The sequence below is a fragment of the Apus apus genome, chromosome 1 (genome assembly GCF_020740795.1).
Source record: "Apus apus isolate bApuApu2 chromosome 1, bApuApu2.pri.cur, whole genome shotgun sequence".
Classification (NCBI taxonomy): domain Eukaryota; kingdom Metazoa; phylum Chordata; class Aves; order Apodiformes; family Apodidae; genus Apus; species Apus apus.
The window spans coordinates 149279671-149551354 of NC_067282.1; the positions used below are offsets into that span (position 1 = coordinate 149279671).

Sequence of the window (271684 nt, forward strand, 5' to 3'; positions counted from 1 at the left end):
CTGAAAAAACAGGCTGCAAACACAAAAGACTGATCTGTGTTGCCCTAGGACTTCAGAACTTTTTTTAAAACAGGGGAATAGCTTGAATATTTTTTTTTTTACAAACAAAAGAACTGTGGAGAACAGCAAATCCTCCACTGACAGTGAAGTAGGTTTAAATGACCTGAAAGGACTTAGAAAGGGAACAGCTGAATTTTTTCGTGAGCTCTAAGGCCTGAAAGTATAGCAGTGGATGAACTAAGAATCACTTGGTACCCTACACTCACTGAGCCCTTTACTCAGCAAAGCAGATGGTTAACTTTTTTAACAAATGAGTAGTCACTCTGAAGTCAGGCTGGAGTATGTGCATGTGCAGGTGCTTCAGAGAGAGGCAGCACTCTAGATCAGTGGGGATACAGAACACTGCTTATGATCCGGAAGTTCTGAGATGTTCTTTGGCTCCTCAGATGGCTGAATCGTGCATGCCGATCATTTGCTGCTCTTCTCTTAGCTGCTTAAGCACAGATGAGTGCCAGCCTGAGCTGGATTGCTTTTTAAGCTTCCACCAGAATGCTAAACTAGTAGTTTTTTGTGTCTAGGCTCACAAACTAAGTCTGAATGGACAGATTTTACTTTTTTTTTCCACAATTGGACTGCTGACAACACAGATGTCAACACAGCACATTTGGATCGGAAAAGCTCTTGAAGCACCTCTACCAGGAGCTGAACAGCTCAGGTTTATTTACAAAGTTATAAGGAAGTGATGTACTGCCTCAAACTGGAGGACAAGGTTAACCAAAAGCCCCAGCCAAATTAAAAACCTTTGCTTTGCTCCCTGAGACTGCCAATCTCAGGCTCGGGTGCACCAGCAGAGGGAGTGAGCCTCAAAGGCTACAGCCTACTGGTGGGGGAAGGTTTGACCTGGCTCAAGGAAACTACACTGAGGATGAGGTGTTCTTGCTAGCTAGTCCTCTCTTAAGTCGTTTCCTAGGTTTGATGGTCGGACATTTACAGGACGTTAAAGTTTTAAGCTATGTGTCCAACTACACCTGCAGAAATTTAAGCAGACATAGCAGAGATAAAGAGGAGCAAAGGAGCGTGCTCATGAGTTACTCCATTGAGAGAACGTATCTGTGTGCAACCCTGAGGGGTAACGTTGCTGCTAGTTTACCTCAAGCTGATAAAAGTGTTGGGATGAAAGGTTTTGTGAGGGTGAAGATAATAGGGTGGCTGAAGATTGGGAAGAAATAGGCAACCTTGGCAATGATGGATTCAGCAGAACAAAGAAACTGGACAGGTCTAGCAGTAAGTGAGGGTCACTCACTATCAGCTCTTCTGGTGACACCAACATCAGTTCCATTTATGCATCGTTGCCCATGCGTACACCAGAGGCTTATCTGAGTGCAGATTTGAGTTGAAACTCTGATTTTTTACTTTTTGCCTCTGTTTAAGAGGCTACCTATGTTCCATCATAATAGACACCTACAAGTACTTTCATGGCAATGCAATAAGCATTACAAAACCAGCAGCAGAAACAGAGCAAAAAACTACAAATTCCTGGAACAAGGCCGGTCAAAGTAGCAATTTGAGGAAGAAATCCTACACCCAGGAGAAATTACAACGCGTGGACTGATGAGGTAAAATACATTCTCAGAACCTCAGAGCTGTCACACTTTCCTCTAGCGAGCCTCATCTTTGCAGCCCTTTGAATTATCTTCCTAGCCAACTTCCCCTCCCCCCTGCTTTTTATACAGTGAATGCCTTCACAAAGAGGTCCCATGTCAGCTAATGGCTGCACTGCTGTAAATAAACTTGTCATGACTCTGCCTCATTTCTGAAAGCAACATGAAATTCTGAACAAAACTTGACAAAATCTAAAGGCTTAAGCATACGGAACTAGAAAACTGCCATAAAGTTTTTATTCTGTTGCAACTTCTTTCTCTCTCGCTATTCAGTGTTCAGGAGAGGCTTTCTAGAAGCGCTGTTCAACACGAAGGTCACTAGTGTTGTTAGTTAAGCTGAAATGCAGCAAAAGTCCACTTTCTGAGGTAAGCTAGAAGTGTGTGCTGCTGTTGGAAGGGATACCTGACTCCACATGGTATGTTTTAAGTTGTTGCAGACTTTGCAGATAAAGGATTAAATGCTATTAAAAGGTAGAAGCGTTTATCAGCCTAGAATTCAGTAATTATTTCACTGCAAAACAAAGGCATGAATTAAAAGCTACCCCTTCAAACACCATACATGTCCAGCTGTGCTGTTCAGTTGTGAGAAACAGAATCAAGCTGGGGATGGGCTGCAGGATGCTATGGGGCAGAGCAAAGCATGGGTTTTTTTTTTTTGTCCGGTTCTGGAACCGTGGAGAAAGCAGATCACTTGTTCAGAGTTCAGAAAAACAGCCTCACTTCAAATCTTTTACAAAACCCTTTACAAGCTTTTTACTCTCTCTTATTATTATTTTTTTCCCCTTAAGGTAAATGTTTCCAAACATAGGAACTAGAAAAGCAAACTGTCAAGAAAAATGAAACCAGACTGGTAAATTCTAGCATTCCAAGAGGATATAATATGAAATACAGAGATCCTGAAATGTAATAATACTAAGATGTGGAAAGTAAAGGGCTCCCAGAAAGATCAGTTGGTTTTGTTTGCACGTCTCTCACTAAGAGTTTTGCTTACAAAGAAGCTTCAAAGAGGGGTTTTAATTCTTTGGACTCCCTAGTTACTTCTGGCCTAAACAGGGAGGAAAAGCAGTGACAAACATAAGCCTATGATGACTTTTCTCAGGTTTTCTGATGGGACATAAAAAAATACCTATGGTTTATAGCAAAACAGGAGTACATTATAGTTAAAAGCTTAAAAAGCCTGAAGAATATTCATTGGTTAGTGATGACAAATGGCAAACTACGGGCCACTGCTGTGCATCTGAAGATGGGTTTGCAAGCTCTGCTCAGAACACAGCTGTCAAGCCTGACAGTAAGAGTAACTGGCATCACGCAGCTGTAAAGCCAAACTAGAGGGGCTGAAAATGTGTCTGTGCTTTCTGTCTCAAAGCCCTTGAGGGCCAGGATGGCCCTAGGCAGGGGAGCACGAGCCCTGAAATCACCTGCCTGGCTCCCAGCCCTCCCACAGTGGCCCAGAGGAGCAGCGTGGGGAGTGCAGGGTCTCCTCAGCCACACCCCAGCACAAGCACCTCTGGGCTGTGGCACGGAGCTGGCTCAGCACTGCTGAGAGGCCTCTCCTCCAGTTGCAGCTGAGGATTGCTTTACAGCCACTGCAGTGTCAGCGGGGCCATGGGCCACTCGGTGAATTCCCTCCTCCGAAGAGGACGTGACTTGCCCAGGGCCACAGAAAGACCATGCCAGAACTGGGATCAGGACTTTGCAGTCCCCAGGTGCCAGACACGTGCTTGCCTTAAAACTGTGCACTTCATCAAACTGTAAAATCCAGCCAGATGATGACTCTTTGCTATTCTCTGGACCAGTGCTGGGAGGCTTAACGTGTGCACGGCACGGTGAAGATCTGGATTCCAGTTTCTGTGACTGAGGGTCAGAAGCCCAGAAAACAGTTTCATCTTCTAGACCTCGGTGCCACTATAAACTTGAGCGTGTTTGAACCCAAGCTCTGACTTTGGTCTATCCTCATGAAATGTTTCCATCTCAGCCTGGACCCACCAGTTTCGGTGAGGGAGTTTTTTCTTTGGGAAGGGGTAGAGAGGTGCAGAGAGGTATGGGCTGGCTACTTTGTCAGCCTTATTGTGCCCTGTGTACCTAGCCCTGGTCAGACTCTCTTCTTCCAGGTAGCGAAGACTGCATGAATTGGCCAGTGGATCAGTTTTGCCTCTCAGCAACCACTGAAGAACTTGCTAGGTGGACTCAGGAGACAAACAGGTCCCAGAAGACCAGAACTTTCAGTTAATAAAGGGCAAATAAAAAGATTTTTTGCAGTTGGAATTTTTAAAAAGTGTTTCATGTCTTTAGTCCTGTCTCAAAGTCACCAGCAAAGATTTCTGTTGCATACCCAGCAAATGGATTTGGGCCCTTAGTCCATCCAAGAAAATACTCCCAAGCTTATAAGCAGACCATTGCTCTTTGCATCCTACTGCTGGTGGAAAAAAAACCACCACAACAACAAAAAACAACAAACCAAACAACTATATATTTATCCCAATTACAGTTATCACTTTACTTGTGTATTTACTGAGGCAGGTGCCTCTGAGGTGGTTCCAACAAACACATATATTTCATGCATGTCTTCGTCCCCTCCTCCCAGCCAGTATATAAACAGCATGTGAGTTCCAAATCAAAAGCAATTCCCTGCTGCTAACTGCAGTGGAGCCTTTGTCTTTTGTTAGCATGAGTTTTGGGGAGCTACTTGACCCATGCATATGCTTTACCATTCCAGACAGAGCATGGCAGTTATTGTCCACTCAGACTTAACAACAAAATATTGTGAACGGAAAAATAACTCAAAAACTAAGAAAATGAATCAGTGTGCTAAACAGCAGAGTCCTAATTTCTTGCTAAAATTAGGTTCTAATAATGGAAATGGTTTTCTCTTGAACTCCTAGGGATGAATTGGAAACTTAAACTCTGCATTCAGGGTCTCACCCTGCCAGTCAGAGGCAGGCACTGAAGGTAATTCTCAGTGTTCCAGGCAGATCAAAAGAAACTCATTATCAGTCAGTCATCTAAAAGGATATGACAGCTTCACATCCAGTTGTTCGGCAGCTTAGATGCAGTCTGGAATGGATCTTTTTCTGTGTCTGTTGTCTGTAATAACTTTTAGGGCTGGCTCTTCTTCCAAAACACAGTACAAATCCTCTGGTAACTAGTACCAGCCACACTCAACAAAAGCCAGCTAAATCTGGTGTAAGCTCAGAAATCGAAGACTGCTTGCCCTTTTCTCATACTCAAGTCAGTAGGAGTCTCCCTAGGGCTGTGTGTTCTGGGCAGCAGCCCTGGGGACAGGGGTTCTTCTAGACTCTTGTGGACACCAACACTACCCAGGAGAGTGAATTCCCTCCCTCCATGCAGGCTGAAGCTGACCAGTGTGAACAAGACATTTTCACTGGTCCCTTTTGGCAGCACTGGCACTGCACTTCTCTGTGAATCTCAGCACTGCAGCTGAGCAAAACTCCTTTCACAAGCATCAACAAGAGAAGTTCATTTAAGTCTGACCTATGCTCATCTTCGACAAAACTTGGCTTCAGACTTGTCTACAGTGACAGCAAATCATCTGAAACTCATGTTACTTTTCTTTTAACTGAAAAGAAGGTACCCCCTGCCTGGTGCACATGCAAGGCATCATTTGCATGCCTCAGTTCTTCTGCTCGTTTTCTCCCAGGTACCTGCATATGTGCCTGCCCAAGCCACTTTCTCTTGGTGCTTGTGTCAATTAAAGCCTTTTGAAGGCATCAGTGCACATGTTTACCTAGGCAGCCTTTTGGTGTTCCTCTTCCCCTTTGTGCATCTGTCAGCACCACACTCCCCAAGCACAGATGCAGAGCTGAGTCCAGAAGTCATCTGTCAGCTTACTCTGTATCCTGTCCTTCACCTATATGATGAGCTTCCTCAGGGGTGTTAATATATGTAAAATAAAGTTTACATTTCCTGTTCTGATAATAAAGATGAATAAGCGGGAAAGGAAGCCAATACAGAAACAATTCCTTCTCTGTTTCTTCAATTGGATTTGCCCAGTAGGTGAAGATAGCAGAAACAGAAGAACAGAGCCGGGAAGGAGGGTGGACAGAAGTGTGGGTTCATTCTGAGAGGAGGAGGCTGCTGCCTCAGGTAAGTAAGAAACCACTCACAGGGTGCAGCCACTGCTGAAATAATGAAGTGTCACTGTGTGTTTGGCTGCTGCCAGCAATGTTACAGTCTGCACAGAGAGACATCAGATCCAAAAAGATCCCTTGAGTCACTGAACTCTGATCCCTGGTATTGCAGACAACCATTTTACATGGCTCCTTTCGTTAGCTCTTTAGACTCATTCCTAAAACTAGTGCAGGTTCTTGTCCCTGATAGACCATTGGAAAACTTCTGTAGAACTTCAGCCTAAAGTTGCCTCATGTAATGTAGCTAAATTAATAGTTAATCTTCTATACTTTTTTGTTCCTATGCCAATGGGTTTCTTCTGCTGAAAATCAATCAATCAATCAATCAATAAATGTCTTCTTGGTGTTTACCCTCAAAATATTTATGTTAGAGTCTAGCACTGATGTTTAGAGTCCAGTGCCAGCATAAGGAGCTTTTTATGGCAAGAAAAGTTTGTGTGTGTCACAGACCTTCAGTCCACGACCGTGTGGCTGCAGCCTATTGGCACAATCGACTGCAGAGGAGAAGACAGTTGTGGAAATGTGTTTTTGAAAGAGCTCATATTATCTGATACAAACTGTCGTACTTCCACTCTGCTTTTGCTTTGCTGGACCACCTAAAGAAACTCATTATCAGTCACCTAGAAGGATATGACAGCATCACATCCAGTTGTTTGGCAGATGGATGCAGTCTGAAATGTGTCTTCTGTTCCACTGATGGCCCTGCTCTTCTCTCCACACATGAGCACAGGTTTGTAGCCTTTCTTGAAAAAAAGTGTTCCTTTCACAATAGCAATAGAATTCCTCTGCACTAAAAAATACATCTGCTGATGCAATGTAGGCTTGTAGATGTTCTGTATAGGCAAGAACCTGTAGTGAAAATTCACAATTGTGTATATTTTTGCATCCTTGCTGAGACTTGCCCTTTGCTCTGTATCGATTGAAATCCCACAGCCTACATGTTAAAAAAAGGCTAGTGACTTGCAGTGCTTCCATCTGTAAGTGGCCAACCTGCAGCACAGGGGGAGATGCTCCACACTTTCAGAAGATAAATTACTTTATTAAGTGTCACATGGAATACCCAGGAGCTTGAGATGCTTTTTAAAAATTTAAGCTAAACCCAAACAAGTAACACTGGCCTAGCCCTGGGGGTACCCCGGGGTGATCTGACATACTGAGGGGGGATTAGGTAAACAGGAGGATGACAGCATTGACATGTTCCACAGGAACGTGGGGACAGGAACTAATTTGGAAAGGTGGGGAGTATGCAAATTGCAACAAGTACTTCTAGTCTAAGAGAAACACTGATGATGATCCTACCCGTGCATCATCACCTATAGAGCATGCATCATGTCACGCATCGTGCCCCTCCGGGGCTCCGGCCCGGTGCTGCCTGGAGCAGAGCCAGCCCGGGCAGCCGAGGGAAGGGAGGAATGGGGCTTCCCCAGGGAGAAAGCCGTGGCGCTCGGGAAAAAGCACAGCCCGTGTTCTGGGCTGGAACTGGGTTTTGGTGGGATGGGGATGTAGGGGCAGTGCCAACAGCCTTCCCGGGCCGCACTCTTGCCTCTCCGGGCCCATCCTTGAGGCGGGCAGAGCGGGCGGGCCGGTGCTTCCCTGTGCCCCGACCTCAAGCGTTTTGCAGTTGCCGCCTCCGGCAGACTCGGTTTTTGCACTGCCTCCCCCCCCTATTATTTTTACCGGCCTCCTCTTCAGGCACACTGGCCTCCCCGCGCCAAAAGCTTGGCCTGGGGGGGGACGATGTCACCCGCCCGGCCCCTTCCCGCAGCACCGAGGCGTGCGGGGCGGCGAGCGCCGCCGGCTCCGCCGCTGCCGGCCCGGGATGCGAAGCCGCTGCGGAGCGCTGGGCTCCCTCTTTAGCAACCTCGCCGCTTGTTTTGCTGTGTGGGGTTGGTGGCTTTTTTTCTTGCTTTTTCTTTGGCTTTTTTTTTTTTTTTTTCCGAAAGGGAGAGGGAAGGGGGGTAGTCTGGGTGTAGGGAGGGGAGAGGGGGAGAAGAGTGGAAAACGTTGGCTCTGTCCATGGTCAAAGTAATTCAGCTATAATCCCCCTTTCTCTTCCTCTCCTGGAGCTCTATTCATATTCTAATCACAGCTTTTCCTTCCCTAAACCAGCCACTTTTATCAGAGCCCTAGCTTTGCACTTTTACTTCCACTTCCAGCACATACAGCCGCATCCAGAATAAGCAACTTTTTCCAGCCTCTGTCCTGCCCCTCTCTCCCCCCCGCAACGTGCTCACCCGAAAATGGATCCCCGCATCCTTGTGCTAAAGCTAGCAGGGAACACGAGGTTGAAAGCGCACCCCTTTGGTTCTTCATTTCTCTTGGCAATCGTGATCTCCTACCCTCTTGCTTCCCCCCCGCCTGCAGTCCCAGGGAAGGTTCCCCGGGCCAGCCGCTCTTCCCTGGCAGACAGGCCAGTGGCGGGGCGGCCCCCACCCCACTTGCCCTCGCTCCCCGGGGCTGCAGGGAGATGCACGGGAGCCCCTGTGCATGATCCACAAGGAGACACTGGCAACTTCTTTCTCCCGTCACCCCCTCCCTTCCAACCCACACACATCGCCCTTTTTTTCTTTTTTTTTTTCTTTTTTCTTTCTTCTTTTTTTTTCTTTTTTTCGTTCTTCTTCTTTTTTTTTTTTTTTTTCCTCCCAATAAACTAAGCTTACAAAATATTTGGGAAGCAGTGAAGCTTCCAACGCCATGTGCCCGCGAAGGTTCCCAACCCAGAGCCCACCGGGAAGAGGAGGAGGAGGAGGGGAGCTCGGCGGCTCTGCACGCACACCCGGCAGCCCTAAAGAGCACAAGCCCAAACCTACTGCCCGTTTGAAGATCTAAGCCAATTTTGATGTAGGGCTGTAATGAGCCAAGGACCTTGGGTGGGGGCTGGGGGGAGGGAAGGGAGGAGTGGAAAGGCCGCTGGAACTTTAAATAAGAAAAACGTTTCTAATGCTCTAATAGAAGAGGGAAGTCGAAGTGTTGGGATTGCGTAGATCTAAGGCCCCCCTTTTTGGAGGAAAGCTTTTCTTATTCAAAACAGCATCACAATGGGCTTCACATTGAGCCTTGCCACATCCCCATCTGAGTAGCAGCCATTCATCAGGCTGGCTGGCCTATCAATGACATTTCTCCCATCAGGGCTTCTATAAAATGATGCTTTTTCCCATGAAACATCCGCAAACATTTTGACGGGTCTGGCTTTGCCCTGCTGGATTACGGAGTGTCCCTCTCTCCCGCGCTAACCTCTCCTCCCCCCCCCCCCAACTATCTGCCTCTGCCCTCCCTCCCCACCCCCTCTCCTCCACCCTGCTCCCTCTCCCCCGCGCATCTCTGAGATAGGGGCTCTCCACACCCCGGGACCTTGGGGCTCCCGTCCCGTCCATGGGAAGAGCATGCATTGCGGGTTGCTGGAGGAACCCGATATGGACTCCACAGGTAAGTGTGTGTGTCCCCCCGCAGGCAGCGGGCTCCTCTCGCACTCCAGAGAGGAATTTTCAACTTGACCGTGGCGGCGGGGGCAGCTCGGGCGGCAGAGGGGGGGGGCCCGCCCGCCTTACCGGCCTCGCAGGCAAATGAGCCCGGGCGTGTGCGGGGAGCGGGATGTGGGGGTGCGGGGCCGTGGAGGGGGAGCTCTCGCCTCTGGGCTGCAGCCCTGAGGTTGCACTTGCAGATACGATGGTGCAAAGAGTGGGTTGTGGTTTTGCGGTTGTGTGTTTGTTTTTTTTCTTCCTGTTTTTTTTTTTCCCACTTTTTTTTTTTTCCTCTTTTCCTTTTTATTTTCCCCTCCTCCATAGGCTGCCGGCCGGCAAACTAATTTCCTCTTCCCTTCTAGTTTTAGGCACTCACTGAGGTTCGAGCGGAGCCTTTCAGAGGGCGAGAAAACGAGATTTGTTAGGGAAGGTGGTTGGGTGGGTTAGGGCGAGCCCAGCACCCAGGTCGTCTCCTTCCGCAAGCAGAGCCGGGGCTGGGCCGCCTTGGGGGGGAGGGAGTCAGTGGAAGGGCAGAGTAGGTCTCTTCCTCCGCACCCCCAAACGATTACTTGGCTTGTCCGGTAACTGGAGGGGAGAGGGGCGGCTGCAGCCCCACCAGCGAGGGCCGCAAGCACGGAGAAGCCCCGGCGGGAGGCGAGGGGGACGGGAGCAGCAGAGGGGCCGCTCACGTCGAGGGCCACAGCCCCCGTCCTGCCACCCGACGGCCACCTCTGCCGCCCGGCCCGGCCCTTGGGCGACGGCGGGGGACGCGGGGCGGCAGGGCTCCGGCTCTCCTCGGGGGCAGGGCCCGGGCCTAGGTCTTCCCACCTAGGTCTTCCCACTGCGGCTGTCAGCCGACGGTCCCCCGAAACCGCGGCCCCTTCTCTCTCACCCTCCCCCCGCCCCCACGGAGCCCGGTTTCCACCGGCCGCAGCCGCTGTGCTCCCTCCTGAGCGCAGCCCCGCAGCGGAGGGCAGGCAGCCGCTCCCAGAACCTGTCCGATTTTCATTTATTTTATTAGCACTGGAAAACACCCTCCCCCCTCTCTCCCCTCTCTGCCCAGGCGTTTCCCAGGCGGACAGATCGCAGAGTAGGGCACAGCCCGGGAATGGCTCCCCCGCTGCCCGCTCCTGACCTGCCGCGTCCCCTCCTGCAGCCGCTGTGCCGGCGGCCATCGCCGTGCCCGTGGCTGGCAGGGCGGCGAGGTGGCCGGGCAGCAGAGCCCCGCGCTGCCCCGGGGGAGCCCGCAGCGGGATCGGGTCCTCCCGCGCCTCCCGACGGCCGGGGCGGGCCGCTTCCCGGCACTGTCCCGGAGGTTCCGCAGCTCCCTCCCGGCTCCTCCGGTGTGTTCCGGCGCCGTCCCGGTGTAACTGATGCCGGCGGGGACGGGGCAAGGGGCGGCGGGGTCAGGGCAGCCCCGGCCTCGGAGCCGCTTCGCTCCCCGCCGCCCCGAGGCCACCGAAGGTTTTCTCACCCCTCATCCCAAGGCGGCCCGAAGGGCATTTTGTAAAAATTAATTACTGATTTAAAAAAAAAAAAAAAAAAGGAGAGAGAGACAGAGAGAGAGAGAGATAGAGAGGGAAAGGCGGGCTGCCCAGCCGTGCTCGGCTGCGTCTGTCGCCGTCCCGGCGCGGGGGCTCGGCGCATCGGGAGAGCTCAACCCCTCCTCGGCCACCGGCGACACCAGCCGGGTTTGGGCCACTTTTACTGTCGGGGTCCCGGGACAAAATCCGGGGGGTTGTTCCGAGGAGAAAGCGCTCGGCAGGCAAGGAATCGTTATGTTATAGTCAGAGCGTGTGCGGGAGTTACTCGGGTGTAAAAGAAGTAGCAGTGCTGGGCAGCGGCACCGCCGAGACGGAGTTAAGGGCACTGCTGGCAACTTCTCCTTGTCGAGACTAACGGGTCTTTAGGGAAATAAAAAACCACAAACCAAAACAGCAAAGCCCCGCGTTTTCTGTCCCTGCATTTGAAATTGCCCGTCCTCGGACTGAGGCGCCCTACTATTCGTTCCTTAAATTCAGTATGGTTATAATAAATGGCAGCATGATTGATTAAGATAATATTAATCAGAAAACACTCTAGTCTTGCTAAACAGATGGCAAGAAAAGTGGAGCTTTGCAGTTGTCTCATTCAGACACCTTAACCTCCCTTTCAGAGGACTTAATCCAATTAGCTTTTCTCCCGAGTTTCAGTTGTTATGTAAAGATCCTTTTGCATTGTAGAGAAATATGGCTTCATTGAAAAAATCAGTCATGTTTTAATTTATCCTTAACAGTTTTTCCTGAAACCAGCGGGATTTAAAAAATATATATATATATATACATAAAATCACCCACGTTTCTAATTTTAAGGCAGGGGAATGGTTTGGTTCCTTCGCCTTCCCTCAGCAGTGCCGTCTGCCTCCATCGAGTTTACCTCGCGTTCCCCTACCGTGGGCAGTGACCCACGGGGGCCTGTCATCTACACCGATTTCTGGCCGTCTAGGGGCCCAGAAAACCCCCACCTCAGCCTCTCCCCGCCTCATGCAGGGTTGGCCGGCGAGTCAGCGGCACCGGCAGCGCCCGGCCCCGACGGCCCGGCCCGGGCGCGGGGGAACCGGCAGCCTTGCCCTCGGGGCTCTCCCGCTGCCCGGCGGGGCCCGCCCCGGTGCCGGGGAGCAGGGCACCCACCCGAGGCGGGGGCACACGCCCTTCTCGGGCGGTTCGCGGCATCTTTTTCCACATCGTTTCGCCGCCGCCGTTAACTCCGCCAGGCGCCCGCCCGCTCCCCGGCACAGTGTGTAAAGCCCGAAACTCCCCGGAGCCGGCCCGGAAGCCGGAGGGACGCTGGGGGGAGTTTGCAGCCCCCGCCGGGGCCGCCCGCCCCTTCGCTGTGGGGCACAAAGGGGTCACTCGGGGGGGGGTGTCATGTCTGCTTTTTGGGGCTTGCAGGAGAGCGCTCCCCGCCGCCTGCCCTGCTCTCTGCCCGGCTCCCACCCCACGCTCCCGCCGGCCCCTGACACCTCCGGGACCCCATGGCCAAGCGGGACCCGAGGGAGAGCGGTGGCGGGGTGTGTGCTCAGGGCCAGCACCCGGGAAGCCCCGTAGGGATGGCTGGGGAGGGGGAGTGAAACTTTGCAGGAGATTCCGAGTATTAATGACAGGTTTCCACAGCCGCAGCCCCCCCTAGTGACACCGGTACCGGGAGTGCGAGCCGCTGCCGGCGGGGGGTGCAGGCCCGGGGGCGGGATAGGGCGGCCCCCCAAGTTGGCAACAGGCGCAGGGGGAGACCCCTCGCCCCAGTGCCCAGCCCCCTCCATGCCTCCCCAGAGGAGGTCTCCCCCTGCAAGACCCCCGCCGGGCTTTCAGGGTGTCACCCGACCAGGGAGCTGGGTGGGGGGATTTCCCAGGGGGCTGCCCCACTCCTCTTCCACAGACACCCCTGGGAAACTCCCCGCTGCAGGGAGCAGGAGCCGAAGGACATGGAGGTGCTTTCTTGGGCGTGACTCCATAATTATACCGAGTTGTGTGCCTCATTATTTCAGTGTCGGAGCCAGGCAAAAACTTTGCTGCTGGTTTCAAAGTGCTAGATGGATGAGATCCTTGGGAACTGAAGCTGAGACTTAGAAGCTGATCCAAACTCCATTAAAATCTGCAGAAAGCTTTTCAGCGCTGTCAAGGACGTTGGGATTAGGCCCTTAAAGCAGTTTGTGTGAACCATGAAACGTGGGTTCCAGGACCTGAGCCGAACATGTGTCAGTGGCCAGATTTTGGTCAGTTTTCAGTACACGGGTGTTGTGGGGGTAGTGCGTGACCTTTCCTGTGAGCTTGCCATTTAAAAAGGATCCAGCATGTAAGCATTGATTGAAGAGAATTAATGGCTTTCGTATCCTGGTGCAATTAATGAAATTGTCGATATTGATAGTAAATACTTGACTGTTAGTTGGGAGAGCAGTTGTGACATTTCAGAGCACAGATATGACACTGAAGCTTGTGGTCACAGGTCTCGATTTTTTGGGTGCAAAGCAAGTGGTTGACTTTGCAGCTGAAAGCTGCTTTGCTTTTTGCAACACCATTTGCTGATAGATAAAGAGGAACTTGCTAGTGGCTTTTTTCCTTACTTTCTTTGAGCACTTTTCGTAGTCAAGCAAAAACGTTACTTCTTTTTGTTCCAGTAAATGAAAGGAAGTTCTTTACTGTTCCAGGGTTTGGGTCCATAAAGGCTCTTACCTGCTGAGCAGTCAAGATGATCCAATGATTCTTTGAATCCTGAATTCGACATGATACGGACATGTAAAAGAAATACCACTGGTCCTTTATATAATTGGACCCTACTGTTTGTTTTACATCCTTTCATACCCTATAAGATGTCACATTGAAAAGAAATGAAACAAACAAACAAAAAACCAACCCAAAATATTTTATTTCCTGCTGGCTGAGGAGTTTCTGCCTACAATGTGTGCACAGCTGGGCCCAATCCCTGGCAGCTCCCTCTGCCTTTAGCAGCAGCAGAATGGGTATCTAAATGCAAGTCCCAGAACTGGATCAGGTCTTCATTTCTGAGGGTGTTTTAATAACTTGGTAAAATACGTTAAGATTTTTTAGCTGTTTGTAAATTGGTCAGAATTCTCTTGAACAAAGACGATAATTTTCTGAGTCAGTGAAAATACAATTATTTTATTATTTATTTGCTAATGAATTAATTCTAAAATACTTAGGGAGGGGGAATTGCAGTGCTTTTCATTGCTCTGAAATCTGTTATTTACCTGCAGTACAGAGAGGTCTTTAAAAGGAGGGAAGGAAAAAAGAAGGAAACCAAGCTTTTGCATAAGAGTAGCCAGACAACTCTAAAACTATTTCATTTATTTAAGTTACACTTTAGGGTTTACAGTCCTTAAGATTTTATTTGGGTCAAACCCTCATTAAAGCAGGGACTCTGGGTTCAGACAGATAAAACTTTTGTCTGTGAAACTGTAAAGAAACGTGTAGCCTCTGCTGGTCTCTTGCAGCTGCACCGTCACATCTATTAAGCAAACGATCTTCTTGAAATTAGAAGTGACCATTTTATGCTAAGATAGTTGAGGTGCTGTTAGAGCTGTCCCACAGAAAGTCACCGGTACAGTGTCCTGTGTCCATCAGGGTTGTTGGCTTGTTTGCTTTTAGAAAATAAGGCTGTTTTTTTAGCCACTGAACGTGCAGGCAAGGAAGAAGGTTAGTGTCGCTGCAAAATCTGCGGCATCTCCAAATGTAAACACTTCTGCATTTCTGTAGCTTAATTTGCAAGTGGTTTGCAAGCTAGGACAGCCAGAAGGAAGTGCATCCCCTGGGATACTATCTGCATACGTAAGAGTGCACCATAGCAAAATAAAGCTGAAATCTTGAGATCGCTGAAATCCGTATGGTGAGGAAACATTAGAGCCTCTTCAGGTGAAAACTTTTGAAGAGGGGACTTGATGGTTCGTAACAAGGCCTTCAGAGCAGCTGTGGCCTGTCATGTAACTAATACAAATATAAGGTCAGTCCTTTGGGGGTACTTGATGTGACATTCGAGTCCAAATAATTAGCTCACAATCCCGTGAGCACTGAGGTTTGTGAATCTTCTGAGTTCACCCGCTTGTCTGTGTCCCCACGTCTGCGCCGGATTTGCTGTTTGTTTCTTTGTGTCTGGAAATGAACACCCGGTACAGCCCGACCCTGCCGGAGCCCGGTGCCCCGGCGGCCCCGGGGATTTGACTGCTAACATCCTAGTTAGGAAGATGGGTAGCATAAAGGGTATTTGATGGCTGGGTGATCCTATAGATAACAAGCGTAGGGAGGAAGAGTACGTGGTGGTGATTCAGCCAGTGGAGGCCTGTGTAGGTTTTTTTAAGAAGTTTGTACTAAAAACATCTTTACCTACATCTGTCAGGTCCAGTGTCTTAGTTTCTGTATTAAAAACTGCAAAACAATTTGGTGTTAGAGATGGCTCCTGATCCTGTGATGGCTCCACAAGGGAAACACCTGTTGAAGTCCATGTTGAAGGCCTGGGAGAGGACAGGTGCCCACAGTCAGCTCGTAATGGTCCCTTCCAACGGCTGGGAATGTGTAATAACTTAATTGCAGATACTTTGCATACATAACTAGCAGTCCTGTCTTCATTCCCACTTATTTTCTCTCAGAACATTTGCAGCAAGAGCAGTTTGTTAGCTATGAAATACTAGCTAGTGTGAGGAACAGTGTTTACAGTCAGTGGCAGAGTGTTTTTGGCTTGCTGGAAGTGCTGCAGTTTGATTCTCTGTATACAAATAAGCATTGGGGTAAAAACTTTTGGCCATTCTTCCCTTCCTGATAAATTTGAAATCAGGAAAAGTGGGAGAGGGTTAAATGGAGCCTTGCCTCTCATTGCACCCAGTAAGGAAGAAAAAGCTCATTTGCAGCTGAAATTGCCTCAAGACTGAAACAGCATAGTGCTGTTTCTTTTCCTTCACTTTCAGCTATAGTTAAGCACTTTATTTTCTTTTGTTGGTAAGTGAACTTAATTTCTCTGAGATTGAATTTGTTACAGGAACCAAGGAGTCAATTCACAGGTATGAATGATGAGTTTGCAATTTATTAGTAGATTATCCTGAGCATTTTTGTGCAGGATCCCAAATACTATTATAATGAGAAACAAAACATTTTAGATAGCTGGAACATTCTCTGAATGAGCAATTCCCTGAAGCTTACATCTCTGGAAATTAGAAGCAATAATTTTGGAGCAGCAGAATGGGAATGTATGCTGGGACTTCATCAGTTTTCTAGGCTTGCTGTGGTCGTTGCTCTGACAAACTTCCTGATACAGCTTTGGGTGCTCATGAACCCTGTGGCATAGACTCAAACACTTAGAAATGCAAAATCTGCTTCTCTCAGGGTTTTGATTGGCTTAATGAGTTCCTATCCAGAAAAAAAAAAAAAAAAAAAAAAGAGATTTGCCTGGAAGGGAAGGACTACAAGTTTTCAGTGTTAGAAATGATTGCCTTTTTTATAAAAAAAACCTGTTACTAGAAATAAAACTATTTGTTGCTGCTTACCTTCTCTTTCTTCTCTTTTTAAACTTTCACTCCTTAGAATAATACTATCAAACTATCCTGTTTTTTCAATGCAGTCATTTTTACTAGTTTGGCTACTTGGGACAAGGCTTAGAGGCACTCAGATGAAGTCAGGTAGAGCTAAATACATGAAAAATGTCTTCCATGCAATTGTAAGCTCACAAATGAGACCCCTAAGTCAACAAAACAGGCATGAGTTTTCTATTCTTGCATAGATCTGTAAATTCAGATCTAGCTTCTGCTCCACTTGTATAGCAATAAAATAAAAGAAGTGCAGTGGCAAGGTGGACTGTTCCCCATGCAAGGGAAATTTAAAAGTAGCAGGAAAAAAAATAAAGTGGGAATAAATACAGATACCACTAAATGCAATGATACCAGTCTTAAGGTATCTTTCCCCCCCACCCCCCATCCTATTCACTGCTAAACTATTTCAGAAGTGCTAAAGCTGTCTCAGCTGCAGCTGAGGAAGGGCAGTATGGAAGGGAAGCCCAGTTCATATGGGGGATCTCAGGGATGGTCATCCAACCAGTGTCCCAGAGTCCAGACCCTCCTGGTGACAGCAATGCATACCTAATTCAAAAGGCCCCACATAGAACATCCCTTCTACAACCCATGACACTTTCCAGCACCCCCTAACAAAGGTGCAACCTGCTGCAAAAGACTAAAAGCTCCTCTGTGTCTGATGAAAAGCAGGGCAGGCTGTGTGTTCTGCTAATATTCTAGGATCTTGCGGAAACAAGCCATTTGTTGAATGAAATTAATGAATGATCATACTAAGTAGACCCAATGCTTTCCTTTGAAGGGAAAAAAAATAATCCTCAACAACATGACTTGTGTGGTTCCTATCTCCCCTGACAGACACTTTAACCAAGAATACGTGGCAGGATGTCCTAATTAAGCAAGTGAGTATTTAAGGCTGCTGTCTTCTGCAACATAGCTTGTAAGTAAGTACACTGCTCCTGGCTATTCCTGTCTCCAATGCTCAGAGGAGAGTAAAACCCTTTCTGTCCCTCTACCCCCTACAGAACTTAATCAACCCAGGGAAACAAAAACTCCTGGCTGATTCTTGAGGTGCCAGTGACCTTACAGACACTGTAAAATAAAATAAAAATGGTGCAAGCAAATGTGGAAGTGGAGTCCTGCTCCACCAGTGCTATGCGTCAGGATACAGCAGTAGCACGTCTTTCTGTGAGGAGAGATGCCTGCTCCCGTGATGGGTGTTCCCTGGGTGCCTAAGTTGCTTATGTGGTGGCTGGAGAGAGTGGCCTTTTTTGCAGAGTCTCATCCATCCCACAGCACAGCCCTTCAGCTCCAGGTTTCTGAGTGGCAGACCTGGCTGAGCAGCAGGTCAGAGATTTGCTGGCTAACATGCTTGGCACCCTAGGGCCTGCAGGAGAGGAGCCATGGCTGGTGCTGTGTGATGAAGATCCTGTCAGGGACAGGCATGAGAGCCGGACCAGGAGTTCTCACGCTGAGCCAAACAGGTCTAACGCGTACTTTGTGTCCATAAAAGGCAGCTGCTTCTGGGCCTCTCAGGGTCAAGGGTGAAATGAGCTATATTTTAGTTATCAACCAAAATTTGTCTTTATGGGAGGCTGTGTGCAAGTGACACATTTGCTTAGTGCTGTGCTGTGTTTGCACGTCAGCCTGTGGCCCAGCTAGGCCTCCTGGGAACTCACTTATGTAACACTGTGATGCAGTAACTCAGAGGAGGAAGCACTTAAGAGACCTCCGAAGTCCACAGAAGAGCAAGGTAGCTGCTAGGTGAGATTTACTCCATGCCTTGTGCAGGCTGAGAGCTGGGACACCCTGCAGGGCACTCTCCTCCTCTGTAAACTGTGCCCTGTTCTTCCTTCCTTCTTCCTGAGCAGTGGCAATAACAGATCCTGCTGGTTGGATTGACTGGCTAGTGCAAGTTTCCCGACATTGGAGCTCACATTCCGCTCCTAAACGCAGAGCCGTGGGGACAATACTGGTGTGGAGGCCCCTCTAATGCAAATATTTTTTTTTAAAATTAGTTGTGGTAGGGGCAGCAAATGGTCTCCATTGTAATGAGGTGGGAAGAACTGGGGAGGATTGCATTTACAGAGCAGTTTAATCACATGGATGGAGCAGCGTGTTCACCTCTCCTCCTTACTGGGTCATTTCCACTTTGAGCTCTGCAAACAGACCATCTATTGAGTAGTTAGTATTCAGTGCTGAATATTCAATACTGGACTCTTGTTTTGGTAAGTCTTGTGCAAAAAAAAAAAAAAAAAAAAAGGAGAAGGAAAGAAGACTTCTCTTTTTTCTCATGTTCTTTCCCTGAGTTTGCTTTGCATATTGTTCAGAGGAGACTGGAGGCTTCTCAGAAAAGCCAGGCTACTAGTTTTAAAAGCACTGGTCTACTTTCATGGTGGAGGGAAGAGATGGTCTGGAAGGTACTACATTCACACAAGGTTTATAAATCTGTAAGTCTAGGCACATCAGGACTGAGAGACTTTCCAAAAAGCACATTAAGGCTGTAAATTAATAGCGTGAAATGTTTGCTGTGTATACACAGATTAGTTCTGAGAGGTACTAATCTTTGTGGGACTATGTTATGATGATTTATTAATGTCCTCTTTGCTAGTTTTGGTATACAGTTACTCTGAGAACTGAAAGAAATGATGTTCTTTATTTGTCTCTGCCTAGTCAGTGCCAAATGGTTGTGAATAATGTAATAGCTGCATCCTTTGACAATAGTGAGAAACAGCTGGGTTTGGAATAGATGTGCATGAAGTGAGGAGAAATAGCCATTATTTGAGTAAATGTACTATCTCTCTCCTTTGAATCACACTCTTCTTGAGTCAAGTGATTTTCTTTTTCTTACTGCTATGATTATGTCCTGGCCCCAGAATTGACTTTGTGTGTTTGTCTTCTCTTGTTCTTTCAGTCTACCTGGTTGGATGCTGTTTCTAATCATAAATAACTGCTGTACTCCCATTCCTTCAAAAGCTGACCTCTTTTCTCCTGATAAAAAATAATAACAATTAAAAAATCCTCTCTGTAGTTACTTTCCTCCTCCCCCTTAACTTCTGACCATAGAATCATAGAATGTCTTGGGTTGGAAGGAACCTCTAAAGGTCATCTAGTCCAACCCCCCTACAATAAGCAGGGACATCTCACACTAGAACAGAATGCTCAGAGCCTCATCAAGCCTGAACTTGAATGTCTCCAGGGATGGGGCTCTTTTCCTTGTCATCCTTTTCCCTTTCCCACAACCAGCCTCTTCCCTCTTCTCTCTCTTCCCTGAGCCAAACAACCAGTGTTTCTCTTATCTTCCACCTATATCTCACATCTTTTCGTTTTGTCATCTTTGTTGGCTGTTCTTACTGATGTACTGACATTTCTGTGCCAAACTGCCCTGCCTGATGGATTCATCAGCTCCTGAGGCAGAGGGAAGCATTTCATGGGTATTTGACGCAAATCCTGTTTCTTCCTGAGTCAAAGACATCCTGTTCAGTCAAATGACTCCAGCCTTGTGCAGTGGTGAAGCAGAGCTGAATTAAGGATTTGAAAACTCCATGTCTTCCCATGCACACTGGTGAGTTGAGGAATCATTAGTAGCAGCTGGGAATGTTTAACCCAAAAGCTGGTGAGCAAAGACTGCTGTAGGTTACAACTTTGTGATAGGTACCCAGAAATTAAGGTCCTATGAGCTCTCTTGTGTGTCTCATGTTCATTCTATAGCATAAGAAGTTAATGAAATCTGGGGGGTAAAGAGCATAAAGAGATTCTATTCTATAAAAGTACTGGCAATAATCAGGAGGAATGTTTGCATTTCCTTGGAAAGAAACATTGTGACAAAGTTGGAGACAATGACAGTATTTACTGGTTTGTGCAGTAGACTCTGAAGAGTTGAGGATCTATAACCCATCATGTTGTAGAAGCATGAGGGTACACATTGTTGTAGGCGGAATTGGTGCTTGGAAAGCACCTGATACATGTGTGATTATCCTACTGATAAAAAAATTAGCACGTTGTACACCCATGGAAGTTAAGTGTCCTGGGAGAGATGAACCGGTCAGTTACTGGTGTCACTAGCTTAAGAGTGACAATGAGACAACGTCACAGCACTGAAATTGGACCAGGTGAGGTTATCTTTGCTCTTAAATGGGGACTGACCTTGCTGTAGCAAAACCCAAGTGGTTATTTACTGGGCTGGTGAAACTTCTTTTTTGAAATAAAATTATAGACAGCATCTGTGTGTGACTGGGAGAGGGAAAGGACTACTCCCAGTTAACATGCATACTGAGTTAGAAATGTGAAAGTAATATAGTATATAATTCTGGAGAAGGGACTAGGACTTCAGACGTCTTGCCTGACCCAGGTTGGAGGCTGTCCTAAATGCCAGAATCAATATGCAGAGGAATCTTGTATTCTAGGATTCCTGAGGGTGCTTGGTCTGCATTTAGGATGCAGCTTCTTCTTCTTAAGGCATATTGTTGACAGAGCACTTCAACAGAAGTATCACATTTAGCTGAACTTCTGCATAATGCAATGAGTAACAAAAAAACATGTCATAAATTCCACTTTTGCCTGCCCAAGTACTCTAGAGAAGTTAAAAGATTATGAACTATGGTGCTTTTTGTTATCTCAGTTTAAACACAGTGTGCCAGTTTTTTAATATGTTATCAAATGAATTAGCAGAAAATTGGTTCTAGGAGCAAAGACCTGGTTGAACAAAACAAAAGAGCTCTCAGAGATTCAAGACAGTAATTCTTTGCATTCTTATGGTATCATGGTGAATCTCATAATGCTTCTCTAGAATAATGAGTTAAAGAAAAAGAACAAAAAAACATTCCTGCCAACATCTAGTAAGTGCCCTGGATCAATGTCCATTAACCCTGAAATAGTTCCAGGAGAACTGTATGCCAAGAAATGAGAACAAAAGAAAGGACTGCAACGAGGGTGCCCAACATTTTGCCCTGCTGGAAATGAAATAAAAAGTTAGATTAGCAAACAAAGCACCTAGGTATCTGGCAGCTTGTCAGGGTAGCAGCTCTACCATCTGCACCAACGCCATGTGTCACTGTCATCCCTGAGGAGCAGGGCTCTTGGAAGAACAGAAGATGGCTATGCAGAACCAAGGAGGACACTGGCATGATTTCCGGTGGAGCTTGAAGATGTTCCTGACAGCTCGTGTGCACTGACTGAAGGATACATGCCTTGCCAGGTGATGACATTGAATGAGACAGCTAGAAGCAAAACCAGTTATCTGTGTGGTAGGTCCACCTAGATGGTCAAAGAGGAGCTATTCTTTGAATGAGGAGTGTCTACATGGTGGAGTATTTGGAGGGAACAGCAGTTGGATAGTGGTTCTGATAGGATTTCACAAACCCTTTATTTGGCAATGAAGAGGTAGATTACTTCACCTATGGAAGTCTAAATCTCAAAAAATCCCCGTGTGTGTGATTAGCTGTCCCTAATAGCTTGTTCTTCTTGATGTCAGTTGATCTTGCTTAGTTGAACACCTTTCATGGGAGTCAGTGGCTGCCAAGCCCTGTCATGTTACAGGCACACAGTTGTTCCTAACATTGTGCAGAGACCAGGCTAGGAGATCTTGCTCAGGTCTTGGTTTTACAGCAGGTTGAGGTTTCAGAGAACAGGTGATTTTTATTTTTATTTTGTTCACTTTCTTTCAAGCAGTGTGGTTCTTGAAAAGTTTTGAATGTGCTGTTGTAAGCAGCCCTGGCAGCACTCCAGCAGCATGACACTTCTCAGGTGGCAGATGTGCCTAGAACCAGCAGCCCTGCGCTGCAAGGTGTGTGGGGGATTCAGAACATGAATCCTCTGCTTCTAGTCACAGCAGGAGTGATGTGCAGCAGGTACTAGAGCAGGCTTCAAAGGTCAGACTTCACGTTTATCCCCTAATAAACTCCCCCAACAGAAAAGGGTAGTCTCTTCTGCATTTAAGAGACTGTTTTAAACTAGTGATTTGTCTTCTAAGTTGAGAAGACTAGTTGAACCAAGACATTGATTGGTGTAGTTTTCATTTGCACCAGGGAAAATATTAGATGTACTGGCTAATGTTTTGCTTTAATTCATATGGCTGTTAGAAATGAGGTTTGCAGCACACTAAGGAATAGTCAAAGCAGACAGACTGTTCAGACATTATGAATTTAGCAGCTGTGGAGGTTAGAAATTCTCTGTCCACAGCAACGGTGCAACACAGACATGCACAGAGGGTTTGCTGGGTGGTGGCAGGTCTCAGATCATGTTCAGCAAGACAAGCTCTGCAGAAAAAAGCCACAATGGATGCATTTACTCTGAGACAGACAACAGAAGCAGCTGTCAGGGCAGCAATGGCTTTCTTCAAAAAGAAAAGATAGAATACCCTCCCATCAAGTCCACTGAAAATATTTGTGATAGATATGATACCTGCTTAGTACCATGGGCTAGCAAACTAGAAACAGGAGGTTCTGTGACCTTTGGTCAGCCTCCTGAGCTTTTGGGGTTTTTACCTGCTAAATCTGCTGATTGCAACCACTTTCTTTTGGCCTAGTGAGATGATCAGCTAGGCAGCATTGCTGGCCAGCTTGATACTGAGATGCTTGGCAGCAATGCTGCAGGAAAAGATGAGTATGTCTTCTCCCTGAGAACCATGAACAAATAACTCAGAGGGGTGCTAAGACTCCATATGCATGACAGGAGTTCCTCCTCTGTCATGGAAACTGTAAAATTAAGGCTGTCATGGCTTCTAAGTATTCATTTTTCCAACAGGTCCCCCTGGAAAATTTGATGGTCCCTTTATATTTTCATAATTTATATTTGATATGCCTTTACTCACAGTTACTTTCTACTCTTTTCTACATCTGCCTAGAGAAACTGGGGGGGGGAAATTACAAGAGTAGCTATGAATAAAAATAAGGAGTTGGACTGTTGCAGCTGTGCCATCCAAGTTGGTCCATGGATCAGGTAGTAGCTTGGGTCCTGACAAATCTCTAATTCTTGTTCCAGAGGTAGCTCTGTTTCAGTGACAGGCAGCCACAGTTGTTCTGTGGAAGAAATACTAGTCCCTGTGCAGAGCACTAGGTACATTATTGTGGGTGTTGGCAAGCTGCTTTAAAATTCGGGGTATGGGAGCCAGTCTAGAGTTGAAGGTGTGTGAAAGGGATTTCTGAGCAACTGCTAGGGCTGTGGTGAACTAAGAGTATGGTAATTGTGCAGACTCTGATATTGTTATTACCACAAGCCTTGGCTGTGTTTCTAGAACATGAGGATTCTCATCTCATACAGTTTCAGTAAAAAAATAGTGATTCATAATGATGCCAGTGATACGATCATACCCAGATCACAGCACATGGCATTATCAGGACAACCAGTGCAGTTAGTACTGCTGCAGGGTAATGAGGTGAGGCAAAATGCAGCTTACATTAGATGACCACAGAGTTTCATTCTACCTGTGAAGTATTTTAATCTCCCTTCAGGATGCACACATGTGCCCACAGGGCTGCAGTCAGCAGCTCTGGGTACGCTCACCTCCCAGCTGTGCTGCACAGCCCCTCCAGCTGCTTTTGGCATCCTGCTTGGGTGCCGAGCGGGACACAGTGGCTCTCAAAGACCCAGAGAGGCTGTGATTACAGGTTGTGCTAACACTGCAGCAACTCTGAACCCTCCTGGCAGGACAGCAGCTGCAGAAGCCAATGCCAGCTGTGATCAGGCCCACCTCCTCTTCCCCTCAGCAGAGCAGAGCCCAGGTGGCTCTCTCACTGCTCTTGCTATGGCTATGCACACATGGGAGCAATGAATGCTTTCTTTCTGGGCTACAAATATGCTAAGCCAATAACCATTACATAAACAAGATGGAGTAATTATCTCATTAAATTCACTGGCAGTATGCAGGCACCTCTGCTGTATTGTCTCACGTCAGCTGAGGCTCCACAGGGAGAATCCTTCAAAAGGTGTCTTCCAGGAGCAAACCCTTCCTTCTGAAAGAGATAATTCATTAAAACAATTTGTCAAAGATACATTTAAAAAAACAGTTAATACTCCTCGTTCATGAAAGTTCCTTCCCCTGAGTAGCTCTCATGTGCTTGCCTCTGTTTCAGGGAGTACTAGGCCTGCCTTTCCAGCTCCTTGATGAGGCACCATGCCAATAAAAATACACTTGTTGGTGTGAAGACCAGAGCCATAGTGGAGACAAGGGAAAGCCGTGCAGGCCTCTGTCCTGGCAACTCTTAAAAATAAGCTCAGTTTAAAATTCTGTTGTTAAAAATGTTGTGGACACATTTAATGGAAGAATACCCTCATGCTGGAGGTTCAGTGAATCTGTCGCTCTTACCAAGATTAGGACTAAAAGAGAAGAGATTAAATAAGAAGCAGAAGTAGTTCCATAGCTCTTTTTAGTCCATCTTTTAGCACTTCATTGTGAGCAATTGATGTTTTTTTGTTTGTGTCATGATAAGTGGTTCTGCCAGAAAATTGACACTGGGAAAATTATTGTGATTTGAATAACCATCTCCTTCCCTTCGTGTTGGAACCCTGCAGATGATACAGTGTATTTGTACTTGGTGATATGCAAAATTATATAAGGAAAATTATAAGGTTAAGGGATATAGTAGTGCACTTCATTATAATTTACTTTTGATCCTTGCAAAATTAAACACTTCATGTAGCATTTGAAGGTGCATCTTCAAAATACCTTATGTGGGGAAGAAAAGAACAGTTTCCCACATCATCTTAGTTGCATTCTTTGCTAGTAAGGTTGTAACAGCTTCCATATCATGTCACAGCACAGAATTATCAGCATGTGAATACACTACATTTTATGACTAGATATTAATTTATTTATTTTGCCTGGGTGTTTTTTGGCTAGTGCTAATGCTTGCTCAAACCACTTTGTTGGTACAGCTGAGGGTACATTGTGCTGGGGCTCAGGGTGCAACAGAGTCCTAGGGAGCAGGGAGGGGCAATGCCTTAAAACATGATACACTGAAAACATAATGAGTAAAAACACACCCTGTATGAGACAGGATGTACTTTCTTTTGCTCTCACAAGCACTTCCCACTAGGAATCTGGGTTTTCAACATATTGTGTTAACAATACATCATTTTTATCAAGTCTCATACGCACTTCTGCTTAATCACCACCTGAACTCTCCATTACTCTATGACTGCTCCCTGCTGTGAAATCCTGTCTTTGAGAAGCTTGTAAGGTCTTAGAGCAGTAATTTGGTTTCAATCCCATAAAAACTTCCATCTCGTGTGACTCGAGGCTTGTCTAGAACAGCAGTGCAGTGTGTTTGCCTTGGGAGCAAGTGATGAAGCCTCAGGCTAGGGACACAGGGTCATAGGCACAGGTCTCTTCCTCCAGCTCTACAGACTGCCTGGGACAGACACCAGTGCAGCTGGGCTGTACCCCCAGAGGACAGGAGCATTCCATGTGTGCAGGTCTCTACCCGGTATTGACTCTGAAACATCTTATAAAAATCAGACTTACTTCTGACTTTTTACTTTGTTCTGCCAATTCATCTTTTTATTAGAGTATTATTTATTTGAGGCAGGTGCTATCATTTCTGCTATCTGTGGGCTCCTGAAGGGAATATTTTCAATTTCAGCAAAACTATAGTTGTGTTTTCTTTTAATCCCTGAAAATGTTCTTAGCAGTATTGGGAGTTTGTCAAGGTTTAACGCTGGGCCACCAATTAAATTAAAGCTTTGTTAAAACATTTTTCTCTTTATACAAAGAGTAAATAAAATAAAATAATCTACTTACTAATATTTATAATTATCTCAGTTTATGAGATGATGCAGCCTTTAAAAATCCGGTTGGTTTTGTCCCATTTTGTCATCTGCCAAATAATTTGACAAAATTGCCATAAACTCACATTTTTGCTCAAAAGAGTTAGTTTTCTTCATTCTTTGCTGTCAGAGAGGTCATGTATCTTTTCAGGCCTGAAGAATTGCTATCAGCTATTTAAATGCAAGGCCACAAAGACAAAGCCAGACTCAGGCTGCAGTGAGCTGAACCAGGGTGATTCAGGACCAAAGGAGCTGCAGCACATAATTAAACAGTAACTGTGCCTTACTCCAGAGACTTTGTATCCTGCAGTGTCAACTGCTTTACCCATGAGGAAGGGGCATCCACACAGTTATCAGAGGTATAGCAGGAACAAGGAGGGTGAAAATCGTTATCGAGTGACACTTCAAAAGTGTTTTTTCCCCTTCTGCTGAGGCAGGGAACATGACTAAAGATGGCTGCTGCCAGCTCCCCGCTGCCGAGGGAAGAGGATGCATCCCAGCTTCCCAGCTCTCGGGGCTGGGAGGAAAAGAAAGGGCAGAGCTGGGCATCGGTCTCTCTCCTTGGCGCTAATGGCAGCCGCCTTTGCTTGTGCTCCCTGCAGCTGGGCTCGGAGCCAAGGGAATTATGTACAGCCATGGTTGTGGGCTGAAAGGAGGAGGAGGAAGGGTAATCTTTCTCAGGGCTTCTTGCACCTCTCTCTGATGTTGTCCTGAGAAGCAAGTTTCTCTTCACCTCGTAGCGGGGATCCAAGCTCCTGTCCCCCAGCTCACAGTACTAAAACAGGTACGGAGAGATGCTGTTAGCTCATTTTTGGGACAGCCAGACAAATCTGGCATGAAGTAGCCATCTCGTTGTGTTGGCCTTTAGACAAGGAGGTGTTACACCCCCACCCGATGCTGCTGAGCAGCAGGAGGAGGGAAAACCTCGAAGTTAGAGCCTCCGCAGTTTGGTGGGTTAGTCACTGAGCAGGAGCTGGTGAGGCAGCACAGGCCTCACTGGCAAGTTTTCAGTTGTGGTGTCAGCAACCTGAAAGTGATTTTTATACAAGGTCATGTTGAATTTGATGGGAGAGGAACCATCCTGCAAAATCTACTGACAATAAGAGTTATTTTTGCCAACTTTAAGAGAAGTACCTCAAAGGAGCAGCCTATAGGGAAGAGGCAGCATGGTCATGAGGCTCTGTGGGCACAAGGCAGTTTGGTGGTGAATGAGGAAGATGCACACAAGGACATACTTGTACCGACAAAGGCAGCACCGCAGCGTGTCTTTTACTGTGGGCAAATAGGAAGAAGGAATGGAATGGCCTGGAGCTGCCACAACCTCTCTTGCACTGCCTGAAAACCAGAAGCACACAAAGCAGTCTCATGGCAGAGCCTCTGAAGGGTTCTCAACAGCCCTTTTTGAAGTCCTACACAAATGCCGTTGCCCTGGTGTGGCAGTGCAGAGTGTGCATGCAGAGGAAAATACTGAAGTTTGAGTAGCTGCCTGGGTTTGAAAAGCATTTTTTTTTTCTGCAGGATGTGTTTGGTCATGTCTATTAGTATATTATTGGCTTCCAGTGCTGAAATGAAGTCATACGAACTTTTACCTTCTATAAACCAGATAGGCAGCTTTCCCAAGACTCCAGGCTTCTGCTCTCCCTTCAAGCCTGCTGCCTGTGCTGGTAGCCTGATGTCTCTGGAGGGTGGCTTATGGAAAGGAATCTGACACCGTTTCTGTGCCTTTGAAGGTGTTCCTGGCTCTGGCAACAGCAAGGCCTGTTTCCCTTTATTTCTTGTGTGTCCCTTCACTCAGTGGGGTGGTTTCCTGTCAAAACTTGTGGGGTTACTTTGCAGCCTTCCCACCTATCCTTTCTCCTTGCTTTGGCCACAGGGACCTCTGTGAGCATAAACTTATTTCTGCCCACGTGCATGCCCTTGAAAAGTAATCTCAGGGTGGAAGTCTGTATATTGTAGGAATACTCAGGGACTCCCAGCAAACTGAAGGACTCATATTTCATAGTTGGTCATACTTTGTCAACATTTGCCCTGAAGACCTGTAACAGTAAATTCTGTTGAGCCTGGTGCAGCCTCTAAAGTCCTCAGGGGATGCATGTTATAGCTTCCAGAAAGAGGAACAGCAGAGTCAAATCCATGTAATGCTGTACCTCATCTGACTGGAGGGAATAAATTGGAAGTAAGGAAGAGCAAGAACAGGAGTGGTTGAGTACCCACTGTGGAGTGACAAAGGTTCAAGTAGCTCCATGGCTGTTGACTTGCTACATTGGACTTGTACCAGCATGGAAGAGATCTGTGTAGGCCTGGGACTCCACCAGGGTGAACGGGGTTGTAGGACTGGACATCAGAGAGCACAGTTTGAGCCATGCAGTAACAGAAATTCACATGAATGATTGATTTTACACACATGAAGACTCCTTTCAAAGCCAGTGGAAATACCTGAGTGCTTAAATCTTTGCCAGACTAAGACTAAGAAATTAATGTAATTTCTGTGTTTCGGTTGCCCACATGAGATGATTTTTTAATTTTGATGTACCATGATGGAGAGGGGAGAGAATATTGTGGGGAGCTTTGCTGTGTGCGTAGGAGCGTTTCAGCCTCTGTTGTTTAAAAACAAACAACAAATGAAACGAAGAAGCAACAGCTAAGTTTGAAAGCAAGAAAGGATTTTCCTGCTAAGTAACCTCAGACTGAGCGTGTTTTAACAGAAATGCTACAGAACACTGTCTGCTGGAAACTGGTGCTTAATCTAGTTTTATATGTTGGAAGTTTATCTTTTTATGCAAAGACAAACAGGGGGAAAAAAAAAAAAAAGAGCATCTTTGTTCTTTTGCAGAGAGTTGGATTGAACGATGTCTCAATGAAAGTGAAAACAAACGTTATTCCAGTCACACCTCCCTGGGGAATGTTTCTAACGATGAAAGTAAGTAACTTGTCATTCATTTAAAATTAATGTGCGTGCCCAAGTTCTGGCTGTATATGTTGCTGGTGATATTTTTAGTACTCTGTTGTTTGTATGGTCAACCCACTTGACACGTTAAACAGTTTTGTTAATTTGTTTTTTTATGGAACATTCGGTATTTTGCATTAGTTAAAAGGAAGCACTACTATCTATTAGCTAAAACAACCAGGAGAAATTGTGTATCACTGAACAAAGGTTGGATGACCTCTACAATGTGCTGTTAGTATTAGCTGTTGCGTAAAACCATCTGTTTTTCTTTTCACTGGTGATCCCCATGCATTTGAAGTACAAGAAAAATTGTGCCCTTTTTCAGAACTACAATATCAAATCTTACACATGCAATATTTCTTTTAAGAATTAAACAATAATCAGATTAAAAAATTACATATTATATCATTATATTGCTTCCTTTCTAGTCATAGAGAGGGAGCAATTATAAATCTAGCTGATTTTAAAATAGATACTTTTTCTTATCTCTTCTAGTTATGGTAACTTTAGGTCTTGATTTTTTTAACAACAGCAGGTCATTAAAACAACCTCCAAATACCATGAAATATCATTTTTTATTTTTAAAATTGTAAGACAGTTTTTAGTTTAGTATTTAGTTTTCCCTGTTTATGCATTTTCTGCTTCATTTCCCAAAAGCAAAATACTTTTCACATTTTCTTCCCTGTATTTCATATGTTAGTTTAAGTTACAGGATATTAATGCAGACTAAATGGTTTAATTTAGAAACACATTTTTATAATATTCAAGGAAGTAAGTTTAGAAAACATATTTTTAATTATTTCTTAATTGCTGAATGTCCCTTTTAATTTTTTTTTTTGCATTTTAAGAGAATTATTTTATTTTGATGTCACAGTGAAATTACATGCCCTGCAGAAGAGTGTTTCAGTAGATGATGGGATTTGTTATACTAGGGCCCTACTCTTGTTTGTCCATGTTTCTCTTCTGAGGGAATATCTCTTCTGAAGGAGTAAGAAGATGTTAGAAACATATTATTTATTAATGACTCCCAAGCTAAGGACAGTGGATAAGAATCCTAAAGACAGACAATAAAATTTGGCCAGGTTTGTGTTTTTTGGTTTTTAAAAATTAAATAATTATAAATCAGTTTATCTTTAAAAATAAAATTGTAGTAAATTGTGGTGTAAACCAAAAGCACCTTCTAGTTAATTGGCATTTTACAAGAACCTGTGGGACTTAGGAAATTCATTTCACTGTGATGCTACTGAAAAAGTGATGGAAAGAACCTGTGATGAAGGAGACATGTATTCGGACTCTTAGCAGGGTCAGAATTTCAGGATTCAACCCTGTTGACTTTGGTGAGCTTTAATTAGGCTCAGAGTTCAAGGCAGTATTGTCAAGGTGATTATTTAACACCCCTAGACAGATTAAAAAATTGTGTGGTGTCATGATTTTAAGTCTCCTTCTGTGTTCTGTTCTAGATCTTTTGCCCTGCCTCGTTTGTCACAAAACTAGTGGTAGTTTGTTATATGGTGCTTTCAGTTGAAATGTGAGCATGAGAAAACTGCCACCTTCCTAGGGATAGTAAGAAGTGGGCCTGCACGGGTCAGCAAGAGCAGGTATTTCAGACAATGACATTGAGAAGATTGGACGGTTGCTCAGTCTGTTTTCTGGTGCTGGAATTAAGGGGCAAGCAATGATAATAAAAGACAGTAAATTTAGAACTGATAAAACAAATGTATAAATGCATTGACCCCACAATTTCTGTGCAGAAGATGTTGTCATAGTAAATAATGGAAAGCCAAGTAATGGAAAGCCAAGAGTTGGGTGGATATAATCTAGCTCCCTTCTTAAGAGCCATTTCTTCTAGATGCTTCCTTCACACTGATATCAGCATTTCTGCAGTGCAGACAGGAGAACTTATCCACCTGAAAAATCATCCTTGTTTTGGGGAGTGAAGGGAAGAGGAGAGGTATAGGAAAGAAAAATAAACCACTTGCCCTGCAATAAGAAGACCAACAATCTGTGAAGTCCAGAAGAAACTAAAAGTTTCACCTCAGAACTCATTGTACTGTGTGCTCCTTCCCAGCCCCCCCTCGCCCCGAGTTCTTTCTGACCTTTCTCTAACAGTGCCCACACACCAAACAAAAAGTTTCCAAACCATCGTGTCACTCTGTCCAACCTTTGCCATATGTTTACAAACAGCAGGAGGTGAAAGATTTTTTTTTAGTAACTTTATTTGAATTCTTTGGAGTGGTAGCAAAATTGCTGTTGTCAACCTAGTTCCAGTTTTCATCTGCAGCCAAAAGAAGGCGTCATCCCTCTTGACTACTAATTTTTTTGTCTTTAAATACATTAGGTAGCTGTTGGCTGGACTCTATCAGAGAAAATGTGGCTTTCGTGTTGGGTTTTTTTTTGACCTTGCATTCAGTGAAAACTACGAAGAAGTGCACTGTGAACTGATAATGTTCTTTCTCAGTATCATACTTGCACTCATGACTGTTCCTTCTGGCATGTTTTTGTAGTTCATAGGGTTTTAGGACAAGAGCAATAGTGCTGTTTGTCTCTTTTTCTATAGCTGGAGTATGCCACAGAACCACACTTCAGGCCACAGGGCTCCTTTGCAATCTTCTGTTCTGATCCAGGCACCTCCAGGCCTCTTGAACCTGTGTTCCATTGTGAGGGGAGGCAATGACTCACAGCTGAGGGTTCCCATGGTCTCACTGCTTCTTGGGGCCTTTCTTATCCTCTTTGGAATCCTTTATGACCTCATCCAAAACGCAGCTTTTACACTCTCATATTAAAATTATAGGTAAATTTTATTTCAGGTTCAAGTTATTAAAACATTTTTCCTTCCACCACTTCCACGCTCTACATATTAGTCAAAAGATCCACAGGAAAATGACTATCTAATAATAACTAAAAAACCCCCACAACATTTCCTGTGTGTGGTGCATTGAGCCAGATTCTCCAAATTGAAGCAGGGGTCTGGAAGAATACAATTCAAGGATTATGAAAGTTTCAGCATCACTTCCCTGGGAAAGTAGTCATCACATTACGTGATGAAGTGGAAAGGCTGCTTGTCCAAATTTTTTTTCATATTTAAAATGTGAATGTGCAGACAACTGATGTGAGGTAAAAAAAGAGATTCAGTCTACTTTTTGCATGTCAAAAGCAGTGTTCAAAATCCATGTTCAAACTGGCTGAAATGGAAGATTTTTCCAGTAGTTTATTTTTTGTTGTTGTTGTTTCAACCAAACATCTTATTCTTCCATTGAAAAAAAAGTTTAAAAAAGAGATACTTGATTTCATGGCAATATTCATTGGGGAAAATTCTTTCTTTTTCAATTATACTTAATTAGAAAAGCATGCTCCCATGTTTCGCAGAGGATTTTTGAAAATCCCACTCTTTTAAAAGCACGGAATACATGGTAATGAGCCTGAATCTTATATATGGCTACATGTAAGTAAGAGAGAAAGTAGATTCTTACTATCAATTAATTTTTGCTAAAGGGAAATTCTTTTTGAAAACAGTCAGAACCTGGACTGCAGAGGCTATAAAGGAAGAGGCTATTCCTCTGAAAAGTGGGATGAACTAAGAGAAAGATTTTGTCCATATAAAGCTACTAATAACATGTTAACTCCTTTAGTGGCTTGGAGACACATGTAGGCCCCACTGGAAAGCACAGAACTCTTCTATTATCTCCACAGTGGAAAGCAGAGCTTTAACTCCACTTTAGTTATGACAAACAGAGTAACATGAACATCATAGAAAAAGGTGCCCTAATGCAGGGTTTTCACTTTGTGGATGTTCTAGATAAGGTGTTTCAGGCAGCATGCCTGAAGAGGTGCTGAGTGTAGCTCCTACTGTCTCTGTGTCTTGCTCTAACAAGCAAGAAATCCCTCAAGCTGGACCTAAAACTAGATAGTTAAAGGATACTAGTGCAAGTTCAGGGAAAGCCATGAAATATGCACAAGGTACAGGCAGAACTCTATTCTGGTGGCTTTGAAACAGAATTTTGAAAGGGGAAGGACAGAGCTGTTAGCAAAGAAACTTTCACAGAGTTTGAGAAGAAAAACTTTATCTGATATTTCTGGGAGCCAAGAAATACTGTTTTTCTAGTACATAGATTATCCCAGTTTTTCATCTGTTTCAATGCCTCTCCTGTGCTGAGAGTTTTACTTGCAAATGTCTGAGCTAGGATCTGCTTTCAGCTTGGGTTGAGTACCACATTTCCTACTGAACCACAGGTATGCTGAAGATATCTCTCCTTGGAATGCTGCAAGTCTTTCTACTGGTAATGGACTGAACAGACTAGATCTGCTCCTAGCAGCAGGTTTCCCCCTGAAGTGCTGTGCTGCTGCCACATGTGTGAAGACCTGCAAGATGTGCATCAGGAGCAGGGCTTTTCCTCATGAATTCAGGTCCTTTTGCATTTGTCAGAGAAGAATTGACAGCTCTGTTCTTTGATGGTGCCTTGAAGCAAGACTTCTTTTCAGTGTCTTTATTTCCTTTTTTTTTTTTTTTTTTTCTCTCTCCACAGAATGGATTGAGTTTTAAGAGTATCGATTTTTAGATGGTGTAGGTTCATTCACCTACAGTGTTGTTTTGATGGGGACTGATAAAATGACAGGCCAAAACATAAGGCAAGACAGCTCTTTCATGCTGTACAAACAGATCTGGGATCAGACCTAAGTCAAGAGTTATGCAAAATACGCCCTGCTCAATAGGGAAGCTGTTATGTGCTCTGCAACCAACAAAAACATGAGTAATAGGGCTATTTATTATTTTTGCTAGTAAATTATCTGGTAAGTTTATACTGTTAAACTATACAAGGCAGAATAAAGTGCTTGTGTATGTAATACTGAGAGTTTGTATTTCTAGGTCCACTCTATTCCTATACCACCTGCAATTCTTTCCATCTGTCCAATACAAAGTGAAGGCTTTCTGAAAATCAGTATTTCAGCTAGCTCCTGGTGAAAATGAGAAACATTTTGACTGACAGTTGGTCCAGTTGCAGAAAACAAACTAATAAAAAGGTTTGATTTCTTGTAAAGAGACCTGATTTGGGGGGAGACAAGCACTATCTAAAAATTTAGTTTTGTTGAAAATTCAGTTCTTACTTGGTAAGAGCTGAGTGTGGTTGGCTGGTAGAGTGTCTGAGGGTAGGTTAGGTAAAGCACCTGCTCACAGGTGGTCACTCTTAATGTGAGTGAAAAACAGCTGGGTGAGGGATGGAAGAGATGTAGAGACTCTAATATTGTAGAATTTGGTTTGTTAGTGCCACTCATCCAGGGGAAAACGCAATATAGTTAGCACAAGTGAAAGGCATCTAATAACAGAATTTTGAATACTAAACCCTTTAAAACAAGAAAGGTAATAAAAATATATATTCTGGGGAGGGGGGGGTGGCACATGTTGGATTCACAGGTAGAGGTCATCCATGGATTTCTGCAGCTTAGTTAGATGAGATTATTTAGGTCAGTGGCTTTCCAGTTTGCATCCCCCTAGCCTCACTTCCAGCAAGGTAGAATCAACTGTGGAGCGAACTTAAATCAGTGGGTGATAGGCTTTGGCACTGACATAGAAAATGCTGATTAAGAAAACGGATGACTTTCACCTGGGTAGCAATAACCTTAAGTTGAACAAGAACATGGTGAGGCAGAGGAGGAGGACTGGCCCCCTACATGCTGTTGATACCTAACGGTGTCGGCTTTGGTGGTTGTACCTTCTTGCTGTGGTGTCTCTCTCCCTGCAACAGCAAAGGCAGAGTCCCTCCTGTCCATAAACAGTGGCTACAGTAATTTTTGTTTCCGAAGCAGGTTAAACCCCCTGCCCCAGCCAGCACTTCACCCCCAGCAGCGCTTTGCTGAGACGGACCATTTGTAACTACTGGTAGGCAGGCTGCTGGCTGCGGGACACCCATGGAAGGGTGAAGGAAGCTGCAGCAGCCTCTGTGCCCCGAGCCCAGGGAGCTGCCTAACACCCTCTCAGCCCGGATGCCTCTTTGTGTCCCTGGCCAGGATGTTGGGGAAGCCACAGCAGGATGTAGGATGGGGCTCTTGGCCCTCCAGGGTGACCGCAGAGCCTTCCTTGCAGGGGCTTGCTTGCCCTCCCAGCAGGTGCTCTCCCAACTCTGAGCTGGGCTCTCTTGTCCCCTATCACCTGGAGAACTGTGAATCCCAACTCCAAAGGCTCTTCCCACCTCAGAGCAGGGCAGACATGACCGCTGCCTCCTCCCTAGGGAAGGCCGGAGTCAGCCGTGCTCTGAGGCAGTCCGTGCGCTCAGTTAAGGGCAGAAAAGACGAAACAGCTGGGGCTGTGAGAGGGGACAGCCCCAACTCTATTATCCACACCGTGGTGGTTTAAACCCACGCTGCACAGCTCTGCAGAGAAGGCGTTTGTCCCACCCCTGGTGGGGCTGGGGGCTGCGCCAGGGGCCGGCAGCAGCCGGGGACGCTCAGCATTCAGGCCCTGCCTGCCGGGGGTTTGTTGGATGCCGACCGTTTGTTTAGGAGAAACAAATGAAAAACACAATTTAAAAGTGATTTGAAATGTGTATGTTGGTCCCATGCGCTGAATAAAAGCGGGGCCCTGAAAGGCAGGGAAGGAGTGTGCGATCCAATAATTAGAGGCCCATTGTCATGCAGATGTAGAAGAGGGGCTGCTCGCAGTGTCTGCGGGTAACTGTAAATCTGGATTTTCCTGACATTCAGGGGACCTGCCTTGCAGGCTGGAGGGTGTTCACTTAACACAACTTGCCCTGTATGTCATGGGAGAAGTATTGTGGTGTGAGGGCTACAGACCGCGCCGTCCACAGTGGGGTTTTATTTGTGTGTCGGTTCTCAGGACTGCACCAAAGTCCTCCCAACGGGCTCTGGCGTTCAGAGGAGATAGTCCAGCTCCCTTCAGATTCAGCATCCCAAAGTCTCACTTAAATAACCTCTAAAAGTTGATTGTATGAAGAAGAGAAACTTGCAGCATGGTGGACAGATGCAGTGGTTTACCTCATTGTTTAGGAATCAAAGCCTTTTACACTTAACACCTTCATCAGGGTCGAACTTGTCAAAATATCAAACTTGGTTATGACAGTGTTTCCCAAATAATTCCTTTCTGGAGATGCTAATTGTATTTCACTCCAGCTTTCACCTAGGAACGTTTTATATGCTTCGCAAATCACAGTTGAACAGGAATTATCCTATGCATACTTTTAAATTGTTTCAAAAGAACTAATGTGAACTAGGGAGGATCCAATATTTTAAGAGTTTCTTTATTCATCTGTTACTGAAATTTTTTGAAATTTGGCAAATCAGAGAGTTACCTTGGAAACAGTTAATGAGAAATATCAGAAAAATTATTTTTTAAAATTAAGTATATTATAGAATGTTTTTAATTTCAGTTTTTCATGTTCAGAATTAATATTTCTACATTTATAAATATCTAGGACATGTCATATGTTAGGATCACAACAGTGGATGAACACTGTTAAGTTAAATGCCTCATCTAATATAAAACATGTTCCCTTAAAGCAGGTGAGAGTGTTTTTATTTTTGATATGATGCTAGAGATCTAGGAGTTGATTTTTTTTTTTCACCTAAATTTAACCTTTCCAATGTAAAAATTCCTATGCACCACTCTGCTCCTACTGTCAGTGCTGTTTGCAAGGTTTATTGCCCAAAGCAGTATCTACAGATGCTAGATTAATGAACACTGTTATTTACATTTCCACTATTTAGACAAAATTTGGAGAAAGCTTTGGCACTGGAGAACACTTTTTTTGTCAGATAACTCCTTACCAGCTCATAAATGCCCGAGCAATTCTCACTGACGTTATATCTTATGTTTTTTTGTTTCTTAACAGATGAGGAAAAAGAAAATAATAGAGCATCAAAACCACACTCAACACCAGCTACACTGCAATGGTAAGAGACTGTTTAAAAAAAAAAATAAAAAAAATACAATAGTGTTGTTTCTTACACGTTTTCCAGCTGAAGAGAATAGAGGTCTTGCACATGATGCAATTCTAAAGATATTTTCACTGTATGTGTTTAATCTCCTCATTAGTATCCTGTGCAGCATTTCTCAACAAATGTCTTACTCTTACGGGATTTGTTTGAACACGGGAAACCTTTGATACAGTTTAGAGGTTCTACTTGGCATGTTTGTTTGCCACCTTGCCAGCTAGTGATTTGTGGTTTGTCATCTCTGCTATATTTATTACAAAAAGAAAATTAGTGCTGAGAATTGTTTTAAAGACTCACTTTGGTTTCAGGGTATCATGAAGCCCACCTTTACTGCCTGTTTTACTGAATTGAGATTGCTGTAATTTAACATAAAATACAACAGAAGAGGGAGAGTTTGAGATTTGATTCATTTGCCAAAATCCCTTTGCAAATCCAGTGAGAGGAAGAAAGGAAGGGTAATTAGGAAGAGAGAAACTGAGGATGGAGAAAAGAAAGTTTGTGAGCTAGTCTAATGTGCTATGAGAAGTGTGCAAGTGCTGTTCACTGTGATTTACAACAGTATTTTAGACTGCGAGTTCTGTAATGTTACTTATACTTCTGACATCCCTTTCTATAAGTTATCTCTTAGACTTTTGTTGACTTTTCCCTCAATTTATGTTTTGAATTCTGGTTTAGCTTTCTTAGTATTCTCAGTGATCAGGGATCTTTTGGGATGTTCCTTGTATCTGGCAGGAGAGAGCTGTGTTACAGAGAAGCCTCAGAGCATGCTTGTCTGAAAATCCGTACTCCTTAGCTTGTTGTAAGTCTTTTACAGAAAGGCTTTATATCACTTTTAAGTAGTTATCATAGTTTTCTGGATGAAAATATTATTAACAAAAAATGTGAGGTTTTTGGCAAAATGTTAGCAAAATTATTTTTCTGCTTCTGTCAGTCTCTTGGGAGATCTAACTGAACAAACAGCAAAGAATAATTCATACAGTGAATTTTGCTGTTTTTCTCTGCCGGTGAAATTCTGTGTTTCCTTGAGATATGCATAAAGAGGTTTGGATTGTTCCATCTATGTTTGCTTTTAAATTTGATCAGTTACATTTTAGTTTTTTTAAAAAAAAAAAACAAAAACAAAACAGGACCTCTATGTTGGTTTAGAATAGGTTGCTGCAAGTATTCAGAGTGTTGCCTTGAAGATACTTGCAGACATTGCTAATGCAAATAAGATGGGCAAATATAAATAAAAGCATTTAGTTCTGAATGATTGCTCATTCGTAGCTGTTTGGATGACAGAAGTGCTGTTTTTCAGAAGTTCAAGAAAAGTGAGTAACGAGAGTGTCTACAAACAGAGAAAAAAATTAAAATAATAGTGAAATGTCATAGAGAAATTTTATTATTTTCCGTTATTCACCCACACAACTTCAACGCAGTTGAAGCAGGTAAAAAAGAACTATCTGGCTAAAATAAAATAGCAGCATACCAGTCCCAAATTCAGAACAGTGTTTGTTTTGCAGTAGAGTCAGTTAAGAGTCTTTTCCAGAGGAGCAAATAACGTAGTAGCCAAGAAGTCAGAGTTAATTAGAACATGCCAACGATACTGTTCCCAACAGAAAACATGCAAATACTGTAAACAATCTTTTGCCAAATACTTTCAAGCTTCCTTGGTCATAAAGGTTAGTAAATCCCTAAACTCCTGGGATATTGAGCCCTGCTGGAATGCAGTGTGCACGCTAATGCTCATTCAGCAGTGTTTGCAATAGAATCCTAGAATTTCGATTCTGAAAAGGCTGCCTACATCATCTTCCCTTCCCCCTTGCTAGTGTCCTGGCTTACCACCTGGCTGTTGAGTTGTGCTTCTTACATGTTTTGGTAGGTCAGACATTCTCCCCTTTGAGACTTTTGCTGATCCACAGCTTCCTCCATTCAATTTTCAACCCAAACATTTCAGGAGGGAACAGAAAACAAAAAGTTTTCAAGTTTCATTTCTTTACCTGGTGTTAAACTGAATTAAACAATTGACTCATTTATTAATAGACCTGTTGGTAAAAGTTCTCCAGTGTACTAGCTATACCATAGAACAGTTTTCTGGTGCTTTCCATATGCCTTCCAGCCTAATGTACTGAAACTTGGTTTTGATATTTCCTGAATAAACTGTGCTAATGGGTTTGATACACCACATAAAATGACAAGTTCAAAAGTTGTGGCCAAATTGCTAAAGCAGTAAGTTTGCTTTGTGTGAAGATGTCTAGTTTCCACTGTTCTGGCAAGCCAGGCACATTAGCATCAGATTATTTGTCCTGCAGTAGCACCTGGCAACCCATGAGTGGGTAAACTCCTGGGGTCAGCGCTGTAGGAATGCTGCACTGTAGTGCTTCCTTTAGGTTTAACTTTATGTGTGTGACAGTTTTGCCTCTTCAGGCATCAGACCAAGTTTTTGCACAGTCCAGGAAGGGAAAAGATTAAATTTATCTGAATAAGCCTTAGGTAAGCATGTGTCCTGCCTTCTAACAGGAGTGTCTGGGTATATTCAAGAGGTGGAATTGGTGGGGTAAATTATTGACCAAATTGCAGGATACAGTAGTACCAAACTTGCCTTTTTCTGGCAAATGGAAGCATCACAATTGTCGGCAGCATCTGATGTCTGCCAAGTTAAAGCAGACATCATATTTTCGCTGGTAGGTGCTACTATAATTTACTGCTAATGAAGGCAATGGAGTGTTGGAGAACAGAAATAGAGAAAACGTCAGTAGCAAGGAAAAAGAAGAGGAACAAAGTAGTAGGGAAAGTGAGGCAAGACAGAAGGGAAATTCATAAATTTTGTCACATGGTTCACATTGGAATAAAGTTAACTAGTTATTCCTCTTCTGATGTCTTGCTTGAAAGAGTGAATGACATCAGTCTGACAGGGATCTGTCCTTAATGCTTATGCCTTTCCAAAGGAGAAGTACGTTGAATGCTATAAATGAGGAAGAGGAAGAATTAGCTGAAGATGCCAAGAGGCATGTCTGGATGACTATCAGCCTGGCTAAATACCCCTCTCCTGGAAACAGAAATTATGTTTTTGTTTGGTTTTGTTGATGACACAAAATGAAGTGACAAGCCTGGTAAATGTAGTGTTATTGTCAAATACATCATCTTGGAGAAACTACATGAGCCTGAATGTAACTGTTACGGCATAAACACACCAATACCTAGCATCCTGTGCTTACCTCATGTTCCTGTGTTCATTATTCTCTATCAAGTTATAGCTTGCAAAATACTTGGCTCTAAAATGTTCACAGTTCTTTCACTGGTTGAACTGGTTGACCAAATTGTAAGCGTGAAACTTTCTTTCACCTTGGTTTGGGCAGTGTGTTTGTGTCTACTTCTCCAAACACAGATTTATTCAAAGCACGACCAGCCTAATTCCATGCAAGTTTGGTTGTTTATGGTGTAGGTGCTCCGAATAATAACAGTATTGTGAAACTAAAGTCAACAAAACTGTTCTGTTTTCTGCAACATTGATAAAAAGAAGTGAAAGAGGATGGTAAAGTTTTACTAGGTAATGGGTTCTCCCCAGATTAGTAGTTTCTTCGAAACTGTAAATTAATCTGTTCTAGAATCCTTTATGTAATTAGCTATTGTTGAGATTATAGTTGTTCTGTTGCCTTCATATCTAAAAACGAGTCTGTAATGACACTACAGACCTGTCTCTGCTATAGAAGAACTTAATTTAATCTAGAAGTATATAAGTATAAAGAGGGAAACAGTAATAGGGACAGATAAAATTGCCATTCCTGTGGAAGGATTAGGGGTTTTATTGCTATACTGTAGTGGTACAAAAGGTCTCATTGTGAACTACTGGATTTCACATGGCTTTATTAGGACATTTAAAATGTTATATATATATTATTTCTGATAATGATTTGTTAGGTAGAAGATTGAGTTCCTTATCTTTCTGCAATACCATAGAATGAAGCTGAATTCAAAATATGATAAAGTTGTTAAATAAAAGACAGGAAGATAAAAGAAGTGGAGCAAGATGGGTTTTTGATCATTAAAAAAAAAAAGTTCAGGTATAATGGAGCATTGTTCAGTGTCAGACTAATGACTCTCTGTGAAAGAGAGGAGAAAAAGAGAAAAATTCATCAGATATGAACAGAAATAATTAACTGCTTTTCTTTCTGTCCTGTCTTGGTCACCGAAGCTGACATTCCAATTAGCAGCTATAGTATACAAACGAACTCTCCAGGTTTTGAAAGGGGGTTTTGTTAAAGCGCTATGAATTTGAGGAAAGATGCCGTGATGATATTTCTGTAGAAAGCAAAGAAGAAAAGATGTTGCCCATACAAACTGATGCCATTCATCCAGCCGGATGTCTTATTAAAATAGTTTGCGGTCACAAATGATCACGATAAGTGAAACGGAAGGTAGGTAGGTGCTGAAAAAGGCAACGAGGAAGAGAAACTAGATGTTTGGAAGGTGTACCACAGCTATCAAATGACAGGGGGTTATTTACTGTAAAATTGGAGGGGTTTTTGATGATATGTACTGATTTTCTAAAGTTTTTAAAAGGAAGATTCACCTACCTTCCTCTCCTAGGCAGGAAGGCAGACAAGCACACATATATGCATATGAGTGACACCATGGATGACAAGATGAATTATGTTTTAAAATAGTGTGTATGTAAATACCTCTTGAACTTTGGTGGATCAGCAATCAAAAAAACGTCATTTCAAAGGAATGTTTATTCTAATATATAGACTTATAATTAGCTCAGTTTAAGATTTTAAAGACAAAGCAAATGCTTAATCATATATTTGATGCATAATTTAAAATTTTATAGTTGTGTGTTTGCATTTGTAAATTAGAAATAGTTTCTACAAGGCAGAAGAGGAAGGTATTTCACTATTTTATTCAGATCATGGATTCTTTTTCACTTTGCCCATCAACAATAGCAAGGAAATACTATACATATATGATTTTGTGTACTCTCCTGAGTATCTGCAAATAACTTGCTTCGGCCACATCTGCTTTCTCAAGGTAAGGAATTTTGTAGCTGGACAGGAGTGAAAAGAGTGTCATGAGCCAAAGGTGGTCTATACTGTAAAGAATGAGAGAATGCTTCACCTCAGTGACTCACTGTTGTTTTGTAGTAATACATATATTTGTTTACTGCAGGGTGCTTTTAGGGTATAACAGATTACCAGTATATTTTTTCCCCAAAACAGCACTTTGGCACATGTCAAATCCCTTCATGCATCCCTTTATGCTGATCTCTACTTGCATGAGAACTTGCAGAACTTGCAGCCTATGTTTTTGCCAGCAAGCTTGCACCAAATGCAGCAAGTAAGCATTATTAATTAATTAATTGGAAGGAGTACTTAGGAAGAAAGGAGAGAAAAATTAGGAGATGAGCAGAAGCCAGAACATTTGGTCTTAGAGATGCAGCTTTGTACACTGATTACCATACAGGACATCCAACATACTTGCAGTTCTCTCTGTTTGATATTTGCTTTTTAAGGCTGGAGGAGAACTATGAGATTGCAGAAGGTGTTTGCATCCCTCGAAGTGCTCTCTACATGCATTACTTGGACTTCTGTGAGAAAAATGACACACAACCTGTTAATGCTGCCAGCTTTGGGAAGGTAAGTCTAAGCAGCAGTTTTGATGTCTTGAGCTCTCTCTTGTTTCTGGTGAGTCTGGATTACTAAAGAGAATTAAATTGTCATTTACTATTAGAGATAGAGGTATGTAAGTGGAATCTCTTATGTATTCAGGTTACTGAACAAAGGCCAAGATTTTTAGTATTTAGATGGTTTGAATTATTTCTAATCAGGACTAATCTCCAGAATACACTAAATTTTGTTTAATGCTTCAGTCCCCAGCCTAGCTAATAGGGACATTATGAACGATATTGGCAGCTTGGAAGTTGAATACAAGCCAGGGTAAACACAACTGCATTGTGACCTGCACTGCTTTGACAAATATATATTTTTATAAATAGAAGGGTAAAATACCATTTATTTAATTCTAGGGCCTGCCTGTGCAGTTCTTGAAGGGATGATATGGAGATCCCTGAATTAATGGTATCAGCCCATGCTGCCTAATTCAAATAGTGGAATACAATGACTGCAGATGTGAAAGTCCAGAAAGCATCTAAAAGCATTTGTGTAGCACTGCAGATACAAGCTGCCCAGTTATCTTTGCACTGTGATTCCTTGTGCTTCCACTTTCCAGTCCAGTTCAAGTAAGACCCACTGTGGTTAACTCTAGGCTCACAGCAGAGATGCAGTCTTAGCACAGATGCAGCTGTACATTTTCCAGATGTGAGCAGTAAAGCTCTTATGCTATGCATCACTAGCAAACGTTAATGGCTGGCTCCAATGGTACATCAAGTTCTTATTTTGCATTTACTGGTCAGGTGATGTTTTCCTCTCAGTGAAAAATAGGATTATATTTTTATATTTTTGTTATTTAAAACTAAGTATTTAGTCTTGGATGTGACACAGGCCTTTCAAACTTGTAGGCTGTGAAAAAAAAAGAAGTGTGGAGTTTGCCACTGGTTTTGAAATGCTTGTAAGCATGAATCTGAAGCTGATTGTCCAGCAAGGTATTCTCTTCTAGTATTTGCAATATTTATTCTATAGAAGTGTTGGGTATTCAAAGAAGGAAAGATGTTCCTAGGGAGTAAGTGCCTGTGTAAAGTTTAGGTGAAGGAGAAGAATGCATTTAATGAGGTGTCATTTTCTATAGTGCATCTTTATGTGGGCAGCTTAGCAAGGCAAGTAAAATGTGCTATGTTGTAGCATCACTGTTTGTTGTGTCTTAAAGACATGAATAACCCAGTTGAATCTATTTGATTTCTGTTTAAATACACTGTGTGAGTGGGAATGAAGTTCTTCTATATATGATTGCTACCAAGTGGTAAGTACAGTGGCAACATGTAATTTAGGAACAGAGAGAACAAGAAACAGATTTAATGTAGGCTAAGATGTTTGGAATGTGGGTAAAATTTACATAATGCTGCTTTTGCTGGTACTAAAAACTTCTATAAATTGTAACATGTAAATATTCTGAAATTATTTTGTCAGAATATACATTTACCAGGGATTTCACCCATTTTCAGTATTTAGCAGTCTTGTTACACTATGTGTTACTCCATCCTCTTCCTTCCCTGTCCCTCGTACACACACACCAGTTCATTAGTAGTACCTTGACCTAGCAGGACAGGTACAACATCTTTTATCCAAAAATGGTGGCATTCCAGGGTGTTTTTCTTGTGTTTCAAGTGTGTTCCACTTGGTTGCAATAAAGTTTTGAGTCAGTCATGCATGAAATTTGTTTTCCCTTTTTTTTGGAGAGGAAAACAGAATCTTCCTCCTACTGTCCCAAGCGATTGCTTCATGTGATGGTTAGTTTTGGATCTGGGAACTGAGGCTTCTGCACAGGTGTATCCAGGAACCTCAGACAACACTCGCACAAATATTGAAGTTCAACAGGCTTCTGCTTTTGCAGAACCCCAAGCAGTCCCCAGTGATTCTGTCCAACCTATTAATGCTAAGAAACTGTGTGGCACAGTCATGAAGACCTGCAAAGCAGACACCCACTTCATTCAATCAGTAGTTTGCAGTCAGCTTCTCCTTAGGAGCAGGTAGAGGATGAAGTTTTAGCCAAGAGGCTTGTTATCATATGACTTAAATACCATATATGCAGTGTGTGTTGCATACATGCCTTGGAGGCAGAGCAGTGAAACAGGTGCTATTTGAGGGCTTCTGCACTTAGCTGCTGAAACAGAGATCCCAGACATGTTTGTCTTCATTGGGAGTCATCGAGAGCCCTGCAGCTGTCATCTCCTCCAGAGAAAGGGGTTAGTTGTTCTGTGAAATTGTAGGCAGTTTGCCTTTCAATAGACCACACTGAATTCACGATTAATCTTTGAACTTTAGCTTTGTGGGCAGTGTTAAATGTTTAGGCTTTTTCTCTAACAGGCTGGTAGTTTTTAGAAAGAGACATGGAGTTCAGCACATTAAAACAATCTGTAATAGGTAATATCCTAATGTGTTGTTACATACTCAGTTACACCTGAATTAACAGAATGGTGTTGATTTCACTTTTAAAGACACCACTTGAGACATGAAACTTGCCTGCAAGTGGTGTCTCCAGATTGGTTTGTGGTATTTGTAGACAGTGCTTCAGCCCATGTGTACTTCTTAAGCCTGATGTAAGTCAAATCTATCTACAGCAGAGCATGGAAGGGAGGACAAGTTGTTCATGAACAGCTGAACTAGCTCACCTTGTTTCTAACATCTCCTATGTTCCCGAAACCCATAATCTTACCTAAATCTTCTGTAATATCTCAGTGTTCCCCTGCAGCACGTTCAGTTGTTTCCAGGTCCCAGTCACTACAACAAGGTCTTACTTCTTTTAGTTTTCTCACACATCTGCTGCATCTTCTTTCTCCTTTATTTTTTAGATTCCCACATGGGGTGGCTGGTTCAGAACATGAGAAGTTTTGACTGATTGCCTCATAGTCATGATTTTCCAGTCAGGCAGGGCCAAGTGGCCCAGCTAAAGCCTGAGCTTTCTTCACCATCTTGTCCTTAGCATTGACATAATTATGCTCTCTTCACTGTCTGGCCACTGTTTGCTGTTAAACTTCCAGGACATGGACTGGACCTCAGGCATTTGGTAATATTGGATTAGTGAAACGAAAATTGGTCTGGGGGTGGAGAGATGAACAGAGAGACAGTTATATCTCTTAGACTGTTTCCTGAGGAAAACAGACTAACAGCAACAAAAGTAACAAGATGAGGAAAGAACAGAATTACTGGATTAAAAAAAAAAATCACCTTTTAAAAGCAAACTATACTCCTAAGCCACTTAAAGTACATATAAAATAAGGAAGGTTCTAATATGATTATTAATGTGAAATAGTCTTATATGGCAGAGGAAACTAGAGCTTTAATATGTTAGCCAAGATTTTAGTGTTTTACTCTCACTATGAAAATTACAGGCAGTTTTTCCTATACTAGCATTTGCCAGTCACTGACAGCTATGCTGCCTAGTCTGCCATTACAGAACTTTTTCTTCCCTGCAAAAGACATGACCAAGGAGTCTTTAAACCCATATAATTCAACTGAACAGCAACTAGGGAGGCCCCTGTATTTGCTGATGACAGGTTGGCATCAGCAAGTGGACACTCCCATGTTAAACTTCTGCTCTTACTGCAGGCAACAGAGCATTTTTTATTGAACAGGATCACAATTTCACCCAAAAGTGAAGCAGAATAAATAAAACTGTGCCATGCAACCAGTGAGAAGACAGGGAAGTAAAGTGAAGAAGGGCAGACATGTCACCAAGTTATTAGCAATAAAGTGTTGCATATGAGACAAAACTTTCTTATAGTGAACATGTTTAGCCTGTGAATAGTTCTTCAGGCAGAAGAAGTGAAAGCCCTGCTGCTGAGGTCACTTAAAGACAGCAAACTTGTGCTCCTCAACCCTGTGCTATAACTGCCTTGGGCTCCTCTCTGGGACCCTGTGGACTCAGCAGTTTAAATTGTTCCCAACTGCAAGTTCTGCCTCTGCCTGCAGCAGGGAGGGCTGAGCAGGTGTGTATGTTTTTCTGAGCAACAAGTTAACATAAAATGCCAGTGATAATTAATACACTGCACTAGGAATTATGGCTGATGAAGGCTAGGTTTATTTGTAAAAGCCAAATCAGTCTGAAGTGGGGCCTGCACTGAATCAAGTAAGTTACTTAAAGAGCAGAAATGTTTTAAACATTTTGAAGCCCCTGTTGAATATGTAGCTATTGCATATGGATGGCTGTTATAAAGCTTGTTGGTTCTCTCCCAGCTGTAACAAGCCACCTAGCTGGGTTGTCAAGTCTTGGAGCGTCTCTTTCAGTTATTTTCCAACACTCATTGTTATTCTTTGTTTCCTTTGTGGCACTGTATGAACTCTATTTTCTTAATCAACCCCCTTGAAGATGTAATCTTTGTCCTCGGCACCAGTTTCTCCTCTGCTCCAAGCCCTCAGTTCACTGCTTTAAATTTACTGCGCAGTGCTCAGTCACCTCCCGGACCCTGCCATAGCTCTCATACAGAATACTTGAAGTTTCTCGTGGTGCAGCCTCTTTCGCAGCCTCATGAAGTCTTCTTCCCACAACTCCCATGTGCCCCCTGGAGGTTACATACTTTCCGCTTTTGTTTTTCTTTCTTTTTCCCTTGGTGCTTTCCTGCCATGTCTTTTGACAAGCAATAACAAATTAACATTTGAAAACGAAAATGAAGAATGCTGACATTTTGCGGGGTGGCTTTCCCCCAGCCTGAGGTCCCTTTACATCCTCTGGTAGCATGAAGAGATTTAACCTGGATTCATGCTCACACGATTTTTGGAGCCTCTTTGTTGCTCTCTAACTGACTTTGCTGTAAGCAAAAATTACATCCCAATACATTTATTTTACTAAATAAAGAAGGTCAAAGTCCACAATATATTTGTCATATAGGTTAGGAAAGAGAGATTTTACAATTTTGACAGATGTATCCTCCCCATTTCCAAAACATGGGCTGAGGCACAGTTATACCAGCAGAAAAGTGGTGTTTTGTTTTGGTTTTTTCCCAATTGTTTGTTTGCTCCAGGGAGATACAAGCTGTACCAGCCAGATCCTTCTTTTATCACTATGCACTGTCTCTATGCCCAGAAATTTTGCCAGCAGGACTGCTCCTCCAAGCATAATTAGCATATATAGGATTTACAGTTCAATGCTATCATACTGTATATCTTCAGTGTTTAAGAAGGATAGAGAAGTAGCCTTACTGAAACCTCTTTGATAATGATATTTCAATGTGACTGTGTTCTGTTCTGTCTTTTAATTGAAATGCATACATCTGGTCATTGCCTGCTGTGCATAAGCAGATACTTCTGCCAGAGATGTTCTGGTTTTGTTTGTTTTTTTTTCTTGTGATTTTAATTTACTCCTAAGTGACTGCCATAGTGACTGGTATAACAAAGCCAAATTTACTCTTAGTGCTGTCTTCTGACTGAAATAGTACTTGCTTTATTATGAATAATTACTACATATGGAATATTTTGGGGGTTTTATTAGACTTTTTTTTTCTAGGCAGTATAGAAAAGTAGAACTGGGGAAAAAACGATCTACACCTGAAGATGTGATTTCTGTTATTGCACCAAATATCAGTCTGTTGATGCTATCTGAGCAGTCCCTGCTTTTCCTTCAAACCTTTTCAACAGCTAAGGTTCCTGCCTGAAGGGTAGTTAATACTAGTATGACTTCTCTTCCAGTTGCAGAATCTTCTAGGCCAAGCTCACCTGAGGAGGCCATAATAACACAAGTACTGCAGCAGAAAGTGGCCATGCAGGTGTGGGGAATGAGGATCCTACGGTGCAATTGGGAAGCTCTTTGCCCCCTTGGCTCTGCTTCATAGATCCCTTTTATTATTTCAGGTAGCTGACTACTGCTTTTTCTCCTTAAGCTTGTGTAGTAAGCAAGGACACGTCAGTTCCTTTGGAGTGACTTTCCCTTTCCTAAAGATTTGCCCTAGCAAAGGAGTTTTTATTGTGTTGGCCTCTTCAGGCATATCGCTTCTAGTTAGGTCTTCAGCATGAAGCAGAGTGGCCTCTGAGCTGCTTTACCTCATGCCTTGTCAACACATCCCAGAGGCTGTTCTTGAAGCACAGGATCTGCCAGAGTGCAGGGATCCTGATGCTCAGCCTTTCTCCACAGTTATGCTGGGTTATGGCAGTAAGTGTGCTGGCACTAGTACAGAGTGGAGGGAGTTTTGCAGGGTTTTACATCTGCTTGGCTTCAGCAAGTCAGCACCAAAAGTGGCTGCAGCTCAGCCAAACATCTGAGTCAGCATTTGATGTTTGTAGCTTTGATGGGACGCATTAATCTGCTTGATTACACCTTAGGTTGAATTCCATCTGGCCAGCAGAGCTGCTGAAGAAGGATATTATGATACATAGATGAATGTGAGGAGACATCTCACAAGCTTCACTAAAGGGTCCAGTTCAGTTGGTGTGTAATCTATGCAGCAGGCAGCTTTGGGCACAGGCATTAAAGAAGGTGCCAGCAGGCTTCTCTGAATTGCTTTGCAATATCAGTTGAGATGTGGCAGTGCTAGAAATGAGATCTTATCCTGGAAATAGACCATGGTCTATTCCTCAAAATGATGACAGTGAGTGGAGAGAAATGGGAAGGTTATTGAATTTTAAATAGACAACAGGTCTGGCATCAAGAATCCTGGACCTGTACCCTACTGTCTTCTCTCCTCGGCCATTGAAAAAGTGAGCAAGGAGCAGAGGGGAGGCAGTCATGCCTCAGTTTAGTGGATGTGAGAGACAGGAGTGATACTTTGACTGATTTAATGATGCTCTTTCCTATCAATGGATGTATCTTCGGGCAAAGATTTTGTGACCTTTTTCTCAAGGTAATGTATTAGGTTGGTAGTTAAGCCAACCCTGAGCCAACTTTGAACAAAAAGATACCTATTAACACAGGTGTTAATAATAACAGGCTGTCTCAGAGCAGGATTTTCAAAAGCAGTGAGGCAGATTGGGAAACTCCAGAATGATTCAGTTGGAGTAGTACAAGTCAAAAAATGAATGAGCTTAAAAATCCTACATTTGTCATCTAAAATTGAGGATATCAGTGTTATTTGTGTTTCACAGCAATGAGGATAAGGAAAGCATGGCTGTGTGGGAGTATAATTATATTTGGCATCACTGGTTTCTTTCCTGATGCCTGGCAAAGAAGTTTAAGACTGAAACACTACAACAGGATTTGATAAATAAAAACAGATCTCCTACCTGACTGTGTAAAAGCCAAGCATGTCCTCTAGATATGGAACTTGAAACCTGGATTGGAGTAAATAGAGCCAGGTCTGTTAATGAAGAATTGTTATTAGAGGAAAGATAATTTATTCCACTGTATTTAGAATCTTTCTAGAACCTCTCAGAGCTCCAGAGCATGGAGCCTGACATTCGTTTCTCATTCTGGCAGAGTGTAAATCTGGTTTGTAATTTAATTTGATTTTATTTCATTACTGTGGAGAGTTGGAATTGGTTAGAATTATTTCAAATAGAAAGGAACAAGAGTCATGAAGAATAGCATCCCTCCAGATCAGATGCACTAACAAAATGAACATGCTTTTTGAAAAGCAACAATTTAAATTATTCCAGGGAAAAGGCTTCTAAAAGTCATCCTCTGTCTATTGCCCCCAGAGCACAATTTAATATTTTGACACAGGGAGGGGAGAAAAAAAGATTTCAGAAGTTCCAGACATCTTTGGTTTCTTCTATTCTTAATTGTTAGCACTAAGAGAGATGCAAGAGATTCTTTATAAGATGACTTGGGCTTTTTTTTTTTTTTTCCCAATTTTATTTTGACATTGCATATAATAGAAAAATTTAGATGAAATAATTGGGACACATTAATTTCACAGTTTGGTCCTGAATGCAATGAGGAGTGATGGGTCACAGTGTACGAGAGAAGGCAGAATAGAAAATACATTTCTCATTTTAAAGCTGGGGATGGCTCTACTTGTGTTAGAATGTCACAGTACTGGAGATGTGAGGAGAGATGCAGTGGCAGACAATACAGTTGGCAGAAATCAGAATGAGGGAATCCACTTTTGCAGCCGTTTGAGGGTGACAGAACAGCTCCTGCAGTTAGCCATCTCTAAGGTTAATAGGTTCTGCAGACTGCAATGCAGATGTTTACAGAAGAAGTGCACTTTCCTAGTTGTTGCTCATAAAGATATCTTTGTTCTGCATGGATGCTTAAGTAACTGATTTCATTTTTATTCCATTATTTTAAAAATGGTGAAAAATGCAAGTCACTAGATATTTCGTTCAAGTTTATTCAGACACTTCTACCAGGCTTAAAAAGCCAAAATGACATAAAAACTTTGTTAACTCCAATATCTGTGCAATGTGTGTTGAATGTTGTACTGTGAGCACTATAATCACAGTGTGAGAGAATATGTGAAGACTTCTCTTTCCTGCTTTCACTTTGGCTACGCCATATATTTGGAGTGGAAAAGTTATGCTTATCAGAAAGAAAAAGGTCCCTTCATGTTCTGCCTGCACAGGCATTCCTAAAACCATGCCTCAGGATTTCCTGTGAAAGGGTTAAACAAGTGCTGAGCTGGATATACCAGTCCTCTGAAAATGTGTAACCTATATATATGTTGTTCCACAATGTAATGACTTCCCCCTGGCTTTTATGTCTACAGAAGGCAATCACCAGAAGAACTATGGAGTTGCAAAGTCAAGAAAGGCATACGAGATCTTCTGTAGGCAGAATGCAAGATCAGGTGTGAGACAGAGGAAAGAGAGGGAGAACCCAACTGAAGTTTAGAAACTGAGAAAAAAATTGAAGGAGCGTTGGTTTCTCAGGCTAATATAGTCAGGACAGGAGTTATTTGTATGTGTAATCCCTGGTCTACATCTGTCTCAAAACCAAAAAGCCAAGTAGCATAAAATAGTGCCTGACAGTCAAAACTGCCACATAACATAGGTGGATTTTTACTTGGAATATGTAAAACCTGTACCCTTTTACTCAGCAGATCTCATGGGGCAGCTGGGTTTGTGGTCACTTCGGAGAAGTATGAGATGAAATTTCAGTTCCATTGAAAGACAATGGTAAAAGGCCCCTTCACTCCAAAATTCCCTTGGATGCCACCCATGAGATCTTTTTACCACTGCTTCTGTTGAGAAGCCAGCACTGCTGTGAGAACGGGGACTGGGCTCCATTCAGAAAGCAGCTCGAACTGCGTGGTCTGGTCTTGATTCCTTTGCTTGCACAACCCTCTACAGTGATGAAAGGAAAATGATCCAACTTGGTTTTCAAATCCAAACCTGAATTTTCGTGTCTGACAAAGAGGAACCTCCTTTCCTCTCCACCCAACTGTAAAATTAACTATTTTTCTTTGTAGATCTTTAAAAGTTACTAAACATGAAACACAATGATGATGTATTTTATAGGGTGACTTTTCAGGCTGAAAGTATGATTTTAAATCCAACGTTTTGGACCCTCTGCTTTTTCCATTGATTTCGAATCACTGTGAACTCTACTTTGTGCTGCCTGATCTGACTTCCGCTCTCCTTTCAGGAAAATCTCACTGCCTTTGGCAATATCATTACATAGGGATTTGCGTAAAGGTAGCTGAATATAAACATGTACATGTACAGCTAGTTCATTTAGTATTTGACTTGTTTTATTCCAAGCACAAACATAGATCCTCATGTTGATGTGTACAAGTGCCCAAGCATGAGTATGCCATACTATGCATATTTTACATATGCAGCATTAGATTAAAAAGTCCAGATTTTTTTTTTCCAAAGGCATGCTAGATTGTTCTGGTTTCGTTTTGGATTTTGTTGTTGTTGTTCATTTGTTTGTTTGGGTTTTTCGTTGGCTTGGGGTGTGTTTTTTTGTAAATTATTGTTAAAGAATAATTTAAGTGATGCATACTTTTCAACTATATTCTGAAAGGTGCATGTCATTGTTTAAAATGTGCTGCATTTAAAAAAGAAACAAAAGAAAAAGCGATCATCTGATCAACTGTCCCATTATTCTTCTGTTTTCCTAGTGACCTCTGCCCTGGTATGTAGAAACTGGCTGATTTCTTTAAATCCCAGCAACTCCCACGGCATATGGTTCATAAAGTAGCATTTACAGTGTGCGTTGTAACACTTCATCACTACTAGGAAGACTTTGAAAGTAATATGGGTTCATGTTATTCCAAAAGTAAAACTGGGCAAAAGTATCTCTAGTAGGAAGATTTACTTTTGAGTCTACTGCTATAAAATCATCTTTTGGAGAGGAATGGTATTTTCTGAATGACAACTGCCACACACACAAAAAATAAATTAAAAAAGCCTCTAACCCAAAAAAACTCATCCTCAGAAAACAGTTCTTCAAGACTGACTTTTTTCCCACAGCCTTGTGGAGCCCCCAACCCTGTCTGCAGAAAATGAAAGAGAGAGGGGTGGGATTAATGTGTAATTAAAGGGAATTTGGAAGGCTGAGATGTTGCGGAATGTTAGATCAGTAGCTGGAACAGCATGTGGTGTTCTTTAGGCAGGCTTCATTGAATCCATACAAAAAAAAGAAAGAAGGGCTGCTTGCCTGTCTGCTCATTTATCAAACAGCTAGGCTGAACTTTCACAGCTCCACAAAAGTGTTTTACTGTTCGCTGAAGTTTTGCTCCAGAAATTAAAGCTGAACAACCAAGTGACTCTGAGTCTATGCTGCATTTTTGACATCAGCCACGTTGTGCAAAGCTCTTGGAAACCATTGCAGGTCAATTTTTACATGGTACAAAGGGAAGCTGGTTGTACATTCACTTAAAAAAAAAAAAAAATAAAAAAAATACTCAAGAAATGGTCAAATATGTGACATTGTAATGTCTTTATTTATATAACACCTTTCGATCCAAATATGTGTTCCAGGGCTTTCAGTCATCAATCAGGATTAAATATTTATCGTGGTGGCAAAATGGCTAATGGAGAAAAAAAAATCTATATTGTTTAATCCATTTTATTTGGTGTTTTCTTCTAGTTGAGCAGCTATGTCTTGTACGCCTGTTTTCCTTTAATATTATTTGGTGTGTCCCCCACTGAGGAAATACTTAGCAATTTATAATAATGAAAACCCAAGTAAAACAGATTATAAATTAAAAGAGGAAGAAATTCCTTTTGCAAGTGAATCGTCAAGGCTTACTGCAGTCTTCATTGTGTGACTCTTCTGCCAGAAGAATTCTCCTCCTCCTGCAGACCACACTGAGAATCAGGTTCAATTCTGTGAGGTGCTGAGCTCTGCCTCTCCAGCAAGTACAGCAGAGCTTTTTCGTCAGGACCAGCCTGGCTGACAGAGGCTCTGATTAGTGAAGACACAATCTACATTCATTAAGCCATTTCCTTAAATGTGTCTGGCACTAAGGAAGTTTTCTTTTACAGTATCAATGTTCTTTTAATCTCTGCTGACAGAACAGAGTCCAGATTTTTGATGATACCCTGCTGTTTCTGAGATGCACTTGTTTTCCATTGAGGATAAGTTGATTACGAGCTATCTTTACAAATGCAACAGCGAGTCTTTCCTGCTAGAAGTGGTGCCCCTGTCAAATGCCAAAATCTTTTCAGGGAATCATCGTTTAGAAAAAGGAATGTTTCATGGCAGGGTCATGAAGGTCTTCAAAAGACTGTGGCCTCCAAAACTCTCAAAAGGGGAGTTTCCTCTACTTGCAGAACCTGCAAACAGACATAGTCATAGGCCCATTCTAAGTACAATCCTCCTTAGTTTAGAGGCAGAACTGATCCTAGGTTTTAAAGAAAATGTATTGTACTCCACTAACTTCAGAAGGTCTTTATTTAAATTAATGTTAGTTAATGGAATTATACTGAATTTTAAAGTCTCTTTCCCCTCTTTCAGTAACAGAAAAAGTCAAAAGCTTTATTTTTATTTGTGCTGCATGTATTATATTGTGTACAGTGTATTATATTGATGTTACAGTACATTTTCCTGCTTTCCTGTCTACAATCTATATTAAATATTAGTAAATGTGCTTTTAGTTTTTTTCTAATATCAGTTCTATTTATTTGCAGATAATAAGGCAACAGTTTCCACAGCTAACAACACGAAGACTTGGAACCAGAGGCCAGTCAAAGTAAGCAGTGTATGGAATTATCATCTCACAAAGTGCCCCATTTGGCTTTTTAAATAGAATAATATAAGATCAGGGAACAATTTGTCCAGTTCGGGACTTAAAACCTAACTTTGAATGAGGTTTCTCTGTAGTCTTTACATTGTCTCATTGATTCAGCAGTGATGCTGCAAAGGTAGCCAATTGAAGGCTTTTTACTGATTTCATCAGCAATGTTTTCCATGTTGTTCCTGTGATATTTTTCATCTCAACTCACTTTACACAATGTAAAGGACATCCACAGCCAGGAATGATGGAGCTAATGTTGGAGGCTGGGAAATGACAGCTGGTTAATGTAATGCTTCAGTTTAGAGGACAAATAGCAGAATGTTATCTGAAGTTTAGGTAGGAACATACATTGGACTAAAATTAAACTCTCCACAAAGCTGGATATAGCAACCCTCTTCCCTGTGTAATGAAATCCAACATATCTTTAAGTGATCAAGGAATTAGTTTATTGCCTTACCCAAAAGATATTTCCTGGAAACAGTTCATCCTAATCCAAGAATAAGGAATTGATTCAGAAAGAACAGTGCACTCCTCAACTCCTTGACTTTTTCTAATTGTTGACAAGATGCAATTCTACCAATTCATAAAGAGGATACAGTGATGTTTTAATACTTTTTTTTTCTGATTGTGGACTCCATTAAATTATTTCAGTGGAGCTTTCGGTCTTGTTATGGCAAACGTAAGCCCCCTAAATATATATAAATATATGCTTTTCCTTACTAGCTTTCAAGAAATCCTACAAGACAGTCTAAAGGTAGTCTCAGTAGATCACAAGGGGAAAACAATGGAGGAGGAAATGAAACCTGGGACAGCATGTTTGCAAAATTTTGCTGGTAAAGGTGCTCTTTCAAAGCAAAGCCTAGAAATACAATATTGTTAAATGCTGAGAAATAAATATGCTATGAGAATTGAAGTTGCATATTAAAGCTAGAATGACCCACTCTTTAAAGGAAAAAAATAGGATGCTTAAAGAAATGCCATTAAAATTAACTTCATTGTGCTCTTCTTAGAAGTGGTCCATACCAAGCAGTATCTCTTTGGGATCAAATGTCCTTGCCCTCATCTTGAGAGTCTCCAAATTTTTATGACTAAGCTTGCTTTTTCTAGAGCAGTAATATTCAAGCAGCTAACTGAAGATTCAAAATCTCTTCCCAAATGCAAATTCAGAGCTACCATGACATCATTCATAACAGAGCTACCAGAAATCTCTCATGTGCAAATTCTGGGCTAGTCCAACAGCATATTAGGAAACCATGATAAGTCTGGACTCAGAAAATCAGGATTTAGCACTGAATATAAGTTCTTTGGAAGTTCATGAGGATGGAGTGAAAGTGTGCACAAGTTACTTTATGGAAGCATTCATACGAGAGCACCCCCTCTAAGCCATCAAATTACGCCGACATTGGCTGCAGCTTTGTTGGTTGTCTTCCCATTTAATGAAAGCAATGATCACTGCTTTATTTCCAAACCCAAGCACCTCCTGTGGCTCCAGGAGTCTCTCAGTTGTGCAAGATGCTCTTGATCTGCTGACTGAAGGTGTGTTGCATCTCCAAAAGTTGTCTCTGCTTTCAATGAGGCTAAAAATCAATGAGAATCAGTATTTCTTGCATATCTTCCCCCTAACCTGCATGCCTATTGGAGGGAATTTCAGGTCACATATTCCTCTCATGCCACCTTTGCAGTGGTTCTGCCCCCTATCTAGCAAATAAAGTTTCTCTAAAGTGTGCTGTCTGTGCTCTGCACAGCCCTTGTCCCCTGAGAGGCCCTGGTCACCTCTCTGAGGGAGACCATAGTCACTCAAATTTCAGAGATTCAGGAGGTATGCAATTGACTTCTGCTCCAAAACAGGATGCTTACATCTTCATCAGTGGTTAACACTCCAAGGATTATAGCTTACAGAGGAGTCCTTCTCATTTGATCCAATGAAGAAGAGAGGTATAAACATACACATGCTACATGCACACTACTTCTTTACAATAAATATACTCCTTGCTAGACCCAGCACAGCTGTAACTGAGCTTTAGGTTTTTTTTTTTCACAAAGATATTATTTTGTTCCAATTCAGTGTGATGTAAAGAAACTACTTTAAGCATTAAAACTTCAGTCCCTTTGTCACCAGCTGTGCTGACCGACTGCTGCCAGTATGATTTTCATTCCACTTCCCTGTTACTGCCAAAGGAAATTCACCCATAGAAGTGGTTAAGATTATCTGACTTCACACTGTTCTGCCTTCAGTCTTTTTATAGCACGGCTGCCTTGTTACATCGCAAAGTTCAGAGCTACAATGGTACTATACTCTTGGTCATCAGTTGTGAGGCTTTCTTTTTTGCAGCTGGGTTTATTGCTGTAAGCATGCAGCTGTTCTCTGTTGCACTGGGCTCAGAAACAGTTCCACCACAGGTGAGCCATGAGAAGGCAGCTAAACATAAAAGACAAGTTCTTTCTGTACTGTAGCTTGAACCCCTTCAATTACGTACACAAGTGGTTAGTTAAACTGATGGAAACTTCATGCTGTGAAGGGAATTTTACTTCCTTCTTTAAAGGAGTATTGCAGACACCAGATCCATGAGAGGAAAAAGCTTTCCACACTACTTGTATAATAATAATTGTGTAGTCTGCATGCTACTCTGTTACAGATCAAACTTTCAAGCTTTGTTTATTGAATTAACTTGGGTTTCTTCTTGTAGGAATACAGAAAAGTGCTTGGAAACGTATCTTTGTAAAATGCACTAGTGAGTTTTCATGATTTGAGATGGTAAAATTACTGAAGGAGGAAGCTATCTGGAAAAAATTCAGAGTTAATTTGGCTACTGCTGTTTATACTATTTTGAAGCTACCTAGAAAACTTTAATGGAGTTTACTGCCAAGTAAAATACACCATAAATTAAATAATGCACCATTAAATTTTACTATGTTATCCAGATTTTTTTTTTTTTCTTATATTGATTTAAGAGGAAGCTTAACATAAGAGACCAACCCCTGTTTAACTTACACAAACCTCTCCGTCTATCTAGAACTTTTCAGTCCTGCTTGCTGTGACCTTTTCCTTTTTTCCCCCCCCTCCTACTCAGCCACTTGAGATGCTAGCTCCCTGCAGCACTTCCCTTTGGTTTCCCCAGCCCCAGACTTACCTCACAGGACATATGAGAGCTGCATGGCTCTAAGGTGCAGTGTATGCATGACAGCTGCTAGACACCCAACTGGGACTTGCACTGCAAGCTGGAGTTGCTACCATTCAAGCTAAGAAGCAGAACATGTATGGCTGGTGTTATAACCCCAGTGTCAGCACAAACTTGCCATTATCTATCTGGAAGAGGGTAGGACTGATCTGTTAGAACTGTTCTGATGTGGAACATGAATTTTGGCCTAAGATCTGATTGCCAAATTTGGAGCAGATAGTGTGGCTTTCTAAGGTATTGAAGCTAGGAAATCCCTTTTGTACCATGTCAGCTTAATGTTTTCATAAATTTCTCTGGATTATTATTATTATTATTATTGTTGTTGTTGTTGTTGTTGTTGAATTTAAGATAGCTTTAATTTTCAATGGACAACATGGAACATTCTCAACAGGCATGTCAAGGGAGCCACGTACTAAGTTTGCTTCCCAGAGCTCCTCTTGGTCTATCCATGCTGGTAGACAAGATTAGGGCTTCCAGCTCTTTGCCATCACTTTCTGCTGGACATCATGACACACACTGACCTGTGGGTAAATTACAGTGAGTGGAAAAAGGAAAAATGTCCCTTGAGTTAGTTTAAAGTAAAATCACTTAGATGCTACTCTCACTATTTTAATTGATGATCTTTGTAAAACCAGCTGATTTTGCCTAAAGCAAATCTGAGTCCCTTAAAGTGAACAGATGTGCAGTTAGAACTCTGAAATCAGTGTCTGGGAAATACAACAAACATCTGGAGATGGTAACTTCCCCTGCCACCATAGTGGTATACAGAAGAGAGTGTCTCATTGTGGTCTGAGAGACTTCTGGTAGGCTGTAAGGAGAGAACTGGAAGATAATTGAAAATTTCCTCTAGGAAAACGGGGTGAATCAAGACTACGTGAGCAATACAATCTTGTGGTGCCTTTTGTAATGATTTATGATTTAGCTGATGCATTGGTTGGTGGTGCCTACCGCTGAGAAACTGAGATGAAAGTTAGCAAATTATGGAAGGAATAAGATTGCCTGTGCTGCTGTGATGCAAAAGTTAGGCTAGATAATCAGTGCTTACGTTAACACTTATTATAAAGCTAAGCTGTAGCACAAACTTGTGCAAGAAGGCCACTGATCCATTTTTATAGCACAGCCACACTGTGTATCTCCCGCTGTGATCTGCACAGAGTTACACTGTTGTGTAGTGTCCCAGATCTAAGCCCAGTGCTGATGCTGAGTTATGAAGCAAATAATTTTAAACTGTGTGTTTCCTACTGTTTGTTGCTTTCCAGCAGACAGAAGCCTTTTTCTCTCCCCTCTTTTCATTGAAGTGTTTTCAGTTTATGAGATGTTTCTGATCAGCTCACTTGCTCTTTTCAGGGATCTAACCAGGCCTCAGCAGTCTGAGAATCAGGGAACTGAAATAACAACTGACGGGCCAGTCCAGAGGGTCTGTACCTCTGTTTATTGCTAAACTAAAGGAGCAGCTGCACAGCAGAGCTCTGCCAATAAGCAGTTTTAGGATGCTTTTCTTTCTATTTTTTTTTTTTTTTATTAAGAAGAAAAGAAAATGGAAGTCCATTATTTTCTGCCCTGCAACAGAGTCAACTTTATTAACTCTGAAGAGAGCTACTTTCACCAGAAAGATTTACCACATTGCTCTGCTACTGAATCAATGCTTTTAAAAAATATATAAAATATTACACAGGCTGTTTTGCTGTGGAAATCATTAACACTATCTGTTTCTCTTACCCCTGTTCTATTATTTTAAACCAATCTGTTTTATAAAAATATACATCTCTATGTATCAGGTACCATTATTATGGAATTGCAGTGAAAGAAAACTCCCAGTATTATGATGTGATGTATTCTAAAAAAGGAGCAGCCTGGGTCAACGAAACAGGAAAAAAAGAAGTAACCAAACAGACAGTGGCGTATTCACCACGATCCAAACTGGGAACATTACTGCCAGAGTTTCCAAATGTCAAAGATCTAAATCTGCCAGCCAGTCTGCCAGAGGAGAAGGTAACACTTTGGGAATCTTGTCTTGGCTTGTCTTGTTGGGTTTGTTGGGGTTTTTTGCCTGCTCTGGATGAAAGCTTTATCTAATATATAAAGACTTTAAATTCAAGCAAGTTTAATAATGCTTTGACTTCATTTATGGGGGACTTAATTACATAGTATAATAGGAAGAAATATTAACCCTTAAAATAGGCAGCTGACACTAGCAGCTGTACAGTATTTCTAAAGCCTGTGCACAGTTTTTTTCAAAAACTTAGATTACCAACAGCAGGTGAGCTATAAGGGTAACTGTGTTTAAATACATTTTATCTCTTGAATCTGCAAACAAAACTGATGGCAAGCTGATGCTTTCTTGAGCAGAAGGGGACAGTACATCTTATCCTTCTAGACTTGAAATTAAGAGAATCCTATCTGCACATATGACAAGAGTGCTCTGGCTGCTCTTGGCTGAGGTTGCTATTTTTCTGATACTATTCACATGTGTAGTATCAATGTGAAGTGTACAAAAGAATAGGGTTTTATAGTTCTTTATGTCCTAATTAGGGCCACTTTCTCATCTTTGATCTCACTGAGGCTTTTTGCTCCTCTTACATTTGAAGAATCCCCATTGACATAGAAAAATCCATTAATTCAAAGGGAGAATTTACTTTTAAGAAGAAAACTCATCTGAAAGCTAATCTGACTAATCTAGCTAGTATTTAACTGATTTCATTATTTTTGCAGTTTCATAGGTAAGATAAGAAAAAACTTACTTTTTTTATGCTTTATATTCCAATAGTTTTAAAAGTGGATTTCTTAAAGTAGAATGATCTTTTGTCTGTCTCCATTTCATTCCTTTTCAGGTTTCTACCTTTATTATGATGTATAGAACTCACTGTCAGAGGATACTAGACACTGTAATAAGAGCAAACTTTGATGAGGTATGGCTTAAAAATACAGTTGTCATTTAATGATACATCAGGTTTTAGTGGATCTGAGAGCTTATTTTGAATGTGATATTACAAACTTACGGTTTTGTGGTGGCTGATCCTTTTCATGAATAATGAACAATAGCTATACTTGAGTACATAATACATGGCTGATAGTGTTCAATCTCACTTGTAACACTGTGCAAGTTAGAATGAAAGCAATGGGAATGTTGTTTTTTTTCTTGCCATTCTTCAGCAAGAATAAGGGAACAATATCTCCTTACAAGATTTTGGACAATCCAGTTCTTGCAACTCAAGAAACGGGTCCACCACCACTTTTCTAAGCTTCAAGTTGAAACTGAGCTCTGTTTGAAGAGCTTTGAGTGTTCAGCACAAACTCAGGGCAGGTGCCACAGGCAATATGGTGGACTCTGCTAGCCTGTTAACAGTGATGCAGGGCAGCGGGGGGCCTACAGGCTCCCAGACATCCCAGAAAGCTGTACCTAAAGTCCCCAGTTGCTCATTTGTACTGCAGTTCTGCTAGGAACACAAATATCACTGCTCATCAGTTGATACAGTCCATTGCAGTGTGCCCAGGTGGCCAAGAAGGCCAACAACATCCTGACTTGTATCAGGAATAGTGAGGACAGCAGGATTAGGGAGGTGATCGTGCCCCTGTACTCAGCACTGGTGAGGCTGCACCTCGAGTACTGTGTCCAGTTCTGGGACTCCCCCCTATAAGAAGGACATTGAGGTGCTGGAGCAAGGAGAGAGAAGGGCAATCAAGCTGATGACAGGCCTGGAAAAGTCCTATGAGGAGAGGGTGAGGGAACTGGGATTATTTAGTTTGGAGAAGAGGAGGCTGAGAGGGGACCTAATAGCTCTCTACAACTATCTGAAAGGAGGTTTTAGGGAGGTCAGTGTTGGCCTCTTCTCTCAAGTAAATAACAAGATTAGAGGAAATGGCCTGAAGTCATGCCAGGGGAGGTTTAGACTAGATACTCGGAAGAATTTCTTTACTGAATGAGTAGTCAGATACTGGAATGGGCTGCCCAGGGAGGTGGTGGAGTCATTGACAGTTGGACACAGCAATCTTAGAGGTCTTTTCTGACTGTGACAATTCTGTGTGTTTCTGTCATTAGAGATGGATAAGGTTGTACCTGCTACATATCTGACTGAACGTGAGGGTTTTCTGGCAGTACATGCAGGCAGCTCTGTAATTAGAGCTGAAACATAAAATGTTACTAGAATGCAGGCATGTTTATATTACATGTGGAGAAGCCTCTAGTCTAGGAAACAAATCTGGCTACAGAGATATGGAGGGCCTGATTCAAATATGACATCCCAGGTCTTGGAAAGAAATCAAAGCAAACAAGATTTTTTACTTGGCCTTCTGAACAATGGCAAGAAATTCCTTTCCTTTTTTTCCCCCTCTCGCTCTCTAACTCTCACACTCCTCTGGTTTAAACTGAGGCTCTTTTAAGTAATTGTACCCAATCTAGATGTTTCCGTGTGAGAGAAATATGTGACCTATATTCAGGAAGTTTTGCTGGGTGAATCTCAAAATACTTTCTTAAGAGGAAGGTTTTGTATTTTGTTAGGGAAACTGTTTGTGAGGGACAATGGTGTGGAAGGGGCTGAGCAGCAACAGTGTGTAAATGGTAAATATTCTTTACTGCACCTGGTCTGGTTACTTATTTTAGCATAGATTGTGTGCAAGAGGTAATCATGAATACTGGTGTTCTGACCCCTGTAGAACTTAATCTGTCATTCACAGAGTTATTTCCTAAATGAAAATTTTCAGAGGTATATTTTGCTGTGTCTGAAATCTCCCTGTTTTATTATTTTGTCTTTCTCCATTCTTTTTCCTCTTTCCTTCATAGTGGAGGAAAGAAGAAACCCAAAATTGTGTAGTGTTTCTTTCCAAAAGGAACACAGAAAATGGTACATTGACCCCTGTAAGCCATGTGCTATCCTCCTCTCCTTTCCTACACCAAGCCCTAGCTTGCCCTAGACAGAGAGCAAAGAGAGAGCAAAAGGCTTGACATGTAGAAGCCAAAGAGTTACATTCACCAGTCACTGATGGAAGGTAAAACTACAGTGGTTCCCATGGGTGTCTCTACTGTAGGAACACAAAGACACTCTGTCACCAACTCAGAGTGTCTCCTTACCATTTTGTTGCTTATCCCATTCTGAGCTGCCTTGGAGTGTAAGCCTGTCTGGTTAAGAAATATGCCTTGTCTGTGTTGTACAACATCGGTCCAGCTCCAGGGCTGAAACAAATGCTATATAAGCAAGGTCATTTAAAGAAAATGGTATTTGTGGCTTCGGGTTATTTTCACTTAAACATACCAGCTTCTTCTTGTGATTGCAGGTTCAAAGTTTTCTTCTGCACTTTTGGCAAGGGATGCCTCCTCATATGCTGCCTGTATTGGGTTCTTCAACTGTAGTGAATATAGTGGGAGTTTGTGACTCAATTTTGTACAAAGCAATTTCTGGAGTTTTGATGCCAACGGTACTACAAGCGTTACCTGACAGGTCAGTACAGTTAGCAGCATCTTTTCTACAAAAATGGCATCACTTCTTAGAAAGCTGATTTCTGCAACCCATTTCCTGAGTTCAAATCGCAGTGTCAGTTCAAAGGAGTTGAAGAGCTGATGTGTTCCTGAAGAAATGTTCATATTTTAACAACACTTGTACTGTAAAAAACGTGTATCCTTTATCACGCAAGTAATAACTGCTTTCTTCTTGGCTGATTAATGCGAAGCTGATAGTGATGTCCCAACTTTCAATTAATGTCAGATATCTGCAGTCTGCAGAGTGCCACACTGTCTTCTGAAAGTTTCAGACATTTTTCTGCTAGTCTGGGATAACAGCACAACAGTCTTCTGAATTACAGTGACCAGAGGAGCTGGCCTGGCTGCTCTGTTTGTAAATACTCACACGCATATTCAGACACTGCAACCTAAGCATTTGTCTCTGTTTACACTCTTGGAACTCAATTGTTATTCTGCTTGGCAGGAGTACAAAACATGAGATCATACTTGTGAAGTCTTGGACAAGCTGGTTTAATTTAAATACTATTCTATGAAGAATAGATGTATGCTTATTTCAGGGTCACTTTATTAATATTAACAAGTATTTGTTTGTTTGCAAGTATTCTTTGTTTTGAAGCTGTATTCATTTTTCCATTCCATGTAGTAGATTTCAGATGTTTTCTTCCTACCTGGAGCTCATCTGAGTCCAGGAAGTCTTGTTTATATAAGTAAAGCAGAGATTGGCAGTTCACAGCAAAAAGTGTAATCACTAAGTGGAATCAACCTATTTAGCCCTTCAATTTTCCCAGTAGGAGCATCAGGAAACCCTCTTTTTCTAAATATATGTATACCTTTAGCATTATTTGACTGACACACTCCTGGGATTGAGTAATTTGTTAAGAATATTGCACTAGGAGTTTATTATTGGTAGTGGATATTTGGCCCTCAATATTTTAAAGCAGCTCTAGTTATGGCAAGTGTTTTCAAGATGCTGTTCTGTTCTCCTATGCACACTGTATGACTGCTAAATACAGGTGAAGTGTTTTTTACACAAGAACCCTATGGAAACCATGGGCTTTCCTTGATAAGACATACATTTTTATAGGCTTTGCCCCTCACTCCCCCCACCCCCCTCCCAAATCTATTTCATTGGAAGGATTAAACAGAACAGCAGTCCTTTTCTCAAGCTGCTTAGTTCTTTCATAGCAAATAAGGAGAGACTTGAGTGTGAATATAGACTTTTGTAATGCATATAAAGGGCCAGATTGTGGCTATTAAGCCATAGCCTGCACTGGAGGGGGTGAAGAAGGGTCTCATTGCAATGGAAGCTCCAGAAGGAAATCTTGCTGACTCAGCCAGAATCCTCTAAGGGACTTCCTGGGAAAAAATTTTGGCTGTCCAGAAAAGCCACTTTTTAGTGGGTTCAGCAGTTGTCATCCATCCCTTGTCCTGCGGGGTGTCTGCATATGTCTGTGTTAATTTTGCCAGCTCTGTTCTCAGTGCAGAGTGCTGGGAGTACAAACAGAAAAAGCTGCCTGGCTGAATGGAGGGAAGGTTCCTTGCATCTTTCTCTCTCATTTCTGTATCTTGAGTACTGCTACAGGCAGTGCAGCTCTTTTTGGCAGAACAAACTGTTAGGTTCTTCTACACAAGGCCCTGCAACTTTTCCCGGAAACTGTCATTTTATATTGAGCACTTCCAAGAAGAAGGGCAGAATGAGCTACCTCCCAAGTTTAGTAGGAAATGATGGAATCATCAGGAAAGGGCAGTAAGGGAGAAGAGAGAAATCTCACCTGTCTGGCAATGTTTCTGTCCTCTGCAGCGCTAAGCAGGCAGGTCCTTCTCTGCCCCCACTTCTCCCACCTGTGTGGGCTTGGTTTGGAAATTCCTCCCCACCATCATCACCCACTGACTGGCTCCACTCACATCTCTGTGTTCATCTGTATAAATGTGGGCAGAGCTGAGCTGAAATCCACAGTTGGGATTTTAAGATTTTATTTTTGTACAGAGTAAGAATTATTTTATTTCAAACCAAGAATACTGTTTGCAAGTGTGGATGCAACACAGTACAGAGACTTTCACTCTTTGTGAGGTTTTGAACGTGGTGATATGTTTTCCTTTTCCTGCAGACATTTTCAGAAGTTTTTCTTCATGCCTGCAAACCGAAACATGTCAACAGCTCTGCACAGTAGTGGGTTGTCAATAACTGGTCCATAGTCTTCACGTGTTCACAGATTTTATAGTATAAAGCACAGAGAAAAATATTCTGATGTAGTGGTTTCTCTTTTCAGTCTGACGCAGGTGATCCGAAAGTTTGCAAAGCAACTAGATGAGTGGCTGAAAGTAGCTCTTCATGATCTACCAGAAAACCTACGAAATATCAAATTTGAATGTATGTATTGCCCAATCTCTCTCCTGTTACCCTGGGATATATATATAGTGTTTATTGATTACAAATTAATTGGAAATGAGACTAGTGTTCTTTTAGGAAGTAAAACCTGTAAGCATTATGAATGTTGTATTCACTTACAATCTTCACTTGTTTCTGAGAACCAATTTCATTTAGTGAAAGAAGGTGCTGCTCAAAATGAGAATTGCTTTTCCTTTCTTCTGGATTCTGATAAGAAATTAATTTTGTTGATAGTAAGCAAACATTAGGGATAATATTAGGCAGAGGAAATTATTAAACAAACCTTGAGGCTAGCACAATTTGAATACAGCTTGAGGCCCTTACTCAAAAAAGTGCCAGAGTTAAAAATGAAGGAGATCAAATTACCCTGTCACCACAGGAAAGGGCACTAGTCCTTTTCAGACGTGCTTTGTAGATGCCTGCAGTGCACATCACCTATTGATAAAGCCTGCTTTATTTCACGGCTCTCAGTTCTTTGCCTTTCATGAGCACTAAATTCCACACCACAAAGTTAAAGGAAAGAAAAAAAACCCCACAACCTAATTTAGGAGAAGGATTAGCTATTTTGATCAGCATGGAAAATGAGGTGTATATTTTACTGAGAACAGTCAGGTTGTAAGCTGGAACTACTAATTTTAGGTATTTTGTGTTGTTTACTAATTTATTTTAAAAGTTACACAAAGTCAGAACTGAGAATCTGTTTTATCACATCTTTGTCAGTTCAAAAATATTGAGAATCTTCAACAGCAAAATCTTTTCCTAACTTGTAGGGAGAAACAGACAATGTCCTTTGTCATCATTCTTAATCTGTTCTATTTTACTGCCTCTACGTACAGTACAGAAGGAAAACTTATTGTGTGGCCAAATATAATGCCTGTTTGGATAGATATGCAAGTGTTTATTGATTTTAGTGTAAGGAGAAACTTAAGAGCATCGTAGCTTTTACATAAGCCTTTGTTGCTTCTGCAAGTGTTTCCTCCTCACGAAAACGTGTGATGGTGTGCAAACCAGTGGAGGCAGTGACAGGAGTAACTACAAGCCTTGGTCAGGTCTGCAGTTCCCAAGTCATGGATTTCAGAGAAAAGATGCACAATACAACATTTTAGAATTCCAGTATAGGAAATACATTAATACAAGGCCTGCATTGCTTAGGAAGAGCTAAAATAGGAGGAGAGGACTAGCAAGTACCTCTGGGGCCATCGTACCCCCGCAGCATGTCAATGCATCATATAATCTCTTTCAGAAACTTTGATCAAATGCTACCTGAAACTGATTTTAGCTTCTACTAGTCCAGTCAGAAGAGTCCTCCAAAACTTGTTTGCATTAAGACTTAGAAACCTTTTCTAATTTCCACACATAATGTAGCTATCATTATTTTATGGTCATTTGTTCTTGGTCCAACATTTTTCTTTCTATTAGATAATTCTTTCTGGTCTTCAGTTCCTTTGTGTATCAAGAGAAAATTTGCTGTGCTGAACAAGCGAAACTCTTCTATTGTCCTCTACATTTCTCTTGTCATCTCATTATTCACAACATCTATAAATCATTCCTTGTAATCTGCCTCTGTAAAACCAATTGAGTATCCAGGTTTAGGTCAAGGTTTAAACTGAGTTAAAACCAGGCTATTTGAATGAACGTTACAAAGCTACAGTTGTATATAGGAAACAATATCATTTTTTGGTTCTTGTCTTAATTTAGTATTTTCAGAAACAATTTTATTCATTTAACACAGTATGTAAATATGTATCTCTTCTTTCTTGCAGTGTCCAGAAGATTCTCACAAATACTCCGGCGACAAACGTCACTAAATCATCTCTGCCAAGTAAATATTTCAGTTACCCAAATTTGCTGAATGCCATTTCTACTGACTTTTCAAATAATTTTATGAATTGGCAGGTTGGACTTTACCCAAAGAGGAAGAGATCATATTACCAGTTTATCTCTAATACATATTGTGACCATCTAGACAAAATCAAAAAGTAATCAGAAAAAAAATGCTTTTGTAAACAACTGACAACCCCTGTTCATTAAATTCAGCAGAGAACTTCTATGAAACAAAATTTTTATTTGATTTGAAGAGATGGATAATTTCCATTAAATAAATGAAATCAAATCCTTTGATTTCAGAGCAGTTTGTATCAGGCTATTGCAAAGCAAGAAAAAAATTCTGTATGCCTGACAACAAGTTGAATCTCTAACTTTATATTGTAAATCAAATGCAAATTAGTAAAAAACAAAATGGTTGAACCACTGGGATTTTAAATAGAAATATTCTTGCAACCATAGCAAGTGAATATAAAAACTGTTCTGAAATGCTTGCTTTTCACCAGTTAGTTTTTTAATTATCTGTCAAAAATTCAAGAGGCCAAATTCTATGTAGTATAAAAAGGAGTTGGATGCACTTTATTAACTGATGTTTCACCCACGTATAGGAGCAGATTTTTGTTTTCCCTGTCAAACTGAAAACTCCATTTTTAGAAATTGTATCCAACACCCCATATTAACCCTGTTAGTGGTGAAGGCCACAAGAGGAAGCTTTGTGGGGAAAAAAAGCAACTTTTTTGTAGATTTCTTCCTCCATTGTTTTAGTGGTGGAGACAGAGATGCCAGTACTACCTTTCCCCAGACTTTGTGGATCATCACTGAACTTGGGAGGATTGTAGGGAGGAAGTGAAGATATGGAGACCACAACCTTCTGCCTCAGACCTAGGATCAGATTATTTACATGAAGGACTCTTCCAATGCATCATTTCCTTGGGAAAGCTGATAAACCTTAGTGCGGGTTGTCATCTCTGCTTCATTTTCAGAGATGTGGTGACTATGACTATGTGTGACTATATGACCATGACCTTGTGTCACTTCCTTTTCTCTCAGCCCATCCTCCTCATTATCAACAGCAGACCCCTGTCTCAGCCAGCCAAGAAGTGGATCTTGGTGGAGGCAAATGAGCTTTAACCTTTCCATGTGGCTGAGGAAAGAATGAGAGTCTTCATAGTTTGGGAGAGGGGAGGGTGCAAACCTGAGTGGGGTTTGTTTGGTTTTGGCTTGATTTTTCTTGTTGCCTTTTGGTTTTGAACTGAAGCTTGTCAAGAAAATCAACTGAGCTGTTAGAGATTGAGGAGTCTAGAAACAGCACCACCAGATTAGGATTGCCTCTCGGGGTTTGTGTCGGATGCAAGCAAAATACCTGCAGTTGGTTGAAATGGGAAAAATTACTTGGGAGTTCTCTTTGGTTAGAGGACCCTGTAATGTCCCTAAGACATCAAGCTGGTGGGTGGGGGTCCATGAGGAGAATAAATTTAGTGAGCCTAGCTAAGGAAGCATAAAAGGGGATAAAGCCTATTTTTTAACCTAATAAACCATGAACTAATGAATAGATTGGATTGGATTACAGGCATCAAGAACGGTGATCCACAGTGCAGACATCACATTTCAAATGCTGGAGGACTGGAGGAATGTGGATCTGAATAGCATTACCAAACAAACCCTCTATACTATGGAGGACTCACGGGAGGAACACAGAAAGCTCATCATACAATGTAAGAGCAGAACCCTCGAATAAAGCCAGGTGAACTTGATTTCCTGCTGGAAACAAAGCTCAGTGAAAGTGACACTGTTTTTGCAGCCATTGGTTTGCTTGAAGGCTTAAGATAAATATCGAGACATTTACCAAAATGTAAGGCAAAGCCCTCTCAGGGTCTTACATTTTGAGGCATAGATCTGAGTATGCTGACATTAATGACTGTGGGCAAAAACACTTGCACCCAAATTCAGCAGGATGTTTTTCCATGAACTTGAGCAAACCAAATCGATCGGTTAACCATTGAATCAGATGAAGTCCAGTCTCTCCTGCTATAGAATTACAGGACAGTTGTCCTTTGAATGGCTTTAGCACTAAAGTGGCTGCGTATTTGAGTCCCTTGTAAACTTTTATTTATAAAAATCTCCATTTTACAGTGCTCTCAATAACAAGATACTTCGATGGGGCAAGATTTCACCCTGAGCTTTTATAAGTAGATGTCCCATATCAAGCAAACTTATTGGCTAATTGAGGTTCTGCATAGTATAGTGAAGAACATGAACTGAAAAGTGACTTTGGAGATCTTGGCAAATTGGTTGATCTTTTGCAAATATAAAACTTAACTTGCATTGTCCAGCGAGTGTGTGTGGTTATAAGCTTACGTGTAAACCAAAGCACAGAGTTTGTCCCTCCGAGGCACCAGAGGTGATCAGCTTTGTCTTTAGCATTGTTCATAACCTCAGTTCCCTGTGAACCCACCTGTTGTGTTGCCATCTCTCGCCTGAGGAGGACCAGTCATCTTTTATCCAGCACCAGCTTTAATGGGGAGCAACCCAGGCAACCACTTGTGAGGGCTCTGCAAGGGTAGGTTTGCTAGTGGGGGCAACTCTTTCAGTGAGTGGCTGGGAAGAGGAGGGATGACACCCTCTCATGCACACTGGACCCACTGGACGTGGGTACTTGACCCACCGTGATAACAGTAAAGTCTTCTTTCCACTTCAGGGATGGGCTTTGCATTTCCTGTTAGCTCTGTTTTCTGGAGAGAGGTGCTTCGGACTCTTTCCTCTCCTTCTTAACCGTTCATTGATTTCCCACCAGAAAGGGCCCTTGTCCCTATTAGGAGTATAGAAATTTGAGGTGGCAGCAGGGGAGACAGCATAGAGTGAGACTGGAGTCCAGAAGCTGCCTGCATCGTTCCATCATCTCCTAGGTTTTCAATATCTACCCAGCATCCTCCCATTATCCAAAAAAGAAAGAGTTCTCAATGTTATAATCCCTAGTAGCAGCAACAGTTTAGGCTCCCATTCAGGAAATCCTAACTGCTTAGGGAAGATTTTTGTTTATGTGCTACTTAAATATAAACTTAAGCGTAATCAAATCAAATGGAATTTTCCTGAATGCTAAGGGATTTGAACAGGTTTCTCCATATTTTAGGCCCATATAGTCCAATACGCGATTACTTAGAAATGGTAACTTAATATGAACGTTCATAATAAGATGGGATCCCATTGAGATGTGCAGATATGTATGGAGTTTATTCTAGAATTTGAATGTTTTTTCCCACATCTGATGTTTATTCTACTTGGCCAAAGATGTTTTCAAAGATCAGATTCTGTATGACTCATATGACATAGAATTAAGGCCTGCTTTCATATTCTTGGTTTTAATAACCAAGAAAGTACAATTTCCAGCTACTGTAACTAGGGAGGGGGGGGGGGCGCGCAGGGGGAGGTGTTTGCAAGCCTATAAGCAAGTTTAGAGAAAAACAGACAAATCACTGGGTGTAAGAGAAGCTCTTTCCTGCTCTGTTGTGGTAGCTGTCTCTGACAAGAGCCCTCAGCACAGGGAAGATAGAGACCTGTTGGAGAGGGTCCAGAGAAGGGCCATGAAGATGATCAAAGGGCTGGAGCGCCACTGCTGTGAAGACAGGCTGAGAGAATTGGGGCTGCCCAGCCTGGAGAAGAGAAGGCTCAGGGAGACCTTATAGGGGCCTTCCAGTACCTGAAGGGCCTACAGGAAAGCTGGGGAGGGGGTTTTCACCAGAGGGCAGTGATAGGACAAGGGGTAATGGTTTAAAACTGAAAGGCGAGATTTAGGTTAGACATCAGGAGGAAATTCTTCACCATGAGGGTAGTGAGGTGCTGGAATAGGTTGCCCTGGGAGGTTGTGGAAGCCTCCTCCCGGAAGGTGTTTAAGGCCAGGTTGGATGAGGCTTTGTGCAGCCTGGTCTAGTATGTGGAGTCCCTGCTCATAGCAAGGAGGTTGGAACTTGATTATCTTTAAGGTCCTTTCCTACCTTAGCCATTCTATGATTCTATCATTCTATGGTTTCTTCATTATTCTCTCTCTCAGATCCTGTTGAGGTATTTTTAATACTAGAGGCTAAACAGTTACTTTTCTCAAAGGTATCAAGGTCATCGTATACAGTTGCATTGTTTCAGCAGCAAAGCAGTCAACTGACTTGTTTTTCCACTCTTGCTGCCCTCTTTACTCAGCATATGAGTTACTTCATCTGTTGATAAGGCAGTTTTTGTCCAGACAAATGCTCAGGTAAGGGGACAACATGTAGATTTCTCTGTGATCCTGTTCTGAATAAAGAAGGGTTGCCCATTTAATGAAACAAGAGGATGGCCCAAACATAATTATTTCCCTTCATCCCCAACTAATGTTTCTGACCATGCAGGCTTTGCAAGTCTAAATTAAAGAAAGTTGCAGTCAGATGTAAAAATAATGATGCAAAATAATTCTGCTCTTCTTGCTGATCCAACTTAGAGACCAGGGAGGTCGTTCTCTGCACCATTCTCAGGTGGCCTCTTTGGCTCACTTCTCTATCATCTCTAATCTTTGCTTCTTCCACCTCCCTCATAGTCTTTTCTATGGTGGGAAATTCCTTACTCCTGTTATTTATAATGAAGCATAAATAGAAATGTATGGCACACTGAGATCATCCTGTAACACAGAAGGTAGAAGGTATCTTCTTTACTAACTATGCCTTTTATTTTAGCTGAGCTGAAGATAGTTTCTGAAGGCAGCAAAACACATGACTCTTTGTCTTTCAGCCCTTGATTCTCATAAACAGAGACATGGAGGTTTAAGAACTGCAGTTGAACAGTTTAGATGTTTTTACTTTATTTTAAAATTAATATGTGCACTTGGGAGAGGTTAAAGAGTATGCAGGTTGCTTTTTGAAGCTACTCTTGTATAAATATAATTGTATAAATTAAGTATAGCATTTCTGCATTGACAGTAGTAGGTTTTGAAGATGTAGAAGTTTATGGAAATGCTTTGTGTGTGTGTGTCTGGCATTGCAAATAGATGATTTACAGCAGTTAAATCATGTTTTTGCAACTAAAGCATTATACAGATGAGACCCCTATCAACAATATTCACCCACTTGGTGCTTAGGAGATTTTTTATGCATTTCTAAATGAATTTCATGCATGGTCTTTTCTCATCATCAGGGTGAAGGCCCAACTTTGCACTCTTCATGGAGAACACCATAAAAATTTCACTTCTGGGCACACCAGACATTTATCAAAAGATAAATTTTAAACAATTAATTTAAGCAATAGATTTGCTCACCTTAAAATACCACTTCAAATGGCTCCATCACTTTCAGTAGAAACATGAGACGATATGATGCAAATTTACTGGATCAGCACCAAGAAAGATATGATTGTCATAGCTTGACAATTTATTATAGAAAACACAGCAAACTTGTGATATTATTGGCAGCTTTTTGTGACTTGTTTCTCTTTTGTTCAAAATGGAATCCAAGTCCTGAGGTAGGCTTTTGTTTTCTTCCTCTGCCAGTGTATCAGGAATTTGATCACCTCCTGGAGGAGCAGTCCCCCATAGAGTCATACATCGAGTGGCTGGATTCCATGGTGGACAGATGTGTCGTGAAGGTTTGTATGCAAGGAAAAAGAGCCTGAGACAATGATGTGCTTTATGAGCTCTATGCAGGTCACAGATTTTTAGTGAAGAATCTCTTGTCTGTTCTGTCCCAAAAGATGGTATTCAAGAATGGAACTGGGCTGAGGTTTCCAATCACGTCAATATTTCAGGGGTCTGGAGAGATGAGTTCAGAGTCATCCTAACTACACAGGGCAAATGCAAAGCCTAATCTAGTCTAGCGTTTTAAGATTTTAATGAAAAGGATATTTAAGCTAGCTAATTAATTTATTTACATTCAAATGCAAGGATGAAAGTCTGTATTAGCATTCAGTCAAGGTCACATTTATGTTCCTTTTGAGCTGTTTTGGGATACTAAGGGCATGTATTTTATTTTAATTTAACCATGTGCAGAAACCTACTAAAAAATTTTTCAAAAATCTGTTCAAAGTGATCATGCCTCACTGTAATTTTATGTAGAGTATGAAACTGTATGATTGTTTAAACTTCTGTCACTAACTATACTTTGTTCTATTAGAATTTCAATTTCTCGTTCCAGTTGTTAGAGCTACGAAATAGAAAAATATACATGCTGTCTCTCTGATGCAAAAGATACATACAGAAAACAAATACTTCTCCAGCTTACTGTAAATATAGTAATAGTTTTGGAGAACTTTCCTTTTAGTCAGGGGAATGTAATTTGGAATTTGGACCATAACTGCTAATTTTAATGAAGAATTTGACATGAATTTTATTAGCTAATTAAATGAACCTAATTCCTTAACTCAATGTGTCCATAGTAAATAAATTTTTGAAGATTTGGTGCCTAAAGTGGGCTTTCTGGAAAGTATTTTTGCTAATAAAATTACTATGTGAATTCACAAAAAGTACAACATGAAGGAACAACAAATTTTATATTTAATTAAAACCTTAATCAAATTAATTTAAATGTTCAATGTAGATCAAGCATTCTTGACTACAAATTGTTTCCTTGACTAGGAAACAAGAATGAACTTGTAAGTAATTAGGTTAGGATGATGGTGAGAGCGACTTTTGGCAGTCCTTTCATCATTTGTAAAGGAAATTCAGTCTTGGTGTTGAACAATACTGTATGTTCTCCTCTTTCTGAAGGTTGTATGTAGTTACAAGGTAGCTTTCTGTATAAGATTTTTTTTTTGTCTAAATGTTTTGTGTATATTTTAGTGTGAAGATATTGGTAAGCAGTTTTTCAGTATGAAAAAAGAAGATAGATCTGTGCATCATTCAGCTGTATTGGGCTGTAGAAAGGAAAGTTTCTCCATGTCAGATATATCTGTTTTCTTGCAGGTAGCTGCCAAGAGACAAGGCTCTTTGAAGAAAGTAGCTCAGCAGTTCCTCCTGATGTGGTCCTGTTTTGGCACTAGAGTGATTCGAGATATGACTTTGCACAGTGCACCCAGCTTTGGTACCTTCATTTTGCTGTAATAATTGCATCCCGCAGTCAAAAAATTCTGTATTCTGGCTTGTAATGTACAGTATTAAAAAAAGAGCTGGGGCTACTGACATTTGGAAATAATGCTCAGGCAGATCCTTGTCTTCAAGATCTAGCCAGGGGGACTGAAAACATTACTATATCCTTCTGTTTGCTGCTAGCCCTATTGGAGTTATCAGCCACAGGTCAGCTGGGAGGGTCCCTTACAAGAGCATCCCTTAATGCACTTCAGTACAAAGTGGGCCCTGCTACACAAACCACTGCGACCCCAAGTTATGCTTAAGAGAGATGAGTTTGCACCGCAGTGAATGAAAACCTCTCCAGTGAACCACTTTGCCAGTTCTGCTTTTAAAGGACTTAGCATTTTAAACCAGTCCTTGTAAAATGAACATGTATCTATACCCTGGACAGATTCTCTTCCATTCTCTTAGAATTTGGTCAGGGTGGAAAAATAGACTTTTTAAATGGAAAAGCATGTTACTGTTCTATACAGTTTCAAAAGGGGCTTTGTCTTGAACCCTGGGATAAAAACAAGTCAGATCAAAATTTGTTAAAAACAGGAATGATTGAAAATGGGCTGCTGTGTCATGCGAGTGAACATTTGGTTTTGCATGAGGTGTGGCTTTTGTAAATGCACATTTTTCTGAATGTGTTTGTAGAAGGTTAATGCATTATTTTAGGAAATAACTGTATTGAGCAACTGCAAGGTTTTCTGGCAGTGCAGCTTTGATGTCCTTTATCCTGTTAGAACCATCTAATAGCATAAATTCAGATGCCATCAGAGATGGGCACAGTATGATCTGTATTTATAATTAAATCTGAAACTAATTCCATTGGTTTCCCCCTGCAAACAGTCTTCCAAACAGGTATTCATGAGTCACCATTAGACATCAGGATAGTGAGTATCCCCAAGCTGATCACAACTTCCATCTGCTAGCTTGTGTTTTCAGCACCAGGATCATTGTCACACATATTTTTCACCTCCTCTAGGACTCATTTTCTCCTTGAGTCACTGCAGCTTTTATTTTGTTGTTGACATAAAAGTAGCTGATGCTTCTTCACAGTATACTTCTCCCCAGTGTTAAAATATACCTCTGCATGAGGGTTGGATATATGCTGAATTTTGCTTTCTAGTACTTTGGGTTGCTGCACTTCTCCCTGCAGATATAATCCCAACCTGTGAAATGTCTTGGTACCCAACAAATGAAAAAACATCTGCATTAATGCAGTGATGAGATTACACTGTTACAAGTCATGATATACTGACATTAAGCTTCCCCTAAGGATACATTATTGCTACTGAATTGCACATTACAACATTATTTTTATTCCTGTTTGGGATATGTTTGTAAACTAATAATGCATTCTCCATTTCAGATTATCAGGCACCAAAACACATTTAATCAAACAGGGATTCCCCACATAGTTATTAGAATACCAGCTGTATTGATGGTTTGTGCAGTGATCCTCAGCTGTGATTTCTTACTTATTAACAGAAACATTTATAGACTTGCCTTGTAGCAAGTAAATGAGAAAACTGAGAATTACTTGTTGGTTTGAGTTTGGGACTCACTAAAATAGATCTTCCAAAATAACTTACCTGTTGTCTCTGTTATAAATCTGCTCCTGAATGTCTCATTTTTGAGAACTTCAACTGCTCAGGTCATTCTGTAGGGTTTGAGGGATTTTTTGGTTCTTTAGTTGGTTGCGTTTGGTTGGCGTTTTTTGTCTTTTTAGTTCACTGAGTATATCTGTGTGTACAAATGCACGATTCTGCTTCTTATATGAACACACACCTTTCAAAGTGAATTTGATATGTTTATATGTAACCACAGTCAGGGAAAGAATGTACTGGTTGCAGCTGATGTGTTTTTCACGGGTAAGTGATATTACAATTAGAACTGGATCAACAACTGCTTTCCAATTCAGTAGCCAAAGCAAGAGTTTAAAAAAATTTAGAATCCCTCATCGTGCTTAGTATGAAGCTGAGTTAGTTTGGAATTTTTATCAAATTCAGAAATCTTTATTTTTAAAGAAGAAAGATCAAAGAGAATTATTTTGTATCTGCCACATTTTGGTGCTTAGCCCGCAGTTGCCTCTCAGCAGTCTTGGAGCAGTGTTAATCACTGCCAGAACAAGCTTTTTAACCAAAGGGCTGGAGGATTTGTCCTGTGGGAGGGTTTTTTTCATATTTTCTATAGAAACAAGTCTGCTTTGTACAAACCACATAACCATTTATTGAGCTGCAAAGGTCTGCAGCTGACTAGATGGGTTCTCTCCTTGGAGGTGGTGTGGCAAGAGTTGGTTCAGTCCCTATTCAAGCCCTTATTTATACAGGGTGAAATTTTCCCTGCCAAGGTGCAACTCTAAGTGGAGGTGGGAGATCTGAGCCTCTGGATATTCAAGTGGAGAGTGACCAAAACTGTATCCTCATCCTGTCAGGCAGCCTGGGCTGTCTCCACCTTGTTTCCCCCAAAATCTCCCAAATGTTGTTTAGCCATGGACAAAAATTTAGAATAATTTGTATTAACGATTCTTCTCTTTCACTGCAAGGCCAGTTGACTCAATGTCAATGATTTAGAAGTTCCAAAAGAATAACCCTTGAACGTAAACAGCTCAGAACTAGACGGCAGAAACTCTTCTGTGCTTAATTGAACATGGTTCCTCCTAGCTCTTTAGAATAATGTATGCATTTAAGTGAATTCTATGGAGAGAAACAAAGAGTGACTTGCTATTCTAAATATTTTCATCCATATACCCTTGTTTTTAACCTAGATAAAAAGTTTTACATTTTTACTGCATTGAAAACTTTCAGTGGGATGATTTTTCATTTTTTTTTTCTACTTTAAGACATATATAGATTTAGATCATCACAACGCAATCTCTTTAAAAGTAAAACAATGTGTTATGGGATCTTTACATAGGGCAGTATATTTTTATCTCTGAAATCTGCCTGGGGGAAGCTGGAATACCTGGTACTGGACTGACTAGCACAGATTTGATTCTGTAAAGCTTTTGAGCATGGTAGCATGGGCAGGTTTAAACAATTTCTAACAGAAAAAAAAGCTCCCTCTCCCTTTTTCTCTCTGCCTGCCTCACTCCCTCCCTCCTTCCCTTCTGTGCATATCAAAGGCACAGTTGGTGGCAATGTTTGCCTAATGCATCCAGTGTATAAAGTAACTAATTAGTTATAGAAGTTTCATGATTTTCTCCAGATCTGGAAATCTCACCATTGTTTTGTTACTTTGTTGGTTTTGTTACTAGCTGCTGACACTTACTGTACGTTGGCTGGGTAAGCGTTGTCATGATTTCTGTTAACTCCTGAAAATTAGAGCCAAATGCTGTTTATTACTGTCCCTTGAATGACTTCTTACCTCTTCCTATAGATCTGTATGGTTTGCCAGCCACAGTTTGATCTGTGTCAGCACTTCAAGGTAGACTCAAAAGAGCTAAATAGTTCCATGTGAAAAACATTAGCTTGCATACCCAGAATAAATTAATGTACATCATGCTGAACAGCTATTCACTGTGTAGCTGAAATGTGTGCCCTGATACTGGTTTCACTCTACAGCTTACTTTTCATTTGACTCATTTAAAAATGTAAAAATTACATTCATTCAGTAGCAACAACTTGTTTGTCTAATGTCTTTCACGCAAATTCTGGGCTCAGAAACCCTAATAGAGAATTTAAAAATACACAGTGGGATAAATAATGGGAGAGGAAGAGAGAAATTCAAAAGAGTGGCAGGGGCACTGGAGTGTTTTTAAATGCTACATTCAGTATTGCCAATCTGAATGCTTCAAAATAAAGTACTAGACGCCCACCAAAAAAAAAAAAAAAAAAAGGTATTTTTTAAAAATAGCAAATCTTGGGGGTTTGCCATTCATTTGCTAGCATTTTGGCACTTAGGGTTTGCACTTCCAAACATTTTTTATGAAAATACAACAAACTTTCCTTAATTTTTTTTTTTTTTTTTAATTAAACTTGAGCAAGGAGTTTGATGGGGAACACTAAATGTCCTTTATGAGCTTTATGCGATATGAGGTTTATCAGCATTTAGGCCTGTTGGTTTTTTTTTACCTTGGAAATGCTTATCAGTAGTAACTTAAAGTCAATAGAATCGTTCCACTGAAAAACTGTACTCAGAAGATCGAGCATTTTGTGGGGATTGTTGATTATCTAGATTTCCAGTGGGGAAATCCTAGGTCCGTAACAAGGTGATCAGCCTGGTCTGCTCTCTCTCTTGTACTGCTAAATTGAATAGTATTTTATTTAACAAGACTTTGAGCCCAAAGGATTTCTATAAACAAATTCTCTGCAATATTTAAGTGAAGATCTCCACTATTTACCCTTGCAAGTCTGGGCAAACTTGTTGCCATTTTGATTTGTAGGGATACGTGAAAGAAATGAAAAACTGAATGCTTCAGGTTCATGAACAGCCAAAGATTCCCTCCCCTTGGCAAAGGTGTTGCAATCACGTATGTCCTTTTTCTGTGCTGCCTTGCCCAAGAACACAAAGACGCAAGTTCCCCTCCCAGTGTGTGTGCTCAACTCGTATTAGTGATGACAGAAGCCAACGCAGGCATGGGGTGAGAGAGTGGAACACAAAGACCATCCAGGTCACAAAGAAAAAGAATGTGCTCGGAGTCGCTTTGAAAGCTGAATTGCCAGCTAGGATTGTATGAGGATATAGGGTCTTTCAAACCACTTCTTCTGCCCTTCAACAGTATGAGTAGAGAAGCTGGAGTAGGGGTAGTTAGGCTTCGTTGTGCAGAAAGCTAGTATCACAAGATAAACCTAGCTTTCTGTGAAGAAACCAATCATTCTGAAATTTAATTGAATTTGAAACATGTTGGCTTTTTTCCCATGTAAGTGTTTTTCCTCAAAATGTAGTCATGGAATTTCGAAAGGAACAAATCTAGATGAAGCTTATGGTTTTTTGTCTGGCAGCAGTTGATCTCTGTTTCCCTCTCAGCTGGTGATCTTTCTCTGGTTTAAGCCAGCTGCTGGACTGGCTATTATTTTAACCTTATTGCATTTGCAGCTGCTGGAGTTATTTAATGACTTATATGATCATGTTTTAAATATTCCATGCAAGTCTAAATAAGCATAGGAGCTCTAAAAAAAAATTATAATTGTATGATCAAATTCCACCTGGAGCTATTGCAGGTACTTGGTGTCACAGAGTCTGTTGCATAAACTGACCAAGCTCATCTTGATCATTGACAGTCTTCCCCTGCAGATGAATGTTATTCCTTTCAGGAAGACACTACACAATGTCTCAGCTCTGATGCTTTGCTCCACTAATTTTCCCCTGAAATGCATCTACAGTCACTTCTTCCACAACTATTTTTGTGGCTTTGTGTGCTCTAGGGCAAACATTTCTTCACCATCCCTGACATGGATCCTTCTTTACAAATTATGGGAAGCAACTCACTTCCTTTCTGCAAAATGAAGCCAGCCATGCATTTTTAATAATATAAAAGCTATTATCCATTCCCCACATGCTCCTGGTAATCTTCTCCATACAGGTTTCAATTTGTACTAATTTTTCATGGACATGGGTGACTAGAGTTATATGCAATATTCTAAGTGAGGTTTCACCAGTAACTTGTGCAATAGAATTAGTACTTCTGTTTCTACAGAGGAAGTATATGAACCAGAGGATGATATAAATCTCTAAGGGCAGAGATTCTTACAGCATGCTATAAAATTTTGTTTCCATTACTCTAGTCTATAACATCACCCAGTCCTTCCTCCTAACAACATTAACAAGTTCTCCATCTGTACTCAGATCTTACGTGAGGATTTCTGGCAGACAGCTACCAATACAATCTCCTTTTACTATTAATTTTCAGTGTTTTTCAACTCCATCTCCCGCATTTTCGTTCGTCCATATTTTTCCCTTGCGTCCTTTAGTCCTTAAGTTTTTCACATTCTTGTCATGGCAGTTAAGAGATAGTATCCATGGCATCTTCTGAGATTAGCACAGAAGCAGAGCAAATGCTGTGCTGCTGATATGTTTCAAACTGATAATTAGGAAAAGATAATGTAGTAAGAGAAGTATGACTTGTGCTTTAGCACAAGTATTTCCATTTAAGACATTCACAATTGCTGCTAATGCCTCTATGTTTAGCAATTAATAGATGTCTCATCAGTCCAAGCAATGTACTGGAGATACACCCTCAGGAGATCTGGAAGATTATTTTTACCTTCCTATTGATGAGTTTCTCATTTCTGTGTGCAATGTCACGGGTAGTTCTGAAAATTTGTACCAGTGCATGTCACTAAGGAAGCCAATTCAGGATTCTACTTCTGACAGAAACATATATCTGTTCCTTTAGAAAAAAAGAAACAATTCCACTCTAGTGTAATGGTCTAAATGGTTCAATGCAAATGTAGAAGAAAACTCCATCAAGTCCCAGCTCTCAGTTAGACAGCTTCCTTGCACCCTAAACCACAATAAGTGGTTGTGCAAGATGGTATAAATTCAGGAGTGAAGAGAATTTGCTAGTCCCCAGTTTTGCTTTGACCTCTCTTACCTTGAATAAGAGGTATTTCAGTGACAGTAAAATACGGAAGCAGTCCTGAAGACTGTTTGTGTTAAATACATTGGTTTAGTGAGAGTATTGAAACAGCCAATAGATTTTCTGTTTGTTCACATTATTACCAGGGTCCTTTCACCTTATTCACTTGATGTTCGATGACTACGTATTGTACCTGCTAGAATCACTCCACTGTCAGGAGAGAGCTAATGAGCTAATGAGGGCGATGAAAGGAGAAGGAAGCACAGGTGAGTTTGTTGGTTTAGTCATCTTCTATTGTTTCGTTCCATTAGATTCACTATTTTGTATGTTAAGACATATTTTTTTTAATCGGCCTCTAACTCAATGAGGCTTATCTAGGAGCAAAGAGTTCTTCGGTTCCATCATGATTTGAAATAAGTAATTAGTGAGGGGGATGTCACTGGTTATTACATTCTGAAGGAGGTCTGCCTGGTTCATGATGTAACTTTGGGTGTCTGAATCCATTCCTAAGCACACATTTGGTTTTCCAGCAAGAGATTTTTGTACTCAGCCTTTTACCTCAGTTAATCTGTCTAAGCCACCATTGTATTTCAGTGAACACAGTCTTGATTTATCTCACCCTAATAAATAAATTCATTGTTATGAATCATAGAGTTGTCACAGAATAGTCTGGGTTGGAAGGGACCTTAAAGATCATTTAGTTCCAACCCCCCTGCATGGGCAGGGACACCTTCCACTAGATCAGGTTGCTCGAAGCCCCATCCAACCTGGCCTTGAACACTTCCAGGGAGGGGGCAGCCACAACTTCCCTAGGCAACCTGTGCTGGTGTTTCACCAGCCTCACAGTGAAGAATTTCCTCCTAATGTTGACATTAAATCTATCTTCTTCCAGTTTGAAGACATTACCCCTTGTTCTAGCACTACTCTCTCTGGTGAAAAGTCCCTCCCCTCCTTCCCTGTAGGCCCACTTCAGGTACTAGAAGATGCTCTAAGGTCTCCCCAGAGCCTTCTCTTCTCCAGGCTGAACAACCCCAACTCTTTCAGCCTGTCGTCATAGAAGAGATGCTCAAGCTCTCTGATTTTTGGCCCTCCTCTGGACTCACTCCAATAGGTCCATGTCCTTCTTATGTTGGGGGCTCCAGAGCTGGACACAGTACCCCAGGTAGGGTCTCACGAGAGTGGGATAGAGTGGATTTTACCAATCTGTATAAGAGGGAGGGATGGGAAAAGTGAGCAACGACAAAAGCCAAAGCTATTGTTTCTGGTCTACTTATGTTCTAAGTGCCTGTACACAAACATATTCTGCATCCTGCTCCACTCACTCTGTACTGACTTACCAGAACAGAAGTGAATGGAGATCTACCTTCCTTGCATCTCCCATTAATTCTGGCAAGTTGAACCACTCTGTCACCTTTGGAAAATTTAATTTTAACTGTAGGTTAATTTGTCACCCTGTAGATTTATAGGAAGAAGAACATTGCAGTAACTAGGGCAGTATTTTCTAGGTGTTGAAAGACCTCTTGATTTTTTGACAAACGGGTTGCTTATCCCTGTGTATTTCCTATATAACTTTAGCTGATAGAACAAGCCAGAGTGTCATCCTGTGTAGTCAATGAAGAGTGAAGCTCAAGGCCAAAAGCCACTGGAATTCCCTGGCCATTCTTGTTTTCTTCCAGTGTCTCTAGAAGGAGTAAGAGTACCTGTCTGATTGTGGGCTTTTGATTTTAGGTAACTAATAGTGTATTATAGGAATATAACAGGAATATAAACCTTAAGCTATTTGTGCACAAAGTTTCCTATCTATACAACACTAAAACCAGGACTTTAAGATGTGTTATTAAAGTACAATGAAGGCTGAATGCTGAATGTTATAGAAGTACCCTTTCAAGATTTGTCAATCCTGCTATGCATTTATTGATACACAACCTATAGAACTTAACTGCTTGCATTAATTTTTTTGCTTTCCCATTGTTCCTTTACTCTACCTTGAACTATGTTTGATGGGTCTTCTCTCTTCCTGCAGCAGAACTACAAGAAGAAATTATTCTGAGTGAGCCAGCTCTTCCAACTCCCTCCCCAGGGCCATTCTCCCCAGCTAAATCTGCCACCTCAGTGGAAGTGCCCTCTGCCCCCTCACCTGTCAGCAATCAGTCCCCAGAGTATGGGGTCATAGCAGCTACAACAGGTAGGTGGACTTACGGTAGCTGGACCTGCTTGAAGATGGCTTTTGCACTTGGTCACCTGAAATTTAATCTGAAAACATGATGTACCAGCTTTTAAGAGATGAGAAGCCTTCCCAAACAGAAATCTGTTTAAAGTATCACTTACTCCTTCTCACTGTATCCAAACATGATGCACAAAATATCTGATGTTTGAAGTCTAAAAGCCTAACAGAAGATCCCATACGTCGGGGAATCAGAACCTGTTCAGTTGCTGAGGCCTTCAGAAGAGCAGACCTGTCACTTTATTTCTAAACATTTTTAAAAATTCAGTTGAATTTTTCAAAGTTTTAGCAATGCCCCAAAATAATTGTTTATAATTATAGCACTTTTGAGCATCTTTGATGACTTTAAGGGATATCAGTTTCTCTGAAAAACTTTATATACTTCAAGGAAATGTGCCAAATACTTTGAGGTTCGGTGAGGTTCTAAAAATCCTGAACCATTACTGGTTCAGGAATTCATAGAATTATAGAATCATCCTGGCTGGAAAAGACCTTGAAGATCATCAAGTCCAACCTTAACCTAAATACACCAACCATAACTTAATCTGCCCATTCAGCACTTAAATCATGTTGCTAAGCACCAGGTCTACTTCTTTTAAACACTTACAGGGATGGTGACTCCACCATCTCCCTGGGCAGCCTGTTCCACTGTCCTAGTAGATAAAATAGGAAATATTTCAAAATATTTGAGACCTAAATGTGTCTAAGTAGCTGTGCAAGTTTCTCTTGGGAGTGTTTTATATATCATTAATAAATTTTGTCTTTCAGTGATAGAGGCTAGGAATTACCTATCTGAAGCCTTTTTCCAGTTGCATACTCTATTACGGCAGCTCATGAGGTGGGCCCACAGATGAAAAAAAATCTGTGCTTAAAGATATTCAGTTTGTGGGCAGGATTATCAGAAATAATAAGCACAAAACTGACTTCTTGTTTGTAGATGGGCAACCATCCTCTGTGCTCTAATGTAAAACTCACACATTACCTTTTGGATGTGGAAAGAATGGCCAGCCTGTATGATCAAAAGACGGTGTTTTCTTAACTCATGGAAAAAAAAGGCAGAAATGTAAATGACTTTCAGAAGGCATTCCAGGCAGTGAAATTCCAGCTTTGCTGCTTCACAGAGGAATGGGTGTATAATCAGAATGTGGAAACTATCACTTCTGTGACGTACTAGAAAAGTTACAAAACCTTCTTGAAAGAATGTCAGAAAGTGATGATTTACCACACTGGAGAATTTGGCAGTGGCTAAAGAACCAATAAATCTTTCTGACAAATGTTTTTCATGTTTTCAAAGGCGCCACAGGGAAGCACACTGCATAGTTGTGGTGGGAAGAGATTTAAGAACATTTGTCCCTACATCAAAATGTAAGGTTGTCTCACTGTTGGAGACTATATTTAAGAGGGAAATGGGTTGGTATTACCCCCAGAACAGTCAGACATGAGACGTGTGATTCCTAGACATGGCAGGTGAGCACACTGCTTTGGATCAAGCGGTGCTGGAGCTGGTGTGTATGCTTGAATCTGGAAACTCTGATTTTGTGGGTAACTTGCTCTGTAGACAGTGTGGCCCAATGGGTCCATTGTGATGTTACAACCAGAACTTAGTATGATGCAGAGATATGACTGGAAATAGGGAATCGTGTACTCTCCAGTGACATTGACAGAAATAGAGATTTGAGGGACTTTAGGTTTAGGCTGCAGAGACTAAGTCTGCATGACTGCCCTAACTATTGACCCAAAGCATATTCCATATTGATGTAATAGCCTATTTGCCAGCAGTCTGGGTTCCTACCTTCAGCTCACTTGATTTAGGTACTTGACAGGCACAGATCAGTGCAGGCCTGAGAGCTGCATAGATCTTATGTATCCACCCTGAATCCCTCCAATAACGCAAGGGAATGGACACACGAACATTACAAATGCAATTCCTTTTAGTTCTCATGTTTTTTATTGTTTTATTATAGTCTGGTTTATTCTCTCACTCTCTCTAAGTTTTTTAGTCCTGGTAAGGGCAAGTTCTGTTAATTTAAAGTCTCAAGCCAGAAAAAGCATCATTCAGTAACAATGGCTGAAGGACCTACTCCCAGAGTACAGGCAGCAGAGCTTGATGTTGTTGTTCCCATAACAGAAACTCTTAGGCAGGAAAGCCATTTCTGATTATTTGAGCTCTTTTTTTTCCCCCGCAGATTTTAATCTTACGTTGTTTTTAAAACTTCTGGTTGAATTGGATTTTATTCTTACAGTCTGGTGCAGTCTCATTATTGCAAGTGTGAAAATAATTTTTGCCTAGCACAAGCCAGATTTGTCAGTGCAAGTAGTGGTATGGTTGAGATTGAATATAATCATATGGCTATTTCCTGGTCTTAATTTGGTCTATTAGTAATACCTCCATTTCCCATGTTCATCATGTAGATGAATGGATCACTTTTTCAGTTTGCTAATCCTAAAACCATGGAATGCAGGGTTTGTTCACATAAAGTAATACAAAATAACAACCATGTTTCACCTATAGGAATTTGCTATAATTTAAAATGAGAGTGCTGACGATGTAGTACACAGAATCAAACTACTCCATATACAGATTTGTGGCATTTAATGTATAGAATATTTTGGAACAGGAGCCTCTGTTCTGGAAAGGTATATTTAAAGTACACTCTATTGATCCTCTTATGTGTCTTTTATGAGGTAAATGTAAACCTCTGCAAATGCTTTGTGAATCTTGAGAAACAGTTCCATTGGTTATCACCAGCTCTCTGTTCCCCAGTTTAAGTCATCATTAACTCTTTCTTGCTTGTGGCACTAGCAATAAAAGTTAGCTATTAAACTTGCATTTTAACCTTTTTGCCTTTAGTCAGTGGTCAGCACAAAACCATTGGATTAAACTTGTAAATTACATGATACTGAGCAAAAGAAGGTAAGTCCTATAAATAGCATTCTGTGGCCAAACGTCTGGCATGTCTCGGATAACATTTCTTTAAAAACTTTTTGTTAACTCAGTAGACATTTAAAAGGACAATTAGGTTCCATCCTGTCTAAATCACAAAGGCCAGATTAATGATTGTTCAAGCTGCAACAATATTGTAATAAAAGTAGTAGCTATAAGGCTGACTGTGCTGTTCCCTCTTAAAGCTATGATTACTCATTTGCCAGTGCAATGGTTTTTAAACAACTCAAAATGAACTCTGAATTGTAAGTAGTTCCTAGTATGTTAGTAAACTAATCTATGCAGTTTAGTGTATAGTTTCAAGAAATGTATGTCTGAAATAATTCTTCAGGTCTGCAATGGTCCTTTAAGGTCAGTGTTCTTCCAAGTCTAGTCTAGGTATTAAAGTTCTAGGAATCTGGCAGAGGAGACACTTGCTTTTTTTTCTTTTTTTTTTTTTCTCTCTAGAGCTTCAGCTCTGGGACTCTCATGAATATATGAAAACATCAGCTGTAGTTCAGCAATCAGAGTTGAATTCTCATAGCTTCTGAGTGTAAAAGTTAAAGGTTCCAATTTCAAAAGACAATTTGCCACTTCCAAATGGAAAGGTTTCTACATTTTCTAAAGCTGATAGTTAAGATAATCTGTTTGTTATGAGGGGGCAGACTAGGGGTCTGACTCTAGAATTTTGATTACTTGAGGTAGACAGTACTGCTTGCTATCAGACATAGTGGACAGTGCTGTGAGTGTCTTGCTTGTGTCTGGGTGGTCATTTACTCCAGCATAAAGCAAATACAAAATGCAGTATCATGAAGCAACTTTGGCTTCTTTCTGCACTGGTGTACATGATGACATCAATGAAAACATGGCCATTATTGGACCGATAGCACTTTCATTTATATTTGGCTCCCCTACAGGTCAGATGACCTCTTGGTTAGTATCCTCAAAATCAAATTTTTTGTTAAAAGAGAAAAGAAAAAGGAGCGGTAATAAATGAACTTCCCTACTTTAATAAAACCCTGCATGTTCAGAACACAAAGCAGAGCAAACTGTTGCTCAATCACTATTGTTTTTGCTTATTTCAGAAAGCAGTTCAGTTGGGTTCAGTCATATCTAAAAGAGACTTCATCTCCTGGAGTTCAGTTCTGCAGCCAGCTGAGGAAATTAATCATAAAGGGCTGGGACATAAGTGGGTATTGAAAAGTTAACTATGAAAAACTTATCTCACTATTAAAAGTTAACTATGAAAGACTTATCTCATTCTTCCTTTTCCACCCACCACAATGTTGGCAGTATCCTGCCTGAACCAATACATACATGCACATACTTGCAAATCTGTTCACTTATGCTATCCTTCCTCTGTCTTTGTGACTAGGTCACCAGAAATAATGGCATCCCTTTCATGTAGGCAAAGAGAAGTGAGACAACTCTAGCTTCCGAAGAATATCTTAAAAATAGTCTTGAACAGTTTTCTGTCCGTTCATAAATGCAGAGTAAATCCCAACATATATTTGTTTCTAAACTGTATCCTCCAAAACAAAGTATTTCCTACAGTAGCTGTGTGAAGTACTTGTAGTACAGGGGACAATTTTTGGTTAGGAAAATCAGATATTCATAAATCTTCCAGTGCAAGATGTATTCTCTCTATTTGTTGTCTGGACAGGGCCAAAACGTGTTACACCCTAAAGATGCGTTTTAAAATTGAATTGAGGTAGCTGCCAATTAGACTTGAATGCCAGGAATGGCCAAGTCCTCTCATTCACAGACTCTGACTTCCCACAGGCAGCAAATGAAACAACTTGCTGTCCTGGACTGACTAATTTTCCTCAGACTGAGATAAGATCCCTACTATTTTTGGAAAAAATAAATAATAAAAGGAGGCTGTCACAATGGCTGGGCCCAGTCAGTTTAACCATATTTAGGAAAATGAAAATAATCTCTTGCCCCTGTTATTACTGCTTCTTGTTAGAGGAACATCATGAGATTTGTGGCTCAATGGCCAATTTTTTTTCTTGGAAAAAATAAAATCAGTTCAATTTTATTTTTTTTCTTGTGAATTTAAAAGGTGAAAAAACACCAGTGTGTTACCTAAAAATTAGTATTTGGGTTTTCTTATGATCTTTGTTGTCCTTCTTTTCTTTCTTTTTAATTTGTTTTTAATTTAGGCCTGTTTTGAAACAAAGTTTCAAATTTTCTTTTGGAAAATGCCACTAGGAAAATATGTTGACCTTTTAAAATTGAAATGTTTCACCAAAATATTCTGCAGACAAGTGGTTGATATTTTCAAACCAGTTTTTCTCTTGTTTTCAAATGAAGCTTTTTGATGACCGTGTAAGTAGTTTTGTCCCCTGCCACATAAATGGTATTTTCTAGTGAAGGTGGGTTTTCATGAACACGTTTCCTGAACTCAAGGAACCATGACTGCTCACAGCCACAGCAGCACTGGTGTGCTAGCTCAGATGTGTATGCCTCCTCTTTGGTCTCAGGCATCTTAGAGGTCCTTTTCAATGGGAGGACATGAAAGGCTGGAAATTCAAGAGTTAGTGACAGAAAATGCAGGCATGTGAAAACAGGCCAAGCACAAATATCATTGGTTATTACCCATCCAAGGATGTCTCTACTGTAAGAGCAGCAAATCACACCTGCTGGAATATTTCAAGCTGGATTTACCTCATGAAGCTCAGAGTGCCTTCGTTCATACCCAGAATTAAGCACTTCCCAGTTGAAAAAAATATGTTGGTCTGATTTTGCCAAATAAAATCACATACACCTGAAGAAAGTTATGCACTTCTGAGATAGGTTTTTCATTCTGAAAAGCCAATGGGGTGGACACAGACCTGATAATACAATTACTTCCCCCTCTGAATTAGGCCCTTTCATACTACAGGAAGTCCTGCAATCCACACTGGGAAAAAAAAAAAAAAAAGAAAAAAGAAAAAAGAGTCACCTCCTGCAATTCCTTTTAGCTACTGAAAAAGAATCGAGTGCCCAGAGACCCCCAAACTAGCGTTAGCATTGGGTTAAATTCAGTGTTCTGGTCCTCATTTGCAGGGTAATCTCAGCCAGTATGGTCATGACCTCCAGCAAGAGCTATGTTATATGGGAACAATGGATCTGTCAGCCTCCTGAGTGAAAGGGGTGTGTGCAAGGGACAAAGGTTTCTCAGCAGCTGGCTCATGAATCTGGAGTTCCTGCCTGGAAGGGATCAGGATGATTAAAAAACTCAGCACCTTCCAAGCAAAATGGAAAACCCACTTCTTTGCTTTGCTCTTCCCACAAATGCTCTACATGAAAAAATAAATTAAGTCCAGTCCCTGCTGCCTCGAAAGAAGAAAGAAACATTATTTGCCTGAAGAAAACAGCTAGGCTATTGCAGTCTATATCTTTATTATGATTTAGGGATCTGCAACTGTGTTTCCACCACAAAGGCTGGTACCTAGTTGGGTGGAACAGATGCAAACTACAAAAGGATTCAAGTATTTGCATAACACCAATCTTTCTCTAATCCTTCATTGTTCTCATCGTACTTCCTGCCTCGCTCCAGGCCTGATCAGCCTCAGAGCTGAACAGGCCAGCAGCCCCCTCCATGTGAGAGACCTCAAGGTTCAGTGCATCATGCCTGAGAAACACTACCACTGCTGTTCCCCCGTTTCTAAGTCCTATCCCAGTTTTTCTAAAAAATGACAGCTTCGAAGCACAATACTATACAAATAGTATTGTACAATCTGAGCTATTCCAGATACATCTCTTACCTCTGGATCTTTGCAGACTTCAGCTGATATATTTGTTTTTTCATTTTTGCCTGAGACGTAAATGTTCTGTTCACTTTGGCTGATGCTGTTACCAGTATCAGTACCTATTAAGTTGCTTTTGTGAAACCATCTCACAGCATAACACCTCTATGAACAACAACCAATGTTACCCGTATTCCTTTAATGCTTGTTTGTCTGCAGGAGCTATGCAATCCTATACATGGTCACTCACCTACACTGTGACAACAGCTGCTGGATCACCTGCTGAAAATTCCCAACAGTTGCCCTGCATGAGGAGTCCACATGTGCCATCATCATCTGTCACACACCGGATACCTGTTTATCCCCACAGAGAAGAGCATGGGTAAGTCACTTCCTCGTTTCTTGGGGGTTTTGTATTAACTTATGCTTAGCAATTTTTTTGGAAAAAAAAAAAAAAAGGACTGTGGTGTTGGTGGATATGGTTTAGGGGAGAACTTTGTAGAGTAGGGATGATGGTTGGACTCAGTGATCCCAAGGGTCTTTTCCAACCTGAATAGTTCTATGATTCTATGACTCAGTAGAGAGCATGAGCAGTATGGAGGCCATGAGCCATTCCCCTGCTACATTTCCCACTAAATACACACTCTTAGCCACCCAGCATACCTGAAAGTCACCTAATAGTAGTTCTGCTGGGTTACTACTAATCTTGTACACTAAAGATGATTCCCTGTGAAATAGAAAGGCTCCAAAACATCTTGAGAGAGAAAGAGTGCTTTATTCCACAGTATTCCACCAGATGAAGACATTTAAGAGCTGAAGCCTTGGAACAACATAAAGCCCTGGTAGTTCCCAAGAGAGAATTTGATATAAACTGCCATAGGCTGAAATACAGACTGTTGGATTGATTTGTACAAACATTTGTCATGTACTCTAGGTGATCTTTTGAGGTATCTTCTAACCCCTAAGATTCTGTGATTCTGTGCTTCGAGCCAGTTATAGAAAATAACATGTAAGTTCTATGGTAGAAACTCCTCCCCGTAAAATAAAATGTGTTGAAGGCCAAATGCATGTTACCAGAAATCAAGAAAGGGCTACATGATCTGTTCCCCATTACTGAAACAAGCCTTATAGCTGGGAGAAGAGCACAAGGTTCATCATCTATTCTATCTCACTCCAGTAAATCTTCCTCTAATTCCACAGTGGTCTTCTCCACATGTGTGTGGTTTCAGGACTGTAAATGAAACATCTGTGGTATTAATAGAAGAAAGTAACCTATATATAATGGGACTTTCCCCTGTTGCCTCTCACCCTGTCACTGTACACTTCTGAGAGGAGTTCAGCTCTAGCTGGTCTGTTACCTCCTGTTAGATAGTTGTAGATCATCCCTTTGCCTCTCTTCTTAAGGCTGGGCAAACCCAGTTCTCTTCACGTGCTTCAGTCCCTTCTCTTTCTTAACAGGCCTCTGCTAGACTCAGTCCCGCACGTCAGTGTCTTTTGTATAGTGGAGAGCCACAAACAGGACACAGTACTCCAGGTGTGGTCTCCCCAGCGCCGAACAGAGAATGATCAGTTCCCTAAGCCTGCTGTCCACACTTCTGCTAATACAGCCCAGTATGTAGCTGGGCCTCTTCATTGCTGGTGACTCACATTCAACTTCTTGTCCACCAGAACTTGCAGGCAATTTTCAGAAAAGCTGCTTTCTTTCCAAATGGCCCCAGCCTGTACCACTGATGTTCTGATGTTGCAGATGCAGGACTTTGCATTATTCTCTGTACTGTCAACCGACCATTCTTTCTGAATCATAGCTGCTAGACTCCAGAGTAACTGCCAGTTCCCAGCTGGACTTTCCCAAAGACATGCCATCTGTGTATTGCACCCACAGCTCAATGACTACATAAGTGGTTCAGCATCTTCTGTAAGATGTGGTACTTGGCAGAAAACATTTTTGTTACATTTTTCAGGCACACAGCCTTCTTAGAGAGATGTAGGGTTCCCCAGTCAAACACTTTCAGATAGGCAGGATAATATTAGACTTGAAAGACCATGGTCTTCTCCATCTCATGTCCTCAGTGCTCTCTCTTCTGAAGTTGGAGAGTGACAGAAGAAGCTTCTTTAACCAAAAGTACACAACAGAGGTTAGGATAAGAAGCTTTGTAACTCTGTGCTCAAGTGAATTAAAGTGCTATATTTTGGTGAAAGTGATGAATGTTTATATGAAGGAGACAAGATCAATAGCTTCCAGACTAGGACATAGAATCCATAATGACTAGAGAAAGCATGAAGTGCCAACACTGCCTTACAGGACTTAGCTTTGGGAGTCCAAGGGCACCCCGGACTACAGGAGGTACTAGATAGGCCAACATCTTGAAGCAGAGAAGACTGCACTGTGAAATGCCAGGCTTATACATAACTTGCAGGTCTTGCTTATCAGTCCATCGTGTTGAAAGAATTAAAGCAGAAGATGTTTGCCCACCACCACAGTGGGAAACAGCTCCACGACACAGCTGTTTCTCTCTCCCATACTCTCCACAGGGAGACTATCAAATGTGCATCACATGAACACCAGCTTCTCTGAGGTAGATTACAGAAACCACTTACATTAACAGTTTAGAACAAGTGAATATAGGAATGAGAGCTCAGTGTTGAAAAATGAAGATGGACACAGGGCCTTATGTCCCAAAAATGTTCTTGGAGGGGGTTCTATGCTTTCAGTTTGAAACTGCTGGTTTGGCTGGTGTAAGACATGGTGTCTCTAGAATACCATAATAAAATCAAAAGAATAGAAGAAGTTTAAACTCTACCAAATGTAAAAACGATATTGAACTATCCAGAAAGTATCTGTGCAAATAACTGTCTTCTCACAATGAACTGGTTACTCTGTTTGTTTATTTATCATGGTTTGTGTTTCACTTCAATAGCATGTATTTTAAGAGCCTTTGAACTTCTCTGTTGAGTTAGCATCAAATGTTTGCATGGCTACACAAAGATGGGGAGGCTGCAGAAAGTGTCCATGCATCTTCTAGTGAATGACCCAAAAAATGGTGGCCAAGAGACACTGACCGTGTAGTTTCTTAAAGCTAAGAAAACTGGTCCTTCCTTTCCCCCTGACCTGTCCCTGGACAAGAAGCTGGAATGAACAAAAAAGTAGGCAGGTTCTGCATACTCAAATACCACCCTGTTCTTGTGTCAGTTGTGCTAAAGCTGTATGTTGTATGTTTCAGATGCAAATTAGTACACCTCTGTCCCTCACAAAAAAGAGAACATCTGACCCCAGTGCAAGGAGATAGCTGAACTCCACGGGGTAGTTATTTAAATAAAATCTTACCATACTTCCTCAGCCTGGGCAGCAATTTATTAGGAACGTGGCAATAAAATAATAATAAAAAGGAAAGACATTGTGTCCTTAGGAAGTGCACAAATGAGTGTGAAATTTAAAACTAGCCAAAGAAACATGCTGAGTCTGTTGATGTCCTGAACAGTTTCACTACATGGCATCTGCTTGCCAGCTGAGCTGTGAAATGTCTTTTTTTTTAAAGGTTATTTAAAATACCACTCTCCTATGAAAAAAAAAAAGTCTCAAAAGTTATAGAATTATTAGTGGCAATACAATTATTATGCATACTAAATACTGTTTTCAAATGGGTTTTAGATATACAGGAAGTTACAACTATGGCAGCTATAGCAACCAGCATCCCCATCCAATGCAGAGTCAGTATCCATCCTTACCACATGATACTGCTATTTCTGGTCCACTTCACTACTCAGCTTACCACAGAAGCTCTTCGCAGGTAAGTTGGATTTATTACTTGACAGTGCTTGCTATAACATTCTAAGTATAGTTGTGATTGTCCATTTCTTATCAGTGTATTAGCTGAATCAATGAGCTGTCATCAGTGCAGTCATTGATGGTCCCTATTTTTTTTTTTCTTTTCTAATATTAATAATACTTTTCATTCTGATGGAGATTCTTTTAGTAGTAGATAAGCTACTACTTATCCTAGTAGCTCTAGATTGTCCTAAACTCTAAAATCCAGCAGTATGGATCACAGAAGGTGTTTCCATGTTAAGCAGTGGCTGAAGCAAAAATTAATACAATTAGTTGTATTATTCTTATATATTAGGAATAGGAAGAGGTTCGTAACAAGAAATAGAAATGTTTTCATATAGCTAAAAGAAGATGCAGAGACCACAGTGAATTCTGCTGAGGCTTCTGATTTTGCAAATACAGATATCCAGGAATTTGCTAAAAATATGAGTTCTGAATACAGTTTTAATAGCTTCAGGACACCATTGCAAAGAGGTTCTCTTTAATCTGTGTGCCATAGTCTCCTACTATAATGCTGAGAAATTATGTCCTTAACTATTTCAGTTCACAAAACGGAGCCAGTAGAAACCAGCACAGACTGAGTGGGAAGATGGTATTTGGCAACAGTTCAAATGTAGTGCCACTGTAGGAGGGCTTTAGTACATTATGCAAACTGGTTCTGCCCCAGTGTAGGAAGCTGCTCTCTGCTGGAAGATTTGCAAAAAGTGGACACAGAAAGGAGGTGATGGCATTGGGATATTCCACCCACATGGCACTTCTCACACTTTTTCTGCTGGAAATGTATAAAAATGTATTAAGGAACACCATGCTTCACTCCTGTCACTGAACTGGAACAGTTTCAAACCAGGTGCAAAGATACAAATTTGATAGTGGTTTGGACTAGAACACATGAAACCTGCATCTCATTCTGGTCTTTGACATCAGCCTGCCAGATTGTCTTAGTGTAGTTATTTCTCTTTTTTTATGCCTCGTTTTCCATAGCTGTAAGATGAGAATAATGCTATTGATCTCCTTAAAGTTTTTTAAACTCTGCTGGAAAGATTGTCCTATACAAACCAAATAGGCTCATTGAGACCAGCTCAACAATGGCTTCCTAATTTGTGGGGAAAAAAAAGTCTACAACTTCTCACCTATTTGTGTAACATCTGGTCCATCAGACAGACTATATGAGGTGTGAGGAAGCGTCTGAGGGTTGTTGCAGCTGCTGTATCTTCAGTAGGAGCAGTGAGTGAATGTCTAAGAACAGTGTCCTGTGATAGGTTTGTATATAGGGGTTTTTCAGTACAGGCCCTACTCTGTTATCTCAAGATTTTTTCCAGAATGCATTGCTTTCTGTCTTAAAATCGGCTCACCAATTTTCTTTACTCTCTTACCCTTTACTGCAGAAAATTCATGAGTGCTTATTCTGAAATGATCTGTAAGGTCGTAAAATCTGCATGTAAAGTGGAGAATTAGGTTTTCACTATTTAGAAATGTTATCACCTGCACAAGGCATTTCTTCCTACCTTCTGACAACTGCCTTTGTCACATTGACACAAAATACCTAAGTTAAACAAGAAAGCAAAGCAAGGTCAATAGCTTTGTAGTTTACTCATGTCTTGGTTAACACATTATGTGGAAATAATAACATACGTTAAAAATAATGCAAATTTTTTCATACTATAGTAGGGTTTCTCTACAAGTGCAGACATCAGATAATTTCTTCTCTTTTTCCTAACCCTTAAACAGTCCTGGACACACATGAGGAACACCTATGTTTCAATGATCACACTTCAGAGCAAAATGTTTTCAACTTGCCTTTAGCATGTTCTTTCTCATGCTGCTTGTAAACAGAGAAGGAATCTCACAGTTAGGATGCAGATAACAAAATCCTGTCAATGTGCTCATTCTGTATTGAAAGAAGATATAAATGGAAACCCTACTTTCAAAAATAATCTAAAAGTCTTGAATTACTTTCATATGAAATTTATGACATTCTTTTTAAAGCTAAGTGTGCTTCAGCAAAATGCCAGCCCTGATGATTAGTAATTTCTTAGCTACTTGTAACCAACAAAAAAATCATAATGTACTGTTGTCTGAATAAGCTGTTAGGGAACTACCCTTCTAGTGGACTTTCTAAGGGGAACATGTGTGAGGAATTGTAGTAGGACTCATGACGTTGCCAATATAGGAAGCCAAATTTGCAATGAAGGTATCAACAGCTGCCACTATACTGAAACCAGAGGAGATGCATGTGTGTGACTGTGGTAATATAACCAGTCAAGAAGAGGAGGAACTGACCATAAATCTTCAAAAGAATTCTTTGTTGTAATCTACATTCAGTCCAAATACAGAACTATGGCTCAGCTTTAGCTAATATTCTTTCATGCTCTTTGGGATCGTGTCTAGGGATTAACTCCTTAAGAAAAAATCTGTGTGTGAGGTAAGTCCTCCTCTACAAACATGGAATCAGAGAGAGCCCTTGTCCCAGACAGGGGTCTGAGCTGAAACAGGCAACATATAATAGAGGTAGATTTTAAGCTGCAGCTATAAATTACTTTTTTGATCTCAAAGAATATAATGCCCAGCCTCTTCATGTGCAAGACAGCAACATACTCCAGGTTTTATTAGGCCTGATATTTTGAGGCTATTTGCCATTCCAGAGAAATGTACTAAATAAAACTGGGGAGTTGTGATTGATTGTTTATTTGTTTAGTAGAAACTTAAGATGGATCACAGATATGATTTAAAGACCACAAACAAAATAAGTGGAAATGGAGCATAGGGGATGGAGGGAAAAACTTTTATTTAGTGGAAGTGGGAAACTGAACAGCCAGAAAGGGGGAAGGGAATGACTGACCTTTCAAATTGTATTTGTCAGCATGTAACAAACACATTGATCCCAACGTAACAATACAACTATGGTTGCACTGGATTGTTTCTAGGATGTCTGCTGTGGTTTTGTCATTGAAATCCTTACAGTGGGGTTGTGCTGGGGAAGAAACCACAGCTCTTGAAAAGTGCAGGTGGGGGTTCCAAGCCAAGCCTCTCTCAGCTGACCAGTGGCAGGTTGATGTTAGTGAGAGGTTTCTGGGTAATTTGAGTCCCCCAGTGCTAGAGGAAATGAGACAGCAGTAGTTGCTAAGGCTGATGCTGCTTAAGCAGCATGTGTCACAGCTCCATGGTCACTCACACCCCATCCCATAACAGACCGGTGAGAGCCCTTGAGGTTACTCTTACCTTTCATCTCTGAGTCAGTCTTGGAGCTTGGCTGACAGAGGGATGTGTTGTGACTTGTGACTTCGGGCTAAACAGAAATTTTTGTAAGTTGCTTGTACTTTCAGAAACATCAGTGACTCTCACTTGGGAAAAAAAAGACAAAAATATGTAAGACATTGAAAAAAACTTTATAAGAGAGACAATTTTCTGCTGAAGTAGTATCTGCAGCTAGTAACCCAGCATAAGCCTAAAACTGGCTCCTTCTGGTAATATAGACTGACTAATTGTCATGGTTTGGGGCTAACCCGACAGCAAAGAACCAGCCACGTGGCTGCTCACTGGGATAGGGAGGACAAAGGCCAACTAGAAGCTCGTGGATCGAGACACGGACAAAGAGGGTTTCATTCACCGTTTCATGGGAAAAAAGACTCAACTTGGGGAACTTTGTGTCTGATTTCTCTCCCTCCTTGCCCTTGGTGGCACAGGGGGACAGGGGATGGGGTTTAAAGTCAGTTCACAGTCTGTTGTTCCCTGCCGCTTCTTCAGCCTCAGGGAGAAGGATTCCTTACAGTCCCCCCTTGCATCCCCATGAGGTCCCTCCCATGGGAGAGAGTCCTCCAAGAACCTCTCCTTCATGAGTCCTTCCCACGAGGTCCGGAGCGGCTCCAGCCTGGGCTTCCCACAGAGTCACGGGCTGCTTCGGGAACAACCACCTCCCCTGGCTCCGGGGTCTTCCAAAGCCGCATAATCAGAGTCTACTGGCAGCAAACCCAAGCTCACCCTTTCTGGAGTCTTCAGGGAATGTTCCATCACAAATGCAGGAGGACAGCCTGCCCTGTCGCCATAGGTTGCAGGGAAACTTCTGCTTGTTCACCTTTTTCCCTTTCTTCCCCACCAACCTCGGGATCTTCACTCCAGCACTGCTCTCACCTCTCTAAGCAAAGCTTTTTCCCCACTGCTTGCTCTGCTCAGGTCTTGTATCTGCTCTTTCATATGTTAATCACAGAGGCGCATCTATTGTCTTTCTAACGACGCAGCCTTGGCTACCTGAGCTGGGGGAGCTTTTAGTAGCTTCTTACAGGAGCCACCCCTAGGGCCCCTCTCCTGCTACCAAAACCATGCCAGAACCAAACCAGCTCATTAATTCCCGCTTATGGCTCGGAGTCTTAATCCAAATTTTTTTTTTTTTTTTCTTTCATCAACATCTGTGAATAGTTGCTCAGAACAGTTGCTTCCTTGTAAATTCAGGCCTGATTGTTCATTTCTTCACTTGGCTTACTGGCTAGGAGCCTGGCACGCAAATGAAGAAAATTTTTCTACAAATTGATTTATCACTACCTAAAACTCTAAGCCATAGTGCAGAAGTGCATACAATCCTCTAACGCTACTCCGTCATCATTCAGAAGGAGAATGAGTAAAGTGTGTACAGAAACACACCTATCCTGACTTCATGTTTCAACAGCTTTCTGCCTCTGCAGTTTTAGGTACCAGATGCCAGGGCAGAAAATAGACAACTCTGTCTAAAAGCCTCTGAGTGCTCCTAGCAACCTATGTCAAGTTTATCAGAGAGGTGCTTCCTTCAAACGTAATCCCTTCACAATGTCACCATCTAATTCACCTCCACAGCATTTGCTTGACTGACTTTTGATTACAGTTTTTGTCTGCAAGTTTCACCCTGGTTGGACAGGTCTTGGTCTTTTTCCCGACTATCCATCAAAATTTCAATTCACATCATTCCACCTCTTCCTCAAAAACAGAGTAATTAATGCTGCTGTCATTTTTCTTTGTAAATCACAGGGATAACACTTCTAGTAGGAAGAGTGATGAGAGAAATTTGCCTCCGTACGTACTTTTATATTTTAATATATCTGGTAACATACAAAAATGTACATCATACGAATGTGCATCACTGTATATGCAGTATGAAAAACAGCAAACACAGAATGTACGTGTAAGAACTGTAATGTGTGGCCATAGTGACTCATTGCAAGTCCGTTTATCCAGGTCCTATTTACAGGCAATGGCCAGAAATGCATGTGGAAGAAAAGTCTTAGAAATTGGGTAGGTAGAGAGTGGTCCTTTCATCAGCATAGCCACACAGTGTTTGGCAAGAGCTGACCTGGGAACTTCTTGAGTAGGAAGTAGCAACTGGACTTTTGTATTATGTAGCAAACCACTCTCCATTACCCTGTCTGTGAGCTTGTTTGTTATTTGAGCTTTTTTTGTACTTACAGACTTCTTAAGGATGTGTTGTATGAAACATATTCAATATTAATTCCCTATTTGTTTACTCTCACCATTTGAGACATAGATCTGCATAATTCCTCCCACCTCCTTCCTTCAGGTATTTTCCAGACTTAAGAGGTATCATCTGTTTAGTTTCTCCTGCAATGGATGCTCTACCCATCTAAGGACCACAGGTGCACTGCAGAGCAGGCATAAGTCTGGTGGGCACACAGGCATCCTGGTCTCTCAATTGTGTTGAGCAGAGAATCTGCAGCTCCCCTCTGGCCACTTTGTGCAAACCTGATCTCAGAGTAGGCAGGAGGGATTCAGTCAGGAAGTTGCCAGGTCAGCCACTTAGATCTGGGAAGCAATCCTAGATCCCATGCTGCATAGGACCTTATTTTACCTTCTCTTCCTTTGCACTTCAAAGATGGAGTAGCCACCTCCAACCAGCATATTTTAGGTGGGGGTACTTAACAGAGAGTCACAGAGCATTTCCTATTTTTTTCCTTGAGTTCCCACCTTAAAGCTATCTTAGGGGTTTTTTTCTGCTTTTCATCCATCTCCTGTTCCTCTAAAGAGCATAGCCAGGGTCAACTGTTCCTGAAATGAGACTCTGCCCTCAAGAGGCACTGAGCAATGTCTGGGACTGGGAATATGTTTGTATCAGCAAGTGCCTGCACTGCTGTTTTGTTTCCATCAGATTTGGTTTATGAAGAGCATAGTTGACTTCCATGGTCTGGGCAGAACAAACCAGCCTGGGAAACACTGAAGTGCTGCTAAGTGGTAGGTTGGGTCTGCACCTCTCAGAGGCACAGAGCATAGTTTTGAGGCCAGAATTAAAGAATATTTAAGCAGAGCCTGTCTGTACCCCTAGTCTCCTAAACTGCTCTGAGGACTGTGGTGATCTCACATAACTTCCCAGAAATGCCCTGTGAGCTGCAGCAGCATTTTGTTTCTCTGTGCAATGTTGCATGCCACAATCCTACCCAACCACATCTTCACTTCCCTTCATATGCCTCTACAGGATTGCCAGCAGGGTTTACACTGGGACAGTGCTGGAAGAAAGTAGTAACTGGTTTTTGATAAACCAAGGGAGTCAAAGAAATCCTCTTCCAGACAGAACTTGTGCTTTAGTACCTATTCACATTGTTCTGGCCCATCTATGCCACAAACAAAACAAAAAACCAAACCAAAACAAAACAAAAAAAAAAAAGGGGGAAAAGTTCTTGTTCCTCCCACACATACACAGCAACTATAACAATGCTGTAAGAACAACATACCCTTCCCAATAACCACTTGGTCATCAAATAGCTAGTAATGACAGAAAGAAAAAAACATACCATCCAGATCCCACCCCTGCAACAAGAATCATTGTTCCTAACTGTATGGCTTCATAACAGAATTGAGATTGTTAGCATGCAATTGAAGCAATTATGTGCTGAATGCAACAGGAAACAGATGTCTTCTTTTAAAATACTGACAAAGTTTTGTAAGGCTGCAGTTGCCACTCCCAAAACTAACAAAAGCACTTAGATTGACTTGACAGTTTCACCCAACCTATTTGACAGACTAATACTCAATAAGCTTCAAATTGTGGAGAAAAGGATCACAGTCAGGGTTATAAAGATGCAATCAATCAGTAGTTTTGATTATATCCTTTTTTTTTTTAGATTTGAAGCGTATTTTGATGAAGTTAACTTCTAGTCAGTTCTTCAGAAGTGCTGTAATTTCTGGTATGAGTTCATTGGTAGTCCTAAAGTAGTGGCTAACGTACAACACTAACTTGCAGCTTTCTGTAAAAGTGTGAGCTAATGCAATGTAAAGTCTGAGGCACATTCATAAAGAAAATATTTTGCTGTTTGGACAGAGGCAACTTTCACCACCATGCATCATCAGTCCATGAGTTGATGACAAAAATAAAGAGATTATTCTCCATCTTCACCCTGCAGGAACTCAATCTTTATTTCATGGGGGGACATATTTAATGGATTTTTTTTCAAGAATACGAAAAGAAATTGAATTAATTTGACATTTTTGGGCAAGGCCTTAACAATAATCGGCTCAAAGTCTCACAGACTTAAAGAGCTTCTTGTCTAGGTCTAATGGCAGTAGTAGCAGCAAGTGTGAGATAGCCCAGAAAATGGTAATTTCCTGTCAAGAGCCCTCCAACAAATGTGGCTTTTATATCTGGCGAAGATCACTAGGCCCCAGTGTTTAGAGTTCAGCATGCTGAAGCACTCTTCATTACACCGGATGTAGAGTGTGAAAGGTGATTCAGGCAGCATGGGCAGGCATCCGCCCAGATGGCTGTGCTGTGGACACTCCAACAAGGCTGAATAGATGCTTCATTGGGTGAGTTAATAGGCAGGCAGGGGCCAATGAGGACTTGAAAAATATTGCCTTTCAATAGTCTCTTCACTGTAGGGAAAAAGAAGTCACTGACTCATTTGCGATTAGCTGACCTGCCCTTACAGAACTTTCCATCTTGCATTCAGTCATAACAGAATTTATTGTAAAATACTAGATATTTAGGGTCCATGTTATTTTCAAGCAATTATTCTTACATTCATGACACATTCATAAACACAGCTGCACTGGGAGCACTTGGTGAAAAGCAAAAGCAGCACACTGTATCCTGTCCTCTCATGCACAGCCTCTAGCCCTGCCTTCTCAGCAAGCTTTAGCATGGCCTCTTGACCGCAGATAGGAGGAGGATTATCTTTCCTTTTCAGTGCATTTTTAAGTTCATTCTGGGAGCCAAGGTTTAATTCCCCCAACAGCACGGGTTTTGTGTGTCCAAACTTCCTAAAATACATTATGTGGCTTCCCCACACAGTGTCACGTACAATCAGGAGACCCACCACAGTATTTCCAGGCTTCATTTTGTCTCTCTTGCTCAGAGATGAAAGTTTTGCAGTCTACAAATTATCAAGAAGCAAATTATCCGGGTGGAAACTGGGCATTTGTAAGGGGTGTGAATGCAATTAATCCTCCTGTTACAAGTTGCAACCTCAGTTTCACAACCTCAAAGGAAAATGGCACAGAGTCAGGATGGCAAAGGATTCTGTTACAATTAACAACAGAGTAGATCAATTGTCACGTTGGAAAAAAAGACAACAGATAATTGTAAGTGTATTATGGCAAAAGTCTAGATTAATCTTGGAAGTATATTCCTTAATACAGAAAACTACTGTGACTTCAGGTATAGATCAATAGGTAATAAAGGCACAGACCATGATAATTGGTATCAAGTAAAACACTACTGAAGCCAAATAAGAATGTTTCTAGTTTGGCCCACATCTTGTAGTCCCACAGCTGGCGTACAGAAAACAAAGTTAAAGAGGTATTCTTCATGTGGTGTGTTTTTTGCCCAATGATCTAACCCAGTCCTGACTTCTACCTTCTCAAAGCATTTTGTACACAATCATTCATGGGACATTTGAGGTCAGCCAGGAAAAATATCTTATGGATTTGACTGCTGCTTAACTTGAGCCAACATAACTAATGGATTACCTCATGTAGCAGGAGGAAGAAAAGGGCCATCTTCTGACGACTGCTCATCTTCTGTCTTAAATATTAATCTTGAGATTTGATAAATTCTTCCAGTGGCTGTACACAGAGAACAGATGACTCACTTTTACTAGGTGCCTGACTTTCTGATAACTAAAGCTGGGTGAGGTTAATTGAATCACAAGACAACTTGTTTCCTCTGTATTCATTATGGCAAGAGCTTTGTTCATGAAGATGTTCAGAAGAGGCAATCAGCAAACACTAACATGAAAATTACTTATGGTATTGCCAGTGCAGATGAGGAAAGCAGCATCCTAAAGTTATTAGTCTCCCAAACATTGAAAATATGGAAATTGTTCAACTTTCTGGAACCTCTTATATTTACTTAGAATATTTGCAGGTTGGTTTTCTTTTAACAGAGTGTCCTGTCCTTAATTAATGAGTTAAAGTAAACAACCATTACCCTAAACTCAAATCACCTCATTTAAAACTTCAAAGCTTGAGTTTCACTGCTGCTGGGCACCAGCAGCTCTTGCCTTCAACAAAAGCTTCTTCAAAGTCAAGTCTGAAAACTTGGTTCTTCTGCAAAGGAATATAAGGATTTCTGCACTCAGTGCCTAATCTCTGTTTCATTTTCTTACTGAAAAGCCTTTCTCCGTGGTGAAGATGGAAATTTAGATTATTTTGTATAGACTTCTCGCCAGTGTTGCCAGTACAGCTTATTCTTATCACTGTATTAGCAGTACCAGTTAAAGTGCTGATGTTCCAGTGTGGTGCTGCCATTTAGCAGCCCATTTCAGCAGCTAATTGCACAAGTAAATCCACAGTCTCTGTGGTGATGAGAAGTACAGGCTAGATAATGCATCACAGGTCTTCTCTCTTATCTGCTAACTGGCCCGTGTCCCCAGGACACAGTGGAATATGTTAAAGCACTAACTACAGTAAGTTGGTCAAAAAGTCTTTTTCACCTCTCTAATTAGGAGTGGCCAGTGTGTGGCTTCTGAGCTGCCTAAGGCTTGTGAACTGTTCAAATACATTTGCAATGGCAGGGCTGCCTTCCTGGCTGTGGTCTGGAGGGAATCAGCAGAAACTCCTCATGGAGACATTGCAGTAATTGCCTTGGGGACCCACTTATGTAACTGATTAACCTCAGCCCCATCCAGCAGTGGAGTAATGTAATGAGAACTTCTGGGAATCACTGCCATCTCACTCCTGGGAAGAAGTACAGCAGCTCTTCTCTCCATAACCCACCAAAATATGGGGAAGGGGTTCTATGGCCATATAAAGTTTTGTCGTGCAGCTTGTGAGGTTTATAAGCATCAGAAGAGATGATAATCTGACTTTGGTGACAGCTTTATGGTTAAGGAAATACCAAAGTGCCAAACAATCCAAGATATCGACATGTAAAATTGTGAATTTTTTATTATTATTTTTTTTTAGAAAATAGATAAATATCTAAAATACAGATGGTCTGAAGATAAATGGCTGGCCAAGGGGGAAAAGGATCCTAACCATCTCTGCGATGCAGGTGGATGATAGGAGGGCAAGGCAGGGAGAGCCATTTCTTAGGCACAGCACACAGCTCATCCACTCCTGTAAGAGACAACAGGATAAATACACGTAAAGGGAGCAATCATAAGCACAGTTTACTTTCTGTTGCTGGACAGCCAATGGCTATAGGGGGCAAAAGCTGTTCTCTGTTTTCCTGCCTGTCCTATCCTCGTCACATCTTTTCCTCAGGGGAAGGCATTTGTCAAACTCCTTTCATTTCTAGTTTCCAACTGTCACTGCAAACAGCTGGGGAATAGAGAGATTCTTCTGCTGCCTTCCTCTTTCTAGAAGTTTTCCAATTAGCTGCTTGCTCTGAGGCCAGACCATACTGCTTTTCTGCAGAAACTGGCAGGTTGGCTTGTGAGCATTTAAAAGGAAAGGCGCCTTTCCAGTAATAAAGACACTTCTGCTCTCCTCCTTTAAAACTCAGTTGAGTGGGCAGAAGCTGGGAGATTTTATACTGTTTTTTACTGACTAGCCAAGTTTCCAAGTAAGAGATGTGAGAAAAAGATGAGACTAATTCAATTTAATTTTCTGCTCACAGACACACCTACCAGTACTGAGCTCTTCAATACATTAATTTGGCATTTAAATGCAGTGACTGTTTACAAGACTTTTCCTGACAATGCTTTGACTCCAGGCACTAGTTATCTGATATTCCACCTTCAGTACATTACCTAGTTGTTGGAGGACTGCTAACTCATATGATTTTGGTTTGTTAAACATGGAGTTGTGAAACCACCAGTCTTTATTCTAAAACCAGGTATGTGGCAGATAATTCCTAAATTTGTTTTTCTTTGTTTTTATTGTAGTACCCTTTCAACAGCCCAACATCAAGAATGGAGCCCTGTTTGATGAGCAGTACTCCAAGGCTGCATCCCACACCCGTGACTCCTCGCTGGCCAGAGGTCCCAGCTGCAAACTCCTGCTACACAAGCCCATCCATGCACTCCACAAGATATGGAAATTCTAGTGACATGTACACCCCCTTGACTACCCGCAGAAATTCTGAATATGAGCACATGCAACACTTTCCTGGCTTTGCCTACATCAATGGGGAGGCCACCACAGGTTGGGCTAAATGAAAATGACTGGTATCAGCTAAGCCCATATGCTTAAAGAATTATAAAAACTTCATGTTTTGTGGGACTTTTCATGGATGTTCTTCAAGGGAGGTGAAGATGGAAAAGATCCTGGGCAGGTAAATGTAGTTCATAATGTGGGCAGGTTGCAGGCCAGCATGACTGAATGTTCCTGTAGCTGAAAAATAATTTTGTGCTGTTCTAGACCACTTTTGGGGCCAATCTGTGCCTTTTTTAATTCTGGCATATAGGCCAACCTTTTGCAATGTCAGTTTGAGTGAGCCATTTTTACCTCCTCTCTTATTGACAAATATTAATGAGTGTCACACACACACACACACAAGTAAAAAAAAAACACAAAAACGTACTGGAGCAGGATCTATTTATAACTTGAGTTAAAAGCAGGAAGTTCATGCTCTTCAAAACTGTAATCTGTCCTTCTTTTAAGCTCTTAATGCATTTCTTTAAAACCATTCTGCCAAGTCATCACCTGTTCATATCAGTTCCTCTACCTGGCTCCTTAAAAGACATGTGGTTTTGTAGGTTTCAGTTTACACTTAACTTTGTATATTGATGCACCTTTCTGTTGATCCAGTAAGTTTTGATCTTTACAAAGGAGAAGAAAATACATGTAGCATTGAATTATACACTGCCTTAAGTTGGCTATTGTTCTTGTTATATATGTATTTGTGTTAAGTTTGCACAATGTCAAAAAATCTAATTTCTCTGGTCAGTAATGACAAGGTTAAGAAGGGACTTGGGGACTGGGAAGATTTCAGATTCAGAGCCACATATGTTAAATATGACAAAAAAAAGCAATTATGTAAAGAAAATGACAATGCAAACATAATTATTCATTTAATTACCTATTGACAGGTATGAAACTGTTTTCTCAATTCCTTCACGTGGTGATAATTCTATATACTTCTACAAAAGGAAAATTCAAAGCTGTGCCTTTGAACTTATTCTGTACTGTGTATGTGTGAAAAACTGTATTGTATTCTGGGGAGATTTTTTCTTAGACATTTTCTGTCAGATTTCTAGCTATTTGTGAGGTTTTGTTAGATTTTATTAACATAGCTTTTTCTTCTGTATTATAAAATGCACCAAGCAATTATGGTGGACATATTACCCTATGGGTAAGAAATAAATAAATGGAAATATGACATCAGGCATTTTAGTAATTGTTTTTGTAAATAAAACCTTTGATAGCACGCAGTGTGATGATAACCATGTTTATGCCTAAAATGGATAAAAGTGTTATTTGTACAGTTGTGCAAGATATATGAGGGATTTTCACGCTCAAATAAAGTTCTTGAAACACAATAGGTACTATTTAAATTTACTTAAACAGAGAAGCAAACCTTCAAAAAACCTAAATGTGGCAATGTCTGTTTTGATCCAAAGAAGGACTTGAGAGCATATAGAACTCTCAGCCTTACTCCTGTGCTTTCAGCTGAAAGTGCTCAGGGCTCAAGGCTGTGAGTCCAGCTGCTGTTGCTCACAAAAGCCAGTGCACTCCCTCTGGCAGATAAGATGTGCTATCTTCTTTACAGCACCTTGTAACAAATGTGTTGCCACTGGAACACTGGAAATGGAAAAGCCATTTTTCCTTAGCTGAGTAAATAAAGTGGGAGAATTCTCATACCTTGTATGTTTAACTAGTGGGTAAACTGGTGAGACTTTGGGGTCTAATGTAATTACAAGAATGAGCTGGAAATCTGCAAGGATTGAAGGAGGAGGAGGTTCCAGGACAGGTTCTGCAAGTGTCCAGGCTCTTCAGTGTTCAGCCAAGATCCTGGTGGGATTTTCAGAAACATAGTGGGAGTTTATCTCTACCTTTATGTACCTGATAAAAATCTTCTTTCCTGGGCTGGTGTCACAGACCACAGAAGTTTTACCCTTGTCTGCTGGTGTTATTACCCAATATAATTTACTTTTCACTTTTATTAAGGACAGGGAAGATCAGGCTCAGGCTAACTATTTTATTCAAGTTACCTCCAGGCAAAATTGTCTGCACATGAGAAAGGTAAGTAGTGTGCTTCTTTTAGTGGCCAGTCTTTAGCAGCTGGAGTTTTGAAGTCCTACTTTGCATTGTGGTATTGCAGATTTTTAAACCAAAGCATCGATTCTAGCCTATTAATTATTAATAAGCATAGAAATACCTGCCTCATCCAGACTGTAGGAAATTAGTATGGGCAAGATAGTCACTAGAATAGAAAAATGTACTTTCTCTTCCCCAGTGAACTCCAAATCTCTGCATTGCATTGCATCTGCCAAGAGCTCTGTGACCCTGTTCACTCACTCACGAGAACATTGATTGATCTCCAGTACCTGATGGACTATTGACCATGACCTGCCGTGGTACCTCCTAGGACCAAACACATTGGTGAGATGTTTGTGGGCAGAACTGACCAGGAGCTCAAAGCTGAGCCTTTGGAAGGATTTGGAAAGGGATGAACCCCAGCACCACTCAAGAGAAACCAGTAGAATTTCCTACATTTTTTACAAGAGCTTGTTAAACCAAATAAAGTCAGATCCCCATTGACTGAAAGAGTGGAGAAAATGAGACTATTTCAGTAGACAAACATGCTGTGTTCTTCAACATGTTTTTGGGACAACTCAGTTACCCTGACTTGAAGAGCCCAGGGAGATTGTTCAAGAAGGAAAATGAATATTGGACACAGTGTCATCACCAGAAATAATGAAGAGTTTCTGAGTGGAGAACTGCAATGCTACACACAAAGTAGTGGGAGAAAGAATTTTGACAAACAGTAGCACCACAAAGCTGCTCATAACAGAGAGCCACAGAACATCATTGGTCAGCCAGGGCTTTGAAAATTTTTTTGCAAAAGAAGCTCCAGGTTTTTTTTAAATAATTTAGAAACTTATGTTGACACCACAGGAGTCTGAAAGTATACTGCTAGCTACCATTGAACTGCTTCCTGATGAAGGCATTGAAATTTAAACTGGACATTCACGGGGTGCAATATATAGATGACTGAATGCAGCTCTACAGAGGTCACCATCACCATCTGCATCAGAAGCACTGCAAGAGAAAAGCAGACTCCTCCTTGACCACTGCAGGTCATATTAATATAACCTGCCACAGCTTTCAGGTCACAGGGGCATATACCAGGCTGGGAAGCGCAGCAGCTCATGAGACTGTGATAACCTCTGGGTAGAATGGCTAGTTAGGGGCAGGAATTTCTTAAATCATCCTAGTACAAATTGCCAAACCTCTTGAGTCAGAGCCTGCAGCCTGTTAATTAAGCCCTTCCCTTGACCATGGAAACTGAAACTGCTGTTTCTTACCTAGCCACGTATTTATGTGTATTTAAAGTAAACATGTGACTACACAAATCTTTCTCAAGGAGCTTTTATATCATATGTCAAAACATTCAATCTCATTTTCATTTTCTCTTCCCTTTTCTTTCCTTCCTTTTTATCTTTCTCTTTCTCCATTTTCATTTTTCCTTTTTCTTCCTTTTTCTTCCTTGTCTTCTTATTCGTCCTCTTCTTTTTCTAAGTATTTTCTACTTCTTTCTTTCTTTCTTTCTTTCTTTCTTTCTTTCTTTCTTTCTTTCTTTCTTTTTCTTTCTTTCTTTCTTTCTTTCTTTCTTTCTTTCTTTCTTTTTCTTTCTTTCTTTCTTTCTTTCTTTCTTTCTTTCTTTCTTTCTTTCTTTCTTTCTTTCTTTCTTTCTTTCTTCTTTCTCCTTTCTCCTTTCTCCTTTCTTTCTTTCTTTCTTTCTTTCTTTTTTCTTTCTTTCTTTCTTTCTTTCTTTCTTTCTTTCTTTCTTTCTTTCTTTCTTTCTTTCTTTCTTTCTTTCTTTCTTTCTTTCTTTTTTTCTTTCTTTCTTTCTTTCTTTCTTTCTTTCTTTCTTTCTTTCTTTCTTTCTTTCTTTCTTTCTTTCTTTCTTTCTTTCTTTCTTTCTTTCTTTCTTTCTTTCTTTCTTTCTCCTTTCTTCTTTCTTTCTTTCTTTCTTTCTTTCTTTCTTTCTTTCTTTCTTTCTTTCTTTCTTTCTTTCTTTCTTTCTTTCTTTCTTTCTTTCTTTCTTTCTTTCTTTCTTTCTTTCTTTCTTTCTTTCTTTTTCACCTCTCCTTCTCACAACTACTAAGCATTTTATTTAAAGTGTGAATTTTTCATGGGTTAAAACATGTAATGAAAGATAGATGTAATATATGCAATATAATATATTGTAATATATATTCTAGCATAGCATATATAATGTATGCACACACAGAAACATTGAAGTATGTACACATATAAAAATCTATTACAGTTCTTCGAGATTTTTCATTACCAGGTAGAAAAAAGACTCAGCGGGGGAAGAGCAGTGAGAACTCCATTCACTGCCATGAATCCCGTTTTTGTCAGGCTACCTCTTGCTGCTAAGGTCACTACCCTTTGACAAAAATGGCCTCTGACCTCCCCAGCCCCACAATTCTGTTGTGACTGACCCTGAAACCCATGAAATTCAGGGGCAGACATTGCTTTGGAAGGTTTAGATAAAGCTGACTAACATGGGAAGGGCTCATGGTATGCACCCGTCTGAAAAGGTCTGGCAGTTCTTTGGTAGAGGATGCAATTTATTCTGTCCTCCTCTTTCACTGAGATCCTAATCCTTCATATTCTACCTAAAGTGGAAACTAAAATGCACTGATGATGAATAACAATGTGCCTTTAAAGGGCAGTAACAGTTTTCTGGTCTTCTTTCTTAGTTTTTGGGGTTTCTTTTTTGTTTTGTTGTGTTGTGTTTTTTGTTTTGTTTTGTGTGTGTGTTTTGCTTTGTTTTTGTTTTTAATTTAAACTAAAAACTTAATTGGCAGCATAAAAGCAAAATGAGTCTTTTGCTGTGCTGTGAAGTAAATCTAAGCAGGCTTATGCTTTATTATAGCATCATAAATCTAATGAGCAGAGGATTATTTTTACTGGGTTCTTCTCAGAAGCTGCATTAAGAGATACATGGGCCTGGCTCAGAAAAAAATGGTTGGGTATTTTGCACTGGATTTTGTCTCTCCTTGCAGGCCAGTGAACGTGTTGTTCTGGTTTTGTATCTCAGTTCAACTCGTGGAGGCGAGAAACCCCCCCCAACCAGAAAATTCAGATCCCAGTCTGGGTCGAGCACACACAGGCATACACCAACATGTCATAGCATTTTCAATGTTGGTTGGAGCTGCTGTCCACCTGCAGATGAAACTGCCCTGCCCCTGTGGTATTTCCACCATGAAGCCGATCATTTATGAGATGAACAGTTTTTCTTAATGACCACAGAGCATCTCCTGAATGGGTTGCCCAGGGAGGTCATGGAAGCCCCATTCCTGCCACCATTCAAACCCAGGTTGGATGGGGCTCTAAGTAACCTGATCTAGTGACAGGTGTCCCTGCCCGCAGAGGGGGGTTGGATCTGGATGATCTTTAAGGTCCCTTCCAACCCTAACCTTTCTATGTTTCTATGATTCTATGGAAGACTAAGTACTTAAAGAAGAGACCTACTGCAGCTCTCACTGAGGCTTTACCATTGTGGCGTATTTTTTGTTGTTAACTTAGATATATCGTCTTCTGCCACCTGGACAGTGAATTTTGATTACAGGGCACTCTGAGTATGGAAATGCTACATATCTTCCCAGCTGTGGTTTAGACGCAAGGCCTTGCAGAGGACTCTGGAAACACAGCTCCCTGCTGCTCTGCCTCCGCCAGCTCTGGCCTGGCTGCACTGGTGCAGCCCACCCTCCATCCTGCCACCTCCCCTGCAGAAAACGGCAGCAACCCGGCACCGCCGTCCCTCCTCCACATCTCCCTGATTGCTCACGCCTGCATCAGCACCCTCCAAAAAGTATATGGACCCTGCTGTGAAAGGATACGTGGGCAGTTTTGGGAAGGCAGCCATGCTCTCGCTCTCTCTCTCTCTCCCTCAGAGATGGAGTTTTGTCTCCAAACGTAGCGGGTCCGAAGAAGGGCAGTGAAGCCAGTGTGTGTGGCCAGCAGGTGTGGGGAAGCGATTGTTCCCCCCGCCCTCGGCACCGGTGAGGCCAGACCCTGGGTTCTGTGCGCAGTCCCGGGCCCCTCGCTCGGTACAGGAACGGCACCGGGGTGCAGGAGCGCGTCCAGAGGAGGGCAATGACGCTGGCGACGGGTCTGGAGAACAGGCCTTATGAAGAGTGTCTGAGGGAACTGGTGTTGTGTCGCCTGCAGAAAGACCTTCTTGCTCTTTACAGCTACCTGAAAGGACGTTCTAGCGAGGGGGGTGCTGTTCTCCCAAGTCACAAGCATTAAGACCAGAGGAAATGACCTCAGGCTGTACCAGGGGACATTTAGATTGGACATTAGGAAGAAGTCTTCAGAAAAAACTTCTTTACTGTGAGTGACAGAGCCCTGGAACAGGCTGCCCAGAGAGGTTGTGGCGTCTCCTTCGCTGGAGACATTCAAACCCCGCCTGGACACGTTCCTGTGTGATGTGCTCTGGGTGACCCTGCTCTGGCAGGGGGGTTGGACTGGATGGTCTTTCCAGGTCCCTCCCAGCCCCTGGGATTCTGTGGTTCTGTGATTCTGAAGGGCTCGTCAGGCGCTGGTGCGGGCAGCGCAGGGAAGAGGCGCAGCCACCGTCCCGAAGGCATCCATCCCAAAGACGTGTAGCTCCGGTGCTTCCGGAGGCGCTGGCGGGGGCTTGGGCGGGGGCTTGGCGGTGTGCGGGGTGAGCGGCTGGACTCGGCGGTCTCAAGACGACCCTGTTCTGTGTCCCCCTCGCCACCCCGCTGGCTCCCGCCTGACAGAACGGGTTTCGTTTTGCTGCCCGACGTTACGGCCAGGCCTGGCGAGCAGGGCCGGCGCCGGGGTGCGCTCCGAGCAGCCCCAGCGTCTCTCCCGCCCCGGAGGGGCCGCTCACGGCTCCAACCCGACCCCCCATCCCGCCCCGCCGCCCCTTCCTCCCGCTTCCCACCGCGCACTACACCACCCATTGTGCCCCGCGGCACCAGAGCCGGCAGACGGCGCCGCGCCTCGCAGCGCCGGGCATGCTGGGAGCTGTAGTCCCCTCGGCGCTGCCCTGCCGGCGGGCCCGGCGGGCGGGCAGCCAATGGGAAGGGCCGGCCAGGCCCCGCCCTCGGGCTCCGCAGCCAATGGTGCCGGGGCGCTGCCCGCGCGGGCGGGCGGTTTCCAGGGGGAGCGTCACGTGCGTCACGGCGCGTCAGGGGAGCCGGGCCGGGCCGGGCCGGGCCGGGCCGGGCGGGGCGGCGGGACATGGCGCTGGACGCGGCGCTGCAGGCCGTGCGGGGAGGTGGCGGGGGCGCCGAGGCCGCGCAGCGGGTCCTGGCGCGCTACAGCGAGGAGGTAACGGGCCCTCGGGGGCGGCGGGCGCTCTCCCCCCTCCCCCGCGGCGCGAACCGGCCCCTCCGACCCCCCCCCCCGCCGCCTCTGCCCCCCGGCGGTGCGGCCGCCCCGCCCCCGGTAGCTCCACCGGCGCGAGGCCCCGGGGATCCCGCCTCCCGCGGCCGCCGCTGCCTCCCAGGCTCGGCTGTGCGGCGGGTCCCTTCTGCTGCCCTTCCCTCCGCCCGGCACGGGCTGTCCCGTGCGGGAGGGCCGTGCCCCCGGGAGCGCGAAGCCGGCGGTCCCGCGGGCGGAGCGAGCCCGCCGCCAGGTTCTGTCCCCCCCCGCCCCTCCTGCCTTGCCTCGGCTGGGTGTGCCTGGCGTAGCGCGGTGGGTTAGGCTGTAAAAAGAGCGTGTTCCACAAGCGTGAGTTTGCCCCGAAAGTCTTGTAAGCTGCCGGTACCCCTCGGAAGAAGCTGGACAGACCAACGCTGGGGCCCCTTGGGTAACAACACCGCAGCTGCCCGGGTGCTGGGAGAGGGAGGCCTCGGTCCCCTCGGCAGGGACCCTGCCGGGGTGCGGAGGAGCAGCCTTGCAGTGGGACTGGGGGGCTGTGAGGTGAACTGCCGGCCCCACCGCCCCGCCCCAGCTGTTCTGTGGTTTTGGCCAAGCAAAAGGATCAGGGGAGACAGCTAAAAGGGGGGTTACAACAGGTTGAGCTTTTAATGCTGGCAGGTGTTAAGGAATACGTAGGTATATATGCTAAGTCAAGAAGTGAAGGGATTGCCTGGTATTGTTGGGAAGTAGAAACTGGAGTGAAGCTAGACGCTGGGTGGATTTGTTTTTATTTCTCTCCATCCTCTCATAGTGGCATTTTGACACTGAGGTTTTAGTAGAGCAGTATAGTCCATTTCTGAAGATCTTGTCTCAACCCATCAAGTGTCTGTCCTTGGTGTAGACACTCCTGTGACTGGTTCGCAGGTCTCTGGTGCTAGTACTGACTCACAGTTTAGCTTTGGATGTAATTTAAATGCAGTTGTGTTGAACTAGCTGTCTGCTGAAATTTAGGAATCTGTTACAGGAACAAACATTCAGGTTTTTAGGTAAAGATCCCTAGCTCTGTGATTAGGGAAAAAGTCAAATGAATGTGGATGGGTGTAGGGTTATTCTTAAGCCTCTAAGAGATGGCTTGAAATTTTGCTGTCTTAGGTGCAATATGGTTTAAGTCTTGACAATGACAGTAACTGCTATCTTCAGTCAGTCTCAAGCTTCTAGGACAAGCTTGAGCAACAGTCTTGACGTAGGCTGCCTTTGTGCATGTGAAATTCAAACACAGAGGTTGATGCAGCTGCAGGGCACTTTCTCTGAAGGACTGGTAGGTCTAGAGTTCATTAGATACGTCAAACTGTTTTAACTCCTTAACCTCTAAGGTACAGAGGAAGGATTCTGATTGAGGGAAACCATTTATCTCCTGTCCTTACTCTTGAAAGTGACCTTTCTCAAATGTACTGAGTCAAAAAGCACACACAAACATAATTTCTTAATTTTGCTGTACTGGATTTCATGCCTTCTCAGCAGCTTCCCCAGATGAATTATTTAGGCCTAAGTTGAATTCTCAAGGACAGAGCTGGTGTGGTTTCTATTCTGGGCTTTAAAGTCTTTGAGTGAAATCTTGGAGTTATATGTGTAGCTAAATACTGACTTCTAAGTGGGATGGGAATCTTTTAATACTGTCTCAATATAATATTTGTCTTACTGTGTTTCTTACTAAGAAGCTTGCCTTCATGTTTCCTTCATTTATCTTTCTGTGAAATGTGTTAGTAACTCAGCTATATTGCCTTTGGGCCAGCAAAGACTGGGCAGAGAGCTCCAGGTTCCAGATCTTTACCCATGCCTCTTCTGGCCTTTAGGTTTCCTTAGGTTTTGTTTTTTTTTCTAAATAACAGATTAAATATGCCTTAATTGAAGAGAAAGGATGGGTTAAGTATAGTTCTAAGGTGCAGGTGGCTATATAATAACTATAATGAAAGAAATTAATAGGTCTGTTGTGGCTCCTCTATGCTGCCCCATTTGCAATGATTATTCCAAAACTCTGTTCCTCCAGCTTAGACTACTGAGTGTTGCTACATTTTTTTGTACAGTTTCAAAAATGTTCATGCGCTAATGCAAAGATTGCCTTCTCTTGGTCAGCTGGTCATTATTTAATGTTTGCGTGCTTTTGGCTGGCATTTTGTTGGATTTGTGTGACTTGATGGTGCTATTGGGAGCCCTGTAGGGAAAAGGAAAGGAATTATTTTACTACCATCATCAGGCATCTAATTGATATTGGTAACCCTTGATGGCAGGGTAGATACCCAAGGCCTTTCTGTGTAATTGTGAGATTATGTCATGAAAGGTAAGAGACTCACTCACATGCTATGGAGGGTAACTTTTGTTTTTTTTCAGTCACTTGCATGATATAGCAAGTTGTGTATTATAAATAATATGAATGGATTTATTTTTTTAGGAGCTGTTTATTGTGTTTAATCATTTAGTCTGGAAAATTTTAAACACCATTAAAATAATTGTCCAGCATTTCTGCTGTTTACTTTTACTGGTAAAATAAACTGTGTCATATGAGTAATATTTCACTAATAACATACTTGACGATACTAACATAGAACTAGATTCTATTACTATTCAAAGTTTTTAACAGAAAAGAAGTACTCGTTAGACTATGTTTATCTGTGTTTAACTGTACCAGAGAAACAAATACCTTGCTAATCTGTTTTGACCACAATATGGAAACTGGTAGTTTTTGTAGTAAGGCTTATTTGATTTATAGTACTTGTTTTCTGGGCAAGATTATGTTATGTTTGTTCTGGTTTGGGACACTTCTAAAGTGCAGTCAAAAGCTTATAAACAAGAACTGCTTAGGGAAGCAAGTTTTGAGTAATAAGTTATTTGTAAAACACAAGGCTATAGCTAATGTTTTTCACCCTGTAAAGTGCCATGTGTGAGGTTGTTAACTTGCATCAGGAACACAGCCCACAAATAAAGACTTGCTCTGCACCAGTAGGAGTTGTGACATTGTTAGTTGGAGCCACTTACTGAAGCTCTTGGTGTTGGGTGGAATGGGAAGAGGACATGAGTTGACATGGTTATGGCCTCATTATCTTGTTTGGTTTTGGTTTTTTTTTTACAGAATAGGACCATTTTCAAATTTGATCCAGCAGATGAAGACAAAAGAAAGGTAAGTAAAACAGGCTATTGAGCTGCATACCTGGTCTGGTTAGAACTACAAAAAAGTGGAAGCAGTCTCTTTACTTAGCTGCCATTGTGAAATGATGCAAGTAATGATTATCAAGTTCTATTTTAATGTGTGTTTCTTCAGTGCAAGAGACATGACAACTGCCCATTCCCCTTTTTTTTCTGAAAGGGAAAAGCAAATTCCCCAAGCAAACAACCCTGTCTTGAGTAAAAGTAGTAACAGAAAAGCCTGTAAATAATTTCCTTGGGTACAGATTTGGGATGGGGTAGAGGAATAATACTCTTTTGCCTCTACTGGGATAAAGATTTTGCAATACATTTTTCCATTTTCTCTCTTAGCAGGTAGCAGTATCACAGATGTATTTCCTGTCTGTGTTAGATACTGAAAGAATATTAGAGATTAAGATGAAGGTGTAAGTACAGAAAAAAGCTGTGAAGCTGTAAAGGAGGCAGAGCTACAGAAGCCCATAAACCCAAAGGTAGCTGCCATAAAAAGAACATGTACTGCGTGTGTCATGTTCCAAAGATGGGAAGTGTTTGTGTGTTGTAGCATGGAGCTGTACAGGTGCCTCAGGGCTTAACAGGTCTCTTGAGATCCATCCACAGCCTCACATTTAAAGCTTGGACTGCCATTGACTTATTATTTCTTCTTTTTTTTTTTCCCCTGTAGTTATTTTTATGGTGTAATATGTAATGACAAGACCCTTCCTTTCTTCCCTGTAATTAGTTTTTGGGCTTTTGCATATTTATTCACAAAATGTTAATTAGTGAATGAGGCTGCATGTTTCTGCAGTTTCTGAAATAAACTCAGAGCTTGAAATCGGAATTGCAAGGTTGCTTCATGGATAGCTTGTCTCAGCTTGGACACACACTAATCCCATGATCTTGTGCAAAGTCTAAATATTTTCAGGCGTTAAGTCTTTTTTTTCTGGTAGAAAAAAATGGGATGAAAAGTCTCACTGTCCTTTGTGTTTACAAAACCCTCAGTTATGTGTACTGTAATTTTCGGTTACAATTCTGCACTACACAGATGACTCAAACACCTCCTAGCTTGCCTTTATCTGTGGCTTTTCTCAAAGCTGACATTCAGTAATGTGGTGATGGACTGTGTGTCCTTTTTGATCTGTAGTGTCTAGTCTGGAAAACTGAATGCTGACTAAAGAACACAGGAGAAGAGAACAGATCAGAAGCCAAGCTGGCAAAAGCTAAATACAGACAGTGAGTGTTGGGAGAGTGGGAGGGTGTAGGATTTTCTCTGTGTGTGGTTGTTTGGATTTTTGTAACAGATACTCAGCTGCATATGCTCAATAACCTTAGTATCTGTAACACTGAGTACTCTCCTTTCATCCTTCAGTTAGGGTAAAAAATAACAATGCTTTAAATTGAAAGGTAAAATAGTACATGCTCTTGTTAAGAGCAAACTGTTGAAGTTGTTACCAAAATTAACGGGGGTTGCTTGAAGACTGCATGATGTAGCCTCATGCCAGCAGGTCAAGGGAGGTTCTCCTCCTCATCTACTCTGCCCTCATAAGACCACATCTGGAGTACTGTGTCCACTTCTGGGCTCCCCAGTTCAAGAGGGACAGGGATATGCTGGAGAGAGTTCAGTGGAGGACTACAAGGATGATTAAAGGACTGGAACATCTGTCATACAAGGAGAGGCTGAGAGACCTGAGGCTTTTCAGTCTTGAGCAAAGAAGACTAAGAGTTTATGTTTATTATGTTTATGAACATATAGTGTTATGAACATATATGAAGGGTGGACATCAAGAATGGGCCAGATTATTTTCAGTGGTGCCCTGTAATAGGACGAAGGGAAACAGCACCAAGCTGCAACACAGGAAGTTCCACCTCAACATGAGGAAAAACTTCTTTACTGTGAGGGTTACAGAGCACTGGAACAGGCTGCCCAGAGGCAGAGGTTGTGGAGTCTCCTTCTCTGGAGACTTTCAAGACCTGTCTGGACGCGTTCCTGTGTGATCTACCCTAGTGTTCCTGGGGCTGGACCAACCCTAGGGGGTTGGACTTGATGATCTTCAGATGTCCCTTCCAACCCCTGTGAGTCTGTGATTCTAATTCAGAAACAATTTTCATTTCTTCTTTAGTAATACCAAAATACACTTGAGTTGATAGTATTTGCAGTTTTGCTGCTATTAGCTTAGAATTATTACAATGGAAGAGTTCAGACCAAGGGTCAAAATCCGTAACTAAGTCATTTAGTAGACTTGAAGTTCAGGTATGCGGGCAAATACAAAGGGACTTGAGGATTTTGTCTTTGGTTTCTGGTGCTACTGGAAGCTTGCCATATAACCTGGTGAATGCAATATGTACTTCTTACCAGCCTCTTGCTGCATGTTGAGTTTGTTCATGCCCAGGGATAAATTTGCTTTTAGTTATTTACTCTAGCAACCCTCACAAACTTTGTTGTCAGTCATTCAAATATGTGCAAGAGTGCAAGTAAAAGATCAACGATAGCAGAGCAAGATGTTTCTCTGCCTCACCAAAAAGTTTCAGCCATGACCTTAGAATTACAGCAGGGTTGTGTCTATAGTGTGATTGTATTGTGACGTAGACATAACTGAGCTTTATGGTTTTATGGGCTGTTAGGGAGACGACAGCCCATATACAAGTGACACACTATAAAATATGAAAGACAGAAAGGTTAAAACTATGGCATGACTATAGAAGCTGGGTAAATCAGACAGGAAAAGTTGTTCTGCCATAATACAGCTGTCAAATCAGGGTGCTTTATGCTGTAAACTAACTAAATCAGCAGTGAGTCTGTAACACTGAACTCCAGGAGGAGAGCACGTTGTGTCCACTAGAAGACAAGGAGAGAGATCATACTTTCAAGCTTTTCTATCTGGATATAGCCAGAGGACTTTCTCATATTTTGTTAGCTTTGTTTTCCGTTGTTTATACCTTGACAGGTCCAAATCCTTCTGAAGTATCAGCACATTTGTGCTGTTCACAGACTTCAAGTGGTAAGAAAATTACAGCACTGTTTGTGTCCTGAAAACATCTGTCAGTACTGATTCCCTACTTAGCCAGGGTATTCCATGACTGGAAGGAGCTTCAGCACCATCTGCCTGGGTGATACAACAGAAAAAGTAAATCTGTCCAAGACAGCAGGCAAGACTGACATTTTAAATGGAATGATGATGCTGAGTTTTGGGGAGGAAAGGCCAAAAAGGAGGCAGCAAACAAATGTAAGACTATTACTCATAAGCCATATTCTTACCTGAAATGGCAGGGTCTCTGTGATTTACATGTTTTCTCTTAAACTCCTTATATTTTGTCTGCTTCACCTCCTGAAGTACTTGCATCATCTGGTTTCTACTCTGCTGTTTCTGGCTTACTGTGTTGGATCAGTCCTGTAATGTAAATCTCTACAGTTAGAGATGAGTTTTCTTGATATATTGTTCAGGGTCAATTTTAAGATAGTGCATCTAAAATTCAAGACTTCCCTCATTGGGAAGAAAATGACTGAAACAGTCTCTTCCCCCCACATTGCTTAATGTTTTAAAGGTGTTGAAATAGATGATGGTAAATCATATCAGATGTATTGTGGGACTTTCTCTCCCAGTTAAATTCATTATGTGTGGAGATTCCTTAAGGCTGTGAACTGCACCATATTGAACTTTGGAAGGACGGAAGTACTAAAGTATGTAGATGGAGCAAGATGCTGTCACGCTTTAAATCTCAGCAGAGCCTTGTTATTAGATAGTGCTGTTGACACTGTGGCACTTCTGGGAGGTCTGAAGGTTCCCGCAGCCACAAAGGAACAGAACTTTTCTCCTCCCAGTAACTGTTGCAAGCTTTTAAAGTCTGTTAGTGAGTGTCCTGTAAAAATGTTAAGCTCAAGTGTTCCTGTGGGCACACTGTGTGGTATCTTAGTATTAATTGTTGTTCTGACTTTACTGAAACCCCTTAAGGGAGTACGAGATGAAATGTTACTAACTATCCTTCATTAATACTGAGCATTTGTTCTAATTCCCTCTGGTCCTTCACACTCCCATCCAGCATTTTTCAGTGGTTACATCTCTTAAGGCTTATGTCAAGGCAGTGAAATTCACTTTTCCTTTTAAAACCCTTCTTTCACCACTGGGTTACCGAGGTTATAAAGGATTCCCCCTGTTCCTTGGAGATGGCATGGAGAGGGCTGCTGAGAGTGCAGCTGTGCAGAATTTTACCTCTCCCTGACTCTAAACCAGGTGTTTGTTCCAGTGGTTCTGATAACAGACATTACTGTGTGTGCTCCTCACCTTACCTGCAGAGTGCTGTCTAGCTTAAATTCTCACATGTTTAAACCTGTGATGTGGACTTCTGCCATGCCAGAGCTGGCAGGCTCCTGCCAAACAGGCCAACCTCCTGCTGTGGATACAGGCTGAATAGTGAAGTTTTGAAGTGAAGCAAACTGAATCCTCAAGGAGTACAATTGTATATCTTCCTTCCTTGCCCACATCTGTCCACACAGACTTGGCAAAAATTTGGCATGGCACTTTCAGAGGTTTTTATCTAATGGTCCCATTATCCAGCTCAGTTGATTATAAGTGTTATATGAATGTTGTCTTCACTACCAGAGAAAAGGAAGGGTTGACCTAAAGTTTCACATACTTTTGTGCTTACTTTCTTACTGCCTTGGATGCTGAACTCTGAAACCTAATAGCAGAATAAAACAATTGTTTCATTCCTTTAATGCCCTCTAGATAGCAGAAATGATCAGCCAATGTTCTTATTCAGCAATTCCAAGTTATTCCTCTTTGCTCCTGGAATCTCTCTCTCTGACTTGCAAAAAATGTAGTTTCTCTTTGGTTTTCTGCAACACTGATTTATATACTCAACTGAAAAAATAAGAAACATGTAAAATGCATATTTTTGCCTTAATTGAGATGGAAAAGGACATCTGTTTTTAGAGAAACTTCTGAATAACTTTGAGAGCCATGGAAACTGAAGAGGAGTTATAAAAATTAATGGGCAATTTATTGTGGTTAGTACTAACATTCCATTCATCTACCTGAAAATTGGGTAGAGCCTGCTGTGAATCTTCATGTTTGTAGTGAAGTAGAAGGTATGTTTGAGGAACAGATAGCAATACAGGTGGGGTGAAGAGTAGCAGACCTGTGCAACCTGCTTAATTAGCCAGTAAGCAAAGATGTGGAAAGAAAACTGAAGTAAAGAAATGATACCTTTATGCCCAAAGCCACACAGCAGGTCTGTGGGTGAGCAAGGAAGAAAACACAGATCTCTTGTATCTCAGGATACTGCTTTTTCTATAGGACTGAGTTGCTTCTTGGCTTTAAGCCTTTATGCTATCAGGAGAAGCGACTGAAACAGATGAACATTTTACTCCTCAAGACAAAGTGACAAATAGGTGTTTCTGGACTTCCTGTTTTAACAGGCAAAAAAATTTTAGAATGTTTTATCATTAGTCACATGACTGCATAGGCAAAAGGAGTGGTGTGTATTGCTTTGTCTTAACCTTACTGTTAGCATGAAAGCTGCGAATTCCTGAAATTTTAGAGAAGTTTGTATATTCTACAATTAAAAAAAAAGTTTTAAAGGACTAGAAAATGCTTTGATTTTGTGGAAAAGCATATGAAAAACACTTACTGCTGTAGCATGACTGAGGAAAGTCCAACAGCCTTCTGAATGTTGAAAGGATAGAATGAAAAAAAAGTTAAATTCCTACAGTAATTTAGGAGACAGCAATAAAACCCTGAAACTAGGACAATAATATATTTTGTGAAGGGGAGGTACCTTGCTGCCTGAATTCTTTCACTTGCTTTCATTTCCAAACAAAAAAATAACATCTGTGCTCCTCAGTTTATACCATGCTAATGGCCCACAGGGCTGTAGAAGAAGCACCAGCTAAAGAAAATAAAAAGGATAATGATGATTTTGTGGTCATGTCTTTTGCAGTTTCTCTTCTCTCTGAGCATTACTTCCCTCACACTGTCAAGGAGAAAGCAGAAAATGTGCTGTATGGCATTTGGTTTTAGTTGTCTCCAAGGCATCCTAATAGGATGCATTTTATTTCCTTGCTTCAAAACTTTCCGTGGATAACTCTTCAACTGTAATCAGATGCTCTAATTTTTTCCAAGTTCCTATTGACTCTTTCTTGAGAGCAGCCAGCAGTCCTTCACTATCACAGTTTTCAGTAGTATTGCTAAGTGGTGGCATTTTAACAATGCTAGTTCCTTTAAAATCACTCTAGATGTTTCATCAGGGTCTAAATACAGAGTACTTTGTCAGCAGTTCCTACGTGTTTTTCACTTAGATGAGTCTTGCATCTTAAAAAAAATTGGATTTGCTGTAATGGCTAGGAAACTTAGTAATCTGTTCTTAAGTATGTCATGACTTAGTTATTAACATACTATGCATAAGACTGTATAATTAATATTTTTGAAAATAAACTCCAGCCTTGTTTATACTGTGAAATCTTTTATACAGCCAAGGCTTCAGGAACAGGTAGGAAATGAGGCACCTTACAAGCACACCAGTGGTTTGGGTTTTTTAAGTTGTGAGCAGGTTGTTAAATCTAAAAAACAAAACAAAAACAAACAAACAAAAAAACCACAACTTGGTTTCTATTTAGTATCTATCTTTAGTACAGCTATTCAGGGTTAAGAATCTTCTGTTACTGCATTTCACTAGGATTTGAAGCTGTGATACGGTGTTTTTTATAATCTTTAATGAAATTATAAAGATAGTCTTCAAATGTATGTATGTTTATGCTTCCACCTCCTGTGGCAAGTCACTGGGAGTTTGGTGCCCTTTGGGATGTCCCCTGCAGTGCTGCTGACATTTTGCAGTGGCAGTTCTATATCAGCAGGTGGGTACAACTCATGGGGCTGGCTGGGGGAGGAAATCAATCTGAATTTGGGAAGGTTGGTATCTTTGTAGTCTAGTCAAATTGAGTGTTTAGATTTTATGTGACTGAGACTATAGACCAGAGTACCAGATGCAAGATGGGTGTGGGCTCTGCTGCTAATAAAAATGAGTGGAAACTCCTCTGAATTTCAATGGGTATTGATGAGATCAGATAATTTATGAAATGATCCTTGGTATTTAAAGCCCAGAAGAAGCCTTCAGCACTGCTAAGGAAAAATCAGATATGTTTTTGTGCTGTATTTGTTTACTGATAAGGTAAGGTTTGGGAAAGGCTGGTATCTTGGGTTCATGTATTGTTAATATGGTACTGCTACACAATCCTGAAGAGAGAGAGAGTCCAGTTACTGAACCAGATATTGAATATGGGTAGATTATTACAGGTCACCTTGTAGTGGCTGATGTCAACAAAGAAGACTATAACTGCTAAGTCTAATAGAAGCATAGTTCAACAGGGAACAGAATAAACTGACCCTTTCATGCAGTTCTCTGAACTGTCCTTTCAGTTCTGTGTTACTTCTCAAAACAGGCTTCATGACTTGCTTGTTTGCAAAGCAAAATTAATTGTATGGATAACTCTTTTAACAATAGAAACAAATTTCTTGGGACAAGTTGAACTGTGACCAGGTAATTTGACTGTGGATCTAATCTAGACGGGTCATTTTTTGTTTGCAACACAATTTTTTAAAAAACAGGGCCACGTTCAGAAACATGTAGTGCAGGTCTAGCATACTGTGCTCAAGTCAGGGAGTTGTACAGGTATCTGGGAGCAGTGTAAGGTTAATGTTGAAGAACTTGCAAAACTTTGTGTTTAGTATCTTTTTCCAGGTGCTTGCCTGTGAAGTTCCCATGAAGTACCTATATTCCTGTACAGGTGGTCAAATGTGGGTTTAACACTATTGGCAGTGTCTATAATACTCTAATGAGTATTTCTGATGTTGTCTGTGTGATAGTAAGAGGTGAAGCTTGCTCCTTATTTTCATGCTCTTAGGGGATTAATCTAGTCAGGGCTGTGGAGATGTAGTCAAGGTTGTGGCCGTCTGGTGGTGCTTATGGGTGGGCTTCACCCCAGGACAAGCATACTAGAAATCATGTTGTGATTTCCTACTTTGTTTACAGATTGTCTTTTTAACATTTTCAAAGACTTGAGTTGTTTTCTCCCTATTCTTCTGAAGTGTCTGTGCTAGATTTGCTTTAGACTTAACCTTTTTTAAAATTTATTTTGGCCTTAATTGTAAGTGACTACAGTAATGGAAGTTGCTTGGGTGCCAGTCAGAGTGCTGGGCCATCTTTTTGTTCTGGTGGTAGTGAAAAGTGCAATTCCAGAGACTTTTCCCCAAGAACAACTTTTTACTTTACTAGTATTCTTGTGCTTTGGGGTTTTTTCGATCAATTTCTTACTGACATAAACTTCCATGGCCACAATATGAATTTCAGGTCCTAGGCAGACTTCTGCACTAGGCATATTCAACTCGGTTGCTATTCTGGCTTCTTTGGTAATTTATTTGTGTCAATGATTAAGACACAAAGCTGGGGGAGGGGTGGTGGTGTTGAGAAGGGAGGAGGAACTGTGTCTTATGAGGTACAATGCAATTTGTATTGCCACTTATCTGGGAACTTCTTTGTAACTGTACTTTGGGCTCTGGTACCCATAAGTAGTAGTGTTGTCCTTACCTTAAGGCATAAGAACTCTATGAAGTCCTCCCCCATCAAGCAACCTCTCTCTCCTGTCTTTTCTCCCTTTTGGTTGATGATCTGATTGTTCATTTCTGTCTTAAAAAAGGTAATTCTTCCATATTTAGACATTATTGTTCTGACCTGCAGATATGTGGAGTGTTGTATTTTTCTAAAGCTGCATTTATATGATGAATGTTTACCCCTGCAGTCATGTTGGTGTAAAGTATCAGTGAAGTATTTTGGCCTTAAGAACAATTTGTGTTGATAAGGCAGCAGTTTTGCTTGTTTGGTAAAAAAGCTACAACCTAAAACTGTGATATGTTTCTATGTCAGAGGTAACATTTCTAAGAATCTTACTTAAGAAGGGAAATATCTATAGATTAGGTTGAAGTGGCAACACAGATTATACCTGTTACCAAATATGGAGTACTAATACTTGTGTGCTAAGCAGCAGTTGGTTTGGTTTCGTTTCTCCCAGCCTCCTCACTGAAACATCCTCAACTTACAGTATTGCAGTTATTGTAGGTGTGACTATTCTAGTTTGAGGTATTTTTAAAAACCTTCATTCTCGCTAGCCATGTTACTCTGGCTACTGAAGTTTTCAGTCCTGATACTGAGAAAACTTTATATCTGGCAATGGTGGATAGCATCTGTCATTTTGGCTTAATGCTTTTGCAAATGTTGGTGTATTTGGGTTGTATCCATGAGGAAAACTGCTTTTGTTTATCTTTGGAAGTCTCTTGAAATAGTTTGTATTTTGATGCTAAAGCTGTTCCTTTTCTGTTTGTGTGTGTTTCCTTAGAAACTGTGTGAGGGAATTCTAAACATCCTTGAAAAAGACACAAAAACTTCATGTCAAGTTGCCTGCCTGGAGGCCCTACGGATTCTCTCCCGGGACAAGAAGGTTTTAGTGCCTGTAACCACGAAGAGGAACATGCAGATCCTTATGAGGCTAGCAAAGCTGGACACTGCTGAAGATCCTTTGGAGAGAGCATCTGAATTCCCTGTTATAGTAGAAGCTTTAAAATGCCTCTGTAACATAATTTTTAATAGTGCTGTTGCACAGAAGCTCAGTTGGGAACTGAATATTGCAGCTGGGCTCTGCAATCTTCTGGAAAAATGCAAGGACCAACAGTTTGTTGATGACATTAAGTGCTTTGATTTGCGTCTCCTCTTCCTCTTGTCACTTCTGCACACAGATACTAGATCACAGTTGCGCCAGGAACTACAAGGAGTGCAAGTTTTGACTCAGGCTTTGGAAAGTTCCCTGAGTGTAAGATGGGCAGAAGAATATAAAGCAGTGGAAGATCCTGACAGGCCTCCTCTGTCTTTGCAAGAGACGGACTGTGCCATTGAGGCACTAAAGGCTCTTTTTAATGTAACACTTGACAGTTTGAATGTCCACAGTAAGGTAAGGCTTAGCTGAAGTGTTTTAAAAATTGTTTTTGTTTGTCCTGCAAGAGTCAGAACCAGCAAGCAGATACACAATAGACAGTTTTTGTCCAAGCCCCAGAGGAAGAATTTTAGAACTTAACTTTTGCTACTGTAATTTTGATGGAATATTATTGCATTTTTCAAAACAGCAGCTAAGATAGTCTTGAAATTTTGCATCATATTTTCTCTATATGCAAAATTGGTCTGAGAAGATTTGTCTGTTTGAATTCTGATTATGCCATGTGTTGATGATCTTGGGCTTTCAAGAGGTGCTGAGTCTTTCATGGTCATGGCTTTGAATACCAAAATAAGTTTTTTGTTCCTCTTACTACTTTGGCAAAAAATCTACTCCATGTATTTTCTGTGTTAGGGGTGGAATAGTTTGGATTATATAATGCAAGTTAGAACTGTGTGTGTTTTAAAATAAAAGAATACAAAGACAGCTATTTCATAAGAGTCTTTGATTTCCAAAAGAGAATGGAGACCTTCCAGTACCTGAAAGGGGCCTATAAGAAGGCTGGGGAAGACCTGTTCACAAGGGCATGTAACAACAGAACAAGGGGTAATGGTTTCAAGCTAGAGAAGGGTAGATTTAGGTTGGATGTTAGGAAAAAGTTCTTTAATATGAGGGTGGTGGATCACTGGAATTGGAGAGGTGGTGGGGGCCCCATCCGTGGAGACATTCAAAGGCAGGCTTGATGGAGCTCTGAGCAATCTATTCTCATGTGAGATGTCCCTGCTTATTGTAGGGGGGCTGGACTAGATGACCTTTAGAGGTCCCTTCCAACCCAAGACATTCTATGATTCTATCAATTCTCTTCACAAATAATTAGCTGGCTAGGAAAAACTTTCTAATGTAAGTCTATCAGTGCTGCATCTCTGAATATTGTGAACTGCAGCAATAGGGTAATAATTAGAGCTGAGAAGTCTCCCTAGTTTTCTTCTGGTTTTGGGGCATGATAAGTACATCTACTCACAACTCTTTTTTTTTTTTTTTTTAACAAATAACTCTGAAGCAAGAGCAGTACTATTTTTAATATCTTTGTCTCCAAGCCTCCCAACACCAGGTTTGGACTTAAATGTGATCTTTTAAGATGAGGTCAAGTGTAAGAACCAAACACACTTTCATTGTTACATCTAATTCATAAGATTTGTCTTGTTTTCTTCATTATAACATCAGATCTATTTTTTTCTTAAACGACCATTTTTGTTTAATAACCTAAGTCTGTGCTATAGTAATAGAATTTTTAGCCCACATCATAGTAACAGTGCTGTTAATTTTTCACCAAGCATTGTAAGTATGCAGCATATAAAGCTAAGCAGAAGTTTACAGCAGTTAAAATCAATACATATTTTTTTCTGTTAGTGCATTGGACTAAACAGCAAATAATTCATTAATCATAACATTAAGGAGTATAAAACTTGAGAAAAGTCTGAAGCTTATTCTTTGCTTTAATGTCTCAAGGATACATGGAATAAGAAATCCTGAAATTTAAGACTGAGTGGGGGCAAAAAAATCAGATAAGCTAATACTTTGAATTTCAAGGAAACATAAAGTGAGAGTCTTTGCTCTTGTTCATATTCCTGACTTAGACCTTTATTAAAAATGTATTTTTGTCAGAGAGAGGTTTTTTTGAATAGGTAAGTAATTGTTTCAGAGGTAGAAACTTGAGTAGAGAAAAATTACCCAAAGTCAAGCTGTAACACAGCTGTATGAATGTTTGCTAGTTCAGAGTTTGAGATGTATCATCTTTGTGATTCAGTTCTTTTGTGTGGAGGAAATAATGTCAGGTGTTAAGTTGGAAAATGAAGTTGTGCTCCATGGTCACCTCTTGAGAAGTAAGCTTTTGAAATCTAGATCTTGAAGTTGATATATTCTTATGGAATACTGGGAATCTTGAGAAATTAAAAGCCCAGTTTACCGCAGAAAGGCAGGCAGGAGGTGGCACACAACACAGCTTTGGCCTTTCCTTATGAGGATTTGTGTGGCCACTGTCTGTGGAATGAGGAAGGTTTTGTCCCATGAAATTTTTCCTCCCTAAAGAAACAAAGCACACAGCCCTCAGGAAAATTTCCTTCATGTTAGAGAAAATTCTGGTGTTAGTAACCTTTTTTTTTTTTTTAAATTTCTTTTATTTGAATGAGAGCTTAAGTCATTCTGGGGCAGGAGAAGCTTATTTGGTGTTTTGAGATAAAGCTTATACGATAATTCTTTACTGTAAGTTCCTAAAAGCAAGGAAAATTTTAATTAAAGTTAATTTAAAGTTTAATTAAAGTTGTGAACTGTTAGCCAGTTACACTAGGTGACATTTTGCTTAGCCAGTATCCCTGTCGAAATAGTAATGACCTGTAAGAAGAGTAAACAGCATGTTAATTAGGTGGTCTGAAGATGCAGATTTTGAAGAGATTGCGAACAGTAATTACAAACTTTTTTTTTAAGAGATTACAAACAAGATGGAAAATAAAAAGAGAGCAGAGAGGTTAGGGACGTGGGTAGAAAACTAAATGAGAGTTCAGTCCCCCTCCATTCTGAGGGGGAAGAGAACCATTTGAAACACCAGTATTTAATGACTGGAGAGGATTTCAAAGTAGCAAAGCCAGACAAGAGCTGCAGGTGGTGCAGTTGGCAGATTTGGATGCTCCTGTTACAAAAGATGCATTGGGTGCTTTGTGCTAGGTCAAACACACCAGAACATATGATGGATGCCAAGAAGAGCTAATGAAAAAGGATGAGGACAGTGATACACTCAGTTATATGATTGCAATTACTGGTGTACTTTTGTGTGGCTGATCTCTGGTAGGAGATCGGAAGGGGGTATTGCTTGGGGAGACCAAAAGTAGGGTAGATAAAGTTGCTGAGAGAAGTTACTAATGAAATGGAGGAAAGCTATCAAGGGAACAGAAGCAAATGAGTCAGAAAAAGAGCACAGACTGGGTAGGGGAATGAAACTGTTGGCAACAGAAGGTCTAAAGGAGGAGGAGGCAAATCACATTAAGAACATACATAATCTAAATGGATGAAGAGGTGGCTGGTTGTAAATACAGGAAGGAAGATAGTAGTGGTATATTAGGAGTAGTGGTATGGAATTAAGCAAATGCTTGCAACTGCATTTTCTGGCAGTAGGAGCTCCTTTAACTAAAAAAAGTCCCCAGCAACTTCTACAAGGACTAGTTAAAAAGGCCAGCATATGGCAGTTATGTTGCATTAAGCATTCAGTGAAGTCTAAGGTACAGTCCTTTGATTGATAGGGATGGATGTTATGATCTAATAGGTATTTTCCATCTTTAATTTTTATTATTCTAGTGACCTGAAACCCCCACTTGCAATCTTCAAAATGAAAAAATATCTTCATAATTTATATTTATATAGAATGAATCTCATCAATTTCGTTACATGGCTGCCATCCTTCGACACTGCTTATTAATCACGGGCCCTACTGAAGACAAAACTGAAGAGCTGCACAGGTTGGTAGAACTGCAGAACCAATCTATCTTAAAATGTTAGTTGTTTTTCAAAAAATAGGGGGGGGAGATTGCTTTGCCTAAAATCTAAAGTGGAAATCTGAGAAATAATGAAGACTACTAATTTTGAGTAAAATGTTACTAATTGCCTGAATTATAATTTAAGCATGTCTGGTACTCCAGAGAGAAAGCAACTGGCCAGATTATTATTTGTGATCAATAGTAATGAAGCTGACCTTTTAAAAATCTTTGTGTATGTGTGTGTGTAACTGAGGATGAAAATCCATATGGAAGTTCTAGAGGTAGTGCAAATTGAAGAGGAATGCAACTTCTCTTGTTTTGCACAGAAGCTGATGGAAAAGAAGCATTTTGAGTTTTTTGTATTTAACTTTTGCAATTCTGATGGGCTGGAAGTTACAAGTTGGTATTTTATCTCCAATAGTTCTTGGCTGCTTTATTAAAAGTACAAATATCAGTTCCCTGGTAATAATATTTACATTTTTTCAGCATTGAGTTAATAATCTTGCCAGGTTTAGGTGCATGATTTGTTGGGTTTTTTTTCTGAATCCTGCACGCAACATTTTATGTGTTTCCAGTCAACAATTCAGTTGGAATCCAGAGTATTTTTAGTGCGATGATGGTTCTCTGTTCAGTGCTACTATTTTTTTTCCATGACACCCTAATTTTTATCCAAGTAGGTCAGCTGTTCACAGGGCCCAATGGTACAGTAGCTTAAAACGCTATCCCATGTTATCTGTCAGCAGTGAGAGTGTTGCCATTTTCTTCTTCAGAGCTGTCCATATATCCAAGTGCAGGATCTTTTGAAGATCATCTTCTGAAACGGCAGTCTCCAGGAAGGAGGATAGAGCTTTTCACACCCAGCAATCTTGAAAGTGTTAAATGAACTTGATTAAAATCTTGGAAAGCTCTTAGAGATCAACAGTCTTAGTAGGTGAACACTAAAATCCTACATCAGAACCCTTCGCAGTTGGTGCAGACTAGTTTGGAATAATTTAGGACACCACTGCAGTAGTTGCCATGACTAAAGTTAGTGCTGAGTGTGTCCTAAAAGGCAGTCAGTGTTTTTTGTCTTTGCTGCTGTGTATAGTGGGTGTTTTGCACTCTCATCATCCTTTAAGAGAGGGATTGGTGGGAATAAGTTCCCCACTGCTGGGAAAATCGAACAGATTTGGATAAATTCAACAATTAGATGCAGACATCAGCCTTTAGCATTTAAACTTGTACACAGACAGTAAGACTGCCTGATATTTTGGTGAATTATTGTACAGCTGATGCCCTTCCCAGAAAAACAAGGGTTTTTTCCTTGACCAGGAATCTGACTGGTATGTTGTGTAGAGATGCTGCCCACTTGGACCTTATGGAGACACGCAAGGCAAGGCAAGGATTGTCCCTAATTCTGAGAGGTGGAACCAGAAAAAAAAATGAGGATGGTTATGACTGTCTTGTGTCACTTCAGTTGTTTCCCCTTGTCCATCAGACTCAGTATAGCACTGCATCAGTCTTTCTGTTATGCTGGGAAAAAAACTTTCTCCCTGTCAGCTAACTGGAGCTAGTTTGTTTAGCTCAAGTGACAGAACAAAGGAATGCAAGAAGAGTATTGCTGCACGTAGTCTTCAATCTTGATTTATGTCAGACTTGTTTTTTGTTGTAGTGATGTGGGTTTTTTTAACATGCCAGAAGAACACTGAGCAGGTTTTGACTTTTGTGATTCAAATATTTCAGCCCTCTTGCAAAACTTGATTTTTGTCTTTGACTGCCTCAGGATGTAGTAAAAGCTGAATAATTTAATGTACTTTTCCACCAAGCAAGGCAGCTCTGGAACAGAAAAGGTGTAGTCAGACATAATGCCCCTTTATATCCTTTGAGGGGTCAGTCCCCTGATGTATCTGGTCGAGCAGCACTTTCATTCCTGACAGGAGTTTCAGTAATGTATGAGTAAACTTGTGTTAGCAATCTATAGCTAACATAACATAGCTAAAAAGATGAGGTTGTGGTGTTGTCTGGGTTGTTGAGTGTGCCAGACTCTGACCCTGCAATCTTAGATAAGGTGTGAGTCAGCGAGCAGGGTGCAGCTTCTCACTCTGCTTTCCACCTGGAGCCTATCAGTAAGGCAGTTATGAAAATAATGTTAAAAGTGGAATACAATATAATCACTGTTGAATGCAGAATAAACTTTATGAAGCATCAAGGATGCATATTTCTTAGAATTGCTGATCACTTCTCGCTAAGTTTGTAAATCTGCAGAATATAAGATGCTTAAAATGAAGGATTTGGGCAGCCTGTTAACGCACCATGTATGAAGGCTTGTGCTCTGAATGTGTAAGTTGGGGATTTATTTTATGTGTGCATGAGGTGTTGGATACGTGCCCTGAGCAGTGATGCACTGATTGTCAGTGTGACTCTATTTCTAATAAGTAAGGATAAATTACCTATAAAAATATCTTAACTAATTTAGTACCTGGTATTGTTGTCATTATTGTGATTCTGTCATGTCGGTACTTAACGTTTGAATATGAACAGCTTAAAGCACCACATAGAGTGGTGCCATTTTTGGCCACTAACAAGGTTTTAATCAAGGCATTCAGCAGCTCTAAATAGGCCTTTGCTTCTGAATTTGCATATCAGGAGGGGGCTGGGAGCATGAGTGGGTGGATGTCATGTCCCAGTGATTAATGATCTCTAGGAAGCCGAAAAGGGGAGAGTAATATACGCAGTATTTCTACCCCCTGGAGTAGGAACGCAAACACTATTGTGCAGATCTGTGCATAGTCACTGACTTCCTGGTAGCTGGAGAATTTCATACACTCCTCTACCACAAATAAAACTGTCAGTGGAGTGACAAAGATCAGAAAGCCGGGCTTCATTTATTGAAAAGAATAGCTCAGACACAGTGATCCAGAAAATTAATTTTGTAGGTGTTTTGGAACTTGGTTGTTTAATAAGAAACTGGTAAAAAGAGAACTTCTGATGAAAAGCCTGAAGCTACCAAATATTTGTTGAATTTCAGTGTGTTTTGTTTCTGACTATTCCTGAATTATTAGAGAGGAATAACTTCTATGATACAAAAGAGGTATCTTAAACAGGAATTAGAAACAAAACAAAGAGAACAAGCTTTCCAAAAAGTAGAAGCTGTCTGAATTTCAGTTGCTAAAAGAGCAAAAGGGAGATGGCACAGTGTGGAACAGCCACCCAGTCTGATCAGACTAAAACCAGCACATTTGCTGGAAATCCTGTTGTGTTTGATTGCCATGGTTTGCTTTCTCTCTTACTAATTCTTTGTTAGAATTGTATTAAAAACATAAAAACTGAGGGCAGCTTCCAAGTAGATATTATTAAAAGTGTTTTAAAAAGTTGGTTGAAAAGTTTTCTCTATTCTTGGAACACTTTGCCAATCCTTGAAACATTGGTGCTCATAGTTTCATTGATAGCTTTGAGGTCTGCAAATGTAAGCCTAAATAATTCTGTAGTATTTCTAAATATTTCCATTTAAAAGTTTAGCTGGGCAGCAGCAGGTAAATAATGACAGAATCCTAATTTTTGCAGCATCTGTGTAATTGAACCCCAAGCCTATGTAATGAGAACAGGATAGATAGCAAATTCAAGGGATGTGCACCAGGCAAGAGACCCTTGCAAAGTAATTTCCATCTTACTCCATTAAAGAGGAGGGGGAGGACCATGTGGTCTCATTTAAATCACTTAACGGATATTTGGGAAGCACTCCTCTTTGTGCTTTGAAGAATGCCAAGGCTGCCAGTTTCTGGAAGATACTGCTTGGTAAATAAGCCTGAATCTTCTTTGAATGTGTTAAAAGCATTCTGTATATTCTGTACACTACAAGCTAAGTAAAAGTGAAAATATTTCAGGGCACCTGAGAAACTGCCACCACGCCCCACTCTTAAAGAAGGAGGAAATGTTTCCTGTGGTGTACTTTGTCACATTAATGATGGCAATATGGATGTGTTGTAAAATCTTTTAAGTTTCAAAGAGGGAAAAAAAACCACTGACTGCTGCAAATCAATGTGAGAGTTCCCCCTGCTGTCCTGCAGGATCAGCTGCTGTAACACACTTAACTGTGGAATAGGATACTGTGGGGGCTGGAAATAATAATGCAGTGCTGCAGTATAGCTTTTGGAGCTTTTGTCTTTGTTTTTCCTTGTTTTTTCCAAGATCCAGCACTCGGGTAGTAAGGCATACTGCCTTCTTTAAAAAACAGAGAGTAGAAAATAAAGCAATATTTGAGTTGCAGGGCCATTCTTCTTGGTGGCATTTGTACAAACAGTTTATGGTGAGTTGTACTCTGTTTTTAATTCTTTCTACCAAATGAATAATGAAGTTTTCAAATCTATTTCAGCAATGCCATCAACCTCTTAAGTAATGTTCCCGTGTCATGCTTGGATGTTCTTATTAGTCCATCATCTCAAGAGGAAACAGATATAAAATACAATGGTATGAATATGGGAGCAATTCAAATTTTACTGGATTTCATGGAGAAGAGAATAGACAAGGTATGGACCGCAAAGATTCTTCAGGGGGCTTCTTTCATTAAATCAAAAAGCACACATATGTAGAGCTTCTTACAAACCTTCCTGACAGTATTTAGCAAAATTACAGCTGTCTTTGTTCTGGATTGTGAAACACCTCAAAATTGAGAACAAATTTCTATGAGTATCTGAAGCATACTTGCTTGTTTGTATGTGAGGATGAACACTTGGCTCTCAGTTAATAGCTATGTGAAGATAATTCTTTGGCTCGTCATATAGGTCTTTATTGAAGTATTCATCAGATCTGGGAAGGAAAATTTCCTCTTAGAAATGTTTTGGGTTTTTTGGTTTGTTTGTTTTTTTTTTTAGGGAAGCAGCTATAGAGAAGGTCTGACTCCAGTTCTCAGTTTATTAACTGCATGCTGCCGAACTCACAGGAATATCAGGAAGTTTATAAAAGCTCAAGTAAGTAAAATATTCATTAAAATTTGAATACAAAGCTAATGATGAACTTTCTGAAGTTTGTACATCAGTGCAAGACACTGATACTTTAAAAGCATGAATGGTTTCACACTAAATTACCCACAGAGTTCTCTGCAGTACTTTTTTCCTGTTACATCTCTGACAACTGTCAGCTGTAGAAATAATTTTGCAGTCATGTCAATCAATAGTTCCTAAGTGCCACGATACATTTTGTAGAGCTGTTAAGTAACAACATGAGGTGTATTGTAAAGCTGATGTCATGCGAGTCACCGTGAATCATGTAACACAGGGGCAAAGGACTTGGTGAGATCTGTGTCCCCTTAGATCCTGCATATAAAAAAAATAATTGGTGCAGTTAATAAAGCTTTGCAAAGCTGTGTGGTAACTCATGAGGTGTTTTGATGGGTTTTGCATGAGCTTTAGTTTGACCTCAGCAGGCAGGAGTCATTGAAATTGAAACTTGGACACCAGTGTGTATCAGCTGCTCTGTCAGAGTAAAACTGTCCCTGAACAGAGGCACACTTCATCACTTGATCTCTTAAAAGAGCTGTTTAATACAGTGCAGACTGTGGGTAGGCTTTTTACAGGGGGAAAAAAAAAAATCTGTCCCATGGTTAAAGATCTAAAGGATCTCTGTGGCTTGGTGGCTGGGTGTGGTGTTTCCTTTTAGTTTTGCTGCTTTTCCTGAAGTTGAGTGGAGAGAAGTTAAAAGATGAGCAAGGGAAAGACAGCTGAAACCAGCTGAAAAATGTTCTTTTCCTAAGCTGCAGTGATTTTTGGATTGCACTGTGGATGGCATTCCCAAGTCAAAGCTGCATATCAATTCATAAATGGCAAACAGTATATATTTTCTGCCTCTGTCATCTGAACCAGAACAGTGTTTTTGAAGTTTTTAGGAAACTCATTCTTGCTTCTGATTGTTTTTGTTCGCAGCAGTTCATTACTGGGACACACTTCTGATCTGTTAAATTACAAAAAAAAAAAGAAAAAAAAGTTAGAGTCAAATGTTCAGAAGTTAGAAAATGAAGTTGTCTGCATGTTTTCACAACATCTCAGTGTCTAGATATCAGGATATAATTGCATGCTGTCTCCTACCACAGGACCACTGCCTCATATGGTGCACGGAATGGATGGATACTGCTAACTGTATGGCCGGATGCTTGATATTTTGAATTACCCTCATTGTTAAGTGTTGGCCTTAGGCTTTATTTATTGTTCGTTATTCAAATTATGATCTGAAGACAGAATGATTAATTGCCTCATAGACTGTCCTATGGCACTCATCACTGTGTTAGTATTAGAGTACTCCAGAAACATAAATTCATTCTTACAACACTCTGTGAAATGGCAGTCATGGTACTATCCCCATTGGGGAAAGTAAGTAGGGACAAGTAAAATGTTTTTGCTAATTGTTTGAATACTTAGTTTGAAAAAGACAGAGTCTGTTTCTTTTCACAGTATTCAATACTGTAGTATTAATTTGTTTAAGTATCAGTTCCCAGTGAGTCCAATTTTAGTAATAATCGTGCAGTAATTTTTCCCAGAACATGACATTTTGCATTATACACCTAGAAGACAAAAGATCGTGCTATTTGTGACATCTTTGTTTTCATTCCCTAGTAAAACTTCGAAGATCCGTAATTCTTACAGGAGTCAGGAGATCATTAAATATTTCATATTATCTCCCAGATTTGTTTGCAAATCATATATCCTGTGGATGCGAAAAAATTAAAGTAGGTTTTGAGTCTGAAGGCACATGCACAAGGAGGTGGAACTTAAGTTGTAAAACCAGCCATATTTCAAGCACCTCCTGCCTTTTTTTTAGGTTGAAGTTAAAATTAATGACATTTAGTGAGAAAATAGTGTGTTGGAGGAAATGTTAAATAGTGTTTTCTCCAAAATATTTTTTTTTTAATTTAGCTTGAGCTTTTAAAAGAGTGTTTTCTGGGAGAAGTACACATTTCCTCTAACACACAGAGCCAGTATTTAAAATTTATGGTAGCAGAACTTGCAACGTCACTTATTTTTCCTGCTTTTTCATTATAAGTGTATTCATTGTTCTGTATAAATTGTACATTGTGTTAATATTACAAGTTTTCTTAAACTGGTATTTTAATGCTTTTACCAGATACCTGAGCAAAACAGAAGAAACAAAGAACATGAGGTTACTGCTGCCTGTTGGCCAACAATTTTGGGATATTTATTTGTGCTCTTAAACTCCTAATAATTGTCTTTTCATTTAATAAATAAATAAATAAATAAAGTCTGCATTTGGGACTGAGTTCTCTTCTGCCCAGGATGGCAGGCCAAAAGGCCTGAATATATTGAGAAGCAAGAGTCATTGCTAGTGCCTGTAAGCATAGTTGGGTTGGTTGGTTGGGGGTTTTTTTGTGAAGAAGCAAAGCTTACAGTATTTTCTTGTTCTGTTGACTGTGGCTTTTACTGCAAGGATTGCATAGGTATTGCCATGCATTCTGTGCTTGGTTTTCCTCTTTTGTGCTCCTAGGTGTTGCCTCCATTGAGAGATGTATCAAATCGTCCAGAAGTTGGCACAACAGTGAGAAACAAGCTGGTGCGCCTTATGACACACGTTGACCTTGGAGTAAAGGAAATTGCAGCAGAATTTCTTTTTGTTCTTTGTAAAGAGAGAGGTAAAAATTACTTTTTCTTCTCCCTTTTAATTTCCTAATGTAATTAGTATATTTGCCTCTTGCTGTAATTCTGGATTCTTGGAACACTGCTGTTTTTTATTTGTGGCTCATTGTAGTTCAATAATTTTCTGTATCATTTTTTGCAGTTGACACCTTGTTAAAATATACAGGCTATGGTAACGCAGCAGGATTGCTGGCATCAAGGGGCCTCCTAAAAGGAGGAAGAGGAAATCACTGGTACTCAGATGATGAAGATACAGACACAGAAGAATACAAATCTGCAAAGCCGAAGTATAGTATTGTTTTCATTTCTGCGTATCCTGTTGCAATTTAGATGTTTTGACATAACTATTTTGTTTCCCCTTTTACAGAGAAGCCAGTTTTGGAATTATGTGTGCTTATTATTAACTACAGTCTCCAGTTGACTTCATGGTCTAATTACTGAGAAACCAGCCTCTTTAACTTCAGTAGGGGGAACTATGTAAAAATGAAATAGCACAGAGACCAGGACCTCAGTAAGGAGGGTGGTGAAAGAGAGGTGGTGAATGAATGCAGAAGCATAATACCTGTGACTAATACACATGCATAAAAAGATGTAGAGACAGTAAGCACATGTTTAGGCAGAGCAGGTACGTAACTTCAGGTGCAATTCTCTTTCTTCACAAGGAATTTAGGTTAGTGGTTGGACTTCATGACCTTAAATGTCTTTTCCAACCAAAACAGTTCTGTGATTCTGTGATTCTTTGAGATGCTTGTCAAAAACAGTAACAAAGAAAAATGGAAAAGGTTTGTGGATCCTGACATGGATGGCATTCAAGGTGCAGATTAGAGTTTCAAAGTACGTGTGTGTTGTCTGTTTAAATGGATGCTTAAAAAGTTGGAATTGTTAAATGAGAGTAAAGGAAGCTATCAGAGATGATACTGTAAGAGTAACAAAGCAGGCCAAAAATATTTTGAAGAGCAGCTTACTGGAGGCATTAAGAGTAAGGAGAACCTTCTTCACTGGTGAAGCTGGAAGCCCAGAGTGTGTAGTTGATCATTAGATGGTTTAGATGTAAGTAGGCAGAAAAAGGGGGTAAGTCCATAGCAAAAAAGCTAAAGGAATTACTTTGCATCATTGTTGTTATGAGGAAGGTTGAAGAAGTTTCTGATCTGCATCTGATTTTCTGTATTCCTGTTAAATATTTGTGATTAAGCTGCTTGAAAAGATAATTTGCTCAGAAAGTGTTCTTTAATTCTCTGCTTCTGTTACCATTTCTGTATTGCTGTTCACTTCTTTTAACAGTAAAAATAGAATTGGCATTGTAAATTCTCAAAGTAAAGTAACCTTAATTTGGTTTGAGGAAAAATCATCATGGGAAGGGAATAGTAAATAATTCCACAATTCTTCATGAGTAATTTTTTTTAAATTAAGCCTGTACAGAGTTAGTTGCAAACATGGATCTGTCATTCTGTTTCCTGTCTATGTTGTTATTACTAATGACATTGTCATTATTACAATTGTTATTCCCCTGCTTTCAAACTGCTTGTGTATGGGTTATAACATAACAACAAGTACTAGTGGACTGTGTATTTCTGAGTAGCTAACCAGAAGTTAATACAGTGAATCACCAAGAAGATAATATAATGATTTGTGGGAAAAGACTATGGAAAATGTGTAATTATGAAGGTTGGCTATTTATAGTAAAAACTTTTTCTGTGCAGTTCAGACAGTTTTAGTCCTGGTGGTTTCTTTTAGTGTGTTCCTCTTTCCTCCTATCAAGAAGATAGACAATTTACATACATAGTTCTATCCTAACTGTATTGCTTTTCCATCTCCAGCATTAATCTTATCACTGGTCATTTAGAAGAACCAATGCCCAATCCGATGGATGAAATGACAGAAGAACAAAAAGAGTATGAAGCTATGAAGCTTGTCAACATGTTTGATAAACTTTCCAGGTATTGTATTATAGCTGCTTTTGAAGCAGCTCATGTCCTGGCTCTTTACTAAGGTCTAGTTCTCCAAAATACTGCTATAATCAACTTCTTTGCAGGATTAACTGCAGAGACTTTGCACTCTAACTGCAGAGAAAAACATTTAGCACTTCAAAGAAAAGAGCAATATGTAACAAGACTTCAGAGCAAACCTCTTTTGGAGAGGAATGGACAGAGTCAGGAAGATCTGGTGGCAAGGGAACCTGCTTCCTAAGTGGATAGGTTGATAATAATTAATAGAATTTCCCCTTTTAAAGTATGAGGGACAATCCAAGCCCAAGGCAACTGTACACATTTTCCCCAAGTCAATGAGCAGCATCTCATGGTAACTACTTACATCTGCTGCTTATATAAAGAACAAATACAGTGCAAAAATAATTGTCACCAGAAGCAATAAATTACATAATGGAGCAATTGAAAGGGAATTAACAGTTAAGAATTATTGTGGATTTATTAGACTAAGTGTGGACTGGATTACAAGTGAGCCTTTAAAATTTCTTTCAAATGACTGAGGTAATGCCATAAAATAAAATTATACTTAATGAAACATAAAGGTGTATGTTATTGATACAGGAGGTTTGTTTATTTTAAAACTTTCTACGTACAAGAAGGGAACAGATCTGTGCTGTTAGCTAGAGCTTTTTCTATCTTTGACTCAATATGCCTGAAATTTGCTGGTTTTTCTTCACCCATACGTGTTGCCATATTGGAGTGATTGCTTGTAGTTTGTTAGTAAAAGGGACACCTTTTACATTCTTGAGGAACATTTAATGTAGCACTAATTTATCACTGCACTGAGCTGTAGGAATTTAGGTAAATAAATAAGTAGATCATTCTTCAAACGTGGGAAAACTCAGCAGCTAGAATGTGTTTGTATTTTCTGAGTGTAGATAATCAAATAACAGCATCTGTTGAGAGAAATTCAGCAAACCAAGTATTTTTACATCTCTAAAATACAGCAAAAGCTGTAGGAGAATCTGGATTTTATGTTAGCTGGCAAAGATTGAATTACATGCAGAAGGGAAGGCAGGAAAATATCTCGGAACAACTGATCTGAGACTGTCAGTGAAGCAGTTGGATACTTTTTCACATTATTAGCATGGAAAGCAAGTGTAGTATGTTAGTAAGAAAGAGCAGAAAATGCAGTGCACGTGTAATCCTAATAGAACTACTGGGGAAAATTGAATGATTGCTGTGTAAACTAGAGAATTGGGAGCTGAGCAATAGGGGTGCTGCAGTAAAATGACTGAGTGCTGTGAAACTTTTTTAAAAGGAAGATTGAGACTGGAGATAAGCTAAGACTGCAGAGCAGTCAGTTGCTGTCACTGGAGCACTCACACACAAAGTCCAAATGGCATTACTGTAGCATAAGAGCCTTTTCAGTTCAGAGGACTGGAGGCACCTGCTGCCTTGCCTGCTACCAACTGACAATAACTAAGCAGCTGGTGCCCTGTGTCACTACTGATCCTTTTGGCCAGTAGCATTACTTTCACCTTGGGCTTTCTGTGTCACTTACCATCCACCTGCAGTTTCTTCTATAGTACTTAGACTGCAAACTCCTCAGGGCTGGGACTCTTTCTGTTGTAAGGTTTTTGTTTGGGTTTTAGTGTAGTGATTACTGTGGGACAGTGTTGTTGATGTGACCCCTTCTGGCGCTGTGAGAACATGAAAAAAATCACTTGACTGTTGTTCCCACTCTTTGTTTTACTGGAAATTGGGCAAGGGGAAGTGCTGGCAAGAAGAAAAAAGAGAGTAAGACTTGGTTTTGGGAGGCTGTGGGATATTTTAAATGAAAGCAATTGAGTGCAATTGTGGGGTTTGCAGATGTTAAATAAAACGGGAAGCTGCCAGTCTGGTACACAAGAAGAAAGAATTAGTAACATGCTGATGGCAATGGGAGTCCCTTCATGTATTTCAAATTGAATGCTCAGCCCTTCAGTGCTAGGAGTTTTCAGATACTTTAAATCTTCCAGTGGAATGCACTTTTTTCCTTAGCTTGCAACCTACAAATTTAAACTGGAGGTTCCTTTGATATGAGTCTTCAGCTGATTCTGGATTTTGAGTCTTGCTTTGAGACAGACTGGTGGTGACAGGTTTCCTACTTCTCCTGGTCTTCGTTGTTGTCACCATAGGAGAACTGAGCAATTTCAGTTTGGTGCAGTGCTTTGCTTTTAAGAGCAGAGGAAGGTGGACAGGGAACCAACAGCCCCTTCCTCTGATCTTGAATGAGTTTGTGTAACTTTATCTGTGTAACCTGAACAAGAGCACAGAGTCAACTTGCATGACCTCCAGCAAAACTGGTTTGCTTAATACACTTGTCCCAGTAATGCAAGCTCAGCTTTAAAGAGGTAGCATGCTTTTTCTGGAGAAAGGTATGGAAAAAACAGAAGTTGAAGAACTGACAAGCTTGCTTCCCTTCCTGACTGATGAGGATAGTCAGGCCAGACTGTCACTGGACTGTTCTAGATTTAGCTTTGACTGGCTCTGTATTGTTTTTGAAAACTTACCTGATGAGCAGTTGAACTCAGAACACAAATTTGCAAAATAGTACTACTTCATGGAAAAGTTATAGCCTTTATTAATGGCCACTGTTTACACTGTACCCTTTGTACAAGTTTCTTGAAACTGTAAGTGATAAAGTGGCATTTTCTCCCATGTTGCATAAGATACTGGTGTGTTTTTGCTCTCCAGGATTGCACTGAAGAATTGAAGTTGCTTTGAAGTGATGTAAAACTGAGCCATGCTTTTGGTCATTTTAGGGCTTACTTCCACAAGTTTTTTTCTAGTCTGTTAGGTTGTCAGTGTTTAGGCCTGTTCATGGGATAACCAACCATTGATAAGGCTAAGTCAAAAATCAGTCTCCCAGTTTTGTTGTTTCCAAAATGGATGGAGCAAAGCTGAATGTTGCTTGTGAACCTATTTCCTCTACCCAAATATTTTAACATAGACTTGAGTTCTACAAAATCTTTTATAGAAAAAAAAAATTTCTGAAATTTGGCTGGATGAGATTACTTGTAAAAATCATTAAATATATATAAATTTTAAGTGTGATGAAAAATCTTGACTACTGCAGGTCTTGGGAGATGTAGATGTTACTTAGGTAGTTTGCTGGGTAGCTGTACTTAACCCTGAAGTAACTTTGTGGGCTTTGTCTGCAGTAAGGATCTATACTATCTCAATTCACTGAGAATTGTTTGATGACTGCAAATTATTTCCCTCTGTATGTGATGCACATCTTTGAGCTTTGAAGAACTCCCCAAATCTGAAAAAAAGATTTAACTCAACCCTTCATTTTTTTTGCAAAATACCAAGTTAGCCATCTTAAATCAGTGTTTTATGATATTCAGTCTCATTACATAAAAGATTATTTGGAATACTCAGTGTTAATTAAAATGTCTGCAAAAAATGCTAACATTTTTTCTATTATAAATGGTAGGTAGAATTGTATATTAATTGACTAATTTAAAATGTCAGGATGCTTTTTCCAAGCCAACCTTGTATTAATAGCAAGAATCCTTTTGCTGAAGAAATGGTCTCCAATTATCACAGCTTGGGTTTTGTTGTACATTGAACAGAAGTCAACAAAACAAGTATGTCAGAGAACCTGTCTAAATAAGCAAGCGTACTCATTAAAAACACAAAATTAATCATAGGGATGAATAAAGAAGGCAATGTTACATAGATTTTTTTTTTTTCCTTCCCTTTCTAATAATGGAACAAAATAATGTTACATGAAAGGATCGGAACTATTATGTAGTACTCAATTATAAGGAGGTGAATAGGTCCCTAACATGCCATTTTATCAAAGGAGCAGACTGGTGTTTACATGGTGGCTGTTTCATTACAGACGCCGTCATTAATTCCATGTGTCAATAGTGCCCCGTAGCACGTAGCACAGACAAGAAAGAGTTACCCTTCAAAGCAAGGGAATGATTTTTTGAGTCGTTATCAAGCTAAATGGCAAGCAGGAAGCTAGAACTTGTATGGATATATTTGAAGGGACTCACGGGAGATCTGAAAGTGGAAGAAGAGAATGCATTTTACCAACTCTTTAATTATGATGTGTTTCTAAGTACACTTGAATAGAATGCTTTGTTTGCATTAGAAAAATGAATGTTGCAAGAAGGTGTATTTGATTATATGGGAGGTCACAGAAGGATGTTCAAATATCTATAAATACACATATTGTGTGTGTGTGTGTGTGTATATATACACACACCCACCCCCCTTCGTGTGCACGGAGGTATTCCTGCTGCCACCTACTGGGCTGAAGCAATCTGTCTTCTGCCCAGTAGATGGACCATAAACTGCCAGGCTCTGGATAATTAGCTGTCTTCTCAGGCTATTATGTGCTAGTTTCTGGTGCTTCCCTTGCCACCTTGTGTCTCACCTTAAACAGTCAGCACATCCTCAGCTAGCCCAAGTTGTCAAAGCTCAGTTGAGGCCTGTAAGCAGCCAGTGCTAAAGGGGCAAGTTGCTGAGGCTGGCAGAGCCAAGACCATTCACACCAGGTAAGGATCAGCTTTGTGGGCTCTTGTGTGTTCTGAAGTTAGCTGAGTGGTGCCTTTTGCAATCCTACCCAAAATTCTCTTAATTAGCAGATAGTTGTTCCAAGCCTCTGAAGCTAGCTTTGTGGGCAGCCCAGTTCTTTTCATCTTTATGTCTCCTTCTGTATTTTTTCTCTGGGAAAAACAGGAATAGGCCTGTGTAGCATTCAGAGCTTGCAGTCTTCACTGGTGAAAAGATGCCATGTTTTACACCATTTTAGGACTAGATTAAGGTTAGGAAATAAATAGGTAGATTCCTGTTTCTCATCCTACCTCTTCCTTTGATGGTCTAGAGTATTTCTGCCTTCATACGGTTCAGTTTTATGGGGTAGCATTTGTTTGAGGAAGGGTGTATGGAGTTCAGCCTCCTCATACAGAGGAAGAACAGCAAACTTGTAATGATGGCCCACCATTCATCCTGTTCTGGGACTTGCAAAGCAGGAAGCTCTTGAGGAGCTTCTTATCCTAGGAAATGTGAGCTCAGCCTAGCTCATAGTTAAAGCCTAGAGAGGAGAAATGCACTGGGAATGAACCTCAAATGCAGTTCACAATGGTGCACTTCAAAATGAATACAGCAAGCTGCAAAACGGGCTTTTGGGCATCGCTAAAGAAGATACAAATGCATGACAGTGACTCAGACTTCTACGTTACATTGTCATGCAAAAGTCGTTGCATTATCCCCAGAAGACCCCCACAGAAACCACAGATCAAGACTTGTGCATATGGGTGTGTCTTGTCTATTGCATCTGGTGTTCAGTGTCTCCACAGATGGCTCACCAGCAGAGAATAATTTTCTGTGGAGTTCTGGAGTGTGTGTAGCAAGTTGTAAAAGTGAAACATGAAAGGGAAGTTGCGAAGAAAGAAGTATTTCTTTATAACTGACAAATGACGAGACAGGACTTCTTGACAGTATTTACAGATATAAGTATGCTTTATGTGAGGAGAAGGAAGTCCCCACATAAGGGGCCATGGGACCTTGTTTTTCCATGTTTCTCCCTTCTTCTATAACTGTTTCTTTAACCTTTACTAACCATTATAATTTATATGTTACCAATAATACATTGTAAATTACTAGTAAATTATGTGATTCTGTGTCTTCTGGCTGTAATGTTAAATGTTGCAATTTAAGAGCACGCATTGTGGTTTGGAAAACAAAGATCTAGAATCTTGTCAGCTTAGATGGCAAGCAAAGGTGATTTAATTCTTTGTGGCTATATTTTTACTTTTGGGATTTAAAAAATATGGGCAAAGCACTTACTCTTCAGGTTATTCTTCTCCAAAAATAAGTGTACTAGTTTACTACTGAAGCTTGGACTTAAGTAAATGGCACTGAAGGATTGTTGCAAGATGGATTAGAGATTTCAAAGGACACTATGGTGTTTAAAGTTTAAAAGCTAAAAAGGCCTGAGATGCATGTTTTTTTCCTGTGAAAAAACATCTTTGCTATTAGACACAACTCCAAAGCACTCAGGCTTTGCCTTTGGGGCAACCCCTATAGCAGGCAGGGAGGGTTCTGGTCCTGTTTGGACACCAGATCTGCAGTCTTCATTTTTTAAGCCCTTTTGAATCTGATTTTGGGTATTCTTTTGATATCTTCTCCACATCTCCAGCAGATACTTGAAAACTTAAGTGAGCCAAGAGTGCTCTTATTTGGGCGGAATCTGCATACTACAGATTTCATTGCCTGAAGGAAGGTTAGACCCCCACCTAGAGTATTGTGTCCAGTTCTGGAGCCCCCACCATAAGAAGGAGATGGAGCTGTTAGAGTGAGTCCAGAGAAGGGCCATGAAGATTATCAGAGGGCTGGAGCACCTCTCCTGTGAGGACAGGCCGAGAGAGTTGGGGCTGTTCAGCCTGGAGAAGAGAAGGCTCTGGGAAGGCATAATGATGACCTTCCAGTACCTGAGGGGCTACTGAAAAGCTGGGGAGGGACTTTTAATGAGGATTTGTAGTGATAGGACAAGAGGGAATGTCTTTAAACTGGAAGAGGGGAGATTTAGGTTAGCCATTAGGAGGAATTTCTTCACTGTGAGGGTGGTGAGACACTGGCACAGGTTGCCCAGGGAAGTTGTGGCTGCTCTGTCCCTGGACGTGTTCAGGGCCGGGCTGGATGGGGCTCTTGAGCAACCTGGTCTAGTGGGAGGTGTCCTTGCCCATGCAGGGGGGTTGGAACTAGATGAACTCTAAGGTGCCTTCCAGCACAAACCATTCTGTGATTCTATAAGGAAGAGGACTTGCTGTCGCTCCTCAAGCATGACAAGCTATCTCCAGTCTATGTAAAGATAGATCTTACTCTCACGCACACACAGGCAGAGTCCAGCGTGTGCTCTTCCAGTTATGGTCAGTGAAAACCTCATTCCCTGGCCCCCAGCTTCCAACCCAGACCTTGTTAGCATAACCACAGCAGTTTCTCCAGGGCCAGTTTTTCATATTTCAAACTGCTGTGGGATTTGTGAGCTTATCACTGTAGTATCTGATTGCCACATCTCTACAAACAGCTGCAAAGGCAAATAGTCTTTGCTCTTCCTGAGTAAAAAAGACTCTTGGAGACTTTATTTAACCACTGTTTGACTGTACAAATCTAGCATACACGTGCTGTGTAATTCAGTTGTTGCCTTTCTTGCCTTTCCTGTGGTGGTGAGGTTAGATTGCCAGCTGTGTACAAGCAATTCTTGTGCCCCTTTTCAGCCAAGACAGTAGTGCAGACCAGGCAGAGAGCTGGTGAAATGCCTTTGCTTCCCCATTGAGGGATGGAGTTTTGTTGTCTGGTGTTACATGTGTGTTATATTGGCAGTTTTAGTGGGCTGCCTTTCAAGCACGGGGAAGATTGACATCCAGCCTCTTCTCCTTTATTTAAGGTGACTCCTGAATATTTAAAGGTATTCTTCTTTTTTTTTTTTCGTAGAAAATCAAAATGTTATCTTTGCCCTTACAGCTTTTGCCATAATCCACATATAAATGAGGTGATAAAAAGTAAGGATTAAATAAATCTTTGCTAATACTTTTTGATTGGCTTAATCAATAATTAATCATCTCTTAGATGAGGCTGTAGCTTGTGGAGTAGATATAATTGGATTAGCTGCTGAGAGGCCTTTGGAGCTTTGAAGAGATTAAAAGGGCTGTCAATCCTGTAATTAAACTGCCACAAACAAAAGCAATAGTATTAGAATCAGTCAGCTTTTTAAAAATGAATCAACAAGTCTTTACACACCACTAGTAGTGGTGTAGGCAGAGTCCGTTCTCATAACTGATTTATTTCCTTCAACAAGATGAATATCTATCAAATCATTGTTTTGATTGCCTGGCCATGTATTGGCCAGAACGGCAGGTGAAATTTTAGGAAGAAACAGCAGTCAGAGAACTCTTAGAAGAAAAGCTAATTTGTGTATCTAAACCAGTGAACCTGCTCCTTGTCTTGAGCCTATTAGCCACTGACTTTTCATGGTGTCTTTAATTGGCTAAGTAGGTTTGGCCTACATGAATGAAGTCTTTATCTGTCCTGCTCTTCCCCTCCCACCTATTTTAAAAGGTTTTTTGTTCCACTTTCTTCAAAACAGAGGGCTTTAGCAGAAATAACTTCCTTTTAAAGGCTCATTATGTGCTAGAGCATATACTGTATGTGACTGTATTATACACATGTGAATTGATATATGTGCATATGCTAATATATATCCTTTTTTTTTCCATCTCTTGCAGAGATGAGCTTATAAAACCAATGGGAGTGCGGCCGGATGGCACAATGGCTCCTTTGGAAGAAGCAGTCAGCCAGTACCACACCAACAAGCAAGACAGTTCAGAGTCAGACTAAAGCATCACCTGCTTCAGTCTCAGTTCTCCTCTAATCCACTTTTCCTTAGAGCCACAACATCTTTTATCTAGGCATTTTACCCTCACATTAGCCAGCATCACTTTAACTCTTCTGTTATTGGGATATTTAAATGGTGGGTCCTGTGGTGTAATGTCTGAATTTTTATTATGTCTGTGTAAAGAACATATTAGTTTATTAGTTTATGATCTTTGTTAATTGAAAACTCAGTGTATTTCAAAGGGATGAAAAGTGAATGTCTACAGTGTAAAATAAAATATAAACACTTTAATTTTCCAGAATCATGTTTTCTGAACCCTATAGGTTTTCCCATTCTTGATTTATTTTTTTTTTTTGGTATGGTCTTGCCAGTCTCTCCCTTTATGTAATTTTAATTAAAGTGTTTTGCTTAATGGCATTAGGAGCAGAGGGTGTTTAAACTTAGAATTCTGACTCTCCTTGTGAAGCTGCCTTAACTGGCATTCCACAGTGATTTCAGAGCTACCTTTTTAAAAACATAATTGGATTTCTTACTGATACACTCTTCTGTGGTTAAGCTGCTGCTGAAGGTTTTACCAATGTGTCAGTCCCCAGTGGTATAATTATCTTTATATTGGGAACAAGGTCATGTATGTTGTATGTCCTCCTTCCCCCTTTCCCTCCCACCTCCTCCTATGACCACATAAATACATCCCACCCCACAGTTTGTGGTGAAGTAAAGCTGCCCCTATTCAAAGCAGCATTCAAGTGTGTACACTTAGATGTTGCTGTGAATGAGAGTGGACTAAAGTGAAGTGCATGTGCAAGTGTTTACTGAATTGGGGCCTACTTTTGGAGATGAAGAGGTATGCCTCACTTGAAGGGAAGTCAAACTAATCAACAAAGAAATACTTCCTTTTACAGAGAACTTAGGAAGTGATGGGATAGAGAATGGGAAGGTGGGAAGGAGAAAAGAGTTACTTTCAACTCTGTACTCTTTAAAAACAAAGATTAAAGCTTTAGGTGTGCTGTACTGCTGTCGTTGTTGCCTCTTTGCCTGCTTGGTTCCTTTCTCTGTGAGTTTCTTCCAGCATGAAGAGTAATCTGTGTCCTAGTTTGTAATTCCTTTTTATTTATTTCTTTGTTCAGAAGTGTACACATGCCATTCTTGGGAACCCTTCAGAAGTTGGGGAAGGTTCTCCAGTTTGTTTCCTCCAACTTGACACTGGCTTCCAGAACTGAGGAAGCTGGTGTTCGAAGACTTTGTAAAGGGAGGACTTGGTATGAAATTATAAGGAAGCCAGCTGCTGTTCTCAAAAAGCAGTAGCTACAGCAAAACCCATCAATGTATTGATAATACTGTGATCATACCCATGAGGTATTAATCCAAAAGGGGAAGAGAGAAGTTGTCCATGAAGAAAAAGTATGCTGAAAAAATGTTATTCTATTTAGCATCGTCCACTGACTACTCTGAGCCCAGCACAGGCAAATACTAAGTACACTGCAGGTGCAAAGAATTTATGAATCCTCCCTGAGGAATAAAGCTTAACTAGCTCTGTTAATGAGGGATTGAGCACTGTGTTGGTGTCAGCTGAAGCTGTTTCTTGGGGCTGGAGAAGCTGTTATTTCAGTAATAGGTCATCGGGGTTGCTATTCAGTGATGAGTACAGAGCATGAAAAAGAGCAAAATCTCCGTTTGTTGCTTTACAAGTTGTAGAATATGCTCCTACAATTAGCTGGCTAACGAGATTAATAAAACAATAATGGCTGCAGGGACCTTATTACAAATGGTATAGCGTGAGGCTTTTGTGGTCTGGCTCCTGCTGGGTCCAACAGGGCAACAATAGTTGCAATAAACAGTTCAGCTTAGTTTGTCTTGGAAAATACATGCTGGTGGTAGGCTACACAGACACGAGATGCTGCCTCAATTAAAAAGAAAAAAATGAGAGCAAGCATAGAAGGTTCTGCCTGAATCCTCTAGCTCAACAGTGGTTTCATAATCAGGTTGCCTGTTGTGGGAGTGCAGGTTGGTCTAGTTAAATTAGTAACTGCCACTAGTGCAGTTTCTCAAAAGTACCTCTTGTTCCAAGATGATAGTCTGCAGAAGGGGTGCTGCAAGATTTTTGGCTTATCTTGGAAATGTAACGTGGATCCATCCTTAGCTGCATTGGCTGGACATCTGGAAAAGTCTTGGGACAAAGCTCCTCCAGCACAACAGTGCATCTGCTTCCTTGTGTGCTGCGTGATGGTAATTTTCCCGTCAAAGTAACCGTGCATGTGGTAAGATTTCTCCTGGATTGGGAGTCTGGAGAAAAGCAAAACGAGTACTTAGTTGTTTGAAAAAAACCAAACTCTTTGTAATCATTTACCGTAGACTTAATATTTGCTTCTGAATTTACTGTCAAAACTGAAGCTCTAAAATTAGAGGCTTGGGCAACTGAACTTGGTTTAAATCATCAGACTGGGCAGTGAGCCTGGCAGGTTCGGGGAATGTTACCTCTTTCCTCCCCAGCAGAGCATGGAGGTGGCACATACGTGTTTGAATGAGTGTCCAAAGTTCCTGTCTGACATGACCATGAGAATGCTGCACCCTGCACTGTTTTTTCACACATGATAATCTCAAGCCTGGAGCAGGATGCAAAGTTTGCTGTCAGCAGTAGCTCTGAAAAGAGTCATTATATATATCTATCTATATAATATATATAGATATATCTGTGATATGGAGCTGTTGGAGAAAGTCCAGAGAAGGGCCACAAAGATGATCAAAGGGCTGGAGCACCTCTCCTATGAGGACAGGCTGAGAGAGTTGGGGCTGTTCATCCTGGAGAAGACAAGACTCCAGGGAGACCTTATAGTGGCCTTCCAGTACCGAAGGGGCTACAGGAAAGCTGGGGAGGGACTTTTTGTAAGGACTTGTAGTGAGGCAACAGGGGGTAATGACTCAAAACTGGAAGAGGGGAGATTTAGGTTAGACATTGGGACTAAATTCTTCACTGTGAGGGTGGTGAGACCCTGGAACAGGTTGTCCAGGATAGCTGTGGAAGCCCCCTCCCTGGAAGTGTTTAAGGCCAGGTTGGATGGGGCTCTGAGCAACTTGGTCTAGTGGGAGGTGTCCCTGCCCATGCAGGGGAGTTGGAACTAGAGGATCTGTAAGGTCCCTTCCAACCCAAACCATTCCATGATTCTATGAGATATATTTGTCTAATACATTACATCCACATGGGATGAGCTAGTTTATATTACATGAAATACTTAGATTTGTTTATATAAATGCATGCTTTCATTCCTCTTCCAAAACACTTGAGTATAATTGACAAAGAAAATACTGCAACTTGAAAAAGGAACTCTGCTGTATAACATGGTTATAGATTTTTCTGGTGGTGACTATAAAGGTTTTAGCCAGGGGGTTTCAGGGACATGTACACTTACTTCCCAAAAAGCCTTTCACAGTCAGTCCCAAATACAGAAATTTGTGTTTCAATCTTTATTTTGGCATCCACAGTCTGAACTAACACAGTTCTCATTAAAGCTCATCAATTATTTGGAAGCTTCGCTTTTCTTTGTTTCCCATTAGAGTTATGAAACAAAAGAGGATAGGAAATTGCTAAAATTTGTCAGAATACTTTGTTCTTTTGCAAAATAGCTCAGACGTATTTGCTCTAAATGTTCATGAAAACTTCCTGGCAGGTATTCTCAAATGCTAATTGAAACTTTATGTGCCCCAAAAGTGGTTTTCAGGAAAAAGGGACGTTTACAACCTGTTAAAAATGTTGTTGTGAGAAAATTACCAGAACTTTTAATTTGCCAAAGAGGAAAACCACATTAGCTTCAATGTTTTGAATACACAACATCACTGTATGTTGCATGTGGCCAAAACAGCTTTTTCATCCTCTATCTGGACTTTGTCAACTACTGGAAAATCTGCAATGGCTTAAAAAAAAGTAAAATAACAGGGTGACAACTGGGCAACAGTGTTATTTATCTTATAGTTCCTCAAGCAATAATTTTCCTGTACCTGGGTGAAAAATTGATTGTGAAAGGTGACTTTAAGGAAGATAGTATTACAGTGAAGCTGTTGTATCAGTTGGTTGCCAAGGTCCCTAGTCCGAAAGAGGAACGTAAACCCCAAAGTATACAAGGTCCCAAATCTCCTGGAGGAGCATTCCACAACATTGTCCTGCACCTTATTACCACAGAACAGCTAATAAAATCCTGTGCTTTAATAAAGCTGGCTGCAAAAAGACTGTTCCGCTGTTCAAACAGTTGAGAGCCAGACTTTGCCGGTCTTTGATGAACAGCAAGTTAAACAGCTGCCCAGGTCAGATTCTTTTCTGGCCATGCATGGAAAAATGATTATTTAGTGGAAGTGCAAAGATGTAGCTCACTTGTGAGGGTGGGGGGAGGGGGGAGGTTTAATTTACTCTGGCAGATGCAAATCTTTGTTGCATTAATATCTTAGTTACTTGGATGGCTCTGGCTCTTACGAAAAGTGATAGGGTTTCTTCCTGCAGAAACTTTTGCTCCTCCTGAAATGGGTTCCCTCCAAAATCCATGTTTTCACTCTGGTGATGCAATCTTGAGATCAGGAATTTTGTGAGGAAAGTGATGTTCTTTTAGCTTAGCCCGGTATTATCCTCCAGCTGGGTGTGCCTGGGAATGCAGACAGGGCCCTAGGGCAGGCAGGAGAGCCTGGGAAGGTACATCTCCTTCCTCACCTTTGCTGCCAGCGAGCTGCCCAGGGGTGGCCAGAGGGCAGCAAAGGTCCTGCCTGGCAGAAGTGGGACCTGGGAGGCCACCCTGCCCTTATCCTACTGCCTGTGGGAAACCAGGGCAGGCCCAGGCTGCAGGGCATCCGTGCAGATGAGGGAGATGCAGGTGGCTGCATGCCACAGAAAATGGTGGTAACAGCCTATTTACAGCAAAGCTGAGTGTTTTTCAGGGCTCCTCTTCTCACCACCAGCACCACTGCCTGCATGTGAGTCTGATTACTCCTCTGCTTTTACCTGTTACTTGGCCCTGTGGAAAGCTGCGTCTTCACTACGATACTGCCTTTCGCTGCAAGAACCGGTAGCACTTTGGCTGTTGGTGCCTGTCTCTCATTTTGGAGCTGTGCCATACCTCCATGGCTTGCTTTCCTTCCTGAGAGTTAGCCCTCTTTCCTCACCCTGTTCAAGGGAGGATGAGGAAGAGGGGGTCCCACAAGAAGGGACCAAACTCTTCTGTTGGAAAGGAGCTGCCATGTCTCCTGTCTCTGCAGCACTAGAGCCACTTTCAGGTCCAGCATTAGACACCTCTAAGGGCCAGGCTGTCCCACACCTGTCTCATCTCAGTGGTCTTCTGGCTAGGCTTGAGGACAGCAGATACAGTCTGACAGGTGGGAGAAAAAAAAAAGTCCCCAAACCCTGACCATTGGCACAACTGGTTGATCATCATTGTCTGACAGCACATAGTTCAGGTCAGCTCCCTGACCTGGTGGAGAGCTACGGGGTCCAACAGGATCAAGAAAGCTCCTGGAGCATCCCAGCTTTCTCTAGAGCAGGCATGAGCACAGATTACTGAGCTGCTGATGTGCTTGGGAATCGATCCCTCTGATGGCATGCCAATCTCTGTGGGGTACCTAGGCAGGCTTTTAGAGATTGGTGGGGAAAGAATTACTCAGACCACCCATCTTAGCAGGCTAAATTACCCGGGTAGTCTCTTCAAACTCCTTCTGCAGTCACGGATGAGAGAGAGGACAATTCAGAGTAAGGGTAATTTGGGTGCACTGAATGACCCTCTGCAGGAGTTTTGCTTTCCCTCCCTTGACTACAGAGGGAGCCTGGGGAGACCAGCTGGTTACACTTAACTGCTAAATTGGTTGCCAAAAGATGGGTGGTGAGAATTCCTTCCCATTTCCCCTTTGCCATGGGCCACACTCTTTCCTGAGAAGGATGCTTGCTAGCTCTCTCTTGGAATTTCAGAGTGCCCAGTGCACTGGGATACAGCCCCTTAGGAACCATCCACCACAAGACGGAAGCTGCATCGCAACAGTTGATAGGTACCGTATCATTTGTGTGTAGGATTTAATGGACTTTTGCTTAAATAGATCCTTTAAAGCAGCTTTGCTTTTAGGAGCCTGTTTAAGAACTTGCCTTGGTGTAAGAAGAGTTTTACTTGTGTTCTGAAATTTAAAAGACTAAGTGAAACCCTGAGCAAAAATTGTAACTGGGGAGGTGCAGGTAAGAGAGAGAAAAAGACTTCTAAGTTCTCCCCAGATGTTACAAATGAAGAGGAAGGTGAAGCCATTGAAAATAAACCCATTGAGACTGCCCCTTCCTCTTTGCCTGATAAACCCATTACAAATTAAACCAAAAGCAGCCAAGATCCACAGGCTTCAGGGCATCTGTAAGCCCTCTTTTACCTTTCAGAGCTCATAACCAATGCTGACTGTGTGCATTAGTGCTCATCTAATCAAAAAAGCCAATTTTTCATTCTAGAAGCTTAAAATGCAAGTTTCTGCCATAAAACAGCCAGCAAGTGTAAGAATCCAAATGTGAACCTAAACTACCAGGATTCTAAGGCTTCAGGATTATTTTATGCTCAAGAAGGGATCTTGCCTGGTAAATCACAGTGCTGGGGCACATCACACTTTGCAAAGCATTTGAAAAAACAGTAGTTGATTTTTTAAATGTATTTATTTTTTTCGTTTTTGAGAAGGGAGTAGTGACTGCCTGGATTTCCTCCTGTTTTTGCAGTCCCCAAATGTTCAGAATACCCGCTTGGGGAGGAATCATTCCCATCTAAATTGTAAAACACACTTATAAGTAGATGAGAAAAGCATGAACAGGGCTGTACAGAAAACAAAACAGCCAGCAACAAGATCTTATTTTGCATGCTCCTCACTGTTGTATTTTTTCCCCAATTAGCATATTTTAAAGACAAGCCTTTAAAAAAAAATAATTCTGCTATCTGTCTGAACTCTTCTCAAGCTTTGAACTTTTCCATCCTTTCTATTGGTTATGGCCAAGTGACCCATATTTAAAAAGCATTTACAATAAAATTATAGCACTTTCTTTTGTGCTGCCGGCTTTCCCAGTGAAAAGCTAAAATGTTTTAAAATTGTCACTTTTTGACAGAGGTAATGGCTGTAATATATTTAGTCTCTTCCCCCTTGTTGTGCTTAAAATGGCTATGCTAATAAAGGGCACAGCTGTCGATACTTTATGGCCTGCTGGGGGGAAGAGGGGGAACGAAGGCAAAAAACAGATTGACTGTGTGTCAACAAATGCAGCTGGGAAAGAAAAAAAGAAGCCCCTTGAAGGCCCCCGCAACTTAAAGTCCAAGATAAATGATGTCCCTATGCTTAAAAAAAAAAAAAAAAAAATGGAGGTTGGAATTCAATAAAGGGGGACTGAAAAGGAAACTGCTTAAAACTGAAAGCCTTTTCTCTGCCTCTAGACAGCTTACAAGAGAAATGAGCAAAACTGACCACAGAAAGAGGGTGAGCGGCCAAGAAAGAAAACAAAAGCCTATCCTGGAAAATATATTGCGTCAACGAATTATCTGAAGTGCATTATCGCCGGCGGGCGGAGAGCGTACAGTTTAATGGAGACGCAACAACAAACTTTTACACGCCGCGGCCTTTTGGGGAGCGGGCTGCTTTGTGCCCAGGCCGGAGGGGAGGGGAAAGGGGAGCTGTGATTATTCATAACACATAAATAAGACAGGGACCAAACAATGGCCTGCAGGGTGCTGGTGAAGGCGGCTCCTTAGGGAGCTGGGCTGGGCTGCCCCGTGGCTCCTGCCCGGCACGGCTGTGCCCGGCGGCCTCGCTGCTGGCACGCCCTGCTTTGGGGGGCTTGGGGTTTTTCCCTGGGGCTATTTGGCCTTTGGGAGGCACCATGGAAAAGAAAAAAAAAAAAAAAATCATGCTTTTCCCCTTCCTGAGGACAGCAGCCATAGGAGAAATTGTCATTTTGTGTGCTGGCAGCTCTGTAAGTCCTCCCACCTTAAGCATGGTGGGTCAGGCCCCGGCAGCCTACACAACGTGGCAGACACTGTCCTTCATGCTGACCTGTAAAAGCAAGAAATGAGACTGGCAGAGAATGACCACTCTACCCAAACCTCGGGACAGGGAAAGGCCATGGGAGCCATGCTCCAGCAGGCCAGGAATGGCAGGGGAAGAAGAGCCGCTGCTTTGAGGAAGCCCTGCTGGTAATGGCTGTCCTGTCCCCACCAGCCTGGCAGTGCTGCAGCAGAGGTGACAGCAAGGCTCATCCTCTCAGCACCAATACGCCTCATCCATGGTGTAACCCAAGGGTGTAAGCAGATGCTTTGACTGTGGTGGTTTTGTTAGTTGTTAAACTAGCGGTGTTTTTTTTTTTGTTCATTGCAACACGTTTTAGGACCCTATGCTTTAGACAGAAATGATTCCTCAAACGGCTGACAGGGAGGCAGAAACCCTCCAGGATGTCCCAGGGAGAGGCTGTGGAAGGTTCTGCCTGGCCAGCCACAGGGGAGCTGGGCACATCATGGAATGGTTCGGAGCCCTTCCTGAGGCACAATGAGAGGGGTAACAGGGTTGTAAGTGGCGCAGGGATGGGGAGCTTGAATTACTGCGGTGAGGAAATGGCAATATTGAGTGCAAGCTGCAAGAATCAGGCAGTTTTCATTCCCTAGGTCATGACGCAGCTTGTTCACACGGAGGCAAACCCGTAATAAAATAAGGAGTGACAAGAAGCCATTCGTTCATTGTCATTTCTTGGACAGCTATGGAAGATGAGGACAGTTTTTCCCAGCCTAAGGGAAAATGCTTTTGCAAGAATGTCTTGTGTTTCCCAGAGGTACATCAAGAGTACGGGTAAGGCTGCATCAGTACCACTGTAGCTTCTGTATCTGCTCGGTGAGAACCAGGGTCCAGACACTCATGCTACCTGTTTTGGGCCTGGAAAGAGGCTTTCTGGGAAATAAAACACTTGGCAGCAGGTGAGGCCAGGAGAGCCAGTCAGCCTATGAATACCCTCTGCTTCTGCAGTTGGAGGGCAAAGCGTTGCAGTCTGGGATGGGATGTCTTACTTTTAGGAACAATATGCTTTTTTATCTTTCGCCTTCCCACTTCTGGCATTCCCCACCACCACCATTTCTTTAAAATATTTTTCATTCAAGGCCTTTTTTGCCTGGTTGGTTGCTCCCATTCAAAAACATCTGGAAAAGGCTTATCTGTTTTCTCAGTTTTCCAATTTTTGTGTGCATGTGTTCTTTTTAACCTCAGCAAATTCTCTAAGAATAGGAGGAAGGAAAAAATAAGTAACCAAAGACAAGGCAAAATCAGGAAATCAGCAAAAATCCTGAAATTAATTAAAGCAGTCATGTCAAATTTTTACTAAAACAGCAGGACATTAAAATGGCACAGAAAGTTCTCATTTCCTTCTGTAATTGTTTGGAAGAGTTTAAAAAGACCATGAGTTTTACTATTCCTGGTAGATTTCACTTGGTAAAGCCCTTGCACCAGTAGAGGTCAATACCTCCCAGACTTTCTGTGTCTGTGAGATGAGCAGTTTGGCTTTGCTTTGCTGTAGAGAAGAGTGGAGTTTTGTGTGGCTGATGTGCAAGAAAAACTGAAAAGTAGCTGTGCCTGAGGACAGAAGAGGTAAGAGATTCCCCTCCCTGTGTTTTGGTTTCTCTGATGCTGCCCTGTTTTGACTTTGGAAAGCAAACTTCTCTGGCTGTGATGTCTGAGTCCTGCTGCCTCTTTGTAGTTGACAGTTGGGGGAAAAAAATTGAGATAAACAAGGGAAAAATACCTGAACTCTGAGTGTGTGATGCAACCAACATGTTTACCGATGTGGGTTGATATGATTTTAAAGACATAGGTTCTCCTGAAGTTGGATTAATGGTGGAAAGGCATGGTCCCTGCTTAAGGAAGAAGTAAAATGTTATGAGAGAAAGCAATGCTAAAGTTGGTGCAGTGCATATAGCATGACCATAAGTAGCTCAGCAGTATCTGAGCTGTAACTGCTGCTGGAGAACATTGTCTGAAGGAAAACGTCCTACAGGTTGCTGGAAAACCTGTGGCCCTGCGGGACTCCACGTCTATATCTGTGACTCGGAAAACAACCTGACATTGCTGGAGGTAGCAGGGAGATGGTGTGTAATGGTCAAAGCCAATGAGTTACACAGAGGTTCCATAATCCCTGCACAGGGAATGCAGGAAAGTGCCGTTGGCCGTAAGGAGTTGATCCCCTCCTTACAGTGCTGGTGAGACTATGTGGCCAGCTTCAGTGCCTGTAACTCACGTATCTGCAGAGGCCTGAAAAACCCAGTGAGATGATTTACAATCGTACTGCCTAGCACACTCAGGGGAAGGCTAAGGGGAAGCTGTGTGGGAGCCAGAGCAGATGTTTTTTGTAATTTTTGCTTCGCAGACCACCACAATTTTCCAGGGGAGGTTCAAACCCGGGATAGCGGCTGTTGAGCTCATAGACTTGCTTTGTTTAATTATTATTCACAGACTGTTTAATAGGGGCCTGGAGACTCTAGGAACCACCAAGAGCCAGAGGCTGACAACCACCAAATATCTCCATAGGAAGAAGGTATATAAAACTTTGATTTATTTAATGAAGCTGAAAAAACCCCAAACAAACCCCAAAACAATATTTTATGTGCATAATTGGGCATTGAAGAGACAGGCTGTGAGGTCTTGTGGGCCTGTCACCTGAAGCTCTTTGGTTGGTCAACTTGCCTTTGAATCTGGGTCACTGCTGCCATTGGTGTTACATGTGCTCTTGTGGGGCTGGAGGCCCCCAAAATGTCTGTGCTTTGTACTGATTACTTGTAATGCAGGTCTTCATGTCAAAGCCTTTTAGGTAGATTGTCTCTCATGGTCCCTTCAATCAAAAAATTCCCAGCAAGCTACAGGCCAAATTTTACCTCTTGTTACTAATATTTTTTCAAATTTCAGGCACCTCTGCACATTGCCCTCATTGCTTGGTCTATCAGTTTTAATGGTTGATTTCTTAAATGTCTTGTGTCTCAGCCAGATCAGCCTGATCTTTGAGTTTGGTGTTAATTCTCTTATTTTCAGCCCATTCGGTGCATGGGTCCCTCTGCCTCGTGCCCAGGCTCTTTTCATCTCTGTTGTCCTTCCACTGAGTGTGGGTGATGGGTGGATTTCTCAGAGGTATCAAGTCACCTAAAATTGAACTGAAAAAAACAGGGAGAGGGGAGGGAAGGGTGCAGGTGTGTGCTTAGCCAGAGGATCCACATGAAAAAGAAATTAATAAATACCTTATTGCAGGTAGGGTTTTGGGACAAGCTGGAACCTTCTTAGGTGCTATCAGCAACTGAGCACAGGTTGGTAGGAAATGGGTTTTGCTGGTTCTTATGTGCATGAGCAGAGAGGCCTTCTCAGCAACCTCTTCAATAATTGTTGCATCCTTCTAATAACCTGCTTTCTAATCACCCTGTCACTGTGTGTAGGTACACTGTATGTGTTTCCCTCCTTTCCCTGTGCCCCCTCTGGTAGCTTTTAAACCTGCTGATCAGTTTCAGACTTACCTGCCAGTGCAGTAAAGGTGTCAGAGATGGGACTCTCCTGCATGTTTAATGAAAATCTGCGCCCTAGAAAAAAAGAGGTGCAAAATGGGCCCCCATTGAGGGAGAGGCTGCAGTACATGCTTGTAGTTTGCTGGAGAATTTCCTGTGTAAATACCCCAGCTCAGCTGCCCCCTGGCCCCCATCAGATACACATCTGCAGGAGGCCAGATGTTAACCCTTCCAACACACCACAGTGGTTTTGCTGTACTGCCTCGTATTACCTCTCTGCTCCTGTTCCTTTCTCTCCCAGAAAGAGAGCCCCTGACTTTCCCTTGCCAGCTGATGTTTAGAGGTGAGTTTAGGGATGCTTGGGGGATGTTCAGGAGATGTGCTAGAGCTCAGCACTGCCTCCTTGCTTCTCCACTATTCACATGAGACCCATCTTGGGAGGCATTACTCACTCTCCAAGGCTGCCCATCTCTCCACTGACACCAGAGCAATCTGCAGTGGATCAGACACCTGTTTTTCAGACAGTTAAATCCTTGAGTTTAATTTTTAATACTGCCTTTAATTCAGGTAGTTAAATCATCTGAATGCTTAAACATCTGAATGATAACTCAGCAGATGTGTTTTTCCAGGGGAATTAGGAGGTTTTGCCTCCCTGCTGCCCCTGAGCCGTCTGGTGAGGTGCAAGCTGCTCCAGCCAAGCAGCCTGGAGTGTCTGTGCCACCCCTGCCCACATCACAGCTGTGACCATCCAGTGTTTCTGACTGGGAAGGAGGCTCCCACAGGCCATGGCGACTCACCAGCTGAGCACCACGCACACCCACGCAGGGGTGCCTGAGTGTATTTTTAGGCTGCTGCTAATGTTTCAGAGTGAGGTATGAGATGGCTGGGAGAGATGGATTTCATCCAGACTTGTGTCTCTGTCACAAAGAGAGGCTGTGGGTCAGTGCCAGGCAGGCTCTCCAGCCTTCTGCTTGCCCTTAGGTGGGGATGCCGCAGCTGCTGGAGCAATTTAGGGTGTGGATAACTGGGGAGAGCAGCCTCCAAATTACCGTCTGCTTGCAGACCCTTGTATTACCCCAAATGAATTTGTGCTGATTTGCAGGGGAGGACATTACAGTGCAGGATTCCGGGCACTGCGAAAAGGATTTAATCCAAACATTTGAGAGTCAGAAAGCTAGCTGGATCCTGACAGTCGGTGCAAAGCCCTTGCTGGGTTTCTGACCCTCAGAAATCTTCCCAGCAATCCCCATGTGATCAGTGCTTTGGTGAGGAACTATATAAAAATACTGAAGGTATATGTTACACAATAAGGTATTTGGGATCACAAGGGAGACCTTGCCAATCTAGCCATGAGGCATTTGCATATATATATAAAAAAAAAAAATAAAATTGCAGCTTCTTTCAGCTGCAACCTAAACTTTGTGCTGAGTTAAATCTCCCCAGCCCTGGGCTGATCCCTGCAGCCCCTCCCGGGTTTTCAATGCATCCAACAATGAAAGTGAAATCCAATCCCATCCAATTAGAGGAAAATGAATGGCTCATCTACAATAAATGGGCTCTGAATAACAATAAGCCAACAAGAGAGCAATGAACTGGAGACAGAGTACAATCTTCCTGAATGTTAATCGGCAACTAACTCCACAAGCTTCTTAGAGGTGGAAAGAATTGGAGGAAAATAGATTAGGGAAGCTTTAGAGCACATTGCCTTTTAACTGCTTAGGCCCTGCATTTTACCTAAATACAAGAATGTTTCTAATGCTGCCTTTTGCAGGGTGAAGGGGCGGGGGGACTGCTCGGGGTGTTAAATGTTTTCAGTTTATTTATAATTTGATGAGGTAGGTTCTACTGTATACCCTCTAGTATTATTTCATGGTTTTATTTATTCAAAAGTCCCTTTTTAGAATTACAAAGTAAAAGGGCAGAAAATGTTTTCTGTCGATCTGAGGATTTGGGGAATGAGGCTGAATGAATCCAGAAGTCAGCCTGAGACTGGAGAGGAGCTGGAGAGGCAAAAGAGAAAGGATAAGGAGAACTCTGCAGTTCAGCAGCTGAAGTGCTGTATGTACCCAGCAGGCCCTACGGATACTGCCTGCTCCTTGGTTGCTGGTACACACCTTTTCACACCCTTAAGACTAATACCTGCAGAACAACCCAGCTGTTGCTTTCCACTGCTCTCAGCCCCACAGGTAATTTTTGTAAAGCCAGGGAAGGTGCAGGATTCCTCACCCATCACCAGGAGAAGCCCCCACAGCTATGCAGGCTCCATATTCAAGGTAGCCAGGTCTTACCAAGCTGAGATGGGTTGCCCACCCCCTCCATTCACGCTATTAATTTCCTAATAAATTTTTTTTTTTTTACTCTCCAGGCAGGAAGAGATGCTATTCAGCTGGACTGTCATTGCCATCTCCTTCTGCCTACCTTCATCCACAGGAGTCTAACTCAAAGGCCATGGAGCCCTACAGGCCAGCGTGGGCCTCTGATCAAGCCCCATTAGGTGAGAGCAGGTTAACCTCACTGCAGCCTGGGCACCCACTTTGGCCACAGGGGTGGAGCGTGAAGGAGCACATTGGTTCTACAGGAAGAAACATGGTCCTGCACTGATGATGTACAGTCATGGTGCAATGGCAAAAGAGAGCATGTGGTGAGGTCCACCAGCTCACAGCACTCATTGCCATGGAGAGGCTGGTTTTGTTGGTTTTGACAATCCTAGTATCTATAGTAACATATACAATATGCATATATATTTTTATATACCTATATACACAAGCAAGCTATCCCTTATTGCTCCTGAAGAAAGTTGTCAAGGAGTGTCTTGCAGAAATCATGTCTTGCAGAAATCATGAAAGTAAAGGGCCTTGAAAAAGTGTAGCGATGTGAGGGAAGATGCCCAAGTGGGCAAAGAGGCTGAGAGTACGTGTTCCCATCAGTGCCAAGGAGGGTCCAAAGGCCTGTGAGGGTGCTCTGAGCCCTGCACTCCTCTGCTCCTTTGACATCTGCCTATGCATGCTCTTCAGAGTGGCTCCCCGAGGAGGGATCCCTAATAGCACCCAGGGGGGCTGCAGGGATGGCACACGTGGCTTTTTTTCTCTGTTGAAGCTGAGCGCTCAGCTTTGACATTCAACTTGTGCTGCCAGGGCTGCTCTTTCCCTGCAGGAGTGCAAGGGTTATGCCCCTTACCACAAAAAAGCTACGTCTCCCATAAAACTATTTCAACATATAAGGGCGACTAAATAGACACCGGTTCTGCATGGTGCCTCTGGCACCTGGGACCCTCAAGACCTGAGACGCTGGCTCCTTGCTGAAGGAAGGAGTCCACCTCCCTGCCTGCTGGTCCGTCCTGCCCCGGGACTCAAGATTGGCTGGGCCAGGGCTGGCGTGCAGATGGGATAATGTTCTACGTTTATACACCTCTGTTTTGTTTATCAACACGTATAAACCCCCCACACTCCGTGTCCTCATTCCCTTTTTTGAGCAGAAGTGCGTACTACACGTGTGTGTGTGTGTGGGGACATTTGGCAGGTATCAACTAAAGCCTAAGGCAGGGGAGTTGAACTGCTCAAACCCCTCCTTGATCTGTCCTTGAACCCTTACAAGGAGAGAGGGAGGTCCCTGGGCAATCCTGAAGCTCTGGCAGAGGGCAGTGGGGTCCAGCGCAGTGGAAAGAGGTGGGGTCAGCTCCCAGCTCCTAAAATAGGCGATCCTGAGCAAACTGTCTTCTACAGCCCACCTGTGTGTCTCCTCAGGTATGCAGAGTGCAGGGATCCGTAGAGAGTTAACCAATCCCCATCAACATGAAGCCTGAATGCATTAAAAAAAAAAAAAAAGCAAAAAAGGCATGGAGTAACTTTGAAATGAAATAATGCAAAATACCTTTATAATTTATTCTATCAGCAGGGGTTATTGATACAAATATGTTTCCTTATCACAAATGTCCTCCCAGAGGCAGGTCTGAATTTGGTATCTCAATGCCAAAAAAATTTTGCTAACAGCTCCATAGGAAACCAAAGTACATTCTTTCTGTGTATGGCAAGATAGGAATGAAGAGAGGAGCCATCTCCCCCTTTCCCTCTCCTAATCTGCTGTAGAAGAAAAGGGTTGCTCACTGTATTATTTCAGAGGAGCAAGAATTTGATGGGCATATAGATAAGCTACTAAGTAATATACATGAGGAGCTAAAGGAGATTTGGAAAGGAGAATTACTCATTTGTTAAATAACAATTTGGTCTCAACAGCATTAAAATAAATTTCCAAAGGCCATTGCTTGTTTGAACAAAGAGGGGAAAGGAGCTGCTAGAAGCAGTTTACACAGTTCAAATATGAGGGGCTGTGTGCATTAATTAGTAAGACCAGCGCTGGTGCTCAGCAGGTAGCACAGAAAACACATTTGTTGTAGTGTGCTGGACATGCTCTGGCCAGCCTTTGGGAGCAGCATTGCACCCTGCCAAACTTAGCACTGAGAGCAAGAAATATCAAGAGGAATTTCAAATTCCTTAAATACATTTTTTCTAAAAACTGACTTAGACTATTGGCCTACAACAATGCACTGGCAGTCGCCAGTACAAGCCCCTGGCTTTGACCATTTGGGGGCAAAATACTGTTCCTTTCCCTTCCAGCAGCCTCAAAGCACCATCACCCTTCTATCATCCCCTCAGTTATAAACACAGAATATTTGCTGGAGCCTCCCACCTCATTTTGTTTCTTAGCTTTGGTTATCACTAACTGCATCAGCAATTCTTGGGTTAGTCTGGGCTTTTCAACACAAATGTTTTGCTCTGCAAGGCCAGGGAAGAGTTAGGACTGCTTTGCTCCCCAGATAAGGTGTAGTGTCACTTATAGCCCAGGCCCAAGTATCTTAAAAATACTGAAGCTCTTAGCACTCTAGCCGCATTATGCAAGAACTGCGTAGTTTTATGCTCATTGTATGACAAAAAGGGCATGGCACCTACCATTTAAACTCTTGATATATAAAACCAGAATCTGGTAACTCAGTTTACCCAAAACAGCACTATCTGTTCCTCATGGTTATGCCTGTGGAAACAATGGTACTGCTCATGTAACAAGTTGCTACTCATCGTGGGGGCTCAGAGTGAAGGTTTGGTAAGGTGAACAACTCTGATGAAAAAACAATTTTCTGTGAGAGTTTCAGAGTGGGCGTTTTTATACAGAAGAGCAATATCCTGTGAAAACAAATCCCCTTTTCATAGGTGCTCAGCAAGTTTTCATTTTTTGGCAGAAAGGGGAACCTCCACTTGCTGCAGTGACCATAATGCCTCCCAAGAACTGCGATCCAAGGGTCCTGATGTCTCATCTTCTATTGGAGCTGGACCACCTCTTCGATGAGGACCCACACTGGGAGCTCCCCGGAGGCTCGTGCTCCTGTGGCACACAGTGGGCAGCCAAGATGCTCAACAGATGGATGACCTTCTCTGAGCCTGGGGAGCTTCCTCACCAGGGACCTCAACAACCGTGCTCAAACATCATCCCTGAGGTAAGGCGGCTGTGGTTTGGAGGCTTAGAACTGCCCTCATCCTTCTCCCTCATTCCAGCTCCCTATCTCCTTGTGCCCTCTGAATGGCAGCCTGGCCCACAGCAAGCTGGCTGCAACATTGGTAGAAAAGCACTTCAAGAACTTGCTCATGGCAGAAAGCTAAGCCTTGCTGGGCTACAGGGAGGGCTTCCTGCTGAGACCTTTGCTCATGGCAAAAATCTCAGTGCCTTGCACAAGGTCTGATCTCCCTGCTCCACTGGCCATGGTGGGCTCCCCCAGATCCAAAGCATTTTGGCCTGGGGATCTTGTGTCTTCCCTCAAGTCGTTTACCACGCTGAGGACTCCCATGTCCATGTGTCACTCAACCCTGACTCCCCTCACCATGTCTGCATAAAATGCTTGAAAAGTCTCTTAAGGCCCCTCCATCAGCTGTATCTTTTTGGAAACTTAGGAGCCAAAAACCTGTGCCTTTTACCTTGCCCAGTCCTAGCCGTTTATTTTTACCTTCTTTACTACAGATTTACCCTCTCATAATTTGTATTCCCAGCCTGCCAAAAAGGCTGATCCCTGGAGCACAGAGCAGGGCCAGCACTGCCCTGGCACTTTCACAGGGCTGCTCCTGCTGGAGCCGCCTGAACAAAGCGCCATTTCAGTCCAGCCTTGGTGCCCATGGCTCCCTACAGGGATCTCTTCCATTTGTGAGGAAAATCTGGCAAATTTTTGCTTTTTCTGTCCTGACCTTTGTGACTGTTCCCATGTGAGAAGGGGTAATTCAGGGACAGAAAAACTTGGGGCCTGGAGGCTCCCAGCAGAACAAGGATGACCAGACACCTTGCCCTCAAGAATTTTTATAGATGTTGCAGATTTGTGGGTTGATAGTTAATGACTAACTCTTGCTATGTTAATCTTCTTTTGCTCTCTTCTCTGTGTGTCTGCCATCTGGTAAATGAAGCTGGGCAAAAGAGTGTTAAAAATAAGGTAAAAATTATGGTCAGGCAGTTCTTGGAAGGGAAGGTTGCCCAGATTACTTTTTAAATTATTGACATGAATATCTTTACTGACTCCAGAGATACCAGTTACTTGAAAACGAGTGCTTACTGAGAAGTTTTCTGTTTATTAAGTGATATTTTGAAAGAAAAGCAGCTGTTTTAGGAGAATATCTGGCTGGAAGGAGACTTGTTCTGGCCGTGCTGGACTGCACCACACACATGGGGCCAAAAGTGGCCTCGGGTAATGCTGGTCTACCGAGAGACCAGTTGTACTTATCATGGCACCTATGCCCAGGGGAGAGTGGGATTTAACACAGCTTTCTCTCTTCAGTTACCCCACCGAAAAATGTAGGCAGATCCCCATTTTTTGTGACTCCTTGAGTTGAAGTGTCCAACAGTCACTGCATCATCCAGCTCCTATTCCAGCTTTGGGTACTCATCGTTTCCTACATTTATCTTAGAAACCCATGTAATTTTAATTCAGATTTATTCCTGATACTGCTTTTCAAATCCTGGATAAATGTTGCTGCGATCAGCTTGCTTTTATTTGAGTGACTGACTACATCAAGAGTGGCAGATACTTTGTTCACCTAAATCTCCTAGAAGAGCTCAACTCTCTAGACCAGTATCTATATCCAGCATGTCATCGCTCCCCCTCACCCCAAATTCAGGAACTACCATAATGCTGTAGCATTCCCACCATCAGCAGGAAGCCCAAACTCAGATCCACCTAATCGAATGTGCAGACCTCTGCCTCATGAACTCAGAGTGCATCTTTATTAGCTGAAGCACTGCAGGGAAGACCAGCTCAGGTCTTCAGACACAGCTTCGCTCTGCTCAACTTGCCCCCCAAAATGAGATTTTTAGAATATCTTTGCACTGGGGCAGCCAGGATTTAGTCTGCAAGCTCCTGCTGCACCCTCCACTTTCTGAGAGTTTGCAGCCCTTCCACATCCTTAGAAGCTGCCAGAGTGTAGCAGAGTTCATTTGAATTTGAATAAAGTACTGAACTTTATTTTGAGCCTTAAAATTCAAATCAGAGTGCGATGAACACACGCCTAGTGGATGTGAATTTAAAAAAGAGCCACTAAGCAACAGTAAGCAGACCTGCCCATGTTTCCTATCTCTCTGGTTTTATCATCTGGAGAGGAAACACTGAAATAAAAGCCTCTGCATTGAAACATGTCCCAAAACCTAGTTCTCACTGAAAGATTTTTCACTGATGTTTTTCTGTGAGAGGAAAAAAGTGACTCCTTAGGTAATATATCCTTGTTTGGTTTTCATAGAAATATCAATTTGGTTAACAGAGAGAGGCTTCCCTAACTGTCTTAGGTTAAAAAAAAAATATTAAAAAATTTGGGAAAAATAAATTAACTAAAACACTAAGATTCAACTTCAGCTCTCTTTTTGGCAGATTGGGCAGTTTTGTTGTTTTGGAAAGATGGTCAAACCTGAAAGTTTTTTCAAAGTTTGCTATAGGGAAATGGCTGTGATTTTTAGTGGGTCTAGCAAGAAATTCTAAACAGTTTGTCAGAGAGAGAGAAAACCAGCCATCCTGTCCCTAGAGTTATACAGGGCTCCAAATTGGCAAGACTCACCAGGTAATCCTTTCTCAGCAGACGCTTGCAGAGAAACTATCAAACCAACCCAAGAATAATAAAAATGTTAATGATAGGCTTTCTCTCCCTACAGAACACATGGATTTTAATGCCTCTTGCAGGGATTTAGCATATATGAGAATGTGGGATATTTTTTTTACTGTTCCTTCTTGCTCTTGTGAAATACTGATGTTTTCCAAACATGATGCTCCACTCTCAAAGACTAAATCCTGAGCTGGTAGAAAATGGGATAAAGCAGCTAATTCCCTCTGCAGCTATACTGATTTGTACCAGCTGCACATCAGCCCCATTGTATCACCTAGGTACAGAGTGGAGCTGCTTTAATTCTTTATTCTTGTTTGATATCAGTTTCCAAAATGAAATTGTCTTACAAAGTGCATGTTTACAAATGAATCAAAATCCATTGCACTGAAGCTATTTAATTGTAAGCAGGTTAGATCAGCCTTCTTGAGATAAGAGCTTCTGATTTTAGTGTCTCTTTCTTGTGCAGGCTTAAAACTTTACTTGCAAAATCTCCTTGTATTCCTTTGAACTCCCTTGGGAGATTAAAAAAAAAAAAAAAATACTCCTGTTAACACTGCCTCATTTCATTTTTAAAGGTCATGCTTAGAGCTGGCAGTTGTTATAGGAGCTGTCCTCTGTAAAGAAAAGTCTTAACTAGCCAGGCACAGACTTAACCTCACCATCGAAAAACTAACATTGTCACTAGGATATGGAGAAACCATGGTGAAGAACTAGCAACAGCCAGACCACGGCAGAATGAGCAGTCGGCATCTGCTCGGTGGGCCTTTATCATGCAGTGTTGTATGTACGATTCAAAATGCACAGAACGATTGTTGAAATGATGTAGACAAATTGACTCAAATTAGTTTAGCATGGGCCATGCAAAGTTTAAGCTTGTTGAGCCCAGACACATAGCAACAGCCGCCGTCCTTTGGAAGGACGGGGTGTTGGAAGCGCTAGCGAAACGCGGTATTCCAGCCCACGTTCGCCGGGATCGCTTTTGTGCCTGCTTGCCTCTTTTTCTTTAGTTTTGCCTGGCTCTAAGAAGTCTTGGCAGAAGCCACCCCCGCTGAAGACTACGCTAGCCCTGATAATTTTATAGAAGTACTTGGGAGCTTTAATGTCATTTTATACTTCCTTAATCTTTTGACTGTTACTTAATGACAAACAAATCCCCAAAGAACTGGAGGGGGGAAGATTAAAAGGATTTTGAGATTGTGTTCTCTGCTTTCACTCAAACTGTCCCAAATCCTGCCAACACAATTCTCCAGTGCCCTATGACACCCCTTCCCAGACCACCAGGAGTGAGTTTCTTATTGTATTTACAGTAATCTAATTACAACAGTTCTTCAATTCACAGCCAGCTTTGGTATACAGACCTTAGCAAGAACTCTCCTCTCAGTGCAGATCACAAACTTTAATCTTTTAAACTAACACACTCACAGAAGCCCCCTCAAAAAACGTTCTGAGATGCCTGTGTAAGCTACACAGATGTGTTCACCCTCCCACGCCTGCCAACGCTTCTCTTGGCTTTTTAAGTTTGCTTTTGTGCCAATTTACTGCCTTAAGGTAATGTGAGAGTTCCTAAGAGATAATAATCTGTAAGGTTATAAAATAATGGTAAAAACAGGTTGCCTGCCAGAAAATTTCTTTTAGAAAAAGATTGAATCAAAGAATGCCAGATCGGAAGGGACCTCAAGCATCATCTGGTCCAACCTTTCTAGATAGTACTACAGTTTATATGAGATGGCTCAGCACCCTGTCAAGCTGAGACTTAAAACTATCCATTTTTCTCAATTTGCATGGTTTCTTTATTATTTTTTTATGTGTCTCTGTATTTCTGTAGTTGAAGAAATACGTAGGTAGAGAAAATAAGGCCTGAACATTTTACTTTAAAATGAAATATGGTCTCACTTTAAAATTGTCACTGTCCAAAATAATTGGATGCAAATCTTAAAGCTGGATAATTTTATTTAGAAGAATCCGGTGAAAAAAATGTAGATGGAGTTTGTATGTAATAAAAATGTCAAGGAAATGACAACTAGAAAGATTGTTTTATAGGAAGCAAACTGTTAACCAAAAGTAGAATCCACAATGAATTAACAAATCTGGACATTCTTCAGTGGGTCATTGCAGCCATCTAGCTACATATACAAGTATTGCACTATTCAGTTTCGTTTCTGCCACCGGTTTTCCATTTAAAGCTTTTGAGATAATACTGGGTGTACCAATATACATCTTCTGGAAGTTTGAAGGAGCTTTTATCTTCCTCCAGTCCGTATCTGACTCACTGAGCTTTGCTTACAAAAAAAGTCTAATGCTGAACTCATTAACATTAATAAGATCTTCAGTCCCAAATACAGGAATAATTTAGGTAAAATATTACTATAAAACTTAGGTCTCTCCTTTTACTGTGCCTTTTAGAAAGTGAACAGAAGGCAGAAAAACATGCGTGTTTGTATTTAATTTGAAAGTATTTACAATCCTTAGTTTGGCTTTTGGTATCTGATTGGTTTCTGTGAGGCTCATCAATCATTTTGCTTTTCAGTATGTACCAGCATTCATGTCATGACAGAATTGCTTTGATATTTAATTCCTCCTGTTGAGACTCATTGCTATGCAAGCTGAAATGAGCTGGAGAGTCAAACCTCAGCTATCTCATGTTTTCTGTGAGCCTTGAAAAACTGGGAACACAATAGCATCTTTTCTGGTCTCACATTTCCTCTTGAAAAACTACTTCAAATTCACATTTGTGCTGCTTTCATCTGAACAAACTTTCCATGGTATTATTTGATAAATGAAGCAATGATTTACTTTGTAAAATCTTTCGGTTTCTAGACAATGAGCACACACCACTCAATCAGAAGAACCTGGAATAATGAAATGGCTTTGAAAGGTAATATGAAAGAGTAAGAGAAAGCAGCTGCTCGCAAATCTGCCATCTTTCATCAGAGTGTTTTGGAAATGACAGATTGAATGTAGTAGTTTATTTATGTGAGATCTACTTTAAGTTTTAATCTCTGGGATGATACATCTAATCCTCACAGTCCCGTAATTTTTCAGGTTGGACAGCATACAGAAAACACTCTTACCCTTATAAAAACAAATTTATTCACCAATTTGAGAGGTATTCATGAGCAAAGGACTCAATCTCCCCTAATAAAGGCAAAACTTGCTTGCTGCAAAAGTAGGTGTGGAGTAGGGAAGCCCAAAGTGTACGAATGCCATCTGCTGGCTTAATTAAAAATCTGACTATGCAGCAACTGCTGCTGCTATCTTTGAAAACGGATGGGGGGTGGCAAATTTAATTTCATGCATTGGCCTGAGCAAGTCACATTATTCCATGTCTAAACTCATGTCAATAGAACAAGGATCAGGCTGAGATTATATAAACCAAACCTGCATTAATGTGTATGTCTGTGCTGGAGCATTAAGTTTGTTGAATGCTTTATGTTACTAGAGCTTAGTTACATCAGAAAAAAAAATAAACGGCATCTGTGTCTGCAGATTTGCTGAATTTCATGTTTAGATGTACTAATGCTCATGTAAGTTTATACCCATTAGACTGATGTTTTGGGTGACACATACAGTGCTGCGTGGAAAGGGCTCCGCACAGCAAAGCCAGATCTGGCCTAACTGATTGTGTGATTTTTGATGTCCAAAAGGCCTGTGATCCTGAGGGCTATGCCACAGCCAGCAGAGCAGTGGTTTTATAGCCAAGGTATGTGCGTAGTGTGCCCCAGGTGTGGGATGCTGGGATTTGAGGATGTGAAGTTTGCCAGGCTAAGATTTAAAGCACAGTTTGCATAGCTGACACCACAGTCTGTGAGGACTTTGCAATGAACTATCCTGTCAAATGTACCTGGGAGAAACCTGCTCTGCTTTTGAGGGCAATGATCTGGCTTGCTCTGGAAGAGAATCTGGAGAGAATGAGCTGCCCAGGAGGGGCTGGGTGTAAAATACAGAGCAACACAACTGGGCATAGAGGAACCCATGCCTCTACAGCAGCTTGCATAGGCTACAAGGACAGGCCTCTGTGAACTTCTCCATAGGGGTGAAAGTGCAAAGAACAGCAGCAAAAAACATGTATTTTTTAATTAAACCATGGACCATGTAATTTTTCTTGAGTCCGATCATTTCCATGGGTTAAACCAGTATGAATTTTAGAAATACTTCATGAATACTTTAGGGTCTGTTTTCTCAGCACATTCCTACAGAAATGAATAATTTAGCCTGGAGTATGATGCTAAAAAGCAATCTCTTCCTAAATACAGTCAAGCCTGTGTCTTGTAGGAGTGCTGGCACAGACCTGTAACATGCCCAGCCCTATAGTGATGGTCCAAAGAATCAGGAAATAAAAACAAAATATGGGTCCTCACCATTGCTTGCTCTTCTCTCCTGGGCTGAACTCCAAGTCCAGGTGGGGAGGATGATGGTTCCTTGCTAGGCTCACCCCTAGGGGAAGCTGAGTGTGGGCCTCCTTTCCTAGCACTGCTCATGTCTGGCAGAAAAGCTATCAAGAGAGAGATCCAGTATGTCCTCTTGTTTCTTTTTAGTGAGACCGAACCAGAGAAACAGCTGGTTCTTAGGGACTTCCTAGCTCACATATCGAATTCTTTGAGGAAACATCAGACTGCAGTTGGAGACAGGGCCCTTTATTGCAGCAGTGCAGGGCACAACCTTTCCAAATTTGACACAGACCTCCAAATTCATAGGACTTTAAAAATACCAAATGTTGAGTGAGTTTAACTCGACCCTACTTGCTTTCTGATTCCTGAGCTACTAAGATTTAGAGACGACTCATTCATTCTCCACAGCTTTGCTCCAGACACCACGATGCAACAGCACTGACCAGTGTGTGATTTTATCTGTACAGGGATGAGATTGACTCAGGTGCTTTTGCTTAGAAATACCAGGGTATTTTTAGACAGTATGCTTACAATTTGTGATCAAAATTATCATATTGTCATTTTATAATTGAATGAGAAACCGGAACATTCCCTTTTTACATGTTTGGCAAATTCTCTTGGGTCTATATATTAGCAAATGGTGCCATCTCTCACTCTGCATCTCTGTAAATGCACAGTGAATATGACACACTGTTTTTCCAGTGAAGATCCATGCTTGTAAGGCTTTTCATGGTTCTACTCTGAAAAAAAATTTCTTTTATTCTAGGTACCTCATGTTGCTCAGAAACAACCCAGAGCCAAGAAAGCTGAGAAGGTTGTCCTTATTTAGTGTCTGAAGACTAAAACAGGGGCAGAGCTGACCATGTAGCTAACGATGGGAAGTGCTTAATTGTAAGTCAACAATGGGATGTGACTAATGAAGACAAAAGGGTTGCAGAACTGAAAAGTCACTGAGTGCACTGTATGGCTGACAGCAACTCCTGTCAGTCCTTGTAACCCCAAGCCTACAACCACCTTTTTGGGCTTCCACTTCCCTTCCTGGTAGCACAGCAAGAATTTCCAAATCATCCATGGTAGGACCTTGCAAAGCCGCAGCTCCCACCACGCAGTTTCAAGCTGGTAGCACACACCATCTCTGAGACTCAACCTCTGCTTGCTCCACAGCATGTCAAAGAGTTGTATTGGGATGTCCCCTAAGCAAGGACAGCAATTCTATCACTTCTTTCCAAGAAAGGACTTCTACATCTTCTACACACTGTTAACTGCAACACAGGAGTGAGTCAGTGCTATACAATGCAAGTAAGTAATTATACCATCATCAGCCTCATCATCACTGTTATTATTTTTATTCTTTTCTTGCAGAGCAAAAGGAATTAAAATAAGTATAGGGTTTGATCAGAAAAAATGGGAGAAGGAAGGAAAATATACTCCACATAAAGAAGGTACAAACCTATTGTGCAGCTTTTAGATCTAGCTGTATATATATGTGGCAGTGTTCAGAGCATTGTGTCCAAGGTCTGTGAAACCACATGGCTTCCTTCACCTTTGAACATTCCTTTTATCACTGCAACATGCCAGCTATAGGTATGGAGTGATCAGGCAGAGATCAGACACAGCATCACCAAGGCACAGGGTTTTAAAGTATTTACTTTGTAGCAGTGTCAATACTATCTTCTTACTTGAAACAGGTGATTTGTAGTTCAGAATTGAAGTGAAGGTACTTTTTCTGAGTATGCCTACACCTGATTTACAGCTCTTTGTTTCATATCTGTCTTTTCTTTGTAGGAATAAACACAATAACAGCAAATAAGAGTCTCTGGCATGTCACTGCTGTGATATGCACACCTCTGGCATCCAGGAAGGACCAGTGGCAATCCCTTGGGTCTCCTGAGTAACAACTAGCAATGAAGCAATGGTCGGACTGTTTACTAGATGTTAAGACAGATTGTGGAATGTTTTATTGTTACACTACCACTTCTGGAAGGTACCAAGAGTACCTGAAAGCACTATAACCTGGTAATTCAACAGCCATAACAAACTATGGAGCTCCTTGCCTGATTTTCTAAATGCCTGGTTGACTCATCAGTCCACTGGGGAGAATAAGGGAGCAGAGAAGGGAGTTGAATGTCTAATTAAACTGATGGAAGGTTATGTACTCAGCTCTGCAGAGTTCCCTTAGGTGATAAAAGCAAGGAAAGAGGTGCTTTGTTTGTAACCTCAAGAACATGGAAGGGCTTCTTGCTGTGGAGATCTGTAAATCTCATCACGTTAATGTTTTATCTCATAACAAAAATGGAGGCATGGTAGAGACAGACTTGAGGAGTGACCTCATGCCTAGCACAGCTTGTTATTTTAAATGTCAGTCTCTTGGGGGAGGTTCCCGTGCCAACATTTTTCTTCAGGGGTTAGATGTTATGAATGTGGGTGAACACACACCCAACCTGTAACTCAGTCAACCTTCCACCTTCATAAAACAGAGCAAAAAGCTTATGAAAATGCACTCAGAAGTAGAGCACACAGCTGGGAAACAGCAAGAAGTGAATTTTACTTAAAACTGGATAAAAAAAAATTAGTTTCTGCATTTTGATGCAGCATGCCACACCTAGAAGATTAAACAGCAATACTATCATTTATACCTATTTATTCAAGGCAGGGATCTGACCTTTCCAGGCTCGTTTGTTTTGGCAAAGTTTGCTCATGCTACTCATGACTGCTCATATTCATAAGACGTGCAAGATTGGAACATCAAATAATTGCTGATAACATAAAGAAAGTGTGATAGGAGGAACAATACTGTTTCTTACTATGTGATTATGGCTTTTTTTCTTCGACTCTGAGAAATAACTTCAATTATTGGATCACTTTCCTGTCAGTGTAAGTTTTTTCATTGGCCATTGCACTTCCACAGATATGAAGCTTTTCTATGATCTTTGCAACAAATTAATACATTAATTAATACATTAAAGTGAGTACTATAATTCTCCTGAATAATAATATTGTAATTATTTTGTTGCAGGCTTGTCAGCGTCCACCCAATCCTTCTTTCAGTTGTCTGGAGGAAATGTCACCCTGTAGGTTGAGCAACAGATCCAGACTGCTTCAGGGGTTGGGTGGCTTCAGTCTTGTCACTTGACCCCAAAATGACACCATGTTCTGACCTATAATATGAGAACTATTAAATCTATTCACCTTTGTAAACACTAGTGCAACATACGGTTGAATAGCAGTATGTACATTTAAAATGTTAATTAAACTGAGGCAGAGCGCCAAGTAATCACAAAGCAAATGCTACTTGAAATAAGCTCATTAATAGTTCTGCTGCTGGAACCAGTTTTTTAATGGCTCACTAATGAGCTGACTACAATCTGCAAAACCACAATTCTTGATAATTTTTTAAAGTATATAATTATATTGCGATAATGGTTTGAACTTGTGTGTGCATATGCAACAAAAAAGATACCTCTGAAAGGTTAACAACCTAAGACTTAAAATCTCTACTTGCTTATTCCCAGTTTGTATTGGGATAACTCTGCAGTCAGCTGTGTTATAAAACAGAATGAGGATACTTTGGCTTTTCTGTTGGTAGCTGGCACTCTAGCTGTACTTGTGTAGGATGTTTGATTTGGTAACTTTCTGAACCATCAACCAAAACTGTTCTACTATCAACTCATGCCTCTGACTTTCTTTCCTACAGTCACCCAGTACTCCTAGCAGATGGACAGTTTAATTTTCCATGAGATGAGATACATCTGCAGTTAAGCATGTCTCTCCATATGCAATGAAGATGTTATATAGGGATGCTGCTCTTTCATTCTAACCTGGTTTTGTTAGTAAGGTAACATCAGCCAGTGACCTCACTACCAACAAATGTTGGATACTAATCTCCCTCCCTTCCTTCCAGCACACCAAACACGAGCCTGATGCTCTCCCTGATGTTGAAAGAAAAGGGGACAACATCCCCACAGCTTTGACTTTTCACACTGGCTAACTACAATAGGAAAAATGAAACTGCAAGACATACGAGTTCAGGAGGCACACATCATTTTAAATGAAGTTCTGCACTGAGAGAGTAGGACTTCTCTCAGGACTGTTTTCTAAGTCTACATTGAATCTTAACACAGTCAAACTCCAGCCCTGACTGCAGTTCCCCACAGCTACTGCAGCAGTAGAAACAACCACAATCATAATAATGAAATACAAAATGTATATATTTTTACCTTACTTCAATTATTTTCTGCATCTGTAATCAAAGTGCTTTCACAGATGAAGTCTAAAAGCCTATAATCTGAAAGTTGTTAAGAAGGTGCTTATATGCTATTTCCAGCAAAAGAAGGCTATTAATTTCTTATAAAGACTAAATATGAATATACCAACAGCAGACCACCTTTGAGACTTATTTATGAAGGAAATGTTTGATGCATGAAAAATGAAATGAGATCCAAAATAGTCACAGTGAGGGCACCTCTGCCACCAAAACCTTTTCCTCAGCATCAGTGTTGGTTTAGCAAAGTAACAAGGACGCTGCTCTTTTTGTTATTGTTGTTTGCAGAGATGCCAGACTGAAGTTACTTCAGTTACTACTACACCTGCAAGACTCCACCACCAGTGGCTGTGGTTTTCATGAGGAAGTTAACTCTTTCCGTTTGCTTGCTAAAACACTTCACCTACCCAAGTCCCTGTGTGCCATCTGAAGTCTTTCAGAGTTTGAAAAAGCAGGTATTTTAATCTCTGCCATACCTTTAATTTTCTCAGTTACTAAGCTGAATAACATTATTCAGTGCCTCATGCTGTACAGTTTATGGGTGCTTGATTAACTCTGCTGCAGAGGAAATATTCAAGCAGAGACTCTTTCTGCTGCCACCAGAAACATGAAGCTACAGGCCTTGCATTTGAAGCAAAGCACTTCATGTAAAGAAAGGACTGTGAACACCTGGGCCCTAGGGCAAGGGCTGAGCAGCAAGTATAGGAAAAACCCTGTGCTTTGAAAAACAGAAGAAGATAACAGTGGCAGGTGTCCTCTTGTTAGTATCAGGGAGGTAAACCCTGAATGAGTTCAGAGAGCTGCTGACCTGTCCTCCTCGATAGACATCAAGATGCCAGGGTAGGACTCCTGTGGGTGCACACTCCAAAGGAAGTGGAGTAACATATACACCCTGTGTGCCTCCTGTGTCCTGAAGGATCCCAAAGCATGTTCCTAACCAGATACTGTGCTCTCAGTTTTTCACTTGGATTCTTCTGCAATCGTGCTTCATTGCTGAAGTACAGAACATGGCTAATATTTGTTCAGTGGGTCAGGAACGCCGAGCCCCTGCATCTGCACACCCCTCCAAGGCCTGAACAGTGTTGGCCTGATGGGTTGTGTTGAGGCTCTGCAACAGTCCAGTGACATCTGACTAGATCTGCATGCTCTGAGGACAGATCTCTTTCACCTTCACCTCATATCTGCATTAGGTCCTTCTGCAGTAACCTAGAGGTAAACTGCTGAAGCTAGGGCTGATAAAAAGCCTGGAAAAGGCCTCTGTGGAAACAGGGTGCTGCTTTGAATTTTCCCCTTAGGGAGCCAAGTTCACAGAAGAACTAATTATTTTGGAGGAGCCCAGGAATGATTATCCTCCGTACACCTCTTCAAAGAGAGGAGGGTGGAGTAAAAGGTCACTCGTGAAGCCGGGTGGAGGAAGCATGAGCAGTGTTTTGCTTATTCCAGGGTTTTTGATCTTGTGAAGGGTTTTATGGGGTATTTGGTGTTCCTGCGCTGCCGAGAGGCGTTCTGTTTCTGAACTGACAATTTGAAATACCTGGGCCTTCCCTCTCTCCCTTGGCCATCCAACGCTTCCTCATCTAACAAACTTCAAAAAGTCACTGTTAATCCCCAAGGATCCTTGGAGATGCCCACGGAGAGGTTCCAAAGAAGGGGCCAAGTGCTCTTTCCCCAGCTATCCATGTTGGTGTAGTTCCCTAGAAAGGCAGGCCCTTAAACCACCACGTCTACAACTTTATTCCCTAGCGTGCAAGTAGCTCCACTCACTCAGGTAAAAGCCGGGAGAAACGAGGAGGGCACTGACTTCACACCCCTCCGCTGGCCCCGCACCGGGCACTGCCCCTTGCAAGACGCGCAGCTGCTCCTCGTCCAGGGACCTCGAGCAGCCTCCTCCCTCTGCGGCATCACCCCCCCACCCCCCCACCCCGACCCCTCCTCCGAGGCGCTCCCCGAGCCCAGCCCGCCGCCGCCAGCCGAACTCCTGCACCCCCCGCGATGGACACGCCGCGCTTAACCCTCCTCCCCTCTCCTACCGCCACCGGGCACCTCCCGCCACCTCTCTGCCCCCGACGCGCAGCCACCGCTCGGCGCTGCACCCGCACACGGGCCCTTCGGGGGCCACCAGGGTCGGGCGGGGGGAGCCGCGTAGGCCCTCGGGGGAGACCCAGCCCCTCCGAGGGCGGCCGGCGAGGACGTGTGGGCGCCGAGGGAGGAGGAGGAGGAGGAGAAGGAGGAGGCGGTGTCGCGGGGGCGGCCCCAGGGCCCCCCGGCAGCCCCGGGGCGGGGAGGGGGCGGGCGCGGCGGGGGCTGCGCGCCCCCCGGCCGCCGAGGGGCCGCGCCGGGCGCTGGGGCGGGGTCTGCGGGCGCCGACGGGGCGGGCGCCACGTCGGCAGCGGGGAAAGGCGCAGGAGTAAAGTCTGCGGCGGAGCCCAGCGGAGCCGAGCCCGGCCCGGCCCTGTTCTGCCCTGCCCGCCGCGCGGTGAGTGAGGCTTGAGCGGCCGCCGCCCCAGCCCGGCCGTGCCCCGCTCCGCCGGCAGCCGGGGAGCCCGGCCGGCCGCCCTGCCTGCCTCCCTCCCGTCTTTTCCTCCCCGCCGAGGAAGGGAAGCTTTGGGAGGAGAAGGCGGCGGGAAGGAGCTGCCGATGGGAGAGGCGGACCCGGGGAAGCGGGGCCTCCGCTGCCACCTGCCCCCCCCCGGGCGGGCGCGGCGCGGCCGCTTTTGTGCTTCCTGCCGCGGCACCGGGGGGCGTGAGGGAGGGGAGGGAGGAGGGAGGGCCCGGCCGTAGCGGCTCCGCCGCGGCCTTGGCTGCCACGTCAGTGCCGCGGTGCCCGGCGGTGCCCGTGGCCGGCCCGGCGGGCGGGGGTCGCTGCGGGGCCGCCCCCTGAGGAGCTGCCGGGGGAGGACGTGGCGGGGGCTCGGGCAGCCTTGCGAGGTGGGTGCGGGGCCTCGGCGTGCCGGAGTCGGCGCCTCCTGGGTGCGGGAGCGGGGTCGGGGGCGGCTGCCGCGTCCCGGGGCCCTCCCGGGGCCCTCCCGGGGCCGTGCCGGGGCCGGGCGCTGCTCCCGCGTCCCGGCAGGGCGGCTGCGGATGCCGTGCTCGCCTTGGCCTCGCTCCTGGCTGGCCTTGTGCTCCTCGGTGAGCTTCTCAGTGCCAAGATAAGCTTTGTTCCGGGATTTCTTTTTGTTTTTTCTTTGTAAACTTCGCTGCGTTCGGATGTTTCCTGTAGTAACCTGCTCCGTATTTAATCCATCTTTCTCAAGTCCAGCCTGATGGAGCAGAAGCTGGAAGAGTTCTTTGGGAACTGTTCGGGAACAGCTTGGCTTTCCGCGTTCACCTAGCCGAAGTGGTTCTGTGGTGTGGCTTGAAAATAAGTGCAAGTTGTTTTAGCCGTGCAGCTGGTTCTGCTCATTGTGTAAAGCTCACGGACGAGCTCTGCAGATGCAATTAGTGCTTCCTTCTGCTCATTTAACGGCGCTGAAAACTAGAACTCTGAATCAGGATGGTAAATACCAAGTGCACGTAGCCTGCTTCAGGGCATCCGGAGCTTTCTTTTGGGCAGCCGGCCTCGGAATCATGGAAAGGGTACATACAAGATCGCTTCATTTAGCACACCAATACTGCTTGCTATACACATCAGTTTAAAAACTGCTCAGTAAATACTATCCAGACTTTTAAAACAAACAAACAAACAAAAAAAAAGGTAAGCTGGTAGTAAAACATTCCGTGGAGTTGGTGTTGCAAAAATGGAAACTGAAAGATGTTCCTTCCGCAGCAAGTGAACAGGTCTGAATAGCAGGCAGGAGCCAACAAACCGGTGGTGGACCCAAGGGAAAAAGTTCATTATGTCATTAGCAGGGGTGGCAAGGAAGTTCAGCTGATGCCTTATTGCTCTGGCTGTTAGACACTGTTAGGATTTGTCTTTGTAGGCCTTGTGGAAAAGGAGAGCTGTGGTGGGTGTGGAGCCGGGGCGTCAGGAAAGCCTTAGAAGAAATGGGGAGGACGTGCCTTGGAAAGCTGAGCTGGCAGGAGGCAAAGGCTGACAGGACTGGTGAAATGGAGCAAGTCCTAGTTGTTTCTCAAGCTGTGCCCTATGCCTTGTTAGAATTTACCATTTAGTTTCTAGAAACCAGTTTTGGAGGACTAGAAAAGGGGAATTTGGGTTTCTGCTGCCTTTGGTTTGGTATCCCATGAATCCTCGCTTTGTAGAAAACTTGGTTGCTGACATCAGACATTCCTAGAGCCTCTTCTGGAGCCTGAACTGTATTTTAGTTGAGGGTGATGCAAAAATGCTGGATTCTCTTATAGGCAGATATGGTGTTATAATGTCCTGGGCAAAATTAAGTTGTGCTTTGGGTTTGTTTTTTGTTTGTTTGGGGGTTTTTTTGTGGTTTTTGTTGTTGTTGTTTTGTTTGTTTGTTTTGGTTTTTTTTGTTTGCAGGAGAGATATCCCTCTTTTTTAGCCTTTAATTGTGGTGTGTGTTTGTGTTAGGTTTTTAGTACAAATACGTTGCATTACCTTCCTAGCTGTGTGCTGAGCCCTGCATGTCATGAGCCTGTTTATATTTCTTATGGCAGACTTGGTGTCTTTTTTGGGAGGGGCTATGGCCCATTCTGTTGTAGGCTTCAAAGTAAGCTGTGCTCTGCACCTGGAAACTTCTAATCAACTTGCTATATTCTTTTCCTGAAAACTGTGTCTTTTTTTTCCTATGAAATGGGCATGCTTGATTCTAGGCCAGTTTTCTTTGTATATAAATCTGAATTTTTAAACCTGGCTTTTAAACAAAAGACTTCTTGAAATGTTAGCTATGCTCTTGGTTTTTAGCTACATGCTTTCTGCATGCCTGGATTTGTTTTTTACCTTAGTGCTGTTAGCGTTGACTTTTTATTGCCAAAGCTCAGTCTGCTGTCTCCTTTGCAGTAGCTTAACACACTTCCATATCAGCTGTGCTCTGAGGGTTATGTGTGAGAGAACTAACAGCACTGAGTTCTCTTACTTATAACATGCTATACCCGTAACAAGTCCTAATCCAAGGAGTAAAGCAGGGAAGCCAATAAATAGTTAGGGATTGCTTGTGCAGCTTGATGCAGTACCCTGAAGAGCAGGCATTGGGCAGGATTACCCTTTTGGTTTCATGCTTATTTCCTTCTTTAGTTTGGAGAGTAGAGCACTGTGACTCTTTGCAAAATGTATTTCTTAAAGCATCATCCCCTAAAATAATGTTTTTTGTGTACATTAAAGATACAGGGGTAATTTTGAAATCTGCTGCGGGTGCTGAAAGAGGGGAAGGGAAGCTGTGCATGTGGCAAGGGTTCTTTTGTTTCCATAGCCAAGCTTTCTAACTGCATAGCTGGTGGGTAGAAGGAAGATCATTTTTTTTCATGGTGGACTAAGTTGAGGCTGTTGGTTTGTTTGCAGTTCTGTCAGGTGAAGAGTTCCAGTGCTGCCTGCTGCTGCTGCAGCCTTCTGAAGCAAGCAGCGTTATGCTGCCAACTGAAATTGGCCCCATCCTTGGGTAGTCTCACTGCTGCCCGCAAATATCTGAGTAGTGGCATTGAAACAAGCCAGTTTTTACTGGCTGCTGCTTGGGCCGGGTTTGCTTTGCTGAAACAGTAGAGCTTTTTGTCTGTAAACTGAGGCAGGCATCGTGAGCATCGTCTGAAGCTTGGGAAGTTGCACGCGTGTCTGTAGTGGTTGGAACCCGCATCTCAATGAAAGGCTAAAATTTCACACAAAATGCTGTCCAAGAACTGCAGACTCACTAAGGAGATATGTCTTAACAGGGATTTGCACTCTTCATAGCAGTCCTCATGGCAGCATATGGAGCAATTAATGTTATCTCCATTGCCCAAGAACACAGAAGGAATACATGTTTTGGTGAGAAATCTGGTAAAAATTTTAAGGCCACGCTGAGTGTACTTCTCCTGTACCGCAGGGCTACTTGTTTATGATCCCCACCATACACATGTGGCAGGAATATGACAGTAGCACTGTTGCGTAAGATGTCATTAGCCTTCTACTTTTCTCCTAGGTGTATGCAGAATACTTGTGGAAAGAACTTACTAGACATCTTCACGAAGGAATATATTTGGTGAGAAAGTTTTCTTTTAATCAGCTTTGACGTGAATGTATGTGTGGCTGTACCATTCCCTACAGAGCATCCTACCACTTTCATGTGTGGTTCTATGAAAATGTTATAAATAGCTCTTGAATGAAAAATCCTCTTCTAAAACACTTCTTTACAGTTCTGTAAAACTTTGAAGTTTCCTGTATATTTCATATATGTATATTTCTGATAATATGAAAATACCACTTCTTTAAAACCAATTGAAAGAGTGACTTCTTTTTTTTAGGATGAAGGTTGATACATATTTTAGAGTTTTGTTAAGAATATGAGAGGTTATCCCTTACGTCTTGAATGACTAGTTCCTTCATAAGCATGCAAGGAAAAAACCCAGTAGTTTACATGTATTCCTATTAGATCTGGGTTTGTTTCAACTTAATAAGATAAAGAAAACATAATGCTTATGTAAAGCATAAAGAGATTCTACCTCTTTCCACGTTATTATTTCATGTCTGTGTTAAATGAAGGAGGAGGCTTTTCCCCAGTAGCACAAGACACTAAATTTGGCATCACAGGATAAAAATGCCAAAGATAGATCTATTTGTTCTTCCTCTCTCCCCTCCCCACCTCTTCTCTCCCAGTCTTAGCATACTTTTAAGAAGATCGTGAAAAACGTATCAGAAAAGTTCCAAAGTTCAAGCTTCCAATGAATCTTTGCCTTGTTGAGTGTGCTTGCAGTACCAGTAATAATTGTGACTAATGATTCAGTGCACAGGGGACTTTGAATCTGCAGCTTGCAACTTAAATTTCCAAAGTTCCTTACCACTATGTGGGAATGATCTAACTCTACACAAAAGTCTTATGCTTCACTTCTAGATAGGTGCCTTAGGTGTTAGCCGAGTTGCAGTCTCTGTTTGGTCTCATGAATTTTGCTTTCTTCTTCTTTGCAGGCAAACACCTTCAGCAGGGAGAGTGAAAGGAACCTCCCTTAGGATACGCTACAGTCTGGTGACCAGGGGATTCCTGCAGCGTGGGACATACAGCTTGGATCTGGTTAGACGAAGGAGGCATTGAACTGTGAGTGCTCTCACCTTGGTGGTACTATGTAAAGGATAGTGGGTGGTTTCTGCTTTTCTAACTCAAATTTTTGAAGACAAAAAAGTATATTCTTGCCTTCTTTGCCTCAAGACTTGATGAAGTCATCTGCCACTAAGCAGTTATTCCAGGCCTTTGACCTCCAGCCAATATAAATACTTACTTTAAATCTCTGGAGGGGAGCCAGGTTTAAGAAATGCTCCTGTGTGTAGTATTTCCTGCTCACCAGATCTGCTACACCCTTTTTAGTATACAGGATTTTGGATCATATTTCAGAAGCTCTTTAGTCTCCTGATGTCTTAAATTTGCTACAGGGATGCATGATGTGTGCTGTAAGCTAGATATCCTAACATTTTCAGCTGAAATTCTTTGTTGGATCTCAGTCTTGATTCTGTGATTCACTGGTGACCTTCTACAGGAAAACAAAAGGACTTGAATTGTGCTTTGTGAGCTCCTCTGTGACAAGTTTTGTTTTGGATCAAGCTATGAGCCTTTTCTGACAGTGATTTGACTCTTGTTTTCACTTGCACTGATGTAGTAGGAAAAGACTGAATAAAGCCTCGCACAAGCTGTTTAGGCACATCTCTTGTCGTATCCCTGGAGTGCTTCCAGGCACCCATAGAATCATACAGAGAAAGAATCATACAGAGAAAGAATCATTCAGTAGTTTTCAACTATGTGATCTGCAGACCCCTGGAAGGTCCCTTCTGTGTGGAACAAGTTCAGTGACTTCCTTTCCTTAGCTGCTTCTCTCAGGCATTCTTGCTACTCTGCTGACTTCTGGGGTCTGATAGCAGCAGGTAACCGGTGCCTGAGCTGTAGAAGATCGACCACTGTGGTCCATGTAGTTGTAAGAGAGCAATAGCAATGTGTTTCTGTGGTTTTGAGGGAGTTGCAGTCATGTTAAATCATTGCATGTGAGTGATGTATTGTATAATGTTCCTGTCAAACTTTAAAAAGGTAGCTTGGCATAAAGAATTATGTAACCTTGAAGTTCTAGGGAGGGTAACATGGGAGGGAATGCCTAATCTTGCTACTTTTTAAATGCAATGCTGTGATTTTGTGTGTTATTTGTTGTTTTTTTTTAAATACTTGACTAAACTAGAAACCATTCTTTGAAATTTCCCTGCCAATACATTGATTTGCTCAGTTAGCTTTGCAGGAAGTGCAAGCAAATCTGACAGAGGCCTAAACTAGATTACAGAGAGTCATGAAAGGGTCTTTCACCTTTGCAGTTTGCCAGTCTGACTCCTTGCATTGGACAGATCTTGTCTTAATTAAATTGTATGGTGCCTAGCACAACAGATAGTCAGTACTTCACTGGGGTTGTATCTGCTGTCAGTGCTGCTGTGTCCAATGCCTTCTTAGTAGCAGAAAGTACTAAACCTTGTATGGAGTATCATGACACACTCTAGCATTCTGCCATGTTCAGAACTGGTAACTTCAACTCTCCTCTAAATGTGTTGAAAATACCATTGGGGATTATGCCTTTTCTCAGGAGATTAAATAACTTTTCTCAGCCTCTTACTAGGAATTGTTGACAGAAACTTTTTGGAAGCTTAAGCAATTTTATCTGGGTTTCTTTTGGGAGTTACATGCTGGCTAGATCCAAACATATTAGCAGAGTTAGTCCTTTATAAAAATTGGCCTTTGGCTTAACTCATTTGTGTCTCCCTTGAGTCTGCTTTAAAACTGTTTTGGTTGCTTTTTTATTATTTTGTTGTAAGTAAAACTTGCTAGGTTGTGACTTTTATTTTACTTTTTTTAGGACCTTCCCTAATGCAGTGAATAAACTCTTTCCAAATTCCCAATAATCATCTTAATGAACGAAATGGCCACATGTTAAGTGTAAACATAGTTACTTTGTCTTTGTACAGATGCTTTGATCAAATAATGTCAGGCCTGTCAGTTTCTTACAGTGTCTACCTTCTCTTTCTTATAGAGCCTGATATTTTTGTTTCAAGTTGGAAAAAACCCAATAACCTACATGTAACTTCACAGTGAGATTCTTGTGTTTCTTCCAGTTTGCATTAGATGAATGTAAAGAAGTTCTGTAGTGCCTGAATTGAGTCCTTTCTCAGAACTTGATTGAATTCTTTTTTTTTTTTCTTCAAATCGTCTCTTAGCCCTAATGTGTTTAGTTGTGTATCTTGATGTGTTGACACTTGCTTTCCTACTACTTAGCTTCCACATCCATGTTTCTGGCTATTGAGAGGTACCTGCTCAGCATTGCCATCAAATTGGCCGTCCTGATTCTAGGGTTTTTTGCTTGCTTTCCTGTTCAGCTTCTTGAGTAAAGGTACCTACGTTTTTGGAGTCGTGAACTGATACCCTTAGTACTGATTATGAGGACTGTTTAATATTCAATTTGGTCTTGCTTCTCATCCAGAGATCTGTCATTTAGTGTGTGGGTGGTGTTTTTTTACTGTGATATTTTGACTTCATAATTATACTGTGAGGATTTTAGCTGTTGTTTTCCAGATGAGTCTTCCTACCCTCAAGTTCTGCTTCTGCCTGCTCATCCCTTCTTCACATCCCAGTCAGTGCTTTCTTCACACAGAGGAGAGGTACTGAGAGATCTGGGCATGGCAAGAGAGGCTAGAATTATTTTTGTGGTGGTCAGTGACTCCTGGAAGAAAATTATCTAAATGCTTGTGCAGGGAGGAGTGTACTAAGAAGTCATTGGCAGCAAAATAGAAGGATGCTGAGTGGTACAATGCAACTTCCTTTTCTTTCTCCTTTTCCTGACCTCAGTGCCTGCCGAGGAGGGAAGCAGATTGACAGAAGGGCTCAGGGAAGGAGGCAGGATTTAACACTGAGGAACACTTTGGTGGGGCTGAAAAGCAGAAGGGAAACCTGGACAAGATAATGTTTTATTCCCCTCTGAAGGGAAAATGCAGTAAGCAGATCTGCTGTTTCGAGCTTTCTCCTGTGCTTCCCCTCAGTCTCGGGGACTGCTTCTTTAGAACTACTCTAGGAAACTGCTTTTTGTATAAAGAAATCTTTCTGAAATGTTTTCACTGGGAAGTTTGTGTAGAGTTAAAACAGCCTAGTTCTGATACTACTGCATGGTGTATGCAGTACTGCTACAAGACAAATGGAGTGTTTTCATTACAATTCTTCTACCTTGTTCTCATGACATTTATTCAAATTCTGCTGTGAGGACTTGTTTACTCAAATTGCTGCTTTCCAGCTACTAACAGATCTCACAGGTATGCTGCTGTGGTTTTTGTAGTGCCCACCGCCTCTATGATCATTAGGCTTTTCTTTTTTTAGTTAATAAATGTAAGCTGTTGTATGGTGATGGCTGTTTGGTTTTGTGTTTTGTTTGTTTTTTTCATACTGGTTTTCTTCCTGACTGCCTTTTAGGTTTGAGATACAGTTGGCGTGGGGTGGCAGCTCTCACCAAGCTGGCCTGGTGGAGGGTTCCTTTTTCAAGTATTGAGTCTGGTTGAAGAATGCAAAAACAGACCAGTAATAAAAAAGAGCAGTAGTTTGGCAGGAGCTGCTAGCTTACGAAGTAACAAAAAAAATTCCTTTTCTGTAGAACTTAAACTACATGAATTTTGGGTTCCTGGGTTACATCTATGCTTTGTCAGAAAAGATGTCTAGAATGTGTCAATTTCTTTTTTAGGCAATAATGAATCAAACGGACAAAAATCAACAGGAAGTGTCATCATACCTTCATGAAGAACCACCAGAAGGTATGTATTTTTTTTTTTTATAATATCAAGTAAATTCACAGAAATTAATCAGAAGTTCAGTTCTCTCTTAAAAAAAAGGATCAGCAAGCTGAATGCCTTGATGGTCATTTAAGTAATAGTAAGCAAGCCAGCCCTGGGATGGACCTAGATTATTGTTCACTTTTGCAATATCCTGATTACAGTAAGGCCACTGAATATAACTCAGTAAGCAACTGTGCTGTTGAATTACAGGAAAGATAGGTAGATGCTGAAGGACATAATTTGCAGAGTAGTTTCCCAAGTTGTCATTTGGTCCAATAGGTATGTATTTCTCCTGTTCATTATGTGAGATGTTAAGATCCCAGATTCCCTTTTGCACAGCTTGCAACTTAATAGTGCTTGTGACTTTTAAACAAGATGTGTCTAAAAATATATGGAACTTTATTACTACTTTTGGAGACCCTTTTCCGTCATACAATTAACTGTGGTTCTAACTTTTGGCTTAATCTCATGGTTTCCTAAAAACAGACAAAAATGCTTGACTTCATTAATGCAGTGGCATCTTGGTCTCCTGAACCAAGTGAATTTTAAATTGGTTATTAGATCTGCAGAAGAAATACAACTGCAAATGAGCAGAGTTCCCTTCTGGGCTGTGGGACAGCATGATTGTCAAGAGTCCTGTTTGCTAACTGTGACAGGAAACATAGTAGATCAAACACTGTTCTTGGCATGTGGGTTGTCTGCGTTCTGTTTTCTCTTGCTTTGAGACCAAGCACATCTACTTTCATGTAGAGGTCAGTGAGTCCAGATTCCTCTCAGTTCATTGCTCTTCAATTTATGATGACACTTTGAAGCTCTGTTGGTTTGGTTGGGTTTTTTCCTCAGCTTTTATATGTTTTATAACTGAACAATTTACTTGAACAACCCACCAACTGCAGCAGGAGGAGTTGAAGTGGAATATCTCACTCTAGTCTTAACAGATATTAGGCAGTAAACATAAATAGAACATGTGAGAAAAAGGAGAAAAAGGGTTTTTTTGTGGCACAGAGGTTCTTAGGCTCTGCTATACTTGTTGCAGTATCATGGTGTGAGGACAAAAATCTCTCTTTTTAAGCTCTTCTGGGGTTGTCAAGAGCCAAGAAGCATTTCTGAAAGCAAATGCCAGACTGGAAACTATGCCCTAAGGTGTGTTATCTTCATCTCTAATTTTTAAGGCTTCCTCCCCTCCGTAAGGTTTGAATTGTGTTTTATACATGTTAGACCTCACATACAGAAATTGAACAGTGGTCTGACTGGTAAATTGCAATCAATTCTTTCTTGAGGAGGGCTGTGAAACAAAGGCATTTTTAATCTTCCTAGAATATTCAGTAGGTTGTCTAGATTCAGAGCATAACAGCAGACCCTGATCATCACTAGGAATTGCAAGATTTTATTTAAAATTTGTGAGCAATTAAGACAGACTGTCTTCTTTCAGTATGACAGTAACCAGCTTGATTGTGGTCTAAATAGATGGAGAAAGTCAGTGTAGTTAGAGGGAGCAGAATGAAACATTCCTGCTATTGTTAATGCCTTTGGGGGCCACTTTTGGTATATAGTCTTCATTAGAAGTTTTTTGGCCATTGGATTCAATCATGAGTTTAAGATGTTGGAATATCCTTGAAGAACATCCCTGTTTTAAATGTCGTACAAGGCCTTCATATACAATATGCTCATGCCAAATGTGGATGGAAGGCTACCAGTTCAGTGTTGGCTAGAAGGTCAGCTTGTTGAACAGGTTGCCAAAAAGAGTCCTTGGAGGAAAGGCTCAACTCCAAAACCAATTTGCAGTTTTTTCTAAAGATATCAGTAGTTCCAGTTTGTACAAGTAGCACTTGACAAGCTTGGTGCCCAAAGGCTTTAAAGAAATGCACATGTAGAAGAAGCTTTTGAGCTTGTGCTTTCTACAAGTAGTGCTATTCTAGTGCTTCATTTTTTGCTTTGCAGGTGGCACCACCTTTGCAGCCAACATTGATTCAAACTGTTGTTCATTGTTGGACTACTTTCAGCAGGAAGCTGGCTGCAAGGTAGCATGGTAGAGTCAACCCCTGAGCAGGGAACTTGTGTAGCTTTCTCCCTGGATTTAGGAATGAGCTGTTTTACTGTCTTTCTCATACATGGTTGGAAATAAGGAATCCAGGCATGCAAACTCTAGAATAGAAATCAACCAGCAAGGGAGACTCTTTGCAGCTGCAGGCATTTATTAGATCTAATGGACAATGGTAGCAGGTACGAAATGGGAATGTGTCAACCATCATGGCAAGTTAGTAACATACCACGTCACAGTCACTATTTACACTTGTAAAATACAATAAATGTTGTAAAAGGATTGGCTGTGTGCAGTAATGTGAGGAAAAGCACGTCGAGATTACTTTTGTTTGTTTCTGTCATTATTTTTGAAGTTAGTTGTGACGAATCCTCGCTTGCTAATGTCAGATCTGATTCACTGAAATAATCCCCTAAAATTCAGTGAGATAAAACTTTACTCCCATTTACCGTGTTGTCAGTGATCCAGTTAGGTGGAAGTGAAGCACTTTCTGACCAGATTTTTTACAGGGTGTGGAAGTCTGGTCACAAGAACCCTCTAATGAAAAATACCTAGATTTTACATCAGGCTCTCTTGACTGTGGTGCTTTAAAGGCTTTCTGTGTGAAAGTAGAAAATCTAATCTCTGTGTGCTCCATTGGCAATGCATTTTTGCTGGACATTGTCGAGGTTGAAAGCTGCTGGCCCATAATGAGCCGGCAAGGATATTACTTGGCTTTAAGGAAAACGCTGTCATTTATGTTCCCACGACCCTTTCTATTCTCTCTATCAGTTTCTTAAATAAGAGAGACTTAATGTAAGCTGGAAGCATTTTTAGGTTTTTTTGCTCCCTTAAGCTGCACTGATCTTCTTTATGCTTTTTTTCTTTTTGCCAAACTTCTAAAAAATTCTCTCACTTAGATGGCATCTTTCATTTGAATTATTCTGGGCATGTGCATACATACTCTGAACTTAACACTTTTAAAAGGAATTCTGAGTTCCACGTCCATCCTGGCATTACCACAAACTCATTGGAGGTGCTTGGGAAATTGTGCACCCTAGTTTTCATCTTGTAGTACATGAGTGCTGGGAGGTGATTCTTGACAACTGCACTCAAAGGACAGTTTCCAGCAGTTCAGGGTGCTGGAGGCAGGGACCTGTTCTGGTTCTCCCAAGGCATGTTGCAGTGCAGAGGCGACGTGTTGATGGGCTAGTTACAGGTCTCTGGTGGATCTAACTCTGGTTTTTCTTTTCTGCTGCCTCTCTAAATTTGTTATTCTCTTCAAACAATGTTCTTTCTACTGCTGACTCCTTCACCTTTTTTACTTCATGTTTTCTTCTTCCCTAGCTCTGCCCACCATGGTTCCACATGCTCTTTTCTTGGTTCCTCCTGTTTTTTTTCCCCCAAGATAAGGAAATGTATCTGTTCAATTCCATGTGTTACTTACAGGTAGCTAGAAAACAACAGTGGAACTCTTTTAGCCTAATTCTGTTAACTGGCTGTCTTTTGCCATGGTTTTCTCTGAAACTTTTTTTGAAGAAGTGGCTGGTGAGGAGTTAACAAAGAGGAGCTGAAAAAATGTGTACAATATTGTTGTTAAGAGATTTCTCAAGGCTCACATTGAGAATATCTTGGAGACAAACACGTATCAGGGCTAAGCTGGTTTAAAGGTGCAGTGGGTGATATTTCCTTGTATGCTGATAATACAGTTTCATTTTTCTGTTTATTTTCTGAAGATTAGATGATTTTTATGCAATAATGGGGCATGGAGTTGAAGTCTTGATTGACTTGAGAGGCAAGGTGCTTGTATTTCTTCAGTGTTTTGTTTCTACCTCTAGAAATAAGAAGCAATTTTTAAACTATTAGAGGACTAAGTGGCAAATTCTGGGAGTCTTTCTATGACTGACACTTTCTATTATTTTGAGGCTATTTAATCATTCCATAAATGTGGATTACGAGTTGACTTATCAGCAAGAAACAGCAAAATGCAGGTTAAACTTAGCATTAAAAAGAGAAAACATATTTACATGGTAAATAACACACAGGAATCCTATGGTTTGAGATTTGGGTTTGTGTGTCATACTGGGAATTCTGTTGGAAGCCTGTAATTTTTGCAATTATTAATGCCTTTGGGGACCACTTTTGGTATATAATAAACTTGATTAGAAGTTATTTGGCTATTGGACTTGATTTTTTTTTTTCCCCTTCCCTATCCAAACTGAAAAAAAAACACCTCAGAAAATGCAATTTGTGTATGTGATGAAGAAATGAAGCAATACAGTGAAGAATTGGCATCAGTTTTGTCCTTGGTCTCCTTTGGACTTTCCTGATTGTTCTCATTTGTAACCTTCTTTTTTTGTGCCCTCCTGCACACAACCCTTGTAAATGCATTTTCAAAACACCAATTAGTAAGGAAAGAAACAGCTTTGTCTCAAGGTGAGCACTTTTCAAACAACAGCTCTTTTTTTTGTTTGTTTTTTTCGTAAACCTTTGGCTCTACTTCTCCAGGAAACTTTTTCCAAGCCTTCCTTAGAGATCTGAACAGCAAGATAGTGCAGCTGCTTTTTTCTTTTCTGAGGGGGGTGTCTTCCCCCATGGCTTAACTCTGAATATTAGGATGGGGGGAACAGGAAGGTTTTCCCCCCTCCATGTTAATTTAGTCCAGAAATGGGGCTGCCTTGGCCATGTGACTTTGCAGAGTCTGGGAAGGTGGTGGTGCACTCAGAGAAGTGTAGCATGCAAGGCTGTCTCAGAGCTATATGCCTGATACTTGTAGGCTTAGCACTGACTTGTATTTCAGGAAACAGCATTCAGGTATGTCTGGCTGCAGCAAAGTGTCATTTCTCATTTGGAGCAATGGTATTCTCTGTGCATCCAAGAAAAGGAGCCTGCAAGGGAAGTACATGCTGTGTGCAGTTGGTGTTGGGCTAGAAAAGGAAATACTTAGAAGCAAGTTTTCTTTTGAAAATGCTTTAATCATAGCACTGATTGATTGGCTTCTTGTTTCCTCCCATAGGTTCATTAAAAGACCACCCGCAGCAGCAGCCTGGCATGCTATCTCGTGTGACTGGTGGCCTCTTCAGTGTCACAAAGGGAGCTGTTGGTGCCACGATCGGGGGTGTTGCTTGGATCGGAGGGAAGAGCTTGGAAATTACCAAAACAGCAGTCACATCTGTGCCTTCAGTGGGAGTGGGCCTGGTCAAAGGAAGTGTTTCTGCTGTGGCTGGAGGTGTTACAGCTGTAGGATCTGCTGTTGCAAGTAAAGTGCCTTTAACAGGAAAGAAAAAGGATAAATCTGACTAAAACCAAAACTGAGACATACTTGGTTCTCCAAAATATTACGTCAGTGGCATTAAAATCTGCTAAGATTTGGACCATGAGAAGCCATGTGTCTTAGACACTTTATCTTCTAAGGAGCTGTGCAAGTAACTGAATTTCATTGAAAAGAACTGAAGACGCTTGGCTAGCACAGAGTATGAAGATCTGTTAGAGCCTAGATTGAAGCTTTTTATCTGGTGAAATGTTACACTTGATAATGATAGAAGTGTACCTGAAGGGATAATACATATTTGACTATTCATTTACTGTAAGTCTTCTGCCGTTTTGGACTAAAATGTGAACATAGAAACTTGGTAGTCTCTGCTGTACCATCAATAGGATGAGATGCCATTCACTGTTGTTCTCAATGGTTTCCACATCCGTTTGCTAAGGGGTCCTTCAGCTGTGTAGTGGCATTGTTGGATGTACCCAGATAGTTTTGGTTATAAAACTGCACTAGCAGGCAGCCTGTAAACTATCAGCAACTGCAGCCAGTGCACACTGGAGCAAATAGAACTGGAGGTGTGTGGAAATTGGAAGTGAGGAAGTTTGATAGCATGGTAGAAGGGATCATACAGAGTAAACTAAATTAATGCCTTATAAGACAAATTACCTTTTTACTAGGTGGAGCTGTGTAAAGAACTGTCCTGCCATTTCAGTGCAGTTCACAGAATGAGCTTTAGACTCTTTATGAATCCTGATACATGAAACCTTGTCAGTTTTTACTGAAAACAAGATTGCTCCATCTCAGGTGTATTTAATCATATGCATCTATTTCCTGCAAGTGAAAACTTGCATCTAGTAAACTTCTAATAGACACTAGAAAATATTAGGGCTTAATGGAAACTGGGCCATGTTTGTGGTCATCCAGCGTAACTGTCTGACTTGAAAGAAATTCCCTAATGAAGTTGGAAACCACTGAAGAACTAGCAAAGCTGTTGTCTCAGCTCTGTGGTGCTCCAGGTTAGCTTCTTGTTCTTGCAAATGCAAGGAATTATTCACTACATCTTTCTCTCGTACTTTGTATTTTGATTTTTGATATTTAAAACAAAAAAAAAGGTAGATGAGGCCTTAACAAAAAAAAGAGAGAAATATCATTAAAGTAAATTGTATACTGACAGATTCCAAACATTGACACACCTCAGATGGAAACACCTGTGTGTCCTCTGCAGTGTGTGAGGCAAAATGCACTTGTAAGACACAGCTTGAGGTTGCCTTAAAATAGAACCTGTTGGTGATCTTTGTTTTTGTGTATGGACATTTCAAATAAGTAACCTCTTTGGAAACAAAACCCATACAGGAAGGCTGTGAATGTTGTGTATGCAGTATTTTCTAAAAGCTTGTGCTCCTACAGAGAACTTATAAGTACATAAGTTTAACTTTTCCAGTGGCTATGGTTGTACATGAAGGAAACATAGGGAGGAGACTTATTAGAAACTAAAAAAGATCAAAACATATCACTTGTCTAAAACTTAGTCCTATATTCAGGGATGTTTAAAGTATGCTATGTGTAAATTATGGTACAGTAGTCACCTCGTTTCTCTGAGCCATTGGTACTTCACTCTGGAACAGCTTTATTTGTTGTAATTGTTGTCTATGTTGGTAGCATGGGGATTTGAGGTGGTGGGGAGAGCAAAAACCCAACACATGGGATTATTTCCTCCTTTTGGTAGATATACCTTCTGCTGCAAGAATCTAATGAGGTAAGTTTATGCAACAAATAGAAGTTTTCAACTGTTTTTTATAGTTGGAAGATAATCACAAAGAATACAGTGTAGTTGAAGGATACCAGTTGGGTCTAGGAATGAGCCAGCTTGGATGCTGGAGACAATCTACCTGCAGTAAATAATGTAGTGTTGTCTGCTCCCCTGTGGTTTCCAATGTAGACATATCCCCAAGTGCTGCCACTGAATTGTCACCTGTCAAGTCACCTGTTGGGAGCATAGTGATATTTGTGACACTCAACCTGACCCTGCCTGATTGTTTTCAGAAAATGTAAATGTTGAACTGGTCATACCCATTTTTTTTAATGACATTGTCTAATTTTTATACTATGAAACTTGCTACAAAACAAGTGTGATCTAAGATAAGCAGTTTTAGATCTGTAAAGAGCTGCCAGCACTTCATTATGTTTTGTTCCTATCCTGTAGTTATTACTTCTTCGCCTTGTAACTGAAACACTTTAACATGACATGGTTTTATTTTTCAAAAAGAGCTTTGTCCTATGTCCTGCATATTTTCCATTCACCTATGAAACTTGCTTCATCTTATAAAATTGTTCAAATTCTGTCCTGACATTTGTGAAACATTAAATTGTTGCTGTTTCAGACATTTGAAAGCTGCTTTAATTACTTTTTGGAGAAAAGCATACCGAATTATAAATCTTCCCACAGTATTTTGCCCCAGAGTGTCTTTTACCTGCATCTAATTAGTGCCAGCCAGCTCTTAACAAAATGTGTAACTTGGCTGTGTTGTTGGCTGTGCATAGGCACAAAATCCCTTGTGCTTGTTGTTGGGGTTTTTATGGTCTCCTGGGAACTGAGGCTTGGGGATACTCACTTTTAAGAAGGTAGTGAGCTGAATGGAATACGGAACAGAAATTTTCAGGGGGATTGGGTTTGTTGTTGTTTTGTTTCGGGGTTGGTTTTGTGGTGAGTTGTATTTTAATTTTCTTTTCCCAGCCCCCATTTCAGAAGGGGAAATGTTTATGAAGACTACTTCTATGCCTGACTGCTCACTGTGTAACAAAAGGCTGGTCTACAGGCTCTTATGTGCCAGATTTCAACAGTGTAACCTGGTTGACATTCACTGTGACTAACAGCAAGAGATAAGGAAGTGGATTTCAGCAATACAAGTTTGATAATTGGGAGCTTCCCTGAGGTTTTATTACAAATGAAACCTGTGAAGAAGAGAGAAACAGGTCCCAAACAGAGTTATGAATGAAAGACTGAATGAATTTTGGACTGCTGGTAGAGAAAAAAAGTCTTTCTGCTTATGCTTCTGTATTGAAAGAGGAGGAGGAGAAACTGAAACTTTCAGAATGGAAAATGAGTTTTTTCTAACTCAGGCTGTGAGTTAAGGAAGTACGTCACTTTCCTGTTTTGTTTGGCCACTGAGAATATTGTAAGTGATGGGAGTAAGCTGTTGCAGGAACAGTAAAAACCATGCCTGTAAAATGCTGAAAACTGCATTCTGGGGGAAAACAGTGGTTTATGTCTTGGTTTCCTTTTCATCCTAAACCATGGATTGGTTCTGTGGTTCAGCATTAGAGATTGTATTATGAATAGCTTCAGAGAACTGAAATGCCCCCTTGTGTCTGAAGAGAAGGATGCTTTTGAATTCAAGTAATACTGTGGTCTGCTTAATAGATGAGCACTGAAGGACAGTCAGAAAGTGACAAAGGCAACTTCCTGTGAATTTTTAATCTGGCTGTCTTCCCAGATTCCTCTTAGAAAACCATTGTGTGTTTTGAAGAGTCAGCAAAGAAGTGGCTTAGTAAGACTTCTATCTTGCTGGTGATAACTGCCCAGTCTTGAATTCTTGCTGCTGTCACACATGCTTCTGCAGAAGCAGTGGTTACCCCCACAAGCTGCTGTCATGTCCACACTTGCCTGCACAGCTGTTTGAGACCTTCAGCTGTTGAGGTTTTCACGCTGCTCCAGCCAGATGTCTCTAGCCCTTTCCAAGCTCACAGCAGATAATGTGGCAGGTTACATAAAATTATCATCTTGCAGCCCACCCTCTGAACAAGTAATTCAATACCAGCTTTCCTCAGCAATTTAAAACTTCTCTTTAAGAAAATGAGCCTTGGACTTGCTGCCAAAGTATGTGTTAAAAATGAGCTTGAAGAATGGGCCTGGAGTGAGGGGGGTGAGTAACTTTTTTTTTTTTAATCTCCTGCTTTCAACAGCAAACGTGTGGAGTCCTTATTCTACTGAGATAATGGTCAGTGATGCTACTATTTGATATTACCAATCACAGCCCATAAATTAAGTAAAATACCCCAAGCACTTAAACACTCTCAGATAGTTACTATTTTGAAAGCCAGCATTTGTCAGCGATTACCAGTGATATCTGAGAAGCAGCATGACCCATATATTTAGCAACTGTGGCAGCTGTTTGCAAATCTGGTAGTCGTTTTTAATCACCAGTGGTTTACAGACTAGCGTTTTGTTACACCTATTACAGGAGCATGACTTTTTCTTTTCTCTTACAACCATTTGAGACTCACCTGAGTCTAAATTTTTCTCTCACTGAGCCTTGTTAGAAAAGCATAAAGAACTAGAAAAAAGCAATAAATGTGCATCCTCCTGTCCCAAACCTTTTGCAAAAAGGGCAAGTTTTGAAGTCTCAGGAATGTAAAGGTTGTCTTGCAGTTTCTTGGCTTTGTGGTTTGTATACAAATGTACTAGGGCTTCACTGTAACAGTCACTAAAGAAAAAAATACTACGTCCTGCCCCTGTTCTCAGACTGTGCTGTATAGCTAGGTTCTCATTTCCAAGAAGTAGTCTGCTGCAGTTCTGGATCTGGGAAATAGAGCTACTTATCTCAGCAATAAGGAAAGGAACTCCAAAAGAGTTTCCAAAAGTCAGTGAACCAGTGGCTGATGAACACAGCTGGAAAAATAACCCTCCTTTTATCTTTTTCAGATAAAGATTGCACTAATCACAACCACAGGGTGGACTGTGCAGTGACAGAGCTTAAAATCCAAAGCAGTTAATGTCCTGTTAGGTAAGAAAATGTAACAGAACCAAAAAAACACCCTAGGGAAAAAAAAGCAACTTCTGTCATAACCAGGTCCTAGGATATTATTTGAAAGCATTAGAAAGGTACAATTGTATAATCAAGTTATGCCCAAGACACACTCCAGGATGTGGTACAGTATAGGACTACAGTCTGGTTAAGATTACTTTTGGGTTGGGTCTTCTCAAAGAAACAACATGTCTTTCTCTTTGATTTTCTTTTAAAGGACAACATTCAAATTAATCTTCAATGTTTATAGGAGCAACAGGATTAAAAATTGGTCTCTCCTCCTTTGATTGTATCTTACCATAACTGACCTCAAAATCTTTCTTAGTACCACTCAAGCTTTCTAGAGTTCCACTCTTTATGTCATATCCCAAAGCAGAGAGTTTTTTAATTCGGTACTGAACAATTTGTGTTGTCAACTCCAGCACCATCGGTGTCTCTCTAATCTGTTCTATGGAAATGCCTTCCTTCAGGAGTCCTTCAAGTCTTTCTTCCAAAACTGGAACAGAATAGTAGAGAAGGGCTGGGCATTTCAACACTAGCTGTTTCAATTCTTGATCACTGCACTTAAAGACATTTCTGGAAAAAAGCATACTCTTCTGCATAGTAGTAGGAGTAAGTTGAAAAATAAAACCTTTAAGTTTGGACAGCAGCTGTAGAACTTCATGGTCAGTGAAGTCATTCTTCTGGAGAAACTCCAAGCTCTCTTGGATGGAGGTGGAGGTATTTAATAAAATAAATGGATTTTGGCTCAATAGCTTCAGTATCCAGATCTTCATATTTGCATCAGAACCTCCTAAGCTTAAATAATTTCTTTGTAAAGTCTCTATCACGTTTTTGGTTTTTTCAACAGGGTTATAGAAAATATTGGGTGCACTTGTCAAGAACCTGGTGATTATATTATTCTTAAGTCCCAACTCTTGAAAAAACAGTATATTTGCCTTCTGGTTCTCATGATATTTAGTAGTAAAAAAAGACTCTGGAAATTGCTCTATTAACTTAATCACCTGTTTTTCATTCTGGCATACTAATTGCCATAGAGCTCTTTGAGAGTTTATCTCTGCGGGGGTATGGAGAATTGCCTCTGGACAGCGTTCCAAAATGTTGGCTACAGCCGCCTCGTCCGCTCCCATTTCCTGCAAGATACCAGCAGTTTCTTTAACATAGGCCACATCCTGGAGAAGGACCCATTCCTTTAGTCTGCGTATTTTCTTGATGTCAACTGACAACCTGTAGAGACTCTCAATGGTTTTTTTATTTTCCTCTCTTGATTTTGTATCAGTTGTGTAACTGGAATGTACTGGGAAGCTTCTGTTTGCCACTTCAGTCCATACTGATGAAAAGTTGAATCCCAGGTTACAGTACTGGGATCTTGTCAACAGAACAGTAAATGTATCTTTTGCACCATGAGTGACTCCCCTCAACATTGTGGAATTCAGCCCTATGGAAAGAGAACAACAACTGTAAGAAAACACATTTAAAGCACAAGTTACACCTTGTTATGTTCTCAGACATTGATATTCAGACTGAGCTAGCATAAGAAATTACTCTCAACAGTGTTTTTTTATTATTAGCACAAAATTCAGCTTTACTGCGAAAGCAAGAGGAAAAAAAGAGACTTTTGAAAGGTTAATGTTCTGATGGATGCCTCACTGGAACAATAATGTGCAAGTGACACCTCATGTGGGGGCAGCGCTCTGTCCATATATTACGCTTGCAGTCATTCAAGAATCCAACTGTCAGCCATTTCCTGCAGCTGAAATTGTTAACTACATTACAGCTCACTCGTATTATATTAGAAAAATGTTTCATGTAATTTAATTTGACAGTAACTTCCCCCCCCACAAAAAAAAAAAAAAAGCAAGCAGCTTAAATATATTTCTGAACTCTTCTGAATGTATTTGCTTAACTTCTCAAGCAGTGTTTGGAGTGTGACGTGTTCCTTCATGAATCAGACACCACTCCCCCAGTCCTCCTTCAGTAGCAGCTCATAGCCTAACTGCATTGTGATGTTATTCTTGTTATAATTAAGGAAAAACAACGATCCAAACCTTTATGTATGTCTGTCAGCTGGGTTCTGAATAAGCACATTGGTATTTTGCAGGAGGAAGCAAGTACACAGTCCTATCTTCAAGCCTTCAACTTGCCTCTTCCAGCACCTACTTTGCTATAGTTGCCCCTTGCACTGGTGCCTGATCTCTGCCTGCAGGTCACTTCTGCTGTGGTCGACCACCCCCAGCAGGCAAAGGCGCCTTGAAGCGACCACACTGAGGTCCACGCAGCAGCCACAGGGTAGCTGTGAGTGACCCCATTCCCCACCTTTGCTCAAACTGACTGCCAGGTATCGCCAACAGCAGATGTGGTGCCCCCTGCTCTGCCATGGCCAGAGGAGCCGCAGCAGTCAGAGATACCAAGTGTCTCTTTAACTTCTAGGTGGTGTTTTTGTAACAACCTTCTGGGAGCACAGAGTGTGGAACGGAGAATTGCTGGTCTGTGAAATACTGGTACAACCTGCTGCTGCTGTTAACATGCTTGAATCAGCTGTGATTGAAAATGAGGGAAAAAATACCATTTGTGCGTTTGACAATTCTGTTTCTGCAGTTGCTTCCACCTCTCCCAAAGTACAGCACGCCTCAAAAAGCTCTCCTACCTGAGCGTGATTTTTTATTTTTGAGGGAGGAACGAAAAGACTGTTACAATCACGCAGTCAAATCTACAAAACAGACCAAGAAGCCTGTTGCAGAAACAGCTATACGGGACCCCCAGAATCTTCTTTATAGCCCATCTTTTAAGAAAATCTGTAGTTTGTTTAAAGGGCTTAAGTGATAGTCACCAGGTAAGGTTAAATATTTGCCAGGGGTAAGATACTTGATCTCAAGAAAGCCTTCCTTTGCTTTTAAAGTTGGTCTTTTCAGCTTTCAAAATCTGGACTCTTGTTATGCTACTGTGTCATAAACAAGCAAAAATAGTTTCCTATATGCAAGCTTATGCTATTAACAGAAGCTGTTTATCTGGAAGTTGTTTTTTAGTATTGTTTCAAATCTGAGACAAAATATGACTGCCTAATGAAGCTGCTTGTGTCATAACTTCAAGGCTAATGATTTTATCTTCATAAACTTTGTGACTGCAGAAGTGCTGTCCAGCAAGCTCCACCACAGAACAAGCCATTTTCCCCCAGTAGCCCTGAAAGCACTGTAAGTGTGGGTAAGTCACAGACTTCTCATGTGATGACCTGAAGAAGTGTCTGTTTCATGAGGACTGCAAACTAAAGCCTCTCCTCCACAGGGAGTGACACAACTGCCTGTGTCTGAGCACTCTTGAGTAGTTCTGTGGAATACAGCGGGTCCACTCAGAGCAAGTACATCTCTTGAAGGATTGTGTCTTTCTTCATTAATGCTTCAGCTCTGCTGGAAACTGCCAGCAAAATGAAGTACTGTTAAATTTGTTTGGGATGTCAGATGACACTTCCAAAGTACAAACTGGAAAAATAACTAACCATGACTTTTACTTCAATGTGTAATCCTGCTGTTAAACAAAATTGCCTTCTGAGTAATACAGTAATTTAAAATCGTTATTTTATCTATTATAGAGCTTTAAAAAAATTCTTATACCATAAACTGTGCTCTTTCATGATCTGATATGGGAATGATTTTTATGTTCATTTAGAAGCAGCTTTATGTTGTCTGAAAATGTCTGAGATCATAGTAATTTTTTTTTTCTTTTTACTGTGGATCATCCATGCAGAAACAGAATACTATAAAAGAAAGGAAAACTTCATTTGCTAAACCACATTTGTCTGGGGTACTCATGAGCCCTTGTAAAAGCACTAAGCAAAATACAACATGCAAAACTAGATGGATTTTAATGTCATGGTCTTCTATAGGAACAGAGATTATTATTAGAGCTACAATTCAGTGTATTTTGGAGTCCAGAGATGACAGTATCACATTTCTAGACTATGTAACCTATTCCAACAGTCCAGAGTTCTCAAAGCTCATGTTGGACTACTGGTCCAATATGCAGGACCCCGCTGAAACTTTTTACATATATTGCTGTGAGGATTGCAAATCAAATGAGATTTGGGGGACAAAAATAGCCAGCTTAGATGACACATTTGCTCTTGTTGCCAGCAGCACCCTCTTATCACCAGGTGTCATAACAGCAACAAGGAAACGAACTAATGTCTACCTGGAAGCTACCAATGGTCCTGCTTGCTAGCACTCTCATCAGTGACCTGTATCTACAGAGTAAATGGGTGTTTTAAGTTTCATCGTTTACTGAGACTCCTATGTATACCTTCTGTAGGAAATGTATACTAGGAGCAACTGGCTGATTCATCATTTCATTCAAAAATGTTGGATTTCTCAGTGTGTATTTTGAGACTCAAATCTTGCTTCTTGGAAATCAGCAAACCACCCTCTAGCTCATGTTGCATTTTTCACAAAACAGGGCAACCATATGACCAGTACTGTAGGCTGGTCACTACCATTCTCACTACAGCAAACTGTAGCCAGGTCCTAGGAGGCTGTAAAGAATTAGATGAAACTAATAAATGCCTAGATTGAACTCTGAATGAACTAGGAAGAGTAGCATCTACTTAGAAGAGAGCAGTGTAGGCAGGATTTGAATGGCTTGTGAAGAAAACCGAAGCAGCAATGGGTAGCAGTTGTGTAGATTAATGCATAGTGGAGGAAGTGTTCATATTTACACACAGACAAAAAATTAATCCCTGTTTTACATTCAGAGTGGAAATGAGGCAAAGGGTTACAAAATATGCCAGACCAACGTACAGCTTTTCAGAAAAAAAAAAAAAAAAGCTACAGAGGATCCCATGATAATCCCGGTTGGAAGGGGCCTCGAGCTCAAAGCAGGGTCTGCTACAAAGCAAGACCAAGTGGCTTTGTCCGGTCAGGTCTTGAAAACCTTCATGGATGGACCCTGTTCTACTGCTCAACTGCCCTCACAGGGCAAAAGCTTGACCTTTTAAGAAAGCCAGTTTTTAAACAAAAAGAAGCTTAAGGAGGTTAAGTTCTCAATCACCGCCCGGTTGCCCAAGCCTGGCCACCTGGACGATTTTTGTCCGCACCCCCTTTTTCCTTCTCTCTCTCCTCCGGGATTCCCCTGCGGGGTGTCGGGGCAGTTTCCCGCAGGCAGCGGGGCAGGGCTCCCCGGGCCCGGTTCCGGAGCCGCCCCCAGCCCTCCTCGCCCCGATCCGCGCCCCGGCCGCCCGCCCGCCACGTCACGGACACGCAGCGGCCCCGTTTGTCCTCAGCCCGTCACCGTGACGACACGGCCACATCTCTCCGCAAACGCACGGGAGGCCCAAACGCAGCGTCAGGCCGCCCCGCAGGCACCGCCCGCCCCGCACCGCCCCGCACCCCCGGCGGCTCGGAGGCCACGGCAGCCGCGCCGGCACTCGCACCCCCCAGCCCCACAAGCCGGGGTGAGGCAGCCGGAGCCGGCGGGGACCGGCCCCGCAGCCCCGCTCCGCTCCTGACCTGGGCTCGCCCGGCGCCGCGCTGCGCCCGACCCCGGGTGCCGGCGGGGCGGGGCGGGGACGTGGCGGGGCGGGGCGGCAGTGCGGGGCGGGCACTGAGGCTGGGGGTGCGGGGCAGGGCTTGGGCGCCCCGGAGGCTGCAGCCGTCGAGCGGGCTGCGGGCGGCGTGGCGGGGCTCGCCGGTGCCGGTCGGCGGCGGTGAGCGGGTGTGCGTGGTCTCCTCCCGCGGCGCACGTCCCCGGGCTGCTTCCGCGGGTTAAAACAGACCTTGTCGCCGCTGGGAAGTGGTTCCAGGTGGCCGGATTCGCTCGGCTGCCGGGAGAGGTTCAGGGCAGCGAATTAAATAAAAATAATGTGAAAATGATTTCGAGGTATTATGATAGCGAAGAGGTGAGCACCGTGAAAATTAGGCCACTCGAGCGCCCCTGTTCTGACGGGAGGAAAATGATCCCACTGATGGGTGACGGGAATTGGTGCTGGATTTATCAAGAACTGAAGCTGAAGCAGCCGCCGGACCCACCGCACACAACACCCAGCAGTCAAAGCCCTGCTGCTTCTCATACCAAGCCTGTCGATCCCCACAAAGACTCTTCTAATCCTTTTGGAAGTAGTACCCCGAAAAACCTCTTCAGAATCAGATCTGGGCGAGACGCAGCACTGATGGGGTGGTGGCTTGCTTGGCTTGCGCTGGTGTATTTTCTTCCATAGGCTCACTTATTACAAAATAAAAGTCACACACATAGTCATTTGGTTTAGTGTTTTGGTGGCGGTGTTTCGGAAGTTAAATGAGCTGGATAGTGAGAATCATCTTCCTCTACCTTTTTTTCCACTGTATCTACTTTATTTCTTTTCTAAACTTAGAGCAACAAATCAATAAAGACGCGTAAGTGATTTCTAGACTAGAAAGATTTTTCCAGGCGTGTTAGGGTTTTTTTAAGCTAGCTCTGGATCTGCACGATCACATCCTTTGTAGAGTGAAAATCAGCGCTGTTGTCTCTGGGAACACCTTTTGTCAGCTGCATTTTCAACAGTCTGTTTTAGATGAAAGGAAAAAAAGCCCTAGTGAAGAAGGGAGCCGTGCTCTGTGAACCCAGTTGAGGCTTGGTCTCCTACAGAACTGCTGGTTCATAATCAGTTTGTAGTGTTTGTGAATGTAAATGACAGTGTTAAAAACAGACATCTGGAAAGTGCTTCTAATTTGTAACACGCAATGTCTTGTACACTTGCTGCTTTATGTTTCGTGTTTGTCATTTCATGCCTTCATGTTAATCTTTTTTCCCTTCTGACTCCTCCCAACTCTTGATTTTTGTGATCACAGTAATAATGTTCTTTAAAGAAGTTATCCACAAGAGAGCATGAAAGTGAGGTTTGCTTGTACAAGTTCCTTGATTAATTGTGATTCTATTTTTTCTTTCTACTAACTTGGAGAGATTATTATCTTGAGATTTGACATTTTAATTAATATATTCTTCATCTTTCTTCCACTTCTAATCAAGAACACACTCTGTAGCTCAGAAAGTATGGCTAGAGCCCAATGGGGTTTTGACATAATGATATGCTAATGATATACTACAGTTGTTATTTGTCTGTAGCAACAAATGGGTTATACAACGGTCGCTTTCATGGTTGCAATTTGGTTATGAAACCCTAGGGACTAGTGAGGGATGGTTGCTTCCACCTCCATATTCCCAAGAAGGCAGATCCATTGCTGCTGGATTTTATTCAGGGCCATCTTCAGTGTCACCGCCTTGTCAGGAACATAGGGAGAATGAAAAAGCACTTTCAAAGTTTGAAATAAAAACTATATTGTGAGGTGACTTTCCCTGAAAATAAGGAATCTACCTCCTTCAATGTGCTCAAAGATTAAAAGGAGTTTTGATGAAAAGCGGTCACTAATTATTGAGATTTATTTTCTTATTTTATTTCTTCGGTTTTCACCAAATATTTGCATTTCTGAGGAATAAAACCAAAAACAAACCCCCAAAAACAAACAAGGGTGAATGTACTTTGTATTAACTGAGAAAACAATGCCCAACTTTACAGTTTGAGTTGCAAATTTCTTCAGGTTTGAGTCGCAGCAAGGGTATATGACAGGATCCTCCTGTATGTTTTTTTGGACTGGAATGAGGAGCTGTGGAATATGATGTTCCATGTGTGACAAAGTAATAACTGAAAAACTCATTGTAATTTATGCTATTGTTAAAAGTCAATGCTTAAGAAAAGCTGGGTCTTCGTGCTTTTTAGAAAGAAACTTTGTATAAAACCAAGTAGAAAGGGATTCTCATCATGGCTGGGGCTTTTGCTGCTAGCATGCCTTGATCATTGATGACGTTTTATTGAGTCATTCAAAGTGAGGGAAGAAGCACCTAAAGGGAAACAGGTGACACATGTATCTTTTTGTTGACTTTACTTTCCGTGTGTCTTGGCAGAAAAAAAAAACCCGAACAATTTTAATAGAACAAGTAACTACAGTTCTTAAAGTACTGTCCACTCTGGAGTTCTGGAAGTCAGGACAGGTCAGTACTGCCCAGGTGAGTCCTCTGGGTTTACCTGGGAGCCGTCTTCTAGTAAGACCCCTCTTCCTGTTGCATGAACAGTCTGCAAATTGTAGGTGCGAGCTGCCGTCCACAGGTGGAGGTTTGTTTCCAGATCTGCGCTTAGAGCTGCCCTGTTAGGACTTGAAATTGCCCTCCTGAGTGCGCTCTGTCGGCGGGATGCCCCGTTCCCCGGCTAGCCCTGCCTCGGGGCCAGCAGAGCGGGTACAGGCAAACCTGCGGTGTCGGCAGCACGCAGACCTCGGGCTGAGCCATGTAATTAGAACACAAGGCCTTAGACACATACCACGTACTAGTAACCGCGTCACCAGCAGTGCTGGAGAGGCCGCTTTAACTCATCCTGCTGCTCACACTCGCTGGAAAACGTGTCTCCTTCCAGCGGCTCCCGCAGCAGGAGCCTGCAGGGCCGAGCCGGCTCTGCCTGTCGCCCCGCGCTTCCCTTCCCGCTCTGTCCACGCCCCCTCAGGATGCGGCGGAACAGCGGCCGAACGCCGGGCCGCTCTGCCCGCACCTCGCCTGCGGAGGGGAAACGCCTTTCCCCCCCCCGGGGCCGGACCCCGGGCGGTGCGGGGGGCGGCAGCGGGGTGAGGGCGGGGGGCTGGGCTCCCTACGCACACGCTTACATAAGCGCCCCGCCTCTGCCCCGCTGCCCGGGGTGCGGTGCGAGCAGCCGGGCCGGGCTGGTCCCGTCCCGTCCCGTCCCGTCCCGTCCCACCCCGCGGGCGGCCCCACCGCCCCCGCTGCACCGAGTCCCGCACCGAGCCCCGCAGCCGGAGCGGGGGGGGTTCGGGGGGGGGGCACTGGAGCGATCCCCCGGCGCTGCGCACGCGCAGCCCACGCGGCGGGCGGGCGCGCGCAGGGCGCTCATACATAACAGGCCGGCGGGCGCGCGCTCCCTCCCGCTCTCCCCCCGCCCCCGCCGCGGCGGCCGCGCGCGTGCGCCCCTCCTGACAGGACCGGGCGCCGCCACGAGCCTCCTCGCAGCCCCGTGCTCATCCGGGTCCCGCCGCCCCCCAGGCCGGGGGAGGGGGCAGCCCCGGTCTCCGCCCCCCCCCAGGCGCCCCTTCCCGCCGCAGCCCGCCGCCCCTGGCCGCCCCGGCCGAGGCGGGGGGGGGGGGGCGGTTCGCTGCCCAGATGGCGGGGCTTCCCGGACCGCCGAGCCGCCACGTCGCGGGAGCCGGTCCGGCCGCGCCCCGAGCCGCCCCCTCCCCTCCCCCCCCCCCCGCCGGTAGTAAACACACTTCAGAAACGTGAGGGCCGGCGGTCACGTGGGGCGCGGGGCGGCCAATCGGCGGCGGGGGGGCGGGGCGGGGCGGCCGGCGCAGCCCCCGCGCCCGGCGCAGAGTCACAGGGCGAGCGGCGAGGCGGCGCCGCCGGCGGCTCTGACGGCCGCGTCCCGCGGGCAGAGGGGGAGGCCCCGCAGCGGCCGCCGGGCTCCGCTTCTCCTTCCTGCGCTCCCTTCGTTCTCCGCTCTCCCCGGCGCGGGGGCTCCGCGGGGTGATGCGTCCCCGCCGGGCGGCCGCCCCCGCCGTCTCCGCCGGGTCTTAGAGCCGCCTCAGGAGGACTCCGCGCCGCTCGGCCCTCCCCGCCTCCCGGTGCGGGGCGGCGGCGGCGGCCGTTGCTCGCCCGGGCGCCCAGCGGCGGCGCCGGGCCATGAGCGGCCCCGCGGGCGGCGGCGGTTCCCGCTGAGCGCCCGCGCCCCCGGCCCGGCCCGGCCCGGCCCGGCCCGGCGGCATGGGGGTGAACGCCGTGCACTGGTTCCGCAAGGGGCTGCGGCTCCACGACAACCCGGCGCTGCGGGAGTGCATCCAGGGCGCCGACACGATCCGCTGCGTCTACATCCTGGACCCCTGGTTCGCCGGCTCTTCCAACGTGGGCATCAACAGGTGGCGGTGAGTGCGGGGCGGCGGGGGAGCGGGCGGGGGCCGGCCGGCCGGCCGGCGGGGGCCCTAATCCCCGCGTTATGTATGCGGTCACGCTGCCTGCCCGCCGTCCCCTCCCCTCGCAGCCCGATTGGGCCGCCGCCCGCGCCGGCTGCAGCCGCCCGCCCTTCCCTTCGCTCCGCCGGCCGTGCTGCATAGCCAGCCCGCGCCGCCTCTCCGCGGCGAGGGGGCGAGAAGCGGGGGAGCCTGTGACGCCGCTGCTTTGCCGGGGGAGTGTGGAGGTGTGTGTGGGGGTCTTGTCCCTGCTCTCCGGGCAGGCAGGTACCGCGACCCCCGTGCCCACCCGCCCTGGGGCCGGGAGCGGGGCTGCTGCCGGGCTGTGGCGGCTGCGAGCCCCGGGAGGAGCAGCGCTGTGGGGCAGGCAGAAACCTGCGCCGGCACAGGGTGACTGCAGCCTGGGGAGAAAAAAAAAACAACAAAAACCCAACCCAAAGTGTTAAGCTGCTTGAGTAATTTCTCGGGATATCTTTCTTGCAAGGAAGGGTAGGTAGTGCCCCTCTCTGGAGCATGCAGGTCTATTCCTGCGCCTTCAAGGCGGGTGTCGTCCTACCTGATACAAAAATGATCTTGACTGTGGAGTTGTGACTGACGCTTCCATGCTCAGTGTGTGCTCTAATAAGGCAGGCAGAGGTTGGTGGCACTTCTGTCCATGCTTATGTTGCGAGATTGCTTGAAACATCACTAGGGATCTGAAAGTTGTTGCCCTTTTAAAAGGGTAGATAATGCAGTAAAGTACTTGTATCATCTGTTCGTCCAGTGTCTGGAACTTGGAATGCTCATGGGATTAGCCTACCCACGTTATGGTGCTGTGAAGAGTTGCCTAATTATGGAACAAGCACAGTGAAACTCAGCTTAACACCACGTCAAAGAAGAATTGACAAAGTTGAGATACTTTGGGTTTCAGTTCAGTTTACTTTAAGGATTATTTTGTTCAGATTTAATAATGTATCTCTCAGGTCATTAAATACTTGACTAGCAAGGTCATTTACCTTTGGAGTTTTTTTGTTGGTGGTTTTTTTTTTTTTCAAATTTTGAGGAGTTTTTCTTACGGTTGTATTTCTGGTTTTCAGAAAACAGAAATACTAAAAGTACTTTTGTGGAACTTTGACTTGATGGTTATTCTGTTTTTCACTGACAAAAATAGCATTCATACCACATAAGAATAATTGTTAGGTACTTCCCTTATCTCAGGTTCATGATGTAATTCTTTTATAGAGGCTTTTAAATTAGTTTTTGCTTGTTCTGAGGGGGATAGGGGCTTTTAAAAATACAAATAATGACTTTAAAAAGAAAGTTCAGAAGTCTTAGTTTTATGGATGAAGTATGAATAACTACTTGAGTTGTAAAAGAATGCTGGCAATTAGTGCAAATCTAAATGTTAAGGAAATCACATCTTAAGACTACTTCATAGGTTTCTAATGTGTTTTTCAATTGAAATACTAAGCTGTTTTTCATTTAATTCTTACAGCTAGTGAATGATAGACAAGTGTGAACTCTGATCCTAATAAATGGAGGCTCATGTCTTCAGTGCTACTGCTCTGCTTCTTCAATGACTATTTAACATGATTGTTAGCTAATATAGTCCTTGAGTACATTTGTGTGATGTATTTGATACAGTTGTTTTACTTTAACAGTGTTCTAAAAGACAGCTAGTCCTTGCACTGCATTTTGCATTTAAAGAAAACCATCTTTCTTAGTTGCTGGTGGAGGAGTTGAGATTTTGTTGGTGTGGCCTTTTATTTACTACATGAAGAGGAGCATTTTTCTTTTAGGACTTTGGTTGTGTGCTCTCCCTCCCCCTCTTCCCCTCCTCAGATCTCCCAGAAGGGTAAACTACAAGTCCCCTATCCAAAGTACTTCCAGCAATCACTTGGGATTCAAATACTCTCCAGGCACATGCTGTACACTGCTGTCATTCCCCTGGTTTTGTGAGATCCTCAGTTTTTTTCCAGTTTAAAAGTGTAGTAACTTTATAGAATAACTGGGGGCTAGAGCTACATGTTTACTGGAGGGATCTCAATACATTTGTATTTAAGTGAACAGTTACTAGTTTGGAATTCATTCATTTTAAGTTCTAGTGGGTTTAATGAACTGTTTTTAACCAGTGGTAACACACACATTCATAGTCTGTATACACAAGACTTACAATGCAGTTTTTTGGTTTGTCAGTCTCATTTGGCACTTGCAGTTACTAATCAAGCATTTTATCTCCTTGGCCACTTGATGACTGTAAGCAAGATCCTTGCTTAATTGCCTCTGGAGGACGTTGTTGAATTAGTAAAAAAATACTTTAGTTGAGATGAGGAGCAGAAGCGCTTCAGCATTTGGAGCATGAGTCAAATTTAATCGTCTGGTGTGGTGCTTTCTTAGTTTGAATTGATTGACACCTGGAGTTTATGTTCTGGTGAGGTTATGGTCCTAATGCCCTGGGTAAAACTCTTGTCTGTCAGAGCTCAAATTGTGACTAACACAATGGACATGAGGAAAAATGGTACAAGAACAGGAGAAGCCTGGTTTAGTTTCTTCTTAGAAGTAATAATGTATCTCTGTAGAGGTAACAGTTGCAGTTCGTTTTAGAAATGTCTTAAATCTGGCAAATAGCAGCCTTTAATGCATAGGTGCTTTCTGATTAAATTTGCTCTTTAAACAGTCATGTAACACTCATGAACTAGTATTTTTGTGTAATTGTACTATTGAGCAAGTCTAATTACTAAGCAGTCACGTGGTCTTACTGACCTCCTTTCTCCTGGCAGTCAGCCTACCTGTGCTAAAGTCACGAATGCTATGTAACATATGCCAGGGCCTTCCTCAACTTGCTTCATTTTTTTTCCTGGTTATGTCCTGGTTCTTCTTATTGTTCCTTCTTTCAAGCTGTTTCCACTGAGACATGCTTTTTTTCTATATTATGAGTTGTCCAGTGTCGTTCACAGGTAAAGGCTTGCGAGAGTGAGGTTATTTTGTGCAGTAAAAGGTGGTGGAGAAATGGCTGAGGGAGATGCTAAATGGAAAAATCACTCTAACACTCTCTTTAAGTTTTGTCAATTGCCCTTAGACTTTTGGCACCAGAACTAGTGCACATTTAATTGTGTCAACAGAGTAGACAAAGAATGTAACTTACGTACTTTAGGAAGTAACCATTACCTACTTATGAAAAAATGTGTTTGTATGTGCTCACAGACTTTTCCATATTAAGGAGAATGGGATCTCATGCTTAATGATATAACTTAAGGGAGGGTTTAATTTTGTGCTAGTTTTAGTACAGCATGGCAATTGATCACAATACCTAAAAAGAAATGCAAACATTCTGTTAGTTGCTGCATAAGAATTTACTTTGGCTAATAATTTACTCTTTTAGTTTGTCTTTTTAAGTGTGTATGTATGTTTTTGATATGCTAGTTAAGACTGGCATGCAGCAATTGATTTAAGAAGGTGGATAGTCTAATCTTGCTAAACCTTGTAGCTATTTTTTAAATAATTCCTGAAGAGGAAAAAATTTCTTCTTTTAAAATAAGAGCAATAAAATTTGTTCTGCATATCAAGTAGATTTTGTGAAATATTGATGTGTTCAGCATCCTGCAAAGTTAGCTGCTGTTGTTATGGCAGATAGTCATATTGATTTAGGAGAAAGAAAAGACACAATACATTTTTTTAACACTCATGCCTCAAAGTGTATTAAAAATCAAACACTGAGGGGAAAAAAGTAAAAGTTCCAGGATAATCACTGCAATTCATGGAAATGGGAGCTTGTTTTAAAAAAACAGTGCTTAGACATCCTTCTGTAGCATTTGTTAAGTTTTTATATTCTGTGCATCTAGTGTTGAAAATATGCTTATAGATTCAGGTTAATTAGGTAATGACGTAGAGACCTGTTTGTTGGATGTGGGATTGGTGAAGAAAGTTTGTCAATAGAAGTATTCTATGAGTGGTTTCCATTTTAAATTATATCATATCTGCAATTCAGGCAGGCAAAATGTGCATATTACACTTTGTTGATTTTGGTGGTATGCTTGATATGTAAAAAGGAGTGCACACCAAAATAATTTACTTCCCTGCTAAAAGCATCCTTTTGTTTTCATGGTGTACGTTTTCATCCTAAGTGCTATTTGATTTATGAAACATTTAACATCAAGCCAATCATCTAAAGTCTAAACAGAGACAAGGCTCTTTGCCTTTCTGCTGCAAAGCTAGACATATGTCAGATTTGGGTGTCACAGTAGTTTTGTATATATTCTGTAGATACCTTGTGGTTTCACTTAGCAGGGAGCCTATGCTGAACTCCACTGTTATGGCCAGGGTCTAATGGGTCCACAAGGGAATTTAGGTATTCTTGTGCTGTGTTCTAGTCATACCCGTTATACTGTGTAATAAGTGGCTTCAGCTCTGGCGCAGTGCACAACTTGCAGAACTTTTGTCCAGCCAGCCCACTAAACTGAGGATGATTAATCTGTTAAGTTTTCAAATCAGTTGTCAAAGAGTGGTAACTTGTTTTTAGAAGCAGCATTTTCAGATGAGAGTTCTGTGGTACCAGGGGTTAGATTGAAGAAGCCCTCCAGTGCCCCAGTGCCATACACCTAGGTTGCCCACCTGTCCTCTTTCACAGAAAGTCCTGTCTCCCACAGGAGAGAAGTGCCCACAGTTCAGATTTCCTCTACAGTTTGTCGTGTTATATGATCTAGTCCTGCGATTTACAAAGTACGTCACTGAACCACGCTGACGTATGTCCTCACACTTTTAATCCTGCAGTGCTAATGAAAGGGGTGGTTTCCACCCTTTTGTGATATCACATGTGTTGAACCAGTTTAGCTCATCAAGCTGTCTGAAAGAGATTAGTTACCAGTTTTGGTGGGATTAGCTCTGTGGCAGATTGGGCCAGCAAAAAGGTTGCAATAGCAGCAGTGAAGAGGCGAGAGTGGGAAGGGCAGGAACCATTTCTTCCAGTAGCAGTAAGGATTTGTTCCAGATTAAAATGGCCATAAACCTGTGGGTTGCTTTGCTCATGTGTGTAGTAAATACCAGGAGTTTTCTGGAAGGTGATTATTGGTTTTTCCTGTGGTTTACCATTTGTTGACAACCTTTGAAATTATATTGTCAAAAGTTGTATTGGCCTTTTTACTGTTTACAGGAAAGGCCCAATTAATTTTTTTGTCAGACTGTTAGAATGTAAGAAGTAACTCTGCCAGCTGAGCAATTGTGCTATCCTTGTTTGCTTGTTTTGGTATATGATCTTGTATTGCCAGGTTCTGTAATGGAACTATTGTTGAATTGGACAAGAAGTCTGCACTGGTTGGTCTGGAGAGAGCAGGTGGTACTGCAAATCCAATTTAATACAAAGAGTTCAATAAGTTGTTTTTCCCAAGAAGCAGTTGTTACAGGCCAGAAAAATTCCAGTGAGCATTTATACAATTTGCTTTTTAACTGTGAATGTCATCTTGACAGAATCTAATTCCTTAGGTTAAGAAGTTGTGAGGTTTTGGTGACCTGGTTTTACATCACTAATCTCCAGCTGTGAGGAAATGGAAGTCTAAGTAGAGTGTTCTTGATATGCAGGAGTAGCATGTGGACTTTGAGTATCGAGGGACAAATGCAGTCTTGAACAGCTCCATAGGATTATTTCAGTCTTCTTTCTCTTTGGGCCAGAAATCTATTTTTCTGTTATTTTACCTGAGTATCAACATGTCACGTTCTTCATTTGAGCAAGGGAAGGTAATGTGTCTGCAACTTGTGGTGTTACCTCCTCTGGTCATAAAAGAAGAGGGTGATAACCCCCAACAAACACCATCTGTGATGAATGTGAAGGCAACTTTTTTTAGGCAATCAAGAGTACAGATTTTTTTTATTTTCCCCACCTCATTAGTATGTGGCAGTATCAGTGAATTCTGCATCAGTTCTTTGAAGCAAATGATTTTATACAATATAATCCTGTTTTGGCCATTTTCATGCAATAAGATATATTTTCATCTAGTTTATGAAAATGTCTTTGTTCCTACCCATGGAAGCTACTCTTTAAACAGATCTCATTATGCAAATATTGCAGAAAAAAAGCTGTTCATCATTGTGCCACTTAAACATTTTGGTTTCTGACAGCATGAAAGCCTTTCTTTTCAAGGAAGGTGATTCTTTTCCATACTCTCTCAATGCCTGGCAGGTTTTCAGGTCAGTTGTATAACTCTGGTAGGAGGAAGGTCAAGCTGCCTGTGAAGTTAGCTGTTTTTCCAGTGTGGAAGTTAAGCTGAAGTCTGTAATGTATTAATTTGTATACTGAAAGAAACTCTTCACTCTAGGGAATTTTGTGATCTTCCCATAGTGACCTAAAAAGGCAAAAGCTTAAGCATGACTCTGTTTTGTAAGTAGTGTGGGAGTAAGTGGCTTTGTGTTCTACAGGCTTAGTGATTTGCATATCACATTTTAGGAGGTTTAATAGCCGAACCTCTAGGAAAGTTCTGGATTTGATTGCTGGCATAAGAACTTAGTAGTATTTTGGTGCAATACATTTTACTGAAGTTTTTCAGAACTCTAAGTGTGGGGCAAGGTTAGTTTGTGTGCTTCTGTATGCTGCTAGCTTTCAAGTTCTTAGCTTATGAGTAGACTTACAGTGGTAGGTCAACAGGTGAACTATAATTGCAGTGTTCTTCTAACCCCAAAGCCTCCATATATTTTTCAGGTCACCATTAAATGTTTGTTTTCACTGTTTTGGAGTTTTGTGTATGTAAATGTTTCTTTTTATAGGAATAAAGTTTTAGTGGAGGTGAAGGATAGATTGGAAAGAATTGGGGCAAAGGGGTCTACATTGCAATGTTCTGTTTTACATGTGTAAATGAAGACAGCTGTGGCAGAAGTCTACATGTATAAACTTGTGGATCAGTTACGGATTTAAGAGTGTACCAATTACTTATTGGTGAGATATTATTAAAAATCAACACATGGGCTTTGTTAGCTTTAGTGTACAGAGTAGCTGAGCTGCAGTGAAAAGAGCTTCCTGAAACACTTTTTTTTCTTCCCCTCAAATTTTGTGCTTTGATTAGTTTTTTTAAAAAATGCATTAATATTTGAAAAGTCTGAAAGTCTGTATTGGTAAACCTGGGTAGGACATAAGAATTTCATAATACTCAGGGTTTCAGAAGTAAATTCAGGTGCCAAATTGTTTATAATCTCTTTGAAAAGTGCTAACTCAACATGTTCCTTGCAATACCGTGGAACCTGTTCAGAGTATCAGAGATGAAAAGGATTTCTTCTAGTTGAACATTGTTCAGAATGTGTCCTGCAAGTCCAATTTCTGTGTTGACAGGCACATGACGCCATGTACACCTGAGCTTTTGCTGTGCGTTGCTTCCTCCTGCATCTAAACTTGAGAAATTTCCTGGGCCTGCTTTCAAAACTTAGTTTATTTCAGTGTTTCCTGATTTGTAGGAAAGCGTTTTCTTCCTGTTCAGTCACTTGCATTCTTTATTTTTTTTTTTTGTATGCTTATGACTCTTGGACAGCCATGAGAAATACAGGCTGCAAAATTCTTGCACTCTTAAGTTTGGTTTCTTTCAGAACACAAACTCCTACCCCTTCAAAATGAAAACCAGAAATGTGGAAAAAAACGTTTGAGCCCAAATTGGGAAGTTGTGAAGTATGAATATATGTTGTTATTGATTTTTCAGTGATGGAGTAGAAATATCTACAACACAAGCTACTTAGGAACAACTCTTGTAAGGAAAACTTATGTTTTTCTATCTGTTATCTATTCAAAGTGTGGAATCTGGGAATCTGATCTAGGAATGCTTTACTTTTTATTGTAAGGAAACTGGAATTCAGCACTTGCAGATATTTTTTTCTTAATGCAAATAGTCTAGTTACCTGGTAGGTGAAGGGTAAACTGCTGCAACTGAGAGAGAGGGAAAAAATAATGGTCAAAAGAACAGAAATAGGAGGGCAACTTTCATCAGAAAGATGAGTACACAAATGAATCCTTCATTTAGGTTGCTTGATACTTCATGCCTTACATAGTTCATAATCAAGGTCTGGATGGTAACTATTTTGCTGTGCACTGAAGAAGCAGAACACCATGGCAAGCTCCATCTCAGTTTTGCTATCTGCCCTGTTCTGAAGTACTAGAAAAGTGTACAGAGAATTGTGAGACTCCATTTTATAGGGCAGCTGACATTAAAAATAGTTAATTATTTGATTTCCAATACACTGGATTAATTAAAGAATGGAGTAAAATTTTTGTGTCCTAAGTTCTCTTGTGAGTTTCCTCTGAGCTGAACTTTTCTGTCTGTGAATTCTGTGGCATTGTGATTTTTATTTTTCTCCTATTCTTTGCATTTCACATTCTTGAGAATAAACAAACTCATTTTTCCTAGGAATCTTAAAGTAGAAAAAGGGAACAATACAGCTTTTAGCAGAGATTGCCTACTATTGTTTCCCTTATTCCCCTCTCATGGGAGAGGCATGACTACATCTGTAAAACTGAGATACGCATTTAAAATACAATATTCTATGGAATAGTTTTTGCATTCAGGTTTCAGAGGGTCTTTGGGGAAGAGGTTGCATTTTGGTTTTGTTCTTTGTTTTCATAAGTCTTGCTATTAGTGAACTCAAGAAGTTGAAACTATCCAAGTCTTAATGAGGGTGATTAAGTAAAGGATGTAAACTGAATTATGTTTTATTGGAGTTGCCTAGGGATAATTCCTGTGACTTTGTCGTTATTTTTCAGTAGGTGACAGCCTTAGTAAGGTCTAATTTACTGTGCTTTATTTGTGTTTCTTTCTAGTATATCCCAAGTCTTGTGAATGCGTCTTTAAATGACTTGTTATGAGTAATTCTTGAATTTTCTTTTCTCCAGCATACTGTAACTGGTATGACCTGGAAACATCTACTAATGTGTAGTTTCTTCTGTTTTTGACAAAGGAGGAAGTTGTAAATTGCAGTGATATTGATAGCTCAATTTTAATTATGGTGTATTTTCCCCCTTTTAGTTCAAGGCTTTCATAATCTGTGCATATGTGTAATGATTAGTTTTGATCATACAGTTACAGCATTTTTCATTGAGCAGGGTTTTTTCATTTGTTTGGTTTCCTTTTGGTATGCTAGTTGCCAGTAAATTTACTGGTGAGAAGTACTTTATTTCAGCAGTGGTGTGTTCTTCTAAACCATGAAAAAAAAATGTTTTTGTGGGGATAATGTGTATCTTCCTATTTTTATATTTTACATTTTAGATTTTGGCTTTCTGCATTCTTGGAAATATAATTCCACCAACCTCCCTTTTCCAGTGCCAACTGTGAAACACTGTTAGTTTGCCAAAGGAAAGTTGTTCAGTGTTTACTCAAAGTTTTACTCCAATTCTTTACTACTTCCATATGAGACAGCACAATGGAGTTTGCATTTTTTGGCACTAGCAATCGTGTTTTCAAGCTGAAAAGTGTTACTAGTCATCAGATGTTGCTCTGGCAGCAGCAGCCTTTCTGATTGTGGTTTTTTTCCTAATTTTATGATTTTTTTTTTCTTTGACTAGTCCATCTTTCTTCCAGAATCCTACCTTTGCAGTTGCTGCTCAATGGCTTCTCAAGTGCAATGGTAAAGTAAAAATAAGTTTTAGGGTTAGTTTTTTTCTGTTCTGTTTGAAGAATATGAGGTTTGCAGAAGTAATTATCTCATGATTTTGGTCCCAAGTGACAGTGGGGGCAAATTTCAAAAACTTCTTCACCTGCAGTAGGGTATTGTCATTGATTCTAGTATATTTCCTGCTGAACTTAAAAGTTGTAAGAAGACTTAAGGTAAAGTAAGCTTTGGAGAGCCTTGCTGCATTGTTTTTCTGCTTTCACAGTAGGAGCTGTATCTGTCAGAATCTTTGTGTTAACTGACATTTTATTAGGATGTACTGTATGGTAAGGCACAGCTTGCCTTTTGTTAGAATGAGTTGTCTTTCACTTGGAAGTGTTAAGTCTCTTGTGCTTGCCTTTTAAATTTTACCCTTGATTTTGAAGTTGGGGCTTGCATAAATTATCAAAAATACTTAGGCACAAGTCAGTGTGATTGATGTTTGAAGCCTTGTAGGCTTATTTCTTTGTGAGGTTAAGATGTAGTTCAACGAAAAGTTGCACCTGTGATCTTTTTTTCCTTTTTTAAAAGGTTAATGGTCACTAAAGGCAACAGTAAGCAGGAAATTAACTAATTGTCAGCGTTAGTTCCTGGGTTTGTGTGGTACCTCTGTATGCCCCCACTCCATTGTCCAGGTGGGGTTAAATAAGGCTTTAAAAACGGGTTAGCTTACCTGTTATCCACGCGGGTTTTTCTTTTATGCAGGTTTAATGTTACTTAGACCTGTAATTAAGGACTGTGTCCGTTAGGTCGTGCCGGGCTGGCAGCAGCCGGGTGGTGCTGCATCTGGCTGCCAGCTGTTGAATCCGGCAGGGGACACATTGTTCAGGCTGTTCGTGTTGACACCTTCCCCTTCTCTTACTTTGATCGGCTCCTCCCGTTTTGAACATCGGCTGGGTACTTTTAGAACTCCGAGCACGTATTAGATTTCACTTAACCTTTAGCAGCCGGCGCTTCTAAATCCGAGACGGAGGAGCAGAACCGACCCACTGCCTGTACCTGCTTGGAGCCCTTCCCTGTCCTGGGAAGGAGGGAGGCTCAGCCGCGTTGCGGAAATCCTCTCAGAGTGGCTCCGAAGGGAAGGAGGAATTGGGCTCCAACTACAAGGGTTACGTATAACTGGAAAAGTAGGTCATTGTGGCAGGGAGTAGTCCAAACAGCGCCTGGTTGCTGCAGCAACGACCTACTTTAGGAAACTATTCTTGTTGATTCATATTTAAATGTTCTTCTTACAAATGATATAAGGAAATTATCAGGTTATGAGACATGCAGCAACTAAAGATGCCCACTTTGTGGACTCCCGCCGCCCCCTTTTCCCTTCCTGCTTCCCCCCCCCCCGCGTTGGTCTTGCCCCTTTGAGTGTATGGGGATTAAATCAAATAAGGCTTATTTTTTGCAAGTTTGACCTTTAGTGGGGAACATCTCTTCTTGCTTGAAGGTTCTGCATAACAATAATACTTATCAGTTGTTCAGAGCCTACAAATGCCCTCCCTATCATTATTTTTTTTTGTCTATAGAAATAACCTCAGAGTTAAAAAAAAATAAAATTCTTTCTTTGAAGTTCCTATTTTCTGGAACACTAACAATTTGTCTAGATATTCAGCTGCTCTTATTTTAATTGCTTTGTATCCAACAAAGTTTATCCATGTTCAGGAAGGTGGGCTCAGTGCCCCTCTCCCCCCCCCCACCCCCCCCCTTTTTTTTTTTTTTTTAAATTGGCAGTGTTCCTATCTGCATCCTCTGTGTTGCTATTAATTCTGTTTCTGGCACAAGCAAACTGGAAAAAAAGTGATCCTGTGTGGGGTGATGTTTTCCAGTTGTCTACTTTAATTCTTTCAACAGTCAAAGTGATACCAAAAAAATCTGTAACTGATGTTCAGAAGGTTAATTTTGGTAGTTCATTCTCATCTTATGAAAGGAAGAAGTAGACAGGGAAAAGATACAGTTGTTCCGATGAAGGTTTAATTCTTCTGCAGAGATGATTGCCTGTAATTTTTAGTTATCAGAATGTTCCACTTAACTGTACTATGTAACTTTTCAAGATTAATTTAGTTACTTCAAGTGAGGTACTTTCTGTTGGTCCTGACCTTCAGTGTTGCAATGAACTGCTGGAGCTTGTGCAGATGGAGATAACATTTGTCTAGAGGTTATCTGGATTTTTTCATCTATTATGTCTTGAGCTATATTTCAGTTTTGGTTACCAGAGCTTACATTACTGAGCTCTGTGCATCTTTTTTGTCAGCTCTAGACTTTTAGATGGAAGGCCTCTGCAGCATGAAGTGAACCATTACCTCCATTAGTCTACTCATAAGCTAAGAAAGTTTGGTACCACATGGAGATTTTCTGAATTTATGCAGCTTAATGAAAAAAGCTGTGTTTCAGTTACTTGGTGTTTTTTTTCTTTCTGTTTTTAAAGATGTTTTTTCTTTCTACATGATCATTACTCAAAAACATGTGCACATTTTATTTATGTTTACCTTGTATTCAAATATAAAGGACTAATTTCACTTTTGAAAGACTAGTTCAGAAAATGTTGGCCTTCTTATAGAATCATAGAATGATTTTGGTTGGAAGGGACCTTAAAGATCATCTAGTTTCAACCCCCTTGATTCATAGGAGTAGCAATGGGAAGTTAATATAATGCTGAATGTCTGACCACCATAAGGTGAGCACCACACATGAAATCAAGTCAGTCTAATTAAGACTTTCAGGAATAGCTTCAGGGTTTTTTTGTTGTTGTTTTTGTTTGTTTGTTTTGTTGTTGTTTTTTGCTTTGTTTTTCTGTTTTCCAAACTTTCTATCAATTTCTATGCTTGCTAGTAGATTTCAGCTCTATCGTTAATTCTCTTTAAGTAGTTTAATGGATTTTTTGATGTGGGAAGCCAGAGATGATGGAATTATACCTTAAGGACTTTAAATTTATATAGTGTAGTTGAGAAATAAATTTGTTTCATGCAGTGTTTCATTTCTGGGAAGCTTAAAATGGTGCAAAATCTTATAACCTTGAAAAGGTCACTTTAATGTAAGGAAAGTAAAAGGGTATTATTAAATGAGGGACAGTATAAAATTTGTCCTTCAGAATCAGATTGCAGGACTGTATCTTGTTATAGAGCTCTTATCACTCTTGCTCTTTTGAAATGAGCCATAGCTATTACTTTCTCATGGAGAGCTTAGATTACCAAAAATAATATGGCTGAACTATTTCATAAAGCAGGCCAGTTCTGGTTTAATTACATCAAGCCTTATGAGCTGTTCATTTAAATAAGGCAGCTTGGGTACGTGAGAATAAGGAAGTTTAAAGTTATTTAAATATGAGCATGTCTGTACTCTCAAGTAACTTATGATTGTAATTTGCTTCTAGGTCCTATTCTCCATCTGTCCCCACTGCAAATACATTTGTTTGCTCTTGAGCTTTTCTTTATGGATCCAATGAGTTTCACTCTAGAAAGAGCAGGCATAAAGAGTTAAAGTCAAATAATAAAGACTTTGATTTATCAGATTGGAATTAGAGGAAAATAAACATGGAATATATGCATTAAAGAATGGAAGACACCGGGAGAGAGACTGAGGAAGCTGTGAGGAGCCTGTTAGTCTCCTATCACTAGAAGACTGACCTTTGTAACAAGCAAGTAATTCGAGATGCCTGCTGCTAGCTGTATGGGAATAGTTTAGATGAATAATAGGTGCCCTTTGAATGTGAAGTTAAGATCCAGATTTTTACAGAAGATAAATTCAGTATGTGATGTATAGATTCACAAAATAGAAGCCAGATACAGATTGCTGTTGGGGAGATTACGAATGTCTTTTGAATAGGACAAAATCCTGTTTCCTTCCTTTAGGGCATGCTAACCTTGAAAAGGTAGTTTAGCTGGAAAGACATTAATGAGGAATTGTAAGTAAGGAGATGCTAGATTTATGTCCAACATAAGCTTGGTTAGATTAAAATAATTATTTTTGCATGTGTGCTTTTTTTTTTGTTTTTCTTTGCTTTTTTTTTTAATAGAGCAGTAGTGCTTGCAGTAGTTAGTATTCTATCTCCATTCCTTATGTGAAATGGTCTTTACTACTTAGCTTCAAAGATGCACCCAAAAGGACTCAGCTTGGAGAGATTAAATTTTAAATATTGCTTTCTCTCAGTTACTGTTCAAAGCCCCTTCTTTCCTTCTTTTTCAAAGAGTTGAATTTGCTTTCAAGTACCTCTTTTACAGCAACTAGGAATATTTCAGGTATACATGGGCTTGAGTGTATCTTGCCTTCCTCCTCTATCATAGCTCTGCTTTGGCCTGAAGATTGCAACAGTGGCAAATATCAGAGGTAAAAAGCTAAATGACGCACTTCATGATCTGTATTTTGTTTTTGTGTGTGGATCAGCTCTTAGTAAGTTATGAAAGATGTTGAAGTCCTAAATTGTGCTCTTAATGAAGCTGTTTTTTCTCCACTGACTGTAGAGCAGCCCTGCAGGAGATTAGTTAGCTCCCACAGCCACTTCACTTAAGTATCTACAGTTGAATAACATGAACATTTTCCCCACTCTTGTGTATAAGCTAGAAGGATAATACCTCTGTGAAATGTGTTATTTTATACCTTTTGAGGATGTGGAAGCTGTATGTGTTACTTGCTGAAACAGTGTAATGTAATAAGGCATGCCTCTGTGACCTTGATTTGGTAATAGGAAAATATTACTATGGCTTGCTGCCAAAGGATGCTGTGGAGTGTACATAACACTTAAATCCTGTCTGAGCTTAATCTTCTTACAGTTTCGTAAGAATATACTGCTTGCACTAAGACACATTGGTTGGCAATCAAATAGGAAAGTATACTGATGAAATATTTAATATTTGTCTATAGCTATATGAAATGTGAGATACTTCTCAGTGTCTCGTACTTTGTTTCAGTATTAGATGAAGTCTGATTCCTGCAGAAGAGAAGCTAGTGTGAGGAATATATTTTCCTAAATGATACTGGACTTTCATAGTGACCTAGCTGAACATAAGGCAAAATAGCAAATATGAAAGAATGGCTGTCTCTCTTTTCCTGTGAAAAGACATAGATGCATAATTTATTAATACAATCAGGGCCTAATGCTGTAAACTACATTAATTGAAATAGAAAAGAAATAATTTTATAAAAAATATTTTTTAAAAGTGATTTATGGTATACAGTGGAAAAAAAAATTGAATGAAAGAATGAAGAAGCTTCAGACTTGAAGCTGCTTGAGATAATTCTGATAGACAAAGTCTCGGTGGTGAGAAAATATCCATAACGACATGAGTCTCTTGTTTGCCAGTACATTTCTTTCGCTGGAGAGATTGTAATCAATGGCTTGGCATGAGAACTAGTGGGTGGATAGAAGGTCTTTAAAAAGATTGGTTAAACAGAAGTTTGGATGGATTGTTGGAAGTTGACCAGTCATTGGTAAAAATAGTAATGAAATCTAGAAATGAAACAAGTTTTAGCACTGTTCTTTTTCACTCATCTTTTTAAAATTCTTCCTCAGAATGAGGAAACCTGCCTAGATTCCTTTATTTTCTGTCGTACTGTCTGTGCTGTCTAATGTTCCTTCCTTGCCCAGTGGTTAAATTCAGAATCTGGATCTATTCCGAAGCTGAACTGAAGCTGAAGTTTCTGAATGGTTTAGCACCACCGTTTTTGGATGTGAATAATGCCTGAAAGAGAAGTCATTGCATTTGAAGTTCCCTCAATTCCCAGCAACTGTCCTCATTTCGTACTGGCAAGGGTGGTTCTATGTGATTATGGTTTATGGGTGTTTATTAATCCTGAAAATAACTCAAAATAAGACAGCATTAAACAGTGCCTGTGAGTACACTGCTAGCAAGTCTCCTAAATAAAATGCTACCTAGTTAACAGGCTGCTTCTGACTTCTTCCCTGGAGAAAGTTTTAGTCATGTTAATAGTCCAGCACCAGGAAGACTGCAGGATGTAGTGCTTGGTTTTGTTAATTTTGTTAATGGTTAACCATGTTAACAATTAGTGAACTTTTGAAATTTCTGCCTTGATGGTACCAGTTTATTTCAGTTACATGGTAGTTAAAATTCTGATCTGTATTATGGGAACCAGTTTCTGGCGGCCCCTCTTAAGATGCGCAGGGGGCAGCACGCTTAGTTTAGACCCCAAGCAAACTTTGCATGGTTGGCAGCAGGGAAGATTGTGGAGTTTCTTTGAGCTAAGGTTTTGTCTTTTAAAGAATGTGGTCTTCAGAAGCTTTCATGAATATCCTATTCTGAATATCATAATTAGATGACCTTGAGAAAAATGGGTGTAATGCTCTCTAAGAGCGTTGCTTGAAGACGGGATGCTTTGGATCAGCATCTTCCCTGTGTTACAAGAAGTCTCTTCTGCCTTCCTCCATCACCTCAGTCATGCATGTACCTCACAGTCTCTTACTGTGAAATTAATACTGAACTTTTCCTTCTGGTTTGTCCAAGGGAGGTTGAAGACCAGATGCAGAAAGCTGGACTGATGTTCTAATTGGGAAAAAAATATCTGTGCATACTTTTTGAGTCTTTTTAATCAAGGTTTGCAATGTAGTTTTTCTGTTTATTCAAGGTTCAAAAGAAAGATCTTTCCCGTTGTCTGTTGAGAGGAAAATTATTTTGGAGTGCAGACTCAGAAATGTGACCTGTTACTGTAGGGAGAGACTTGAATCTCCCAATTGTCACAGTTTAGGGTAAAATATAATAGAGTTTAAGCCTAGTAGCTTTAACTTCATAGCTGCTGTGGAGAAAGCTGGAGTAAGTTTGTTCTGTCTGTCCTAGAATGCTGCTTTTAATTATGTTTAAATGTCTGCATTGAGCAAAACACCTGCATGGTCCTGTGCTGCATCAAGTGTCCTTGCATCGTGTTAGAGTAATTTTGAACTATTTGCATTTGCAAACAAGTGTTACCAGTCAAAATGATACCTTGGAAAACTAAAAACCCTTCTCTTCCAGATTCCATAATAATTCACTGTGACAGCGCATTGTATGCTGACTGTTATTTTAAAATTATTTTCATGTTGGTATGTGTAATATGTGTGAGGGTGTGCACGTTGTGGAGATGTTATTACTCCTCCCTTACATACATGTGGAAGTTATAGATGAAGCATTAATTTGCTAGGACAGGAGATAAATGCAATGTATTTCAATGCCAAAATTGGAGAAAGTGCAGGAATTAGAAGTTGTTCCAGGGAGCTGTTATAAATAAAACATTTTTTTTCCACATAGACCTGTTCACACTGGCATCTGTAAATGCATTAGATGAATGCAGAAGTTTGGAAAGGTAGAATTTTCTTTCCTTAAATTCCAGGTAATTTTTATCTGGATGTATGTAAAGCTAGATGTTAATTAGCATGCCTTTAGCCACAGTATAGTGGCTGCTTCTGAAAGTTTTAAAGGTATTTAAGAAAAAGAAGAGGTGAAAACTTTGGTTATGACAAGTAGTTGATTCAACTATTAATTTTGTTGGTAGGGGTTGTATCTAAAAGCAATGATTTAAGAAAGCTCATTTTCAATTAAGCAAGGCTTACTGCAGGAGGGATTGGACTACATGACCTTTAAAGGTTCCATCCAATCTGAACTGTTCTGTGGTTCTATAAATCTATGTAAAGGCTTTTGTTAGACACATTTTAATAACACTTTAATGAGAAAATGTCTTAAATGTGCTAAGCATAAGTACAGTTGGTGAAAACAAAATAGATTATTAATTGCTTGTAGCACGTTTTAAAACACATTTGGTCCAATTGAGATATTCAGATATTCTTAGTAAGTTGCGCCCTTATTCTGAGCAGCCAGTTGTAAGCTGTATTTGTGTTCTGAAAGTCAAAAGCAGTATTCATTTGCATTGCTTACAGTTACTATAGATATCATAGGGTCACTAGGATTTAATTTGGTCTCTTATTTTTGAACAATGTGTTCTCAGCGAGTGTTGCAACACAAGCTGTGGTTTGGCGGCTTTTCATTTGTTCTGTTTGTGTTAAGGTAGAGGGAGTGCGTGTCCCCTGGCCACTCTCCTGCTCCCTTCCTTAGATGTATTTAACAATTGGAGTCTACACTATTATGTTTGTTAAATAAATGGAAGTTTCATGGAGACTGAAATGCTGGAATGCAGTAAGAGATAGGAGAGAAATAGAGGGGATTTGGGGAACCCACAAAATAGTATTAAACAGTATTAAGGGCAAGTTTAGGGATCTTGGATATGAATTGGAGACAGGGTCAGTGCATGTAATCTTCTTGCATAGGATTTTGTGCCAAGTCCAGACTAGAAGTTGTATATTGTGGACAGTCAGGTGGGAAGAAAAGACACTGAGAAAATAGAGGGAACTGAAATGCAAATAGGAAAAAAACCCCACCAGTTTCCTGAAAGGCTGATTTTTAGTTTGAATAGTTTGAGCATTTTAGGGCAACAGTTTCTCTTCATACCCTTTCCCTATAATCTGTAATATGAAGTTTAAAAAACAAAACAAACTACCAGAACAACAAAACCCCATTGAACCAAACCAAGAAAAAATACCTTCTTTTTCCTGGACTGTTCCAAAGGTATCCAGGACACTATTGCAGTTTGTCTTCATAGTGATTTATGAAGTATATGTGAATGCACATGCTTCTTGAAAGCAAGATTCACACAGATAAGATTAATTATAGGGTCTGTTATTCCAGGTTTCAAAAAAAAAAAGATAAAACGAAGCTGCACTTTGAAAAGTCCAATTGGAAGTGACTTTGGCCTGGGAACATGGGGCCCGAAGTGCGTCTGATGGAAGCATGTGCGAGTCCCATCTGATCCTTAGAATGTTCCCTGTGTGGTTTCTAGCTAGATGAGTGTAAAGTAGTTTATTTTCTTATTTCATACACTTTTTACCCCAGATATTTTTCAAAACAAAATTTAGCAAACTGAGAGAATTAGGCATTTTTGGTTTGTTCCAGACATCAAACATACAAGCATGGTTGCCAGCCAAGAAGCTATTGTATTATTGTATACTGGGGTCCTCTCAGGCTTGCCTGCTGTTACCTTTTCAGGTCGAATGAACCCCATATTTTAGGCATTTTAATAGCAGCTAGGGGATTTTACTTCCAGCCTTCTATACCTTATTTTTCTTTTTTTTTTTTTTCTGTATAAAGGTGAAAGCCATGTGTGTTAGGAAGGCATGACTTCTATATTGCTAGATCTCTAGAAAATTTTAAAAATATCAGTAGGTTTACAACAGTCATGTGCTATACCTCTCTTAGAAGACATAGCATTTTCATTGTAATTGATTATTTTTTAGGACTCATTCTTAAAAAACAAGGTGTTTTGTGAACTCCAGATTGTAGTAAGCCTGTTTGCTCAGTGGCTTTGTCTCTAATGCTCTGGGGACTTGCAGTGGTGCAGCCTGCTCTTCCCTGGTACCTCGGCATCTTTTCCCTGGGCTGCAGGCACAGCGTCTCCAGGCCTCTGGCACTTTCCTTCCCGTGTATTGACCCTGGCGGTTGCTCCTGTAGTGTTATCCTCCTGGCCTTTCACCTGCACAGTGTCACTACAGCAGGCTCTCTCAGGAATAATGCCCTGCAGTGTGGGAACCTTCGCTTTTTCCCCCCTTTGGGTGTAGCTTTTGGTTTATGGCACGGGATGCAATAATGTGCCTGCACAGAGGTTAATGACTGGCAGGCTCTGAGTCAGCAGCTGCCCTGTTCAGCACACACTTTGGTGAGTGTCAGCAGCTCTGTGAGTGAGAACAGCCAACAGAGTTTTCACCAGGAGCCTATCAGATAATTTTGTCACTATGAAGAAAAATACTGTGGGGGAGCCACTTGCTATGTTGGAGAAGAGCCCACTCGTTTGGGGACCCCCAGCATATCTCTCTGGCTAGCCACAAAGGAGTTTCCATTTTTCCTGTCCTTCCTCTTTTTTTTTTCTTCCCCCAGACAACTTTCACCATTGGAATTATTTTTAGTTACTGAACCCACTAGTAAATCTTGGCACATGTTAACCTGTCTCACCATCCTTTGTGCAACTACCTGTTCCTCTTGAAGACTTTCAGATTTGCAGTGCCTCATTCCTCCCTCTGCCTTTCCCCTCCCCAGCCCCCTTTATTTGCTGATTTGCTCATTAAATATTTCAGGTGAGGTTATAGCCAAGATGCATGAAACAGTTATATAGAGGGCTATTTTTGTAAATGAAGGCCAAAGGGATAATTATGACCATGTAATCCTCCAGTATGCTGTTTTTAGTAACAGTTCAGGCTGCTGTTGTAAGGATTTGGATTAGGTTTAGTAGCAGTATGCCAACAGCTGATTGTTGTTTGGGTTTTTTTTGTGGTATGGGTTTTTTTTTTTTGAGTGACAAGACACTTCTAGTTTTAGTTAAGACTTGAGTATGTTTTAGTCCATTCCAGAGTTGAGTAGTGTTGAGGTGAAAACTTAAGTAATGGTGTAGTTTGGTGTTCTGAATTATGTATCATAAAATATATAATAGTGTATTGCACTACTGTAAGCTATGTGTAATTAGCATGTGAACATGCATGCATCACCCAAATACAGACCAAATATTGAAGATCTGATAATCTTTGTTGGATTCTTCCTCTTAGTTCCCTTTTTCTATTGTAAAATGGTCTGGGTTGCCTCAGAAAAGAAATATTTCTTTATAATTCCTTGCAGATTCCTGCTTCAATGTCTTGAGGATCTTGATGCCAATCTACGGAAACTGAATTCACGTTTGTTTGTTATTCGTGGGCAGCCAGCAGATGTTTTCCCCAGACTTTTTAAGGTAAATGCCAACTTGCTGTTGTTGTTTCTGTCCATAAATATGACTGACAAACTAATTTCAGCTAGGTGTATTTCTTGTACTGTATACTTCAATGCAAGTTGCTATCTGTGCAACTAATTAATGGTCTCCTTGTAGTTTCTCTTCAGTTTTTTTTTGTTAATTTGGCTTTTTCCTCCCTAATGTGCATATCACTAACTGAACTGAGTTGTCTTTAGACTTTACAGTTTTTTATTTCTTTTGTTCCAGAAATGGAACTGTTTTCTAATGGTTTGCTAAGTTTAGGCATTGTATATTACTAAATTTTCCTTTCCAGATTCCCTTTGAAATACTTAAATGTAATATTGTGCATATGAATCCAGGTTCAAAGCCTAACCTGTAAAGCAATGTTGTATTCAGGCCAAATATCTGCTGTGGTTGCTTTTTGGCCATTAAAAGTTGTTTGTTAAGCTTTTTGCTGGGAGTAGGCTTGGTAAAAGGATAGTGGAGGTAAAAAACAATTTATAGTCAAAGAAGTTTAAGGCTTTTGTGGGAAAGGGTCTTATTTTTGAGAAAATTAAGGTTGTGAGGAATTGTTTGCCTTCCATGGATAACAGTGTATTTAAGAATATTCTAATAGGATAGTAACAATGAAAACATTGCAGATTGATTTTTAAATGCTTTTACAGAATTACTGGATTGAGGTGACTGAGATGAGCAAGACTGAGGAAAAAAGATCTATTTTTCCAAAGAGTTAGTCTGTTCAGGATTTTTATTCCCAAGTTCAACAACAAGCTGAAACTTCAACCAGAACTCAAATGTCCATCTTCATTCTCTTGCTTTAGTTGTGAAATGCTAACGGGGTGATACTTGGACTGGTCTTTCCTAGATTTTGCCTCAGCGAAGAATTTCTTGTTGGGAGTATTTAGGCAGTAGTTGTTGCTTGCAACCCCCCAGATATTCGAGCTTGTTATAGCTCCCTGTCAAATTTTGCTTGATTTCATTTTAACAGGGGCAAAGATCTTGCTGTGGTGTGTGTTGCCTTTGGGATTTGAGTGACCTGTGACTAGTTTTCTTAAGTACTTTAATGGCTATTTTGACAGTTCCTGTTTCAGATCTTGCTACTAGGCTGATCTTTCTATACCTAACAGCACTAGACTGCTATGTTTTCAGAATATTAATTTAAATGCTGAGAAGGTAATGTAAATAACTTGTCTTATAGATAGTGTACTGCAGTCAGAAAATAATGTTCACATCTATGTTTTTACTGTGTATTTGCTCACTGAGGGTCTTTTCGGGACATCCTTTATCCTCAAAGAAATAAGAGGCATTGTTGAAGCTATTGAGGACTTCAGCTTTTGGCTGAAGACTACCTGGAACATGCATCTATCTCAAATCATTAATCTCCTAGCCTCTTTAGCAAGAGCAGTAGCTCTACATCAGACACTCACCATGCAGTGAAGGGCATATAACACTAAGCCAAGCTTTTTGCATCATCCTCATTAAATGTCTTAAAGATGAGTGGTGATCCTGACCCTGAAGAACCCTGTGTAGTTGTTTTTTGGCTGGCAGAAGATACCTTTAAGTAAATGATGGTAGGAGATAGTGGAACTTCTGCAGAGCTTTGTGTCAGGAGCCCTACCACAGAGTAATGTTTCACAGGTGTTTTTTGATAGGTCTCTCCTTTTCACAGGCTGAAGGACAATTCCTTCAAAAGGCAGAGCACTGATCTATCATTATCCTTGCAAAAGGCCTCAAGAATCTTCAGGGTCTTTCATGTATGTGAGTGCATGACTGTTTGCTTTCCTCTTTCCAGTCCTTCAGAGCAGCTTTGCTTCCCTGAAGACATTGGGATTCAGTGTCACATGTTTTCATCACTAGTAGCTAACAGTTTGCTGATAGCACTAGGCTGTCATCTTCTTAGAGTAGTGCATAGAAACAGAATATTTTTACCAGGGGACTTTCCTGGTCTTTGCCAAGTTTTTTTAGTTTTGTTGTTTGTTTGGGATTTTTTTGTTTGGGTTTTTTTGCTTGTTTTGGATTTTTGTTTAAGTAACTTGAGGGTGGCAGTTCCATCTGACTGCAGAGATGCAACTTCCACTGGCAGCAAGCACCCAATTTGCAGCTGTTAGTTAACTTGAGCCAGTTAAATTTTGGTTGATTCTTGCCTCATTCTTTTCAGTTTGTCCTTATCTGCTCTGTATCTCTAGCTGTTTGGGACTGGCTTGATAAAGGAAATAGAATTGGAACAATCTCTAATTCATTTAAATGCATCAGTGTTGCTAAAAGCATCCAGCAACATGTGCAAAGCAATTTGTGTCTATGCTTCTAAGTGCTTAGTTAATGCTGATGTGATCAGGGTATATTCACATAATGTAGCACTTGGCCCCCTTGGGGACATAGCTCTGGCTCTTGGGCATATTTTTTGTTTTTCTTTTCAGTATGCCAGAGGGAAGAAAGATTTAGAAAATTATCTGCTGCAACCTGTCAGACATTGGTTTTACATTATGAAATGGGAGATAAATGTTGTATGAGGGTGTAGGAGGTTGCTTGAAGATTCAAGGCTTGTTGCATCAGTCTTGGCAGACTCAATGATGGAAGAAGCCAAGCCTTCTTACAAAGAGCAAGTACTCCTTGGAATTGCCTATCTTCAGGGCTGTATCTGGACCTCATCTAGGAGAGAGCTAGAGTGTCCAGAAGTGAAACAGCACCCTAGGTGAACAGCTTAGAGTGCCCTCTGGCTCTGGTGTAGATCTAGTTCTCTGGCATAGCCTGGCTGGAGTGTTTAAATAATCAACTGAATAAGATTCTGAGGGGTTACAAAGGTATTTCTCTGAGTTTGTTTGGCAGGATGGCTTTTTAGGATCGTTCTGTGAATACTTCATCTTTCCATTTTCCTAATGTTGCAGAAGCCTTAGCCATTAGTGATCCCTTTCTTCATTCCCTCCCCCCCCCACTTACTACTGCTGACCTTGGTAATGGCATCTGTGACGTGAAGGATATTAGACTTGAAAGCATCCTCTTTTTCGGAGACAATTTTTTAAAATTTATTTTGAGAATTTGGAGATCATCCATTCTTTTGGATGAGGAGTAGTTTAGAAAAGAGAAGGAAAATGTTTGGGGGGGGGTGGGGTGGTTATTTTGTACCCCGCACCCCCAACCAAAACTTCAGTTCTGCTATGGAACCTGACAGGCACATGCAAAAAGCTTTTCTGCAGAGTAGGACACTGCTGCTGATTAATGTCCAGAAGACAGCCTCTGTCATCTTTCACTTCTGTTATGTCTCTTAAGCTATGTGGATCCTAAAGTTAGAGTTTTCAGAATTGGCATAATCATTGTCCCATTTCTGTGTCCACCATTAGTGGGCAGATAAGTAGAGGCTTTTTTACACCTGATTCCTACTTAGGTGCCAAAATGCTGTGCTTTGTTTTTGTGAGTCTGAGTGTCCCAAATGTGTTTTGGGCTTTTGTGTATGTCTTGTGCTGTCAGCAGGTAATAGCTGGTATTCTGTCCTTTCCCTGTCCCTCCAGTTCACCTTTCTCTCACCCTCCATCAAGCAGCTGACTTGCTGAAGGATCATGTTTTTGTTGTGTGTTGCAGGAATGGAATATTGCAAAACTTTCTATTGAATATGATTCTGAACCATTTGGGAAGGAAAGAGATGCAGCCATTAAAAAGCTGGCAAGTGAAGCTGGGGTGGAGGTCATTGTTCGAATTTCCCATACGTTATATGACCTAGACAAGTAAGTTACCATTACCTCTGATTTTAAAAAAGAAAAAAAATATTAGTTGTATGTAGTATTTGGTCAGATATCATGTGCTACTCCGTATGCAGAGCACTTCATTCATAGTTTAGGAAGACTACACATTTGTTTCTCTTTTATTCATCCATACATCCAAATTTTATTACCTACTGAGTAGAACATTGCAACTCCAGGAAATTATACATAACTGTGAAATACTGTTTTGCTTTGGGGTTCTTTAAAAAATAATGGTCATGTTAATTATCTGCCTTTTTAATGAAGCTACTCAAACATGCCTGTAACTTCTTCCAAGTAAGATCTGTTGTTGTTAATTTGTTAGACTGTTTTGTCCTTATTTCACTTGCTATACACAAGTTAGCAGAAAGTCCTTTATTTTGAAAAATACTTTTTCCTATCAGTTATGTATCCAATAAGTAATTGGGATTGTTTGTCATCCCTGTGTCTTGTTTATATTTTTCCACAGATCTATTTAAACTGGATTAGTATTAGCTCCCTAATATAGAAACATGATCTGCAAACTATTCAAAATTATTACTTTGCTTCTTACTACATTGAGTAATTGATCATGGTATTGTTTTATTCTGTTTTATTCTGTTACAAGACAAGGAGCTAGACATATGGCAGGAAAGGGAAAAGGAATGATTTGCTGTTTTGAAACTCAATACCTGATTTATTTTTTTAAATATTGAAAATCCCTTCTGTCTGTCCCCACCCAAGAACCCTCTCCCCAGCTGAACAGTTGGTTCCATCTCCACTTAGTGATTTCTTTGAAGTTTTCCAGTTTCCGAGATTTTAGATATATTTAAGGTGACAATGCAAAATACGGAAACTGTGTGTTTTTACAACAGTCATTGTGTATAAACTACATCTTATTTTTTTCCCCATATTAAGGCAGTTGTTACATTGACTACTGTTCTCAATACCAGACTAGGAAAAAAGACTTTTTTTTATGCAAATAGCATAGTCTTGTAGGTGATTGGGAAGTATCTTTATGTAGCTATGACCTCTCATCTGCTTTGCTGATCTGTATTTTTTCTTTGCCTTGAGCTGTCCATATTCACTACTTACTTGTTCTTGAGGGACTTCCCTCAACTGAAGAATGAAGAATAATTGAATAGGTTATAAACAGTTATATGTCTCCCTAGTGAGGAATAAAGGATAGTAAAAATAAAGTCCAAACTGTCTGGATTACCATGTATACCTGTGATTTTATACAACATGCTAGATACAGACAAGAAGATATTTCTGTCTGTATATAGGTGTGTATATTATATTAAAACAAAAATAATTATTATATACTATTGTCTGACACATTTATTTTCCTTTTTTTTTAATTTATGTATTTTTTTATTTTTTTTTCAATCCAGAATAATAGAATTAAATGGAGGACAGCCTCCTCTTACTTACAAGCGATTCCAGACCCTGATTAGTAGAATGGAACCTCTGGAGATGCCTGTGGAGACTATAACCCCAGAAGTAATGGAAAAATGTACCACTCCAGTTTCTGATGACCATGACGAGAAGTATGGCGTCCCATCACTCGAAGAGCTAGGTAGGTTCCAAGATTACTTTGACATTGTGAAACAAGAAAGGTGTAATCTACCACTAAAACCATGGTACTTAAAATAGCCACGACAGGTGTTCTACTTATGGTTAACTCTTAAAACAAATACCATTTATCACATACAAAAGGACAAAAAAGAAGAATCAGTGCTGTAAATTTTAGTTGTTTTCTTTGAAATGGAAGGTCAAATAGCTCAAACTACAGTTAGTACTGTTTGGCATCTTGCAACACAGCATAGCCATTTTCCCATGGTACCACATCATCATTAAGCTAATAATAGCTTTTCATACTTCATTTTGTGTTACATGCATTTGGTATCTTTGTTCTTCAGGTCAATTTACATTTTACGTGGTAATTTTACAAGGTAATAAAAAAACCCTCTTGTCTTGCAAGTCTTACAAAAGTTAATAATACAGAAATATTCTAGAAGCTTCTTTAAGAAAAGTCTGATGTTTCTGTAAATTCATTTTTAAGAAATAGTATCAAGTTATTGTTCCATGAATCTCTGCCTCTCTCTCCTGTTTCCCCACACTCCCTCCAAAATACAAGCAAATGTGGTACAACCTCCAAATAGTTAACAAAGGGATCTGGACAGATTTTGACTAAGCTGTGTCTGCACTTTCTAAACCATTTGAACTCTCATACAACAGACCTGCTTTTAAAGGCTTTTTAAGAAGAGGTCTCAACCATACAGTGGTTAAATTAAAGTTGGACTTGTTATATCCTACACCTGGTCAACTATCTTTTCATCTTTCTTTTGCAGCTCATCTGTGTGTTTGTCATCAAGTTGACAATAATCCCCACCTGTTGTTTAGTCAAGGTCAATGAAACCTAGGAATGTTCTGAAGATAGCACTCATGCTTGTATCTTGATGGAAAAAGTTTTTAGACATTCTCTAAATTACAATAGCAATTGTTGCTTCCTAATAGTAACTTAAAAAAAAAAAGTTGTTTTTTGGGAGTAGCCCACATATTGCAGAGCTGAGAACTTAAAAATAGCTTGAAAAATGATAGAAAGGTCACTTTGTGCAAAAAATAGAATTGGAATTGAAGTAAGGCCATTTAGCATATAAACCTTGTACGTTAATGTAAAAGTAAAAATTGGATTTTGCTGCAAATTAGAGGTATTGAATGTGCTTTGATAAGACTTGGTTGCATACTGTTTAAAAACTTGTCCTTCACTGTGTGCCCAACTTAGGGTTATTCTCAAGATAAAATAAATGTAGTCAAGCATGGATATGCTAGAATTTTGTTGCCCTGCAGTTTAAAGCAAACAAAGAATTTCCTTGTTGCAATTTGTTTTTCAGGTTTTGACACAGATGGTCTGCCTTCTGCAGTATGGCCAGGGGGAGAAACAGAAGCTCTCACACGATTGGAAAGACATTTAGAACGAAAGGTATGTTTTGTATAATTGCCAGGATAATGTATCTGGGAAGCATAGCTGCTCTCTGCCAAAGAGTTGGGCAAGTTGTTTTAAAAAAATCAAAACCACAAACTTGAATTCAAGGCCTCGATATAAAGCAAGTTGCTGTTTCTCAGTTTTAAAAGGTGATAACAGGTTGTCTTCAAATTTGAATTTTAGAGAAAGTCTGTTACACTATTTTTTACTGAAAAGATTCAATTATTTTTTCTTGGGAGGTAATTTTACTTGAAACATACTTGTTATGAATTTAGAGGGGAGTTCCTCTAAAAGCTAACATACTGCTAGTTGTCTAGGTTTCCTCTGTGTTTAAAGGAAAGGGATAGTTAGTTCTGGAAGACAGTTCTTGCCTTCTGCACGGAGATGAATTACCTTCTAGAGATTCTGCTGATTCAAAAGGAACCCCTTGATATCATAGGTAATGTGATCATCTACCCAGTGTCTGGATTCAGTTATAGAGGGTGTGTGATTTCTCCCATTATATTTACAGGTTGCTGCCTGGCCTGTAGTCTGATATTGCTGTGTGGTTTTTGTGTTGTTTCTTGTTTTTTTGTTTGTTTTATCTTAAGGCTTGGGTAGCAAACTTTGAAAGACCACGAATGAATGCAAATTCCCTTCTGGCCAGCCCTACAGGGCTCAGTCCCTACCTCCGCTTTGGCTGTTTGTCCTGTCGTCTCTTTTATTTCAAGTTAACGGATCTGTACAAAAAGGTATAATTTCTATGTAGTCAGCTACACATTCTTAAATGTCATGATTTTTCTTGCTTCTTTTCCTGATGAAATGTTTTCCTTTAATGACAATCTTCAGGTAAAAAAGAACAGCTCCCCTCCCCTCTCTCTCTATGGCCAGCTGTTGTGGCGTGAATTTTTCTATACAGCGGCGACTAACAACCCACGGTTTGATAAAATGGAGGGGAATCCTATCTGTGTTCAAATTCCATGGGATAAAAATCCTGAGGCTTTGGCCAAATGGGCAGAAGGCAGGACGGGTTTTCCTTGGATTGATGCAATTATGACACAGCTTCGTCAAGAAGGTTGGATTCACCATTTAGCCCGGCATGCTGTAGCATGCTTTTTGACTCGAGGTGACCTCTGGATTAGCTGGGAAGAAGGAATGAAGGTATTGTTTCTTATTCTTGAGTTTCTTAAAGCGCCTGTTAAAGTTTCTGGTAGTCATTCTAGAATTCTAGAATTGTTGTTACTGTGTGGTGTCAGTTGAATTTTAAACCTTAAATTGTGTCCAAAATTAAGTCAGTTCTGATAAACTAGGGTGCTGAAGTTTTGCATATTCAATGACTTTTTTTATTGGGATATTAGTATGTTTCTTGCAGTCAGAATGGGTCTGCAATTCTTTTAGATTTGAGATTTCTTCCTAAGACTTGGTGAGTAAACATGGATTGCTCTTAATTGAAATTTCTTTCTAGTCATACTGTATGAATACTTTCTGTTCACACCTTGCATCTGCTTCTGCACAAAGGGAAAGCACCATGGGAATTAAACAAAACTAAAAGCTGCGAATGCCTTTTCAGCAGTTTCTGTCCCTTCACCCTATGTGAGAAGTGTGAGTAGGGACAATATGATTTGGCTGAAGTTTCAGTGCAACTAATTTCTATGCAAGTATCCAAGAGAGACTGAAGTTCAAATTACAAATGTCAGTCTTCTGAAGAAAAGAATGTAATATTTTAATCTCAGCTTTTGAACAAGTTTTACAGTTTTAGAAGGGTAGCATGTCTTCCACTGAGCAGTGATAATAAATTAAAAATAGTTTATTTTTGAAATCTGAAATTAATTTACTTGCCTCCAGGATTGTGGCCTCATATTTATCTATGTATATAATCTTACAAAATTTCAGCTTCCTTAACAAATAAGATGTAAACAAACACCTTTCATTAAAAAAAATAAAAATTAAAAATTGTCTTGGTTACACAACAACATAAGCTGCTTTAGAAATTTTCCTTTTGCAGTTCAGAGATACAAGACATTGAAGATGCACATACATAGGTAGTTCAGCCAAACAACAAAGCTGTGTATTACAGGTAAATGCCAACTTGTTCTTATTTTTTTAAATCATATTGGTATATGAAGGGCCCAGACCTGTGCAGTGAAAGGAGGTTTCATTCACACGACTGCAGCTGGCAGAAGCTAATCTGGCTCCGTGGTGATGTTACTTCCAAAGTCTTATTGCAGCATCTAGTGGAGCAGTTGTGTGCTAACACTTCTTGTTCAGCTGAAGACTTTGTTACATTATCAGTCACTTTCTGTTTAAAATGTTTTTTTTTTAAAGTGTTTTAAGGTAACTCTTAATTTTTCAAAACAAACTTTTTTTTTTCCAAATAGTTGCAGATAACTAGACAAAGATTTTTTTAACCTTTATTCAATGTATACTGTAGAAGGAGTGTCTTACTGCATATTGTTGGAGAGAGAGAGATCCTCGTTTAATGGCACTACCTTATTTATACTTTTTATGGGAACAGTGTTAGTTGAAGTTGGGTTGCAATAGTAAGATGTTAAGTTTTAGGGTCTTAGCATGAGAAAAGCTGATGGTTTATTTGGAACATTTGAAGACAGAATTTGAATGGAAAATCAGAGCTTGCAAAATATATATTAAATAAGTACCCATTTTGAAAACTGTGTCTCAGTGCACTTTTTATAAAAGGTACTTGAATGCTCTTTTTCAAAGAATAAGGCTTTTCTTTATTTCTTGTTAGCCTGTGTTGCTAAGAATCTGCCTGAGCAGAGAATCTTCTCTTTATACAAGTTACTATTGTCTGTGTTAATATTTAAAAAACAATCAATGCTGGACCCTGGAATGTTTCATAGCTGTTGAGCTCCAGATTTAAAGTAAAACCTTCAGAAATCTGCAGCTTTCTCATTGGTTATTTTTAACATAATAGGGGTAGCATTTACCAGAGAAGTCCCTTTTTTGTCTTCAGGCCAGAGTTCATTATCTGTCCCACCATTCTTCAGCACACCTGGTGGTTCATATACCTCCAGGAATGTAAGTGTGCATTCTCAAAACTGTGACTTACTAGATTAACTATTCACCTGTAAGAATACAACTTCTGAATGTTTGTGCTACCCTGAAACTCTTAAATTCTGCTCTCAGGACTCATTGCATACTTGAAGAAGCCTGTGCAAGTTGAGGTATTCAGACCAACTCTTTGAGTTTGAAATGTGCTTTGTATGATCCCTGTTTTCTGGAAGTTTGCAAAGTTTAGTTGGTTGTAAGGTGATGAGCAATGCTTCTGAAAGCAACAAATGCCACTTGCAAGCAGCCAGGCTCCAGCTATCCTTTGGGGGGTTATTTTTAAGGGTGTGTTTGTGCAAGAATGTGTAACTTTGTGGTTATAGCTTTCTGAGATGTCTACAAGGTTTTTTACAGGTTAAGAGTCAAACAGGCTGTCAGACTTCTGTTCTTGAGTTTGGCATTTAGGTAAGTATTTGCCATTGCGTACCGAGCATTCTGTGAATGTTGCCAGGTAAGAGAGAGTGTCGAAGTGCTGCGTTCAAGAGCTGAGTTTCCTCTGCTGAATTCAGAAAGTTGGAACGATTCCTGAAGAAATAGGTGCCTTGAAGGTGTGCTGTGTTCATACTAACTTGTTGATCTGTTTTCTTAAGGTTTTTGAAGAGCTCTTACTTGACGCAGATTGGAGCGTGAATGCTGGAAGCTGGATGTGGCTGTCTTGTAGTTCCTTCTTTCAGCAGTTTTTTCACTGCTACTGTCCAGTGGGTTTTGGCAGAAGAACTGACCCAAACGGGGATTATATCAGGTAACTCACAAGCCAGAAACTGCAGCAATTAATGGGTGTTGCTTAAAGTGTCAAGTGGCTGTATACTCAAAATGACCTATTCTTTTGTTTTTTTTAAGACGTTATTTGCCAGTACTTAGAGGTTTCCCTGCAAAATACATCTATGATCCTTGGAATGCCCCAGAGAGTGTCCAGAAGGCTGCAAAATGTGTTATAGGAGTTAATTATCCCAAACCAATGGTAAATCATGCAGAGGCAAGCCGTCTGAATATTGAGAGGATGAAACAAATCTACCAGCAGCTTTCACGATACAGAGGACTGGGTATGGTTATAGGCTGCCACCTTTATTTATTTGAAGACTTCACTCACATTCTAGCAATTAATAATATTGTCCCATAGCAGTGGTAATGAGGTGTGAGCTCAGTGTGGTGACCAGGGTTGTGTATCCAAATAAATTAACACTTATGTGAACTAGATGTAACCAAGAGTGAGTAGAAGGAGTTCAAGTGGAGAAACTCTTTCCAAATCTTACCTGAAATTTTTTTTCTGTGTGTTTCTGGAAGTTTTTGGTTAAACTGTCTTTTTTGTGTTCTGATACTCTAGTACAGAGAGGTTTTAATACCAGTGATTAGAAAATGAAAGTGATTTCTAACTTCAAACATAGTGTATTTGCATTTGCAAATGCTGTTGCTCAAATAGAGACCAGTGCATCCTCAGATAGCATTCTTCCTGGTTAGGAAAGACCATTCTTAATCCAGGAGATTAACCACATGCACTTGTATTGCTCAGAGAGGTGTAAGCAGTCAGTATGTTCAGATACTGGATATTGGATCAGGATGTGTTGTGCTTCAATGCAACATAGTGAATATATATAGCTAACAATTATTGGAAAAGTTATGCAGATTATGATGTAGAAAATGCCTGTTAGGTAATTTTGAACTAAAATTACTTGTGATTATTATTATATTCTCTTGTTATAAACGTAAATCACTCAGGGTGAGGGTGGAGAGTTGACTACCATGAAAAAAAAAACACACTACACTGATTGTTGTGTTTGGTTGTGTTGTGTTTTCCTGCCTTTCTTAATGGTTATGTATTTTATTTCGTTTCTTAGGTCTTCTTGCAACAGTGCCTTCAAATCCAAATGGGAATGGAAATGGTGGCCTGATGGGCTATTCACCAGGAGAAAGCGTTTCTGGTTGTGGCAGTACAGGAGGTCAGTCCAATTCTAATACACTTGGTATCACGTATTGTAAGAAAAAACTGTTTTCATAAGACAGTTTCCAGTGCAAGTCACAAACATTTGCAGATGCGTTCACTAGATTTGGTACTATTTGCATATGTACACCTTTAGATATTTTTTCTCAAACACGTAAGAATTTTTAAGAGGTTTTTTCCTCTTAAAAAGTATTTATTAATGTATGAAACAGTTTGATTTAAAAAGCATTTGAATGTTACTTTCTTTTAGATGTCTACAAGCGTCCTGATATTTGTAATAAGGAGGGATTTGTGAATTTTCAAGGCAGAACTGTTAACTTGTAAAGTTTTCTAATGCTAGCATTAAATTACTTACTAGACTTCAATTCTACCATAATGTCAACTACAATGCAGTGGACAGTATCTCAAAGAACTTAATATAGAATGTATCATACAGTTTTGATTAAAATACTTTAGACTACTAACATATTCTTATTGTAACAAAGACTAGTATTAACTAGTTACTAAGAAAAAAAAAGAACAGTATTAACATTGTATAAATCCATGGTGCATCAACATCTTGAATACTATGTACACCTTGGACTCCTCATTGTAAAAGGATAGAGCAGAACTGGAATTTTACTGGCCTTGTGTTCTCCTTAGGCTTAGTCAAGGTTAGAAGCGGATTGCAGAGGAAGGAGCATCTTACTGTTCTTAGCCAGTACAGTTCCTCTCAAAAGAATTAAAGCTTAGACTCCTTAAAGCTGGGTGCATGAGCTTTTATTTGTTCTAAGTTCAGAGATTTAGAAGACAGGAAGGGCTTAATAACATGATGTGCATTCTTTTCTCCTTAAAATGTATCCATATAATTACACTTTTCACATCACAAATTTATCCCTTTTGTAGGAGGTTACTGTGTATTCATTTGAATTTCCAAGTGTGAATTTGGAAAGACTTAAGGCATGAGAGCTTTGGACCTGTTCTGAAATGTTTTTTGTGGTGTTTTGTTTTGTTTGGTTTTTTTTGGGGGGGGGGCGGTTGGAGAAGCCATTTTTGAAGTCTACCTCTGGAAGAGAGAAAAAAACCTCAACATTTTAAATTCCAAAACTGTAATTGTATCTTCTGTTACGTTTAAGTCTTTTTCCTGCCTCTCCAGGAGCTCAGCTTGGAACTGGTGATGGTCACTCAGTTGTTCAGCCATGTGCCCTGGGAGACTTGCATACAGGAGCAAGTGGAATTCAGCAGCAAGGTATTACGGCAATGCCTGTCTGTAGAGGATCTCCAAATCCTTGCAACTATGGAAAAACAGACAAAACATCAAAATAGCATGGATAGATGTTTGGTGACAGCTGCTGTATTGAACTTGAACTGACCTTGTTTCTGTTCTTGTCACTTTTATCTTTAAAATGCTCATCGAGAACAGTATTTGTATGTTTTGAGTGAGAGGAATCACCAGTGTGGCTAAACAGAAATTAATAAACATTATCCTAGGGTACTTTAAGTGAAAGATACCAAAAGAAAGCAGTTCATTTTGTGTATTTGATAGCAAAATTTGCATGTTATCTTTTCCCTGATTTCACTACCACTCTTTCCATATGTAATAAATTTCCACAGTGTGGATAGTCTCACATTGTGGAGGCAAATTTTTGTTACTTTAACTATACAGAAACTTAAGCTGTGGTTTGTGATAGGTCAAAGTTGCAGTCACATTTAGCATAACTGTTTCTATGCAGATTTAAGAGGTAGTGTGTTTACTGATGATGAAAGGCTGTAATCTGTGTTTTGTTTAAGCATCCAGGAAATAACTTGAACACACAGTTACCTGTTCAGAATAAGAAACCTCGCAACTGCTTCTGCTAATTTACACTATTTATGCAGAGTGCTCAGTGTCAAGGTTGCTGGTGGATAGTTTATGTGAACCAGAAAATAGTTTGCATCTTTCTTTAAGTTACTTGCATTTTATTTATATTTTTTTTCACAGCTTAGTTATGCTAAGGATTCTCTAGTATTGCTATAACAGAACAATAAAAAGAATGAGGGGACTCAGCAGACCAAATGTTAATATTTATAACAACTTTAAGGTGTTTGGATATCTAAAAAAGCTGCTTACTGCAATTATAATGCATAAATATGTACGCACTGAACACTGTTCACTGTGCATATATAAGTGCATATGTATTAAACCACTGTAGGCAGCCATGAGGCTTTTTTTTAATAAGAACTCTTCTGCATTCCGTATGGTTTCTGGCAGCATTTTATTGATGATGGAAATAAATAATTTGGCGCCATTTTGTTGTGAGGAATGTGATTGTGCACTTGCTTGCAGTTCTAAATTTTATTTATTATAATAAATATCTACTGTATCTGAACAGGTTACTGTCAAGCAAGTAGTATCTTACACTATGCTCATGGAGACAATCAGCAATCGCACTTATTGCAAGCAGGTAATTTAAAGAACAACTCAAAAAACCAAAATGCTTTTGCTGAATATATAAAGGTGCAATAGAGCCTTAATATAAATACTGATTTTTAAATTATCAGGAAGAACAACCCTTGGTACTGGCATTAGTGCAGGAAAACGCCCAAATCCAGAAGAAGAAACGCAGAGCGTTGGTCCAAAAGTCCAGCGACAGAGCACAAGTTAAAGTGGTAAGGTCTGAGACACCTTAAAGTTATCCTGTTAATGAGTAAATTCCTGTACAGGTTTTGTCCATGGTAACATTCGTATCACTGCAATACAACGGATCCTAAGTTATTGCTGTAAAAATTTCAAATCCAGGTACTGTATAAGCAAGCTATACAAAATCCTGGCTCTAGAGAGTTAATGAAGTCTGAAGCAAGAAGTAGTTATAAAAATAGAGCCAAATCAAAGATTATCAGGTACAGATTGAGGTGTTAGTGAAAGAGACGTGGATAAACTGTTGTTTGACATACATTAGCAGAGCTGCTTATGTAGCCTCAGTTACTCTCTGTTCCTCTTTCTCACCTGAAGTTGTGCCAGTAGCACTGTTTGTGTGGATGTTTGCTGACCTGAATCAGACGACTAACACAATTTAAACGGTTCAGGGCCTGGATTAGAGATTTAGACATACGGGTGGATTAAGCAGGACATGTTCTAGAGACACTGCAGAAAACCTGCAAAATTATGATGCTGTTATTGCATGTAGAGATGTAGGAACAAGAAAGCTTTGAAGACTTGAGCAATTGTTGTTGGTCTTGTAACCTGAACAGGATGCTAGGATCGCCAAAGTTTGTCAAGAAAAGCTGTGGTGAAAAGTACTTGAATGTGGAGGAGGAGACATTGCTAGATAGATGTACCTGGACAGGTGTGAAAATGTGTAGAGGGAAGCAGTAGATTGAATGAGGAATTTGATACATCACCTAGAGGTGATTAACTAAGTTTTGTGTTGTGAATAAATGTCCTTAGGAACAGAATACAGAAAGGAGAAGCCGAAGATATTATACCCTTTCCCCCAGTGAGCTTGATTTGAGAGGAATAAGGAAGATGACCTGAAAGACAAGTTAAGAGAGTAATTACTTAGAGAGAAAGCCAAAGAATGGAGGGCTATCTGAAACAAGAAGGGACAAGATTTCAAGATTAGGAGTGTGGCTGCATAGGTTAAAGGTGATTGAGATGTCATTCCACCCTTATTTTTTACAAAAAAACAAGTTCAGAGTTGTTCATTATGGAGTTTGAACAATAAGGAGGAATAGCACATAGTCAATATGTGTCAATAACCCATGGAGAGACTTTGGTGGAATTGGAAGACAGCATTTGCCATACAGCAAGTATAGAAGATTCATTCAACATCTCCAGAGATAATAGGGGGATTCAATCACCTTCATCTGGATTTGACAGCAAGATCTAATTTTGCTTGTTATGTGGTGTCAGCACTTTGACAAACTTATTACAGTGCATTATCAACAATTGTGTTGTACTGATTTGATTCAGTGGAGAACCACAGCGTTGTTTCCATAATGCTTGTCACTTGAAGAAGTGAGCTGAGGCCTTAGCTATTGATCCATCTGCTATTGTCTCACCTACTGGAAGCATTGTGAACTGTGCTTCTGTGCTCTCAAACTGAGTTCTGGTACTTGGGTGGACCTGAGTGGAACATAATTCCAACAGAGTCCACTTTTCAGTAGCTGTTTAATCCTTAGCATGTGTAGATTCATTCAGCATCCATGTTTTGTGTTGCAGAATTTCTTAGGTGCTCGTGTCTGTGTAGAACAGGCTGCAGAGTGAACGTCTGGTTCCTGTCTAAGCTCTTTTTCAATTGAGAGACAGGTTGGAGGGGTTTCCAGTTTGGCAGAGAAGACTAATTTTGTTGCAGGTGTTCAAAACATGCTGCAAAATAGTCAAATACAAAAATCAGCCAAAATCAGAAATACTGCTGGCAAAAGGATGTGTGCCTTCTGAATAGCACTACAGTACAGAGGCTGTTTAGTTTCTCTACTGTTTTTATTTTTATTTTTTTTCTCCTTTTTAGCCTCTAAAGAGTAAGAAATAAGAATTCTGAGTATTTGGGCCAATACAAAGGGGGAGCAGGGCTTCCTGAACTGAGAAAGGAGGGAAAGAATATTAGTCCCTTGAATTATTTCTGCCTTCTTCAAAGACTCACAACAAACTGCTTAAGAATAAATTTTTCTTTTTTCTTGCAGCACTATTGGAAGGAGAAGATGCCACTCACTCAAAAAACACACAGGAAAAAATTCCTGCTATTCTGTATTGGAAATAAAGTGTTGTGAGTACCTGTACTAAAATGACATACTCCTTCATAAATTATTTTCAATTGTTCTCAGTTGTTGTAAACAAGTCCATTTTTTGAATGCATTATTTCTAACTGGCATTTCTATGGTTTTTAACTTTTTAATGACTTTCACAAAGGGCAAACTGAGTTTTGTATATAAAGTATTTGGTGAAGAATTTGCTAACTTAATGTAAATATCAACATTCATGATTAGCAATAGACCCATCAATATATTTTTGATAATCTTTCATGTATATGGTAGTAGGAAAAAGCTGTAGTGATGTTCTGTAAAATGGATGGACATAGAAAGTTTTGAAGTTTTTAAATTGTTATTATTTTTAGATTCCACAACTTGACCTCTGATCAATTTCATATTTCACAATGTAAGTGGTTAGGACTGTGTTTAATCAAATTCAGTAGAGTTGTAACCTTCATTAATCACATCTGTATATAAGTCATATGCCAATTTTTTGTCGAGTTGTAAAATTTTCATGTATATGTCCAGTCCTTGTATTTTCCAGTTGCCTTGTTCAGTAATGACATACCTTGTTAATAAAAGAAAATTGTATATATAGATATGTCTGTCTTTTGTGTTTGCTATTGCTCCAGTACATATTTCCAAACAAAACTATTTCAGGAAAAAAGAAAGGAAATGTAATTTTTTTAGACTTAATCTGGAAGCCATGAACAGTGAGCTGTATTACCTTTCACTTTTCATGATACTGAAGCAAAACACTATGCAAATTATTCAGGCCTTTTTGTTGAAATTGCACACATGTTCATATTCTTACCATTAATTGCTTTCCACCAACATATATTTATTGTTTCTTTAAAATCTAGGAGGTTTTTTTGCTATCATTGTAGTTTGCTTTGAAAGCCTGGTGATCTTTCCTGCACTGCAGCTAATTTGCTGTTCTTTGAGGATGTTAATTTGTAAAAACACATGGGGCTATTCAGTCAGTACTGTCTCATACTGTGGGGAAGGGTCCATCTTCTCTCCCCCCACATCAGACTAAACAAAATGCCTTTCAAGCCAGCAAAGCAAGAGTGGCGTCTTTTTACTGATTTAGCCAAGGACAGACTGGAACAGGCCCCTTGCTCTACCAGGTAACTCCATAGCAAGAAAAGCAGCACAAGGGTTACGATAACTGGCAGAAGGATGGACACTAGGTTAAAGATGCCTCTGACAGAGCACGTACCTGGCCAGTGCTAATTGGCTAATTTGAACAGTGGTACTTTCTCGAACAGTGATTTCTGATCTATAAAAGAGGGCAAGATCCGCAGGCTGGTGCTCTCTGCCTGACCGGGACGAGACCCTGCTGCAGCACCTGGACCTGCCTGGAACGCCAGACCAGCTGTCCGGAGGAGCCGAGAGGGAAGGGGGGCGGGGGGGGCCGCCTGTGCCCGCTCCGCGGGGACCCTGCCTGCCCAGCCTAAACCAAACCGGACCAAAGCAGGAGCTTGCCCAGCCTGCATTCGCCACCTGCTTCGGGACTAAGGCCGTGCTCACCACAGCTGCTGCTGCTGGGAGGGGTCGCCCGGTTACTGGGAAGCCGGCCCCCCATGGATCTCCTGCCGAGCCTGCCAGCTGCATCCCGGGAACCACGCGCTACGGAAGGAGGGTAAATACACCCACATACACCCACACTCTTTCCTCCTGGGCTCAACTCCTGCCCTTTCACTCCATTGATTTTACACTCCTCCTCGGAGTGTGCCTTTAGTAAGACCATAGTACCTTTGAATCCCTTTCCCAATACACACCTAGATAACCTCTCCTGAACCTTGATCCCTTAATTTGTGCTGACCCTTAATAAACCGATTAATTCGTAAACTAAACATTGGTCTCAGTAGCAATTTGTGAGCGTGGTGGGAGGGTGTTCCAATCTACCCTCTAAGACATGGTCCCGGGGTGGCTGCTCCTCTGTGAGAGGCAGCGCCACGTGTGACCCTCGGGCTCCTTCTCAAACCTCTCCACGCTGGGGGGGGAAGTCACGGAAACATCCTGACAGCCGGGAGCCCCCGATACCGCCCCGCGACACATGTTTAGAGAAGTTGTGCCTAAGTGTTTTCTCGGGCAATTAAGGTTCTCTGCAGAAGCAGCCTGAATGACTACATTTTATGTATAATTAAGTCAGTTACCTACTTGAGCAGGTGCACAAGTGAATTATCGTGGGAGGAGTTAATTACCTTGTTCTTGGTATCGTGTGAGTGACTTCCAGTCATGGGCCGCTTTGGTGTATTGGTATAAAATTTAGAGCAGATTTATGGGTTTGATAATGTACATAGCAGGGCCCTTGCTCCAGAACAAATTGCCATTGTTATGCCTGTACCTAGATTGTAGATGGTAACAGTTAATATGAGTATCTCTAAATACAGATTCAGATACAATAGCAAAATCAACACTGCCACTTAAGAGCATACAGGCATGCTTGCTGTCTTGAGGCAGAGAATCTTTGGTCTTGAAGAAATAGAACTCAGTGGGGAGAGTGGAGAGGCATATGCTGAGTTTTTTTGAGTTCAAGCAGAATGCAGAGGTTTCCTAGGAACATACATAATCAGTGGAATAAACAGTACTTCTGTTTAAGTAGTCTGGAAAAAAAAAATACTATAGACCTACACTGTCTTAGGAAGTGTTTTATTCTGTCAAGACAAGAGCATATTGGATTTTTTCTACTTATATTAAAAAGAAATCATACCATCTACATGAAATAATCCACCTAGCTTTTCTGAATGAACAGGCTGTGAAACTCCCACAGAGAAACTTCATCAAGGTAAGAATATATACTTAAATTTCACCTTTCTCCCATTCCATCTGGCAGTTCAATAGATGGAAGAAGACTTTGCCTAAGAAGTTAATTTCTGTGGTAAGTTAATTTTTCTCTCCTTGAATGCTAAAAGGGGGATTTCTCTTTGTGCAGTCAAGTCCTTAGATTAGCAAAAGAAAGTCTGTGATGAAGTTGCTGTTTCACTCTTGTGCTGGTTTGAATGAGTTCTGGTGTAAGAACTGCAGTGCAAGAAACAGTAAGTAGGTTAGTGTGAGAGAGGGAAGAAGTTGCCTTCCGAGTAGCAGTAGCTTCTTAAAAGCCCTTTGCTTCATATTCTTCCCTCTCAGTAGTGCTTGCTGTGACCACAAAAATAAAAAGGCCGAGGATCTGGCTGCACAGAAAAATCAACCCAAACTAATGTGAAATAAGGTGGTTTTTTTCCCCCTGCCCCTGCTACCCACCTTGTGACTTTCAAGGAGGTGTTGGTTATGTGTTATAAGCTCACTGTGGATAAGGGCCAGGATGTTGTTTCTTATTTAGACTTCTCCTCCAGAAATGGAGCTTAAATTATTCTTCAAGAAAGCTGTTCCTGAGAGGTTAAGCTGACCCTTCCCTGAGCTGGTAGGGGATGGAGAGAGGAGCATTGCAGACAGAGGCATTTTGGAAAACAAACCCCAGGAGAACATATTCTCTTAAGTGTTCAGGGACAACTGTAGCTGATATTTGTGATGAAAAATAAACTTCAAGTGTCTTTAAGCCTTGAGGAGATGAGTATTTCCAAAGGAACTTGTGTGGCCTGTCTCCTACTGGTGCTAACTGCTTACAGAGCTTTCTGAAAGGAGGGGAACAAAAGGAGTTAAATTGAGAGCAAACCTGTGAAGGCCCTGCAGAGGGGAGATCCCAGATTAACTGAGAATGAGAAGTACCTGTCAGTTAGAAATCAGAAATAACTTTTATACTGGGCTGAGCTAAATAATTGACTGGTTTCTGTTGAAGAAAAGTGGTATTTATGTGAACCTTTCTGGAACTTAGAAATCTTGTCTACTGGGCAGGAGCACAGAGCTGTGATACGTGTCTGCCTCTTCCCCACCTTGTCAGGAGAAGGCAGTTTGCAAACAAAGCCAGGTGTCTGTGCTGCTCCCCTGAGTACTGGTTTGAAGTCTGGCTTCCATCATGGCAGGATTTGCTGCAGCCATCCATGAATGCCTCGAGAATTGCATCCCTGTATCTACAGGTAGTTTGAGTTACTGCAAGTGATGCACAGAGGTAAAATAAGCCAAACTACTCCAAGTTTTTGGTGTATGTTTCAAGTAAAACTATTATTGTTACCCATTTATTAAGCTCTGTGAGCTTTTACTATTTTAGAATTATACTTTAAAATTTTGTGAAAAATCAACATGTTCTGTGCTGTGTGTATGCTTCAAGCAGTTTTTCTTATTTGCTGAAACTTTAAAGTTAGTGACTCCGTCTTTTTTTTAGGTTTTTTTTTAGTATGAGAAGGAAGGGAAAATAGACAATTTATGTATGTTACAAGCTATACAGGTGTTGGTGTCTGGAGGGGCTCAGTTGTTCCCTGTGTGCAGCAGTTTGCAGTGACACGACCTCAGCTGCAGCTGATCCCTTGCAGCTGTGAGCACAGGTTGACACAGGTGTGTGAGATGTAAAATGGCCGAGCCTGCAGCCTGGGAGGGTTTGCCTTGCAGCTTGGCCTCCATCTGACTGCACTGAGGGGCAAACTGGTATTTCCCCCTTCCACAGTGTTCCAGGTTCAGCCTCACCAGTGCCAATATAGGGGGATAATCACCTCCCTACTCCTGCTGGCCACGCTATTCCATATACAAGCCGGGAGGCTGTTGGCTTTCTTGGCCACCTGGGCACACTGCTGGCTCAGATTCAGTCAGATGTGGACTAACACCCTCATGTCTTTTTCCCTCTGGGCAGCTTTCTAGTCACTCTTGCCTAAGCCTGTAGCTGTACATGGGGTTGTGACTCAAGTGCAAGACCTGGCACTTGGCCTTGTTGATCTTGATACAACTGGCTTCAGCCTATCGATCCAGCCTGTCCAGATCCACACTACAAGAAGAACACAGAGGTACTGGAGTGTCACCAAAGGAGAGCAACGAAGCTGGTGAAGAGTCTAGAGCACAACTCTTATGAGGAGCTGCTGAGGTAAATGAGGTTCTTTAGTCTGGAGAAGGAGATTGTAGTGAGGTGGGTGTTGGTCTCTTTTCCTATGTAACAAGTGATAGGACAAGAGGAAATGGTCTCAAGTTGTGCCAGGGGAGGGTTGTCTTGGTTATTAGGAAAAAATTCTTTACCAAGAGGGTTGTCAAGCACTGGAACAGGCTGCCCAGGGAAGCGGTGGAGTCACCATCCCTGGAGGTGTTGAAGAGGTGTGTAAATGTGGTGCTTATGGACTTGGTTCAGGGGTGAGCTTGGCAGCGCTCAGTCAGCGGTTGGACTTGGTGGTCTTGAAGGTCTCTTCCAGCAAAACCCGTGCCTGCGATTCCCGTCGCCAGCTCCTCTGGCTGCTGTCGAGCTCTCGGCCCGTAGATGGAGCTGCGGGCTCGGGTCCTGCGGAGCCTCCGGGGGACTGGGGTGGGATGGGGCGGGGGTGCAGCCCGGAGAGACCAGCCGTGTGTGGCCTGCAGGGAAGGAGTGTGCTAGCTCTGCTTTCTATGGGAGTTCAGGGCTGCCCTTCAGTGACAACTTTGGTTTTGAGAAGGAAAAGAAAAAACAGGGTTTGGTCGTCCAAAAAATTCTGCTGACGGCTGGATAAGGGGAAATACGTGGAACTGCTGGAGTTGCTGTGTAGCTGCAGTGAGAGCTACCCTGTATTTCCAAATAAGAAGGCAAATCTTTCCTGTTACTCTAAAAGTTGCTTTTCAGGAGCACTGCCCTGCGTGCTTGCCTGCAGAAACACACATTCTCATTTCAAATACACTTAGAATCATAGAATAATGGGATGGTTTGGGTTGTCTCACCACCCTCGCAGAAGATTCCTAATATCTAATGTAAGCCTACCCTCATTATGCTTAAAGCCATTCCCCCTTGTCCTGTCACTACGTTGCCCGTGTAAAAAGTTCCTCCCCAGCTTTCCTGCAGCCCCACCTCAGATAGCCCAGAGGTACTGAAAGGTGCTATAAGGTCTCCCTGGAGCTTTCTCTTCTCCAGGCTGAACAGCCCCAACTCTCTCAGCCTGTCTTCACAGGAGAGGTGCTCCAGCCCTCTGATCATCTTCATGATCCTCCTCTGGATTCACTCCAACTTCATTTAGAGATTACTTCTGGCTTTTGAAAATGTTGTCAAGCTTTTACCTACCTGGAAATATTTACCAGACTGTCACTGTCCCTTGGGGACCCTTGTGACCAGAGCATGGAGCTAGGATGCTAGAGATTTGGGTTCTTGTCTCTGCTCTCTCACAGTCCTGCTAAGAAGCCTCAGGTAAGTCTCTGCCCATTCCTGAGGCCTTTGAGCATGAGCTCTTGCTGGTAGACATGCTGTTCTGCTTTGCATTAGATTAGATTAGATTAGAGAAAGAGAATTACCCGGTTTGTGCTCCTTTGTTTCCAGCAGGAAAGTAATGTTTGGGCAAGAATACCTTCACTTAAAGAACCAAGGAAATAAAATTCTCACACTTTAGCCATTACCTCAGCTTTCAATTTGACTGTTTATTAAAATGTTTTTTTCCAGAAATTCAAAATTTCAAAGGTGATAAAAGTTTCTGGATTGAGGAGAAATTTACATTTACAAAAAGGACAGGGAAAACGTTAGCAGTCAGAGATAATTTCATGTTGATTTCAAGGGATCTAAGCTGGCTTTGAATTGTGTGCACCACAAAGGCAAAATTAATTCAATATTAAATTAAAAAAATGCAAATAGACTTTATATAAATATTTTTTACAAAATCTCTGGCAGAACCGAAAGATGGAACATGTAGAAAAGCAAATGGAAAATATTCCCAAAAGAGCTTTTTTCCTCAGTATGCTGTTGCTTTCCTTGTTTGCAGTCTTGGTGAAAATTTCACAATCCAAAACTCTTACAAAAGAGCTGCAAAATGCCCAAGTGCAGCCAATGTGCAGGATCACGTCCAAGGACCTGGGGTTGCTAGAAGCTTGTGCACCTAATGCCAAGTAAATGATACTTTATTCTGATTTTCTTATCTCTGCTAATTACACCTAGCAGAAGAAGATAATCTTGTTAACTGTGATTATTCTGACTGGCAGTAGCCAGTAGCCACATCAATAATTAATAAAAGAGCATTTTATAGTCAGCAATTACAGAGAGGGAGGATTTACTTCAGGTCTGTTTGGTTTTCTAGAGCTTCAGACCATGTGGTCATTGCAAAGTCTTTAATTACACGGGTTGTATGTGTTTCTCAAGTGCTTTTTGCCTCATCCAAACTAGGAATATTTTTAAGCAAAGTCTTCTATACCTGGTGGTAGAAAGAAACAAGAGCACTGCTCTGAGGAATGGCTTGCCCCAGCAAACATCATTAATGTTGCATTCAGACCTCAGGGTGACTGCTACACACACCAGAGTCGGGAATTTCAAGGCAGCTTTGTGACTGGATGGAATAAAGATGATGGAAGTATTTTGCAGCAAACTTAAAGGGAGAAGGAAAATTGAAGGGTTGGTATAAGGAAAACAGCCAGCTGAAGGAAGAAGGAAAAAACCAGACAAGAAATAGAAGTGGATTGGCAGATGAGGGTGCATGGATAAATTTATAGAACGAAACATAGGATGGTTTGGGTTGGAAGGGACCTTAAAGATCATCTAGTTCCAACCCTCCTGTATGGGCAGGGACACCTCCCACTAGATCAGGCTGCTCAGAGCCCCATCCAACCTGGCTTTGAACACTTCCAGGGAGGGGGCATCCACAACCTCCCTAGGCAACCTGTTCCAGTGTCTCACTACCCTCACAGGAAAGAATTTAGCTTCCACTGTGTCTTGACTAACTAGATGATTAGTCTTTTTATAACATAAGCCTTTTTTCAGAGGGTGAGAAGGGGAAGACATGATTCTTTGCAGGTATTTTAGATATTACACAATGTTAAAAGTTTCTGAAATACTTAGACATGTATGGCTTTGGTTTCCAGTTGTTTGGGGGTTTTGATAAGTTTCAGTCTCCACCTTGCTATCAGCCCCTCTGATAGCCCCTCTAAGAGCATTATGGGGTAGCACACCCAGCCTCTGTCCCTTCTGTGGGATAGCAGAGCTGCTGCATCCCTGGGTGCTTCAGCGTCCCCCTTGTCTGCTCAGCCAGCACAGCAAAGCATGGCTGGGCATTAAAGAAGGCTGCTCACCTCGTGAAAAGTATTTGCATATGTGTATTTTTTTTGTAATTAGCACAGTCAGGCCTTGATTTTATTTGTGACATCAAATGATACTAATTAGAGTGCTTACTGATGTGGGGACCAGTCCTGTGCTGTGGCTGCTGTTGCTAGACTTCTGTCTGAGAAGCTGGAGCTCATGAGAGGCTTTTCGTCTGTGCTGCACATGTGTGGAGGCTAAACAAGCTGTGAGTTTAGGTGCCTACTGAGGCTGTGGTGTTGGGCACTTACTGAGTGTTTTGGCAAAGTCTGATAGCTACTTCATGGGGCTCAACTTGTGGGTAAAGCAAGGGAGCATCGACCAGAGGAGCTGCACAACAAAAGCCTTTTGCAGGGCAGCGCACACCTTGCAGTCAGGCAGGGTAGCCTGGCCTGCCTTGCAGTGGTACAAGACACTGTAGGGAGAATTATGGATCCTTCTTTCATTCCTTGTAGCTGCCAGGGCTTGAGCAAGCAGCTGGCTGGCTGGAGGGCAGCTGCTGCTAACAGGGCTCTTTGCGAGCTCTGAACAAGACTTGCAGCCTGTAAGTTGTCACACTTTGGGAAGCACTGGTTTAATCCTCCAGTTTAAGGATAAATGTGTTAAGTAGAAGTGTAAAAAAGAGTCAACTCACAACTGGTAAAGGAAAAATTACCTTAGTGCGTGTTGGAAGGTAGTATCTGAATGATTTACTATAGTTTTATGCTCCATACCATAAAACATCAAACAAAGTAATGAAGTCTGTAGGTAGAATAAAAATTATTGAAATGTTATCTTTATGACTGTGTAGAATTTGCACTGCCAGGCATTTTGTCATGTGCTTACAGCCCTAATCAAACATGTATTTGTGGATCCAGATAAAGAATAATGTGATTTTGAAACCACAACAGTACTGCTTGATGAACCCTCATTTAATTCACAGTTTACTACCACTGGCAGGATCTTAGGCTGATTCTCAGGCCGTGTGTGCATGTCTCTTGTAATTGGTGGGCAGGTAGATGATATGCTTGTGAATGAAGTCATTCTTTCTGCTCTCATTAATGTTTGTGGAAATTAGTTACAAGAATGAAGCCCTGGGAGATGTATAATATGCAAAGACTCAAATTTGCATACCCATCCTCAGGATCTAAATCCAGATTTAGCCTGTTTCTAAATAATTAATGACAGCAAAATGTAGTCAGAGTCTCAGATGTGACCAAATTATTTGTCATCTGAAGCTGATACAATAGCCTCCTTTCTACAGATGCCATGGTCTGTAGCTCATGCTTGAATTGAAACTAGTACTTTCTTTACCTGGGCCTTGGCTGTTAGACACATTGGGCACCTATAATCTCCCCAGAAATGAGCTAGCAACAAGATATGCAGGTGTGTGGGTTTATCTGTGTAGACTGTCCCAGGTTTAGATCCTCCTCCCTGTGATCTGAGCAGATCCTTGGGTCCTGCCTCCGACTGCTCTGGCAAATGCTCCAAGTTTAGGCACAGTTCTCTGTCTGTAGAGCCAAGCCTCAATTTCTAGGCATTTTGCATTGTTTGGTGGGTCCTGTTACTAGTTAGGGTGATTTATGTTTTGCTATCACTCCTGTGAGAGCTGGCATCCTCGTACGGGGAGTATTGACAATGGAAAGAGATTCCTGCGGCTTCACCCAAGTGGTGTTGGATTCCATTCCCCATGTCTCTTGGCTATTTTTACTAGATGAACTGGGGTGGGTTCCTGTCTCTACATCTATTGTGACATGATGAGTTTAATGTGCCAATGATTATGATCTGTAAGTTTCTTTTGGCCTCCAATGCTCCAGAAAGGAGACCCAGATCCCACCCTCCACCAAAAGAAATCTTTCTTGTATACAAGAGCACTCATTTCCAAAACAGTCTCTTCTCCCAGGACAAGTAGAGATGAATGGGTCCCTTTTTCTCTGATGATAACTGCAGTCTGATGAGAGTGGCGTCTCCACTGGATGCTGGAGGCAGGCAGGGGTGGGATCTCTTCCCGTTGGAATCCCTGCCGCGCCTTGTGACAAGAATCCGCTGGCAGAGCTTCCCTCCCATCTCCCCCTCTAATTTCTGTCTGTAGTTCTTGTGCCCATCTGTGCACAGCAGAGTAGACTGTGCTGCTTCTAATTAAGAAGATAATTTGGAAATATCTCTTGAACCCTTGACCTCCAGGATTCCCTCTGATCCTAGGGAGAGCTCTCTCACAGGTTGCCACTCTCTATGTGAATTATATAGGTAGGGTGTCATTTGCAAATATTTATAAAATTTTGTTCTGAGTAATTGAAACTGCTGTTAATTGCTCAGGATTTCAATCCAGACAGCTGGTTTGTTTTCCTGCACCACTCCCACAGGAGCAGTTGCATTACTCAGTGCCTCAAACCCCCAAAGGCCTGCTGGTTTGCATAGCATATTGTCTATCTACCACATTTTCAGTAACACTTGACTGAGTAGTAAAGGCAGCCGTGGCTTGTTCCAGGCATTGAGGTGGAGAACAGACAGTATGTAAAGCTTTTTGGCTGTGAAAATTTTGGAATGATAGCACTGGGAGTTGAGTGAGCACGAAGAAGAGAGGAAGCAGAGCTGCCTGCTGGGGCTCTGAGCAGCGTGGCAGACCTCATCAGGAGGGCAGATGTTACCAAGCCTCTTAAATGGTAAACTGAGATTAGTTAGACTTCAACTGAGACTGACTTGCTGGAGGTCAGGATGGATATACTTCACTGCTTCAGAGGACATTTCACCAGAAAACTATGCATGGGTGGGTAGATCCCACCCAACAGCTAACAAGCAGGAGGAAAGGGAGTGACAGGAAAGTGGGTTGATATTATTCCTGAGAGACACTGATGAGGAGAGAGGGTGTTAGGAGCAACCAGGAAAATTCAAACAGCCACAACAGAAGAGGAGAGATCATTCAGGGCCCAATAAATCAATAAGGTAATCAACAGCCATGTAATTACAAGACTGTTACGAATTACTTAAACACAGCAAAGAACAAAAAGACAAAAGAAAAGAAATCTGTGTACACACACACATAAATGTGTGTGTGTGTGTGTAGCCTTGTATGTAATAAAAGGAATAGAGGATCAATAAAAGCAGCAGTGCTCTTGAAGGCGAAAGATTGATGAGTTGAATATTGCTGTGGAACTGAATGACTCATTAAGGACAGTGAATGAAAAATGGTCTGTGAAAATGAGAAAAAAAGAATAGAAGGAACTGAAGTGAAATGCAGGCAGCAGGAAATTCAAAGCACCTACATATAAGTAAAGCTACTACTCCAGCTGCATCTGTGAGACCATCTTACACCCCAAAGAGATCTGTGCAGTTGCCCTCAGCTCCGTGCAGTGTCCTTCAACAGCTTTGTGACCCTCACTGTGAGAGCAGCCCCATCCCAGATTGAAGTGCAATGTAGGATAATGTGTGCTGTGGCATTCGACAGGCAGGGCTGAGAAAACACAGAGCTGCTGGCTGCATTGCTTGCCAGCAGCTTCACTCTTAGCCCCTTGTTGCTGTTTTAAGGTCAGGCAGGATAAGCTGGAGGCAGAGCCTGGTGGAATCTTGAGGAGAGTAGTTAGTTGTGCCTGGTTGACTTGATGGGGTGGTCACCTTCCTTGGGCTTTATATTAAGGCTTTGTTTTGCAGGCAGGGTGGGCCAGGAGAGCTCAGTCTCTCCCTTCACATGAGGGCTTTACCAGCCCTGCCTGGCCAGCAAGCCCAGCAGCTCCCGGCTCTCAACCAGCTCTGTCTGGGAACAGGAGCATGAGAAATAATTAGTTCAGACCAAGACAACCTAAGTAGTCTACGGCATGAGCTAGCAGTGTGATCAGTTCATGGGAGAAGGAAGAATTATAGGCCAGATCCAAAGCCCCTTGACAGCAAGAGAATGTGCCTGGTGATTTGGGCTTTTGGCTATGCTGTGCAGTCAGAGAAGCCTGGAATAGTTTAGGTTGGGTTGTCATCTAGTCCAACCCTCCTGTATTGAGCAGGGACAACTTTAACTAGATCAGGTTGCTCAGAGCCCGATCCAACCTGACCTGGAATGTTTCCAGGTATGGGGCACCTTTCTGGGCAACCTGTTCCAGTGTTTCACCACCCTCACTGTAAAAAATGTCTTCCCTACATCTAGTCTAAATCTACCCTCTTTCAGTTTTAAACCATTATGCCTTGGCTTATCACAACAAACCCTGCTATAATGTTTGTCCCTATCTTTCTTATAGGTCTCCTTTAAGTACTGGAAGGGCCTCAATAAGGTGTCCCTGGAGCCTTCTCGAGGCTGAATAACCCCAACTTTCTCAGCCTTTGCCCCATTATCATTTTCAGGGACCCCTTTTGAACCCACTCCAACAGGTCCATATCTTTCCTGTGCTGAGGGTTCCAGCACTGGACTCTGTACTTCACGTGGGGTCTCACAAGAGCAGAGTAGAAGAGAAGAATCACCTCCCTCGACCTGCTGGCCATGTTTCTTATCATGCAGCCCAGGATACCATTGGCTTTCTGGGCTGTGAGTGCACATTGCCAGCTCATGTCCAGCTTTTGATCCACCAGTACCCCAAGTCCTTCTCTGAAGGGCTGCTCTCCTTTCATTCCCCAGCCTGTATTGATACTGGGGATTGCCCTGACCCAGGTACAGGACCTTGCACTTGGCCTTGTTTAACCTCATGAGATTCACATGGATCCACCTCTCAAGCTTGTCCAGATCCCTCTAGATGGCATCCTGTCCCTCAGGCATGTCAACTGCACCACTCAGCTTGGTGTCATGGTGACCATCCAGCCAATTTCTCATCCACCCATTAAATCCATATTTCTCCAATTTAGATGAAAGTCCTTATTGTTTCCCAAACATCAGTGCATTGGGATGTGTTAAGGACATACTAAATGTGACATAAGTGATTTTAAACACTTTTTGTTTCTCCTGGGACTGCTAGTTTTCAGGAGAAACTTAGTAGGTTAAACTGAGAAAAAAATAGCTTATCTCAGAAGAGGAGCTTATATCTAAAGGGACCTGGGAAAATTCAGAGAAGTCAAGAGAAATGTTGGTAAGAAAAACAATTGAATTAAAATGCTTTAGATTGATCCAAATAAACCCTTTTTCTTTCTTATTAATATCCACCCCTATGCCTGTTTATATTTGACATATTATACAGCATGAAATATCCTCATGTAATTTTTTGAAAAATTACTTAATGCACATTAATTTTACCATCCACCTTTTTTTTAAGAAAAGAAATACCTTATACTTTTCTACCTAGCAGTTGTATTAATTTGGGAAAGGTGGTAGGAATCAAGGGAAGAGGCAAATACGTCCATCTGTTATGTATGAAAATAGTTGTATTGTCCATTCTTTATTGCCATCTAACACTGTCTTTAGTGGCAAATGCTAATGACTGTACAGCTACAAAAAATACTGAGGAGACAGAGTACACCCAGTAAGACCCTCCAGCCAAACTGAAACTCCCTCTAGGATCTCCATTAATTAAAATCTCTACAGATGGGTTCCCGTAATTATAGGAAATGGAATACAATCCCCATAATTAACTCTTCATTCAAAGGCTTTTTTTTCCCCCTTCAGCATCTGGAAAGAGGAGCAGTGATTTTTCAGCACCTCATTGCTGGAAGCAGCTGCTCGCTCTCCAAACAGACCCACTGCCCAGGGCCCCACACCAAAACCAGTCTCATCTCTTTGCTTGGATGCCTCCAGCAACCCTGCTGTGCTGCACCGGGAGGTTTTCATCTTCGTAGGGATCACAGGACTGGTATCCACTAGTGCAATGCCTGTTTCTCTTTGCTGTGGAGGGGAATGTTGGTCCTTCCCTAAGGTTTTATCTGCCTGGGCTAGAGGGTGAGTGACTCGCGTGGGAGAGGTGCCAAGTTGCAGAGCAGGTGATACGAAGGAGAAACCAAAGATGACTTGCTGTTCTCCTTGGAGAAGCAGGTGGTCTCTGGTTTAAGACCTTGCCTTTTGATGAGTTTGTGGAGCATCTAGCAGTGTGGTACCACCAGTCCAAGAGGACTGCCAGCCAGTTCTGGGGAAATTTCTGCCTCTGTTTCCAGAGCTTACGGTTTCTTCCAGCCCAACTCTGATATGTCACCTTTGCTCTATACACCTCTAACTAAAAGCATTGCTCAATCCCACAGCATTTCATTGTCCTGGATATTGGCTCTTTCTCCTCTTCCATCCCACTGTCACCTCTTGTTACCACCTTCCTCTGTGGACTCCAAGTCCTATAATCACCTCAGCCTTTCTCTTGTGGCATTAGCTGTATCTGCTATGCAGCACTGAATCCCAGCTGCTGTCCTGCCTTTTCTTCCATCTCTTGGAGTCAGCATGCCAGAGTGGGACACAGTGGAGGAGAATGAAGTGGCCTCCTCCCTGAGGCAGCTGTAAAACCACGGGTCTTTTTTTTCCTTTTTCGTTTCTGCTGCAGTGTGAGACTCTGTGGTCTACTGAAGAAAAGTTCCCAAGAAATGTAAGGCAGTGCTAGGCAATCTGAAGAAAATTGTCTGCTTTGGCCTAAAACAGAGCAGCTGGGGAAAGATTCTTGCTGCAGGCTGCCCAGCATCCCTGGTCCTCTGGGACAGCTTGTGTGCACTGTTGCTGGTAATACAAACAGTCAAGGCAGTGGGTATGGACAGGCCCCAATCCCTAAGGGTACAGTAACTGTTTCTTGGAGCAGCTGCTGTGGAAAGCCCTTACATGCACTCCTTAGCTAAGGGTTAGTTTGGTGGTGTTAAATGTCCTTGGGCTTTGCCACAGGTCAACCACAGGGGATGGAAGAGGTGGTGCCACCTTGCATGTGGTGAATTTCAGCACGGAAGCCTGAAGCAATGTATTTCTGACCACGTACTGACTTGCCCAAGGAGCTTTGTTGCTTTTCGGGAAAGCCAGGGATACTGTCTGGAGAGGATGCATGATAGGAGGGTTTCAGGGGACCCATGGGCCTGGAAGTAAAGCAGATACACAGGGTCACTACACAGATTGCAGCCCTTCCTAATCTTGGTGTGGACCTTGGCGGAGTCACGACTTTTTGTGTCTCCTGAGCACAAGGCAGCTCTCCAGAAGCATGTTCCTTTTGCAACTCCATTCCAACTGCTGTGAACAACAATAGTCCCAGTACCTTGTCTTGGAGGAGATTCTGCAGAGATCCTTGTTCTCAGGGCTTGCAGCCATGTTGGAGCTGTTCTCCAGGGAGCCATGGGAGCGTGAGACCAGCTGAAAGGCTGACATGCACAGTGGCTGCAAAGGCTTCCCTAGAGAGTTGCCCATGAGAAGTGTGGGGTGCAGAGAGCTGACTTCCTCCCTGCCAAGACAACAAAGATGAAGGTCTGTGCTGGCAGCGTGGAGAGCACATCTAGCTCACAGCCACATGCCTGGCAGCTAGATGGAAGAGAAGACACACACACGAACCTGAGGTAAGGGCTGCAAAGCCACTTGGCATCTTGCCCACAGAGTCAACTAAGGAAATGAATGTGATGCAATGTGGGCTCTCTAAGCCAGCCCTGCCCAGGAACAGCACGTTCACAAGGGTAAAACATGTATGGGGCAATGCATTTTATATATATATAAAGAAATCATCAGCTTTCCCTTTCTACTGCTTGGTGTTTATTTTGCAGTACATGGGTACTCACTGAGCACAAATCACGGTGCTCTTCTGCTGAAGGCATCTCCAGGTTGTGCAGCACAGCAGTGTGTGAGGCAGATGTTTTGCTGCTTCCCATGCGTGTCAGGAAGGAAAGCCAGGAACTGAAATAACAAGCATTTTGTTGCTCACACACTCTCGCTTTCTTCTGCAACAGCATTGTCAGAGTCTTCTATCTATGGCAGTTGTTTGGTGTTGTTTTTTTTTCCCTGATCTTTAGGATGAGTTACTTTTAGGAACACAAACCTGCTTTTAATCAGTGTTTTTAAAAATAGTTTTTTTTCCTGGAAATAACTCAAGCATTGGTATCAGTGGAGTCACTTGCTCCCTGGGGCAAGCTCTCAGCTGCTGTGAAATGCTAGGGACTGATGGATGCTCTGCAAACAGTTTCAGGCACTAAAGAATTGCACATTTTGCTTGCTGTAGCCAAGCCAGACACCTTCAAACTGCAAAGGTTCCCCTTCAGGCTGGGCAGTACTTTTCTGAGTGCAAAGCAGAATCCCTGTGCTTGTGCCCCTGTAAGGTGCTAACCTGCATCTCAGGGGAGCTTTGTCCATTCTCCCACATTCACACACTCAAGCAATTCAGTCTGCATAAAATTGTCAGAAATAATGAAGGAAGCCTCCAATTAGAGCTGTAAAAATTGCATAGCTACTGTAGAAGCCTTTCACTGCAAATCAATTTTGAAAATGGGTTATTCCTTAGAAAAGAAGGAAAGGTAAGTATATTTGTGCCTTGTAATGCACAAATCATGCGTTGGACATCATGCAGTGGTGCCACCAGGGCCCCAAGAGGCTCCTTTGTCAAGCTCCTTGAAGAAGGTGCACCAACCAAAAGGAAATGGCTTCAAGTTGCTCCAGGGGAGGTTTAGATTGGATATTAAGAAAAACTTCTTCGCTGAGATCAGGGAGGTGGTAGAGTCACTATCCCTGGAGGTACTGAAAATATGTGTAGATGTGGTGCTTAGAGACATGGTTTAATGGTGGACTTGGCAGTGTGCTAGGTTAACAGTTGGACTTGATTGTCTTAAAGGTCTTTTCCAGCCAAAACAATTTTATGATTCTATCCCTTTTGCTCTTTGCTTTCCCATTTACTCTCAGCATTTACTCTTGGCTCCTCTGAGGTGACTCCTCCTGGTTCGTCTTTCTGAAAGACCACAGGAGTAGCAGCCCAGTCCAAGCTGTTGATTCTGACTCCAGCATTCCTAGCAAAAATGGGTTCATTCACCTGGGAGAAAGACTTGTAGAGAAGTGCAAACCAGGGTGTAGGGTTCAGCAGCACATTTGAGGGCTGGATTTGCTAGAGAGAAATCTAAGCATGTGCTTAAGTGCACTGCTGGATGTTTCCTGTGACCTCTCAGTTGCTATCAGACATGGAGCTAGAGAGGGACCAGTGTTAGGTGCACAAAATACAGGATAAATAAGATGAAACCCCTCCATTTTCTGGCTCACTAGCTCTGGGCTGGCTGTAGGCTCAGAGTCCTGCACCACTTCCTGTGGCCTGCAGCAGTCCAAGTGTGCCATAGCCTCCTGTCCTCCACATGGAGGCAGAAGTGGTACGGAGACCCAGATTACATCCCTGCAGAGGGCAAACCCTGGTGTCACTGGAAACTTTGCTCTCTGAAGGGCTTGAACTGCTTAAAGGGCAGGACTTGGGTCAGACTTTCTTCTCAGCAACCCAAGCAGAGTTTCTGCACATGCTTGTGAGGATTTTTCCTCATTCACTGCTGGCAAGAAAACGGATTCAAATTTTAGAAATGTTTCTCTTTCTTTCAAGGCAATTCAATCTGCAGTGATACAACCAGCAAATTATTTTTCTTTATAAAGTTTTCTAGATATTTCAAGAGACTGCTTTGAACAAAATGCTGCCTCAATTAATGTACCATGCAAACCTATATGATGACCAAATTAATTTTGCTAGAGTCATTTTAGTAAAAGCATTTCCTACCTAAAGGCAAGGTACTCTCTTTCACCCAAGGAATTTGTAAAGGTATCTTTTTTTCCTGTTATTTAAGTGGTCTTTCTTGTTGTGCTATCAGGTATTATGATCAGAATACAGTTTTTTTCCTCCTACTGCATGTATAAGGGTGTAAAAAACCTGTAAATATTGATGCAATTGTACATTCAGCTTGTAAGAGGCTGTCTAATAGCTACAGCAGTCCTGCTTTTTTACTGCCTACTGAATGAAAGCAATTCTGCTTAGCTCTTCCTAGCCAAAAACATCCTGCTGCCTTTTCACACCACAGGCTTGTTCCAGTGCCTCCAGAGTCATTAGGATTTTTATTTATTTTTTTAAACTCTTCATCTTGTAAGGTAGGTTATAGGCAGTAAGGTGATGCAGAGTCTGATCCTGTCTGTACTAAGGTCAATACACAATGCTTGTGGATTTTGGTGGCAGTGGATTAACTCAGTAGTTGTAGTTACAATTGCAGGGAGGTGAGGACTGTGAAACATGCCTAGCTTATACTTTCCCTCCTGTAGGTGTAGACCCAGAATCTAGTCTGGCATCCCTAGCCCATAATCGTGTGGGAAATCACTAGATATTGACTTACCAACTCCATGAAACCTGAGCCCAGCCTGGCAGCTCTCGTGATACTGGTCTTTCTAGGAGTGACCTGCGCACGCCCAGGCATCTCTGCCCAGAACAATTTCTTAGGTGAGAAACTGCAAGCTAAAACCATCCAACATGAAAGAAAACATTTGTGTGTCAAAATGTGACAAGCTTTGGATGTCTGGCTTAACAGTTATTGGGCTGGATACCTGTCCTTGCCACTGACCTCTCAAGGGAAAGGAAACTATTGCTGTTTTCCCCCAGCTCTGGCCTTGCAGAGCTGTAGTCAGGGTTAAGTGTAAGTTATCTGAATGTATTCATTTTTCATGTGAGTAATGTCAACTTTAACTCCTTTTCATACACCAATCTAATTTTATATATTTAAACCTGCTTTCTGTTTTGCTTTCTACCATTGATCAGAAGATTGGAGAACATCAGTACTTGCCACTAGCTAAATGTAGCTGGGAAGTGAAAATTATCTCAAGGTAATAACACCACTCTTTTTACCTTTCAAAACTTCTGAGGCTAAATTTGACCCAGTAGTAGTTAATTCTGTGAACTTCCAGTAGAAATATTGATGCATCTATAAGGCACAGACTGACAGTCAATGACTCATCAGTCTTATTTTATGGACTGCCTCCACCTCTCAGCTCTTCTAATTAAATATTCATTGCCTGGAAGTGCCCAGCAAGTGTATCCTTGCAGGTCAGTTATAACCCACTCACCTTGGCTCTGACACCTGCCCTGCTGATTGAATGCAGCAAACTGCTGCTCCTCACCTGGGCAAAGCTTTCACCAGCTCCCCAGGTTTGTGGAAGGTGACACTGTACCCCTGCAGTGCCAACCCCCAGATCCTGCTTGGGTCTGCTGTCAGCTGCAGGGGAGCCACAGCAGCTTCTGCTTGGAGAAGAACTGTCTTCATCAGCGCTCAGAATCTCAACCTGCAAACTCAGTGAAAGCTGTTGACATTGGAAGAGGACTGATCTCCTGATGGTATGAACTGGAACAGGACATTTATTTTAAAAAATCCAACAAAACAACCCACATAGTTTATCTTGATCCATTGATAGCTCCCCATGTAGCCCTAGCTCAACTGTAACCAAAGCCCACATAGATTAGATCTACCGTTTTCCCTGATCAAGACAAGTAGATACACAAACAAGTAGGTACCTGAACAAGTTCAGTCTGATGCAAGCTGTGTTTCCTAAAAACACATTGCGTTTTTGGCTCCATTCATTTCTGTCTCTTGATTATTATGTCCTCCAATATCTGTTTTAAAAAGTTATACGTGAGGTCAAACTAATTAACTGTGCTTTCTAAATTACTTCTTTTTCCCCAGCTCAAGATCTACTTCCAAGTCTTTAAAAATTTTTCAGTCTTTTAAATGCCTGCACAGTGTCCACTGCGTCTTTTATGTTCACAGCATTGCAATACTCAGGTAAGATATGCAGAACCTTGAACTGTCAGTATTCATAGGTTCTCCACCTTTTCGACATCAAACTAATTTTTAAAAGAAATTTAACATCATTCACTTTAAGACTTCCTCTATTTCCAGCCTTAAATTTGTATATATTGTGAAATAGCCTCTGCTCAGTGTTGCTTTCATTTCAATAGTTAACAAATATAGGGAAAAATGTTCACCCTTTTCCTTTCCTTGAGTCTCTCAGATCAATAGAAAGAGTGCCTTTTTATTTTTTATATATTTTTTTTACTTTCTTATGTGAAAGTGTCATCAATTATTAATCAAAGCAGGCTAGATTTCATTGAAGATTTGACTTCCTGCAGCAAGATACCGTATCCTTAAATGTTAAAGGTGCATCTTTCTTAAAATGCTGCATTCTACAGTAGCTTTTAATTGCAATATGAGATGGATCCGATGGTAAAGTCTAAATCAGTGTGTGAAATGTGGACTGCAATGCTTTCACATGCAAAGAGCTTCACTGTGAGTACCAAAAGTGTGCAGACCAGGATACCAAGCTGTGTGGTGTTGTTGACACCCAAGAGGGAAGGGATGCCATCCAGGGGGACCTTGATGGGCTGGAGAGGTGGGCCAATGCCAACCTCATGAAGTTCAACAAGGCCAAGTGCAAGGTCCTGCACCTGGGTTGGCACAACTCCAGGCACAAATACTGGCTGGGAGAAGAATGGCTGGAGAGCAGTCCTGAGGAGAAGGACTTAGGGGTGGTAGTTGATGAGAAGCTCAACATGAGCTGCCAGTGTGCGCTGGAGCCCAGAGAGCCAGTTGTGTCCTGGGCTGCATCAAAAGAAGTGTGGCCAGCAGGGCCAGGGAGTTGATTCTGCCCCTCTGCTCTGCTCTGGTGAGACCCCACCTGGAGTACTGTGTACAGTTTTGGTGCCCTGAGCACAGGAAGGACGTGGAGCTGTTGGAAAGGGTCCAGAGAAAGGCTGAAAAAATGATCAAAGGGCTGGAGCCCCTCTGTTATGAAGACAGGCTGAGAAAGTTGGGGCTGTTCAGCCTCAAGAGAAGGCTTCAGAGACCTCATCGTGGCCTTCCAGTACCTGAAGGGGCTGCACAAAAGCTGGAGAGGGGCTTTTCACCAGAGAAGGCAGTGATAGGACAAGGGGTAATAGTTTTAAACTGAAAGAGGGGAGATTTAGGTTAGACATCAGGAAGAAATTCTTCTCCAGGTGGGTAGTAAGGCACTGAAATAGGTTGCCCAGGGAGGCTGTGGAAGCCCCCTCCCTGGAGGTGTTTAAGGCCAGGTTGGATGAGGCTTTGTGCAGCCTGGTCTAGTGTGAGGTCTCCCTGCTCATAGCAGGGAGGTTGGAATCTGATGATCTTTTAGGTCCCTTCCAACCTTGACTGTTCTACGATTCTATACTGCACCTGTGTTCCTGCAGGGCTTCAACAGAAAGCCATCCATCCCAGACTGTGTGCCCATCCCTAAGTATTGCTCTGGACCTCTGGAGGGGCACAGTGAGAATGTTCACTCCTGTGCAAAGGGAAAATAGGCCCCACATCCAAAAAATCTTTTGAAGAAGTTGGGGATGCCAAAAGCTGAATTTCAAGGCTGGAAGTTTCTTTCCTGCAGTGGTCTCTGGTGATCCTCACCCTGGCTAGCAAAGAGGTCCTGGGAATCCTGTGCCTGCCAGGGCCATGCGAGGACCTGGGCTGCTGAGGGAAACAGGGATGTTGGCTGGACTGGGCCTTAGACCTCACGTAAATTTTCAGCAAACAGCTTCCAGTATTTATTCTAAAGCTCTGTTGGCTCCGTTTAAGCCATGCCTGTCATGAGCATTATGTTCAAATGCAACCTAAAATGAGTTAAAGACACATTTAGCAGGACCGTGAACCCTGTCAGAATTGATAACCGAGGTCTCGCTTTCTTCATTATTTTCACATGCTCAATTTATTGAATATGTACAAAGAATGAATTGAAAACAAAGTGCTCTATTTGTGTGACATATTAAATTATGTATCAGTAGCCCAAGACACTGTGGTTAGCCATTAAATAAATCATTGCAAACAGGCCAGTTCAGAATGATCTATTTCTGTATTTACATTTGGGGCCTAAGAGAGGCAATGAATTTTTTCAGAGTAGAAAAAAAACAAACATCTATCATGAGGTCCTTCAACTAAGGTATCTAACGATATTAAAAATGTTGTTTTTAAACATAGTATCACATGGGCTTCCAGCTTCTCCTAGGAGTGGAAGGCAGTCAAGCTTCTTTGCTTAATCTTTTTTGGGTTTTATATGGCGTATGTGTTCATTTTGAGAGAAATTTAAGAACAGTTTGTGGGCTGAATTATTTTTTTTGAAGAAGAAGAAAATTGTTTTTCCTTAATTGAATTGGAATTCATCCCTTTGAAACTCACCTGCCACAGAGCTCAGCAGGTGGGAAAAGACTGTCCTGCTGGCCCTGGGAACAGCAACAATGCTCCAGTTAATTGCAGTTGGACCAGAAAAAACTGGCACTTCTCACAGTGGCCTCACAAATTCAACCTGTGCACTCAAGTGTTTGTGCTTTTTTTTAAGTGGCTGCAGCTCTTGGAGTTGTGAGATTCTTGATGTGTTTCTGTTGTGCTTCTCAGGATAAAAAACACAGGAAAAGTTTCTACCTCTAATGGTGGATGGTCTGGAAAAAGTGGACCCCTAGGACTCCTGCAAGGGGAGGTTAAGCAAAGGTGTCTCATGAGTGCTTTTTTTTTTTTTTTGAGTCCTTGCCTTATGATTTTGAGAGACAAGAAGTTGGTTATGCTGCAGCAGCATCAGGCTCTGCTCTTCAGAGCCATGAGGTCAATTATACAGGTGGCAGGTGACTTCACACAGGTGATCAGGAGTTAAATGCACACCTGAAATGTATCATCCCCAAGCACATGGCTGAGGTGGGACCTAACTTTCTCAGAGCATCCTACCCCAGGCTCTGTTTGGGCAAAGCATCACATCCACCAGAATGTCTTAATGTTAGTGAGACCTAAGTTAGCAAACCTGAGGCAATTCTGGGGATCCTGCTCTGTTTTTTTTAGTATTTGAATTATTTATTTAATTTAAATCTCAGTTGGGTTGAAAAAAGTTAACCTGAAGTTTAACCTTCTTCTGCAGAGCTTCTGGTTAATTCAAGGTTCCCACCTGCATCCGTTGGTAAAGATCTGTAACAGTTATCAACAGCAAGTCCTTGGCTTTGGGGTTTAATTTTCCAGGATAACATATACATAGAAGAAGTATTTTTATTGTTTAGAGAACAGGATCCTAATCTTCTGACTCCCCTCCAGTTTCATCTGCTGGCATTACTGTTTTTGATTTGCACTAGGGCCTAATCTCAAACAATGAACCTCTTCACTTTCAGGAACTGAGCAGTCTCTCTTGGCATTCCTGATAACCCCCATGATAACCTTGGATGCTCTGTAAAATGTGAGTACTCAGAGATTCTGTCTTTCTGTGATTGTGCATTTTTAACCCAAGAACAGATGAAGCTTCCTGCATTTACATTTTACCATCACAAAAAAGCTCAGCCACAAAGGCACAAAATTCAACATTGGAAGAACGACTGCAGGCTTGTTTTTCCTTTTGTATAAATAGTCTGACTTGCATCAGCTGAGATGTGAACCCATGTGGGAAACCTGAGAAGCTGCATCTGAGTGTCAGGAATAGGTCTTCCTATATTAATACTTTGCAAAAAGAGGAACAAACTGTTCTTTGGAAGGAAGAAAAATCACACAGCTCTGTATGTGAATGAAGGATCTGTTACGCTTGCAGAATTTCATTAAAGATTCTCCTGGCAAGAAAAATGCTCTGGGAAAGCATCCCTAAAAAATCCAGCACTGCTAATAATCTCAGCCATGCAAACACCACCTCTGTGTATGCCCCTCTATGTGAACCTGGTGAGCTAAATGTTTAACTGAATATTACTGAATTTCCCTCTCACCCTGAAAGCTGTTTGCATTAGCAAACAAAGTCTCTAATGTTTATGTACTTAGTCACCCACTGTCTCTCTCTGTCACTTAGCTTTTATTCTTGAGAATTATTCTCTCCAGTGATGCAGGGCTACTGTAATTGCTCCACTGAGGGATCCTGCCTCTCCAAAGGGAGCTGTACCAGTGGGGCCAGAAGATAAAAGCTGGATCTGTGCACTTTAATTGACACTGAAAGTTATTTTAGTGAAAAGCAAAGGCACTGCTGTGGTCTCTCTGTGACTGAAAGAGGCAGAGATGAGAATGAAAAGCAGGTTAGAGTTAACCAGAGTAGAAGCAGAATTCCCTTTGCAGGAGAGGAAAAACTTGGCAATCCATGCAGTGCTGGTGACCAGAGAAGTCCACAGTCGTTCATGCAAGTAGGTAACTGTGTTGGTTCCAGAGGCTGAAGTCATGGCACAGTGGTTTCTTCAAGGGTGGAAGGAGGAAAGGACATTTTGTGATGCTGCACTTGTGGCTCTGTCCACTGGAACCCTGTACGTGGTACCGAGGAAGCTGCGAGACACTGACTGAAGCTCCCAACAATTTTCTCCCCTCTCTGCCTGGTGAGTACTGTTGTTAAAATAGATTATTTCCAGTCATCCTCTGCATTGCTCCTACAAACCACAATAGTAAAAGTGGCAGGAATTGCCTTTCTTTGCCTCTGAGTTGCTAGGAAACTTTATCTGTTCCCTTGAATTACTGTCCAGTCTTTTGTTGCCTATGAATTATTTTCCTCAGCACCAAAGAGGAACACTTCACTGCATTGTGCACCACATATAGTCTCATGCTCAAATGTTATGGTGATGGGCCATATTTTAAGACTCTTGGTGGGTAGAAGGGACAGTATGGACAGAAGGAGCAGATAGAAGGAACATATATATGTGTGTGTGTAAGAAAACTTGCAGAATATGTCCACTCTTCCTAGATGAGTTAGGGCCATTTGTAGGGGAGTGCTTCCCTGCTGTGGGATGATGCACTTCATGCTGAAGGACATGGGGGAAGTTTGGGGGTCATTCACCAGATTTTGCTAGGAATGCTCACATTGGTGTGGCTGGCCACAAATGGGTGAGAACCACACCACAGGGACATTGGTGCAACCATCAGCAGGCAAGCAGAGAAGAGGAAAAAGCAGCAATTTGAGGATGAAGGCCAGCACAGCCTTTGGCCCTGCCTTCCTGCAGTCTGGTTTTGGGGATGTTGCAGGTGATGGGGGCCCACATGGCAGTAGCTCAGGCTGTGGCAAGAGTGGTCTCATCTCTAGGGGAGAAACCCACCCAGGCGAAGTCCCTGTGGACCCAAGTACGACCAGTTTTACATGGTGGGGGCCCTGTGGGGTGACAGGGTGCTGGGGGAGGCAGCAAGGTGACCACCTGTGCCTGGGATTGGAAAGCCAGCTTTGTTGGAGCTGGGGAGTTTAGCCACTGATTTCAGCAGAGCTGGGGTTTTGATGCTGGCAGCGCTGCACAAAAGAACATGCTCCAATCCCACATGAGCTCAGTTGCACTCACAGACGAGTGTCCTACCCCTGTTTGGACTATAAATTTGGGAACTGGAAATAGCCGACAAAGGACAGAGCAGTGGTGAATCAGAGCCCTGTTCTTCTATCTTTACACAAACAAAAGTCCCATTGAAAACAGTAAGACATTGAGCCCTCTGATTGAAATATATATATAAAAATACATATAAAAAATTGATGTATTACAGTTTCAGTTCTACACTTTCCCTTGAATTTAATTTTCTCTGTGGAGTTCAAATACAGAATGTTCCTTCACAGCTTATTTTCAAAGCCTTTTTTTTACTTTTATATTTAACGTCATTTAAAGCCCTTAGATTTTTCTCCCAGCTGTAGAAAGCAAAGACAGAGAGAGATAGAAAAGTCAAAGACTCTTTTAGAGTACTGGAGCCTTTAAAGAGCATCCTTGAAATATAAGAAAAAAACCCACAATAAATAATGCTTGAATTTTTCAGAGGAAGCTAACATTTTGAGTGAAGCCGTTTCCCATTTTAAGAGTATGAAATAATTATGCTTTGTCTATACATCTAGAAATATTGTGGGGGTTTTTTCCTCACTTTTGCCTCTATTTTATCTCTGTCACATGACCAATCAAATACTGCTTCCCCAACAGGTGCCTTTGGGAAGGAGAAATGCCTGAGCTTACGCCAGAGTCACTGTCCTGGCTCTTTGGCAAAACCAGGTTTCTGACACGTGCCACGTGAAGCACGTGCTCTGCACAGGCGGGTGACCAGGCAGGTGACTCTCCCAGGGCTTTTGTCCAGCAAGGGTGGTATTGCTGTCTGGGGTTTTGTTCCCATCCTTCCCTGTAGCTGATGTGGCTGCTTCTTATTTTCTTTGCTCGTTGTGGAAAGAAAACAATCAAATTTGTGCATTCAAGCAGACTTGTGCAGAAACAAGCATGGTGCGTTCAAGTGCTTCTCAGACATCTGAGCATCCCTGGATGACTGAAACTCTTCATTAACAGGTCTGCAGTCCTGGTCTCAGCCCACCCCTTTGCAGATCTGAGGAGCCTGAGATTGTGGTGGGATCCTGGGAGCCCTTTGAGGACTGTGAAGTGCCATCTACAATGGGATGAGGACAGCAACTGAGGAGCCATGATAAGTAGTGAGCTCTGGCAGCCTGGAGTTCATCTCTCCTCTATAACCTATATATGTAAACTGCTGACTCACTGGAACCTTTTGCAGACATTTGCCTGTTCCAGCAACAGTTTGCTTCAGAGTGATCCCCTCCCAGTGCTCAGCCCTGACCTGTATTGAGCAGACTATGATTTCACCTGTCAAACCCCAAGCCCAGGTAAGGATTTTGCTTGCTCTCCCAAATGCCTCAAGAACTTTGGATGTGCCTAACAACACCCTGAACAGGAATGGGGCAATATTTGAAACTATACATTTCTTTTCCCTCCTCAGAAAGCAAAGGTTTATTTCTTTATTTTTCAAAAAACTAGGGGAAGTTGGAGAACCAAAGTGAGAATTTTTGTATTGCAAAACTTGATTCACTGTGTCATGTTTCCACTGTACTGATCTTCCTCCTCCAAAAACCTCTTCCTCTGTAGCACTTCAGAGGACTTGTTATATTAATATTGCTGTCTGTCCTGGATTTGAAAGCTCAGTGGCTGGAGAAAAAGGCAGGGAAAGAGGCCCCACTCCCCCAGGATGGACAGAAAGCATGCTGGCACTGGGGCCACTCAGCCTTATGGAGTGGATTCTCCTGAAATGCTTTCAAATGCCAGCAGCTTTGTGCACTCTCACAGGAGCTGCTGGGTTAACTTTTTCAAGAGTAAAGCAAGCTCCTAGCAACCTTGGAATGTGTCTCTTATATCAAGGTGCAGGGATATCAATCAGAAAACCTAGAGAGCGTGGAGGCCATCCTGAGGGGCTGGCTCTGATGCCAGTTGCTCACAGCCCCTCCTCACCCTGGATAACAGAGAGTTTTTCTTTCCACAGAGGAATCTCCTCTAGCTGAAGCTGGGGAGGACAGCTTTCCACTTAAAAAACTTGGAGCATTCCCATGAGCTGCCTGGGGCCTTCTGCTGGCAGCTGCATAGCCTCTGGGTCATACATGGGTGACCTTACTGGGTGTTTCTCCTGAAGTTTGTGGGTATTGCCAGGGATGCTGTGTTTATAAAACACCCTTGTAATACAGCCAGTGAGGGTGATGAGTTAATTTCTTCCTCCTTTATTTTCTCTGGATGAAGCATTTATTCATGCAGTGTAATTGGTGGGGGTGCATGCAGGTGTCTGCCATCTGGAGCACACCCAATTAAGTCAGGACACCAAATAATGGGCTGGGAGGCTTGCAGAGAACATGAGAGGGAAGGGTGAGCTGGCTGATAATAGTGCCCCCCAAAATAGCCCTGCTGACACCCTTCTCACAGGCAACTGTCCCTTCAAAAGGGCTATGGGGTGCAAGGATGTAACTCTCAGCCTTGCCCGGAGTCTTCCTTGCCTCACAGAGATGTGCCATTGCAACAGTGTTTTAAGCCACTGCATGGGAAGAGGTAGTGGAAGGAGTTGAAGGGTGGTGGGCACTATGGAAGAGTGGAGGAGTTTGCTCCTGCTCATGGAATATATGCCTTTTCCAGCCCCCCGTGTCAGGGCAGCGGACTTGGCTGCTTGTCACCACCATTACATTTTGATCCCACTGGCCAAATATAGCAGAGTTTGAGAAGAACTCAAGATTCTCAATTATATATTCCCAGCAGATTTATGATGAGGCTCATTAAATCAAGGAGGTGGGCCCAGACAGGGGTGCACCAAGTGGACCATACTTATAGCTCAGTCTAGCTGATCTTGCCCATGCATGACACCAGAATCAGAGAGTAAGAGCTGGTTATTGCTGGGATGGTGAGGATTGTTGGGGAACAGAAGATGCAAATCTGCAGAGACACAGGCTCCATTAATTCCACTGCTTCGTAAATGAGGCAGGGGAAGAAGAGGGAAGAGCAGTCATTACTAGGATACTTGTGATTATTAGGACAAATCCACTAGAGCTGTGAAATTAATATTCTTATATGTGCTAAGTCTCTGGATGTTCTTACTCAGACGTCACTTTTTTGCTATCAGATCTTTTGCTAGATTGTTAAAAAATAGAGGGGCCCAGCTAGAGCTCAGGGTGGCCAACTGTGTGAATAGGACTGTATGTGAGCAGGAGCTCA

The 271684-nt window shown here is 41.7% G+C and overlaps 5 protein-coding genes and 2 long non-coding RNA genes across 11 annotated transcripts; 6 read left to right on the forward strand and 1 right to left on the reverse strand.

Moving 5' to 3' along the window:
• The first annotated feature begins 9094 nt into the window (after positions 1–9094).
• Positions 9095–105737, forward strand: RFX4 (regulatory factor X4). Of its 2 annotated transcripts, none has more exons than XM_051636545.1 (18): positions 9095–9235; positions 28914–29000; positions 36869–36929; positions 42463–42586; positions 54575–54636; positions 59639–59852; positions 60692–60769; positions 63132–63295; positions 65586–65686; positions 67468–67526; positions 69099–69243; positions 73038–73132; positions 74445–74562; positions 81264–81383; positions 83141–83302; positions 90218–90380; positions 93648–93786; positions 105125–105737. In XM_051636545.1, exons 1-18 carry the CDS (start codon positions 9193–9195, stop codon positions 105395–105397), a joined length of 2208 nt encoding a protein of 735 aa, XP_051492505.1. In that variant the 5' UTR covers positions 9095–9192; the 3' UTR covers positions 105398–105737. The 2 variants fall into 2 exon arrangements, with proteins under 2 accessions (XP_051492505.1, XP_051492590.1); XM_051636630.1 differs by having other exon boundaries at positions 83144–83302.
• A 6896-nt stretch (positions 105738–112633) lies between these two features.
• RIC8B (RIC8 guanine nucleotide exchange factor B) lies at positions 112634–148390 on the forward strand. 2 transcript variants are annotated; one of them, XM_051637231.1, is made up of 10 exons: positions 112634–112724; positions 115885–115932; positions 125320–125928; positions 129322–129416; positions 133786–133939; positions 134285–134380; positions 136905–137049; positions 137196–137340; positions 138871–138990; positions 147270–148390. In XM_051637231.1, the coding sequence occupies exons 1-10, from the start codon at positions 112635–112637 to the stop codon at positions 147379–147381; spliced, it is 1614 nt and encodes a 537-aa protein (XP_051493191.1). In that variant the 5' UTR covers position 112634; the 3' UTR covers positions 147382–148390. The 2 variants fall into 2 exon arrangements, with proteins under 2 accessions (XP_051493191.1, XP_051493278.1); XM_051637318.1 differs by lacking the exons at positions 112634–112724; positions 115885–115932 and adding an exon at positions 117148–117167.
• Positions 148391–156931: 8541 nt separating this feature from the next.
• LOC127393506 (uncharacterized) lies at positions 156932–164294 on the forward strand. Its single transcript, XR_007891485.1, has 3 exons — positions 156932–156985; positions 161246–161374; positions 164114–164294. It is a non-coding gene; the product is annotated as an uncharacterized LOC127393506 (long non-coding RNA).
• Positions 164295–164319: 25 nt separating this feature from the next.
• Positions 164320–174276, forward strand: LOC127393469 (uncharacterized). Its single transcript, XR_007891465.1, has 3 exons — positions 164320–164368; positions 172155–172687; positions 173174–174276. It is a non-coding gene; the product is annotated as an uncharacterized LOC127393469 (long non-coding RNA).
• A 3763-nt stretch (positions 174277–178039) lies between these two features.
• TMEM263 (transmembrane protein 263) lies at positions 178040–194258 on the forward strand. Of its 3 annotated transcripts, none has more exons than XM_051638273.1 (5): positions 178040–178125; positions 181673–181732; positions 182656–182758; positions 186435–186504; positions 191562–194258. In XM_051638273.1, exons 2-5 carry the CDS (start codon positions 181677–181679, stop codon positions 191846–191848), a joined length of 516 nt encoding a protein of 171 aa, XP_051494233.1. In that variant the 5' UTR covers positions 178040–178125; positions 181673–181676; the 3' UTR covers positions 191849–194258. The 3 variants fall into 3 exon arrangements, with proteins under 3 accessions (XP_051494233.1, XP_051494153.1, XP_051494304.1); XM_051638193.1 differs by lacking the exon at positions 178040–178125 and adding an exon at positions 178473–178577; XM_051638344.1 differs by lacking the exons at positions 178040–178125; positions 181673–181732 and having other exon boundaries at positions 182665–182782.
• MTERF2 (mitochondrial transcription termination factor 2) lies at positions 191500–202154 on the reverse strand. The gene is made up of 3 exons (XM_051638068.1): positions 202111–202154; positions 196095–198053; positions 191500–191813 (listed from the first exon to the last, which is right to left on the reverse strand). Exon 2 carries the CDS (start codon positions 198037–198039, stop codon positions 196846–196848), a length of 1194 nt encoding a protein of 397 aa, XP_051494028.1. The 5' UTR covers positions 198040–198053; positions 202111–202154; the 3' UTR covers positions 191500–191813; positions 196095–196845.
• A 3856-nt stretch (positions 202155–206010) lies between these two features.
• Positions 206011–243922, forward strand: CRY1 (cryptochrome circadian regulator 1). Its single transcript, XM_051636888.1, has 14 exons — positions 206011–206556; positions 226821–226929; positions 230506–230648; positions 232037–232221; positions 233540–233628; positions 234222–234362; positions 234460–234771; positions 237270–237421; positions 237520–237722; positions 238515–238616; positions 239754–239846; positions 240970–241041; positions 241139–241246; positions 243260–243922. Exons 1-13 carry the CDS (start codon positions 206399–206401, stop codon positions 241240–241242), a joined length of 1863 nt encoding a protein of 620 aa, XP_051492848.1. The 5' UTR covers positions 206011–206398; the 3' UTR covers positions 241243–241246; positions 243260–243922.
• Positions 243923–271684: the final 27762 nt, after the last annotated feature.

Excerpts from the sequence above, each read along its gene's own strand:
- RIC8B (XM_051637231.1), top strand. The coding sequence starts at position 112,635 with ATGGCGCTGGACGCGGCGCTGCAGGCCGTGCGGGGAGGTGGCGGGGGC. Across the intron at positions 112,725-115,884 it reads TGGCGCGCTACAGCGAGGAG|AATAGGACCATTTTCAAATT; the intron begins GTAACGGGCCCT and ends TTTTTTTTACAG. Across the intron at positions 134,381-136,904 it reads GGAAGTTTATAAAAGCTCAA|GTGTTGCCTCCATTGAGAGA; the intron begins GTAAGTAAAATA and ends TTGTGCTCCTAG.
- MTERF2 (XM_051638068.1), bottom strand. The coding sequence starts at position 198,039 with ATGTTGAGGGGAGTCACTCATGGTGCAAAAGATACATTTACTGTTCTG.
- CRY1 (XM_051636888.1), top strand. The coding sequence starts at position 206,399 with ATGGGGGTGAACGCCGTGCACTGGTTCCGCAAGGGGCTGCGGCTCCAC. Across the intron at positions 206,557-226,820 it reads GTGGGCATCAACAGGTGGCG|ATTCCTGCTTCAATGTCTTG; the intron begins GTGAGTGCGGGG and ends AATTCCTTGCAG. Across the intron at positions 241,042-241,138 it reads ATCGCACTTATTGCAAGCAG|GAAGAACAACCCTTGGTACT; the intron begins GTAATTTAAAGA and ends TTAAATTATCAG.
- RFX4 (XM_051636545.1), top strand. The coding sequence starts at position 9,193 with ATGCATTGCGGGTTGCTGGAGGAACCCGATATGGACTCCACAG. Across the intron at positions 9,236-28,913 it reads ACCCGATATGGACTCCACAG|AGAGTTGGATTGAACGATGT; the intron begins GTAAGTGTGTGT and ends GTTCTTTTGCAG. Across the intron at positions 93,787-105,124 it reads ACCACAGAAGCTCTTCGCAG|TACCCTTTCAACAGCCCAAC; the intron begins GTAAGTTGGATT and ends TTTTTATTGTAG.
- TMEM263 (XM_051638273.1), top strand. The coding sequence starts at position 181,677 with ATGCAGAATACTTGTGGAAAGAACTTACTAGACATCTTCACGAAGGAA. Across the intron at positions 181,733-182,655 it reads TTCACGAAGGAATATATTTG|GCAAACACCTTCAGCAGGGA; the intron begins GTGAGAAAGTTT and ends TCTTCTTTGCAG. Across the intron at positions 186,505-191,561 it reads TCATGAAGAACCACCAGAAG|GTTCATTAAAAGACCACCCG; the intron begins GTATGTATTTTT and ends TTCCTCCCATAG.